Source organism: Harpia harpyja, chromosome 6 (assembly GCF_026419915.1).
Source record: "Harpia harpyja isolate bHarHar1 chromosome 6, bHarHar1 primary haplotype, whole genome shotgun sequence".
In the NCBI taxonomy this organism is placed as follows: Eukaryota; Metazoa; Chordata; class Aves; order Accipitriformes; family Accipitridae; genus Harpia; species Harpia harpyja.
The window spans coordinates 20444583-20692887 of record NC_068945.1 but is presented as its reverse complement, the minus strand read 5'-3'; the positions used below and the strand labels follow the sequence as shown (position 1 = coordinate 20692887).

The window sequence follows — 248305 nt, the reverse complement described above, 5'->3', positions numbered from 1 at the left end:
ATGCCACTTGAGTGCAACTAGGCGATACAGCCACATTAATATTAAATTCTCTCTCTATAAAAGTGGGATCGAGGAAGGCTGATGCTGAAGGGGGCACTAGCTTCAGACTAGCGATACCAGTCTGCTAGAGCATGCTGGAGCTTGATTCGTGTGGGCTAAATAGCCCTCTGGAAGGTAAGGCCTTTCCCCGCACAGACTGTACACTGGGCAACTAATTGCTTAAACTAAACTCTTAAAAGACCTCTTTCTGCTGGCCTCAGCTCCTTCTCTTACCCTGACTCGCCCCTGAGATAGCTCAGGGCTTCTCCAGCAATTCAGAAGCTGCTGTTTTGCCTGTGTGAACAGTCGAGGTTATGCCCTGCAGCCCAGAAGCAGCATCCAGCCAGGGGACAGAGTTGACCTTTGCTACTTTGAGTAGACACAGAAAAGAAAATACCTCATTTCTTCCAGTTTGGGGACTCCGTGGCTCTGCTGGCCATCCAGGGAACTTGGTGATGGATGGCCTAGTGCAGATGTGAAAATTACCCAGTGCGGAGCTGGCTGCACAAATAGTATAGTCGTTCGTATTATAGAATCATAGAATCATTTTGATTGGAAAAGACCTCCAAGATCATAGAGTCCAACCATTAACCATGCCCCCTAAACCATGCCCTGGAGTACCCTGTCCACTCGCTTTTTGAATATCTCCAGGGATGATGACTCAACCACTTCCCTGGGCAGCCCATTCCAATGTTTGACAACCCTCTCAGTAAAAAAATTTTTCCTAATATCTAACCTAAATCTCCCTTGCCTCAACTTGAGGCCATTTCCTCTTGTCCTATCTCCAGCCACCTGACAGAAAAGACCAACACCCACCTCACTACAACCCCCTTTCAGGTAGTTGTAGAGAGCGATCAGGTCTCCCCTCAGCCTCCTCTTTTCTAGACTGAACAGCCCCAGCTCCCTCAGCCGCTCCTCATAAGACTTGTGCTCCAGGCCCCTCACCAACTTGGTTGCTCTCCTCTGGACATGCTCCAGCAGCTCAATGTCTTTCCTGCAGTGAGGGGCCCAAAACTGAACACAGGACTTGAGGTGCGGCCTCACCAGTGCCAAGTACAGGGGAACAACCACCTCCCTGTTCCTGCTGGCCACACTGTTCCTGATACAGGCCAGGATGCGATTGGCCTTCTTGGCCACCTGGGCACACTGCTGGCTCATATCCAGCCGGCTGTCAACCAGCACCCCCAGGTCTTTCTCTGCTGGGCAGCTTTCCAGCCACTCTTCCCCAAGCCTGTAGCGCTGCATGGGGTTGCCGTGACCGAAGTGTAGGACCCGGCACTTGGCCTTGTTGAACTTCATACAATTGGCCTCAGCCCATCGATCCAGCCTGTCCAGATCTCTTTGTAGAGCCTCCCTACCCTCAAGCAGATTATGCCAGTTTTCGGCTTGGAAGGGGACCTCGTATATGAGTACCATGCATCCATACAGTAGCAACCAAGAGCTTATCCTCCGCAGGAAATGCTAGCGATGGAAGTAATAGTTCTAGGTTTACTGAACTGAAAATGGGAGCATGACAGATGGCTTTGGTGCCTCCTTTTCAAGGCCTCTTAAAGAAGGCTGCTTTAGAGGTTGGGCAAGGCAGCGTACCATGAAAATCAGAACACCCTGTCCTGCACTGAATTTGTGGCTGATGCGGATTTTCAGAAATGCCTTGGGTTTGGGCTAAAGAGGTTAAAGTAGCAAAAGAAATAGGTAGTGAAGGGAAAAAAAAACCCAACCTCTCCTAAGCACTACCCTGGTCCTTTTAACCCAAGGATTGTCTTTGCTGCCCACCACCATTCAGTATCAAGAAAAGGAAAATGGAATGAGAGGTTTATTTTTCACCTATCCTGTCTTTTTGGTCTATCTCATCGCACACGCAGCATCCATGCAGTGCTGTAGTGGAACAGCTCTCCCAGACGGAGCCCGGTTCCAGCACCAGAACATACTATCTAACCCTGCCTCGGTCACAGCAGATGATGAAGCAGCTCTTTCTCACAGAATTTGGTTTCTGTACCTGAATGAAGAAGGTCTGTGGTGCTTTCCCTTGGAAGGTGAGGGGAGAAGGGCTTTACTTTGTCCTTGAAGTTCTGCACCCCACTCCTTTGCTCTCATCATTTCAGAGGTTATTGCAGCCACCGCCTTTCTCCTGCTGCTGCTGGGTGCCCCTTTCTGAACAGGCAATTTCACTTGCCAGAACTATTGATCCAGGGCACTTGTTAGCAGCATCAAGCCATACATAACATTTTTAGAGGAAAATCATTAGACTGTGACTGATTGGGGAAGTTACCTTCGGCTTAGTTCTAGCTGAGCTCAGTTCCTCCGAGCATACAAAACACCAACTGGTGATTAACGATTGGTTAAGAATCTCCTTTGGTCTCAGTGTTACCCTTAAAGCATCACACAGCAGGTGATGCTGCAGGGAGTCTGTGATTAAAAAAGAAACCCACATACAGTGGAGAAATGCTGGGTGATGAGCTGTCAGCCTCACTACCTCTCACCCTCCTTTTAAAAGCATGTTACTGTTTGAGTTCAAGGCTAAATTTTGATACTTGTTTCTTAGGCTAATTCCTAGTGCAGGGCAGAAGGAAGGGTGTCCAAATGCAACTTGCAATGCCTCTCGTGGCTTGGTGTGGGTACTAAGTCTTCACCCTTTACTGTTAGCTATTGCTTGTACCTATTTTACCAACAGCACAGACTTCACCACCCCTGCAGGTATCTCATGGTAGATTCATTACTAGTGCTCCCGTTCCTGGTTCGTTTGGAGTTTAGAAGCAGTGAGCAAAAGCTTGCACCTTTGCCATAAATAAAACAATTCTGTAGGAGTCATGTCCTGTAGAGAGAGAGCACTGGATAGGGACTGAGGAAATGAGCTGCTGGGTCTAGTCCTGCTCATGGCATGCTGGTGAATTTGGCTGACCCTTCTCCATGCTTCAGATTCCTGGTCTGCAAAATGGGGCCAGTGGTGGCTTCCTCCTCTCTGTAAAGCACGCTCAGATTAACCAAAGCAAGGGGATCCAGAGGAGGCAGTAATAAGAAAGAAAAAGGTGTTTTGCTTCGTATTGAATGACTAATGCTTGTGTGTCTTGTCTCCCTCCAGTTTGTGCTTCAAAAAGTTGAAATGATTGATTTGATTTCTCATTTTCTTGGTGCTGTCTCTTGTGGGCTTCAAACAGTCCACACAGAAGCCAGGAATGACTTGTTTAACTTTTTATTACTGAATTAATCTTAAGCTGTATTCATATGAGTTCTATACATTGCTATAAAATTACTTTTTTGTGTATCTCCAGTAAGGAGGAAATTACAAGTTCTGGCCCTTATCTTTGCTGTAATACAGCTGAGGAAAGATAACCACTGTAGAGTTAAGTCCATTTCTATTGGGTTGTCTCACTTCCACTGTCTAAAGAAATGCTTAGGTTCTGGTTAGCCCTGTTTTTTAAATCTGTTTGGTAAAAACCTGGGTTTGATCCATGGTATTTGTGAAGGGGCAGCACCCAGGCACTTCCAAGCCAGGATCAGGCCCTTGTCACCTCACTGAACACCGTGGTAACAGGAATCAGAGCATATTTTTAGCTATGGCAGTCTTCGTGCAGAAAGGGCAGCAGTGCTGCAAAATAGCTGAAAAATGGTAAAAAAGATAGAATGTAGCAGAAAGCAGTAACTCACCAGAGAGCTAATCAGAGCAAGGCTGGCAGAGCTGCAGGGAGTAGCGGCTCTGCCCAACAGGATGATCTGCTGACGTGAGGGTGGTCATAGAGTCATAGAATGGTTTGGGTTGGAAGGGATGTTAAAGATCATCTAGTTCCAACCTCTGCCATAGGCAGGGACACCTTCCACTAGACCAGGTTGCTCAAAGCCCCATCCAACCTGGCCTTGAACACTTCCAGGGATGGGGCATCCACAACTTCTCTGGGCAACCTGTTCCAGTCCCTCACCACCCTCACAGTGAAGAACTTCTTCCTTACATCTAACCTAAATCTACCCTCTTTCAGTTTAAAGCCATTACCCCTTGTCCCATCGCTACAAGCCCTTGTAAAAAGTCCCTCTCCAGCTTTCTTGTAGGTCCCCTTCAGGTAGTGGAAGGCTGCCATAAGGTCTCCCTGGAGCCTTTTCTTCTCCAGGCTGAACAACCCCAACTCTCTCAGCTTGTCTTTACAGGAGAGGTGCTCCAGCCCTCTGATAATTTTTGTGGCCCTCCTCTGGACTCGCTCGAACAGGTCCATGTCCTTCTTATGTTGGGGGCCGCAGAGCTGAACGCAGTACTGCAGGTGGGGTCTCACGAGAGGGGAGCAGAGGGGGAGAATCACCTCCCTCGACCTCCTGGTCACACTTCTCTTGATGCAGCCCAGGATACGGTTGGCTTTCTGGGCTGCAAGTGCACATTGCCGGGTCATGTTGAGTTTCTCATCAACCACCACCCCCAAGTCTTTCTCCTCAGGGCTGCTCTCAATCCACTCATTGCCCAGCCTGTATTTGTGCTTGGAATTGCCCCAACCCACATGCAGGACCTTGCACTTGGCTCTGTTGAACTTTGAGATTCGCACGAGCCCACCTCTCAAGCCTGTCAAGGTCCCTCTGGATGGCATCCCTTCCCTTCACCGTGTCAACCGCACCACACAGCTTGGTGTCATTGGCAAACTCGCTGAGGGTGCACTCAATCCCACTGTCCATGTCACTGACAAAGATGTCAAACAGCGCCGGTCCCAATATTGACCTCTGAGGAATGCCACTCATCACTGCTCTCCACTTGGACATCGAGCTGTTGACCGCAACTCTTTCAGTGTGACCATCCGGCCAATTCCTTATCCACTGAGTGGTCCATCTGTCAAATCCATGTCCCTCCAATTTAGAGAAAAGGATGTCGTGTGGGACAGTGTCAAATGCTTTGCACAAGTCCAGGTCGCTCGATGTTAAGCCTCAGCATCCATGAGTTACCCGATGGATAAGCGGTGCTCTACTTGCACTTCAAATGCTGTCCAAAAGTGAATGTTTTTGTGGGCATATGTATCAGCATTGGATCTGGGAAGGGAAGCTGGCTGCTTGTTCAGTCATGTTTAAAAAAAAAAAAAACCAACAAAACTTGAAGGGATGCAAATACATACATACACACGTATATGTGTATAAATATATGTGGTTTTGTATGTTTTCCTGGAGGGTGAATGTTGAGGGTTACCCTGAGGATGAATTGTGTATGACCTTAAGGAATATGGAGCATTTAAACTAGACTGACTTCTCACTGGCTAGCCTGGCACACTGAACAAGTAAGGTTGCCTCACCCCTTTCTTCCCCACTCCCCTTTTTCATATAGCCACCTCTTTTCCATTAGGAATAGGATTTTCAGTCCCTCCCACTCTGAATAAAACTTACTGCAGTGCACACAGCCTGTGCACACTGGAGTGTTCAGAATGGGATTTAACAGGCATGTGAGTAATGGAATAAACCTCCTTCCCTTGGCTTTACTCCAAAAGGCTGAATTCCCTCCTTTCTCTGCATTTCCTCTTTCATTCCCACCATCCACCCTGCTATTCACAGCATGCACTATGGTGAGAATTTTCCACCCAGGAAAAAGAGCTTCCCACCTGCTGAAGTTTGTTAGCTCTCCCGGATGAGCAGGGGAGTCACTGCAGAGTGATGTGAGGTGCTCCTCTTAACCCAACAACCCAACCCTTGGCCGAGTTGCCAGCTTGAGAAATGAGATCCCGGCCATGGGAATTCAGGCTTTTGCCAGCTGATGATCCCAGATACTGGCAAAACCTGCTAAAAATCTATTTTTGTACTCATCTGTTCCCTCCTGATCCAGCAGTATGTCTGCAGCCATCTCTTGGAGCAAACGTGATGCTCTGATGAAGTTTCTGCTGTTGCTGCCTTTCTCAAACCACAGCAATTGACAGCTATGCCGCAGGTGTAATTGTGTAAGCAGGGCTTTCCTTCACCAGCCTCAGATTCTCTCATAATTGCTCATGTTCAGAAAAAGGCATAGGAAGTCAATTTAGCACTTCATGTTGCAAATGAGTCATGCAAATTGCAGCAGTCAGAGGGAAAACAGGTAATCCCGGAGCACAGTATAAATGTGGTCATGTGGGCAAAATGGTTATTGACAAGCAGGGGCTACAATAGGGTTTGTGCTGGAGGAGGAGGACGTGGCTGAGCGGTGTGGATGTTCGCTGGCACGGGGGGGTTAGGAAATTCTGATTTGTTGTTAGGCTTTGCTCCAGATGCTCTGGGGGAGGTGGAGCTATTAGCTGGGGCACAGGCCGCAGAGCTGTTCTCATAGGGACCAAAGGCGAAAAGAATAAAGCTGTGAGATGATGCATGCTGTTCTGCTCTCCAAATGCAAAATTAATTTGCCATTAAAGTATTTTTCGCACACGCCATTGGCATCTTCTCATAGCAACAGACCATACGGTTTTTACCAATGACAAAAGCTTGAAGACACCACTGATGAGAGAGGGGCTTATGGCACTGCTCCTCGTCCTTGAAGCTGGCTGTTGGACTAGGTCTGAACTGGTCTTTGGCAGTTCCACCTCAAAATGGTTTAGTTTCTTTCTGAAAAAAAAAAAAAAAAAAGTTGTCACATGCTCTTAAATTGGATGCTTTCACTAGCAACGTTGGTGGCTAATTTCTCTGGAAGTTCAGCTGGAGACTTTCAAAGTGAGGTCCCAGCTCTCCATGGAAAGGGCATTGATGGATTCAGTAGAGCTCCATGCTGGTTTGCAGATCTCTCTGCATGCAGCTCAGAGCAGGATCCAGCCCTTCTTTTAACGGTTCTGCATAAGAGCTTTAGTTTTGCTTCTAATAAGCCATGTATTACGTTGCTTAATTATGCCTTCTTCTATGTGCTTCGTTAGGAACTAGAAGTACTCTGAGGTTTGGGGGAGAAAATTTATATACATATTGGGGGAAGCATATGTGTGTGTAGATAATATACACATCATTTATGCATAGGGCTAGAATATAATTTTTAAAGTTGGCTAAACTTTTGCATGCTTGAACTGCAGTAAAAAAGATCCACTTTTCATCACCCTTCTCTGCTGCCAGCAAGGGACAGGAAAAGGTTAACTGGCTGGCTTGCAGAGCCTGTCATTGCCAAAGTCGAGGTGAAAGATGTATGTGCTAAGTTTGGAGGGGCTGGATCCTTAAATAGGGGCAAGAATCCAGTGCAGAGCACCTGTTGAGTGCCATAGGTCTGACTGATACCCAAGATTTTGCAACATTTGCACCCTGGTGCATATGGGGAGCAGGGAACTGCCGTTACCTGTTTGACCTTCCATCATGCCGCTGGCTGTGCTGTGGCACAAGGACCACAAAGAAGGGGCAAGGCCACTCGGGGAAGTCACCTGTGGAGAAGGGGTGGTTCTGGAATCTGTTCCTGTGGGGTTTGCCCTCTTGGTGGAGTGTCATTGTTAGTGTTTCTCCTCTTTTTTTTCTTCTCTTTCCATTTTGGATTGCACTGCCTTGCAGAAGTTTTTGGATGCAGAGAACAAAGCACTGGCTGAGCATAATTCCTGCTGTAATTTCTGCATAGCCCCAGACCTTGACCTCTTCCGTACTCTTTAATCGTATTGTCGCTGTCAGCTCATGTGCATTTAAGCACATTTAAGCGCATCAGCCCCACGCTGATGCCTCCCTGGAAAGTTTTCCTTCGTCTCCCCCAGTGAACAAAAGGGAGAGGCGGGGCGCGGTGTGTGTGGGGGACAAGGCGGGAAGACGATTTATTTTACGGTGATGTTCGCATCAAAAGGTATCTCTTCAGAGCGGGGTGCTTTGATTCTGAGCGTACTAAATTGAGGTTGCCTGGGGAAAAAAAAAAAACCAAAACCACGCAGACGCCACTAATGGGTAAACCAGCGTGGGGCTGTCAGACGACCGGGGGCATCGCGGGGTGCTTCGGGGTGCTTGAGCTCGCTCGAGCTCGCTCTCGAAGGTATTTTTACCGTGACGCTATAGGAGGGAGCCGGGAGCAGTCGAGGCCAGAACCGGACCCGCCAGCCCCGGCTCCCCGCGTCCCGACGGTCCCCCTGACGCGTGGGCGGGGGCGTGGCGCGGCAGGGCGTGGCGGCGGCGGCGGAGGGGTGGGGGGGCGTGGCGGCGGGTGCGGCTCGGCGATTGGCGGGCCGGCGGAGGGGCGTGTCGGGGGGGCCGGGCGTGGGCGGCCGGGAGTTTCCCACAATGCCCCGCTGCAGTGCGGCCGCCGATGGATGCTGCGCGGCCGCGCTGCCATTTGCAGCCGCCGCGGCTCCGCCGGCAGCGGCCCCCCGGTCACCGCCGCCGCCCCCCAGCGCCTGCAGCCGCCGGCCGGCCCCCGCCTGCCCCCCCCCCCCCCTCCTCCTCCTCCTCCTCCTCCTCCTCCTCCTCCTCCTCCTCCTCCTCCTCGTCGGTTCCACTGCCCCGCCGCAATGAACCCCCCCGCCGCAGCCGGCGGGGAGGAGACGGGGGCGGCGGGTGGCGGCGGCTGCCGGGGGGCCGAGGGCGGTGGGGAGGCGGCGGGTGCCGCCGGGGTCCCGGAGGAGCCGGGGCTGTCGGCGGCAGACGAGTCCCTGGAGGAGAAGCTGCGGAGCCTCACCTTCAGGAAGCAGGTGTCCTACAGGTGGGTGCCGGGCGGGCGGGGTAGACTCCGGCCGCCCTCGGTGTCCCTCCCGGGGGCATCTCCCGGGCACGGGGTGCCCGCGGGTGGGGAGGCGGCAGGCGGGGTCCGGCGGCGGTGCGGCCGGGCAGCGGCGTGAGGGCAGCACCCTGGAGCCTGAGGGGGCTCTTTCTTTATCCCAAAGCCTAACTGACATCCCCCCTCCCCAGATCGGCGTTCCGTTAAGCCAGCGGGCTGCTCCCAGCCCCGCCGCTGCCGTCGGGTTTGCGGTGCTCCTCCGGCGCGGCCGCGCCAGGGGAGATGGGGAGGGAGACAGTGTACGGGGGTGAACTTCAGAGTTACTCGGAGAGAGTCAGGAATTTGCCCGGCTGCCAGGGGAATAGGTCTGTCCTTACGCTTTGCCCTTTTCAATAAAATCACGGCCGCCCGTGTGCCCGGCGCCTCCAAAAGCTCGCTAAAGGGATCGGAAAAACGCTTCTGGTGGCATCGCTGCTCCCGAGCGGGGTTTCTCCGTGGGAAGTCTCACGGAGCGCGGCTCTCCCCTCTCTGCCCGCTCCCCACCCGTGCCGGCAGACGTTGCGTAAGCCCCAGCGGTTGAAAAGATCGGTGGGCTGCTCTGCCCGACACCCCCACGCGTGGTCGCGGGGCGAGGGCAGGGAGCGGGGTGCCGCATGACATGCTGTAACCAAAGCAGGGTGTTACTTTCACAGCCAGGGTCTTGGATTTTTATGGCTGTGCTTTTATCCCGTGCCTCTGATGTCAAATAAAGGGGTTTCTTCCTTCTGCATAAATACACCTGTACGAAGGGGCTGTTGGTGGGGTTTGTCTGCTTTTCTGTTACCACCCAGGATCTGTTAATGGGCAGCAGCTGCTGAAAGTGATTGCTGTCTGAGAAGCTTCATGCCAAAAAGTTCTCGAGTCTTACCTAATTCTGGCTGCTTTCTGGCTGCAAAGCCCCAGCAGAGGCAGCACACCATCAGTAACGAGTATTTTAGCGTGCTTAGGGATGAGCCCTCTTAACTGGGAGGACAGAAAATACAGAGCTGCTACTTATTTTGTCTCTGCAAGGGAAGAGTGCCTCTGGGTCTAGGTAAGTTAGCTGAAGAATCTCCCCTAATGTGGATATGCTTCTTTCTTATGTGCTGTCAATTTACATCTGAGATAGCTTAGTAATGGTTTGAGTCTCTGCATGTGGTAGGGCTTAAATATGATGTAATTAAACACTCTTCATAGCTGAAGTTTTATATAATAGTTCATGTATGCAGAGAGACTTCCCTGTTAGGGCTGATGGTCTCACTGGTGAGTGTGAAGTTTGGGATGATTCATACTAGACTCAGTAAGGTGAGTGATGTGAAAAGGAAAACTTACTGGACACCTAAAGAGCATTACATCAGTCATTTCTCGGTATTTTTGCATCTCTACCCTGACAGTTTTCCTAGCGCATGCCGTTTAGGGGCAAGTTGTCTACTGCAGGTAAAGGCAGATTCTGTAGGTGGGCTGTTGATGTAGTTGCTAATGAGACAGGTTTGCTAATGTGTCTGCTCTTGGTACAGAAGGCATGGTGTTTGCAATAAATCTTGGAGGTGCTCTATTCAGATTCTAAATTTTCTTTTTTATTTCATTAAATTTGGCATCTACCCCTCCCTTTTTTTGGGGGGGGGGGGATATTAAAATCTGTTTATAATGTCCTGTTATTTAGATTATCTAGAAGTGTGTTAAAGATATGGGTATTCTTGAAGTTTTCTGCATGGTCGATATTTGTAAGGGTTTTGTAATAAACACTCGTAGGAGGAAATGCAGGGTTTGGTTTTTTTTTCCTCTTCTTTCTCCTGCCTCTCCTCTCCTCCATCTAGGCAAGTGTAGAACAAGTCCTGAAGCTTCAGATATAAAAGCCTTTTCCTAAGCATCTCTTGATGCATATTACTCATTCTACTTGACTTAGGATATGTGTGAGGAAGTGCATTTTCTCTGCATCCTTGGATTTCCACACCTTTTCTTCTTTTGGAGCTGGTTTCCTACAAATAATGTGCACTCTTTCATTTATCCACAATGAGAATAATCTGAGTAGGTAGAAGAGTAGAAAACTTCCACAAAAGACCTCCACTGAGCTCTCCACACCCTGCACTCCCAGACTCCTTAAATTGCTACCATTTCTCTCAGTAAATTATGGTGCTGAAACACATTTGTAAATGTAAATGACTATATTATGTACAGGAAAATCTATTTATGTTGGCACTTGGACTCCCTTATCCACTGGTACAATAGAAATTATTCAAGGCTTCATAGAGACTTTCAAACAGCTCATTTAGGATTCTCTATGCAGGGGCATTACACTGACATACACCCATATATCTGTATTTATACATGCAGAAAAAACCAACAGTTGGAACTTGCTTAAAATAATAAAGATTCATGAAAATGCACGTTAAAAAAATCTGTTGGTGGCAATTGAAGGAATGAAATGGGTGGCTGGAAGAGGTCAAGGTATTGTCACAAGGGAAAAAAGGAAGAAGAAAAATATTTCCTGTACCAATTTTATGTTAATCATTCCCTATTATGAAACTATATTTACCTGAGCCTGGCTTAAAGTCCTATCTTTTTCCCCCCCTTTTTTTTTGTTGCTAAACAGCAACTGCTTTCATTGTAACGCAGATCTATTTAGCTAATGCCATAGTTGTTGCATACAAATAACTTGTTAGTTTCTCTAGAATTGTACCAAAACCATGAGTAACATAGTTCAGAAAACAAGCCAGTGGCTTACAATGCAGAAACTGCTCTATTACATACATAATGATTTTGTGTAGTAAATACCAGTGTAGGCATGTTTGTCCCCCATATTGAACCATCAGGAGGAAAAACTGGCTTTAAATAACACAGGTGTGCCTCATAGGGAGCTCAAACTCCCTTGACCTTGCCGTGTTCCCTGCCATACCCACCTTGCACCTGACATTCATCAAGCTCATTGTCTGTACCAAAAGCTCATCATTCTGTTAAGAGTAGATGTTTGCTTGCTGGTTTTTTCCTAGGGATATGCTGTAATTATGTATATATACACAGTGGGGATATGCCACTTATCTGTGCTTGTGCGTGAGCTAATGGGTTTAAAGTGTGCCTGTTTCTGTGTGTGTGTGCTGCCAACACACATCCCTTAAGTGGATCTTAATTTGCAGACAGGGTGCCTGATGTGATAGGGGTGCTGCTGCCGGAGCTCAGCCGGGGGGTACAGGCCTGGTGAGGGAAGGAAGGAGGGGTGGTCTGCAATCAGATTTGTCGATCCCTTGATGAGGGGTATGTTGCACAGCTGGTCCCTGTGCAGAGTGAATGAAAGCTCGGAGAAATGGTCTCCCTTTTCAGCCTCATGCACTTAAATGAAGCCAACTGACTTAATAGTTGGATGCTAACATCAGAATGCCAACAGCTAAGCAGTAATTTTTAGGGCTAATTTTTTACCCTACAAATATGGAATTAAGTATCTTAAAAGTGTTTTGGCTTTTCTGCTTAAAACCTGAACTATGGGCTCACAAAATGAAATTTTTTTTTTTTCATAAACTGATAGAACCAGAAGGTCAGTTTCCCACCCCACTGTGAAGAAATTGGCAAATGAAAAAAGTGAATTAAATATGTACCCCTGTCAGAGACAAATGCTCTTTACAGATTGGTTCTTGGAGTAGTATTTACCCCTACATTTCTAGACCCGGCAGAATATTTACAAGACATTGTGACACAAAGCTAGTGGGTAAACTTTTCTTTCCTTTTAATTTTTATTATTTTGTCACTGCAAACTTCTGTGAGGAATCTCATGGTCTCTTTTAGCTAAAATAGAAATTAAAGTAGTTTTCCCAAAGTAATGCTTGAAGTGAGGAGAAATTCAGATTATACCAAAGAGATGCTCAATAAGAATATTTCCACAATAAAAAGCTACAGCTAGAGAAAACCTTGGAAATGAAGCTCTATCTGGCAGGTTTCCTGCAGGTGTTTGCAGCTCTAAAAACTTAGCTGAAATGCAGTTTTGTCATTTAATTGTTTAAGCTTAGAGAAATAATAAAAAGTAAAAAAAAAAAAAAACAAACCCCAACAAAACCCACCCCCCCACCCCCTCCCCCAAAACCCAAAACAACCAACACAAGCCAAAAAGCAAACCAACCAAAACCACCTATAATGGAAATGGGGTTTAATTTCTTCTTATTATTTAGAAATCCAGAGAACCTTGATTAGTGGCATTGTAAGTTTTAAGTTGTAAGTATTAAGGGCCCTTTTGTGAGAGCTCAGGTGGCGTTTGGCAAACACTTGTCACCAGGGAATAGTTTATCTAGAGAAATGTCATTTCATTTTGACCAAGTGGAGAGATCCTGCCCGACGCAGCGGGCGGCAGGCTTTGGGATTCTTCCTTGTACATGGCTTGGGGATTTCCAGAAGTGGGGCTGTAACGAATTGTCTCGGAGTCCTGTGCCGCTAATAGGCAGTGGGTTGGCAGCTTGGTTATCATGCTTTGCCTTTGGCTAAGGCGGCTTGCCTGAGCAGGAAATCACACGTTTCACTTTTAGTAATGAAAGTGGCTGGAGGTGCTGGTTTTCTTAACTCACCATGTCTGTTGGCTGTCCAGTTCCACCCAGAAATGTTGCTGTCTGAAATAGGTGGTTTGAGTTTCCTTGGCTGATGTTTCTCCCCGACTTGCCAAATGAATCTGTTTGGGATGTGCCTTGTGTGCTTTCCCAACCCTTCCTCTGCAAGCAGAAGCCAAGAATCGAGCTGGCGTCTCCTTCCGCACCATCAGCAATAACTGCTTGTCTGTTGTGGCAAAAAGTAGCTGGAGTTATAATTAGAGTGGTTTTGTTACTGCATTTGAAGGGGAAAAAGTTACAGCGGAGAAATCCTGGGAAATCCCTGATTACACAAGCCTCATCACTGTTGATGAGCATATAAGTACCTGGGATTACAGATGGGGCCTTAGACCAAAATAGAAATTTAAGGATAGGAAACATCGTCATTTTTTGCTTCATTTATTTACAGACATGATAATGATCATAAAACACACATCACTTCTCAGTAAATATTAAATAGAGACAGGATGGTAGAGGTGTCTCCTATTACTAAGACTTCATTATTTTATGAAACATGACAGCATTTACTAGTGTACTGTGAAGCATTATAAATAAAGCTGAATGACATTTGTAAAAATGAAAACACCCAACACAGGCCTTTGATCTTTTGATTGTGTTGATGTCTTTTACTTGAGTTTCCTTGAATCTTAATACATCCTATTTCTATAAACGAGTGAGGTTCTTCTGCATGAAAACGATGGATGAATTTTTTATCTTCTACCAAATGTCAAGAAAATAATTCTCACTCTCTGGCCTAATCCCATAAGACCTGCTTACAACTGTCTTTAAGAGTTTCAGGTATGTACTGTACAGAGTTGTTACCACCCACTCGCATAACAGTGACTCAATTTACTTTGTCACCCAAAACATCCATCACCATTTTATCACTTTCTCCCAAAGCATATCGCTGGACGTTTTTGGCACATGAAAGGGCCTTCATGAAGCTCTTTCATTTATAAAGCTTTGAGGTGGAAGTTCTGTGTCGGAGCAAAATGCAGGAAAAGGTTAGGATGGTTCAGAAACAAGAATAATACTATGGGAAAACCAGGCTGACATTTGAAGTTCCCTCCAGACTTCAAGATGCAGCTGCAAGTCTGGCTATCAATGTCTCCAGGTCACGCAAAGTAAAAGGACTGACTTTGAATTTAGAGCATGTCTTGTGTTGTCCCTTCTGTACCTGAGGTTAGCAGCACTTTACAAAAGACATGTTGTGAATGATAACTCTGGGTAAAGCTACATGTGAGCGGCAGCGGAATTATGTACATACTTGGAAAGAGATAAATGCATCAGTGGTTTGAAAGGGGGAGCCTCTAAGAGTGCATAATAAAGCTGTTGTGTAGCACAGGCATGGACCTGTAGACTCAGATTGCCCTGGGACTGTTGCAGGTGGAAAATTTCATTGCGTAAAAAATGCTGAATCAGATGCCACATAACTTTTGATGGGGTGGAAAAATGCTTTTGTTCTGACTAGTCCTTTGGAATAAATGAGCAGGTAGTCAGTTCTTCTTGCCTGGGTCAGTCATGGGGCTGATGGAATGATTTGCTTGAAGCCCCACCAGGCTTTTGACAGTTTTTTCTGTTGTTTGTTTGTTTGGTTTTTTTTTTGCCAACTTGGCCAAGATGTTGCGAAGGTGATGCGTATGTGCAGCAGTCTTCTGTGGTCTTCCTGCTTCTTTATCAGTAAATCCAGCACAGCCTGGGCATGAAATACCAACTATTAGCCAAAGGATTTCCCAGATATTAAGGAAAAGAGGGAAGGGGAAAGAAGAAGAAATTAATCAGGCAAGGGAGGCTCACAGCTTTGTGGCAACCTCTTCTAGTTACAGAACCGATGACGAGGAACTTTGCCTTGGAATAAAACGGATGTGGAAAGTTGGAGCTCCTTTTTGTGTCTCAGTCTCTACAAAGTTGTTTTGTTTCTTAAAAATATTTGTACGTGGGAGTGATGCATTAACTCAATTATACTGTTCACCTGCATGCCTCTGATGTTTGAGCTCCCCCCACTCCTCCTTGTGGTTTTTGAAATATTTGACCATTTGTCGCTTTTAACAGAGAAAAGCTGTATGGGTCTGGGCATATATGAAAAAAAACATTTAAGAGTACATTAGAAGAAGACCATGTATGTGTACAGAGTCTATAGGAGCCCCCACGTGGGTTAGTGCTGGGTATTTGATGGCTGTGTATGGGTAAGGTGACATCATGGTGAGTAACTTCAGGGTGAAGGACATGGGGATGGAGGACTCTGCTGTGTGTTTTGCAGGTTACAGCTATGTGGGAAAACCATCTGTACACTCTACTAAATAATTGCTGGACCTTGTGTGGGCTGAGGAAAGTGTACCAGGGTGAGCTGTGTGTTTGGGAGCCTTGGTGCATGCTCTGTATAAATGCCTAGGAATGTAAGAGGAAGGGATGACATTATGTTGCTAATTCCAGCCTATGGTGTGCAGTTTTCCTCCCTTTATTTAACTGTCCTTTCTTTGGAGGTAATACATATTTATGCATATAAAATATTAATGTGTTTGCTCATTGTTGAAGGCCTTAGGTCTGATGGAGGGTGCTGTGCCGAGAGCTGAGTCCAAGGTTTGCAGGTCCAGCTAAAGCCACCAGGTCTCTCTGGTTTCACTTCCCATTTTTATCTTTACTGCACTTTTTATTTCTCTTTTTCTGCTTCTCTTGGTGTGGACGTGCTGGCCTGTGGGCATAACTGCTTCCCTGGTGCCTGTGTTGTGCCAGCCCCTGAATTCTCCTGTAACCCCCTCTCTCAGGGTGCTGAGCTTCTGGTAAGGCCGTTGCTGATGCACGTGCAACCCACTTAATGCTGCCAACAGGGAAGTCGATAGCATCTCAGCCAACTCATAAAGGCTTTTTTGTCGCCTGTCTGGAAACTTGTCTTTTGCATTTTGCCTATAAATGAATTCAGGGAGGATTTTGTTGGTGAAGATTAAGATGCATGTGGCCATCACACCAGCACCACCTTGTCTATCTGTGATCCTGCACAGCCTTCCCTATCTAGACTGTGCCTGAATCCTTCTCTGAAGGTAACACTGGACTTGGGGTGACTGTGGTTAGGAAGGAAGGTGGTTTTTTTCACCTTAAATCCCACTACACTTGTTTCTGTTACAAAAGACCTCAGCCCCCTATCTTGATCTGCAGAAGAGACCCACAAATGGAGTAGGAGACAGTGTAGTGTCAAAGAAGTGGCTGTTTGGTTTTTTTTAACACCAAAAAATCTGGTGTGCTGGTCAGAGCCTTACCTCAAACAAAAAAAGTCTAATACTTGTCCATTATACTTTCTCAGCTTTTTCCACCTGTGAGGGTGTAACCTGTACGTGATAATACTTACTTAACAAAGGCAGTGTAGGACTGATTCTTTGTAAATCCACTTTGAGAAAAAAAGGAAGATAAAGTGACTTATTTAAGATGGCAGATGGAGTCTGTGTGACCCAGTGGGAACAGATCCTCAACCCTAGTTCTAACAGCAAGGCCTCTCATCCAGGTTAAAAGGAGAGGGGAACAGAAGAGAATTGGAACTGCAACTTTCAGAGAAAACCTGGAAGTTAGGGGAGAGGCAGAGGACAGCTGTACATGAATATTATAATCTGATCTTGTTTAGAGTACAATACACCCAAGTTTAACTTCTGAATTATTTGTGCATTCAGCAAATGGCAGGGTTCATTTTTAAAGAGCTATGGTAGCCTGAGGCTGCAACAGGGCACTAAGTGGTTCTTCTGAATGTCTCAGCACCTCCAACTAACTTACTGAAATGGCTCAGCATGAAGGTAGGTAAAGGGGTAGGTAAATGGGGGGAGGAAGGGAAAGATTTATTAGCTGGTTCTGAGGAACTAATGGTCACTAACTACTGCACTCTTGGCCAAGTAAGCTGGTGCAGGGCTGAGTCTGTCTGTACTCTGGGACTGAGCCTGGTATTTCCCTGATGCTTTCTGTACTGCATTTTTGAGGAAGCTTGGTGGTTTGAAACACTTAAGCTAGAAAAAGACTTGGTAGTGAGGTCCTGAACCTTTCACTCCTGGATTTCCCTTCAAATGCAGCTCTGAATGGCACTGTCAGAATGCCCTTCCATTTAACCGTTGTTTGAAAGCTTATCTAACTTCAAAATTTACAGTTCATAATGGGAAACTGCTCTTTTATCATCTGGGGCATCCACCCTTTTTTGAGGGGTTATGGCTTCAAATTCCACCTAGAAAGTTTTCCAGCTCACTGGCCCTACATACAACCTAAGACTAGCCCTCATTGTTGCAGACAAATGGCCACGTAGTCAGAGAGAACTGAGGTGTCTAATTGTACTTAGGTTTGAGGCATACTAACTTAACACATCGTTGCTCCTGCTGTGCACCTTTGTGGATAAACAAGAGATAGGAGAAGGTGTAGGATGCTGCTCTCAGCAGGCTGCCGATAAAGTACATGCTATCAGCAGTGAGTGTACTCATTAGCATTGGGGAATGGTACCAGTGGCTGCCCTATAGCCTCAGCTGGGCTATAGATGCATTGCAGAGATAAATAATACTGATGGCTTTGGCTGTTTGACTGTATGTAAGAGCCCTTGGTGGAAAGATGTGGGCTTTTTTTGAATGTCCAGGGACCTGGAGGAAGGTGTTTAGTGGTGAGAGATGTAGGTGTGGATAGTGGAAATGTGGTGAGTGAATGCCTTGTCTTGCTTTTTGTTATCTTCAGGTGAATAAAAAATTCTCCACTTCTCCCTCACCATTACTAAGGAATGTGTGTTTAATATGTAGGCCTAAAGTATGTCTTATTAGGGCTATATGATACATGAGCATTTGGGGGTATGATCTGACGCTTTTTACAGGAGGAGAAAAAGAAATTCTCATATTATAGACTTAAGAAGCACTATGCTTATGTAGTACTCACTTCAAAATTTGTAATTTCACCGACTTCAAAATTTTTCACAATTGTAAGATTTGCTTCAATATTTCTAATTTTTCAAATGTTTCTGAATTTGGCTTTTCATAAAAACAAACAGCAAAGCCCCTAATAGCCAGATTATCTGCCTTGTAAATTGTATGACTCATCAGGAAGTCTGACCCACTGGGGAGCATTTTCCAAGTGGGGCAGGGATTAAGCTTCAATTGCACAGATTCATCAAAGATGATGAGTTGAACATCTTAGAATCCCTCTGTGCTCTGAAACTGCTCCCTGATGCTGTGTAATATGCAGGAGAGGGGACTGCCTGTGATGCTCTGAGAGCTGCCATGGGGTTTCTGGGCACCATAGGAGAGGGTGAGGAAGCAAAATGGCTTTGAAGCCTGTTAGCATTAAAAGATGATGAGAAAATACCTTCCTGTCATCACTTTATTTCATTAGGTTGCTAATGAGTTTCCTCTAGGGATGGTAATGGGGTAGTTCTTATGCTTTTATCCAATTAGTGAGTGATCTCAGGAGTATATCCTTTTGTTGTGAAAACACATTGAGTTTCATTCCACCTCAAGCACTGCATCCTGTAGATTCTCTGAAGGCGATGAAGTGCCATGTGTAGGTGCATGCTAGGCCAGGTCCTTGGTTATTAATTTGCTGATGTTAGCCTGATTTATGGTTTTGAGATGATGCCCTAGAGGACAATGGACTCTGCTGTGAAAGTAAGTGAAATGCCAAAGATGTGAATAAACTTTCATTATGAGTTTTGAGGTTGCTTGTAAGTTGAGGCACTGAAAGAATTCACATGTTAAAAACCCATGTAGGTAGGAAACAAAAGAAAAGTGCCTTTGATGCTATTGCCTTAAGGGATATCCAGTACCAGTGTCTTGCCAGCTGCTTGTGCTCATAGGATCCTTTGCTGCTGGCACTGTAGTCACCTCCAGGTTTTAGCCTGATTTCAAATGACATTAAAGAAGGAATTAGCAACAGTACTGATGCAGCTGGCATGTTTGGTTGTGGGTGGCCTTCCATTAGTGAGAAGAACTTAAGCTATTCTTTATTTTTCATTCTTGTCTCTGCAGGTAGCCACAGTTGGAACTGTCACTTCTCTTGCAGGGCGATATATTTGGCTTTGGAACAGGTAGCTTTTGTTTTGTCCCTGGCCAGTTTGTACTGTGATAGAGTTTCTGGATTTATTTATTGTTGAGTTGTTCTCTCTCCCTTTTCATTCTGTAATGTGCCTGTGTTGCCCTACTTTCCTGCCAAGACACCGGTGCTCTGTGTGGGTTTACGTACCTGGGGCTGTGCGGTGCACGGTGCAATGAATGTAGAACACAAGTACATAAACACTGGGCTTCACATTCTACAAGGTTAGATTTAAGTTATTGGGCTTGCTCCAGCAGTTTTTTCCTTCTTCCAAGGCTAGTGTGAGCTTTATAGTCCAGTGCTGCATCTCTGATTCTTTACTATCAAGATGCTCATGATAAGCTGCTTCCTTTCCCCTTTAGATTTGCACTGCTGAAAGTTTTCAAGCCCTATGGTGGTAGACTATGTTGCAGAGGCTGCAGAGTGGTTATGTACATGTTTTATGTGCAATTGGACATAAAGATAAAGGCTGTTTTTTGGACTTATGTCAATGTAATGCAAACCTATGGCAAAAAGGAGGAGGCACCAGTTGCCTTCTCCAGCTTTTCAGCTTTTCTTTTTTTTTTTTTCCACCTTTTTCAGGTGTCGAAGAAATGCTGAAAGGTTCTCAACAAGCCCTGCTGATGCATAACAAACCGTGCTGGAGTAGACTCACAGTGGCTTGGATACAGGGTAGTGTTGCGATGCTTGTGGGGACTCTCTTTTGGCCTTGATTCAGCCTGGACAGAAAACAACAAAACAATGTTTTTCATTTCCTTGAGTCTGATGTAGGCCATATCACCATTTGATAAATGTGCTATGATTCAGAGTGAACAGAAAAATTACTGAGTGCTGGGTTATTTGGTCTCTGTCTTGTCAGCTCTTTGTTTCTCTTCTTTCAGCAGATAGTGGGAGGGATGACTAATATTGGCTGTGATGCTGGGGCAGTTCTGAGCTGGATGGACCAATACAGCAGTTAAAATGCCCCCTTACAAAGTTTATATGTTGTGTTTAGAAACTGTTAACCTGATGGCCCTCAGACAAGTGACCTAGGGGTGGCAGTTCTTTCCCAAAACATCTCCTTACCTATCAAACATTAATCCATTTGAGAGGGAGAAAACGCATAACCTTTAGCAGGGATGGCTGTTGACAGTCTGGCCTGGAAGACTTTGGTGCCCTCCAAAGGGAGGGCTGGCTGGAGCACAGCTTTTCTGCTTTCCAGAGAGGATACTGCACGTCTTTCCCTTTTGGAATAGCGTGGGGTCTCCCAGCCCAACAGCAACCTTCTGTCCAGACCCCTCTTGGGAATGTGATAGCCATCAACAACATAAGCCAAGCATTATGTATGTTCATTCAAGCCTGTGGGCAGGCTCAAGCCAGAAGCACTTGGAGAAATACTCTCCAGGGCTGGATGGACCCAGAGAGCTTCTGTGTGAGCTCTCCCCTTAATGAATGTGTTTCAGAAAAAAAACATATATGTTGATCTCTTTTTCTTTTTCTTTTTTTTTTTTAATGGAGTAAATTCTGCTCTTTTTTTTTTTTTTGAAAGACACAAAGCTAAGCGATCTCTGTTGGCTGTAACTGGAAGAGATCTTTAGTATGACACACAAATATTTTTATTACCTCATATGTAGTCACCTAGAGTTGCCTATTCAAGATCAAGTAATGCATTCTTCCCAATTTTCACCTTATGTCTGGTGGAAATGTGAGAGATCAGATAACAGGGAATTTAAAAGAAAAGCCTCCTCTAATCCCTTGGTTGGGCAATATGGTTTTTTCTCCTTAATCCCTGGATTGCGCAATACACTCTTCCCTCCTGATCCCCACCTCCCTAGTGCCGAAAGGAAAGCAACCAAATGTAATTCTGCCATCAGCTCTGATGGGACTGTGAAAATAGCCTCAACCTGTTCATACAATAGCTGCTTACATTTCCAATTCCCCTTTTTCGAAGAAAGACTTTGAGTTTCATGTTTATATTAGTACCTGGTCTTGTACCAAATTCAAGTAAAACAAGCGTACACAGTGAATACAGAAGAAGGGTAAACCACAGCTGCTGAACCCTGGTGTGGGGGCTCCTCTCTTTTCACAGCTCCTGCTGTCTCTCTGCAGGAACAGAAGATATGATGACTAATTTTGGGAGGGAGATGGAAGGAAGAGGGGAGCTGACCTGTGGTTGTGAAAATGCTGGGTTCATTCCTCCTCGCTTCCTAATTGCTAAGGGCCATTGTTTGTTCAGGGAGAGTTGCAGCGCAGGCAGCGGCAGGGAAAGCTTTCATCACACACTGATTATGCCTCTCCTGACTTAACAGAAAAAGAAGGTAATTCACTTTCTTTTGAGTCTTTGGCCTTTATCCTGAGATTACTCATGTCTCTTGCTTCCTGAAAATCGGAGATGATCATCTTTAACATGTGAAGTGCCAAGATACCAGATGGCCTTGCCTTTCTGCCACCAATGACCTTATTTTACTATCCTTTGCAGCTGTGCATCTTACTAAATGAAAGCTGCAACTGGCTGTCTCCTGGAGGATGTGGATGTGGGCCCACAGCTGGGTCTGGGAGCTCTGGCGTGTGCCTGCTTCTCCCATCTGCTTGTGTTTGGAGCTGTAGGTCATACAAAGAAGTTTTGATCACTTCAGCCCCAGTGAGGCTTTTAGACCCTTTAGCTGACCAAAGACAGGCATTTCCAGTGGGTCACAAGCAATTATGAGATGAGATGGGGACAAGGAGGGAGGGTGGGAAGTCATGCTTAGGGTGTCCTAGGTAATGCTTTATAACAGCGATTTTTCCAACCTTGAAAGAGGCCATTAGCGATGTGAAACAGAGAAAAAGAAAAGGAGGAGGAAATAACCTAGGATGGAAAAATCGTAGCCCAACTTCCCCTGATTCGATCCAAAGGCTGAAAACCAGAAAGATGCGAGTTCCCCTCCTGTAGGAGGAGCAGCCTGCTGTCTCAAAAGGCTGTTCCCTGGCACATCAGCTCTCCCGTCCACTCCTGCTGGCAATGGGGGGGTCATGGCCAGAAAACACAAGGCTCTCCCGGGTCTTGCTGAGGCCAAGCCCTGCCTGGGCAGTGGCCCCTGCTTTCTGCGTGGTAGCCCCTTCCCCAGCCGCCCCTGCCCAAACCTCCAGCAGGAGCTTTTTATTTCTGATTCAGTCACTCTGCAAAAGGTGTCACAATTTGTCAGGTGCTGAGAGATACTTGCTTGATGGAAATGTTGGCCCTATTGTGAATCAATCCTAACAGCTTCTCACAGCAAGGTTGTAAGACAATGAGGTGAATTTACTATGCAGGCAGACAAAGCGGCTTCTATTGTGTGTGAAAACACAAATAATAGGAGGATAAATGCAAACCAGTGAGAATGTCTTAGCGTTAGGCGGTCGCAGGCACAACAGTGCGCGTCAGCATCTGACTCGAATGACGGAGGTGTACAAACAAGGCGGTGGTGGGAATGAGCAGGTATGCCTGACGAGGCTGAGCTGTAGGTACATGCAAAAACACGGGGAAGACTTCAAAGACGTTTTGCGAAGGGTCTGCTCAAATAAAGCAGCAATGGGAAAACATGTGATTGTTCCTTAAGATAGTGACCTCTCATTCTAAATTAAGAGAAAACTGGGCATGAGGTAATGCTTGTGAAGGCACCGCTACATACACATTTGCTAGTAATTCCAGTCTTCTGTAATGGTGAAGTGTGGCTGAAAAATTTCCAGTGGAACGTTTTTGGGGTTTTTTTTTTGTTGTTTTTTGGGGTTTTTTTAGAATTTTGACATAATATTTTCCAACTGAAATCTTCTGGGGAAGGTGCTGATTTTGTTTTCAAAAAAATAGATGAGCAGCACATTAATGTATTCAACTTAACTGAAATATAGAATAGTTGCTATTATAATTCCTTGGAATTTCTTCATGCTGAGTAATTGTTTTTGCTCTGATTTAGAAGAGAAAAGTTATTTTGTTTTTATTTGGAACGTGAGAATTTCCCAAAGAATGGAAATGCTGAGTTCTGGCAAGCCAAAGTTGTTATTTGGTAGAATCCATGAAAGTATCTTGGTCATGATTAATTTTCTATGATAGAAATGTGTTGTAATAACCATGTTTAGTGTTAATCAGCCTTGTGATACTTAGCCTCTCCTAAAGGACCAGAGACTGAATGAACAAGGAAGATGAATTGTCCTCTGACTGCTAGCAGGAGCCTCTTGATGTCATGATTAAAGTATATTATCGGAGTAATATTGGGTAGTGGATGGCCATCCACATTTTTATAGCTAAACAGAGGGGTCATTCTCCAGGGATGTCTGAAAGCTGAATGTACATCAGGTGTATGGTTAATGGTGGTGGTGGTGTTTTTTCCTTTCCTCCTCTTTCTGAGACTATTCTGTGCCCGGGAGTATGCCCCTGCAGCTACTGGCAGAATGCACCTGGTTAGTAAAAACCCAAGTAGTCACTTATTGGACACTAACTCTTGTCTTACACAGCGAATGAAAGCGATCTCTGATGTTAGGGCTGAAAAGGCTTCTGTGCTCAGGAAGTGTTGACCTGCTCTTTAGCCCTTTCTGCTGCTCCTTTTTGACCACGGAGCAGTCAAATCAGCATTTACCCTCTCTCAGGGAGGGGTACCAAGGTGGTGGATCTTGGCTGGATGGTGGTCTCTCCCACCGTGCTCTGGTCACTGGGTTTGCACCACGGTGTGCTCGGGTCAGCAGGGCGAGAGTTTTGTAGAAGTCAAATTTCTGTGAGATTTGGCTCTCAGGATTGAGGAGCTCCTATCCAACTAATCTGGGCACTGGAGAAAGAGAGTGCCAGCTTATTTTAATGGCTCCATGTGGATGGTTGATGACCATCTTCTGTTCCAGGCTGAATGGTGTTGGTAACTACAACTCAAAAAGGAATATAAATGACAGGCAAAATAGCAAGACAGTGTTTGTTACAATAAATTATGTCTTGGCAATGGATTGCTGACTTGTTGGTCAAAGAACAGTGTCTGCTTGTACTGGTTTTGCTGTTCCCGACATCTGACTCCCCCAGGATTTAACAACTTTCTTGGGAAGAGACAATGTGAGTGCACAGTTCTTGCCATTAAGACTAATGCATTTCCTTCTAATGATTCTGCTGTGATGAATCAGTCTCTGTGTGCACGCCTTGATGGTGGGTGTCACTTCTTACTTGCTTTGGAAGAATTGTGAGTACTGATATGTGTGAAAAAGTCAATAAGAGGGGAGGAATTATTCTTGAAGGATAATTTTGGGCTGGGGAGGCTACCTTCCCTTGATGTCCTCAACAGCCATTAGCAAGTGAAAGAGTCTTCTCCAGAGGATCATTTTGCCAGCCTAATTCAGGCTCTGGCTCCAAATTGTCCTCTGGAAGAGCCCATCTCTATTGACTGCAGACACTCTGTGGAGAGCAGTCTTACAAATCTAAAATTAATTTTCATGTGGACCCTTCCTACAAATAGGATGAATAGATGTATGTGCTTGTTAGTGTTTTACAAATGTTTCCAAATTTAAAAAAAAAAAAAAAAAGGCAAAACATGGGAACTTCTTCTGTAAAAAGCATGTTTCTTTTTTCAGGGGGAGGCTTTTGGGGAATTTTTTTTTTTTTTTTTTTGGCAAGAGATAAATCTAGTTTGAAGTGGAGGTGGTGACTTCTTTTAGTGGATACTGGCAAGTATGTCAGTTTTAAAAAGTGCTGCAGTAGCTCTACAGCCAAATAGAGATGTTGTCGTTTTGCTTGCTGTGAATGGTTGAACGGTATCTTTAAAAGGAACTCCTTTGCCAGCTGCAAGGGCAGCTGGGAGGCAGTCATCTTGTGATTCAGTCCCAAAGCAGGACATGAAAGTAAATCTCTTGCCCTTTTTCTATGGAATCTGGACACATTTGCCATGTTTTCCATGAACTACAAAAAATTACCTGGAAAATAAAATGCATGGATTACCCATGACTACGCTGGTCTCTGAGGATTGCTCCTTAATGGTTCATAGGCAGACCTGGCTGTTGAAAGGAACATGTATTGCGGGGGGGGGCTGGTGCCTCTGTGCAGGTCCTGGTCTTATTCCATGGGCAAGCCCCCTTCTTTGATGAGCTTTGCTCTCAGCTTAACTCTTGCTGCTACCCTAACTCATTCACCTTGCCATAATGGCATAACCCAAACCTGCAGGGGGAGGAATGGGGACAAATCATCTTTATCTTTAATATGCAACGCCTCCAATTGTTGATGATGTGCTGAATGGTACCTGGGTGGCTGATATTTGACCTCTTTGTTCTTTTTCCTTTTTTTCCTCCTTTGATTTGTTGGAAGCTTGAAAAAGTACAGATGAAATGAAAAAAGACTAGGGAAGGGTAATGTAAATCACTTCAGGCATTCAAGTGTATTTGTGATTATTCTGCAGCAAGACAGATGATAGACTGTGGCAATTTAGTTTATGAGTAGAAGAAAATATGATGAAATAAGTGAGCTCAGGGGCTTTTCTGTTACTTGCCATACATGATTGTTTTGTATGTATTTAACAGGGACTTCACTGCTGCAGTAAATAATTGAAGAGAAATGTTTAGTAGGATCCAAAGAAGGATTAGGCTTTTATAGGAAAATGAATCACATTTGTAGCAAGTCTGACTACTAAGTACCCACAATGTCACCAGAGTTGCCAATGCTTTCTTGCTTCAGGGGGTGACAGGAGGACCTGCAGGGGCTGGGAGAGGATTCTCTCCATGCAGTACAACTTCCCATCTTTCACTGTACACATGCCTCTGCTTGTGTTTCTGGCTGCCTTCCTTTAAAATACCAGGTATTTGTGGGATATTGAAAAGAGTTCTTGAACTCACAGGCCAGTGATTTGATCAGGCATGACAGCCACTAGGGACCTAAAAAAATAACGAAGCAGCTAATTCTGTTCCCCTGTCTAAAATTCTAATCTTGTTTGTGATGTCATAATTGATTGCCATAGGGACAATTATGGTGTCATAAAAAGAGGATTAATGATGAGTTTAAGTGAGGAATAAGCAGCTGGAACAGAAGAACTTTTTAATAACTCCTGCCTCCTCTGAAAGCTACCGTTTTGTGCATAAAAATATAGCTCCAAATAAAGACTGATGGGCTAGAAGAAATCCAGTAAATATGCACTGAAGGAACAGTTGTGCATCAAAAAGGATATTGCTCTAAGCTTCTGGGGTCTATCAGGATGCTGTGGTGTAAAGGAAATCTCATTTATATAGAGAGATGCCAGAATGAGCAACAGTTCTCCTGTCTCATGTGGACTTTTCCAGGTGTGAAGCCACAATTTTTCCTTCCATGAATCTTTTTGTTGTGTTTTTTTAAGCATGGAAAACTATGTGCAAATAGAGTTAACATTCCCTGTAGCTGGTTTAGAAAATAAATATGGGAAACATGATGGTAGTGATATGTAAAAGGTAAATGAATTTTGGAAGAACTTAACTGCTTCCTTTTTGAGGGCACTTCAAATCTTAGTGGCTTGCCTGTTTGGAATTGGTTGTATTGGGAAAATCAGGATTCCTGGAGCTAAAATATTTCAGGATATGTCATCTGATGCTTACCTTTTGCCTGTGCTATAAGGGCTAGGAGGGCTATTTAGCAGGGAGCAAACTAAATTAGGCTAACAGGGTTCTTGTGCCCAAGCTGATGGGATCTGAACTACTGTATTAAATGGTCAGTTCATACAATTTTTTCATGCTGCTGACTGTATGCAGTTTGTAAAGCAAAATTTTGAAAAATGCTGAATTACTTCTGCAGCATTAATATCTGTGCTGGCTGCTTTGCGCTCTCAGGCATTCTTGCTCCCTCCGAGCCAGGCAGGCTCTGCTCGGCTTGACTGTTCTTGCTGCTGTTTACTGCTCTGACCTGAACGACTCTGGCAGTAATGTATTAGCAGAAGGGCCATCGACAAGAATTATTAATACATAACAGGGGACAAAGTAGTGTGAATAGCTGCCGGTAGTGCTGGGGATGGACTCGCTGGCAAGAAACTGCCTGAGGGCTTGTGTGTGGGTGTCAGTGCTTTTGTTTTGTGTCTTGCTTTTGTGACATTTGCTTAACTCGTTTTGTCTCCCTCCTCCCTCTTCTTGGTGCTTCTTTTATGAGCTGGAGAGGAACATGTGTTTCTGCCCACAGGGGAGCCGAAACACAGGGCTCCTGATATTTTGGGGGGATCCAGCTGTCTTGCTCATTGCCATGATGGTGCTTGCTGTGACTTTCGAAGAGGCGTGAGAACAGTACCGTCTGGTTATTGCTGATGAGCATTCGAGCACAGCTACTCTTGCACCCACTGTCACGGCACGTGGGAATCCTTACCATAGTGCACGGGCTTGCAGACAGTGACCTGTATGCCAGGTATCCTGGTGATGCTGTGCTGGGGTCACCCTCTGCTTTGGGGTGCTGGTGGCAGCTGAGGTTGGGTCTCTGTGGCCCCATCCCTGCTCTTGGCTCCCGTGTGCTGAGGACAAACCTCTCTCTGAAGTGTTTTCTGGGAAGAATGACAAATTCTGGGGACTTCTAAAGTGGTTTTCAAAACTCTGTACAGAAATAAATTAATCCCTGCAGCACCGCTGGGATGGCAGAGGGCAAGCTGTTCTCCTCTTACTGCAGGAGATGAAATTCAGGAATAAAGGCTAAATTATTAATTTTCCAAAAGTTTTCTGGAGATGTAAATAGCTCTTTTGGGTACCTGTTAGGGGACACAGATGAGCTTGGGGCATCTAAGAGATTTTCTTTGTTGCTTTTTGGCCAGGCTGAGGATCTTTCCAGTGTTATCAAGTATTTCAGTGGGTGTAGAGCAGGTAGGTTTGAATGTTCTTTCACTGACCGCTGCCTTCCTAGTACAGTTTTTCAGCTGTCGTCTTTTTTTTTTTCTCCCAAAGCCCTTGACCTTCATTCCTCCCAGTTGAAGCAGCCCGGTCTACAGCGTTTTGCCTCAATCTGCCCTTGTACCTCCAGGCAAAGGATCTGCTTGCCAGGGATCCTACCCTGCTGTTGTGCAGTGCTTTGGGAAGAGCAGCTTAGAGTGCCATGAGCAGTGCTCCAGCTAGTCCTGCCCTCTAAGGTAGGTATTTTACAAAGTAGGAACACTGCTCTGAGCTGTGCAGGCAGGTTGGGGAGCTCTGTGCTCCCAAGTCCCAGAGCAGTAAGTGGAGGGCAGGGTGGCATGCCAAGCCCAGAGCAAGGCGGATGGCTGGTGCCAGCACAGACTGCTACAACCTGGGCTTCGGCAGGGAGCTAAAACCCTCTGCTGCTTAGGCCTGCATGGTTCTCTTCAGAAAGAGATGATCTATTTGAGTCTCTCACCAGGTCATGATAGTAATTCCTTGGGGAATAGCTATGAGGGCACTCGTATTGTTATCGGCTCCTCCAGATTGAGGAGGTGTGCCCACCATTGGGCGTGCAACTTTGGTTAACTTGAGATTGTGATGCCCAAGGAACTACTTCATTATTTTTTCAATCTATGCTTATCCAGTGGTCTGCAAGCTCTTCCCTACCCATATGGAGGTGTGGGGCTGTGGCTGCCCTGGGAGCACCTCAGCTCAGTGCCAGGCTTCCCTGAGGTTTGTGCCAGGAACCTGGTGCTGCCTGTGCAGCAGTGTCTGCTCGTGGGGACCTGCTGGGAGCTCAGGGGGTGTATCTGGGAGCAAGCTCTGCCCCAGCTTCTTCTCAGATGCAGTTTTTCCCCTTAAATCCGATGTGGTTTAGAGACCTTGCCCTTGTGAAATCAGAAGGATTTTGTTTGCTTTCAACAGGCTGCATCACATTCCTCCCTTCTTGGTTACAGCAAAGGCAAGGTGTACAGCTGGAAGGAAAAGTGTCCTGGCAAGAGCAGGAGGGGATGGATGGTGTGTTGTCCTGGTGGCATGATTCAACTGGGTTTGCTCCTTTGTCACCTGGCAGATGTATTAGGCAGACTCTTGCTAATGTTGTGGCTTAAGGAGGCAGCGTGTTAGTATTCCTGAGGTAAAGAGAGTCGACTGGTCTGATACGTATCACTTTCTACACCTTAAGTGTAACTCCTGTGTGTGTAAATCACTGGATAAGCTTATCTCAGTTGCGGCTTGGAGACATGTGCCTGTCTGTGTGTGACACGCGGTCAGTGAGAGGGCATGGGTATGTGCCTCTGAGCTGGGCAGGAGAACATTATTCATGAGTGATCACACGCAGCTGACAAACTGTGGAGGCATATGATACATTGGACCTTTTGGCTACCTCATACTGGAGAAAAACTGAGCCTGGCTCTCCACCAAGCGCTTGCTGTGCTGCTGGGGCTGGTGATAGAGGTGTCCCTTGTGACAGGAGAGCTTACGATGTGCCTCCTCTGTGGGTGAGGAACAGGATAAGGCCATTGCTCCTTTCAAACGGGGCGTGAAACACGTTTGTAGGCTAGCACAACTTTTCTCAAAGTCACCTTGCCCATGCAGAGCTCAGATGCTGCAGGGATGGGCACCGGCAGTGCTTTCTGCCTCCAGGCAGAGGATTTTTTAGACACAGGTCCTGCCTGCTTGGCCTGCAAATGTGTCTGCTGGAAGTGCGGGTCTTTGTGGTCTCACAAGAAATTAAACACAGACTGAACTCAAAAACATGTGGGTGCAGTGGGTCTGGGTGCGAACATCTGCCAGAACACAGAGGAAGTGCATGAAGCAAGGGGAATTTTTCTGTCTGTTGATATCTAGGTAAGAATCGTGAGCAAGAATGCTTCATTATATGTGTTTATATGGGTGTCTCGAGGTCCCCGCACCCTGCTTTCCGAAACATGGCCATAAGCTAAGCCTGTTTCGCCTTCTGTTGCTTAAAATCAATTTCTAGTCCCTATGTCAAAATCTCTCCCCTCTTCTCCCCCAGTCTCCTATCTCCACTTCATCCTATTTAATCAGAAGATGATTTAAAAAATCCACCCAAACCTAATGAACAATGTCTTAAAGTCTAGATTGTGAGTTTATATTTGTTTCACTTTAGTTGGGACTGATGTCTATTGCCACTTGTAAGTTACCCAGAAGCCTGTGTGTAGGAGATACTAGTTTGCTCCCAAGCGGGTGTTTTGGGTTTGTGTGGTGGAGTTTTGGTAGCAGGGGAGGGGCTGCAGGGGTGTCTCCTGTGAGAAGCTGCTAGAAGCTTCCCTGGCTCCAAGCTGGACCTGCCGCTGGCCCAGGCCGAGCCCATCAGTGATGGTGGTAACACCTGTGGGAGAACAGATTTAAGAGGGGAACCTGCAGTGAGCAGGGGGACTGGAATGGGAGAGGAACCCCTCTGCAGATCCCGAGGTCAGTGAAGAAGGAGGGGAGGAGGTGTGCCGGAGGAGGGGATGCCCCCGCAGCCCGTGGTGAGGCGGCAGGCTGTCCCCCCCCAGCCCAGGGAGGGGAGCGGGGGAGCAGATGCCCACTTGCAGCCCGGGGAGAGAGGAGCCCATGACGGAGCAGGGGATGGATGCCCCCCAAGATGGCCGCCACTCCATGGGGAAGCCCGCACTGGAGTAGTCTGTGACTGAAGGACTGTGGCCTGCGGAAAGGACCCACGCTGGAGCAGTTCATGGAGAGCTGTCTCCTGTGGGAGGGACCCCACGGTGGAGCAGGGGACGAGTGAGGAGTCCTCCCCCTGAGGAGGAAGGAGTGGCAGAGACAAGGTGTGGGGAGCTGACCCCAACCCCCTGCACCACTGGCGGGGAGGTAGAGAAAATCAGGAGTAAAGTTAAGCCCAGGAAGAAGGGAGGGGTGGGGGGAAGGTGTTTTAAGATTTGGTTTTACTTCTCATTATCCTTGTTTTGATTTGATTGCTAGTAAATTAAATTGATTTTGTTTTTTCCCCCCCAAGTTGCATCTGGTTTTGCCCATGACCATAATTGGTGAGTGATCCCTCCTTGTCCTTGTCTCAACCCACAAGCATTTCTTTATATTTTCTCCTCCCCGCCCCACTGGGGGAGTGGAGTGAGCAAGTGGCCTCATGGTGCTTTGTTGCCAGCTGGGCTTAAACTGCTGACAGTGGGCAAAGACCTTGTTTTGGTTTTATTAGTGATCTCCACAGCAAGGTGAAGGCCAGGCTCTGAGGCTAACCTGGAGATCTTTCAAAGAAAGCTAAAGGCAAGCAATGTCCCAGATCCCGTTAATGTCAATAAGATCTGCTCCCCAGCTTCTTGGATTCCTCTGGAAAATTGCTGCAGATGACTTAACTGGATCCACCTGACAGGAGTCTTCCCTGGGTCAGGGTTGTGTGGCTCTAACAGGGATCTTGATGCTGCCCTTGCTGTTTGAACTGGGGACTTCCCATGGGTGAAGCGGTAGCAGTTTATATCTGACCTAAATTTGGGCCTCCCTTTTTAGGGCTCCCCTTTTTAGATACTTTAGCAGTATTAAGTAATAAATTCCACCGCAAGTTATGTGTATATGGGAAGTTATTTCTGGATTGTTATTTCATTTCTGAAGTGGTGCCGTTCAGTTTTATCATGAGGATTTTGATGAAGCTAAATGAGAAAAAGAAACCCCTCTAGCAAAATGTCTCTTGTATGGAGCCCCCTTTTCATCTGAATCTGGGAACATGAAAGCGCAAATCTATCTCTTGCTGAAAAATTTCATTTCTGTTCTAATTTGTAATAGGTCTCTGGGTGCTGAAACAATTTTCCTTTGTCTGCAGATTTATCCTGAGCATTTCTCAATGGTCTGGAACTGAGTGGATGTTTAAAGCACTTTTTGCTTTCTCCTTTCTTTCCCCTTACATGTAGTACAAGGATATGGTTAAGCCAGTTGCTGACCAAAATGAGCTGTGGAGATCAAAGTGTTAAATGTGAGTCAGACTATCTTGCATTAGAGGGTGAGTCAGCTTTGGTTTTAAAAAAAGACATTTTAAAGAAGCTGTTTGGAAAAAATGCTGAATGGAAATATTTCAGAAGAGTCTCTCAATCTCCGAGAGAAGATGGGGATTTATTTATCTCCATGCAGAAATAATAGCAAGTGTTAAAAGTAGTAGTAATGATGAGATCACTCTAAATTGAAGGTGCTTCTTTGGGAGTATCATGCCCAATGTCCTAGGCTGATCACTTATAGCAGAGGCAGCAGTTATTCAAGGTGAAGTTACTCAAGGTGAAGGTCAGTGATGCAAGTCCAGGTTAGTGAGTCCCTTGATTTACTAGGCACAGGTGCCAGAAAAATGTGGGTGATGGGATGTCCCAGGAAGGAGAAAGACCAAACTGCTACCTGACTGAGCTGGTTTAGTGGTCTTTGGAGCTGGGCTCGAGAGTTGAGACTGTGGAGGCTTGCTATTGCCCCTTGGGCAGCGAAGCCTGGGCGAGCTGCAGAAGGTGGGATGCTGTGACCACCTCATGGGGAGGAGACTTCTTTTTGTGTGCACTGAAGCTCAGCCATTTTGGTAGGTTAGTAGGTGTTAAGGGGAAGTGTGTGTTTAGGGAGTGGAAAGATTAAAGGGTTGGCAGACTTCCATGAAAGGCTTTTCCTCTCCAGATTTGTTATACCTGCTTCCCGTATTTCACAGGATTACCTTTTTGGAAAAAGGATGATCAGCCCAAAGGGATAATCCTCAGCTGTAAAGCTGGAAAACACTGGCAGAGAAGAGCTCATGATGTGTCACACAAAATAGCAAATGAAACAGCTAAACAGCCATCCAAATTCCCGATAGAAAGAACATACTGACAAAGAGCAGAAGAGTTGCTATTAGCATGGGATGGACTATTGCTATGCACTGTAAATTAAGTAAATTTATTCCTGAATCCACTCTGACTTTGTGTGGCTGTAAGCAAAGCTCCTAATGTTTCTCAGATGAGTATAGTAGCTTCTTCCTACTCATGTAAAGATGTACCAGCGAACTGTGGTAGTGTATTATTATTATACTTTATTACAAAGTTAAGTGTTATGTGCTTTGCCTGACATTGTTACTCATTATGAAAGGCTACAACACTTAGACCTTTTAGCAATGCCACAGTGGTTGTTACCTGTTTGAGGGAAAGGCAAGGGATTCTTTATTTCCTACTCTAACTCTTGATGTTCATGGTCCCTGGATTTAAAGTAAGATTTCAGGAAGATCTGGAAATTGTATGGGTTTTGCTTGCTCTGTTTTTACTTCCTGTCCTGATGTTCAAACATTGTCAGGTCCTCCATGGAAAAAATAAGCCAAGGAGGTTGTGGGGGGTTTTTTTGGTGTTTGTTTTTTTTTTTTTCCTCCTTTTATAAGTCACTACTCATGTTTTGGCCTAAATATAATAAATGGGAGGTGAAGCCTACTGATATGACAGCAGTTCCAGTGACATCTCGGGAACCACCTCTTTCCCCCCTCCTCCACCTTTTTCCCACTGGAGTACCCTGGGGCAGTCACAGGCCACTCAAGCCTCCCTGGGTCTACTGCTTCCCTGCCGTTGTGCCGGGCAGCTCCTGCAGTTGGCAAGAAAGACGGGCACCGCTTGCTGTGGGCAGGAGCTGGCAGAACTTCTCAAGGATGTGGGACCGGTGGAAAGACAAGCACCCTTGGAATACACGGAGGTTGGAAACTTTTATATACGCTTGTGTGTATATATCGATGTGGTCCAAGTTGTCATGTATATATATCTATGGACCATCTACATGGTCCAAATTGTCGTAATGTGTGTGTCAGCGTGTCCGTATGTGTACAATAACAGAGCTTATGTAGTAGAGAAACAAAGATGCTGTTTAAGGTTAAAGCGTTCACCCTGTTGGTTTCTGTCGTGGTGATTTGAGTGAGGCGCTGAAGAGGAATTTTCTCTTTAAATGTCACCAAGGACTAAGTGGCTTTAGATGTATGGTGTGGAACACTAGAAGTGCTGGGGTGTGACGGAGGACTTTTCAGACTCTGAATAATGTTACGCTTTTAATAACCTCTTGTGAATTTATGCCTTGAAGTGCAAAAATTTTAGAGGGGTTTTGTCAAGGGTGAGAAGACTCAAATTTGATCTGCCCTGAGAATGAAGTTTGCTTAATGCTTCTGATCTCTGCAGTTCTCATTCCCCCTGAGTCAGGGTGTGATGTTCTGAACGTGGCAGGCGCTCTCTGCTGCCAAGCCCCTGGCAGCAGGCACAGAAAGCTGGGCTACCTTCAGACTGCCAGTGCACTGAAGCAACCTTTCCTCTATGTTTGCACCTTTGGTTACCTGAGTGGATAGATCGAACACTCAGGTATGATGGTTATTCCCCACTTGGTTTCCACCAGTGGGTGGAATTCTTATGGATTCCCTAGAGCTGGCTTTCCTGTTATCTTCCTCCTTTTGTTGAAATGAACCTCGTTTTGAGAGCCCCCAAATGGGTAGTTGCAGAACCCCTCGATTTTATTTGTAACTCCTCATGGTCAAGATGTTTTTTCACTGTGAATGCAGACAAATCACAGTGATTTGGAAGACAGGGTGATGAGTTTGCAACAGCCACTGCACAGAGGGTATTAAATACAGAATAATCTGGGACAAGGGAACCTCAATTTTTAGTTCCTAACTTTCACTAATATTCATTATATTGAGTCATAATATTGGGTGTAGCTCTTCATAAATGTTATTTAGTTGATAACTTGATGGTCTTTCACCTGCTCACGTGGAAGATGCAGCCCTGCAGGTTTGACCTGCTCTTTCGTTGCCTGAGGGCCGACTCGCAGGCACGCAGTGAACATCACAAGCCCCCTTCTGCCCTGTTTTCTCAGCTATTAAGCCCTCACGCTGTGCAGTGGTTTTTTAACCCATCAGCTCACTAGTTCCCACTTCTCTTATTCTACCTCTTAAATTTCTTTTGAACAAGTCTTTATCCAAGTCTTTTCCTGTCTGTCTCAGCAGCATCCCCCACTGAAAACAAAGATTGACTCAGTATTAAAGCCTATAGGACTAATTTATTCAGTTTTGTGCTCATATAATGTCTGATTTGGTATCCATTAGAACAGACAGACTGACTCCCAGTGATTCCTGCTGTCACTGCACTGAGGTCTACTGCCCAACTGTGATTTTGAAGCATATTTCTTTGATTTTTTTTTGAATAGGTTTGGGTGACTGTACGAGCAGCTGTAGCTGTGGTCCAAGACTCTGCACCTTACTCATGTCTCTCTTATATCATGATTTAAACCCAGCCAGCAACTAGGCACCATGCAGCCGCCTGCTCACTCCCCACTCACCCACCCAGTGGGATAGGGAGGAGAATCGGGGCGGGGGGAAGTAAAACTCGTGGATTGAGGTAAGAATGATTTAATAATTAAAGTAAAATGAAATGTAATATTAACAACAATAATGATAAAATATAATAATATTAATTGTAATGAAAAGGAATATAATAAAATTTTTAAAAGGGAAAAAAAAAACCCCTAACCCAAGACAAGTGATGCACAATGCAATTGCTCACCACCTGCTGACCGATGCCTGAGCAGCGATCCACCCCTCCTGGCCAACTCCCCCCAGTTTATATACTAAGCATGACATTCTATGGTATGGAATATCCCTTTGGCTAGCTTGGGTCAGCTGTCCTGGCCATGCTTCCTCCCAGCTTCTTGTACACCTGCTTGTTGGCAGAGCATGGGAAACAGAAAAGTCCTTAACTTAGGATAAGCGCCACTTAGCAACAAGTAAAACATCAGTGTGTTATCAACACTATTCTCATACTAAATCCAAAACACACTGCACCAGCTACTGAAAAGAAAACTAACTCTATCCCTGCTGAGACCAAGACAACTTATTTTTCAAATTTTTTTTTTTTGCTTTTTTTTGGACACTTATGACAAGAGATGGCAGTGTAGAACCCAAAGTGATATTATGTTTTATTTTAATTTCACCGGATGTAGCATTTCTCTAAGTTGAAGTGATTTGCCTAGCTAAGTATATAAGCATTCAGTGTTTGTTGGATTTTTAAAGTTGGGGAAGATCTAATACCATCTAGCAGGAAATCAAATTTTATATAACTGAATATAATACAGAAAAAGTTGGTTTGGGTCTTTCTCAGAGTATTAAAAAAAAAAAAAGCCCATTTCATGGTTATGACCTAGGAGCCATAAAATTTAGCCTTCTATGGCATTAGCTGTGAATTTTATTTTCAAAATTTAATAGCTAGCTAGCAGTGAAGTTTTTGCTAGATCCTCTATGTGTACGGCCGCCTTTCCCCCAGTTGTTGGTAGTGATAGAAAATAAGTGCATGTAGTGTTCAGATTTCTTGTTATGGTGCAAGATGAGGAAAATTTTGTTGGCTAGGTCTATATGCTTTTCTTCAAGTGTGCCTGGGACAGAAAACCTGTTTCCTTCATCCCAGAAAGCATGTATATTGGAAATACTTATTTGTCCTCTTCCTGTGAGTTATGTTATGGCAGGGCTGCTGCTGGAAGTACTGGATGTTTCAGATGCAATGTGGTCCAGAGCAAGACCAGCAAGGTGCGTTGCTGGTTTTGTTTTCTCCTTTGGCATCTGCTTGTGCTCCCCTCGGCTCTATGAGGAGCTGCAGTAGGTGGGGACTGACGGAGTAACAGAGCACCCTAGAAAGTGAAAATTGATGCATTTGTGTTTGGGGGGGGGGGGGGGGGGGGGAAGAGAGGAAAGGTGTGTTGTATAGCACACTGTATTGATTGCTCTGGGAGGTGATTGTGTGTTTTGGCTGTCTGTGTCTCTGATCCGGCTCTATAGCTGAACCTGAAGACAGGACTGAGGCGAGGGAATGGATGTGTCACCTATTCTGACTTTAAATAGTGATGACGATGATAGTAGCTTTCTTGGAAATAATGCATATGGGGATGGGAGGTTGAAATGCTGCTAGAAACATCAACTAGCTGATTTTGAAGCTGTTGTGTACTTAACCCTCCTGCCCCCAAACATACAACTCCTCCCTCCTCTCTGAATCCCAGATCTCCAGCTCTATTTCAGGACTTGATTGATCACAAACTTCCTGAAATAAGGGAGAAGGCTCAAGGAGGATGTTAAATCTGGATATTCAAAGATGTTAATTGCAATAGAACCAATTTCCTGATGAGAGCTCTTCTCCACAGAGAAGTCATCTCATCATTGTAGAAACACCACCATAATTAACAGGAGCTGAAGCACTTATTGGCAGCTCATCACAGAGGCCTAGGTTAGTATGTGTCCGGATGTTGGTATCTCCTTCTCTCGCAAGAATGATATCTTCAGGCTTAAAGATGAGGTGTCGTGGATTCGCTGCTGCCTCTCTGTTACTGCTGATGTCTTAACTGTTCTCTGAATAGTGAATGTGTGGTTCTTCTGTCCAGTTATCAGGACTTGTAATTGTAGAGATTAAGCATCTCTTTGAGCAAAGTAATCCAGCAATTTTCCAGAGTGTGAAATATGCAACCCAATAAAAAAACCTGAAGAAGTGAAGAGGGCAACCTTTCTCCTATGTCTCTTCTCCCTAGCTGTTTCCCTCTGGTGTTTTATGGGCAAGTCTTATGCTGCACATTTGGACACGGAGAAGATAAATGCTGCATGCCTGCCTCTGAGGAACAAAATGAATCTAACTCCTGTTATCCAGAAAGCAGACTAGTGCAGGGCAAATCAGAAACCCGTTCAACTGGAGAAGGTGGTTGGAAGGGTTGCAGTGCAATTAATGAAGGATCTTTCATCTGAGATGGGTCACAGTTCAAATTCTCTCCTAGGTCTCCAGCAGGGTCACTTGCTTATGCACATCGCAAATTGGTTAGACCTGGAAGTCTTTGCTCAAGAAAGAGCTTAATGTTGGAGTAGAAGTGGTGCACATCAAATACAGCTGTACAGATCAGGGAAACAGCAAAAAAACTGTTTGCACAGAAAGTGAAGCCATTTGCCTCACTCCAGGTGTTTCCAGCATTTTGCCAGTGGTTATGGAATGAAGATGTACAAAAGTATGCTTCAGAAGTGAACACGGTCTCTTAATCAGTACAAAAGTGTGACAGAAGATGATTTTAAGAGTGACTACATTTGGTACAAAGGATGCAGATTCCCTCTTTAAATCTGATCTGTGTGCTCTTCCTGCTTCAACCTTCTCCTCAGCCATTTTCCCTAGTCCCACCTGATGCTGTCAGAATTAGAAGTCTGTCCCTGTTCCTACCTAAGCGACCCACAGCTCAGCAGGCCCTTTGCCTCTTCTGTCCCTTTCTGATCCAGGCAGAGAACTCTCCCTACACGTATCCCTGAATGTCAGGAACGTGTTTTCTCCTCCTGCATGCACATCGCACTCCTCCTGACCTGTCGCTGGTCATAGAAAAGCAGGAACAAAAGCAAGCATGAGTGTGTGTGCAGAGCCCTGTACAGCAGCAGAGAAGTTAGTCTGAGCAAATCCCCAGCTTCGGCAAAAGTCCATTTTCCCCTTCAGTGCCAGTGTTTCTTTGCAGCTCATGGTCCTTCTACTGCCAGTTCAGGCAATGGGACCCAGGGGCTGGAAGGACTTTTTTCTTGTCTTACCTCAGCCTCCTGTTATGCCTACAGTGACCATCCAAGCACCACCGCCTACAGAGCATCCACAGTCTGGTGGGAAATTAGGGTACCTGCTGGTCCTAAAACCTGATGGGAAGCTTTTGTTGCCTGAAACCTCTTAAAGCAGGGCTAAATAGTGATACACAAATCCCTCTTCTTGCATGGGACAAAGCTTTGCCCTGCTAAGGAGCCTGTAGGTTCCAAAACCAGTCCATTGCACACCATGACTGTGGTCTGCACACAGCCTATGGGTCAGACCCAGACCTCCTATGTAGCACGTACACTTAGCTGCAGCACAGCGCTGTGGCCTCTCCCCACCATGTGCCTGGGCATGGCTGGTCTTCCGTATGTGACAAGCCTCAACTTTGCTGAAAGCTGTGCTGCGGGAAGAAAAGATCTATACTCCTACCCCTGACCTGTTTGTCCTGGTGTCTACAAGCACCAGCTCACAAGGAGCTGCCTGAGAGAACCTGGGAGCGTAAGTAAAGGTTGAGCTCATTTGGGTGGGTGTTGACCGGCTCTGTCATCCCAGGATGGGGGAGTGCAAGAACTGTAGGAGGAAAGTTGGATGAGAGAGGGTGGTTGGGGAAGGATTTTACATATGTGCAGGAGTATGTGGCTTAATCCATTGAGTGTGTTGGAGGTGAGGAACTAGAAAAAGAGAAGTTATCTTAATAAGTCTGAGTCACTGAGGGAGTGGGGGTGGTGGCAGAGAAGTCTTAGCGCAGCAGGGATTCATAAACTGAGGAGGACCCTGTGAAAATTTTGCATGGGCTGAGCTGTGGAGGGGAAAGCAATGAAAACCACTGTGCCAAGCTCTCACGAAGAAGCTCTCAAGCTCTTTGCGATGCCCACCTATTTCATTACAGTGCTTATCTCGTGAAGTTTATGAAAATAGAGCTTGCAAACCTTCTGAGTGACTGGAAGTCTAATTTCAAATAAACAGCAAATGATTAATGCCTACTGAATAAATCTTGCACAATTTTCCCCTCGGCCCCTGGTTACCTCTTTCTAGTTCAGGTACAAACTCAGAGGAAGCTCGATTGTTTTAACTGAGTTTCTTTTTAAGGTTGTTCAGCTATGAATCTCTGAGCAAAACTGGAGGTGGGAGGCTCATGGGGATTGAAGCACAAGAGATAACCCCCACAATGTTTTACTGCTGATTTGTGCACTCTGTCAGCCTGGAATATACATTATAAAAAAGTGGCTAGCAAAGCCACTTGGGATTCCTCTGTGCACCTCTTCAAAAAAGCAGCCCTCGTGGAGAAATGGAAAAAGCAAAGTAGAGGGGGGAGAGGAAACTTAGGTTGAATTTAAAAATTGCTTCCCTGAAGAACAAGGACCATGTTTATCAAAGAAAAGAGAGTTCTGACAGAGGACAGGTTCATTTAAAGTAGGAATTTGCAGCATCTTCATCCAGAATATGAATGAACCTTAGCTGAACTTTACTTAATGTTATTTTATTCACTTGTCTCTTCTTTCTATTTGTGAGCCTGACCACACATGCATAAATATTCCCAGAGAGGACTGCTTGAGTGCTGTTTCCAACCCTCCTGGGAGTGAGAAGTAGCAGGAATGTCAAGAGGGTCCAGGTCCTAAGAGATTATAGTTTGGCAGAGTATGGATGAATGTGGGTAAAGTTTGCATTACTAGAGTTGGATATTTGAGTCTTCACCTGAATTATGCCTGAATTCTGAACTTAAAGGGCTGCTAATTTAAGAAGGTATGTTTCTAAAACAGTGGGGGGAAACCTGGCTGCAGTCCTGCTAAATAGAGATGTAAGAGCATCCATGCGTGCTGGACAAGCAGGGGGACCTATGTGCAAAGTGCAGCAATAGGGCAACTAATTGTAAAACATGCTGTAACAGCAGCTGCTTCTCTGGTGCTGACTTGCTGGAGATGCTGGATCTTTCAGCTAAAGACAGGCCAGCCCAAGTCTTGGATTAACTAGAAATCAGGAGTCCAGTTGCTTTCAGAGTTGTGGCCAAGTCCTTTGGAGGCAGGATGAGCACTGCAAAGTCTTCCATGAGGACCATGATTCATATGCTTGTGAACAGCTGCTGAAGATCCCTGGGTATGCCCAAATGATTCTGAAACTGATGCCTCTGCTATGGTGTGAGGTGTTTTTGTTGTAGTGTGAATGAAGGATTAGGTAGTTATTTCAGTTTCAGGTAAATAGGGTCCTGGTTTGCTCTCCTGCTTCAGTGTTGCAGGCAGTGAGAATTCAGCCTCTCGAGATTCCTCTTCTGCCTGTTCTCTCCCATCTTGACACTATTAATTTCCTAGGTCTTTTCTTCCATGCAAATGAACGAGATAGGATCACTCTTTCTCTGGATGATATTTGTTGCACTAGAAAGTGTTAGGAGGGGAAGAACAGCTTCAGAATCTCTGCATTTAGCATATGTATATGCCTGCTGAGATGGAAAGCATGGTTAAACTGTTGCATGTGCACACAAAGCCAGACAACTTTATTCTTTCACCCAGCATCTCTTGCCACTTCAGTTCTTTGTTTCTCTTTCAAGCAAATACATGGGGGGGGGGGGGGGGGGAAAGGTGTCTCTGAGTGGGAGTTATCACCTTCTAAGGATTGGCTTAAGACCAGCTGAAACAAGGTTTGCTTGCGACCTACATAATTCTGGCCTAGATCTCTGGTCCATAGAAGGAAAAAAACCTGCTTCATGTTAAAAAGCTCTAGGCCATTGCAGACATCTTGTCTTTTTGGTGTTTCTTATATGTTTAGCTTTCTTTGCTTTCCATTTTCAGCTTTCAGCTCTGAAACAACTTTTCAGGGCTGTCCCCCCACTAATGGCATTAAAATTACACTGCTTAAGTGTAGTGAGGTAGGGCAAGGCTGATGTTGGGGACTGCAGGAGGTGGGAGGTGTCATGGGAAGTGACGGAAAGCTTTCATCTAAAATAATTGGGATTAGGTGTCTCTGTCACTGTAGCGTTTGGCTCTCAAGCTGTGTTATCCTACCTGTTGCTCTCTGTCTTAGCTCTGCTTCCTCTCCTGTCTGCTGAATCCAGAGAACACAGAGGCCTAATGCACCCCTCTGCATCATGGTGGCTGCTTCTGCCAAATTCTGGATTTTTGTACTTGAAAAGTTCATAGGAACTGTAGAGAAGGGGAGAGAGGAGGAAAGGAGGGTTGTCAAACATATTCTCCTCTTTTTGATGTCTTTTTCAGGGAGGGAGGGTTAAAGGGAGGAGAGGGACTGAGCAGCCCATAAAAGAGAGTACTGATGCCAGTTTATTTAACAAGCAAAACAGATAAAGATTAGGGTTCCTATGGCAACTGGCTACCAGCAGAAGCACCTCAAGGATTTGGGGAGGGGGGTATGTATGTGATGAAATGGCTTAGCACAAGGCTCCAACATTTCAGATTAAAAAGACCTTTTCCCAGCTGCATCATCAACTCATTTGCTGAAGAACAACATTTCTGTGTAACCAGCACCAAAGGCAGAGGACAAATTCTCCATGTTAGTTTAGTTAGGCCTTAAAGTCATGAGGCAGAGTATTTTACAGGCGGTCCTGGGTTATGTTCCCTCTCTGTGTGGTTTGAAGGAGAGGAGTGGGAGATGGCAGATGATGAGGGGGAGACGGAGGGACCCTAGAAGCTGTGCAGAAGGGGCATTAGTTAAGGCTTGTGGATATGATGTCTAGTTGTCACCCCTACTCTGAATGGTCCTAGGAGCCACACTTCTCCCAGGTCTGAGGAAGCCTGGGGAGCAGCTTTCTTCTCTGGCCTTCAGACCATCCCGTCACAAAGTCAGAGGGGATAAGTGTGTGTACAAGCTTGCTCTTTCAGCAGAAAACTTAACATTTTAAGTTTTGGTTGGTTGGGGTTTTTTTTGGTGTGTGGGGTTTTTTGGGGGGGGTTGTTGTTTTTTTTTTTTTTTTTTTTTTTTTTTCCCCTCTCTCTTTCTCCTACAATGCTGTAGTAGCTCCAAGAGCCTGGGTGCTTGGTGCTTGTGTATGTTCTCTGCTCAATGCCAGGCCTCCTGCTGAGAACAACATCTCTCACCAGGTATTGTGGTTTTTCCATTTGGAGTTAAAATGCCAAAGCATGTAGTCATTTGATTCTAGGAGTGAGAGGAGGCTGAAGGAGGTTAAGTACAGCTTTTGTTTAGATCAGCACAGCATGGAAAATAACCATCTTTGTACAGCCTCAAGGCTCTGTATTGGAGGTCCTACTGAATGGCTCCCTGATCAACCCCAGCCCTGGGAGGTTGATTGAGTGATTTCCTTAATTGGATTTTGTTTGTTGATCTCACTTTCTTGATTTTTTTTTTTTAATAACTCATTGTAATCATGCCCTTCTGTCTACTGGAAAAAAACACACCTCATGCTGAGAAGGAATTGTGCTTGTCCTTTGGCATCTGGTGGTTGGCATAGCTTCCATCAGCTCACGGTACTGCTGAGCAGTGGACACAGGGCAGTGTTCCCTGCTCATCCTGGGGTATGCGCACACAGGCATGCACCAGATCATTCTGGCAAGGGTGTGAGAGAGAGTCTGTCAGTCAATCTGCTAGTGAAATCTGAAATTGGGCTGACTTTGGTATTCATGGAGTGAATAGCAAGTTGTGAGCTTGTCGCACCAGAAAGAGCTGTTGTTTGAGTTGCATGATATAATGTGTGCCTGGTTTCATGAGCATTGGCTCTTCAGGGTTACGCTATATAGCTCATCCCAGGTTAGGAAAACACATGGAGGATGAATGATGGGAGAAGACTGTATGTAGCTGGACTGAGGCATACGTGGAACTTACAGACATGTAAATAGCACAGGGGGATGCAGGGGCTTTATTCCTGATCAGAAAAATTTATGTCAAATTTTGACAGGTCATAGCTGTTAATAAGAGGACCTATCCTACTATAGTTTAAAGTGGAGAGGGTGGATGGGGAATGAATGGGGAAGGGGAAAGAGTGGGAGATGGGAAACATTCAGTAACACGATGAAGGGAGCATTTGAGCCTAGAGAAGGCTGATATAAGAACCTGAATAGAATTCAGGAAAATGAAATATAATGAGGAGCTTTGAAACTGGGGCGGGGGGAGAAAGGCACAATGTATGCTGTGTGGGTAGGAATGAAATGGGGGAGTAGGAACTGAACAGGATAAAAGAGGAAGGGAAGAATGGTTAGTGGAGAAAATGAACTGGGTAAGAAAGGGAGAGATTTGTAAGGCAATGGGAGGGAGGAGGTTTAATGGAGAAGGTGGAAGAAGGAAGGTAGGCAAAGAAAATAAGTGTAATGAGAATACTGAATTAGAGAGGTGTGGGAGGAGGATACTGAAAGGTGGGAGCAGGGAAAGGAGGAGAAAATGTCCTATTACCTAGGGATAGCAAAGGATTTTAGAGACATAGCATTCATTTTAAAGTTGGGGGGGGAGCCAAGGTTAATTGAAGACAGCTGTGGACATCAAAAACCTGAGAAAAAAGAATAGAGCTGTAAAAGAAAAAAAAAATGTGGGAAAACAAAAGGAGAAAGGAAAAAAAGAAACAAAAGCCAAGGGTGACAGTGTGTTACTTTGCAGACAGTGTGCCATCAGGAGCTCCTCAGATAGACGTGTTCCTGTGAGCTCCCATACAAGCTTATCTTTACGTTCCCCCTCAACCTGTAAAAATTGCCATCTCCACGGAAGTAGGCAGCCAGGGCACAAATGCCTTTCCCAAAGGAAATGAAATCTCCACAGCTACAGGGTATGCCTGTCTTGACAAGCTAAGAAAAATGCCCTCCACGCTGCCTCTGCCTGTACATTTGCTACATGAATTTGGCATCAGGGCACACTTTACTTCCATTTTCTAATGCCTTCCTGCTGTTCAGAGAATACCCTTAGTGTACGTAGGACTGGGTAGCATACATGGTTTTGAGTAATTTGTACAAAGGCCTGACTTTAAAGACTTGAATTTGGTGGTAGGAGCTAATGTAGTCCTCAAGAAGCAGATGTGATCTGCGTATCTTGAGTGGCTGACAGACTGAACCATACAGTACATGACCCTATAATGCTCAAAATTTGTCCTGTGGCAATGCCCAAACTATCATGGGAGGGAGCCTGTTGTCATTTTCTTTTGCTTTTCTTGGCTGCCTGGGGTAGCCATGACAAGTTGTGGCAGGCAGAGCTGAAGGGAGATGCCATTACCTCGAGCTGCCCCACCAGTAATGGCAAAAACCAGGAGGGTGTATGGGATCTTCCTGCAAATCCATAAGATTTGTTCTTGCAGCAACAGTGATGTGCCTAGAAATGCCACCACTTCTACGTCAGAACTCAATGTATCTTGCGCTCTGAATGAATTAATGAGTATAGCCTGCAGCATATTATTTCTCCCTTGTTCTGGTCTGCCTGCAAAACAGCATATTAAGGAAAGCTATGATAGCTACCCTAGGCACTCACTTGTGGCTAAGCTCTGTCAGAGAGCGGGAAGTGCCAAATACATGCTCTGGTTTGTAAGAACTGTGAAGGAATTCTTCTAGAGGGGGTTGCAGCCATTCAACCCCTCTGCCTACCAGACCTATTATGAATTTCCTATTTATAGTCAAAGATTGAGTCAACAGTGTAAATGGTGGATGGGGTGAGGCCTTGGGGTCTTCAGCCAGACAGAGACTCTGGCAGACTGAGCTTTTTTTGTAGAGCTTAATACTGGCATGACTATGTTTCTAAGCAAGGCTTCCCTTTCCCAGGCTTAGTTTCAGCCTACCTGATCTCCTACCTTGCCCCTTCTGATCTCCAGTCAGAAGATTTCCTTCTGCAGTTGTCACTGTCAGGAGCAGGTTTTAGTGCATCACTCCTGTGACTTACCCTTTCATTGGGAAATTACTTTTTCCCTTCATCTGGAAAGCTTCCACTCCTGTTTCCTCTGCACTGGGATTCTGCGTTATTAGTAACTTCTGGGTGCTCAGCCCTGTTTGAAGTAAAATAAGGTGTTATATTAGAGCTGCATCTAAAATGCAGAATTTCAGTGGTGGGCTGAACATGAGTGGAAATCAATCACAACTTTGGCTAATCTACAGGAAAAATGCTTTTCTGCTTGTGCGAGGTGTGCAGGCTTGTGTGCCTGTCAAACAACTCTTTTAAATTTTTGAAGGGATGGTGGGAAAAACAATAGAGATTTTGAAACAAAAAAAGTGGGGGGGAATAAAGGCTTGGATGGGACTGTGCTGGCCATTGGGTCCTGTCCCTGTGAATGCACATAACCATATAACAATTGCACAGTCTGGATTTATAAAGAAAAAAAATTCTAAATTTTCTTGTGTCACAAATTGTAAGGAACTCTTACATTCTTGTAGCAAAATTAAGCCCTTTAGCACAACGTTTGAAAAACTCTTCTGTGCCACAAGGAGCCATCAAGAGAGATGTCAGACATTGCCAGCCTCCTGGGTCGCTGCAGGAGTGGGAATCTGCAGGTGAAAATATCCAGATGATCTTGGGGAAATGCTCAATGCCATCTGCTATAAGGAAAAGTGGGCGCTTCTGCTGGTCTGAGCTTGTGGGAAAGGCATTCCTGAACTTGGAGTGGTGATTGCTTCAGTCATGGGTGTATAAGCAAGACACCAGTCAAGGAGCTAAGCTTTGACTGTGTGGTTAACAGCACCAGTGCTCCCCACACAAGGTCTCAAAGAGTAGATTTTCACTGTAAGGAGGACAATCAGTACAGAAATTAAAGGAATGTAAGACAGTTTTTTCCAGTCTATAACATCCATTAAATCTATTAAAGTAAGCCAGGAGTTATGAAGAAGGTTAATTTGTTCTCTTACAGAATCTCAAAATAATAGTATAATCTATTGAGACTCCTAGCACTGATCCCTGCTAAACTGCCTCCCACTATTTTGGTGGCATTAACCACTTTGTGCAAGCATAACAAAGACAGGGAAGGTCAGTCTTTCTCTGCCTGATCCTTGGCTCTCTGCTACTGTAAAGTGAACCTGTATCTTTTCATCTCTAAAAGGTTTTACCTGTCCCCAACTGGTATTAGTGCAGCCGCGTGTAAAACCTCTATTGTCTTAATTGTGAGTGCTGCTGGTTTGTGTTGAACCAGCAGTCTTGTTTTGGGAAATTCTCTTGTTTGTTTTGGACATTAAATATTTAAAGCTTCCATTTTGGTGTGTGTTTTTTGGCTGGTAAGAGGAAAAACTGTTTGTATGCTTTTCTTTGTTTCCCCGTAGTGTGCTTGCCCTCCAGCACTGGCTAGGTAAGCAATTTTATAAAAAGGAGGTTTTTTCTTTTGCTCCTGACACAGCTTTTCTTGGTAGCTTTAAGCTACGAGTTTCTCAAGATGAAACCTCCACCTTATGCAGATATCTCAAGCTTTTTTAAGAAAAAGTCCTCCTCCCACTCCTCAAACTTGCATGTACCACCATTCCTGCTGTGCACCTGCTGCCTGTCACAGAGCTGCATGGAGGCTTGGCTTAGGTTCTCTTCTATTTCCCCTTCCCTGTGGTCTGAGAGAATGCTCTTGTGTCATGACTGGGCACTGTCTGTGTATGATGACATCTCTACTGTGGTAAATTGTGACACACAAATGGTTTCCTGTATTAGAAGTGCCAGATTATCTCCATCTTGATATTTGATTGAGAATTAGGACAAATGGTTGTTTATTTTCACACAGCTGTACTCCTGTAGTATAAAATGGCTTTTAGCCTGAGATTACCACCAAGGAAAAAATATGAGAAAGACCTGAGTGCATGTGTATGTGCATGAGTGAGTTCATCAGCTCTGAAAACAGAGATAGCTACTGTGAAGACAAAACCAGTGCTGATACCTCAGTGTGTGCCGGGGCAAATACTTCGCTGCAGCTGCTTTCCTTAGGCAGTATGAATTTTAAATTGCTGCTTGCCTTATTTGTACGGATGAAGCTTAGTTGGCTGTTGGTGAGTGAGACCTGGCAAATAGAAACAGCCTGTATTAGTGTTTGTAGAGGGAAGACACTAACAAATTCCAGAAATAAGCATTTTACATTAGTGGGGGGAAAAAATGATCTGCAAAGTGCAACTGGACACAATGACTAAGACAAAAAGAGATAAACAGTTGCCCCAATCCAGGAGCAAGTAATTTTGGAGCCTACGCTATGTCGAGGTAGCTTTTTATAAAAGGAAAAAAGAAATGTGCTGAGAGCAGCGTGTGCTTGTGCTCGACTTCCACAGCTAGAGGTAGAAACGCTCCAGGGAGCCTTTCTAACAGCACTGTTCCCCAGATCAAAGGCAGAAAATACCACCTGGCTCCTGAGAGGCAGGTTGCTCTGAAAGACAGGTTGTTCTTTGTATGCTCTGCAGGCTGAGTCGGGAGGTGTGGCGAGCGTGCTGGAAAGTCTGGGTGAATCATGCAAAGGTAATTTCTATACTGCAGGACTGGAAGGGGCAGTGGGGAGGGTCATCAGCAAGAAGGTGTAGGCAAAAGGCAACGGCATGGTGGAGTAGCATACCTCCCCCAGTCTTTGGTGATGGGCCAAGCAAGACTAAGGCTTTTCCAGCTGGAAGCCTACCTCTGGCATATCTGATCAAGGACAGGTCAGGAGGTTACCCCAGAAGTGTCCAGAACCAACCGGTGATGAGGCTGGAGGTTTTGCTGCTGAGTCAGTGCCCGAGGCAGCCTGTGCCTCCTGCCAGCCATGCAGAGGCAGCTGTGATTCCCCTGCACTCACTGACTGACAGCCTTCGCCCTCTGAGCTCCCGAGCATGAGCATTTATGCTTTGCAGAGATACCTTGGGGCTTAGTACAATTGTGAGTTTTGCTTTATTCTCTGTCTAGCTCCCACACGCTGTGCTCAGCAAAGAGATCTTCTCTTGACCCTTTTCAGCCCTGTTGGCAAAGACCCCAGCACCAGCTAAATATTTTGAGCTTCATGGTTGCTGCTAAAAAAAAGTAAAAGCTTTTAAATTGTGCTTTGCAAACTATGCTGAAGGTTTCATAAAGTGGGTATTTTTAGCATGTCATAAAAATAAGAGTGGGGCTTTATATTTTTATCCCTTCAATCTGCAAAATTAATTGAAAGCATTTTACCTTGCTCTCCTTTGCTTCCCTGACTTTCAGAAACTAGCTAACTCTAGGACCCAGGAGGGAAGGCGTCATCAGATGTTGGCAAATGCTGGCCATGTTGTGTGTCTATTTATAGTAGACATGTGTCTAACCACCTTGTCGTTCTTTTCCTAGCATCAGCTGGACGAGCTCAGCTATCAATTATCCATGAAGCTAATCATAATACAAGGAAAGCTATGTAAAGCAGGTGCTCAGAGGAGAGAGAAAAAGGGGAGGTAGGTGACAGGACAGGGGGAGATGAGGTTTTAGGAACTGAAAAAGATCCTTTTGCTCAGCCTGAAAACCCTTATTATCTGTAATAATTATTAATAACAGGGGTGCCTGCACAAAGTCATTGTGACTGCTTTCAGCTGGTACATCCCTCCCAAATGTTATTTCCCTCATTTATTTTCATTGTGTTGGCAATCAAAGGCAGTGGGGTTTTCCCCCCCCCCCCCCCCTTTGCTTTTAAGAGACCTTAAGCTGGGTGTTTTCCTCCCCCCTCTCTGTTCTGGGTTCTGATACCTGGGTTGGTAATAGCAGGTTCTAGTTTCCCTGTGAAAAACTGAGCCTCTGGTATTTCTCGCGCTTGGAGATTGCAGGTCTATGTCTGTTTCCTCTTTTGTCTCCATTTCAGAGAGGATTTTGCCAGTAAGGACTCTGGCGGGAGAAGGGAGCAAGCAAAGGGGTGTCGTTCCACATTGCCAATGACAAAGCTGATTGTCAGCTATTTATCAGCCTTTTTTCTTTCTTTTTTTTTTTTTTTTTTGATGGCTTGTCTCTGCTGCTTGCCTCTCTAAGTGCAGGGGAGCAGGACAGTGTGAACTCTGCTCTTGACAGCAGCTCAGGTTCTGACACCATCTGCCACCTAATCCCCTTCCAAGGAAGGGTCTGACGTCTGTGTGTATGTGTGTGCACATATACTCTCCCCACGTAGCCATACATCATTTCAGCAGACTCACACTGACCAGCTTGCAAGCACCATTTCTTTTACAAGAATTAGCTTTTGATACTACTTCTTTTCTTCCTCCTGCTTTAGATTTCCCTGATTGTTTGACATACTGTGGTGGGAGGCAGGGGAAGGGGCTTATGAGTTGAAACTGGAGAAGATTTCCTTAAAAATTGAACACCTCTCTGTTTTCCTGCCTAGCCTGGCTCTCTGAGGTGCTGGACTTTCAGATTTTTTTTTTACTTTTCCTGGAAGTTATGAGTGTGGGATGCATGGATTTCTTTTGCAAAAGCAGCAGGAAACAGAACAGGTGTAAATTGTCCGTGCCAGGCTCCTTGGATAGCTGGTAAGTGGGCTCTTGCAGGAACTGTTGAATTTTAAGCTTTTCAGTGACATAATGACCAGTCTTGTTTGACTGCCGTCTGCAAGCACTAAATGTGTTTCGAGCTTTCTAGATCTCCCTCCTCTAATAGTACATGAAGAATGACAGTTGTCATCACACTGTATCTGCTGATGTTTTTAGATGCACTGTATTCAACACGTTTCTCCGATTGTACTGGATCGTGTTTGCTCATGGCATTCAGTAATGTGCACACTCAGTGCTGTGGAAAATGGCGTGAGAATTGAGATGGGATGAGAAGAGGGGCTTTGGGAAGGATGGGAGGGATGGAACAGTATGCATTCAGAAATGCCAGTTGTTTTGCTCGTAGTCATCAGTTTATGCCATTTTTTTCTGGGCTATGGTAATGAATGTTTGAATTAGCTTCTGGAAAACAGTAGCTCGCTCTACTGCTGGGTGGCTCTCACACCTGAGCGTTGTGGTTTCTTCCTCCTGGGTGCCCATGTGTAACCCCTTCCTTGCCCTTTGAAAGGGTCACCATTGCAAAAATTGGGGCTTTTTCCTGGCTGAGGAGGAAGGAATAGTACTCCTTTCAAAAGTTAACACAGTCTTTGGAAAGGCATCCCTACCTCTGCCAAGCAAGGGACCAGGAATTCAACTTCCCTGCAAAGCTGAGCAGAGTTCTGCCATGTAATGCAGAGGGTTTGACGCAGGGCTTCCTGACCGACCTGGAAAGACTGCCATTGTCTGCAGGGGGCTTTAGATCAGGCTCAGTTAAAGCTCTCCTTGGTTCCTGTGAAGTTCTGCTTTGCTTTGTGGTTGGACTCTTTTCCCCCCGCTCCATCTGCCTTTGTAGACCTTCTCCCTCATTTTCCAGGCACACACTGATGGCAGGAAGTTATCTGCCCGTGTGACCTTCATAACAATTTCTGCATCGCACCAACCATGGACCAGAGGAATCCTGCTGTTCAGTTGCACTTCATTTCATCAATCACACTTAAAACAAAATAAAAAAAAATTTTCATACTGAATAATGCTTATTAAATAGGAAAGCAAAGGAACTTCATCATGTTAATTGGAGATGGATTTCTATGCAAAAAAACTAGTTAATCAGCAATCTTTGCTAAGTGCTTTTTATTCTTCTTATAACAGAAAAATGACTTTTTGACTCTCTGAAGTTACTTGTGGAGGTATTCAGAGAGAGGTTTGTATTAATACCATATTGACATGTATTGATGAAACATGAAAACTTCTCTCCCTTTCCCACTGCAGAAAATTGCTTTCATTTGTCACTTCTAAAGGAGGCAGGGGAATAATTCTCCACCCTCAGCTAGCAATTTAAGATTGATCTGATGAAGACAGAATATTTCAGACAATCAATTAAGGAACTTATCTTCTAACCCTAGTTTCAGCTCTCGTGTAGGATCACATCCTGTTCACAGCAAGACACTTACAAGCTTCAGGTTGTTTTTGAAAACAGGTTCTTCAGAACAAAAGAATAGTTGAACTGGCAGAACTGTGTGATGCTGTGGTTTTTAGAGGATGTGGTCCTTCACATTTTGCACTGGTCCGTGTAGGAATAATAGCAGTGTGTACACAGAGGAACTGGACTTCTGAAGTTACATTTTTTTGTTTGAACATTCAGTCATTTTTCAGTGAAATATGTATCTACAAGGCGATAGAAAAAATGGTAATCAGTGTTATGTGTGTGAGAATTGTGCCTCATTTTGAATTCGTAGTATTTAGAAAGGCCTCCCTTCCTAGTATGTTTGTTTTCAAGTAGAAAATATCTTCTAATGACTACTAATTAATACTGATATATTGGTCATCTAAGATAAAAACAAAACTCCCTTCACTGCCAAAACTTCTCTAGGGAATTAGAAAGCACTCCCTTCAGTACTAGAAAGTTTAGTGTGGTGTTGTTTTCCAGTTTTATCTCGCTGCTTCTGTGTCTCTACCCTTCTGTCTCAGCATGGGGACTGTGTCTCATAAGTGTAGACCTTTTCAAACTTTCCCTTGAGGTTTTAACAGACTACACAGGGAGGGGTGAGGAATTCCGCTGGGCATAGGTATTCCCTTTGTGCCTCTAGCCAAGCAGCAAGGAGCCCAGGAGGAAAGCTGGTCCTTATGGGAGGTGCAGACCGATCTTGCAGTCGAAAGCTTGGAAAATTCCAAATAAACTCCTGGAAAAGCCTGAATGTTTGAACAAAATCCAGACATTTTGGAGTTCAATTTCCAGAAAGATTTCATGCATGTAAGCAGAGCAATGTTGTCTGAATGCATGCTTTCAGAAGGCTCTTTAGTCAGCTTATTGTAGTCAGGCTTATCCAGCACTATTGATAAGCTGAAACCCTCAGAAAAAACAGAAGCCCAAACAAACAAACAGAGAGCTGAGACTCCCTCTCCCCTTGCAACATTGGGAGTAACTGTTGGAGAAAAGGGGCAACAGGGGATGCTGAACGTGCTCCTGGGTCTGGCAGTTTGGAATAATTCTGGCTGTGTTACCTGTATCACGTGTTTGGATGACTACAGCTTGGTGTGCTATTCTCTGTGGACATAAATGCTTCAGTGCTGCTATTGACTTTATGCACATTCAGAAATTACATTATTTTCACTAATAAAGTTTAAAATTGAGCATATTGCTTTTTTAAAAAAAAAAAAAAAAAAACAAAAAAAGGCAATAATGTTGGATACCCATGAGACCAATAAGCTAATTTGCTGAGCCTGGGTACATACATTTTTAAAATAGTGTCTCTTTCAAGTCTATTTATTTGCTGAACTTTTTACTTCAAATTAACTCTGAAAATGTAAATAATAGGAAGTGACATTTTCATTCCCCTTATTTTGGAAATGGCGGATATAGTGTATGTTTGCTTGTTTCCTGATCTGTAAAATGCATATATATGTTAATTATGGTCAACTTTTCGTAAATTGTTTTTAGGCTGAATATTTTTAACAAGCTTAGTCTCCTCTGAACAAAGGTAATATCACAGGTCAAATTATTAACTGCAACTGTACAGGCAATTGGAAGGTGTCTTTTTCCACTTGGTCTGTAACTGAAAGTCTAATTTGCCATAGCTCCTTAAAGGTGATGGTAGTAATTGCTCTACACTGGAAACTTTTGTGTCAGTCCTTGGTTGCCCAAAACCTATATTCGTGCTACTGTGTGGGGGTTTTTGTTTTGGTTTTTGTTTGTTTTGTCTTGTTTTTCTAAATGAAGGGAAGAAGCGATCAGAAATACCAGTGAGGAAGCTGGAAGTCTGATGGGAATCTTTAATCTACGAGAAGTATAGCTTAATTCTATTTTCATATTTCAAAATTTTTGGACAGCAGCAATTTGCAGTCAGGTTCAGGATGGCAAGCTCTGATTTGTGTGCATTTGTGGTGATCTCAAGGCAAATTTCAGTTTTCCAGTATGATTAAATTTAAAATTAAGTTGTTAACCTCATATGGAAATATTTGTTGCAAGCAAACTTGAGATTTTTACATCAGGAACCAAACATCTGTATTACTCTTAATACTCTGGGTTTTGGTCTGCACGTGCCTGGTTTATATAAAGCAACCTGAGAACCTGAGGGGTGGCAGATCACCTAGACCGGATGATACTTGTCTCGGGTTACTGCAGGGAATAAAGTGTGAAATAGCAGAGGCACTGATGAGGACATGTGATATATCCTGAAAAATCAGCAGCTGTTCGTGACAATTGACAAAGCACCAGTGTGGGATCTACCACCAAAATGGAGCAGCAAGGACCCGGAAATCAGGAGACGGACAAGCTGCCTTTTTGCTGCAGGGGGACTGAATGAGAATCTTGGGATAGCGTAGTGCAGTGTCTGGCTGGGCGTAAGTCTAGGGTCAAATTACCATTTCATTTGAAAGGAGGAATCTTACACCTGTTAGACTTTGTAAGAATGAAGTTGCACAGATGTGTGATCACACATGAACGCAGAATAAGGACTGTGTAGTGTAGTAGACTTAAGTTACTAAGTTCTTCAGAAGACTTTTTGTTTGAGTAAGTTACCTATCAGGGCTTGGAATATGTATCATGAAATGCTGACAATAACAATTAGAAAGTGAGTATAATTTCTGCCAGCTGTCATTTCTGTCCTGCCAATGAAATGTTCATTTTAGATAGTAGGTTCTTAAATTCCCCTTTGTTTTGGTCTGAAGCAGTACATATGATTTTATCTCGCCCTGGAGATGAATGAACATGGTTCATCAGGGTAGTGCTTATTCTCTGATTTCTGGGAGATCTGTGTGCAGTGGGCTGCTTCATCAAATGTTTCTAACACTTGAATAGTCTCAAAAACCCCCAATGCAACCAAATCCTCAAAGATGAGCACAGTCAGGACATGTTCTCTTAAAACTCCACAAGTATTTGTGCCCATGCAGAATGCTGCAAGCACACAAAAGCATGCGTATGCAGAGTGCTGTGGCTTTGTTTAAAGGAGTCTGGGAGCAGCTGCATAGTTTGCAACTCTTGGATGCCACTGCAGCCCCCTGCTTTCAACACTGATGTTCAATGGCAATCCAGCTGAACAAGGGAGATGGAGAACTCCATGGGCTTTAGACCATGAGCACCCCTTTCCTTTAGGGAGTTGATTCCTTTGCATGATGGTATCAATATACAGAGATAAAGCTGATTGTAGAGATTTCCGTTTTCCAGTCTGCATGTTCTTTGGTGAAGCAGAGCATTTCATAGGTCTGTCAGCAGGGCAGTTTTCATTTGCAGTAAATTCATATTTGAAAAAAGGGAGAGGAGAAAGTATTTCGTAGAAACTGTAAAGGACGACAAAAATTTCCAAGTAGATTTCAGAGCACCAGGGACTATGTATCATGGTGACGTTCTCTAAATGTCAAGTAATGCGTGCTGGCAAAAATGGTCTAAATTCGCATACAGTGATGTGCTCTGAAGCTGTGGAGTTCTCCAAGGAATAAAAGTCACTGTGGATATTTCAGTGAGGATATCTAAACAGAGTGTTACTGCAGTTGAAAAAAAAAAAAAAAAAAAAAAAAAGGGGCGGGGGAGGGAGGGGGGAGAAGAGGAGGGGATTTCTGAGGAACACAGTGGAGATATCCACTTAAACACAAATTTCTAGTTTATCTGCATTCATCCATGTCTTCTGTCATTTCTCAGGGATCAGTCTCTCCTGTAATAATCTTATTCTACTTTAAAATAGTCGATGAAAGAGTGTACTTCCACTGTAATTAATCAAAAGCAGCACCAAGGTAGGAAACCTTTGCCTAACTCCTACTCTTGCCTCCCCTGCACAAATCTTGAATGAAATTCACCAGGTGTTTCCATATTTACTGAAATTCCCTTAACTCAAGGTTTTGCCTCAGCTTCAGGGTAGAAAATGTTGGTCTAATCATTCTGAATTGTGAATGAATCACTGGAGTCCTTTGGCTGGAGAGGAGCTCCTACGAGGAGCACAGTGTTCTGCTGCCAAAGGTCTTTATTTGTTATCTTGATTTAAAGAAAGCATCTGAAATGCTTTATTTTGTCACTTCTCTGCTTTCTTTTCTCGTGAATATGTATGCAATTGTGAGGAACTGAGAGCAGCTCATGCGGCCCTGTGTTTGAGTGGGAAACTGCTATTTAAAATCATGTTTGAAAAGATTATTTTAAAACTGAAAATTGTGCCCTTAGCAAAAGCATTGGAGGTGTGGGGGTATGGAGAAAGTATAGGGATTGGTATATTTAACCCTTTACTGAGTTCTAGGTTGGGATATATGCCCCTTCATGGGAGAGAAATAGCCAGGCATCTGGATATTTTGGAAAGACTGTGATACAGGGGCAGAGCAGACGATGCACGACTCAGTTTCTCCCTGTGAGTGTAAGGTCTGAGATTTTGCTTACAACAGGAATGTGTCTTGCATTGCTGTATTCAGCAGGTGGACACAAAGTGAGTGTGGCTAATACAAATTAGTACTAAAAGCACTCAGCAGTTCCTCATGGCAAAAATCTCTGCCCAAAGGGAAAACCATTAAGTAGGTGCAGCATCCCCCCCACCTCCCTGGAGGTCAGCCTGGGAACTAACTCCCATGGGCTGGCTGAGCTGGGGTGAGTTAAGGCAGGAGGCGAGCAATGTGAGAAGCTGTGGAAGCTCTTGTTATTCAAATGGATGGCTTTGATGTCCCACTAGCAATATTGGCAATTCACTGGGTTTGTCTCAGGAAGGTTGTTGGGCCTAGGCATGTAAGTGCAGCCCCTGGGGTTTCTCTTCTCTTGACAGGCAAGCAGGTCATATCAGTGCAGTATTTATGTGCTGCCTGACATATTTCAGTTCACTTTCCTATACACTCCTGTGTACATTTCCAGGTGGAGCTCATCTGCTTCAAAACAAAGTAGACAGATGACCTTTCTGCATAGCTGCTTTACCTAATATGAACTACACTCTCTGCATGATGTTTTAGGTGAGAAAATTAGCATATAAAATTGTTAGCATAGTGGTGTTATTTAAAAGTTTGGTTTTTTTCTCTCCTTGGGTCTTCATATAAATCACCCTGTGCCAGCAGACCTTGCGTCAGGATGTGACTTCCATGAAAGATGTGCCTAAAATTAGTTAGAGAACAAAATTGATTCTTTGCCTTTTACTGCTTAGAAGTTTATCAACGTTAGGGGTCAGTTCATGTTTTGGTGAACTTGTAAATACGTGGTTATTTCCTGTATAATGCAGAAAGGGTATTATCTGAAAAAAGTGGAACCTTGAGCAGTTTAGGATTACATTCTATGGGAAAACACAAAACTGCTTTCATTATACAGTCAATAAACCCTTGAATTGATCTATACTGACATTTTTCTGAGTTGCATCCTCTTCTGCCATTCCCTATGTGGGAAGGAAATGGTTTTCTGAAAACGTTTCTGCTCATATCAATGTCAGTGTTCCTAAACACAAAACAAATCCAAATGTTCTGGGCTTCAGTTATAGCCCAGCACTTCTTGGTCCTGGTCAATACGAGGCTCAGTTCTCTTATAAATTATTTGGTATGCATTTGGACCTCTCTGTTTTACCTCAGCCCTGCAAAGGGGTAGCATTCAAACATGGTTAACCATGGTACTTTCTGTTCCACGAGGTGTACACACGTTATAGCTGTTTCATTTAGCACAGTGGTCTTTTTTGTTGCAGTCGTGTCCTATTTACAATTTCCAGGAAAAGTCTCATGTCTGTGCTGCTTGCACTAGAAAAACTGTGCTAGCAACAATTTTTGCCTTTCATCCATAGCAGAGGGACCTCATTCCTTGTTTTATAACGATTTTGCATTGCTGTTTAAATATATTTCTATGGAAAACAAATTTCAGTCTGTATTGTCCTTTCTATGATCAAAATCATTGACACAGAAGAACTGTAGTTGTACTCTTCCTCTCAGATCAGGGATGCTGATGCTTTTGAGAGAAGGTAAGAAAGGCTTCAGAAGTGCACTTTAATTTAGAGATGCATGTGAATTTAAATAGATTTACAATGCTTCTCTTAAAACAATGCAGAACTGAAGTCTACAGGGCTTGAAATTGGAAGAAGTCTGAGACAACAAATGGAGCTATTGGGCTGTATAGAAAATGATTGTCTGCACAGCCCAGTGAACTGAGGGGAATTGCAGGAATAAAAAAATATATGCAGCTGAGTTCCCAGACTTTTTTCTTCATTGTGAGTGCTTCTCAAGAAGCACTTACTAGTAGGCTAAAATAATTTAAGTCTCTTTGGTGGATCTTCCTTAGCAACTCAGTTTCATGCTGTAGAGGCTGTGAGCACCTTTACTTCTTTTCTCATTTGTGCAGCTGTTCCCAGTTTCCTGCAGGCACCTGGGACATGCTGGCCTTGCTAGTGAAGTGGTGCAGGGCATTTACTGTGTCAGAGTTAACTGGCAGCTGAAAGGCAGCATAAGTGTCTGAGCAGTCTGGTGGAAGCAGTTATTGAGGCACACTTTGATTGCATTTAATTGAAAAATATTTAAATCTATTTAAGCTAAATATACCCAGAGAAAACTTTGAGCAATGCCTGCTACCTCGGTGTTTTATACAGGCATGTCATTCCCTCACACCTCAACCTCTAGAAAAGCTCCAGGAATTATCAAAACTACTGCCCTTTTACAGCTACCTTCTTTGGACCACCAATAACTAACCCGTGAGCAAGAGTTGTGGTATGTTACAGCTTTAGGGGTGAGTGGCTAGTGCTTTATTTTCTATACATGTGAGCTTTGAGATAACTGTGAATCCTCTAGGGATTTGGATTTACTATTGATATGCAGACAAATCCCTAAGCCTGACTGTAAAACTGCTCAAGGCTGGAGATGGGCTGAAGTGGCAGTATTTAGTCACACTACTTCTGGTTCCTCTGCCAAAGCTGTTTGTTTATTTTATGATCTGATTGACATAATGTATCTGCATTTGTGTTGTTTTTTTTTCTGAACAGCATTCTTCTTAGTCTAGAAGAAACTAAATTGCATTGGTCTTTGGGTGAAGATTCTTGGTCTAATAACTGATTAAAGAGTAAGACCAGAGGCAAGTGATCAGTTTTTGGTCTAGAGGGATGTTATCAGGGATTCACAGGGAGCTAGAATAGTTGTTGCTAAATGTGCTGTTGGAAATTGTTTGGAAATAGGAAATAAACTATGAGGTGCTGAAACTTGTCTTTAGGCTATTTAAAATAAGAATTAATTGCAGAGTTGCAAAAGGATCACTTGTAGTGAATGAATGGACTCTAAAATGGGGGTTGCAATTCTGTGTTGATAGGGCTGCTTTTCTCCATCTGCATTACTTTGCAGTTAACTCAGGCAAGGATGGACTGTGCATTAGTTATTACCCATTTGGAGAGAGATTTAGTAGTCACTGTAGATAATTCTATGAATATTTCTGCTTACTGCTCAGAGAAGCAAATAGAGCAATAATAATTTGATCAGTGAAACTGAACAGTTTATGGATAAGAAAAGACTCGACAGAAGAAGTTTTACCAGCTTGAATGGCATGAGGAGCAAGCAGAAGGCAGGTAGGGAATGCTAATTTAATCTTTCTGATGATATAAGAGCCAGAGAGTATCAAATAAGCTTGTCAAACGGGTTTAAAAGAATGGGAATTATTTTTGCTCACAATTCAATATTATGTGGTGGATCTTATTGCCACACAATGTCATAGAGACAAACATACCTGTTTTAAAAGACCTAATAAATGAACACTGTAAAAATCCATTGGTGAGCATGAAGTAGGAAGATTTGATGCAGCCCATCTCAAGGAGACCGAAGCTTTGCTTTGCTAAAGGCAAGATGGAGATGTGGAAGGCAATATACCTTTGTGCTTGCCATGTTCTTGTGCTCTCTCTATAAGCATCCATTGCCAATTGGCTGTGGGCAAAAGCTGCTGGCTTAGGTAAACATTTGGTCAGTCTCAGTAACATTGTTCTTTTAGTCTTAGGGTCTGTCTACAGTAGACAGAGGTGAGATTATTGTACCCTTTGCCCTTGAGCTAGTACAGACTGTGAGCTTGAGCCTGAAAACCAGCTCACTGTGTTTACATGATACTGAGACTGATCCGAAAAACCCTGCTAGCAGGATTGCTGGATCCTGCTGGCTCAGCGTGCTGAGTGGGCTGACATCTATCCACACGAGGTGGTACAGGCACAGAGGTGCTTGCTGTCGCAGAGGCATCAGGACTGTGTGTGACTTTTGAGCCGAGATGGAGACCACCCTTGCCACGCTCTCCTAGCATTTCCCTACTAGCCAACTTAGTTGATGTGTTATTTGGAAAAACCTAATTCCTTTCCTCTCCATAAAATATTATGTAGGGAGCCCATATTTCTTCATGTGGGGCCAGTTATCTAAAAAGGTATATGCGCTACAAAACTCTGCATCAAAAGACGTGAATCTGCTTCTGCCTCAAGCTTTTGTTCTGGAGCCTATTTTTTTATGGATCGTTCCTGCTACGTTTCAGTGTACCAATTTGTGCTGAAAGCTGAAATTTTAGCTGTGCTTGTGTGTGGTTTAATGGTCTAAAACCAATTAGGAACTGCAGAGAAAGTTCACTAAGCTTGAAATAATCCATATTACCCACATGCTTCTAGTTTTGCTGTTGAAAGCATGTAGCCCATGCTCAGAAAATCCCTCAAACTTAGAATCATAGAATCATTTAGGTTGGAAAAGACCTTCAAGATCATCAAGTCCAACCACAAACCATGCCCACTAAACCATGTCCTGAAATCCTGACAGGCTAACTAAGCTGTGGTCTACAGCCATAGGCTTCATCTCTGTAATAGGATGAACTAATTGCATTAATAGTATGAGCCACCACAATGCCATAAAATGTTTTGTTAATACAATAGGTGCTGACTTATGTAGTCACATGTCAGCACAGGGATAGTAATTACATTATCAAAACCCCATTCTTTAAGGGAGGTCTATAATAGCTGTTCTACTATTCACAATACCCAGTGCACATGACAAAAGATAGAAAAATCACGTTAGGAACTTTCACATGGGAAAAATCACAACTAACTGTCAAGTAACTAAACTACCTACCTCTGAGGTAGTGATGTATGTATGTAGACTCTCTTTACAATGAATGAAGCCTGGCTCATCTCATCCTAAACTAGACACATAAACAGGTCAGAGGTCTACAAAGGGAGCCATGGAAGTATTCCAGGTGAAAGTATTTGCTACACAGGCATCTGAGGGCACATTACAGCAATACCAGTGTCTGTGTGTCTCTGTTTTCTGTGACAAACATGAAAGCTAAGCACAATACAGTTACTAACACCACCATAACACAGATGAGAAATGAAAGATTCAGATTTGTATTGGAAATTTATCTAAAGGATGCTGCTGCCTACATAATGGGAGGGAATGTTGTGCCTTTATCCAAACCTGCTTCTGAGGAGGGCAGGTTCTCAGCTGTTCTAAGCTCAGATAGTACCATTTGATTTCAATGGAGCAAGAATACATCACTTAGGGGTCTGGATTACCATTTGGTTTGCTAAGGTCTCAGAGCTACCATTTCTGAGGTTTCTTCCTCTCTTCCCTACTTCTTCTGTCCTATGTTTTTCATTATTCAAATCATTGCTTTAAAAAGCAAATAACAGTATTGCCTGAAAATCTACTAAATATCTGCTCCTATGCCAAAAATTATTTCTAGAGTGACTGCCTTTTTCAGAAGCTGCTTCTTGCGGCTTCTTCTATTGGATATTTAAAATTATATGCACTGGGATATGAGCAATAAATGACTTTCCATAACAGCAACTTCTCATCAGGAGATGATAATTCTATTACCCCTTATCTTTTCTCTTGACATGCAGTTGCTTTCCCAACCTACAAACTTCATAAAGATCAGTCTTGAAAGAAGGAATTTTGCTGATGTGCCAGGCAGAGAAATGGTTGCATCTGTCAGATATCTGTTGTGCTTGCAAAGAAAGAGAACCAGGAATGGAAGCTGTTTTTTTCCCCCCACTTTGCTGATGCTCTAGACTTCATTGCAGAGCTGTACAGAATGATGCAGGCCACTGCACACTTATGTTGCTCTGTTGTGCCGTTGAAGTTTATACCAGCTCAAAACCTGATTTGTGAGGAGTTCAGCAGTTGCTTTTTGGTCAAAATTGTAGTGAAGGGTTTTTGCATGGCAGTATCATTGACTTCAGTGAGCTCAATTTATATCCACTTGCCCTTCAGCATGTGGCATCCTAGAGATCCATGCCAAAAAGAGATTCTCTACAGAAGCTGGCACATAGTTTCCAGGAAAAACAATACAAAGTACTTTCCAGTTCCTGTATGTGTGTATACAGTGCCCTCCACCAGTCCTCTGAGGTTTGGCTGTTACATTAAGGAAGGGTAATGCGGTTTAAAAAAAGAAAACATTGGCTTGTGAACCTCATCTCTTTGCTACAGTTTCCAGTTCAGAAGTATTTTTGTGTTTTTCCTTCCTTTTAAAAAAATTTTTTTTTGAGCCTCTTTACTGTCTGGTTGTAGCTGGGGTTGAAGGAGAAGTCAAGGTGGTCCCCTCAGTCCTATGACAAGATGTATACAGCTCCCATAAGGAAAACAAGTTTTGAGAGGGTCAAGGGATTTTTCAGGTACCTTAGTCTGTCTACCTCTGATCTCTCTCAAGGATCTCATTGTCTTGCAAACTAGAAAGAAAAAAATGTTTTGCTTTGCCCATGCAAAGCAATTTGTGGGGAGGGGAAAAACCTAAACACCCTCTCCCCCAGCCTATTCCAAAACTAAAAAATAAAACAAAACACCACCAAAAAAGCCCCAAATGTAGGGAAAACAGACCTTACAAGAAGAAATGTGGGAGAGAGAAGAAAACAAGATATCTGAAGAACAGAATGCATTCTTAGCTGCGTATAAAGTACGGTAACTAAGGTGCATGGGATCAGATTATGTTGTCTCCGATTCATTGTTCATTTCAAGGAGGTCTTCTGCACCCTTGTGCTGGTCTCTTGAGGGTTATCGTTGGCCATGGAAAACAACATTTCCTGGCACTGGTATGTTGGGGGAAGACTGCTGTCCCCACTCCCTGTGGGGTCCAGGGCTGATCTTTCTCACTTGAAACAAGTGGTTTCTCACCCTCTGTGCAGACCAGGATTGTTGGGCTTGGAATGTCCCCCTCTTAGCTTGGTGACTCCTGCTCAATACAGGCCTTTAAAGCTGTAAGTAACGTGTGGTATGGAAATAGGAACATTGGGTCTGTGGAGGCTGGTGCTACATGAGCTGTCTCTGTCCTGTTCTGAGAGCAGCTGAGGAATGGTGTGGGTGGCACCTGCTTAGTATAACAGGTCTTGACACGTTTGTGGATGCAACTACCAGCCAAAGGAGCATCCAGTGTCCTTTGCCTGCTCTTGTGTATCTCATACATCTGCTTGGCACCTCTCGCCTCTCTGCCGTAACAGCAAGGGCTTGGAGAATGAGTGGCTTGTTGCTTTAGCTGGCTGGAGAGATGTTTTCCTCCCAGCTATCTCAGCCTGGAAAAAGAAAAGCTGTAGGTCTTGTTAAATCTCACTTTCATCTGAGATATAGGAAAATAAAGTTTTAGGGGAGTTTAGTTCTTTTCTTCACAATGGGGGTGCCAGTTGGGTGGGATTTGTTAGTCATTAGTGTAATACAAGTAATAAAGATATTCTGATTTGCCTGAAATGAACAACCTGGAAAAATCACATGAAAGATTGATTACATGGGGTTCCCTCTTTTCTGTTTAAAGTCTGTAAGTTCACACAAGGACCTGCCCTTCTAGCTACTCATTTTCAGAACCCTTCTGAGGTGTTCCCAGTGCATAAAGCAGCCTCCCAGCACATTATGTATCAGAAGGTAATGCATCAAATTGAGAGAAAATAGATACTTTCTTTCAAAGTTATGCACTTAAAAAAAGAAACATACCTCCTTGCTTCAAATCTTTTTGATTAGGTATTTAAAAAAAAAAAAAAAATTCCCAGAAAAGCAATTTATTACTAACTCTGTACCAGCTAAAGTAGAAAATGTAATCATTGTTTTGAATTTGAAAGGTCAGGAAGGGATGAAAGGTGGTACAAGCGGTGTGGTTTGTTAGTGATGGCTACAAGTGATAGGCATGTAGTTCAGTAGCCATTCTTTGTTTGATTTATTTTTGTTAAAGTGCTCAGTTCCCCTTTTTCCAGCACTGTACTTCAGCTCCCCATTTCCCCTGCTTTGACTCTTGTCCCACATGATAATTAGGTAAAGAGAACAAAAGCTATGCTTACCTACTTTTCTATAAGTAATGCAGGAGAAGTAGGCCTTCAGAGGGGATTTAAAAGGGAAGAAGATAATAATTTAAAGTGGTGCAGGAAGTAAACTGAGAGGATACAGAGTCTAATCTCTGTGGTGGATAACAAGGAGAGTAAAGTAATGAAAATAAGGGGAATATTTAAGTTGCTCATGTTTTTGGAGGGAGCACTGGTAAAGAGGCCTATAAGGAAACTAAATCATTCTTTATAAAGCACTTTTCATATGGAAGAACACATCACATACAAGAAAGACTCTATTGTCAATAATGCATTTAATTTCAATTTAAATCAACTTCACAGGCCAGATATTCCATATGTGTCTCTATTAAAGATGAGAAACCATTCTTGGGGGGGGGGGGGGAGGCATTTCATACCAGTTACGTGATATCTGTATTTGGTACTCTTTTGTGTGTGAAAAATTCATTAGAGCTCCAAGTGCCTAAGTGGAAAATCAAGAATTTCTTTCTATCCCAGGTCTCTTCAGTGAGCATATTCTCTCTCTTCTCCTACCGAACCTGTATGGAATTAACTTTGTTTGTCTGAAACAGCCCAAGGGGACCAGCTGGGACTCCAACAGATCTTACATGTCAAAGTAGCTCTTATATTTTCTCTCTCATTCACATTACCATTGCAAATACTCGTGTTCTTTGCTCTTCTTCTTTTCTAAATGCAGTAGGAGATGCTTTATATTAGAGAGGTTTTGAGTTTTTTTATTTTTTTTCTGGAAGCTCCAAAGAAAAGAGGAAGTAGAGATGATTAAGGAGACAAACTGTTTGGCAAAGTAAGGTCATGCTGAGAGGGGAGGTTGTAGCACTGAATTCTGAGACAAATTTAAACTCACAATATTAATCCGGACACTAATATTTCTCCTGACATTACTTTTGTTAGTGTAGCTTTAGCTTATCAGGGTCAGGCTTAAACGAAACACTTTAAATCCAGTTCCAGGGCTTCACACAGGAGGTACGTTCTCCTGTGACTTTTAGACGAATGGAGCTTTTTGGGGTGTTCACAGGTAACAGCTTAACCTGTTGCCGAAATCCGGAATAAAACTCCTTAACAGCAATGAGAAGTTAAGAAGCAGGCACTCCTTTATTGCAGCGCTGGGCACACGGGGGATCGCTCCACCTATCGTGTGCACCTGTCTTGTCTAATGATACAGTTAAATACACACCTGTTATACATATTCATTAAGTTTCTGGGAAATGTTATACATAATCATCAACTTTCCAGTAAATCATTAGCATATGTATATGTCTCTTCACGCAGGCGCAGCAAAGGTCTCTGGTGGTCTTCAGAAGCCCTCTGGTGGTCTTTCATAGTCTTCCTCACTTGTCCGCTTCTTGACCTCCTTTAGCTGATTCTGCGCAGTATGATTCTCATCACTATGTATATTAGTTTGCATAAAAATGTATACTATGTTCTCTTTTGAAATCCAACCTTTTCAATGATTGGTCTTTCAGTTTGTTATCAAAATGGGAAAGGTAGGGAGTTTTCAAGAAGCAAATCTTCTTGGCTTCTTAAAAGAAAATATAAGCCAACGATAATCAGCTAAAAGTACAGTACTACACATACTTTAAGTTTTTTTATCTACTATGGTTACACCCCACAACTCTATATTCCTAATATTTCAGTTGTAATCAGATTTGATTTCTTTTAAAATGTAACAACCCCCCCCCCAAAAAACCCTAGGTGACTTAAGAGGTCTCACTTTCTTTGTTAAAATCTGGTCTCCCCATGCACTGTCTTGGCATGGGTGAGGAGCTGGCATCTCCCTAGCATACTCTGCAGCAGGTTGTGGAGGTGCTGGGAGGTGTTAGGAGCTGTCCTGACTTGTCCCCAGAGTGGGATCTTCAGGACATAGTCATATAGTGGCTGTGAGGTCAGACTGCTGTCTGGTCACTGTCAGGCTCGAGCCCATGGTACAGCCTGTCCTTGTCTCCCACCCTCCCTGTCCCTGTTGACTCCCTTTGTGTTGACCTGTGCAGTCTTTGACTCTTGCCTCTGCCCTCAATCTGAAGGTCTAACTCTAGGCTTGACTGCCAAAATGTGGTGATTCCACTAAATTCCTAAGGCTATATTTGGTTTTTCAAGTCATCAGGCATTTTTTAAAAACTGTACTGTACACCTCTTTCAAAAATAGTGCCTTTTATTTTAAAAGAAACCAAATTGTTCACCAGCACTCTACTCTAGTAGAACCACATTTTCCGCACTGAAACCAATGGGTAGTAGATTTAGTATTGCTGGAAAGTATTTTGTAACATTGACTGCCAGATTCACTTGTATATTGAGTTCAACTGTTAGCATGAATTGCTACTGGTAGGCAGCGGTTGTATAAATAAATGTAACTGAGGGCACTAGCCCAAAAGCGGTTAACTGCAGCAGGTTGAATTAATGCCGAAGGAAAGGAAATCTCAGCAATGACGACATACATTGACTAGCAGATGGAACTGGGATGGGAATTTTCTAGTTGTGCTGGGATTTTTCTACCTGTAACAGAGCTGTCCCAAAGAATTGGATCCATTGTTGTTGCTGTTTTGTGTTTCCTCTGAAGCAGTCTACGTGGACCAGCAATGGAGGCACATTTCTGGGGAGACCCAGCCAAACTGCTGCATCAGAATTGATGCCCCAGTGTGAATTGAGCAAAGGAAAAAATACATTTTTGTTAAGATAATCTCAGACAAAATTGACTTGCAGCACAGAGACACTCTTATTCTTGCTGAACATATTTTGTCATTCCTTAGTCTGTTGCTCATTGTATTTCTTATTATACTATGGAAGGTTGATTAGCTTTGGCAACAAGGCTGCAAACTCTTAGTTTCATACTGCGTACTATGAGATATGGAAAAACTAGTCGGGAATGTTCTGAGCAAAATATGTGTAATTAATTGATTTAGAACAGACTGTGATCTATTAAAATGGACTCTTGGCTGAGCTGTTGCACATATTGCTCTGTGTACGCATTAAGGTAATAAAAATATTGTCATAAAGCACGTGTTGAAAGGAGGCAATGGATCCATGGTACCCCTAAAGCCCTAGAGGTGCATCTATTTTGGTGATCTGGTTTGACCTGCTGAATTTTGCAGGGTGGTTTTGGCAGCATTATGGGTGGATAGAAGACAGGCTTTAAAGCACAGGGAGGAGGGAGAACAGACAGACACCCATATTATCTAGATAATAGAACACATCCACCTACGACAATGTAAAGAGATTGTGCTAGCAAGACATTTTGTGTTGTGTGTCATTTTCCTTCCCATCTCCCAGTACTTTTTGCTCTGCTCTGCTTTGTTCCTAGGACTGATCTTAACTGATGCTCTGTTTTGATGTGGTCCACAGCTCAGTTTCCCCAGAAGAGGGACTGCTCGCTAATCCCAGTTGAATTGGCAAGATAGGGGTGGTTGAGTGATGTGCTGTACCCCAAGACTTGGTTTGAGGATCGGGTGTTATTGAGAGAGATGGGGATGAGATGCTACCTGAGGAAGGCTGGTCAGGGAGATGAGACGCCGGGAGTGGGAGGAGAAATTCAGCTGTTCCTAGGATGTGCTGGTGTTCCATTTCTTGATATCTGTTTTCTGTTCCCCCTGCTCCTCCACATGCATTCAGTGCACAGGCAGAGGAGGTAAAAATTACAAAACTTGCTATGCAATAAATTCATTGTTCACTTGTTATTAAATAACACTTAATGTCAAATGACTGGAAGAATTGCAAGCTTTTCTATAGGTAATCCAAATGTAAAATGTGACCTTCCTCCTTTCTTGCTTCTGGAAGTGAATACAGTACAGTCAGCCCCTGGAGTCCTTGAGTCACTGTGTTGGCTTTGAGGTGGAATAATTTAAACCAAAAGCATATCTCTGCAAGAGGAGGAAAAAACACATATCAACAGCCTCTGAACTGCTCACATAGTGCTTCAAGTGGCAAAACCCAGACTATCAGAATCCAGTTATTCATTATCACATGTTTTGTTGGCAGGCAGGAGTTATGGGAGGAAGGTGGAGAACTTGCCTGAACTGGAGTGTGGTCTGTGAGCTGGATTAGGTGACTGCAGCCAATTTAAGTCCCTTAAAAGGAGACACTGTTGAGATTTTTCTTTTTTTCTTCCTCCACCCCCTCACTGATGCAGCAACAACCATTTGACAGCTTGATATTGGAACCTATTCCGTTAGTGACTGACTTCTCTGGGTTCCCTTCTTCTGAATTACTGCAAGTGGCCTGTGAGTGCTAGTCTTTGTACACTAGCTACAATCTTCTTTTTAAGACTATTTTTGCTATACCTACTGTTGGCACTGTATTTTTTTACCTTTCTAGTCAATCCTTCACTTGTAGAAATGGACCTGTTCTTATAAATCTGTTTCAGGGCGTTTCTATAGAATGAGGATAAAACTGCTTTGGGTTTGGGCACTCTCCCCAGTAGCAGTACTCCAGGTGACCACTGGCCTTGCTGTGATGCAAGTGCACTAGCTGATGGCTGCACCTGCAAGGAAGTGGTTCAGCAGGTTGCAACTGTTTGATTTGGGGAGCACAATGCTGAATTACAGCCTCGAGGGTTTGTTTACATACTGGACACACATTCACACCCTATGAGAAAAGAGTGCTATCAGGACTGCAAAATTAAAACATGCAAAAGTTAGGAAATGCCAGGACGTTAATTTTCCCACCCGCTTGCGTATATGCATTGTGATTCAGTCTTTAATTACACAGTTGCACACTGTTTTTCCACAGAATTCCTGCTTCCCTCTGTGCACAGGACATCAACTGGTGTTTGAATGAGAAGCTATTCAATATTTTGTTGTCTGCTTATTGTTGCTTATGACATTATTCAGGCCACGCAGTGAGGGTGGAATTACTGATGGCCTTACTGTTTTGTTTTGTTTTCTTGCTCATCTTCACCACAGCACAAGTGGCCAGTGTTTCATGAACACTCTTTGCAGTGGCCCTGTCAGATCCCGGATGCTGTGCTGGCCCCATTCATGAACTGGGAATACAGGAACATTGAGTGTCAGCCTTGGACAAGCAGCCTTACCAAGTGTTTCTGATTTCCTTATCTCCATTAGCTATAATCCTCATTCCCAGTGTTCCACTTTAAATCCCAGTCCTAGGTTTTTCCTCCTTTCCTGCCTGGCTTTAGTTCTTGGTATGCCCAAGCTGATTCTCCCATGTGAGCTGGTATCTTATCACGTCTTCATAAAAGGTCTTTGTCTTTCATGCTGTTTGGATGTGGCCATGATTATGGGCAGCAGAGCAGAGACAGGCTACTTAATTTCATTTCATCTGGACCTGGATTTAACAGCCCAGACTGGCAACTGTAGGGAAAGGCCTGTTCAACCTCAGTGTAGGTCTTTGGGTGGTACAGCTCTTTAATTCAGAGCAAACTCTAGAAGGCATGAGATGTATGAAATTTCAAAGGCTTACCCCTTGGGCAAGTTCAAGTGGATTTTCATAAGGACAACAAAAGGTGCTTGTCTGTCACAGAGTCCCCTGTCCTCTGCCAAATTTAAGTTACTGCTGAAAAAAATAGATCAAAGAAAAGGTTCCTGAATGTTTTAAACACTGAATAAACAATATGTTTTCTTCTGGTTTTGTTTTGGGTTACAGCTGAAGTATTTTTGGTAAAATTGAAAAAACCTCATTATCCCGAGGCAGCAACCTGTCACAGGAAAATTCAGCCTCTGTGTTTAAAGGACAGTGCAGCCTATATGCAACTGAAAACAGGGCCTTAGACTGGCAAGTTTTGTCTGGCCTATGAACAGTTGAGTTTGATGTAGTAAATGCTGTAGTTTTTCTCAATATGGCTGTTTGATGGGTCCTGATTTGATCTTATCTTTTTTACATTACAGTAGTGTCACTGAAGTTAAACATTTTGAAATTATTTTTTTTTCAGCCATTTTATAACAGTGGCACAGATAGCAGCAACCAGAAGAGGTCACTTTTGGATCTGCCCAATGCTTTAGCATCCTATTTCTGTTCCTGATTACTACCCCTGTTCTCCCACGAGATGCCCTTGAGTGAGCTTGGGCAGGGAGGGAGGTGCTTTCTGCACCCTTTCAAGAGAGCTGCCTTCAGAGCAAAGATTTGTCTCTTTGGGGAATAGGGCAGTAAATGGAGTACCCATTTCTGCTGGCCTTGCTGAGATTACTCAGTGCTAGGTGGAACATGGGTGGTGGGTGTATGCCACGTGGCACGGTGCGATGCAGAGGCATTAGCAGCTGGTACAGGGTGCAGGACACCTGTGTTACCACAGAGCAACTCTGGGCTTCTTGGCAGGGTGGGTTGTGCCAGCCAGAGCGTCATGCTGACACGTCTGTATGTCCTCTAGTGCTCTAGTGCAAGCTCTGGCATCTCGATAGGGAACAGCATGCTGCAGTGTAGGCTTAAACTGAATTCTTGAGAGGTGTTCATCCAGTGGCTTTCAAAAACTGTTAGCTAAACTAAGTATGGATGCAAAGAAGAGTAACTTACTTTGAAAAATGTATTTACTGCTTTGCTATTCGGACTCGTGCTCTGGTAGCTCAAATCCTGTCTTCCAAACACAATTGACAAGAATATCATTAGCAGCTTGGTCTTTATTGCTTTACCCCTCAAAGTTCATAATTGTGCTATCTGATTACCATAATAGACTGTGTGTTTCTAATTTTTACCCTAAAGAGTGTACACTATTATAGACTAATGCTTATTTCGCTTTTGCTTTTTTTTTTAAAGTAAATTGATATGGTAGTTTTTTTGTTTCGTTACCTATATGTGGTTTTAAAATCCTCTCTGGAGATATCCTATACCGGAATAGAGCCCCAAGCCTCTACTAAAATTAATGCTTAGAGAACCACAGGGGAGAGAAAAATTAAAGAACAGGAAAGGGAAAGTTTTTTTTTACACCCACTCTCCATCTCTTTTCACATTATGCTTGGTCTTGCCTGCTTCAGTGAAATTTCTCCATTTGTTCCCTTTAAGTAGTGCTTTGAGAAGATGCAAACACCATCCATCAGCTTTCTTTAAGTCGGTAGGTTAGCACAGTGCTCTGTTAAAAATAAGCACTAATAGATGTGGAAAAGAACATGTGGGTCTTCTGGCTTCAGGTGATGGCCTGAGAATCTAGCTTTTATTTCCTTCAGTGCTCTTGAGTTTTTGTAGGGAGTTGAACAAGCCACCAATGTAATCTTGTTTCCATTTTAATTTCTAAAAGTCAAAATATTATTCTTTCTCTATCATGGTAGCACTTTTAGAAAAATCAATAAATGCTGGAGGATGCTGAAATACTAAATGCGGCAAAAGCCCAATAAGTTGGTGGTTGTTATACTCAGCTGGCTACATTTTAATTGATTTACAGGTATATTAGCTTCAAAGGCAATCCCAGTACAAAATATATTGACATGTAGATATAGCACCATGATTCATCCATTTACCGTAATCAATATCACAGATTGTGTTTAGTGTTTACATTTTGTATCTTCACTGAGTTTACCAAAACATGAAGATATTTCTAATCCTGGTCTTTATGTAAAGCTGAGTTTTGGAGTCCAAGCTGGCAAATCAATGCTGCTTTTTATTACTATGGTCTAAACCAAAACAAATCAACTGCTCTTTCCTCTGCGTTAAGTACTCCATTTCATCAGTGTCTTGAGAGTCTTATTTCAATGTCATATAGTTAGTTTACTGTCATTGTGACTAGGCTTTAAGCTGATCACTTATATGATGGTCGATCCAGAATTGGATTGGTGGTTGGACCTCTGTGGAGGTTTTTGACTTGACCATATTTCAAAAAAAAAAAAAAAGGAAAACACCACAACCGTAAAACGAGTCACTCAAATTTTACTTTTTCACTAGGACATATTTGTTGCAGGTAGTACGGTGTGTACGTATAATGCATATTACTCTGAAAATTATTCTAGTTCTCTGAATTTCAGCTTTTTATACAACATGCTGTAAATACATATATTCTGAAAAATGATAATTGTTTCCAGATTAATGTGTAGAATCACTGCAACATTTGGGAAATTCTGTATATAAGATACTACTTTTGCATATATTTTTTCTGTTTCTGGTTTACAGAGAAGTCTACTGAGAGTTTCATGTTCAAACAGACCTAAAAACTCTTAAATGTTTGCTAGTCTTTTATTCAAAAGTCTATTTATGCAAAAAATCACCTTTGGCATTCCTTCTACCCTGTGGTGCCCTGAGCTCATCTGAGGTGGGACCCATGCTTTTGTACAGAATTGTTAAAAGAATTCCAAGACTTCTAGATCTACTGCCCCAGACCTTCAGTGTTTGAATTCATGGGTGTCATGGTGGGAAGGACCCCAGGCTAGTCTGCTTTGTAGACTAACTTGGAGCCACTCTCTTTTAACGATCTAAATTTGGGAAGAGAAAGGGAACATTTTTTTTTTTTTCATCATACAGTGTCTCTGTGGCTTTGCATGCCTAGAAGAGCATACTAATAAATTAGGTCTGATTTTTCATTTCCACAATGTGACTTAGGTTTGGCAAGCCTGCTTACAGATCCAATCTTAATTCACTTTACTGGTGTTAATTCTGTGTTAAAAATCACAAAGCTTAGCAGCAGTTCCCAAGAGGCTGGTCCCAGTGACACCTCAGGAGATCCATGTTCTGAGCAGCATTGAACAGGAGGACCCAAAGTAGAAATACCTACATAGGAATAATCAGAAAATACTGAGTTTAGTATCCTTTTTTGATGTCCTGAAAAACAGAAATTTGGCAGATATTTTCTCTGCCAAGTGTACACCTGTGTCTGATACGTAGGTTTTATTTGTCCTGTGTAGTGCTTTTTTCCTCTCTTGGATCTCACAGCACACTGAAGGATTTCTCTGGTTGAAGTATGGGGAATTGTTTCCTTGACACTTTAGCACCTGTGTGGTGGGTGATGTTTCTTTGCCCAGGTCCTCTCCTTTGGGGGGGCACTGGGCAAACTGATCTTGCACATTCTTCATCTGAATCCTTTGAAAACCTCTAGCTCTGCCCAGTGAAAATTGATGATGTTGCAGTTAGGACAAATGGAGAGTCAGGACAATTTGACACACATGAATGAAGAAAGGGATGTTACTTAGGTCATCTGCAGTTCAGAACTGCAAGGTTGAAAGTCTTCTCAGCGCAGCACAGAGGCAGTGCTATCCAGTGGCTGAGGGATGCGATGAGGGTCTCGGGGAAACCTGGCTTCTCTTGTCTTGACTATGGCAAAGATTGAACCTGGTCAAGTCATTTCACACCTCTGCTTCCTTTCCACTCTCCATTAGACCAATAGCTCTTAACAGCAGGGTCTTTCATTTACAGTATACTTTCCTAGCTCAGCAAAGCCTTGATTTTTGGTTTCAACTCATGCTGTAATGGTGATAATCTCAAACACAGCAATGTAGAGTGATCCTTTCCAGTCCCTGGCATTTAGCTATGGGTGGCAGGGCTAGATAAAACCGAGATATAGACACATTGCGAGGGGGCTGGAGCACGGCAACACATTTATAGTGTTGCTTTTATTAAAGCTGCCCTTTCTTTCTCCTCCTCCTCCTCTTCCTCCCTCAGATGATGATGACATTGTTTTATTTGTTTTACTTCTATAGTTAGCAAACTTAGTTAGCAAGCCAGATTAAAAATAAAGCAGCAACCCTCCTCTGTTCTAACACTGTGAGAGCTGTTTCTGCTGAAGCTTTGCAATTGCAAAAGGGGTATCAAGCCCTACCCCTAACTGGGGAGGCTGTGCTCCACACTGACACACTGTTGAGTAACCAGTAATTTCTGTCCTCTTTCTCTCTTTTGTGTGACTCCAGGCACCTGATCATTAATGTCATCTTGGTTAAGGAGTGAGGCCCCCATTTCCATGGAAACATGGGAAATGGCTTTGGAATGTAAAAGGTCCTTTATTTATTGGGTAGCATTTTCTCTCCTGTTTAAGCATTTAAAACAAGGAAACCTACAGTGCCGAAATCTTTTAAGAGACGGTGTTAAATGAGGTGGACAGTTATAAAAATGATGTTTAACTTTGCTCTGCTCTGTAATCCTGTAACAATATATCAGCTGGTTAAAAATCAGCCTAGTTACCCTGAAGCTGATGGAACTAGACCAGTTTACAACAGCCAGGAATTCGTCCCAGAGGTCTGGTAGTCTGTTGGTTAGATTTCCAATGGAAGCGATGGGACTCTCCTCAGTTGAAAATCATAGCTAGAAAAGATATATCCCTGAACAGATATTGGAAGTATTAGTTCTACTTCAGCTGCTAGATGAACAAGGTCATCTAAAACATTTTTCTAATTCATTATTATGCTCATGGATTTCCTGATGCAAGATTTATTTATGTCTAAATGACTTTTTTTTTTTGCATTGTTTAGTGTCAAAGGAAGCCAGTAACTGTGCAGATGTTTTGGGTTTATTTTCTGTAGGTCAATATTGGTAGCCATTTAGTATGAGACACATGATATTATAAATGAATATTTAAATATAATTCTAATACTGTGAATGCTCAGGCTTGATATATATTTTGTATTTTAAGTGTTTACAGTATATTTACTGCAAAAGACTAATAAAATACTTTATAATGTACTTGGTGCCATGAACAGTGCATGGAAAGATGTACTGCACGAATTGCAAAGCAAAGAATATGGTTAAAAAGGCTTAACTAGTGGCACAGGAAACTACAGTTTTTAACACAGTTACTGAAGTTGAAGGATAAAATACTGATCCAGTCAATGTCGATGGTAATGTTCCTATTGTCTTAGGTGAAACCTGGTTCAACCAAAGATATTTAACATTATACATCTCCTTGCTTCCCCTTACAAATCACCAAATTGTTTCCACATCCAAGTCAATTCCCTGTTCTGATTTAAAAAAAACTCCTTATTTTCTCTCTCTACTTGAATAGAAGCTGTTCCTGTTTATTCTGCATCTGAACTTTGTTCATTTCTGTTACAACCTTCAGAAAAGTCTCCAATTGCAAACACTAAAACCTGTTTGGAATAATGAGAACTACATATGTAAATGTCCCTTGCCAGAGTGTCAAAGGAGCAGTGCAGATAATTAAACCAAAAATGTGACAAGATACCTGCACGATGTATCACCCACCTATAAATAGTAAAATGAGAACACAGAAGTGGCTTTGGATTTGGCAATGGCTTTAATTTTGTTTCCATCTGATTCCTCCTTTTATACTGTAACCTTGACAAAGTCATGTTTTGCCTCTCTGAACCTTGCTGGTGGAGGGAGTTAACATAATTTCACTTTGAGCTCCTTGAATGTAGGACATCACATATGGAGCTGAACCAAAGATGGCAAGCGTGTTTGCATTTATCTTAAAAATTATGAGAAGATAGGGTTGTGTAGGTGTCTGGGGGGAGATATTCCATCTGGGGGGACTAGCACCAGACTTGCCACTTGGTCTTCAGTGCAACAGAGGAAATTCCTAAATGTGGGGATTGCAGGGAGAGGCTCAGGGCACCTGTGACAGACCTCTTACTTCTGGGCAACCTACTTTTTCTGCAAGTTTCTACTTGGTCTGGTTCCTTCTATATAGACTCTGGCCTCATTTTCTTGAGAATGTCTCCCTGACTGATGAAATTATGGGGAGAGATGAGGTTGGTGAACTGTACAATTAGGGGTGATTAGCTCAATAGGATGTCCATTTTCAGGTGGCTTTTGGAAGATGGTAATGTTAGTGAGACAGATTATGCATATGAGTGTTGAATAAAAATTTCCTCCCTTCTCCCCATAGATATTCCCTAGAAGTATTTATCAGAAAGCAATTGTTAGAGCTTTCCCTTCTCATTTGAATTTCAAGCCGGTGAAGATGGACACACTATAGTGAACATGATCCCAGAACAAGGTCTTGTACAGATTAGAAGGTTAAGATACTGCTCTAAATTTAGGATGCAGTCATTTGGATGAGATATGATGGCAAATTCCTTTTATTTGTTTTAAAAGAAAAAAATCCTAATCCTCAGCATCTGTTGAAAATATTAGCTGCTCTGACCAAAGCTGATTGAGATCCAGAGCTCTGTGGGAACAAATTATGGCTAAGGAAAATATCTCTTTTGGTTCATATATACATAATGCTGGGTTACTCCCCGCCTTATAAAACATTTTAATATCTACAATATGAACAACTCTGTAGAAATGAAATTTCACAATTTATAGTACTGTAAAGGTGTTTTTTGTTACTGATGAGCTTAAAATGAAGTTACAAATAAACTGTTACTTTAGTTAATGGTGTATTTTGGCATTATAAATTAACTCATAAAGTAGAAGAAATAGTTTCTCTCAAGTTTCAATTGCTCTTTGTTTTTCTGCTGCTGCTTCTGGAAAAGCTTCTGAAACATTTTGTTGATGAAGTAGTGCACTCTCATCTGCATGTAGTACTTCTGTAACTCCAGCAAAGGTTTCTGGTGACATGCTAGACTGCAAGAACAAAGCTTTTGAGCTTTATCGTGTTCCCCCAGATGGAATTACAGTCTTCATCAGTTAATGCAGCATTTCTCAACTTTGGAAAGTTGAATCCTGACTTGTCAAGAAAATGAAGCTTACGGTATTGCTGCTACCAGCAATGTTGTTTTAAAAGTCTACCCAAAATGAGCAGTCACTCAAATAGGCTGTGTAGGTATTCATTCTTATCTCTCTTGTATGCTTTGATTAGCAGTGCATTGTCAACAGTGTGGAAGTAATGTCATTGGTATTTGAATCATGACCCTTTTATAACCAAAATTACTGCATCAGTTTCTCTGCAAATTCAGGCAGGCGTTGCTGCATTATGGATGGGCTGTGGTTTCAGTATTGCTCTTTGCAACCAGATGCCTTAAAAACCAAAGCAATCAGAATAACAAAATAGGTGGAAGTTCTGGAGGACCTGTAAGAATCTGAATTAGTGTTCATTGCATGGTAGGTTGTGAAATTTTTATTATTGTACACAATTTACTGTTAGTCTTTCTTAGAGCTTTACTAAGCAGGAAGTTTACACTTGATTTACATACCAGTGTGAACTGAATGGCTTCAGAGCACCTACAACTTATTCTGTAGGCACTTCCTTAGCAGTTTTTTAGATTACCTTAAGTCCGAGTGGCACAGATTTGACCTCAGTTATAATAAGGTGTTATTAAGAGGAAGTAATTTCCACATTCTGATTTACACTAGTAAAACTAAAGTAGTTTAAAAATTAATTTAAGTTGAAGTACTGCAATTTTCTCAGGTAAATAGAGTGTTTGTGTTCTGTGCTTTTTGGTGTGGGTTATAATGTTTTATTAGCTCCCACTGTATATAGAAGTTATCTGTTTCTGTGCTTCCCAACAGCAATGGGAATTGGAGAGTTCTTGTTCTTTTTAATTTCACTGAAAGTGCTTAAATTTTTTTTACTCAGTCCTTGCTTGGTATTACTTTTAAATAATTGATTTAGTATGTTACCATTAGTCAGTTAAGAACAACTAATTTGTGGATAATGCCTCAAGTGATACAAAGTGGTATTGCTTCACTGAAGTCCAGAGTTACACCATATTTGCCAGTTGATGATCTGGTCTCTTGTTCCCAGCAAGGCTGCTGCTGATCTCCATGTGTTACGGAGGACTGGGCATCCCAATATGTTTCAGGGTACAGAGAAGGTACTGAAAAAAATCTGGGGTGAAAGGATGGCAAGACTATTTCACTTTATTTTTTTATTTCTGTCTGTTTTGCTTTTCCACATGAGAGGTTTTTTTTGTTTTTCTCTTTTGCTGCCCAGCACTTTACCTGTGCAAGTGCTTTAGTGTGTGGTATTTGCTTTACAGAAGTTACCGACCTGTAACTGCAAGGATCCTTCTGGGTAGTTGCAATTGCCTCCCCGGTGGATTTTTCTCTGTAGGAACTTTTCTTAACCTTTCAGTATCACTTCACGGTTCGAAAGCCTGCACGCAACTGTTGGGAAGCAGCATCGCCTATGGAGTTGTCATGACAACCTGCTGTGAGGGCAGCTGGCAAGGTTGGGTCTTGTGGTCGTATTAACTTTGCCAGTTAGGTACTTTTTGCAAAATTTGGAAGCAGTGGATTACCCCTCTCTCCCTGTTGCTGATGTAGATGTGTCAGTACATGAACTCTTTGCCGGCTATGTGCACAGCGCCGCACTTCTGCTGGGAATGGCTCTGGTCTGCAGTTCACCAGTCCGTACTAGCAGCCCAGTTCCTCTGTGGGTACCTCCCCTACCACCAGCAGTGACTGATTATCTTCACCTTAAGAGCAGCAAAAATCAATGCTGAAAAGTACATTTTAATCCTAGCTAGAGCAGAAATTGGGCATGCTCCCCTTAAAATGTCATGATTTCTCTCTTTTGCTAGGTGGCATTTGTTCATGTTCTCTCCTCTTCTTCACTGTGTTCACTCTGTCCTTCTGCTCTGGTAAAGGCAGCTAGGAGGACGAAGCTGGAACTGTTCGATGCAGTAGTGTGCTGGGGGTGTGTGCGTGTAGTCTCCTTCACATCCTCCTCCTCCGTGACTCATACGCTGTGGGTCAGGTCCCCAGGCATGCAGGTTGGTTTGGTCGAGCTGTGCTGTTACCTGTGCTGAGGAATATCACTAGAAGGAGGGCAACGATACTATTTCAGTAGCACCCTTTTCAAAATATTTCTTCTCTCACCTCTCTTCACTGTCCGTTAGTATTTTGTGAAGGCTTTATTTACTCAAAGGATATACAAGATGGAATTTGGGGGAAGAATTTCTTTCTCTTTTTAAAGTAGATCTAATACCAAAATCAGCATAACACCTAGAGATTCAGTGCATTTTTGAGTGCTGGGAAAGTGGCATAAGAAGTAACCATAAGTAACCTAGTCATCCTGTGCTTGGATGTTTTTCACATACATATTATAATCTCATCAGATCAGATATTCTAAAGTAGTTTGGATTTCCATGATAAAAGGTCAGGTTTATCCCTCCTGAGTTATACACGTGCAATGAGCTCTCAGAGGGTAGCCTGGCCTGGCATCTTCTGGAACTGTCAGCAGCAAAAAGCACTTGGGATATTTTTGCTCCTGTTTGTTATAGTAATGGTCATTTTGTTGTCAAGATGTGATTTCATCCATCAGATGGTTACTATCTAAAGAAATGGTTTCTCTGTGTATGTGTCTCGAATAGGTGATGCAACATTAAAATAAGTGGAGAGAAAAATACAGTAAGTTTATTTCTGTACCTTACTGTGGTTTTGGCGTGGCTGATGAAATACATTTTCAAGAAAAGTGCTACTTAGTTTTAATTCAGAGGATTTGGATTTTTTTTCTTTTAATAACGCTGTATCTGGAGAGAGTGACAGTTCAAGGCGTGATGAGCAGTCCACTTTCTCTCACTGATTTTAATCCAGCAAGAGTTAGTTCTAGCTGAAAACACCATGATTTACTGACTATTTAGTCGTGTGTCACTGTAAAATGAGGAAGCATTCCTACACAGGTCAAATCTTAGGGGACGTGTATTTTTATTGTGTGCAGGAGGAAGAAGACACTTGGCTCCCCTGTTGAAAGCCCCAAGAAAAGATGAGGTAAAAGTTGGATTGAATTTGGTGATTGACCTACCTTCTCACTGCTACAAGCGTTACTTCTGGGTAGAGGGTGAGGCGCTCCAGGGTAAAAGTGGGCAGGATGTTTGTACCGTTGATAACTTTTGCTCTGCTAATTTTGTGGTAAAGGATTTTAATCTCCTGTGCTGTCAGTTATCTTCACATCTTAATGCTCACTGATAGAAAGAAGCCTTCGAAGCTGGTCTTATTCTTTCATAATAAAACCAGTGCATAAAGAGATAATATTTTCCTTTGATCCCATGGTGGTCTTGTTCAGTGACTTCATTTGAAATTAGTATTTCTGTCCAAATCACTCCAGCAAATAAATAATACACCAATAATATAAAATGTATGTATAAATGTATAATATGTGTAAATAATACACCAAGAGCTAAGAGTGTGGCATTACAAGTCCCTTTTGTACTCTCAAAATCTCTTTCAGATTAAAATAATGTCCAAGTAGCGTGACATGTCCTGACATGAGGTTAATGTGCAGATCTCTTCCAGCTCTAGGTGGGCTGAAATGGGAAGGCTGCTGTCAGGTCATGGTGTCTGAGGATTTTTCTGACCCTGAAGGAGCACCAGCAACTTACTGTGGCTTTTGCTGAAGCTGTGTAGGCACTACAGAAGCAGCACCCAGTGTTACTGTAGCCAAAACGAAATCAGAGGAAAAATAAAGCTGCTTCCTCCCTGCTGTTTGCTTGTTATGTGCATTTGACAGTGCTTTGTATTGTGTGTTTTTTTGGTTTGGTTTTTTTTTTTTTTTAGCCTGCTTCTATACAACTGGTGAGTCAACAGGGAGGAAGAAAAACCCCATATGTATATTTTAACAGAATTTAGATGAAAAAAAGAGAAACTGTTTAAAGGGCAGATCATGAGAAAAATGAGCATTTTTGAAATTAGTTCCAAAAGAAAAAAAAAAACTAGACTCCAGTTACAGCACCTCTTTAATTAGATCCAGCAAACCTGCTAATGAGTGCTGAAGATCTTCACTTTCTTCTCAGCCACGAAGATCACTGGTCTAGCTGATGTACCACCTGCACTTCTCTGCCTCGGTGTCCACCTGAAAGCTTTCCTATTCCAAGACTCAGACCTAGGCATGACCCTGTGATAGCTGTCCCTTGGGGTCAGGAGGGAGTGCAATCATCTCCCTCCTGACTGAGAGTGCCTTGGACCCCCCCTACAGCACCGTTTTAGTGGCTGCTGCGTGCTGAAGGCAGCAGGCCCTCAATGTGATTCCAGTGCGATTTGTAACATCGCATGACACAGGCGATGTTGTCTTCTTAATCTGATGTGAAACACTCCTCCAGGCAGAAATGTTAAGGTTTGGTACAGAGAGACTGATTTTTTTGAATGGTTATGCGTAACTCCAAAGTCGATTTATCAAGAATAAGCTTCGAACATAAGTATTTTTGGTAGACAACTCATGTTTTATTCAGGGCTAAATGAGTCTGAATTCATGTTTTATAAACACACTGGGTATTCCAAGGTTAATGCCTCTGACTCAAGCCCTGCTCTGTTTCTCCTCCAGTTCTGGAAGTTTATTTTAAGCTGTTTCTTAAGTTTTCTGCTTTCTGTGCATTGAAGGAAGAGGGAATATTGTCACATCAGGTGTACTGTTTTTTTCCCTTGGTTCTGAATTGGCAGACAGTTGGTGGCGGGGATAGGGGAAGGTGGTTATTTATTATGGTTTATATTTTCTATGCAGATCCCTTATTCTTTGTTTAGTTTTTTGGCATGTGTAAAGATCTGAAAATTTATCCCTAAGCCTCCAGTCTTTGATGCTAAAACTTGTTAAAAGTAATCAAAACCTTTGGATTGAATTTGAGCTTTGGATGGTTGGATGGGCTCCTGCAGAACAGGTTGCTACACAGACTTGCAGGGAATTGTCACTTGCCTTCCATTTTCTTCATCTGCTGTTGACTTACTGCAGTATATTCTCTTTCTCCACACTCTTCTGAACTCTTTCAGTTTGTTGCAAACAGAGGAATTGGAAGCAGTGCACATGTGTCTGCTCCCTTGGGACTTAGTCTGGTGCATACAAACCAAGCCAGAGGAAATGGAAGAAAATCAGCGATGGTATGGAGGGGACAAAGGTGCAGGTGGTTGGAGCACGGTAGTGCTTGTCCAGCCTAGCAGCTGCCAGCCCTGCTAGGAATTGGAAGCCTGTTGTCCTGGGTGCTCAAACCAAGATTTTTCTAAGCACAGCAGTATACGTTGTTAAACTGTATAGTCTCTGTGGTGACGAATGAGAAGAAAAAGGCGCTTGCTGATTTTTTTTGTCTGTTTTTGTATCTCATACAGTCCTGGGGAGGGAAGGTAAGGGACAAAAGCTTTGTCTTATCTCAGTTGCTGGGCTTCCCTCCTTAGAGAGAAAATAGAATTTATTTGGTGAGTGAATGGTAGTTTTAATTTTTATTTGCCTTTCTCAAGTGTCACTCTAATGAAAAGTAAATGTAGGCTGTTTTTGTTTTTTTTTTTTTTGGCCCAAGAGCTATGCAGGCAAAGCCTGAACTCCCTTCCCTGTTCTGTTATCTAGACCCTCTTCTTTCTGTAAAAATTGTATTTGGAATTCAAAAGCCTAACTTGCTTTTCAGAAGAGAGTATTTTTCTGTCCTGTGTGCTTTTGAAATTTTAGAAAAAATTGTTATTTTGGATTATTTTAAAGCTTGCTGTTGTTCTGGGTCATTCCTTGAGTCCTAGGTATTTGTGCATCTGGGAGGAAGAGAATTTGATTCTTGTATCAGTACTTAGTAACAAAATTATTCTGGTATCAAATACAATATTCCTTTTTTTCTTTAATCCACAGTCTAAAAACTCAAAGTATTTTTCACTTGACTAGTGAGTATGGATCTTCATTACCTTTTCAATTTTTGTTTGCACACTCAGAAATGGAAGACTTTTATTTTTAACCCCTGTGAGACCCTTGTTTGCTACATGGAAGCATGTAATGGGGAAAAAATTTGGAAATGGAGAGTGAGAATTTCTGATTTGTTTCCATTTTCAAGGGAGAGAGACTATACAAACAAAGAAAAGGACACTTAACAATTCAGGGGCATGGAGATAGGTTCCAAAAAATCCGCATTTGAAACAACTCTTTGAAGCTTACAGTGCAAAACTGCAAGGCACACATTTGATTTGTAGAAAGGAAGAAAATCAGAATACTTCATTATATAGTTTGTGTGAGGCCATATAGTTCTTGAGTCATAATGACATTTCAGCTTGTGTAAATAGCTTATGCCAATGGAGGATCCTGCTCTGATAGAGAAATTACCTTAAATTAGGTTATTTTTGAAAGTAATGTGCTAGCATCTGAGAGGCAAGAAAACATTTCCAAGACTAATGTTAAAAAATAGAAATAACTCTTTTCTTTGCTGCTCTAAACTGCTAAGGAGTTAGTCCTCTCTCCCTGTCTTGTCGTCTTTTGTTTTCCCTTTCTTTATCTTCCAGATCAAATGAAGATTATTTGATGCTACCGAGAAGTACCCTGAAAAAAACCCCTTAATCTTCTTATTTTCCTCTGGTTGGCAGAGTGACAACATAGAATATCTGCACCCCTTTTGAAAATCAGTATATATTATTTTAGCATATGATAAAAAAAAAAGCGTGATCATATCGTAGTCATGTCCATCGAATTTGCTGTCATCATTCTTTGTCTACACTTGAACTACAGAACACGGGTTCTACACATCCTATGATTTTGTCTGGATCAAATGTATTGTCATGAAAATATTTCCCATTCAGACTTCCTTTGCTTTCTGAAATAGTAAAAACATATCAATTTTCTGTAATGCTGATGTCCAGTCTGTGATGCAGCTGGAAATCATTTATGCTCAGAGTTCCCTAGAGCATTTATCATTGTTTACTTGGAAAGACAATGATTAAATTTTATCATCCCAGTTACTCGATTGATTCCAGAATCTTTGAAATGTGAGCTTCCAACTCCCTATGCACATCTCTGTCCTACATAACCTCACTCAAAGCATTTTGACCCAAGGGTTTAAAGATTTCTAGATCAAGGCTTTCAGGTGCCTTCCATTCTGTAGAAGGATCATATAAAAATCATTGGGTTTCGGTTCAACATTAAGTCTTTGGATGGAATGTGAAAATCCTGATAATAGGAATTTAAGGAAGATTGTGCAGCGGGATGCATATTGGATGGAAATTACAAAAAAAGGATTTTAATGATGAGAAGAGTGGAGATCTGGCATAGCTTCTCAGTAGGAATGAGAGGGAACAACTGGACTAGATTTGAGATGGGTCTTTAACTTTATGAATTCACACATATAAGTTTGCCTGAAACAGACAAGACTAGATTTCATGACCTAGAAGGTCTTTTCCAGACCTGGCATTCATAGCTTCAAAAGCTAAAGGCTAAAAAAATTAAAACCCCTCTCTTAAAATGAATTGGTTTTGACTGCAGCAAAAAAAAAGCTAAATAATACAGTTCAGGAAAGCATTTGTATTTTTTTCCCCTGCTTTTCTAGGCTCCTTTTTTTGTCTCTTTCTTGGTGAATTACAGGGATAAAGAATACTCTTCATCTTTATTGCATCACCAATTGTATCACTTTTTTCCTTTCCTCCTCACACAAATTAATGCTGACATTTCTCTTACTGCAAGGAGTCCTCCAAGTTCTGTCACTTTTTTGTGGTAAGAGCAATCACCACATTTGTATGTACCTCTTCAGAAATAGCATATTTAAACAAAAGATTGGGAGGGACCCTGTTGGTCCTAAAGTTTAGTTGCCTTCTACTGTAAGTACCCTTGATGTTTTATCCTATTTGGAAAGAAATCTAGAGAATAAATTAAGAGTAAAGGCAAAAAACCCCTTAAGTGAGCAGAAGGAAGACCAAGAAATGGGTGATACCCAGTGATATGTATAAATCTGAGCTCTGATAGGAGCTCAGAGAGAACTCCACATGACTTTGACTTTTTCTTATAATTATCTGATTAATTATCCAACTCTTGGATCTCAGGCATTTTCAGTTTCCATGTTGCAGCTGAGGATTGTTACAGTTTCCAGGGGAATTTGCTGGACCCAGGGCCCAGCCAATGAAGGCATGCCAGAATAAAGTCACACTGATTTTGCTGCAATATAGACTCCAAAGTGATTCGTAGATCTGGCCACGATATTGGTCCCCTTGATAGGAATTGACACAAAGGTATATGCTTTCTCTGACTTCTGAGAAGATGAACTCTTGATGTAAGATAAGATTTAAGGGATTGAGTAATTTAGCACAGCTCTGAATCTAATTGAATCCATAATTTACTTTCCAGAAGGTAAAATCTGGTCCTTAATATATGCCTACTGGTGAAGCTAAGTAGAGAATAGAAAAATTGATATACTAGAGATCTTTGACTGGCATTTGGACTACTCTGACTTGTGCTGTTTTGACACTAACCCGAGCTCCAAGTATAACTGCAGGGCAGTGATGATTTTCATGTCTGCATTTAAGAAACTGCAAGCAGATATTCATGACACAACTTGCGAATGCCTCTTTTAACACACAACCTGTTTCATTAATCTATTTTGTCCTTTTGGGATAGGAAAAGTAACCTGCCACTCTTGTACCTAGAGTTTGTGGGGCAAGAATACCAAAGGACTTCCTTTTAAAGAATATCTCTTCATGTGCAGAACACGGAAATGGCTGTGAACTGCAGTGTTGACTCAGAAAAGACAACATCACGTGGTAGAGGCTCTTACGCTGTTATCCTGATCAAACTTTCTGCAGGTCTTATGCCCCGTTTGCTTTGCTTCTTATTTCCTTTCATAGGATTCCTGCGTATTACTTGTGCCTACGGGATTTGTTACTTTACTCAAGGAGATGGTCACAGAAAGGCTAGGTGGTCTATTTGGTCTTGCACCTGATCAATACAAGCTGAATATGGTATTTGATGTGATAGATCCAAATGCTTCTACCAGAACTTACGCAGGGAGTTGATGTACTGTAGTTACCTTTCAGCTCTGGGGTTGCTGTTTGAAGTGCTTGGTAAGATTGTTAGTGGGAATTTGTTTCATTGTCTTCAGGTGGGTCTCTAGTGGACATGGGCTTGAGGCTGAAAGCAAAGCTGGTCAGAGCTGTGCAGAGCTGCAGTGTTTCATGGAGATGTACCAGCTCCCATGCAGCTTTTATCAGACTGGTCTGTGTGGTGAGGGGTTGAGAGAGAGGGAGGAAAGATCTGTTGGGGTCTTGGAGATGTTGTTGTTGGGTGGCTGGGAAGCTACCCAAATCTTTGCTTTTCCATACCCTGGCTCCCTGGGCAGCAGACAATGACAGATGCATAAGCAAGTATTTCACGAGGAGTTTTGAAAGGTCTATTTCTTTTAGTGCTAATTGAATTTCTTGCATCAGCATTCACTGCTGAGGGTTCCTGAGAATGTCCTAGGCTGAGCTGCTGTTTGTGTGGATGAACCTGAGGAAAACGGGAAGGTTAATGTAAGAGGCTAAAGACTGCATTGACAAAAGGCCAATAACTAATCACTAGGATTTGATTTTGCTAAGTATTCTGATGGAATTCAAATAAGGGCTTTATAATAGCTCCCTCAAACCAGCTCCAGTCCTAAAGAAGTGCAGTGGTCACATAGAGGCTTACAGAGTGCTGATGGGGTAACCCAGCAAGTTTTAATGAGAGAAACTGGTGGAGCTGCTGATAAGATGCAGTATTAGTAAAGGCACAGCTGAACATGATGTGCTGTAGGAGAGCCAGCACAGCTTTTCCTAAGGAAGCCAGGACTTGTGAGACTTGCAGAAATTGCTGACAGAGGCCAGGAGGCCCATGAGCTGGGCTGGGCTGGCCGAGGTGAGTGCACGTGGGCTTCCAGAAAGCTTCCAATGAGGTAGGAAAAAAGCTTTTGGTACAGAAGCTAGGGCTGAAAGGGATGGTGTCCACATGGTTAAACAACAGTTAAAATGTAGCAAGCAATGGGCTGGTTAGCAATAGGTGGATGGTTTTCAGAGTTTACCTAGGAGTTTACTGATGGGGACCACCAGGGATCTGTGATGGGAGCAGTGCTGATCACAGGGAGCAAAGTGTGAGGGGTAAAGCTTGCTGCTGCTCTGCACAATTAGTCGGGGTGGGCACAGGCTGATTGCGGAAAATTTGCAGAAGGATCTTGTGATGCTGAATGACTCTGCAGCAAATTGGAGTTGAAATGTGAGATTGATGAAGGCAAAATAATGCACGTAGGGGAAAAAAAGCTTAGAAGTTTGGACTTTATATTACCATTCAGCACTCAGGAAAAGCATCTTTGGATAATTACAAGTACTCCTATGAAATGATTAATTCAGTGCTCACAGTGAGAAAAAGGCAAGTGAAGGGCTTAGAATGAGGGAGGGGAAAAAGAGAACAATTCAGAAAGTATGGTGACACCACTGATAAACCTCTGGTGCTGCCAGATCTTGAACATTTGTTCTACTTCTGGCAATCCTACCTGAAAAAAAGATATAATTGAGCTAGAAAACATTGACAAAGTTAGAACAGCTTCAGTATCAGCAAAGTCCTAAGCAATCTAGGGTGCTTCCACTGGGGTGGGAGGATGAATGAAGGGGTATGTGAATAGATTCATAAAATCACAGAAGGTGTAGAGACGGAAGTGATTGCTTGCTGTTCCTCACAATATGATACAGCAATTGAATTGTCAGGCAGAATTTTTAAAACAGACAGAAGGAAGTGCTTTACACTGCCCATAATTAAATTGTGGAGCTCATTACATAGGCTGCTGTGGAGACCAAGAATATAAATGGGTTCAGGGAAGGACCAACACATTCCTAGAGTAAAAAGCCATTACAGGCTATTAAGCACAAAAGTCTGGAAGCAGCCTCCAGCTCAGGAAGTCCTTAAACTACTGATTACTGGAAGCTGGGACTGGAGTATGTCAGAGGAAGGATCACCCAATTTGTGCCAGTGCTTCTCTAAACACCTGCTACTGGCTGTCGTCAGAAATGGGATACTGGACCAGACAGATTATTTGATTTGAGTGAAGTTGGCTCCTTTGATACTGCAGGCAAAAAATTTGGGAATCTTGATGTTGCAGGGAAATAATCATTGCCCCATGGTCAGCTTGAAAGAAGAACATTATGTGCCCAGAAGGCAAGCTGGGAACAGCAGGTTGTAGTGCAGTAAGTAGGGATGCATGGGGAAAACTTAAACAATGCCAGAGTTCAGCCAGTACATTTTGTTCATGACTTTGATAAGCACCAAATTGCAGGCGTGAAAACCACCTCCAGACAAACTCAGGCACATGTAAATTGTTCATACAGCATGCAGGTACTGTCTGGCCTTGTACAGGGATTTTCAAGTTGTGGTTGGCAAAGCTGAGAGCTGGCAGGTGTAGGGTTTATCTACATTGAATATTCAAAGAAAAGTAGAGTTATTGTGACTTAAACATTGTTATACAAATGACTGTCCTTTTCTCAGTAAATATCTAGATTAACTTTGAGGTAAGACTCCCCAAAATCTCTCTCCTGGCAGATATCCTAGCCACAGGATCTGTGGAAGCCAGTCTCTGCATTTTTATGATCTCTCAACCTTGCAGCTGAGAGACTGCCCCAGTGGTAGCTTGTGCCCCTATGAAAAGGAGGGTAATAACCCCACCCTGGAAAGGCAGCAACTCCAACACTAGTGTCAAATAAAATGACACTCAAATCTGTTAACCATGTGCAGCACTAACTTACTCTTTCTTTTCTAGATAGATTTTTCTAACACTTAAATGAGCTGCATACTATTGACTAATTGTCTTTTGTGGTCTTTGAGGATTCAGCATAACTATTCAGTCTAAACAACTCATTGGAGGATTTTTATATGCCTTAGGTGGAGGAAAAGTCTCAGTAAAGCCAAAGCCTGGGATATAAACTCAAATCCCTCCTAATCAAATATGTATCCTTTGATCTAATAAGTAGGTTGAGTCTCGCCTGACTTTTCAGCAAAATGAAAATGTAATGCTTTTTTAAAAAAATTAGTTATTATACTTGAATAGCTTGAATGTATGATTGCTTTTGGTTTCCAAGGCAGTCAACTGCTCTGTTAAAGAATTTCCATAATGGTATCAACTATGGAATTAGTATCAGATATTTTTGTTTGTTGTATATTTAATGACATACACATGTATGTGTACCCATGCTTGTTCACAATGGTGGTGTGTTAGCTAAGTTGATAATAACATCTGCTACAAATTACTGATTACTGGACATGGAAAAAGTAATTATCAAAATACAGCTCATTACTTATGATGCAACATTTCCTTGTTGTTGGTTGCTACATCAGCAGCTGGCTGGTGTGCCCATTTTAACAAAGTTGTGGACTTCATAGTCTGAAGACTGGAATATGTTATGAAAGCACAGATTCACTCTGTCTGTCTCTTATCAGGGGAACAGTGATTGCTTTTGCTTCTATGGGAAAAGGCTGCCTGTCCAGCCTGTGCTTTCATTCACGTGCTCAGCACAGTGGAGATGAAATTGCTGGGAAAGATAACTAAAAGCCACTCCTGTTACCTTGCTATTGGAAAAGTGCCAAGTGGTGTAATCTGCTAGTTAAAGTAATATGAGATATGATCACCTGGATACTCAGCATCTGTTCTGTTATCAGATTTGTGCCACCTTCCCTTTCCGCCCATTTTTCCCTCTCTCGTCTGCCTTACACTTATTAGAAGGCCATGTGTTTGCTCTTTAGCCTGACCTCCTTTTTTTTTAATGGGAATGGCTTCTCCAGAGCATGCAGTGTGTTTTGACACTGTCTGTCTCTGTTCCGAGACAAAATTCTGATAAGAATCTGTGTAAAAGTAGGCCTTTTTAGCTTGCCCCTGGGCCTAAGGGTCACTTCTGGCTGGTTCATGCAAATTTGCGTGAGATCATTTTAAGGCTTTTATGTTAAAACAAACCTGAAAAAGAGGCATTATTGTCATGCCTGTGTTTTGTGTGCTTTCCAGATAAAGCCATAAATCCAGCTTGGCAGGCAGAGGAAGGGCAGGCTGTTGGCACAAAACTGTGCCAAGTCTCCCCCAAAAGGCTCATCAGCCTCGGCTCGCTTTTGAAGGAATGTGGGCCAAATCTCAGGTTCAGCTGCAGGAGGCTTGCACATCTCTAATTCTGGCTTGAAAAAGCATCCAAGGCTTGATGCTGAGATGTCTGTAGCCATTCATTAGGCATTTACCTTTTAAGTCTCTGCTGAATTTGCCTTCCAGCTGGAAGTCTTGTCCTCAGACTGGTCAGATAAATTTGTTCCTAGGAATATTCATCGCAGACTTTGCTTTAGTAAATTTGCTTAGTGGATGCAACTTTACAGGCTGTATTGCTTGACAAGTAATAGGCTGTAAGCCTTGTTGGCTGAAAATGTTGGCATTTTTCATCAAATAATAATTAATTGCTAACACTTTATTATTCAGCCACCTTCGCTTAAGCACTACTTCGCACAAAGTGGATGCTACCTTCCTCTTATGAGGGCAGGACTAAGTAGGTTTGCTTTATCACTGTCAGTGATGCAGGGTGGAAAATGTGATACTGCTGCCCCATTTGCACCAAAACAGATTAACATGTTATAAACCATGAATAGACACAAGAATGTACTCTTGTGTTTAGGAAGCACTAATAACTAAATTGATACCTAATACAGCATGGAAGGAGACTGTCAACTATTGGACACTTTTCTGGAAAAACATATTAAAAAAAAAAATTGTAGTTTCTTGTGGTTTATTTCTTTAAGGCCTTAATCTGGTCATTAAGAGGACATAGAGTTTATGTTGTACTGACATATATGGCATAAAATCTTTCTTACTAAATTGTTCTTTCCTGATACTTTGCCACATAGCGCAAGTCTTTTCCTTGGGCTCCTTCCTTCTAATGGGTTTTTGTCAAATGCAAAATATTTTGGAAAAACCCCTTAATGTCTTACCCACATTTTTAAGTGGAAAGGGGGCATTGGATGACCAGAGGCTGATGTTAATGTTCTGAGTTGTTAACACTATCCACAGAAAAGGGAATTTAGGAGATTCTGATTTAGCCCTGTTGATTTTTCCAGATGTGCACTGTAAGCAGTGAGGCTTCCAAGCTCCTTTACTGTGGATATATATTGCACTGTATATTTTCAGGACAATGAAAAGATTTATTTAGCGTATGGCTGACCTGGATTGTCATCGCTGGCTCAGTTGACCTTTATTGCCTTGGGACAGTGGTAAGATTAGGAGATGCTATAAATAGCTGTTGCACTGTGGGAGTGGTATCACAAAAACGCACTTTACACAAACAGACTGTCATTTCACTTTGTGAAGGATGAGAGTATTTTGCTTACAAAAGGAGATCTCCCCTCGAGATGTTTTTGTCCTCTTCCAAACCACTGCAGCTGAAGCTGTGAGGTTGTTTTGGTCACTGCCATCAGGTGCTAAAATACACAATGCAATAATGTTATGAAACTTTATGAAACCTACTGTCCAAGTGCAGCTGAGCTTTGTATCAGCAGTGTACTGTGCTTCCATCTGATGGCTCACTATTGGAGGCTGATCTGGCAGGGCTGGGTGCCTCTAGGGAAACAGGCAGTGGATACAACCTCAGCGCTTTTGGAGCTCCGGGAGGGTTTTTGGTCACCATCTGTGACTTTTGAAGGAGGCCATATCTATGCCTCAAGAGTTGTAAGAATGACTTTGGAGCAAAAAGATGGAATTGAAATAGAAGTGGAAAGAAGCTGTAATACTTTAAGGGATGCTGATATGATCAAAAAAGGTTGTAGTGTACAACTCTGCTTCCTGACTAAGTGGTGTCCCCATGTCTTGTTTTACGTAGTTGGATGCTGAATGGATGGCTTTTCCCAGTCTATAAACTAAGTAAAAGCAACAGATGTTGCGCTCTTTGTGTAAACTCATACTTAATTCCTCCAAAAAAGGCTATTTGGAACTATGCATAAATTGATTCGGCAGGTTCAGCTGGTATGTGAGGAATAGATGTAATGAATGAGGACTCCACTGAAACTGGGAAACAGAACCATATGTAGTCCACTGGATTTCATATTTCAGCTTAGTGCCAGATGAGTAACTGATCTTCATTAAACAGTAATTTTCAGTGATCAGATTACCTTATTCTTTTCCTAAACTGCTTTAGCAGGAGATGGCATTCAAGCACCATTTCACCCAAGCTGAAATTAGATGCTGTACTGCCTCTTCCGATTTCTGGAGAAGGGTGGGGTGGACAATTATATTGAGTAATTATATTGGATATACACTCCATTTATTTGTTTTTTTCTTTTCAATTTGCAGGAAAGCAATCTCCAGGTCAGGCCTCCAGCACTTGGCTCCTGTGCATTCCCTCAACATTGCAGTCTCCAATGGACCTGTGAAGGAACCAAGGGCGGCCTTAGAGTGGACTGTAGGTGTTTGGTTTTTTGGCAGTTAATTTGAGCAGTATCTCTGGCTAGTGCTGTCTCCATCCTTAAATCAACATAAGACATTGCATTGCTATCAGCATTACTACTGGTCATCAGGAACGTGCTTCTATTATGAAATGAAGCACAAGGCAGAGATGTGAAAACTTGCAGAGACTTGAGCAGCACAGGAGAGAACTATGCAGATTTCCCAGCTTGGGAACTGGCTAGCTACATTTGCTCACTGCCTTCTTGACAAAGTCTGCCATCCAAAGGTAATCTGATTTTAGCACAGCAAGGGTTTTATACCTCTGCTTGATGAGCTAAAATTTAAGGCTGAAGATGCGTGTTGAGTTGGCTGGGTCTGTAGTGTAGGTAGTAATCTTTGGTCGTGATGCTTTGTAGGCATGGCTATATTTCTTCTGGGCCCAAGCTGGCTTGTAGACACAGAGAGCATATATTTCCATCCCTCCCATCTTGTTTCTCTTATGTTTCTGGACTAGTTCAGAAGGGTCAGTTTAGGGCTGTCTAGAATATAATAGAATATTTCAGTTGGAAAGGACCCACAATGATCATCTAGTCCAACTGCCTGACCACTTCAGGGCTGACCAAAAGTTAAAGCATGTTAAAGGCATTGTCCAAATGCCTCTTAAACACTGACAGGCTTGGGGCATCGACCACCTCTCTAGGAAACCTGTTCCAGTGATTGACTGCATAAAAATGTTTCCTAAGGTCAAGTCTGAACCTCCCCTGACACAGCTTTGAAACATTCCCATGCACCTTTCATGTGGTTATGCACTGGTACATGCTAAGAATGCAAGCCTTAAGCCAGCAAGTCACACACGTCCCATTTAAAGCAAAGCATACAGTAGATCTTACACTTGGCTATTGGTAAAGAATTCAGTACATTGTGGTATCAAGGCACCAGCCACCCAAGTGGCTTTTAGGTGAAGATAACTTATGTTTTAATGAATATGGCTTATGTTTATCTCTGTTCTCTATACCAAGACTGAATGGCTTTCTAGATGGTGTGCTCTGCTTCAACCCCAGCTGCTGCACTTAACATTTAAGAGGATGAAATTCTACCCGCTGTGCTGCAGGAAGCTGGACTAGGTTCACTATGATGTTCTACAGTACTTTAACACAGAGTGTTAAAATGAGTTTGAAAGCTTACATAGAATCCTCTTGGAAGAGCTTTGGAGAATACCTTGATCTTTTGCTCCAGGAAACTTGGGTCCCGATTCAGCAAGGTATTAAAACACGTGCCTGCTTTGAGTCATCAATGCTGCTTAGTAGAAATCTGAGGGATCAGTCACGTATGTGAAGGGTTAGGTACAGGCTAAATTAAACACCTTTCAAAATTGTACTTGGAAAACAACAGCAGCAACAAAGCCCCCAAACAAAAAACCTAAACCCCAAGCCCAACAACTACAACTTACCATTCTCCGAAGTTGATTGTCTGCTACTCATTTTACCAGGTGGTTCCTCATGTGATCCCAATACATAAATACTGCAGGACTTGATGTAAGTTGGTGAATATTGATTAAATATTGTGAGTTTTAATAGTATGTGTGTGTGTGTGTGGAGTGGTTTTTTGTGCTTTACTTCCTGGCTTATGGTTTGGATTTTTTGATCAGTTCAATTTCTTAGCTGTTCTAGCCTCTCAGATTGGTATTGCTGCTTTACTTCACACTTTGATTGGAGAAGGGAGGTAATGCTGTGGCATGTGGGGAAAGGGGCAGGATAGTGAGCGGAAGACATCTGAGGCTGGGAGGAGCCTGAACTGACCAGCTGTAGTAACTGGTTAATGTGGGAGAGAAAGGCATTTCTCAGATCTGAGGCACAGTGAAATAGATAACAGGGAGGTGGTTTGGATGTGTGAAGAAGCTGAAATAGACCAAAGTTTATAATGAGTAGTGAATGTCAGTAAAGAAAAAAGTAAAGTTTTAAATACTGATATTTAAGTCCAGAGGTGTATTTTGTAGAGTGAAAAGATATTTGGATTAAGATGTGTTGGAGCCAGACAGGAAATCTTTGTATTTAATTGCTGGAAGGCGGCATTAATCAGTGCGTGTTGCATCCCCATCTATATCACCCTGCTCTTCAGTATTTCTGTGGATGATTCTCCATGGACCCGTGATGGGAGATCTTTTCAAGGTCTAAGAGACACGAACATAAGTTGTCACTTTGCAGTAGAAAATGTTTCCTCCCTGTTGTCTTCACAATAATAACTGGAAAGAATTCCCTGGCTGTAGTCTCTGGTTTTGATAACTCCTTGCAGGTGATTTGCCATTATCAGATGGTCTTGTGAACAGGACACTGATTCAGAGAGTGGGATTTCCATTCCCTGCTCTGCCACTTACCTCATGAGTGAGTTCAGATGAGTTGTTTTGCCTCTTGGTACATCAGCCTCTCTAGCTGTAAAATGGAGGTGATGATTCTGATGTCTCTTAAGACCTTTTATGTAAGAAACAGTATTGCTTTATTATTGTTGTTGCTGCTACCTATCATCCCCAAGGTTTCTTTTCTCTAACATACTTACAAATGCCCAGTTTCATCACATTTGCTACATGTAATTCAAGTTAACTTGGAGCTGCTTTACTGTCTAATTTAACACTATCTTTTCACAGCAGGGCCATACAGAATATATTCTCTGGAATAGGTGATGTTATAGCCACAGGGGAATGCAGAATATGCCTTACCAAAAAGGAACCATCTTAAATGCCTGTCCCTGTGATATGTTTATGCATAGCCCCTTCTCCCACCCTCCCCCATTTTAGGCATCGCTCCCAAGTGTTAAATGATTAAGTAATTTTAGCCCAGATTCTCAAGTAAGTACAAACTGAGCCACCTCATACAGTGCCTGTGTACCGTTGGGGATCTAGGTGTTTGTATATTTTCATACTGCCATTTGCTCCCAAGGAAAATAATCATAAGCTTTTGTGCATCACAGTCATCCTGTAATTTCCTTTTAAGTACTGCCTTCTAGCTCTTGCTTTCTTTGGTGCCTACAAAAATCTTGACAGCCACTAGGATATTAGTGTGTTGAGCTTCCCACTGGCCAAAAATGTCTCATTTTGTTTGTCCATAATGCATTTGTCTGTTGATGTCCATTTCTTGCCTTCTCCTGAGCAGGCATTTATGGCCCATGACCACAAGACTTAGAACCCTAGTTATGTCCCATAAGAGGCATTTGAAGACAGGCAGCTTCCATCCTTGGAGTTCAGTGAAAAAACTTGACTGATCCATGCTTTGTGTTCTGTGAATGCATGGAGTTCTCTGGGTGCAAGTTGAATGTTCTTTGGAGGAGAAATATTATGACCTTATACCATAAATTGTATGTATTAAAGACAAAAAAAATTTCTTATAGATCTTAACAAGAATAGAAAACTATGCATTTGAGTAGAAGTTGAAAACTGGTGTTTGGCAATATGTGGAGACAGGGTCAGGCCAGCCAGGAGGATTGTAGAAAGCACTACCCAATTTCACATGGATGGGGTAAGGAAAGCTAGACCTCATCTGGAGTTGAATGTAACAGGAATATGAAGAGCAACAAGAATGGTTTCTGTAGGCATATCAGCAGCAGTAGGAACACTAGGAAAAATGTTGGGTCACTGTTGAATGGGGCAGGGGGACGTGGTGACAAAGGACATTGAAAAACCAACATGCTCAATGCTGTTTTAAAAAACCTCCATTTTTACTGGTAAGACCTGCCTTCAGGAATCCCAGGCTACTGATACCAGTGGCTGAAGCAAGGAAGACCTACCTTTGTAGGGGGTGATCAGGTTAAGGAACGTTTAGACTGAACTTACAGAAGTCCATGGGTCCTGTTGAGATGCACGAAAAAGTGCTGAGGGAGCTGGCTGATATCATTGCAAGAACAGTCTGTTGTCTTTGAAAGGTCATGATGATCACAGGAGGTTCCCGAGGGCTGCAACAAAGCAAATGTCGATCTTGTCTTCAAGAAAGGCAAGGAGGAGAATCCAGGGAACTACAGACTGATCAGCCTCACCTTGATTCCTGGGAAAGTGATGGAGCAAATTCTTCTGGAAGCCATTTCCAAAAATATTAAGGATGAAGTGATTGAGAGTAGTCAGCATGGATTTATGGAGAGGAGATCATGCCTGACCAACCTGACAGCCTTCTATAATTAAATGACTGGCTTGGTAGATGAGGGGAGAGTAATGGCTGTTATGTTGCCTTCTGCAAGGCTTTTGACACCATATCTCGTAACATCCTCCTAGGCAAACTGATGGAGTATGGGCTAGATAAACAGACAGTGAGGTGGCCTATACCAGTGAGGTATTTATAATCAGTGAATGTGACTTTGCAATGAGTCTGTTGCATTATATTCTGTGACTTTTTGGCATTAGTCAGTAGTGCCGTCCACTTTCACGGACGAGTAAGTGTTTGTAAGTGCCTAGTGATATACTACACTGTAGATAATTAACATACGTGTTAATACACTAATACGTGTTCTACATATGATGAAATATTTTCCTCATTAATCTAGATAAATGTATTTATTTTCTATGTGAATGGTTTGGCTTCTGTATTATCAGTTCCTAAAAGCTATACTAATTTTTACAGTGAAGGCTATTTCCTTTCCATTAGACTGTCTGCAAGACTAAGTTTTGTAATTGGGAACTGAGTATTCAATTGAAAAGAGATGTACGTTATCAGATGCTCATATGAGAAAGGAGAACCCTGGGGTATGCATATCCCATTAGTCACATAAAAACATGTAGTGGCTCTGGGAGCTTTAGTTCCACTTAAATAAGTAGTGATGAGTGCAAGCTCCATGCATACTTAAAAATTGCTGAAATTTTGTGTGCAGATGACACTTGAAGGAATGTGTTCAGGAACAGTGGTCCTACTTTGCTGTTTCTTTTTCATCAACATTTGAGAACTAATGTTCTTTCCAGAGAGCTCTGAAGAGGAAAAGAAAGATCTGTCATATTTCAAAATGGTGGCCATATCTATTTTTTTTTTCCAGCAGTAGAGAGGATGCAGTGATATTACAGAAGGTGTCCTTCTTGAAAATAGGTATTTTTTTCCCATTGCTGCCAAAAGGACTGAAGTTAAGCTGTTGTCAGCCAAAATAATGGTTCATGAGAACATAGGGCATCATCATCTCAGTTGACAGCATCTGGACATTGCTCCTTCATGAAGACAAATGTTGTTATTCTGCTTCTGCATACAGATGATCTTTCAGATGATGGTAACAAGAATCTCAAAGGATTCTTCTCAGGAGGGAATACAGGAGTGGGCAACTGATGCAGGGATGTTGGAAAGCGTGGTGGGGGAAAGGAGAATGGCAGAAAAAGCTAGAGAATGTGGTGAACCTAGACCTAAATGTTGAACACCCAAAAATAGTTCTGGAAGTTGGAGCCTACATATCTTCAAGTTTTTTTGAAGTAATGATGTAGTACCATATCTCTGTGATGTTTTGTTTTGTGTCCACGTATTACATTGTAGTAATTAAAGAAAAGGTGACTTCTACATGAAGAATATTCCCAAATTAAAATGTGCTAAGGTGGAGTTAAAATTGAGAATATATATCAACAGAAAAGCATTTGGGACATTGCTATTGTTTGCAACATGAGCGTTACAAACCCTGGAATTTGTTAAGGGTAAAACACAAGCCAAACATGAGAGAAAGACATTTGGGAAAAAGACATCCAAACAAACTTGTTTCTTCTTGATGGTGACCTTTTAAAGAAAAGAGCTAAAGCTAATAATTTTTGTTTACAAACAGGTTTAATTAAATTTAGATTGAGCACTAATTTTACACTAATCATAAGTTTATTAATCATAAGTTTATCACCCAAATGTATATCTGTAAGAAGATTCATCTCTCTCACTGGAGTGTTAACGAAGGGTAAAACTTCTTAATGGCTTATTTTAGATATCTGTCTTACATAATTTTTTTGCAGAACGCCAGTCATGGCAGGAGTGGAGGAGAGCTCCATTCCTTCTGTTACAATTGGAGTTACAACTCCTTTGAAATAGAAAGTTGGGCTGACTGGTGTATTTGTTTGGCTGAATATCTATAGCTGCTTGACATGGCAAATTAAATTACTCAAGTTTATCTGCATTGCTTTTGAAACCATGCTGACTGCAGAACAGTGAAGTACGGAGATACTTAAGGGCTTTAAAAAAATGGTAACACTTGCTCTGTCATTTAACCACACTGGGGCACTTAAGAGAAGAAACCTAGCTGAATTAGTGAAATGTGCACAGCGAGTTATGATCACGCACACGTAATTACGTTGTTCCCAAACTCCTAGTCCTTGAATTCCTATTTCTCTTTCACTTCAGGGGGGATTGTATGTGGTTTTTGTTTCATATGCAAGGAATGTTTGTTATACTGAAATTATTTTTGTTTGCTATTAAGGTGGTAATGGATCAGGAGCAATCAAATGGGAGGTCTCCATCTGGGAGAGCATATTGAGTTCATGTCTCCCCTGTGAGGCAGGCTGCATCTGCCAGAAAAGCACTGCTGCCTCCACTTCAGTGAGCAGGGGCTCTTTCTCTTCACAGGACACCGAGTTCACACACTTCCAAGGGCTGGGAAGCCAGGCGAGGAAACAGAGTTCCCAGTTCTCTTTTTAACTACAGAATATTAGGCTGCAGTCATTGCTGTTTTATCCACGATGACGGGCAGTATCCCTTTTCTACATAGCAAGTCAAAGAAAAGCATGTCAGCCTAAAAGTATGATTTGACAGATCAGGTAAGCTGCCCTAACGCTGAGTTGGTACCAAAAGCATCGGTCCCACTGAACCCACCTTTAACCCACCACTTCTTGTGTCAGATCCAGCAGTTATGTGGCCATAGGGTGAGTCAATTTGTCTAGCTGATTTGGTAGATAAACGTTATGTATGTTTTTTCCATCAGTTGAAATGATTCATGTGTAGCTTCACAGCTACTAGATCCGGCATGAGGAAAATGGCAAGAGCGTGAGACTGGGGTCTAAGGGGTCAGGGACAGAAAGAGGACGACTGCCTCTTTAGTGGCCGTTTACTCCTAAAGCCAACATAAAGACATCAAGTGTCAAAGAAACCAAACGGCAAATTATTTATGAAAAGGTTGCTGAAGTCAAAACTCTTGTGGAAAAATATCTGTGTCAAAATAAACAAGTGATGATGTACCCTTTACTGTGTTTTAGTTTTGTGTTAAACAGGAGCTCATACTAGCTGTAGTCCCAGTGACCTCTGTCAGTTTATGTGTTGGTAGATGGAGTACCCTCTTTGTCCAGCACATGGTGGAATACTGCCTTGTAAATTTTGGAGTAGAAACTACTGATTTGCTGAAGTCAAAATTCTTCATAGAAATGTATTGATTTTTGTCAAAATTTCCTGTTAGAATTGAATGAAAAATTGGGCTTGGAAAAGGTCAAAGCATTTTCCTTTGACTATATCATCTTGATTTTCATAAGCGGCAACAGAATGTCTCATCATATAAATGACAGTGCCCTGTAAAACTTAAAACAGTGAAGTCAAAATAATTCCCTTTGATCTTACTGACACAAAGTAATCGACAGGCAAAGCTTTCTGAGGGAGGGCATTTCATCTTGGGAAGTCTCAGCCTTTTGCTCTGATTCAGGATGAAAGAAGATTTTTCAAATGTCAGTTTGCTGGAATTGAAATTGTGAGTTTTCACACAGTGCTGCAAAATTTTTTGTGGCAGAAGGTATCTGGATGTGTGCCACTTATACCAGATCAGGTTATTTACATTTTTATTATCTAGTCTTGTCAGAACTCTGTCATAGCATGAGCTACAAAGGTCATCCTTGTAGACTACTGACTGATTTTTATTTACACAGTGATGTAAAGTCAGACATGTGAATCTATGATACAGTCTGGAACAAGAGAGACCAAACTCAGTCTAAACTAGGTTTTGGAAATAGGCCACTTTATCTTTAGAAATCTGGATGGCAATTTATGTGGACATGGTCTGAAGGAAGGGGTGTTTAATCTATTTTTTTAATGTAATTTTGGTTCCTTATTAAAAATTATGTCCCAGGAGCTGTGTGCTTTCTTACTTAGCTTTCATAGTTGATCCTTCCTAAACACCTTGTATAATCTATAAAATTTAGCTCTGGGTTATAATGTTGAGTTTGCACTGTTTTGTCAGCAGAGAATGTGCTCAGGTCAAACACTCTTTGATGAGCTCATATCCTCCTGCTTCGGTCCTCTTGTCTAGCTCCTCATAAACTAGACAGGAAGTTAGTATGTTGGGCAATACCGTGGGCATAGTAATTTTATTAGTATGGTGTGACTAGGCTTCCATGAAGTGCTGTAAAACTGATATAGTTCTTGCCAGAGAAAATTGCTTTAATATAAGGATAAACTTGAAGGGAAAGAATTTACAATCCGAATAATTTACCGTCTGAGTGAGGCTTGAAGAATTTCTTAAGCTAATTCAAGTCCTTAAAAACTATTTTGCATTATAAAAGTGCTGAAAAGCCTCACCTAAGCTATCCTGCACTGAATTGTACAATTTGGGAAAATCTCTGCACCCAGGGAACATACAGTTCAGGTGGAGAGGCAGACAAAAGAATGAGAAGAAATGGAGGTATTGAACAGTGTGCCACTAAATGAAGTTTAATCAGGGTGCAATGGTAGTAGACTGGAATCCAAGTCTCACTTTCATCCAGCCCCTTGTGCTGGATGAGTCTGATAATACTGAGTCTGATGCAATGGGAACACTTCTGATGAAGTTAGAAGACCTGTGGACAGGTAGACCTCTCACCAGAAAAAAAACCCCACCCAACAATGTTGTTCTTGTCCTCTTGGTTTATTTGAAGTGAGCATCATAGTTGTGGTAGGCACCACATGCAGACTTGCATAGGTCTTGGCTGTTGTGGATGCACTTGTGCTGCAGAAGGCAAAGGATTTTGCCACTTCTGCTTCTGTACATTACCCAAGAAGTCTGCATGGCAAGAGAAGTTTTCTCATTTCACCACTCTGAAACTGTCAGTGGTATTTTAAATAAATTATTTTAACCAGTATGGCTATTTCAGAGCATCCTGCTGTCGGACGCCATCTGTTTGGTAAGCGTCATCATTTGTGACTTCTGCAGTGTGGGAACCAAATGTCAGAGACTGTCAAAGCGTTTTCCATCATGCTCTAATTCTGGCTGAACAGAAATCCTGTTTATTCACTTTGCTCAAGTAGTGTACACTAAACTACTTAGGCTTTTTAGTCGAGTCAGGATAACAGTCAAGTGAAACCTGTAATCTACAACCAGATTTCCTCAGAACAAGAATTTTTATAGAACTAAGGTACAGATTTGGTCAAATGAGGCTGTCAAAGAAAAATCACATGTTACCCTGTTAATCACCACTTATTGTGCTAAGTGGATTTTTTTTTTTGAGAGTGTTCTCAATTGAATGCATCACTTTTTCACGTATAAGATTAAAGTCTGGTCTCTCCTGACCACTTAATGTTTTGTTGATGGTTTCATAAACATACAGTGTTGATCCAGCCATTTTAAAGAAAGCATTTTTCCTCATCTAAACTATCCCGTCATCCTAAAGCTATAGTCAGTATGTTATTTTGCACTTCTGGGCCTGGCTCTCAAATTTTTGGATGTCTCCAATTGAAAGTTCAGTAGTCGTGTTTTTGTTTCATCTCTCTTGATTTTTCTGGTTTTTTAGAATTCCGTGTACATCTCATGCTTATGAAATCTAGAGTCCCAGTTAAACTGTTCAGCATGTGGGAAGAACATGGACAAAGTTTCACTGAACTGTACACAAAAATACTATGGTTCTGATTGGTGACACATCATTCATTGTATCATCAGCATCCTTTAAGCCAGGGTGGTTATTCAGGGTAATACTGTTACAGCTTTGAGTTGTAGAAAAAACAAAACAACATGTGATTGTGTGGTAGTGGTTTTGGGTTGGGGGGTGTGTGGGGTGTGTGGTTTTTTTGTTTTGTTTTGTTTTCTTCTAAATCTCTGGTGAAAATAATTTTTTTTTTTTCTCTATGCTCACGTGGCTGAATTTCACAAACCAGATTAACAATCATCTTTTCTTAGGAAAATGCTGTGAACGGAGAGCATCTGTGGCTGGAGACAAATGTTTCTGGGGATCTCTGCTACCTGGGGGAGGAAAGCTGCCAAGTCAAATTCTCAGTGAGTTATTTTCAGATTTCCTTCTCTCTTTCTGAGGTAACAAGCCTGACTTCAGACTGATACAGTGCTCAGATGCTTGGGAGCTTGAATTGTTTGCTGATGTTGTTGATGCTTGTGTTGCAGAAGGAATGCAAAAGGGGCAAAGGGCTGCTGGCTAAACACCTTATTCTTTGGGGAAAAAAGCCCCAAACAATTTTGAGTGATGCAGATTATTTACACCGTGAGAATGGATGTAAGGAGTAGCTTTATAAACATGGTAAGGGAAAAAAGGTTAGAATATTGAGATATTTCAGAAATGTTCAAAGGAAGTAGCCTATTTTATTTATGTACACAAATATATCACTTCCTGGCATCTCTGAGAGTAGGGTCTGATCAAGTTTTTGTGATTTTAATCACTGCAAGGATTTGAACTGTGTTTTCTGAACTGTTGAATGCACTCACCAGCAATGAATGCACTCATATTCGAGTGTTTGCCTTCTATTTGAGAATATTCGAGGTTTGCTTTCTCCTATTGAAGGTTTTCTGCTGTGTATGGAAATGTTTCATTGGATTGTTCTCTAACCCGTGTGTGTCTCTTCTTTGACTGGGGAGTCGCTGTTATACTACCAGTCTGCTTCACCAACTCTTCACCAAATATTTCAGTTAAACTGCTTCAGCAGAAGAGAAGAAAAAAATCCCTCCTATTATCTTGGTATTTAGGGAACCTGGTGAGAGGGTGGGGATCCTGTGTTCAAGTCCTTGCTTTGAATCAATGCTCAAGGGAGCATCCTGGCCTTTGGACTGCAAAGTGTAAGGGGAGTCCCTCCTCTCTGGGGTGTTTGTGGGTACTGCCTGTGACACTTCACAATACCATCTTTCTGATTTTATTAAAAAACAAGCCCTCAGATCATTGGATCCAAATCAAACCATTTTGATTCACTAATCACCCCCAGTTTTTGTGGCACTTTGATCCAAAATACTAGTGCTTTCCGTAGCTCAAATTTAATATCCATCGCCATAATGTGTCAAGCAAATTGGTTACTTTATGGCATATAACGTTAAGGCCAGTGTATGCCTGCTTACAAAGAGAACTGAAGCAAAGTCCCAACAGTAACAGACTGCAGATTGTGTGGTAATATTCAAGGGAAGTGTCATTGTGTGTTTGCCCTGCACTTTTATCAGTCCTGAGGCACTGGGTTTTGGCAAAAGCTGGAGACAGGATTTGTTTGTCTGAGCAAACCTTTGGTCTGACCCAGTATGACTGTTTTTATGTTCTTAATAGAAGTTTGCCTTTCTAAAACTGAGTAAATGCTTCCGCATGATTTGGCTCATTAAAAGTAGCAGGGAAATTTAGTAATATGTTGTATACAGTTTGCAAGGCTGTGTCTTAGCTTTAGAGGTGTATCTCTCTCTAGGAGTTGGAAGGACTGTTTGCAGTAGCTGCTGAATTAGACCCACTGACTCATACTTTTTTCTGGGAAGGTTGGGAGACAACTTACATGGTGACAAGCTTTTCCAGCTAATAGGCCTGGAAATGTAGAGTCATATTTAGGAAGCAACAGAGTTTAAAGTTGTTTGATTCTTGGCCTTTGCTTGACCTGACCGAGATTCTTCTCACTTTTAGGTACCAGCATATTGGTTCCATTTGGGGAAGGTGGTTATCTGTGTTTATAACATGTTACAGTGTATGGGGCTTTCATTAGCTTAAGAATTAGAGATGGAAATGAAAATCCAGTTAACTTTAGCTGTGGTTAGTTTAACTTTATCTGTCAAAAGGCTATTGCTTTTCCAGTTTTAATCTTTTGAAGACACTGCATCTTTCTATGCCTGTCCTGGTCTTCCTTTGACTTAGCTCTTTTACATGTATACTATTTAAGATCAAATGTTTTCAGTGGAGAAGTGGTGAGAAATAATTAAGCTGTAGCTGCACAGGCTTTGCATAAAACTTTAGTCTATACAGAACATTTAATCATTATCTCTGGAATATGGAGTTGACATTTCAAGATAAATCAAAGAAGTTAGAAGTAATGGAAAAGACAGCCTGAATTTTTACTAGCCTCTCACTATAAATGGTTGTAACTACTTGCAATGTCACCAGCATTCAAAAATCATAAGAACAACTTAAAAAGCAAGATATTAAAAAAAATAGCTGCTTGTAAGGCATTACCTTTTTTTGCTTTTAGCAGTTTTTCATCTTGGGGACCGATTCCGTTATGTCGTCTCACTCTTCTTGGTAAACACAGAGACTAAAAACATACTTGAAGTTAACAAGTCACAAAATGCATGAAGGCTTAGTCTGTTACACAATGTCATGATTCTTCAGGTGAAACATTAGAACAACACTCCACATACATGTGAACATATACAGTTAGGGTGTATCTAGATAATTATGAGACTCAGTAAAATTATGATAATTATTCTATAATGTGAGCCAGAGCTGTGTTCCCTATTTCTTTGTGAGTTTATTTACAATACATTGAGAATTTTAAAGAAATAATTTGTTAGAGATTTAAATGAACATGAATAAATTGAATGTAAAAATCTGCAGCAAATCAGTCTCAACTTACCGTGTGTTTATAAATTTTCTGTCCCTCAAGCATAAGTCTATAAGTTAAAGTTCTATGAAAATTAATTCCTTTTGGTTTATTAAATTGAGTATATGCAAGAAAAAAAAGTAAATATATTCTCTCTCTCCTGGATGCATTCTCTTGCCTTTGATATGCTTTGGCCCAGGGGACTCAATGGAAATTATTTTAAAAACCCTACTGAAATTAATAAAACTAACCAGCATAATTAGGTTGAGAATTTTGTCCCTGCTGTAACATTTCGTAGGCATTTAACAACCTTCTGCGAGAAGGTTATCATTCTCTGCTAAATGACCCAAGTACCCAAGTATTTTTCTGCAAGGCAATGGTCAGGCCCATCAAATTAAATATTATATGAAAAGCATGAAATGAGATACTCTTCAGAACTGGTCTGAGTTCTCTGATTTGCATGTATGATTTTTCTCCTCTCTTCACTGGCTCTGCTCATCATCTTTGTAGGCTACTCCCTTGTAGGGTGGTGATCTGCACTGTTAATGGCCGCATCTGCTACCTAAAAGGAGCCTTCTAGTTCACAAGCTGGAGTACTGTGGCTCTGTCTTTTTCACAAAGTCCAATTCTTAACTGGAAGAGCTTCAGACCGTTTTTTTTTTCAATATACAGAACAGTTGAGAGCACCAAGAGAGGAAAAAATATGTCACATAAGGAGCGAAACATCTCCTGTTTCACAGCTAACTTTTTTCCTCCTGGGTATAGTGCACCTCCGTGCACACACGTCTCCCTTTCCTCTTGCAGAAATCTGCTCTGCGGAGGAAGTGTGCTGCCTGCAAGATTGTGGTCCACAATGCGTGCATGGAGCAGTTGGAGAAGGTAAGACATTGCCATCTTCTGGAGCCTGGCGTGGACAACACTCATTTAATTCTTTTACTGAGGTTTCAGTCTGGAAAACACCATATGCCAAATTAGGTTTTCGTAGCTGGTTTAACAATATATTTGTTAAAAAATTTGACTTAAAATTCCAATTTATTTTTTAAAATAGATTTCTTCAAACCCTGTGAACCATAAAAAAAAGCAACCCACCCACCTCCAAAACACAGAATGATTTCACATTTTTTATGTTTATAAAAATAATTTCCCTCTACTTCTAGACTGAAAATTGAAGCTAGAAAATGCAGCATCCTGTCATGTACAAAATTCCTCGAAATTCCTCAACTAAACCCAGCATAATTCATCTTATGACAGCTATATTTATTACAAGCAATGCAGCATAAGATGCTACATTGAACATCTTTCACTGTATTTACTAGACTATACTGTTTTCTCCTCAAAACTTCAGAAATTAAGTTCTTGGTTTTAAAAAGGAAAACATCAAACCTTTCCTTTATAGTACCATTATTTCTGTGAGCATCTGTCCTGCTTCTCAGTTCCTTCAAGGAGCCCTCGTCACTGCCAAGCGCCTATAGAATATCTATCACTGACTTCAGTCTTCCCACCAGTGATTTGTCTTCATTATGCCTAACTGGTCATGTGTTAAAGAAATCTCCCCCCCTGCCTTTTCTTTCTTGGTGGGGTATGTGTAAAGAAATATGAGTGGGAATTTCCCCATCTATTTCATTAGAGCTTCATTTTCACTCCTATATGTTTTGCAATGTTGTTCTTCATAAAAGAAGTTGATGCATAACAGATTTATAGCAGCAACCCTTGGAAAGAGTTTTTTCCTTACCAAGTATTTGGACCTATGTTGACAAGTGTCACAGTGATTGCCATAATACCAAGTTGGAGAGCTACCATTTCTATCCCAATGCTTTTACCCACAGTGAAATTAGCGTTAGCACACACTTTCAGCACAAAATGTTGCCAATGAATTTTTCATGACTTCCTTCATCAGCAGCAGTGCTGACTCTCCATAGCCCAGAGAGCTGGTGGCATTGCCAGCCGGAGCAAATGAGCACTTAGATAAAACTCATTCTGTTGAGCTTGTTTATGTCATTCTGGAGACCATGAAATTCACCTCTTGGCAGAGGGTTGTTATAAAGTCTGCATCCCTCTTAAACCCTGTGGAGTTTAAAACTGGCACACAAGTCTTCTATTTGGCCCTCTCTGGCAAGGTGTAAGTTGTAAGTAAAACAACTATAAGCTGGGGGTCTTTTCAGCCTGCCACAACTCAGCAGTGAAACAAAAAATTGCAATTCCAGGTGAAGAGCAATAGAGGAAGACTGATATTGCTATGTCTTTCATTTCTTCTTAAGTAATAAGTATTTTGTTTACATATTTTTTTTTCCATCCCTTGAGCTATTATTTAGATGACCATTATTAAATGAGGGAAGAACTTATTTTTATGAGAAGGGGAAGGGTTGTATTTGAATTTGGGGAAACTATCCTTCTACCTTCATAACAAAAGCATAGCTGTGCAGTATCCTTAAGTGTTTTATTCTTTGAAGGGTAGTCAACTTAAGCTTGAATCTATTTCATTTAGTACACCCTTACCTCACATATCCTTTGGCCTTTTCCCATGCCTCCCTTCAGTATATTTTTTTCTCTCTACATCCCTCCTGCTCTTATTTCTATTGATTTTCTTTTCTCAAAAGATTTGTTTTTTTTTTTCTCATAGGACTCCCTTGTTGTTTGTTAAATGCTTTTTCTCTTCACCTTCCCCAAAATGTTTTCCATTCATGGAAGCTCCTGTTGTCCTCTTTCTGCCTTTCCCGTCCCATCTGAAGGAGGCAACACCACTGCATGAGGCAGTACAATGCTCCCCAAATGGTTTGTGGTTGGGGAGGTGGATAAAAGCAGCCTGATCTAAGCAAAAGGTAGAAATTTAGGGTAATTTGCACTGGTCTTCACATGAATGAAGATTTCTCCACAGATTTTTGTTTATGAAGACATAAAGCGGGGATGTGCAAAAAGGTCTTACAGAGTTAGATTTCCAGCTTCTCTTAACTTTTGAGACCTCAGCTTAAGTCCACTTTGGTTGCAAATTATCTTCTGCAGAAAAAAAAAAAAACAGATGAAGCAGTTTTCTTCTAGGCAAGGGGGAGACAGTTTAAATAGTTGAACTGAGCAGGCAGCAATAGCTGTAGAGAAGACAAAGGCTCTGTAGGGGTCTAGCAAGGAGAATTATTATGGCATATGAAAAAAGATTTTCTGGCATCCAGGTAAGTTACTTTGTTCAGCTAGTGAAGCTTATATTTTGATAGATAAAAAATATTTTGGAAGTCTGGCCTAGATCAACATATTGGAATAAATTTTCTCTCAGCTCGCTTTCAGTTCTAACAGCTTTATTTTAATGCCAGATTAATTTTCGCTGCAAACCAACTTTCCGAGAAGGAGGCTCCAGATCTCCAAGAGAAGTAAGTAATGGACAAATGACGACTGCTTTTCTTTTGGTTTGTGTGCTGATCCACCTGGTGTGGAGCTGCAGCAGTGCTTTTAGGTTCAGAGAAGTCTTAGAATATTGGTTCCCAGTGGGACATGTTCTCCTCCCCAGAATAAATGTAAAATGAATTTTAGCTGAAGCACTCCATTACTTACACTGACAGAAACCACTTCATCTTTCTGTTGTTTCTTTTCCCATTCATTCAGCTGGTCTGTCTTTTTTTTTTTTTTTTTTTTTGGTAACATTTCTCTTTTTTCTTCCTGACCTTGGAACTATTTTTTTATTCCTGACCTTGGAACTATTTTTTTAAATTTTTTCTCTGTTTCCCTCTCCTTCCACTTGCCTCTCCATTTTTTTTTCTAGAAGTATCTCTAATGTCCTAAGATTATTTCTTTTTTAGTAAAAAAATCCAACATTCAAAAACCTTATGATTTGCCTCTAGCTACTGTATGAATTCAGCTCCTTTGAAGGTGCTGAGTATTTATTGTTATTATTGACATATATCTGTCTTACATAGTTAGAAGCCAGCGTTTCAAAAACCACCCCTTAACTTTTATAGCTGATTTGGTGGCCAGCTTGCTCTTAGCAGAGGTAGCTCAATTTCCTGCCACATCCGTGTTCAGTGTTGGCTGGCATAACAGCATGGCAGAGGCAGACCTCTTCTAGCCCCCCTGCCTGCACAGAAGCAGGGGCAGCAGTCCTGCTCACCCTCCTGTCTCTTGCTCAGCTCTTGCTGCCATCCAGGATGTAAGTAGTCCAAACAGTGAGAAAAGACTGCTTCAATGACTGCTCCTTCCTCCCATCCTTCCCTTCTCCTGCATTGACTTGTGATTTCCTTTTTTTTTTTTTTTTTAATTATTATTATAAGGCTATGTTTCCAAGCAGAATAGAATGGGGCCCTGCACTGTGGCTGAACACAGCACAGCAGTGTTTGGGCACTTCTCTGCTCTGTATTTAGGTGATGATTATCTCCACATCATGTAATGAACTTTCTTCTTTTTGTAGAAGAGTACCAAGAGAGTAGTTCTGGCTGCAATTTCAACATGGATAAAGAACACCATTTCATCCTCATTCCTTCTCCCGTTTTGGTTATGTCTGGGGTTTCCCACTGGGACTACAGCATTTTGCTCCAGAAATGACTGTATTGGCTGAAGGGGCCTTTCATTTGGTGTCTGTAAACCAATTTCACACAGGTGTTACCATTGAGTGCAAGCAGCCATTGCTTCCTATAACATATCTTTTTGTCCTTCCTTTGCAGAACTTTGTCCGACATCACTGGGTGCACAGGCGGAGGCAGGAGGGGAAATGTAAGCAGTGTGGAAAGGTAAGATCTCCAGTGCAGCACAAGCACAACACTGGGCACTTATGAATTCAGAGTAGCTAGTAGGTCCTTCTAGTCTCTGAAATTTTTCTATCCTAAACACTTGGCCTCTCTTAAGGGCTGATGACAACCCTGATATGTTGAGTAGTAGCAGCCCCGATTCCCATGTGGGAAGAGAAAAGGCAGCTACATCTGGAGGAATGAGCACATCATGTGTCCTGGAGCATTGCGCTGCACTGGCTGCTGAAAATGAGGAGGAAGGCTGTGGCTCCTTGAGCTTCTTTCTTCGTTAAGCTAACCCTGTGGCAATATGGCGTTCTTGTAGTGCTGTCCTCTTTGCCAAAATTGTGATGGCCTATTTTTTCAGGCTTCTGGAAAAAGAAAGGCTGTTGCTTTCTTTCTGCCCTGGCAGACTCTAAGATTTGTGAGACTGTTTCACATTTCCTCTGCTGCATAGATTGTAAAAGTTTATTTCTAAAAAGCTATAAAAAGGGGTACGAATTACCTTAGCTACTGAAGACCTTTCTTCTGAAATATTATGAGCCCCTGAAATCTGTTGAGAGATATTTAAAAATTAAATTAACTCAGGGGTTTATTTTCCTTTCTCTAGCACTATATTATGCTTTCTGACTCCCTCTTAACGTCATCTAGTAAGAAAGACTGTGTCTTGTCTCCATGGCACAGCACTTAAGTCAGAGGAAAATCAGATTTGTTTCTGGATACTGATGTAGATCACCAGCTGCAACAGAGCATGCAATAAAAATGTGATGCCCTTTTATAGCAAGTAACATGGGAACAGTGCAGCAAGGCACTTTGCATACAGCATTCTTGTGGTATGACTTTGCAGTGATATTGCCTGCCTTCTCTGCCATTTTGGTCTGTAGCTCCCCTAGAGGCGTTAGGAGTTGATTTTGCAATGGGAGTACTTACTGCCTATCATATCAAACCCTGTGCTGGGTATGTTCATGTGGGCAACATCACCAGTCCATCCTAAAATTCCTATCAGCCCTGGTGGATATGGAGAAGTTTAGAAAAAAAAATCACAGTTTTCCCCTTAAATGAGAAATACTCAGTTAAAACTAACATGGGTGTATTGTAGTAGAGTTTCTTTGTAGTTTCTTTGTCAAGAAAAGAAAGGATTAGGGAAAATGACAAGAAAAAAAACTCCATTATATTTATTAGCCAAGCAGTCTCCTATTACAGCAAAATACTTGTCTGCCTTGTGCTCTGCTGTTACATTTCTTATACCTCTGAGTGAGAACCATCTTTTATGTTCTCTGTCATGCAAGAAAAAGGGAACTATCATTGAAATGGAATGGCAGTAAATTTAAAGCATTAAAAGAAAGTATTATTCATGGAATATCTAATGATTCTGGTAGATGTCATTGTTGTGTAATGTTAGTCCTATCCCATGGCTGGAACTGGATGGTTAAGTATTTTAATGATCTTTAGTAACAGTTCCAGTATAGAAAGTATTTAGGATATACCATCTCATGCTTCAAATTATAAGCCAGTAGAAAAGAATTAATGTTCCCCAACATCCTTAGCATGGCTTTGTGGCTTTTACATTTTGTGTGCTTTCTGTGCCGTGGCTGACACTTCCTGAGAGCTGGGGAACAGAGGCGTCTATGTCAGCGTTCTACCTTAGATCTGAAGTGCAGTTTGGAATGCATTTTCCTGATTGTCATAACTTACCATGGTTCACACATGGGACAGTCTTGCAGCAAATGAACTGAATTCTGTTTAGATTAAACTTAACTGAAAGTTAACTTTGCAGTTACTAATGGGCATTCAGTCCACAGGACCACACTACAGCTAGTCTAAAGTAAAATTCTCTGAAAACCCTTGTGTATAGTGTCCTCAGTACCAACAGAGCCTGTGCTACCACTGTTACACGTTACTTGCTAGCTCAGATACAGCTTATACACTCTCATCTAAGCTTCAGTTTTCTTCTCTTCCTCCCAGGGGTGATTTCATTGATGAACTGCAAAAATAGTATATGCAGAAATCGGTCGTAGGGAAGGGAGCCTGGAAAGCCTTGTTCAAAATCTTACTGAGTGCAGTGGAATGAAACAATCTATTTCTGTCTACTAGCTGTGATGATTCCCCCTTTTTTGGAACTGGAGACTGTAACAGAAGGATGGCCATATCTCTCAAGACAAAGTACCAGTGTTCAATAGTGGCTTATTTGGAAAAGTATAAGATGGGGCAGATGTTTAGTGATGCATCCCCAAAACAGTCTCCTGGCCTCTAAGAATGTGTCTCATGAATTTCCAGGAATGGTGCCTTTATATTTAACAGCCTATGATAACTTTCTCTCCTGTGGTCTTGACTAGTTGATCCTTAGTTCCTGTAAAGTTGTAGCTTTTACAACATTCTTTAGCAAGGAATTCCCAAACTTAACTACATGCTATGAGAAGAACTACATTTTGGTTGTTTCAAACCTGTCACTTATTAGTTTTTTCTAATGCTCCATAGCTTTTGTGTTGGAAGAGATGGTAAATAAATGCTCCCGAACCACATCCTCTACACCATTCATGATGTTTAAGAACTCATTTCTTTCTCTTGCAGTGGAAAAAAAGATAGTTTTATAGCTTTTAGCTGTTATTAGCTGTTTGTTACCTGGGATCATCAGAGAAATCAGATTTTTTTTTTTTTTCTTTCTTAATACAAAGTAAGAATGTTCAGACCATGTGACCTGGCAAGCAGTTCATGACTGTCTGCAGTAATAGAAGCTTAAGGATGAATGCAAAGTGATCCTTTCTTCATATACTTCCAGTTACCAGTGGCTTAGGGATTTTCTGAGACTGAGAATGCATCTTAGACCATCATGCTAAGCAGACACTTTATTTCTTTTTACTTTCTGTGGTGTCCAAAGCAGTGTGTCCACTAGACACATGCAGTGTGCAGCTACAGTGTCTATCTCTTTCTGTTACTGGTCCCTTTACGGGCCTGTGGGTTGATGTAGAGCTGTATGTTTTCCCTGCACATAATGGTAGGATTGAAATTCCCAGTACTTGAAAGGCAATTTTAGTTCTTTGTTATTTTAGCAGAGATTACCATCCAAGTGCTTCTGTTGCTGTCTGTATTTGAGTTGTAATAATACCTGGCTCTCCTACAGTAATGTTGCATTGGAATAGCTCTGAGAACATTAAAAAGGGAATAAATATCATAGGAAAATACATGCAAAAAATTATTAGTAGCTCTAACACTGATGTGAAAATACTCTTTAATGATAAATCCATGTGAGAATATAACCAAAACGTATTGGAGCTAGTAATCCCGATGTGCTCTGTTTGTGTGCGTGGGTGTCTATATTAACATGGACTTTCATCCATATTATTTAGACGGATTGTAATCACCAACACAAGCTCGGAATTCAGGTGCTCTTTTCCTCCAAATATATTTCCCCTGGAATGCGCAGCTGCTTATTTCCAGAGGAGCAGCTTGCAGCGTGGGATTTCATGTGTTGTACAGGAATTGGGTGCCAGTGAATCAGGGCTAATCAGGTACTGTTAGGCTGATATTCTCACAAAGGTGAAATTAATTTTCTATCCCAAAATTTCTAAATTTGTGCAGAAGACCTCCTTGCATGACCCAGGAACAAGATAACTGAATTTTAGTTTTCCTTCTCACTGAGACAAGGCAGAAGAGGTGATTTCTGGTAGAATATGGGATACTCCAGTGTTTCAAACCAATAGAGTCATAGAACGGTTTGGGTTGGAAGGGACCTTAAAGATCATCTAGTTCCAACCCCCCTGCAATGGGCAGGGACACCTTCCACTAGACCAGGTTGCTCAAAGCCTCATCTAACCTGGCTTTGAACACTTCCAGGGAGGGAGCATCCACAACTTCTGTTCCAGTGTCTCACCACCCTCACAGTGAAGAACTTCTTCCTTATATCTAATCTAAATCTACCTTCTTTCAGTTTAAAACTGTTACCCCTCATCCTATCGCTACACTCCCTGTTAAAGAGTCCCTCCCCATCTTTCCTGTAGGCCCCCTTTAAGTACTGGAAGGGTGCTATAAGGTCTCCCTGGACACTTATCTCCTCCAGGCTAAAAAACCTCAACTCTCTCAGCCTATCCTCCTCTCAGCCTATCAGCCCCCTGATCATCTTTGCGGCCCTCCTCTGGACCTGCTTGAGCAAGTCCATGTCCTCCTTATGTTGGTGGCCCCAGAGCTGAATGCAGTACTGCAGGTGGGGTCTCATGAGAGGGGAGCAGAGGGGGAGAATCACCTCCCTCAACCTGCTAAGCCACGCTTCTTTTGATGCAGCCCAGGATACGGTTGGCTTTCTGGGCTGCAAACGCACATTGCTGGCTCATATTCAGTTTTTCATCCACTAATACCCCCAAGTCCTCCTCCACAGGGCTGCTCTCAATCCACTCATTGCCCAGCCTGTATTTGTGCTTGGGATTGCCCCAACCCATGTGCAGGACCTTGCACTTGGCCTTGTTGAACTTCATGAGGTTCGCACGAGCCCACCTCTCAAGCCTGTCAAGGTCCCTCTGGATGGCATCCCTTCCCTCCAGCGTGTTGACCACACCACACAGCTTGGTGTCGTTGGCAAACTTGCTGAGGGTGCACTCAATCCCACTGTCCGTGTCACTGACAAAGATGTCAAACAGCGCCGGTCCCAATATTGACCCCTGAGGAAAGCCACTCATCTCTGCTTTCCACTTGGTCATCGAGCCATTGATCACAACTCTTTGAGTGCGACCACCCAGCAAATTCCTTATCCACTGAGTGGTCCCTCCATCAAACCCATGTCCCTCCAATTTAGAGAAATGGATGTCGTGTGGGACAGTGTCAGATGCTTTGCACAAGTCCAGGTAGATGATGTCTGTTGCTCTTCTCTTATCCACCAACACTGTAACCCCGTCATAGGAGGCCACCAAATTTGTCAGGCACGATTTGCCCTTACTGAAGCCATGTTGGCTGTCACCAATCACCTCCTTATTTTCCATGTGCCTTAGCACAGTTTCCAGGAGGATCCGCTCCATTATCTTGCCAGGCACAAAGGTGAGACAGACTGCCCTGTAGCTCCCCGGGTTTTCCTTTTTACCCTTCTTAAAAATGGGGGTTATGTTTCCCCTTTCCCAGTCAGTGGGAACTTCCCCGGACTGCCACGACTTCTCAAATACGATGGACAGTGCCTTAGCCACTTCATCTGCCAGTTCCCTCAGGACCCACGGATACATCTCATCAGGTCCCATGGACTTGTGCACCTTCAGGTTCCTTAGATGGTTTCGAACCCGATCTTCTACGGTGGGCAGTTCTTCATTCTCCCAGTCCCCGCCTTTGTCTTCTGTGACTTGGGCCGTGTGGCTACAGCACTTGCTGGTGAAGTCTGAGGCAAAAAAGTTGTTGAGTACCTCAGCCTTCTCCATGTCCTGGGTAATCAGGTCTCCCGTTTCCTTCTGGAGAGGGCCCACATTTTGCCTCTACTTTTGATAGTACCCATCAAATCTCTCTGTGACCTGCAGTGCATTGCTTTATTTTATCAGTTCCTTTATTTGTAAAGCTAGCTTTCAAATAATTGCTATCTTACCTCAAACATGTATCCTTAGGAAAAATTAGCTCACATTTGTAAAGCAATTTGAGGAAGAAAAGTGGTGTTTTATTGCTACTTATCATTAGTATGTTTTTATTGCTGTATCATTTTCTCTAATGACTCCCTAAAAGCCAAATGGCTTACTGAATAAATGAAAAACGGTCCATCCAGAACCAGGCAAGCTGCTCAGTCCATATGTTTAAAATATACCACTGATGGGCTGTGGAATTAATGTACTGAATTTTAGGGTTTATTAGTGGAGGTTTTGGGAGAGAAGAATTTCTCCCCTGGTTGTTCCAAAGCAGAACAAACCAAAACATTTCATGCCCCTGAGGGGCTGAAATAATTTTTTTTTTTTTTTTTTTAAATACACGTTGGGACAAGAAAGAGTGAGACTTGTGAGAAACATTAGGAAGCACTGGTATAAGTGAATGAGAATAGAGCATTTTGTCCAGTGTCAGACCTCTGTTCCAGCATTTATATCATACGTACTGTCACTCTGTTCTTGTGTCCACACTGAATGGCAGACTAGATGTGCCCAGCCAGAAGCAGCTGGCTGGCCTCTCTTTGTGAAGCCATTTGACCACACTCCCTTACTAAACCTGAATATGCCAAATCACCATCATTGTGAAGAATTTACTCTTTGAATTTCTCTGAATGTAAAACCTGAGGCATTAGGGGGAAGGATTAAAAAAATAATAAAACAAAAAATCTAGGCAGAGGTGACATAAGCCTCTTTAGGAGCAGGCCTTAGTTGGTGGTGTGGTCCATCTGGCAAGTTGGTTTGAATACATGCTGGGGGACACCTTAAGAAGCTGCAACGTGCACTTCTGCATGGTGGGCAGACAGGTAGAGCCTCTTCCTCTTCAGCGTATTGATAGGGTTGTCCTCAACTACCATGTGTGGACAGATTGTAGCTCAATCCCTCGCTTAACAAGGCCAGTGCATCTCTGGATGGGTCTTTTGTTGTTCATTTAATTCTCCTTCTTGGTGTGCTTGTCATTGCACTGAGCACTAATAGGCTCATTTTTCCTGCAGGTGTCCATCTTCCTGTTCTTTTCCACAGCAGCTAAGAAAAGAACCTTAATTATAGAAGTGAGGCAATGTCCTGTTAGATGTTACTAAATCCAATTATAACTCTTTGCACTGGGTCTTGGGCATTGCCCAGCATGTAGGAGATTTAGGTGAAACTCAGCCTGGTGAAAAGAAAACTGGCTCACAAATTTGTGACTTGGTAGAGAGACTGAATTCGAAAATTCTGGATTGTAATGGGCTACTTACTGTAGTAGAGAGAGGCTTGACAGAAGCCAATGAATGAAGGACCCAGATGACTGCAAATCTGAAATCTAAGCAGTGAAGGTGACTATGACAAGCTGTTCGATGAACTTCTGGACTTTCCATTTCTGCAGCTGTCAGCCCACATCCATTCTTTCTCTTGCTAAAATAAACTTTAACTGAACACCAATTTTTAGGCTATAACTTACTATTTGTTGCCTGTGTTATATGCAGGAAGGGTGTATATGACCCAATGGTCTTTTCCAGCCTTAGAATTTAGAGAAAAGTAATATGTCTGCTGAAATTGCATTCTACAAAGTGAAACTCTTCTGTGGGAGAATAAAATCTCATATTTCTTGGTCATGGTGGGCTTTTTCTCTTTAAAACTATAAAGAAATATTTTTGTTTTATCTGTTTGATGTGAATCAGACCATCTTGGTTTTTTGGAACTTACTAAAAAGATTTTGATCTGAGTCAGCTCATTAAAACAATAAACCTAATTTCCCAATCAGAACATTTCCACACAGACATTGCAGTTGATTCCACTCTGTATTAAAAAAAAAAAAAAAAAAAGGAAAACTCAAATTCTTGTTTATATTTAGAGCAAACAACTGCAATGAGAGAATGTTCAACACAAAATCTGAATCTGTCAGGTCTGTAGAAATCCATTAAAATAGGCATTCCTTCTCTATTTCTTCTGTTGTTTTAAACTACAAAATCTAAGAAAAAGCATAAAACTTTGCAGAAGTATTTTTAAAAGTGTGTGTGAAATGCCCCAGTTGAAGAAACTTCTCTGTGAATCCTGTCATTGTTTTATCCCCCCAAAATCTGTTTAGTGTCTAAGAGCTTTGAGGCTGAACCAATGTATCTGACTTCAATGAACTGATTTAGCCTAGCACAGTCACCTGGCAAGAGTTAAAGGTGTAAATTTTCTTGTAGTCAGGAGGAGTTTAATTCTTTTTTCCTGCGTATTCTAGGGCTTTCAGCAGAAATTCTCCTTCCACAGTAAAGAGATTGTGGCCATCAGTTGTTCCTGGTGCAAGCTGGCGGTAAGTGAACAATACTCAGGGAGACTGGTAGCAGTTTCACTGAGTGGCCACGCTGCGAGCAATTTCATGTTTCCTGGCTCTCAGGGTTCCCTCTCTGTGAATCACTCCCAGTTTTGCTATTTCTGTTCCTTTTGCTCAAAGACACCATAACTTTATCTGGCTGACACGAGTCCTCTAGGAGAAGAGTCTTGCTGCACGATGTAGTCACTGGCTGCCTCCCATCACTGCCCTGCTGTGGCTAGCTCAGACAGCCAAAGGGCTCTTAATACATACAGCTGCATCAAACTAGGTTGTGGTTTTCAATATGTGATCTGTGTTTAAGTAGGAGTGGCTGGGTGTGGTGGTTTTTTGTTTTGTTTTTTTGTTTTGTTTGGGGTTTTTTTGTAAGAAGGCTTGGCTAGGGAAGATGACCTTTAGTTATATGTTCCTAAAACTCCATGGTTTGAAGAACTTGAAGATGGTGGAGTTGGGACCTTTGCTCCAGTTTTTGTACCATCACTCTCTTCTTCCTCTCCACGCTTCCCCTTTGTCTTTCTTAGCCTCCTTATTGACTCTACTCTTTTCCTCTCTTCCAGTTTCATAACAAAGTCACTTGTTTCATGCTACATCACATTGAGGAGCCATGTTCCCTGGGGGCTCACGCTGCAGTCATTGTGCCTCCCACCTGGATCATTAAGGTGAAGAAACCTCAGGTAACTGCATGCTGATGTCTGTTTCTGAAGCTGTATGGCTGTGCAGGGCCAACCTGGCTTCGCCGCTCGGTACTCCTTCACTAAGGCATGCTTGTTCAACCCTGTCTCCCTGAAACCCAGCATACATCCATGGTGATTATGAACCTGTATCCTCCTGCCCCTCCATCCAGCCCTTCAGTAGATTTCCCTGTTTGGGACGATTAGCAACAAACATGACTTCTGTTCTGAGCAAATCCAGCTCAGATTTGTTCCTGTAACTGTGAGTTCAGCAAGCATACTGCAAGAAATCCCCTGTGTTGTAGGCAGTCAAGCATGTTTCATTAAATAGAGCTGAGCAAATACAGGGAAAAACTGTTCACAAACATTGACTTGAACTGCAGTAAGAATCAGCTGTGGCTGGACTGGCATCCCTCTGAATTTGCTATCAATGGACGTTTAAACAATCATGTCTTTCTTACATCAGTGCTTGCTGAATGTCAGCAGTAAGCCCACGTGCTCATTTAGTTGCAGGTAACAAGCATTAGACTTCAAAGCTTTTGTAATGGATGTGATATGTCTTGGAGAGGATAATTCACTGGTGAACACAATAGGGAGAAAAGGTATCCAAAAGAGAGCTGGCCAAAAATTAAAAGGGGATTCACATCATGCAAGAAGTATTTTTTCTTTGAAAGTCTGTTTTCATTCCAAGTTGAACTGAAGGAAACAGACAAACACTGAACATATTAGGGAGGCAGAAATGCTGGTAAACATTTCATTTCAGAAGCACTGGAACAAGTTTTTGTTCTGAAATGAATAGTGTCTGGGATATTGAAACTTCCCACTCACATTTTCTTGTAATTTTTCTCCATTGACAGGAATGCTGGTTTTATAGAGTAGTGACATGTGGCTCTTAACATCAGTGTGTCTATACTTGGGAAGTGACCCCCAGCTTTCTGGCTCTGTGTCCTGGTTGTCAACAAGAAGCTGAAAAGTTCAGCCTGTAGGCAAGGCACTAAGACAAAATTAGTCCCATAAAACTGGAAAAAGGTCTAAGTTGTGACACTGCTCGGTTTTTAGTTCCAGTCTAGGGATATGACTGTTGGATTTGTGCATGAGTGGTGTTTCTAACAAGCTGGATATTAAAGACAAGGGGAGGAGGGAGGAAGGGGAAATATAGAGTAATCAAAAAGTTGACCAAAGAGACTGCTGTTTCTCCTTTAGGTCCATAGAGAGTAGGCAAGATTCCTAGCCACTTCCTCTCTGAGAAACAAAGTTTCTTTTGCATTTGCATTTTTTCCCCACACTTTTCTTGCTCTGTTAGTTTTATTCCAGTGTCCTCCAGAGAAATCTTTTTTCTTCTCCTGTTGAAGAATCTGTTTGAGTCCTCAGCAGGGACTTAACCTTGGCTAATTTTCAGCACCTGTGTGGTATTTGATAGGTGTATCCATGTCTGACCTTACTAAAAGAAGTCCTTCTTAGTTCTTTTTAATTTTTATTTTATTTAATTTTTAGTGAAAAAAGAATAAAAATCAACACTTGTAATTTTCTTTTGATTTGGCATTTGGCCAAAGCAGGGTGCCTTCCTTATAATATTTTTAGAGAATTTTTTTTCTTGTCCATTTTTTTTCAGAGAAGTTCAAATAAAAAAATAAATCTGATATAGTTAATAATAATTAATGGGAAAAATCTTTTAAATAAAGTTTTAGAATGTCACACTAAAAGAAAATAGCTGTTAGCTTTGTGTGCCTGAGTGATGAGTGGAGAGGAAGTACTTCAATCCAATACTCCATCACATCTTCAGTCCTTGAAATTCATGGTCAGTAGCATGCAAAAACCTTATCTTGAGTAACTGAAGCACTAGATAGATCAAAATGATATTTAGCATAGATAATGGGCATATTTCCATGAAACTTCTTAACAGCATGCATTGCAGTGTTAGTTCTGGGGAATGCATCCTTATTGCTATAGAAAATACTGAAACATCTTTCAGATATGTTTTCAGATTTTTGGCAGAATTCTTGTTTCCTTATTTATTGTTTTTTAAGAAATATTTTCTCCTCTTCTGCTGTTTCTGGCCAGCTCTACTTCTGTGTATTATGACCCTCTTCACCCTATATGAACATTTGGTAAACATTATGAAATATTCACTGCATTCAATCCACAGAACACAAACACAATATTCACAAATTTTTGTAAATTCAGATAGTAAATAAATATGTAGCCAGCAATCTGTTTTTCACATATTCCACAGTCAGAATAAATTTGGCTAGAAGCCTTTTCGTTATAAAATATTTCCTCAGCTCTAATTAACTACTTACCTCGGTCACAGGCAACTCCTGAACTGAAATCCCTACTCATATGAAATTGATTTTAGTGGTGCCTTCATCCTGTTTGTTGACTGTTTCTTTTAAGCAAATAAGATGGCTTTTTGTAGCAAAACCTTGCCCTGAATTTTAATTTTTATTGCTACAAAAATGGTTTTCCATGCTTATTTTGTACAACATGGGTCACCACCTTTCAAACATTGGGCTTGAATAAAGAGCATACTCCCCCTCTGATTACCAGCAATGTTGTGGTAGTGAAGCATCATGGTGTAATTGGTTAAGGCCAATTATCTGCTGACAACCTACATTCTAAATGGGGAGCATTTGCTTCTTGCAAGCAATTGATTGCAAGATGAATAATATTCAGAATGGTTCAAATAGCTTTAGGATCGGTGGTAGCCCTGTATGTAATGACCCATTTACATGAATGGAAAACTCCCAATACCTATTCCATGTTATTCATAATGTGAGCCACTTCTGTAACTTATTTATTGATTTCCAGTGTTTCTGTACTGTGTTAGCAGCACTTTGATACCAGCTCTGACTTCCTGGGGTTCAAATCAATTCCATCTCCTACTTTGTGAAAGCAGGTCACCCCTGTTGACTGGTGGTATTTTGTTATAGGTGAGGTTTGGTAGCCCATGTGGTGTTAGCTCTAGGAATGGACTTGCTATATGCTTACGTTGTGGGAGAAAAGTAGATAATAAGGAGGATCTGGCTGATGTACTTACTGATTCAGTCTGTCTTCTGTTTGGGAAGGCAAAGGCAGTAACTAAAATTCCAAGTTTTTTCTGTTCAAGGTGAGTAAACGTGGTGTTTTCTTCTCCTCCTCCTTTGAAGACCTTGAAAAAGTGCTAGTGAATGTTTGTATTTCTGGGTTTATTTCTTTATTTCCTCAATCGCTGAGTGCAGCTGGCTTGCCTGATGTTGGTTTGTGAACAACCAGAAGACAGTCAAGATTGAAGCCAGGTTGGATGGGGCCTTGAGCAACCTGGTCTAGTGGAAGGTGTCCCTGCCCATGGCAGGGGGGTTGGAACTGAATGATCTTTAAGGTCCCTTCCAACCCAAACCATTCTATGATTCTATGACCTTCCCAGAGGCTGTTCGTTATTTAAGTTATTTGAAGCCCAGCATGCTAAAAGCGTTTGAAAATGAAGGTTGAAATGTAAAGGAAAAGGTTGAAAGGGTCCATTGGATTTGCTTGAGATAGGCTGTGGCCCTCAGACCGCCCAACACCATACAAGAAGGACTCCAGTTCTTCTATTTATCTAGCTAAGCGTGCTGAGAGCTATACTGACCATTCAATAATATGAAAAATCTCTTTTGAAGATTGCCAAACTGACATCCACAAAGGAGAGGTTTCCTCTCTAGAGGCAATTTAGGATTTGCATATGGTGCCCATTTAAAGGTATGCTTCGCTATCAGGTACTTTGCTGAATAACATTATACATTTATAAAATACTCATCACCTTGTTATGTGGACAAGGTAGTATGCATCCATTTCTTCACTTCAATGTGCAAAGACTGATTACTCTTGGCTGTTATTCTTCTGCATGTTTGCAAAGAGAACCTGCATATGTTTAAGCAGCTTTTTTGCCTTTCATCTGCTATGGACATGCAGTTGCAATTGTTGTAGCAAAGTTTTAGGTTCTCTTAACACTATAGGCATAGGCATGTTTTAAAAAAAAAAAAGTGAAATAACATAGCTGTGATGTAGCATATTTTAGTGCCTTTTTGAGTGTGGAAATGAAAATTGTTATAATCGTAAATGGAGCCTTAGACTAAAACTGTTTCTCTAATACAGCTGTGTGCCTCTTCCCACCCTACCCATAGGCAAGAAAAGAGATATAATGGGATTTAATGACAACTACATTTAAACATTCTTTAGATTATTCTTTTAAAATTAGTCAGGATTTTACTGAACTGTTCTTGCCCTTCCCAGAAGAACTTCACTGGGCTTAGGTCCATCCATTGTGGAGGTAGAATAACAAGTACAGTCCTTCTTCCAGAGCTACAGTGAAGTACTTGCCTAGTATAATACCTAACTTGAGTTACAGACTAGTATTTTCCAGCAGAATTCACTGCACTTTACCAACAGGATAAGTATTTTGAATTTTACACCTGGAGAGACTGAAGCACAGGGAAAAGGCTTGATATGCCCGTGACCTTTCAGCAGACCATTGGCAAAACTGTGGATAGACTAGATCTCTCTCTCTTTTGTTTTGCCCCACTCCAGGGAGAATTCTTTGTCACAGAATGGCTGAGGAACTAGACTAAGACCCCCACGGGAGGCAGCTTTGAGAGTAATGCCCTGTACCTTTCTCTTGACATAAAGGCTTTTGCCTACAGGCAATCTGATTACTGAGGTAGGGCAATGAAAGACCATGCAGATGATATTGCCAATGCACTTCTGTAGTCAGTGCAGTCTTTGTGGCTTATTATGCTTTCAAGATCACTTTGTATCAGAGTAGGGAAGAGTAAGAACACTTCTTTAGGTGGTTTCTCAAAATACGGTCTAATAGGGCAAATGTCCTGTAATTGCTCTGCAGAGCTGTCTTGTGTTCAGTATTTTCAGTAAGCAACAAGGCATGGCTATATCCTGGTCTACAAGGAATGTTGAGAGGTGACAAAAAGCTTGGGACCTTGTGCTCTACAGCAGGCTTTTCTTGGTCTGGGTGAAAAAGGACAGTGCCCTTAGGTATGTGAGTGAGTTAGCTGTTAGTTTTTCTTAACTTCTCAGAGATGTGGAAACAATAAATTCCGTACCTGGTGTGTCGTACTGAAGTCTTGAAATTCTAGAAGTGGTTGTTAGGTATTAAACAGAATCTAGTAGCTATTCTTGTTAACATTGGATAGAAAGCAGGATTAAGGACAGACGTCACTGTTTACAGATTTGATGATCTCTGGTCATTGGCTTTTTTCATTAGTGGTACACTTTTGAATAAGGTCAGGACAGGAATGAACTTTTGGATGAGCTGAGTGGATCTTGCTTCCCCTCTTGAAGCCAGAAAAACCCAATACACTTCCTTCTAGTTCCCTGTGTTACTTTATTTCCTGGTGATGGCTGAACTAGAAGTTGAAATACTGTGAACCTATTTACAGTATTTCTTATAATACAAAATTTCAATCATATGGAAAGGGTTGGGGTTTCCTGCAGGTACGACTTCAGTTACTGAATTAAAATAATTAAAAAATAAAATAAAATTGCCCTTTTTGGACTGTTCTTATCACACCAGAACACCTTTTGGCTCAATATTGCTGAGCAGGCTATTGCCAGCCTGGAGAATAGCTTTGATGCAAGTTCTATTTTATTAGGTTCTGCAAAAATAAAAGCAGGTTTATGGTTGGTTTTTTGTGTGTAGTTAAGTGATATTGTTATTTAAAAACACAGCAAACAAAAACCCCACAAACACCCCCTCACCCAAATCCTTAAATGTTAACAATTCAGTTTGTTCCTTAGCAGATGATTACACAAGTTTCTTGATACGCTGGAACTGACTCCACAGTGCCAGCATCATACGCCATGGTGGCCTACGTTATGTTGAGTCATAATGGTTGCCAGAGCTAAAACTTGTTGTTTTCTTTCCTAAAAAAAACATGAAAAATATCTCATTTATCATGTTTTTTATTACATCTTTATGCAGGTGGTCTCCATACCAGGAGACGAGCCTGATTGGGCAGGAGACTGGAGCCCCGAAGGGGAAACGGGCGTCTCCTACCCCTATTGGGAGGGTTGGCAGGTACAACATGTGGTGTTATGTGAGTCTATGGGAGCATCTGATCTTTTTCCCCCTCACAGCGTGGGAAAGTTTCCAGTTCCAAAGCACCAGTCTGGTCTCCGTGTGTGGCTTTCTCCATAAACGGTGGTGTGGAAGTGTAAAGCATGCAGCGCATGTAATTTAAATCTTGAGCATGTGCCAGATACTCTTATCATTCTCCAAGTGGACATGCATGGAAGAGCTTCGTAAAGGGGCTCTGTCTGGTCCTGTCTTCTAAATTTTGTTTTGCTTTTCATGTATTCTTTTTTCTTTTGATGTAGAACTCATTAAAGACTTCAACACGGCGAAAGAAGAGAACATCTTTTAAAAGAAAAACCAGCAAAAGAGGCAATGAAGTAGGTATTCGAGTGCTTTGGAAATCAGCATCCTTTTGTTTAAATGTCTAAACACAGACTTTAAACTTTAAATTTTTTTTCTGGAGTCTTCAATGTACTTTTTCTACTGGAAAATTCTACGCTATTGAATTTGTTGTGAGATCAGTTTTGATAAAACTCGTATGAGACATTTTATTTGCTAAGTTGATTTTTTTCAAGAAACAACCTACCAGACTCCAGAAGGACCAGCAGCCTAATGAAACAGCATTCCCTTGGGATGTAGGAGACTCAGCTCAGACCCTTGGTTTCCACTGGGCAGAGCCAGGGGTGTGAAACTGGGGTTGTGAAATCCATAGTGAATGCACTGATGCAAGGGTCTGGTCCAGTTTGAGAGTGTCTCCCTTAGGAGATATCATACTGGAAATACTTTGTTTGTGTGAAAATTGGCACTGGGCCACAGAGGGAGAAAACAGATGAGTGATCTGATGGTTTGGTTTACCACATAGCTTATAGAAGACATTGTTTCCAGACCCTGCCTAGTGGATTAGTTATATAAATGAACAACAGCTTCATGGGAGAGGTGGAGGGAGACTCACCTCTACATAGCCATGGCTCTCTGGTTAAGATCCTCGCTTGGGTAGGGGGAGAACTGCTGATGAGAAACTTGAATCTGTCTGCCACAGCCCAGGAGAGTGCCCTGACTACTGGGCTCTCTGGTGTTCTGCAAGGGTAGGGAGTAGGGAGGCAAATGGTTTTCTCGTTGACGTATCATGTTTGACGTGTGGTATTTGTTCAAAGGTGGGAGGGCGGCAAGGCCAAGAATTCAAGAGCAGATCATCTGCAAATAAGTACTGGTTCAACTTGTCTGTTAGATGGAATTAATGAAATAAGTAGCTTATCTCATTCTATTTTCCATTGGAAAATTGTTCATGTTAGAAATAGCGCTTTATCTGACACATTATTAGTGCTGGATGAATAATTGGGTTTTTTGGGAAATAACATTGAGTAAAATTTTAAAATAGTTTTGTGCTGGCCTGAAGTGATCCCCCCCCCCTTATTTTCTTTCTTAATGGTCTCAGCTGGATAAATTAGTCCCAGCTGAGTGCCACATTAACATGGCTGTACTATTTCCAGTACCTGAGGTAGTCTTGTCAGAGATAGGTTGGGTCTCCTGCACATGTTATGCCAGGGAAACATACATAGCTTGTACTAAAGCTGTTTTCTGCTTCTGTTTCTCAGGATAACAAAGGTCGGCCATTTGTAATAAAGCCTATCTCCTCTCCACTCATGAAGCCACTGCTGGTTTTTGTCAATCCAAAAAGTGGAGGGAATCAGGTAAGAACATCATCTGGATCCAAGTCACAAAGTTTAACAGCAGTGTTTCTGCAAATGAGACTAGCTGTTGGTCAGTCAGATAGGAAGAACTCTATGCCTGAACTGCAGTCCTCGGAAGAGGTCCTTGCTGTTGAATGCCCTTTCCACTTCAGTGGAATTGGATGTATGGAATGGATACTTGAGTATTTGAGCAGTTGTATTCCTATCTTCAGATTCTTGAAAGGAATCTAAAATTATAGTTTGGAGGTTTTCAGAAGACTTCATTTTTCTACAGAAAATTTAGATTTCCAATGAAGTCTTAGACTTTTCTTTTATCCAAAATGTGGTTTAATTTTACTAGAAAAGCCTAGTGAAATTAGTGAATGTGAAATGACACATTCCTGTGGCATTTAAAAAATCATTACTACTCTTGTACTCTACCATAGAGAACCAAGTTTCAGTGACTAACATGCAGCAGACTTCTTTCTTAGGGTTCTTGGAATTAAAACTTATCCAAGTGAATGTTTTCCAGGTTAGTTCTGCCACTTTTTGAATTTCAAACAATCTGAGTGCCTTCTGATAAACAGGGCCTTCTAGTTGAAAAGAAAAGAGTGATCTAAGATACAAGAGGCCTATAGAGCATAAAGAATAGCATAGCTGCTGCTTACTTCTCCTCTCTCAGAATAATTAGGGAGGATATCAAATGAAACTGCTAAGACTAAACAAAGAAAAAAATCAGTCCTTCTCACAGTGTGTAGTTCAGCTGCAAAACATCTTGCTGTAGGATGTTGTGGATGCTAAAAGTTTACGTGGGCTGAAGGAGAGATTTGGAAGATGAAACCCTGAAGGTTACTAAAGTCCTGTACCCTGCTCTGGCTTAAGAGTTCTATGAACTGCAAATAGCTGAGGCTGGGAGAATACCTACAGCAAACATCACATTTATTTTCTCTGTTCTACTTTTTCCTAGGCATTTTGACTGCTATCCTTGGTACTCCGCTTAGGGGAAGGTGTCAGACAGAAAAGCCATCCCTCAGAAGGGGGACCTATTGAAAATTCCTGACTTGCACCCCCAGGCCACATCTGAAAGGCATTCTTGAATTATTTTGGAGTACAAGCTTGCCCCATAGGGTCCTTGGCCCTCTTCTGCTAGTATGAGATCCTGCCACTTTGTGTCTGGGCGGAACATGAAGGAAGGAAATTGAGTGTCTGGAATATGAACCCAAGAGTTTGAGAAAGCAGAAGTTATATCTTTAGGTGATGGGCTAGCCACACTGTGCTGAGTGAGGGAGCATTGGGGCAGCTGTAGCCCATAGAGTCCTTGACTCCTGCTTCATTAGATGATAGAGGGCTACAGTTACGAGTGTCCACAGTGGTGGTGGTGGAGATCAAAGCAATGTCATTGCTTGTACATTGGGCAGGACACTGTTCAATGTGATGGAGACTTTGCCCACAAGCTTGTTTGACTTCTTGCTGTCATGGATGGCTGAGGGTGGTGTGGGATAACAGAGATTTCTTTTTGCAGGTGGTGAGAGGCAGGAGAAAAGGTTGCTGTGGGAGCTGAACCTTTGGTCTGACCCCAAACACCTGTTCTTATGAACCATTAGTGATATGTGTTGTTAAATTTAGTCTATACGTATGCATGTGCACCCTGTCCAGATTGGTGGGTTGCTATTCTATAGAGCTGTCGTCTGTTATGCCACTTTCTGGTTTGTCTCTTTCTTGGTTTAAGTTTGCTTTATAAAGCACAGAAGAAAGAAAAGCAGTCCAAATATAGTGATAATGAACACTATTATTTCTAATAATCAAACTATTCATAATTTCCCTTCCTTTGATTTTTCTTTCTTCCCAGGGCACCAAGGTTCTCCAAATGTTTATGTGGTATTTGAATCCACGCCAGGTCTTTGATCTCTCTCAGGACGGGCCAAGAGATGCGTAAGTTCTTGAGCCTTCAGCACTGTGGACCATAATTCTTTTCTGATCAGGAAAGCAGATGAAGGTCTAGCTTGGATAGATTAGTAGTCTGTGTATGAGGTTCATGTATCCAGGTTTTGGTAGTGGGGGGGTGGGGTGCTGTACTGCAGGGGTGGCTTCTGTGAGAAGAGATCAGGAGCTGCCCCCGTGCCAGACAGAGCCAGTTCCAAATGGCTCCAAGACACACTCGCTGCTCATCCCAGTGCCTGACCATTCCCTACTGGCTGAGCATTACAATGGGGTGAGGCTGCCTCCAGACTTCCATATGTGACAGCAGCGTCCAACTATCTCTGCTTGCTGAGTAACTAACTCAGTTTATCTGGCAATAGTTGAAGTGTGAGCCACTTCCAAGGGAGGGAGGACCTGTCTTTAAAGGGCTGATTCTCACTGCTAAGGGTTAAGAGACCATCCTTCTATTGTGTTTAAGATAGGGATACTTGCTTTACTTAACCATCTGTTCAGCGCTACTTTCACAAGTTAGGCAGCACAAAAAGGTAATAAAAATGTAAAATCAAATATTTACCTGTATAAGAATGGTCCAAGTATTTGCTGTTGAAGGCATCTAAGCTTTTTTCCTGCAGAAACACCTCCACTGCTGATCCTCTCATGATGTATAGAAGCTTTAAGGTAGACATACAGTTTTCAGAGCTGTGTAATGGAGTTAAAGGAGGATTAGGTCCTCTGGTCACCTAGCTCTCTACATGTGAATGCACCCCCTCCATTTGGAGATATTTCATTATGCCTCTCTTTCATGCAACTGAAGGAGCAGGTCTTCAACATGTGCTTTTTTGGCTCTCCTGCTGGTATCTTAGGTCAGATATCCAGAGAAAGAACTCTATTAGATGTTCTTGCCTTCTGTGTTGTTAAAAAAAAGTAGTGACCAATTGAAGCTGTCATGTTCTACATGCCTCGGAAATGGTGGCTCAGCAAATCCTCATGAGGAACACTAAATTTTGTTTAAAGACCTCAAAGTTTATATTTGTTTTCTTAGGATAAGAGAAAAAGGAAAGATTTTGTCATCTCTAGAGGGAACATGAGAATCTGTCCTTTCAGATTTAGCATGGGAGCATGCTAAACTGATCAAATACTTCTCGGGACGTGCTGCCTAACCATGGAGGAAGGCCCCATTTCACATCCTAGTGGTTTTGTGCACGTGTGAAGATGTGAAATGAACCACAGGGCTCAGGTCGGGTTGGGGCCAATGCCGCCTGCAGCTGCCAGGGCTGGTGCCTCCTGACTGCTGAGGCTTTTGGTAACACTGAGATTTTTTTTTTTTTTTTCCCTGCCTCCACCCACATCCTTAGTAATGAATATTCAAAAATGCAGTAAGCGGCTGTTAAATTGTCACTCAGCAAAATGCATAAAAAGTGCCTGCATTGTTGTTCTGACTTTTTTCCCTTTCCCTCCCCTGGCCAGGCTGGAGCTGTACAGAAAAGTGCCAAACCTGCGGATCCTGGCCTGCGGCGGGGACGGGACGGTAGGTGGCTGGTGCCTGGCAGCCCCGTGGTCATTGGACAAGTGATTAAAATCCTCGCACCTCACAATGCCTGCAGAGCCAGATAACATAGCTTACGCTTGTGAAATCTATTACTTTTTTTATTTTCTGTGTGGCCTGGCTTGCGTAGTGATGGTGCCAGATCCTGATGTCCAAGGTCCTATCTGCTTTATGCATAAAGATTTGGTACAGCTTAAAAAAAAAAAAAAGACTAACTTTGCTGACCTCCTCTCACTATTTACACAGCTCTGAGGGTCTAGCAGGTTAAGTCAGTGTCTGGGAGCTACTAAATCTTAATTTCTGCTCCTTCCTGCTATTGTCTCCATGATGTCTGAGTACAGTCATATAGGGTCTCCTCTGTGCCTAAAGAAAGTGGGTTTTCCCACTTTCTTTACAAAATGTCTGTGAGGAAGGATATCATGTTGGTCACACTACTAGCCTGGGATCTGGCAGATCCAGGTTCAGTATCTTGCTTTGCTGCTGAATTTCTGTGTGTTCTTGGATAAGCGAATAAGGTAAGATCTTTAAAGGATTTAGGCACCCTTAGCTGGAGACAGGGTCTGCAGTTCAGGTTCTGCAGGCCATGAGGTAATGGAGGTACTACAACCCCATTATTCTTTCCAGTACTTAGGAACATTGTAAATCTCAGTCTGTGCCACTGAGTAGTTAAATGCAGTTGAAAAACTGACCTTTAATCTCTCTGAAGCTCAGTTCCCCAAACGTGCACTTGATAATAGTTATAACAGTAAGTATGGTAAGGAAAATACATTACTATTTTTAACGTGCAATGGCTGACCATGATAGATATATGTAGATGTTTAGGGTATGAGGAGAATTTTTTTTTTTTTTTTTTTTTAGTGAGCTGAACACCCACCCTTAATCCATCTCTGCTTGAATTTCTGGGGGAACTTCCTGTTCAGTTTCTGTGGGTTCTTTTAGTATTTAATTTTATATTTAATATATATAATAGTTCTATTACAAACCCCAGATGTAGGGATTATTAATACCAGTGCTTCCCCTGCCAGAGTGAAGAAGAAACCCCATGATTAGACTACTCAATTGCTGGTACCTGGGAAAATAAGATATTACTGTTACTGAATTGTGAACTTTCCTTGAGAAACATGCAAGGCATTCCTTTAGCAGAAGGCATAAGATGCAAAAAGCGTTTCAATCTGTTTCTGAAAGACTTTTTCTTCCACCTGAGGAAGCCCATATTTTAATAGGGAAAAAACAATTCATCCCGAAAATATTAAAATAGAAATGAATGCAACTACATTGAGTCTGACCATCCTTTGTTTTCTCTTTGCTGAGCAGTGCAAGCGACAGGTGGCAGCATCTTCTCATCAGTACGAGCAGCGTTCTACTATCACATTTGCTGCTGCTCAGTTTGAAGCAAATTAATATCTAGTTATTCCCAAAGCCATTACATCTAGAAATGAAAAATCTGGCTCAAACGGACTTAGTGAATATTCAATGAGACCAGATGTTACCTTGCATTATTGAGGTGAATCAGAACTTATTGTAACTTTTCCATCATCGTTGTTGCTGCTGTTCCTTTCCAGGGTATAAGTGGACAGCTTTGCTTACAAAGCAGTCAGGAGCTTTCTGTTTATAGGGAAATGACAGTCTATGTCATCCTTGATTGTAAAACTAATGTACAAGGTTTAGAAATGACCTCAAGTTAAATAACACTGTTGTACTTATAAACAGAAACTTCAGATTACTAATTGATCAGTTAAAAGCATTTACAAAAGTGGTAGGTATTGTAATGTTACCTGTACCAGTGGGAGGCTGAGGCACAGATGTACGGATTAAGTCAGTGGCAATGACAAAGGACTCTTTAAGAAGTCCTGACCCCAGTGAAGTTATCAGGAGCCTTTATTCTGTCTCCTGTTGTAAATACTGAAGGATAGATATTTTGAAAGGTAGAAGATTACTTACCTCTAAAAGTCCCTTAAGGGCTCTACTTAGTCCTACGATGCTGCCTATGATAGACCTAAGTACCTTTGGTGATATCCAAGTTCATGAGAGTTGCGATTCAGATGACTGTTGTCAGACAAAGAGCTCTAATGCGGGATCACATCCCAGATGAATGCTTTAATAATTGGACAACTGGTTATGATAAATAACTGATAAATGCTATTTATACAAAATTAAATTTATCTGTCAAGAGACTTGGAGAAAGACATACCCCAGAATACTGAATAGGGTGGTGGTTGCTGTATTTACCAGGCCACCCCCTCTGCAGTCCTTCAAATTCCAACTGTTGTTCCCAATGCCCATGTTATGCTGGGTGCCTTTTGTGAAGCTCCCATGTCATCCCAATTTGGGTTAAAAACCTATTTGAAATCATAGTAATATTAGTTGGGGGAGGAAAAATCCTGTCCAGCTGCAGTCAGGATTTCAGTTTTCTGTCTTACTTAAAAGTTCACATTTCCAGTAGAGACTGCACCTTTGAACACTGGCATCAGGAAAAAAAAAACCCAGCAAATTTTATCATCTTATATTTATTTTTTCGTAATTCTTTATTTAAAAATGCAGCACAGATTCTTTCACAGATTGTAATTTTTTCTTTTTAAAGGTGAGAAATAGTTAAAGAAAAAGTCCCATTTTCTTGTAGCCAGAATTTCAGTCATAAAAAGTTTGATAACGTCTTCAGCAACAATTCTTTCCCCCCTTGGGAATTACCATTTAATAAAACCAAAATATTTTACAGTAATTTGTTCCTTCTGGCTAGATTTCTATCTGAAAGTTTTATGTAGTCCAGAATAGAGACAGGAGAGAGAAATAGCTCTCTAAAATAACTAATAGCTTACGATACAAAAAAGCCAGATTCATCGTTCCAAGCCAACCCCTTCAACTCTGAGCATTGGTTTGTCTTTTTTTCTAGTCTTTTAGTCTTTTCTTATATATATATATATGTGTGTGTGTGTATACAAATGACTAGAATATATTTATTATGCTTTGCACTGAGTGAAATAATTCAGCACTAAGGTCTCTTGTCTGCGGAATGGGAGACCTGTGGGCACGTCCATGCTTGACTTCACTTGGACTCTGTTACAGGACATGCTCTGAGATACCATGCTGCCTTAATGTGTGTCTTGCATCATCTTTCATAACGGTTGTCAAAGGTTATTTTCCTTTAGCATAATGGCAATTTAAAAAAATTATCTTGAATTGTCCATATTATTTTTCACTCATTTTTACATACAGTATTTTTCAGAGCAATATTTAGGTAGCCTTATAATACCAGGTGTAATTCTATGTGTTTTCATACCCTGCTTAAAGAACAGCAACTTATGTGCTCCCTTTCCTCAGTATCTCTGTGTGCTGTTAAAGATAGCCAGTGTTTACATTCCATTGCTTCTGCTTGCACAGGAGCTTCATGAAAACTGCAGTAACTGTTCTCCGAAAGGTGAAACCTCAGGTGGGGCAGTTGTAGAATTAAATTTCAGATATCCTAATTTTCCCTTCTCCCTTTTGTTTTGCTTTATCTGCTCTGCAAAGGGGATACCATAAAAATATGTCTTTTTCCTTTTTCCCATCCCTTTTAATCTTGCTGAATAACAGTTCTTTGCATTTCCCATTTTATAGGTGGGCTGGATCCTCTCCATCCTTGATGAGCTGCAACTCAGCCCCCCGCCACCTGTGGCTGTCCTTCCGCTGGGCACCGGGAATGACCTTGCCCGCACCCTCAACTGGGGTGGGGTAAGCACTGACTGGGGTACCCGCATATGTGGGCTCTCAACTTGCTGCTCTGATTTAGTTGTGTAGGATGGAACTTCATTTTGGCTAAAATAGCAGGCAGACCTGTGTCCAAGGTCTGCTTCAGTTAGGCCCAATGGTTTGCTTCAATTTCCAGTCTGGGATCTTGGATTACTAATGATGTAGCTGTTGTAATAAAAGTGTACATAGATGTATCTGTCTGGTATTTCAGGCCAAGTAATGAGGAGGATATGCAGGCTTCTAATTTAAGCATAGTTTAAACTTTATTGCTCTGTGTTTATCCTTGACTACACGACTGGAGTTATTCCCGGCAAGGCAAATACTCTTTGAGTTCGTCTCCAATATTCTTAGGAACATTTGATCTGGCATTTTAGGCCTGTCTGAAAGGAGGGAGGTCTGCCAGGTAATTGGTGATTGACTTGCTTTGCTTTCACTATCCATGGCTGATACTCTGGTGAAACTCTGCTGTCAGGGTTACACCGATGAGCCAGTGTCCAAGATCCTGTGCCATGTAGAAGATGGGACCATTGTCCAGCTGGACCGCTGGAATCTCCAGGTTGAGCGCAACCCTGATTTGCCACAGGATGAGCTGGAGGATGGGGCACGTAAGGTTAGAGTCTTCTTTTTCCCAGGGAGACTATAGGACGCTTAGAGCATCTGTGGGTTATACCATAAGCTCCATGGGTGGGGAAGCTCTAAAACCTTTTAATTCTCTAGTTGCATCTCTTCCTTTTGCTCTCTTCTTGTGTCAGTACTTCCAGAGGTGTGTGAAATGTAATGCATACCAGCCATTTATTTGTTGTTTGTAACTCCCAGGCATTGAGCATTTATCTCAAGAACTAAACCCTGGAAAAAATCCCTAGCATTTTATCTGAAAGGTCATTGTTGTTTTTCTCTAGTTAACCTGGGGTGGCAGGAGGAGCAACCTTGTGACTACCATCCATTCCTAAATTAGACAAAACTAAAAACAGCATGTAGAATTTTATTCCATAGGATTTTGCTAATGGATACCGTTTCCTACTTTACAGCAAGGCATAGTGTATTTCTGTATTTAACTTCTTCATGTGTGGGTCTCCATATAATCTCCATTAGTGTATCTTGATAGTTGAAGAATGGGAAAATTTTTATGTGAGGGGATCACATTTATAGTAATACATCATTTGGACTGGAGGTGTTGAAAATGTTACAATCATAAAAAAAAGATTCTGTGAACCATTTTCCTGTTCTCAGTTACAATTTCTAGCTTACCTATTGGATGCTACTGTTCTCTCTCCACAGCCCTGCTGGGCACGTGTAATGATGAAGAGGCCAGATGTGTGCTTCCCTGCCTCATGCATCCTCAATAGAATTAGGGCTTCTTGTCTGGGACTTGCATCGCTCCTGGTTATATATGAAGCAGGAAGAACAAAGCTTGAGTTTTGTTCGCCATGCTGAGCTTGAAGTGCCAGCAATTAGGAAAACCTTTGTATTGACATGTTAAGTGGAGCAGCATTATGGGAAACCTCAATGACAACATAAGGAACCCTTTGATGGGTTTACAAAGATACATGTATGGTCATAAAGCACTGTAGATGTGTTTGTGTTCTTCGGGGTTTTGTATCCGATCATCTTCTACAAGCCATTACTAATCTTCAGAGCAACCTTCCGCATACGTTTCCCTGATACATTCCACTTTCTTCTTCATAAGTTTTCATGACATGCCAGGTTTAAAGTATTTAATTCCTGGTGTGTCATGGAATGTTTCATTTGTGTTATTTTAACATGTCTTTTTATTATCCAATTACAGCTTCCTCTCAGTGTCTTCAATAATTACTTCAGCCTTGGATTTGATGCACATGTTACACTGGAGTTCCATGAATCTAGAGGTAATAGGAACTTTTTATTTCCTTAGCCTTGGGAATGGGCAGTTATTTTATGAATTGCAACTGGAGTTGGATTTAACATCTTATAATTCTTATAATTCAGAAGGAAAGCTGGACCATAAAAACCCAAGATATATACATGTAGGAAAGAATTGATTGTATCATGAGTTTCCAAGGGACTTCATGATTTAAATATGAAAAAAGTACAAGGAAAAATGGCATTTACTGGAGGAAAAGGGCTAAAAGGGGAGCTTTTCAAAGTTTTTGATCTTCTAAAGGAGATACCAAGTACAGATATAAAGAAAGTTTATGCTGATGCAGAAGTGTCAAAATAAGAGCAGAACGAAAAACAAATGTAAGTCAGGTGCAACTGTAGAGGTGGAGGGAGGAGAAAAGCTGCAAGACTGTGGAAGTAGCAGCATAGCAGGAGGATAACTGTGTTCTTAAACTGAACAGCTGTTTCCTATGGATTGGTATAACATAATATCATTGGACTTGGTTGTCGTGGTTTAACCCCAGCCAGCAACTAAACACCACGCAGCCGCTCACTCACTCCCCCCCCCCCCCCAGTGGGATGGGGGAGAAAATCAGGAAAAGAAGCAAAACCCGTGGGTTGAGATAAGAACGGTTTAATAGAACAGAAAAAGAAGAAACTAATAATGATAATGATAACACTAATAAAATGACAACAGAAATAATGAAAGGATTGGAATGTACAAATGATGCGCAGTGCAATTGCTCACCACCCGCCGACCGACACCCCGCCAGTCCCCGAGCGGCGAATCCCTGCCCCCACTTCCCCGTTCCTATACTAGATGGGACGTCACATGGTATGGAATACCCCGTTGGCCAGTTTGGGTCAGGTGCCCTGGCTGTGTCCTGTGCCAACTTCTTGTGCCCCTCCAGCTTTCTCACTGGCTGGGCATGAGAAGCTGAAAAATCCTTGACATTAGTCTAAACACTACTGAGCAACAACTGAAAACATCAGTGTTATCAACATTCTTCACATACTGAACTCAAAACACAGCACTGTACCAGCTACTAGGAAGACAGTTAACTCTATCCCAGCTGAAACCAGGACATTGGTACAGACCCAGAGTGTGTCTATGCAAGTAAAATGTTTTAGTGTCCACAAAACTGTCAGGAATTTGAGCTGCTGTGGCATCCTGTTTGTCCCCTTGCCGATGGCAATTATATCACCCCATACAGATCCAAATATAGCTAAACAGGTGGGCTTTGGACTGATGTGAATTGCTCTATTTATATGGTTTAGGCAAGCATGCGTGTATAAACAAACCTTGTTCAATTGTCTGTGTTCAGCTTTTGGTCATTTCAGCTTCATATGCAGGTATTTTTTCTGAATCACAGCCTCCCTTATCTTCACTTTCATACTATCAGAGTGTCATTTCAAGATTAAAAGATAGCACTCTAATGCCATGCTAAATAAAGAGCAGGATACATGATGGAATGAGCTAATGCATATTTTATAATGTTTAAGACTGCTTCAAGCTTTAGGAATAATAATGAGGGGCCACAAGAGGGCACAGGAATGAAATGATGACAGCTGTATGCATTTTTTTATGAATGCATATCACTATGCATTGCTAATGTGACTGTGAATATACTGTATAGATGAAATGCATGGCTACTTTCTCACTTAATGGAGGCATTACTTAATAATGAAGTTATGGAGCCCTATAAAGAATGGATGTTATTCCAGAGATGCCAGTGTTTTAAAAATTTACATGGATGAAAAAATACTTGGCAGAGCAAGATGTGTGTCTGTGAGTGGGTATGTGTGGCCAGGACAGCTTTCCACAGCACAAGGGCCTGCTCTTACAAGTCATTAGTGTTGGTGTCTTCCTTACCCTCTCAAATGCTAAAATATACAGAGTCCTATGTATTTTAGGAGAGAAAAGCTTATAGCCTTGGAGGTGTTGCTGGTGTGTGGGTTTTATTGTTTTTCATGTGGAATTGGGGTTGTTCAGTCTAGAGAAGAGAAGACTCGAGAGAGACATTATTGTGGCCTTTTAATACTTAAAGGGGGCTTATAAAAAAGATAGGGACAGAGATTTTAGTAGGGCCTGTTGCGATAGGAGAAGGAGTAATCATTTTAAACTAAAAGAAGGTAGGTTTAGGTTAGATATAAGGAAGAATTTTTTACAATGAGGGTGGTGAAACACTGGAACAGGTTGCCCAGAGAGGTGGTAGATACCCCATCGCTGGAAACATTCAAGGTCAGGTTGGACGGGACTCTGAGCAACCTGATCTAGTTGAAGATGTCCCTACTTACTGCAGGGGCTTGGACCAGGTGACCTTTAAAGGTTCCTTCCAACCCAAACTATTATATAATTCTATGAATTAAGCAGTGCAAAACAGATTCTGATCTTATTTACAATGGATGACAATCCAGAGAAACTCTTAGCAGAACTTTAGCAAAACTTAAAGCACTTTCATGGCTGTAACACTTGGTCCATTAAGATAAGTGGTTGTATGCAGTTGCTAATGTGGAGCTATTATAATCACACATAGTATTAAAATAAGCAAACACCAATCGCCCCCTCCCCCCCCCCCCCCCCGCCCCAAACCAAAATAAATTAAATCGATTTGAACTCTTATCCTATCAGGGCACTTTATGCAATAGAGATTGGTCAATTGTTATATTTAGAATAAGCAGTAATTGCAGTGTCTCAGAGAAACCTGCACATGAATGTGGCCTTTTCCATGGCAACCTCTACACTTTTCTCATGACTAATCAGATTGAGCCTTGAGGGTTGGCTCCAAGCCTAATGTGTTTAGCTCTGCTTCTTCAGGAAGTGTTCTGGGTAGCGACTCTTTCCAGTTTCTTCCCTTGTTATCCTTATGCTTTGGTGGAGCAGAGGAGATGTGATTTACTTTATCCCTGTTGACGTGCTGTTTGATCCCTCAGCTCTACAGGACTGTTCATTTGCAGGACACCCTCCTACCACACACACACAGAGTCTAACATGTTCCATTTCCTACTCCCTTGATGGCTTGTGAATGGTGAGGATGGAGTGAACCTTGGATATGCAGATTTACTTCTACAATCAAAGTTGCACTCTGATCAACTTTAGGCTCTATTCTACATTGCAGAAAGAGTCAGTCCTTCCTCCCTACCCATGCTCATCTGCTATGTCAGAAGTAGGAGCAGTTCAGTATGTTGAAAGACTGCTGAATCCCTGACCTCAGAAAGGCTCCTGTTCTGTTCTAAACTGGGTCTTTGGTTCTGGTCAGTATTTGTTATAAGATCCATGTAAGAGCCAGTGCTCTGGTGGCTGCTGCCTGGAGCCGTCGGGGATAGCCACATCAGAGAACACGCAGCACAGGCACCGAGCCTTCAGGAGCCTCCCGTTTCTTAGCATAGGGTGTTGAACTTTCTACAAAGAGCTGTCAGCTCAGTAAGTGAAATAAGATTTATTTATGCAGTTAAATTAATCGTTTGAAGATGTGGCCCTGACTGCATTCCAGGCTCACATGTGACACAACCCATGGATGATACAGTAGCTGGGCAAACAATCAAACAAGAAATGTGAAGTAGCTCGTTCTTACAAAATGGAGCCTTGTACTGTGAGATGTAGTGACTTCAAAGAGAACCAAAAGGATTGTTTCAAGTGGTCATTTGGGAAGAAGTAATTTGGAAGTGTTCACACCAGTGTGATGCTTTAGCTAGAAGGACTATCTTGATAGTTGAATGTTTTCACTAGAGAATCAGTGAACCAGGTAGGTGATCGGTACTACCACTGGATACAGTGTCAGAAGGGCTGCTTCTGAAATCTCTGGATGCCACAGACTAGGAAAGCAGTTCCCAAGGAGGCACAAGAATGACCTGTATTCTGGGAAACATGCCTTATACTGGGAGATTAAAGGAGCTCCGTTTAGCTTATCGGAAAGAAGGTTAAGAGGCGATTTAATCACTGCCTATAAGTATTTACTCAAGGAGAAGATATCTGATAGTTGAGGGCTCTTTAATCTGACAGAGAAGTATAATAAGATTTTGCAGTTGGCAGTTGAAGTCTGAAAAGTTCAAGGTAGGAAAAAACTCCCACATTTATTTTAACAGTGAGAATAATTAACCATTAGATGTGCATTACTACTGGACTATTAAAATTCTCCATCACTTGGAGTCTAATCAAAATGAAACAGCTCTCTAAATAGGTTTTAGAGTAACCCCTTATTTTTTTCCTGCAGGAATATTTGGGTAGAGATGCCTATTCCTCAGTACCTCTTTGTAACACATGAGAATGTAGGTGTCTGTTTCATCTTGTGATTTACTAATGCTTTACTTCTGCTTCAAAGCAGGGGTTAGCGTTTCATGGATTTCTAATAATTCTTAGAGGTCTGTTCTGCGTTGGTAGTAACAGAAGTCTCACAAATGGTACTGAGAGATCATAAGTTGAATAGTCTGAGAGGTGCTAAATTAACTGCTTGTATTTGTGTTAACTCTTTGCTCATGTTTCCATCTATTTTCACTGTATAGGAAAGGGAAAGAATTCAATATCAGTGTTTGAAATCTGATAGCAATAATGGCATGGGTGGGAGACTCTCACACAGGAAATGTATGTTAATATTTTCAACGAGTGATGTATGCTAAAAGCACTACAGTGCTAGCAGGGAATGTGAAGGTACAATGGAGTCTACTTGTTTTATTAGGGTGTTCATATTTTTCTTTTTTATCCTTTCACAGAAGCAAATCCAGAGAAATTCAACAGCCGATTTAGGAATAAAATGTTTTATGCAGGGGTGAGTTGTGATTCATCTTACAGAATGATGTTAACTTAGTTGTTTGAGTGTTTTCTTAAGTACCTTCCCCCTCACTTTCTCACATCAGGAGCTCATGCCAGTTCATTTTGCCTGTTGCAATTTAAAGTGCACATGTACTGTTTCTGGCAATGCCACACACGTGTGTCTGTTGGAAAGTGCCTGAAGCACTATTGTTTTACAGAGTTTAGCAGGTGAGAGAAGTGCTACTCCTTTGGACATAGTACTGGTCGTGTCTTGGCTCCCCAGCTTCTGGCTCATAAGCTTCTCAACAAACTGCTCTGCTTCTTTCAGGGTTTGGGAAGCACATTGATATTGACTTTCCTAGAGAAATTCCCCAAGTGTTGGCCTGTATCTTTGTAGGTTTGAGGAGTAGTCTTGGATGTAGGGTCATGGGGAGTGGAGGGCAGACATCAGCTATTTGGGGTGATTAATTTTGAAGTGTGAATACGCAAATAAAATTACCCACTTCTGCATTCAGGAGGTGCATGGACAACACTTCATTCTAAAATGCAGCTATTAAGAGAGGAACACTAATTTAATAATGCATGACATGTAATGTCTTTCTGGATGATGACTTCCACCATACCCATGTGCCTTAAACATAGAAACAAATATGTGAGCAAGAATTTGCATTTAAATCCTTGGGTGCCCAAGGACCTTCTTTGGTTAACCTCTCAAAAGGAGAAGTATCATAATTTAAAAAAAAAATAAAAATCATACCTCCTGAGAACAAGAAAGAATAGGTTTGACAAAAGGATGGCATTTTGGTAATTAGCTTTGTGGTGGGATAAGAAATGAGGAAAGAGAAGAGAGGAAGCACTGATGACAATTCCTGCACTTATTTCTGTTGCAGGCAGCCTTTACAGACTTTCTGCAAAGAAGCTCAAGAGATTTATCCAAGCATGTTAAAGTTGTGGTAAGTATAAGAAATTGTATCATAGTATTGTGGGAAGAGGGGGGAATGGAGAAAAAGCGAGGTGAGAGTTTAATGGCTCTGTTACTTTTCAGTTTTGAGCATGACATTTGCAACACATTCCAAGGAAAGTCTTGGGAAAGTTGTTACAAAGCAGCAACACTTCTCTTGTCTGTGGCTCCATTCAGCAATTTCTCTGTGCTCTGTCACTTTGGCTTTGTAGTGTGATGGTACAGACCTGACTCCAAAGATCCAGGAGCTGAAGTTCCAGTGTATAGTGTTTTTAAACATACCCAGGTAAGCTCAAGATAGATGCTTGGAGTTATTAATAAATAAATAACGATACCTACAAGTTGTCCTAGACTGGGTGGGTGTGAAGGGCAAGTATTGCCTTCTTGAGAGCTAGGTGCTTATAATACCATTCATTAGCAATATGGAATGGGATCTGAGTTCAGGGTGCAGCTAAGCCATCCTTTAAAAAGTTGAATATCCTGATACAGGGATAGTAGAAATGATTAACAAACATGCTTTCAAAAGTTGTGCACCTAACCTGCAAACAAGGTAGTAAAGACACAGATGCCTGGTCTTTCACTTAATTAGAAGCAGTGTGTGAAAAAAGGGTGCGGGGTGAGGGGGAAGCAGAGGGGGCTTAAAAAAGGATCAATATTTTTCTGGTAAAGGAACATCAAATTGTTGAAAGAAGTGCTGGTTTTTAACATGTAAGAAGGTGTCCCGAATAGAAATGTAGCTGTATTCTTAAAAGTTGTCTATCTCCTGCTCTCCAGAGCAGTAATCTCCAAACTTTTTTATTGTGCACCTCTTATCAGTAAAAAAAATTTTTGAGCACCATCCCAATATATGTATATTTATTTATAAATTATATACATGTACTACTGTACTAATATATACATTATAAAACATACACAGAAATAGAAATTAAGAAAGGATGTGATAAAGATGAAACACAATATTTGAATTTTTTCTCTTATTTATTAAAAGTACAAACAATATTTTCTTCACACACCTTAATTTTCTTGTCGGTTGTGGGTTTTTCTTGCACACTGCCTGTGGTGCATGCACCCCACTTTGGATACTGGTACTTCAGACAGCCTACCACTTTGCTCCACATGCAGTCCCAAGCACTTGATCTTTTGAATTCTGCACTGCCCTCACTGCAAGCTTCTGCTTGGTGTCACCTCTCCAAAGTTCCCCCTTCTATCACTCAGATCACTTTTAAATCCATTCTTTAATGATAGGAGTAACAGATGCCACAGCTGCATCTGTTCCTGCTTCTTATTTCTCCCTGCCTCCTCAAACTCTGAAATGTTTTGCATTCCTTATCCTGTTAGAGCTTCTGAGCCAGCAGGGAGAGAGGAAATGGAGCTCCAAGGCTGGGAGTTGGTGCTGCAGCCCCATGCCCGTGTAGCAGAGGGGCTGAGCAGCTTTCTGGTCATCTGCAGAAAGCAAAGCAAGTGGAGAGAACAAAGTGCTGCTGCTCTGTTATCTATTCCTGGTGTTTCCCCATTTTCCTTTCATGAAGGAACCTGCTAAAGATTATGATGGATACATTTATGGATGGTGTACTAGCCTGGAAACAAGAGACAGATTGTCCTTTTTGTCCAGTCCTTGCCAGCATAACTTTTAATTGTCCCTGAACTGAATCCTGGAATGGATATCTGAATACTTCTGGAGGACAGCAGAACAGGCCAACAGGCTACTAATCAGGACCCATCAGGGCAAACTGCCTTCTCAAAGCTTGCTTTCCAAACCTCTTTCTGTAGGTATTGTGCTGGCACAATGCCCTGGGGAAACCCTGGAGATCACAGAGACTTTGAGCCTCAGCGTCATGATGATGGCTACATTGAAGTCATTGGGTTCACCATGGCCTCACTGGTAAGTATACTGCAGGTGCTACCAGACTTGCTGAATTCTCTGGGTGGTGTTAGAGAGTGCAAAGTTGCCCTCATTATTGAGGAACCACCATGATTCCACATATTCAATCAGCTAAGGCCAAAACATGCTCTTCTATTAGGTTTTCAATGAGGGGGACAAATTGTAGTTTTCTAATAAAAGAAGTGTTAGTTAATAATAAAAATGTGCTCTTTGCAAAATATGGCTAATTTGCACATGCAGTGCTCCCAAGCGTCAAGATTATTGCAGTAAAACCAGCATGCATGCACGTTTTTACTGTGGGAATGTTCTATAGTCAAATAATTACTCCTGTTTCTTTTTAGCTGTGTATATTTCAATCTATGGCATAAAAGTTCAATTTTTTTTTTTTGTAAAACAGGCTACTGGAAACAAATATGAAATATTATATAAAATGATATGCCCATACAGTTTCTATACGCCCACCAAAAATGTTGTGAAAATTTAGTAAAAGCTGTGGAAAATTTAGTAATATTTCTGGCACAAATGTTATCTCTCTTTTTGTTCTGCTAGGGAAAGAAAATTCAACCAACAATTTTAATTTGGCAGTGCACTTTCTGTCAATAATGTCCTTAAAGTGAACTAAAGCTGAGTTACTATAAAGCAATCTCACTGTGAATTACACTAGTGACCTACTGTCACAGTGGTTAAACGCAGTTGACAGTCTCTTCAGAGGATGATTAAATGCAGTCAGACTTGGTAGTTATCCCTGTGCTAGCAGTAATCTACCTAAGGCACTTCAACTTGAACTTAGGGTGACCAACAGAAGTCACTTATCAGGGCTTCCTGGAAGGTTTGTTTAGGTCCTGCTTAAGTCCATACTCTTAGGCCTTTGTTGCTGCTATGTCTTGTGTGGACTATGTTAAAGCTAACATGGATAAGCCTGTTTTCACTAAACTCACACATTTATTTGTTATGTGACCTGCCCTCGGTGCATATTGTATTCAGTGAATATCCATGATAATGGTGTTTGCTTCCTCAAAGAGAAATTCAGACAAATCTAATCTTCAAAGTAAGCAGGAGTAAAAGGTTGCCTTGATCAGCAATCATTTCTTTAGAAGTCTCAGTTAAAGATTCTTTTTTGGTCTCTCTTTTGTTTTGATGGATTTAGTGGACTAGGGAAATAACCTACAAGCAAGCAGAATTCTGTTAGCCTAGTAGATCATGTGGAATTGAACATTTGTTACTTCACCCCTGAAGGTTTTAGGCTACGTTTCTGAAAATGCTGTCAAAAGTTTATTTAGCATGTACCAACTGGCAATTTTCAGCTGGAATATTTTTTGGGTTTGCCATTGTGTCTCTAGCCGCTCGCAGTAGCTAAAGTGATCTCAAAGCTACCAACAATTTCAGTTGGAATTGAATTTAAATAGTAGGGCCCTTTTATAGGAAGCCTAGTTCAGAACTGAGGGTCTACAAGCCTACATCAGCTGTGATGCTGATGAACCATTGTAACCCCAGACTGTGTTGATATAATCCTAACTTGCTCTATATGTCTCCCAGATGTGCTTGGTCATACCCAAGGAGGTCTGTGAGACCAAGGAAGAGAAGTGCTTTATAAGAAGTTGATCCGTAATGCTAAGTGCACAGAGCAGGATTAAGGGTCTTGACTTGTGTTTAGGCTGCTTTCTGTTAGTAATGCATTAATATAGGATTTTTTCCTGCATCTGGTAGATGAGAGTTAATAGTCACACTACAGATTAAAAAAATACATTTCTGCCCAAACTTGTCTGCTTAGAACTTGAAGGATCTGCTCATTGCCCTTCTTGTTTAATTTCTTTGAAATGAATTCTTGAACATGATATTTAATTGTTTTTAACAAGGTCCTTCTGCTTGCTCTTTTCAGCCTGTCTAGTCTCAAGGTTGAGTTGCTGTGTAAACTTCCTTAATAAGGATTTTAGATTAATCTAATTCACATTAAGGACTGTATTCTGTTCAAGAAGGGGAAATAATTTTTATGTCTGGCAGATGTACCCAGTTAGGTGGTTGTTTTAAAGAGCAAATAATTAGTAGCATTACTGTTAGTGTAAAAACAAACCAATCAAAACAAATTGAAAACTTTAAGAATAAACACAGGTATTCATTTGTGCATGCACATGTGTGTATACATATTTGTATGTGTGTGTAACATGCTTGACATATACCAACGTGATGAGACGTGCAATGCATATGGTTAGACATCTGCTTGTTGCCCACCACTTTTCCTTGTGAAATTTTAAGTCCTACTTTGCAATTTTGGAGTGAAAATACATTCATTGTGACTCTTAGAATGTCTTACACATGGAACACTGTGTAATGGATGCTGTCAGCGAAACTGCAAAACTGCATTTCAAATTTAACTGCCTCAACTGTCTGTTCTGAGGTGTCTTTTCTTTGTCTTTCCTGTTTGTTTTTGTTTTTTCCTGTGGTTTCCCTGCCCCACCCCAGGCTGCTCTCCAGGTGGGTGGTCATGGAGAGAGGTTGCATCAGTGCCGTGAGGTGACACTTTTGACATACAAGTCTATTCCAATGCAAGTGGATGGCGAACCATGTCGATTAGCTCCCTCACTCATTCGAATCTCCTTAAGGAACCAAGCCAACATGGTGCAGAAGAGCAAGAGGAGAACATCCATGCCTTTGCTGAATGAGTGAGTTGGTTACGTGCATGTCCTAATGGCAGGAGGCCCGTTTGGGGCAGCGTATTTAGTCATGGATTTTGCATGTACTGGACTTGCAGCTCGTTTACAAAAAAAACTAAAATAAAAAAAAAATGCACACCTCCTGAACTCCCTTTCCACTGTATTGCAAATACCTGATTTTCTTTTATTCTTTTATCTTCTGGGTTACCCTCTGTCTTGCTTTTAGGAAGGTGTTGTGTCTTTCAGCTATTTAGAGAGGTTTGCACAGGATCAGCAGAGTGCCTCTTGGCTTCTGACAGTTCTGCATAGGTATACCTTTTGCCCTTGAAGTTCTTTTGATTCATTTTCTCAACTTTATTGATCTACTTTTTAAGCTCCATTGGAGATCCTATAACAAATTGGCATAATCAAGAATTACTCGGGACATCTTGTAGTCTCTGCTGTGGGAGCATGCTGCCTGGGACTGTTTGTGTGGAAGGACCTGGAGGCCCAGAAAGGGCTGTTTGCACTTTGTAGGGAATCCTGCTCCAGTATAAAGACCCAAATGAGAAAACAGTAGTCTAAGGATGGATAGAGAAAAGCTAAGATAACTGGAAGCCAGGAACATGCAAAGAAGAAAAGACAGAACTAATACTCCTTTTCATAATTAAACCTTATTTGTAAGCACTGCAGAGATGTTTTAACACCAAAAAAAAAAAAAATTCAAATTTTGACCTGTGAAAATGCCCATCCAATAAAATAATTTAGATTATTTTGTAGAGCTGATTATTGTACTTCTCATATAGAAGGCCTTCATATCTGCTAAAATGAGTGACATAGTAAGTGCTTTTGCGGTTTTTCATCAAGTATTCTTAAAGTGAAGCAAACCAGTCTATCCCTTATACAAAGATACTGAGCTAAAGGTCTAAAGTTATCAAAGATCCACATTTCATTCAAACAACCATGCACTGAGGTTTTAATTTTTTGGAGGGGGTGGATTTTGCTGTTGCAGCTGTAATGGTGAGGCAAGGTTTATGAAGAGATGTAGTATCTTTCATTAGAGTAATTCATATAACTGGAAAAAACAGATGAGGTCTCAGGCACACCTTTTCTCTTCAGGTATCTTAAAGGTTGTCTGTGTCTTTCAACTGTATCATCTAGTGGAAGATATTGCTCCACTTCAAACTTAAAACTCCAACCCTTTAGAGTTTCTTGTCATCTGCTGGTTATCAATCTGTTCACGTAATCAAAGCCTCCCTGGTTACTTTCAACATCTTCCTGTTCAATTTAGCACTCTGTGTTCTCTTACTGAGACTAATGCTTTAAGTTTCAGTAGAAGCCTGTATCTGTAATGTGCAATTCCTATTTGCCTGGAAAATACATAAGGTATAGTCATCTCTCATGAGCAGTGGAGAACAGCAGACTCTTGCCTGTGGGCAGTGATGCCCGATTTCATCCAACCACAACAACTCAATCGTTTGTGAAAGCTAGAATTGAACAGAGAGGAATCCTAGGGCATCTTTTTCTACACTGAGGGAGGCTAATGCAAATGTAAAAAGAAAATGCCTGGTATTTCAATCTGATAATTAGCACGGTTAGGTTTGGATTTTGAGATCTGAATTTAAACTGTGGTAGGGAAATACAGATTCATAGTATATGCCAGTTGTCAAGAGGATATTCTTTGTAGTTTAGCTTGATTTAAATATACTATGGTAGACTATGTTGCTGTCGGAGTCCTTTGATTTGGCTAAGGTATTTGTCTGCAGACCAGTGTTTTGGAAAATACAAATGATCTGTCAGGAACTCTAGTCTCAGCTTCACGTATTGGAAATGGTGTGTCTATATACTTATATCAACATCTATATCTATATATCTGTGTGTGTATGTACTTTGCTCTCAAGTGTTGAAGGGGAATGAGAGAGGAGTTGAATCTCCTGGTATGATAAAAAGTAAATGGCATGTTAAAGGTTAAACTCTAGGAAGCATTTTAGTATTGTAAGAATTTCATTCAGTATGATGCTGATTTGCAGTATTTCACAAGAGAGAAAATTTTCAATTAAATAGGTTTATCTACATTTCTTAACTTGATATCTGGAATATATCTCCCTATTCCTTTGAAATCTCCCAGAAAGCCTTATATTTGATCGAACACGATAGATTGTTCTCCTATGACTGTCATCTAAATGTTAGATGTGTGAGATAAGTGGGTCTGGAGCTATCCCTAATTGTTAGACATCTGTTCTTGAGCTCCTTGCCAGGAAAGTGATTAAAAAATTATCTCGTGTCACAGTAACGCAGAGTTGCTATTCTTGTCGGCTTTGATATTATTGTTAGATAAGGAGAGCAGTAGGAATGCTTTTTAGAGTTTTAGCTAGTGCAGTGTTGAAAGTAGAAAAAGACTTAATTTGAAGAAGTCTTGCACTGTTTTTGTTTTCTTACCCTGTTCTCCTTTGTTCTGGAGGTTTTAAGGAGAGGGGGTTTAGAAAGGATAGTGAGTTTGTTGTTCGCCTTGTGGTTGTACTTGAGTTTCCAGGGAATAATAGTATTTTAAAATTGAAAAGCCCATACATAACATAGCTGAGTGAGAATAACAGAGCTTTCATGCTTCTCTCACTTGGGAGCAGGAGGGCTTTAGAAACATCATTCTCCCCTGACTGCAAGAGTTGTCCATCTTTCTGTTGCAACTGTTCTACTTCAAAACCTGTAGATGCCCTGAGAGGACACTTGTATATGAGAAAAAGGGATCTGACCTTTTTTGACCTGTTTTTTCCCCTCCATTTTTCCACTATTTTGCTTCCAGCACCTTCTAATTGCACATAAACTGCCTCATGTGGTTCTACACAGACCTTCAAGGTAGAAACTCCTGTATGTTGAGCGTCCTTGTTTTATCTGTTACTGAATAATTTGCCTTTTTCAAAGCGTGGGGGGAAATTCAGCAGCACTTTTGACAGTGTAAAAGATCCTAGTCTTTTCTATTATTATTATTATTTATTAAAAGTTGGCCATGGATCAAATTAAGGAACAAAAATCTAGTGTTTCTGTGGGGCTACTTGAACTGAAGGAGAGTCCCTTACCTGTTGACAACAGCAACAGCATGAAAAGCTTCGTCCAAGCTATTAGGGAAAAAGTAAATATAATGTGCTGCATTTTGTCATAGCTGGGTGAATTACTGGCGATTAATATTTTATTCAGTTATTTAATCTTTTACTGCTGAATTGCCGACAAACAAATTTCTCAGTATATTAATTGTCCCGAATTATTCATGCACTAGTTGCTGCAACTAGTGATCTCTTCTTACTGTTCATCAAGCATTCATTTTTTATTTTTTTTTAATATGTCCTTTTGGAAAGTTAAGCTGTTTTGATGTGACATACAGATTATATGCATACTCTTGAGTAGGTGAAGGTGACCTGTTTGTGGTTTGTACTCTTCTGATAACTTTTAAAATTTTGAATTGAAGCATAGTGGAGGAAAGTTGTTATTTGATGAATACAGTTACAGTGCTTCTAACTTGTCTCTAATAGAGGCTGTCCAGACATAAAAGGCAGGCATAATTTCTTCCTCATCCTACAATGCATTGCTCTACAATGGAGACAAGTAACAATCCGATAAAGTGTTTCAAGCCAGAAGCAACGTTTTAGGTTCAAGGAATATACAGGATAAGGTGATGCTGTTCACATTTGGTTATGGATTGAAACAAGGCAGATAGTGGGGCTGTGGTGGGAAAAAAGGTGGGTTTCTTTTCTTCTCATATGTCTTTTCTGTTTGTACCAGCAAAAGCAAATTTTTGCTACAGCCAGATCAGCAGACAGTTTTTCTGCAAAAGTGAGTTATGTTCTCATTTTCCTTCCCTTAAAAGACTTGCTGGCTAAGTTCTCATTCCTATTCTCCACTATCGATCATGGTAACATGTGAAAGAGACAACATATAGCTTGGTTTTCTGTGATCAAGCCAAGAATGTGATTCTTGTGAGCTATAAGCAGTGGAATAAGAGGAGGAGCTGTGGTTCAGTTTTTCCAGGAGTCATTTTCTGATTAGAAACTACAGTTTAGTATGCTGCTCTGTAAGTTTCAGTTAATGATCACTTTCTGAACCTCAAAAGATGATATTTTGCTTTCAATGGCTTTTAGTTTGGGTTGAGGAAGAATCCTGCATAATGGAAGAGAAAGAAGAGGGAAGAGCTTATAGATAAAATGTATTCCATACACTTGAGAGAAACAAAGGGACCATTTGAGCATAAACACTAAAAGAGAGTCAGTCTTCAGAGTCACTATATATAAAATGCATATTTCCCTAAGGTACATGAAAGAAGAATGGAGACAGCATTTTGTCATTGTGGATACAAAATCTCCAGTAAGGGTATTTTTTTTTTTCTTAAACGTTAACTAAGGTTGACCAACCTTTGGAGACAATTCCATCCATTCAGATCTTGGCTTTGATGTTTGTTTGCATTTCTGGACCTGCTTCCAAAGTCTGTTGCCTTGAAATTTTTCAGTGCCTGTGGAACAAATCCTGGGGCTCCTAGTCTTCCTTGACTAGCCATGTGCCTAGCTTGTCATTGGTCCTCCTCACTCGTGTCTTTAGAAAGCTCCTGTGTGCCATGTAGCAGTGATTTTCTCCATTTGCATGTCTTCTGTTGCTCTTGGCTTCCTAGTGTGAACTTGGAGCTCTGCATGTCTCTTCATTCAACTTTTATGTGACACATTCCTTTTATTTCTGTTTAAACGTTGTATGTCTGTCTTTCTTCTCTTCCACTCTTTCTCTCTCTCTCCCCCCCTGCCTTTTTCCTTGTCTGTCCACACTGTACTGCCTTTCTCCTGGCCACTCATTTCCTGCTGCCTATAGCATCCATAAAGTGCAGTCTGCTGACCTGCGGAGAGTCTCAGCTCCCCCTGATTCCTTCACTGTGTGAGTATCTGGCTTTTTTCTACTTTCAAAGTTCCATAGTTCTTTCGGTGTTACCCTGTGTGTCATTCAACCAGGAGATGGGGCAATAAAATCTAGTGACAAATGGGAAGTGGGAGCTCAGGTGACAGCATGGCAGGCACAGGGCAGTGGCTTCACCAGCAAAGGCACAGTTCCACAGTGCCCAAGTAAGGTGAGCAGGGCATGTCTGGTATTGGTGACCAGGTTCAGCCAAAAGTCCAGCTCGCCAGACAAATCCATAGCAACAGATGGTTCTGGAGGCAAGCGTCAGGCACTGTCCCTGGAAACAGTTGAGATGAGAGCTTTCTGTCCTTTGGTTTTAATCAAAAGTGTATTGTGAACAAACTCAGCCATAAGCCATATCTCCTGATGGAGCTGATCTCTCAGCCATATTTCCAGATAGAGCTGATCAAAACAGGAAACTAGTCCCCCAGAGGAGTGGTGTGACATTGGCTGCAGCTGCATTGAAGATGGAGACCACCCCCCCAACCCCCCCACCTTGGCAATATCTTGATTGTCAGCCACTCCACTGTACTAACTTGCTAGATAGTAGCTAAATTATTCAAGAGCCTAATATCTTTTTTAAAATGTGGTGAATTGGCACTTGAAAACACTTGTACTGTTGTACCATTGTACGTTGGTATCTTCTAATTTATCCCATTTATGGAAACATGTCATATTATGAAAACCTCTGTGTCCACAATTAAAAAAAAACAAAACCAAAAGCAAACAAAAAAACCCAAGCAAAGGAAACCACCCCCAAAAGCATCCCAACCAACCTCCCTCCCCAACCCAAACAAACATAAAACCTCAAGCTTAATATAATATGTCAACTCAGGCAGTGTAGTTTCTCTTCAGAAATGCTTTTTTACTATTCAGTCAAGACAGACATGTTTTGCTTTGTGTTGGCATCCCTTTTGTCTTCTTGCTTTGCCACTCTTATGATGGACACCTTTTGAAAGAGATTAGGACTATCAAAGAAATGAATTTGAAATACATGTTGGAAAATAACAAATTTCAGAGCTATAAATCCAGGTATTCAGAGCAGAAACTTGATTCCAAGAATGATTCTTATTCTATCACAGAAGAAAGTGAATGGTTTGTGCTAAAAGAAAACCCACCAACACTTCTCTGTTCTAAAGACTGAACACAATCAATAGATGGTGCATAAATGTTCAACAAACCAAGAGTTATTTGGGAAAACTGATTGAATAATTTTAAGAGCAAATTTCAGCTTTGCAGAAAAGAACCTGGAGGTCCTGGTGGACACCCAGCTGACCATGAGCCAGCAACATGCACTTGTGGCAAGGAAGGCTAATAGTATCCTGGGCTGCATTAGGAGTGTTGTCAGCAGATCAAGGGAGGTGATCCTTACCCTGTACTAAGCGCTGGTGAGGCTACAGCTGGAGTACTGGGTCCAGTTCTGGGGTCCCCAGTGCGAGAGAGACATGGAGCTACTGGAGAGAGTCCAGTGAAGGGCGATGAAGATGACTAAGATACATCCCTCCTACAAGGAAAAGCTGAGAGAGCTGGGACTGTTTAGCCTGGAGAAGAGAAAGCTCAGGTGGGATTTCATCAATGTCTATAGGTATCTCAAGAGAAGACAGAGCCAGGCTCTTTTCAGCAGTCCCCAGTAACAGGACCAGAGGCAATGGGCACAATCTCAAACACAGGAGGTTCTTTCTGCACATCAGGAAAAAGGTTTTACTGTAAGGGTCACTGAGCACTGGCACAGGTTGCCCAGAAAGGCTGTGGAATCTCCATCCTTAGAGATACTCAAAAGCCATCTGAACATGGTCCTGGGCAACTGGCTCTAGGTGGCCCTGCTTGAGCAGGGGGTTGCACCAGGCGACCTCCAGAGTTCTCTTCCAACCTCTACTGTTCTGTGATTCTGTGAAATTTCAGAAAGCTGCAAGTTCCTCGTTATTTCACAAACAAAGATAGATTTCCAACTCAGTGTGCCTTATCCCTGGATCGTATTTGCTGTACTCTGTTGAGGAGCAGAAAGTAATAAAAACAACTTGTCTCACTGATTCAGTATCTAAGCAAGCCTCTAGACAAAAGTTGAGATAAGCCTTAATGCTTACACAGAACATTAAGCCATGCATCTGGGAGAATGGATATTGTTTCCAAGTTGAGGGATATCCCTTGGAAAATGACCTCCAAGTTTCGATACAGTTCATTTGAATGTCCCATTTGATATCAGCTGTCAGGATAAGGCAGGGAGAGAAAGACTCACGAGCCCCAAACTAATTTGTAAGTCAAAGATGTTCTGTATCTTAAAATCTGTAAAAATAGATTAAACATGCTGCTGTACTGTGACTGACAATTAATGTGTCTGGCAAATTAAAATAAGAACCCATGAGGTGTCAGGGAAATTTGATTTGGATTATGATGGCTTTGAGATTCAAATGTTCCTTTTTTTTTTTTGTTGAACAACATAGAGCTTGAACTCCAGTTAGTACTGAACAGCAGGGCAGATTCTGCTGAGACCTGGTGATGGATACAGCCTGTCTTAGATAAATTTCAGGTTTTCTGCAGCAGGATATGCATGGGAATTTGGGGCATCAAAATTATTAGGCACATACAATCTTTGTTGCAGAGACAGTAGAACTGTAGTGTGATTCATTTCAAATGTTTGTACAAGGTGCATAAGTAAATACAAGTGTTGTATTTTTAATTGAGGCTTTTTTAAAAGGAAGGTGAAGACTTGCATTTTCCAGCTGAATATTCAGAGGTGAAAAGGATGCACATCTGAGAGTGCATTTGTGTTGTGTGGTTGATGCAAAGGAGTTCTGAAAAAAAATTACCATTTGAAAAATAAAACATGATTGACTTGCATAGCTCCTACCATCCTTTTACAAGTGGAATAAGCACTGTGGATATGCTGTGATTATTTTGTTTTTATTACAAAATCTGCATAAATGAAAATACAAGTATCTTTTTATTGGTAAATAGTTAGTACTCTTTCATAGAGTTTACAGAGTAACGATTGCAGCAGACTATGCATATAAAGCCTGTGTGAATAGCAAGGGGGTAATAGGAAATAATTTTTTGCTTTTAGAGATCCAAAGCCAAACAGAGTCAGCTTTCTCAGGTTGAAAACAGGTGTTGACTATAGGAGGAGAGTCTAATAAAGAACAGTAGGAGACAAAGCATAAGGAAGAAAGTGTTTAGTGAGCTATTCTCCAAATGCATAGTTAAGGATGAAAATGCTTATATATATAATCTTCTCCCTTTTCTCCATTACATGAATTATAAGGAATTGAGTCTCATCTTTTCTTTGTCAGGTTTTCCTGTTTAGCATGTGGGGTTCTGTTTAGTGGGATCATTACTATCAGAGAATCCACCATGCTTGGGAGTGTACAGTGCGAGAGAACTATAGCTAGCATGGGGAAGGAGAAGGAAAGCGAAGACCAGGATTCTACCTGGCACTTCAGCACGTGTTTAAGGGTATGTGTGGGTCTAGCCTTTATACAGCAAAACACTCAAGCACTTGCTGAAGCAAGCGTGAGGTAAGAAAGTGCAAAAGGGCTTAGTACAGTTGGGTTAACCTGGCTTATCTGGGATAACACTTATCAAATGGAAGAAAAACATATATGGTGGAGCTTATATTTTTAGGGGTATTTTTTTAGGTAAAGAGCTTAGCAAGAGCTTAGCCTTAAAATAGCGGTGGGCTTCTGTGAAGCGCTGGAATTTGTCCATCAGAAGAGGCTGGATGATTCTGCTCTTTTGTGGCAGTTCTTATGTTTTAAGTAGATAAATGCTGTCAAAACCATACTTACTTTTAATGTATCATTTCCAAGCTCTGCCAATGCAATCTCAAAAGTAAGCTAAATTTCTTTTTCTCCTCTGGCTGCTGCTTCCCTTTTTCCAATTGTTCTAAACACTGGAACATTTAATTAATTTTGCATGTTTATTTCTTCTCTAGGAGATAGGTAATTCATTAATCTGTCACTGCAAACATGCCCCAGAGGAGTGTGATTTTTTTTTCCTAAAGTTTATTATTTTGCAAGGGAGCGGCAGTAGAAGTTTTCCTTTCCCTTTTTCTGTTTTCTGAATCATATTAAAATCTGTGTGTGTGTAGGCTGGTGTGGGCTGTATTCTGGAAGAAGATCTATCAGAAATTTGTCATTGGATTCTGTAGAGTTGTTGGACTGTTTATTATTATTATTATTTCCTTTCTCTATGCAGACACAAAGCATAAGAAATGGTTCACAGGGTTCATAAATAATTGATGTAAGAATTAGGGCATGTATAATTTAAAAGTCTATCTTCCCGGTTGAATCAAGCTGGTGGCATGACAGAAGTGTTATCAGGTTGCTGTGCAGGAGTGCCGAGCTTGGGCAGGACCCAAGCTGGCTCTGCCTGTTTTCTTTCCTGGGTAACTGGAGGCAGGAGCATGTTTCTTAGGAAAACCAGCTGTGCTCCAAGTGAGTTGGCTGGCATCCTCTTGCCTGTTGCTGGATGATTAATAGGGGTGAGAGGAGGAAGTCACAGCTTCATCAAAAGCTGACTGTGTTTTCTTGGTGAAGGGAAGTAGATCGGGTTTTGCGGGTAGTCTCAGAATAGGTACGTGTGGCTTTGGTTCTGTGGGTTTGAACCACTAGTGGTGGAATGAAAGGGATTTAAAAAAATAAGCCCTTCTTATTTTTTCCTGTCAAAGCTCTGTGTTTTTAGGTTTGGGGGTTCTTTTGGGGGCTTGGAGTGTGGGTGGTGTGTTGATGGTAACATTTTTAGAATCCCCCAAATGCTATAGTTCAGGCATAGGAGGCAAACAAATGCATACCTTTTCTTTGGTAACCAATTGCCAGCAGGGGGGTAGGTGGTGTTAAAAATGACTTCACCTTACAAACAGTTTATCTAGCATGATGTTGACTTTCTAAGACCTACTCACATAAAATAGTGGTTCTGATTCTGATATGTAACCCGGTGTACCATGGCATGGATATCTTCTCACAGAAGAGCAGACTTAAAAAACATAAAATTTAAATTAGCTATTTGTATTAATGAATGTCTACAAGTTTTAAGAATTTCCAGAATGCATGCCCTTTTCCTTACCATAGGAATTATTCAATATCTAGGTGATGTTCTATATTCTTGTGGAAAAGTCAAATGCTGTTTGTCTGATAGAAAGTAATGCAATTTCCTTGTACTGTGCCACTTTGGAGCTAAAAAAGGAAAGAAAATAATTTGCTATTACTGAAATTACATATTTTTTTGATGCGAGTAGAATAATTTTGAGAGGACCTCATAACGTCTCTGTAGAATCTTTCATAGTTTGTTCCAACTAAATAATGTGCATAGCTTTTCTACAAGGCTCATTTGGATTGTTATTTATTAATACCCTGAATGTGCATTTCTGGTCCATGCTAATACAAAGTTCATCAGATAAAATTCAATGTCGTAAACTAGCCTATCTATGCTCCTGATTTGAGAAGATTGATGTTTAGGTTTGTGTTTAAATGAAACCATTATAGCTAATCAACATGAATGAATGGAATGTTTCAGTTGACCTGAATCTGTATTTATGGTCCCATGGGGCATATGACCTTTAGGATGTAATTCTGTGGATTGGTGTGTTTGGGGAATGAGGTTCTTAATTAGATTCTTTAGGAGGTAATGGAATTCATTCACCTATAATTTAAATTACTTTTCATTGACTATGTAATACACCATTTTGAAGAATAATAAGTCTAAGAAATTTAAATATTTTAGGTTGAATTGCAGTGCAGCAATCTACCCAGATTTATTTATAAATTGTCTCCTGCTCTATCTGGAAAGTTTTTCTTCCTTTTCTTACAGTTGAGCAAGCTGTTTTATACAGTGTTTAGAAACATCCATTTCTATTAATGCTGTACTAATGTTTGCTTTCAGTGACATTCATCACCCTATTATTAGCTTTTACATGGACATGCTTATGTACTTAATCTTTGTGGTTTCTGAATATGCTGAATTTGTCTGAACAAGACAAATTTTGTGATTTGTATAATAATATGGATTATTACACAGCATCTGTGAAAACTACGGAAGTATTGATAGTGGAAGTGTTTTTCTCAGCTGCATTAAATAGAGCTCTGTATGGAGCTCATGAGTTCTGTGAGTGAATGAGTTAATTAGTTGGATGATGAGGACAATATCCCCTGGTGTGAATTGTCAGTCTGATAGCACAAGGAATGAATATTCACTTAGTGAATTTTAGAGCCAAATCTATATTGAATAGGTATAAAATTTAGTGAAACATAATGTCAGCCAACAGCTGTATTCTGACAGAGCAAAGAGTATTTGCAAATAAATCATGAACAAAACCATCGAACTTCAGTCACTGAATAAATGTTTTTTTGTGTATGTGTGTATATATGCATATACTTGTATATGTATTTGAGTTATGACTGATTTAGTCAAGTATATGAAATCTCTACCCTGTAGAAAGGACCTCTTAGCATTCAGATTTCCGATAATAGTTTATTTTCTATAGAGAGCTGCTGTTTCCAAGGCTATGTTTTTATAGCTAAGATAGCTAAACTTTTCAAATGGACAAAAGGCCAAGTTCTGTTTCTCTCCAGTTGTATGTTTTAGCACACACAGCTTGCTTATGTAGTAGTAGCACCCTGTCTTTATAAAAAGGGGGTGAACAGGAGGGAGAAACAGAACAGGAAACTCTAACCCTTGCCAGCTGATTGCTCTCCCACACTTGACCTGGAAAGGAACTATTTCACCTCCGGTAATACATTACATTTAAGATGGTGTGCTTGTTTTTTCCACAGAAGCAAATTCGGACACATATAGTGCACTGATGTACCAAAAAATTATACTTTTTACAAAAGCGTGGGAAGTATCCTCTTCGATATTTTATAGTTAAAAGGTGCTTTGGAAAGTGTGTGTGTGGCTCCTAGAGCAATAAAAATATTTGATTTGCTGTTGATTTTAGATCTCTTTCCTCCTCCAGTTCCAAGCAAATAAAAAGGGCTTGCTCACTTCTCCTGTTCAGGTGAAAGGACTGATTTGACTCAAGAAGGTGATGCTGCAGATGCAATAGATTGCTGCTGGCTACAAGTCAGGAAATAACATTTGTAAAGAGAAGGTGCATGTTTTTCTTTCTTATGGGGCATTAGGTAGTGAGTCAGCAGAGCTACAGAAGTCAGTGTTGTCTTTCTCTCCCCTTGGCATCCAAAAGCTATCCTGCCCTCACAGGGAGGTCACAGGGAGACAGATGGCAATTAACCAAGGATTGACAGATGTTGGCATGAGGCTTAACATCCTCTTCTCCCTTTTTGCAGGTCTTCTTGAGCATTGAATAGAGGGTCAACATGACCATCCCTTCACCTTGACATAAAGGCTCCAAACATACACTTGGAGAAGTTGTTCTGTTTCCCAGTCTTTCTTCCCCTTTCATGAGATATCCAGGTTATCCATTGTGATGATGTGTTTGGAATCAGGCCAGTTGCGTGGTCAGACATAAGTCTACCACTAACTCATTGATAATGGTTGCCAAGAAAGTTCACACTTGAACTAGTGCTTAGAAACTGAGAAGCAAAAAGCCCTACCATAACTGCTTTTACACAGGTTTCCTAGTATTTTTATGCCAAACGAGTTGTTGAGAGCGAAGCACTATAAAAGGAAGATAGTTCTGCTGACTTTTCTTACATTATCTTACAAGAGAACTAAAAAGTCTTGGGTCTGAATGATAATTTTAAAAAAATCTTTGTAGATAATATAGACAGTTATTAGAATTATTTGTAATAACTATTCAGACAATCATCCAAATATTTTCACTCATTCCATTTTCATCTACACGTAAAAAATCTTGGCGGGACTTGGCGGGGGGCAGGGGAATGGCATGGAAAGCAACACAAAAAAATCACTGTACTGATATGGAAAACTTAACTTTTACCCTAAAGGAGGTAGCCTTGGGGAGGAATGGGTAGATGATACTGGGAATAAGGGATTGAATTTGGGGCTGAAGAGTCCTGTTGAATTCTTGCCTCTGTCAAAGATTAGATGTGTGAACTTGGTTACATAGTTCCTTCTCTCTCTCTTTTTTTTTTTTTTTCTTTTTTCCCTTCCTCTCTTGCCTAAACCAGGAACTGTAGAAATAATTATCATTTCTGAAAATTCAAACATGATATTTATGTATAAGTACTGAACAGAAAGCTTGAAACAGCAACTTTAAAGTCACTTCTGATTCAATGATGATTGTTCTGGATCAGACAAAAAATAATTCATTAACCATTTTTTTTTTAGTGATCCCAGGCTTGCTGGCGTTCTTTCATCTCAACATCTGGAAGTGGAAACAATTGCATGACTGAGACAAGCTCACAGGGAGACATGGAAGCTGGGGAAAGGGTTACCTGCCCTGTCCCCAGTATTTTCCCACAACAGAGCATAGCTTGTCTCCAGTTGCCTGTATCAGGCACACTCTTGTCCTGCCATGCACTAAGGAATACGAGAAAGGTCAGTGTGTGGAAGGAGAGGAAGTGAAATTGTGAGTGGGAGGTATTAAAGGCCTCATAGCTGTAGTAAATTCTGCACAGACAGTGCAGAGCTACAAAAATACAGAAAAAAATTCATCTCTTGTGGTGAAGGACACCAGTAGGTTTCTGTGGGAGCCAGACTGATGGGATGCAATGGGTGGTTGAAAGACAAGTATCACTCGGATATCTGCTATGGAAGATCTAAAAGGACAAATCAAGGAGAAAAGGGAGTTGGTGTTCTTCTATTAGGAGTTAAAATCACAGTTTACCTTGGGAAGATGCAATGTTCCTGTACTAAACTGCTTTCCCTCAGTATGCAGAGCAGCATTGGGGCACCACAGCACAGGGTCCCAGAGTGGAAGGAAAGGTCTGAGCATCACACGCAGATGAGCTCTGTAGCAAGGAAGAAATGGAAAAGATCAAGTAGGGGGGAGGCTATGGTGTGGTTCTGGTTTGGAGGACAAACATGCCCTGTGCTGGGCTGAGTAATTCCTGCACAGGAGTATCAGCTTTTGGTCATGTGGTTGTTTTGAACTGGGGATTGGAAAACATACTTTTTGTAGCGTTCTGTCTTGGGTAGCTCAAAGATTTCAACACAACAGTACAGATTTGATTCTGGTTTCAGGAGAAGCAACAGTTTGAGGTTTTTGGTTGGGTTTACACTGGGCTTAATTCAGTGCATAGCAAGGATGGCTGTCTTTGTAGCATGGTTGAGTGTTACAACCGAAATAAGTAGCTGAATTCTCCTATCTCCCTATCCCTTTTCCTCCTAGCTGAGTTCAAAGAAGTAGAGGTAATTCACAAGTACTCCCTCCCCGACACCTACCAACAATCCCCAGGTTATGAACTGATCAGCTGGAAGACTGAGCTACCTTCATCATAATGTGTGGTGGCAGAACATTATGGGAAAAGCAACATAGCTTCTTCCTGTATTGTACCAGTGCATAAAAAACTTCACTTTTCAGAGCTGTCACTCATTTTCATGAACCTACTACATGCAGTGAATTATTTCTTTTCTCCCCTCAGACAAAGACTATGCAGTTAAATTCCTCTGTTTTCTGACTTAAACATTTTCTTATCTTTTCTTGGCTAAAAATCTATGATTTTCATTTTTGAAATTTGCATTTTATAGAATTTCGACGGGAACATAGCTCCTCAGACTATGTTCATTTCTCAGCCAGCGATGTGACTTTTAAACTTGTTTTAAGAAAACAAAGAAGAAACTCTCAGACTCGGTGTGATTATGTTCTTGTTCCATCTATGTACCTTTCCCCTCCATTTGCAGGCACTCATCTTCTCTGGGTTGCTGAGCCAGCTGTAGAGCCTGCAGGTGGAGAATGCTGTTCTGTAGGATGACATAATGGCACCTGAGTTAAAGGTGCCTCCTGAAGCTGTGCTGGAAGTTACCATCCCAGGTGTCTGTCATCAAACTGCAAAACCTTGTCTTACATGTGGGCAGTTTGCTGTTATCTTGGGGCACTTTGACACAATAATCCCTGTCAGCACAGGGAAAACATTGGGTAGCCTATATGTTTCTGAGTGTGTCAGTCTTGCTGCCACTGATAAGTGCTTATGATTTCTTCTAAGTTATTCTTCATGTATCTTAGGTTCGTTTTCATCACTAATATAGAAACTCCTGTTCAGAACATGAACTGCTTCAGTGCGGCTCCTTCTATCATGTTGTCTTACACTCCAGTTTTGGAGGCACCTTCAATTCATTACCCTTTATCACTTTCTAGGCAAAGAGTATTTGTGCCAGTAAAGGGTTTTTTTTTAACTGGGACTTGATTTTCAATCTTTATTTTTATTCGTCCAGGTGTGACAGAGCTGTTTATACCAACAGAGAGAAAGCATGCAATAACCTAACACTGAAATAATTGCTAATTGCAATCCCAGTGGCTCTCTCAAGAGATGGCTGCAAACCATGTGTTCTGTTAGGTCTGCAGTATTTTCTAGGCAAAAAGAAAATTGCTCACTTCTTTAAAAAGAAAAAAAAAAATTACATTTGAGAGATGTGGCATGTCCTGCACTAGTGGTGCAAATGCTGTAGGTCAAATATTTTAAAAAGTGAGACCAAGAAAGAAGCAAACCTGTATATTTATGACAGTGTGCAGTATTTTGACTTTTAAAAGGCAGTGTGTGTGTGTTAGACAATAATACACTGGCAGAGTTCTGTTACTAACTAGGTTAAAACAGAGAAAATAGATGGTCTTTTGGTGGAAGCACAGAATGAAGAACCTACTTTTAACTGACACAGGGGCCAGTTCCTATACGACAGACATTTGCTATATGCCTTATAATACACAGGTTATCTATCTTTCTTTATAATTGGAAAATGCAAATGTGGTCAAGTTAATTTACATCGCTTTCAGCTAAACTTACAAAATCAAATAATAGGTTAAGGTAAGGTGGAAGCCAGCATGAAATCAAAACAAAGCTTTTCAGGAAAACTTTCTATCAATATATGGACACTTAAATTTATAGACAGGGACCCACTGAGTGTTTCAAAGTTATATAGACAGTTGAGGTATCTAAATCTGTCTGAAATCTGTAGAAATGAGGTTCCTGTACTGCTACTTGTTTTTGAAAGCCTTCCTGGGTTCTGTGTGTTGGACTCACTACTTTGGAAATCCAGTTCTTAGCCACATTTCTGTTGCCTGTTTCCCAGAACAGAGATGTTGAATGAAGATCCTTCAGGAATGAGGGTGGATGCTCTCATGAGCAGAGAAATGGTTGTCCTGAGAGAATTCCCAAGAAAGCATGTGTCTTGAACCACAGCTTGGCAGATCTACTGGCTGTGGTAGGGCCATAGGGATGTACAAAAAAGCAACCTGCAGAGCGGAGGGGTAGCTATATAGATTAGGCAACTCAGAAAAACTTTTGCAATTCCAACCCCACAGCCAGCAGATGGGATTCTTGATCTTGCTTATCATTTAAGGTGTAATGTCTATGTTGTTGTTCAGTGGCTAAGCATAATTTTAAATGCAGTGATGGGCCTGTGAGAAGTTGGCCCAGTTTTGAAGAGGCTTGCTCTTTTTCTTCTTTCAGAGAAGATTAAAATCACTTCGTATCCTGTTTTCAGTTTGCTCTTCCAAGGAACACTTCATCTAAGAAGCTTTCTTCTTTTCTTGCAGTCCTCATTCCATCCCAGATCGCCTGCGGATCAGAGTGAACAGGATTAATTTACAAGAATATGAGGGGCTACATTACGACAAGGAAAAACTCCGGGAAGCCTGTAAGTTGGAAGAAGCCAGATTGTAGCTGCTTTTGGTAGAACATTCTGTATAAATCTTACATTAACAGCCCCCCCCCCCTCCGCCAAACCAACAACAAAAAAAGTCCAGTCACAGGGTCAAGCATACATTTTGGGTGAGTCATGTGGAATGGATGTTCATCTATCTGTGCGTATACACATACATATCCTCTCTCCATATATACTCTCTCTATAAAGAGCATATATAGGTAATTCACCTGTTTTCTTACTTAACTATGCCTTCTGCAAGTTGATTTTATTTACTGTAAAGTAAGTGTTTTTCACACCTGTTGTTTTTTTATTCATGTCTTTCTGTTGGTTCTGCTGGGTTTCTACTAGTGTATGAAACTATTCCAGATTTTATGATTAGCATCAAATTTGAAACTGAATGGGGGACCATGATAAATTTGATATTGAGAATGTGCTCTGACCTTGAGTGTGGTTCAAATAAGTCCCTTCTTCTTTAACAGCCTTCAGTTTTCCACATAAGAGAATAATCACTGTTTTGTTTCCTCATGTAATAGTTTAATTGCCATGTTTGGGGGTAAGTCAAAAGCAGACAGCAGTTCCTTTGGCAACATTGATGATGACAATTCACACTTAAAAATGGAGTTCCTTTCCTTGGTGACATATGGAGTCATTAATCAATGAGGGACATGGCTGCTTGTGATAACAATTTAATAGTCTTGTTCATGCATCTGGCTCATTATTCATATTAAATTACAAGCATGACTGTTTGTTGTGCAACAAAGCTTCAGCTCCCTCTGTAATATAGAGCGCTCTGGTAATTACAGGATGACAATCCTTTTAATTGGTTTGCTTATCTTACTGTTGGAAGATAGTTAAACTGTTTCACTTTCACTCCTCTAGTCCCACCCCTCCTTATTCTCCCAGTTCACCAGCTTTCCTTCCAACAAAAGAACTGAAATGGCTTAAATTTTAATATAGGTCCTGACAGCCTTTTCTGAAGTTTCTGCTAGTGGATTTTGGTCATAGTTAAGGCAATCAAAGCCTTCATCACTGGACTGAGAAAAAATTTAACAGGATGAGGATTATGGCTCACTGGAGAAGAATTTGCTTCAAGTTTAAATTGAGAGTTTGACCTTCAGTAGACTTCAGGCCACATTGAACCCACATCTATCCGAACCTGTCAGAAACAATCTGTTTCATTTGATGGTTCTTCCTATGGTTTCCCATCTGAGGAGAACTATCCTCATCCAACATCACTATGGACGTACATTTTGTGTGTGTGTGTTTAGTATATGTTATGTAGTCCTTAAGAGCCATTTACATGCTCTGACACAAAATATACAACTTTTTACGTTATTGTAACTGCAGTTGTAAATGCATATTTATATTATTTGTCACCTGCAAACCCCCATAATAATAACAATATAAAAAATGCCAGAGAATTATCTAGCATCTCTGAGATTTGGTTTTAGATTTCACACGCATTTGATCACTTGCTGGATGTGTGCTTAAGAGCTTTTCATTCAAAAAGTAGATGTTTGTCCATCAAGAGATAAAATGATTGCTTTTGGACATTGGCAGGTCATTTGCAGTAAGACCCTTTTGTCTCTCTTTCAAGTTACTGCATGGCCAGCTTGATAATATAACATAGCTGGACTGGAGTATTCTTCCCAGACATTTTTCATGAAGTTGTTTTTCCTATCTGTCCTCCTTTAGCTGTCTCAGTAATGCTTGTGCGTGACTTTTTTTATATTAAAATATGAGAAAGCAAATAATAACCCCATCAACCTAAAACAAATCAGGAAAGATACCTCACCGTAACATTTCCAGATATTAGGAATGTCCTGTGTAAAGACATATAACTTACAGCATACACTGGTCATCAACCTACTTCTATAGGCATATAACTGAAGTGTCTCATATAAAAATTGTCCAGCCTTTAGTTTTCAGGAGGCTGATCTTGATTTGAGGATTTCTGGGTGATGCTAATTATGACTGAAGAAAATTATGTATGGGAAGAGAAGTGCTCCCAAAACAGTCAGAAACCAAACTGTTTCAAATCTTCTAGCCAGCTCCTTGAATTTCATGAAGTAAAAAATGGAAAATCTCTGTGGTTCACTGAGCATAGACCTAACGTCCAAGTTTTCCTGTGACTTACTGCAAGACGCTTGCAGCTTTTATGAGGCATAGCCAGTCATCAAGCTGCATGGTTACACTAGAAGACTACATAACTTAAGTTTTTATGAGGAAAGAAGCTGGAAAATAATGTAAATCTTCCTTTTAAGAAAAGTAGATACCCATTTTAATTGCATTTCTGACAAAGCTAATGGGATAAATTTTAAATGGTTTTCTGGTGGCAGATCTATGGATTGGTGCCTGCCTGGCTCTCTCATATGCTGAATACTTATATGAAATAAGCGTGCTGTCTACGTCCTCATCAGCAAATCGTTTCATGGAGCATTGCCACTAAAAGTTACTTGGCGAAAGGGAGAAGAGGGAAGTGCTGAGGGGAGGAGAAGCGATTCTCATTTCTTTACCAAAGAAAGTGATGGGGGGGAAAAGGAGTGGAAATAAATAAATTTCCATGGCAGGTGAATAACTGAATTTTTGGCAGTCTGAATTAAAAAATTAAATGCAGATAATTCCTGTGCATTAGCAAAATACAAGAGCACTTGTATCGGGTCTTGTTTCTACAAGGCCTGTTACTGTAAGTGGGGTTAGCTTCTTTCAATGCGACTGTAGCTCTCAGGTGCATGGATGTCTCACTAGATGCTTGCAAGAGGCTCAATTTACATATCTGTCCAGGCTTTGGCAGAATACCTACAACTTAATTCCAAAATACTATACTTAATATCCATTCCCTACCCACAAGGATTAAAAGCATTTTTACCTCCCTAAATAATTGGGAAACCAAACCAGAATCCCACAGCAATCTGAACAGGAAAAGGAAGCCAGTTAATGAGTTATCCCTGAAGGAAAAAGAGCAAAGAATCTATTATGGGTTTTGCCTGTTACATATCTCCATAATAGAGTTTTGAAAGCTCTGACATCAGTGTAATAATCTGGATCATTTAAACTCACAGTAAATACATTTCACTCCCCTTGTTCACTTGAAATACTGATTTGATTCTATCAACTACTTCACCTAAAATTGCACTTCCCGACATATAACAGCTCGTCATACAAACTGTTCCATGAAGATTAATCTTCACTCTGCTGAAGGTAGACACCTCATTTTGAAAGCCTCCTGAGCAATTAAAGAATGTAATTTTGTCCTCTGAAGGGCATGACTGTTCTTAGCCCATTCTCCTTCTGTTGCTATCTACTTTTGTCACTGCAACTGACATTTAACCAAGATGCTGTTTCTGAATTGTCCCTTTTTTCCCCTCCCTGTGCTCCTTCTGTTCTCCTTTGTTCTTTCTTCTGTCAACGTCTCAGTATTGTCTGTGGGATGATTGATGATGGTAAAGGATGCTTATTGATCCTTCAGTGAGGAGGGGTGAATGCTTCCATGTACCCTTTTAAGAAAGGGATATATGTTGGCATTTTAGTTAAGTTGTAATGTTCTTCGCTGTAAATGTAGTTGTCGTCTTTAACATCTCCCTATACGTGCCCCAAGCACTTGTCACCCTAATCACCAGTTTCACCACCTTCTGCCCGATGTGATAATTGTACCCTGACCATAACCAAGACTATCATACTCAAAAAGTGAGTTGGATTGATGTTTCTATATGGACAGAACTTAGTTCTGTCTCTCTTGCCTGCATATCTTCTGTGCACTCTCTCTGATTTCCTGTTATTGCAGGAAAGTGTGATCCAAAGCAGCATTGTGGGGGAACAATTGAGTTATTTTCAAAATAGCAAAATCTTTGTTTATGACACCCTATTTTCTCCTTTCCAATGTTACTAAGAAATTCCTGACAATGGGGGTATATGCAGAAAGCAATTGTATTTAAAAAAAAAAAAAAACAACAACAAACCAACCAACCATAAACTTGTTAGTGACCAAGTGGTCTTCAACCCTTCTTAGTCCTTCCTGCCAACACCATTGTAGATTTGCACCATGAAGATGGAGCGGTGAAATGGCTCACCATCAGCAGCAACTGCACAGTTGTGGGGGTTTTTTTTAATAGAATATGCCAGTTCTTACTGCCCTTAACTTGTTTTTTTTTATATGCCCTAGCCATGGAGAACAATCTTAGTTTGCTCAATACCACTAAGATTAAGGAGGAATCATAGGAGACTGCAGTGGTGGCAGTATCAGAAATAACTCTCAGCTCTGTAACAGCTCTGGGTCTCCCACACTGTCTTTTACACAGAGGCAGCTGTGCCTTATCTCCTCTTGAATAAAATGACACACTAAATTAAAAAGCAGTCTTTGAAGAAAACTTAGTTCCATGTGTATAACAACTGAAATATCTGTAATCTAACAATCCTTTTCTTTGCAGCTTCCTTGCTTTGAGGGGGCTGAGGGGGAGTGGGGAGTGGTGTAACATGATGTGATGTTAACCTCAAATTCCTGTCTGTCTCTGATTATATCTAGGCAGATGTCTATAATGCATGTGTCCCTACCTTTAATTTCTGGTGTCATCCTAGCAGTTCTTATCAGGTACATGCAATGACAAGCTTGTGAGCCATACGTGTACATATCCTGAATGATGATATTGTAGCTTCCTCATACAGCAATGCACTTAGCACAGTTTGAGAATCCTTGATTTATTAAATGTATTCTGACTCTTTAAAGCTCAGTGATATGGTAGGTGAAGTTAATTTGGAGATTATTCCATGTGGTTTTGAGCAACTAGCTAAATAAGAAAAGGTCAACACTGAGGACTTGATATTTGCATCCTGAATATTCATAATGTAAAGGGCAGAGTGGAACACAGGATCTCCTGCTAGATGGTATGATGAGGGAAACCTGAATTAGCAGATGGAGTCAGTACTGGGGAGATTAGTCACTGAAGGAAATGTGCTCATGTTGGGAAGCAACTTTGATCTGGATGGATTTAGGTGAGATGGGTTGTATAGCTACAAACCTCTTCTATCCTGTAAAGCTGGCCATTTATTTGTCAGGAGGTCTCTTAGGGGACATGGTAGCTTATCTGTAGAAGCTCTGTAAAAGGCAGCATTACCTACAGACTGTCTACTAAATTTCACTCTGCTTAAAAATCACTGCCTTGCTCTAACAGCTTTGTTTTCTCACTATGTGTTGTGTAGATATTAGCTAATTCATGCATTTCTCTGTCACAGTGATTTAATAAGATCTGAAACTGAGAGGGTTGGATGGGTTGATTAAAGTCACCCAGCAAGATGAAACCTAGAGGGTTAGAAGTCAGTAGTGAGTTAAATATTGGAAACTCTGCTGCCACTGTGCTCCCGGATTCTCATGCTGGTGTATACAGATGCAGACCACTGGAAAATGTTTGTAACTGAAACAGAAATGACAAAAACAAAGAGGAAGTTGCCAAAGGCATTGCTTGTGTCAAAGGAAATATCTCTTTTTGCCTTTTGATACATGAAACCTTGTGGGTTTTGTCCAGACAGCTCAGTGAATTACATGTCTCACTTTGACACCCACATAGACACACACACACACTTTGGAAGATTAGAAAGACACAGGAGTCCAACAGAAGAAAAAACAGGATGTGGTCAGATAATTAAAGGTAGTAGCACAATGAATATACATACAGGTGCTGAAATAGGCAACTTAAATCTTGGCTTTTTCTAACTTCAAGCTCTTGATTTTGTAGTCATAGTAACATTTATTTAACAGGGTATGTCATTGCCTAGGTTTGGTGGAAGGAGTAAATCCAAACCATTGATATCTCATCTCATTTCATTGAATTACAGAATCATAGAATGGTTTGGGTTGGAAGGGCTTTTAAAGATCATCTAGTTCCAACCCCCTGCCATGGGCAGGGACACCTTCCACTAGACCAGGTTGCTCAAAGCCCCATCCAACCTGGCCTTGAACACTTCCAGTCATGGGACATCCACAGCTTCTCTGGGCAACCTGATCCACTGCCTCAGCACTCTCATTGTAAAGAATTTCTTCCTTATATCTAATCTAAATCTACCCTCTCTTGACACCACATGGGGCATATCTACATTCAACATAGTCCTCTGCCTTTTGAGCTAGTGGGGAAACTGTCACCTGTAAATTTGCCATTTCCTTTAAACTAGAAGAGAAGGACAGTATTCCAAATAGATATAAATATGTATTTACCCTAGACGAATGAGGAGACACAAGAATATTAAGTTCCATTTCAGACTTTTCAGGAAATCAAGTGATAGTTTGTCTTTCTGGTATAGACTTTTCTGTGAGAATTTTCTGTGCATATTCTACTTCTCCCATTTCCTTTTCTTATCACTTTTCTGATTTCCTTTTACCTTTTCAGTCCTGGTTGTCCCCTTTGGCTATCTCATCCCACAGTCATCCTTCCTGCCTGTCTTAGTCTGTTTCTGCAGATCTCACAGCTCAAGTTCCTGTTCTTTTTCTTAATCCTAAATCATTATTCATTTTTCAGCCAGACCTCTTCTTTCGGCTCTTAGTCCCAATATCCATTCCCTGCAAGTTTCAATTCCCAGCTCTTCATAGATTTCTTTCTATAACCTGTTCCCTTTTGTGTGGTGTTTGGGACAAGTTCTGTCTTCATTTGACTTGGACGGCTTCTTCCTCTTTGTGGCAAGGTATTGGAGAAGTCACTGAGAGCCTAGAGGGGATGACCACCTTCTCAAACGTGGTCTGGTTTAGTCTGATAACCTCCACTGTGTTTTGCGTCCTGATGTGAGGATTTTAAAAGTGGATCACTAGTGCTAAGAAAACTAGCAACCAACAAACCTAAGGAGGCTTAGTTTTTGTCAGTGTAATAAACAAAGGGATCTGAAGAGATACACGGCTTAGATTTGTGTGGTAAGAAAATCCTTTTCCACAAACTCAGTTGTATTAAAACCATACTAGGAAAGCCAAACCTCCTAATATAAACGTCTGAATATTTTAGAATTCCCTCCCAAGAATTTACTTGGTCCTTCATGTTCCTAATATCAGCGGAAACCTCTCAGGAAAATGACATTCTTATAACATCTTCAGTAGTGAAGATCCCTTATTTGCTACATGAAACATTTACAGACTAATGTCTAATCTCCCCAGTCCCCTGAGGTATGTCAGACTCAGAATGAGTTTTCCTGGCATTCACATCTACCTTAATGATCTGTCTTGAGGCTGTTTTGTTTGGGATTTGAGTGCGTTAATCATGGCGTTTAGATCACAGATTGAATCCTTTCATAACAATAAATGGGGAAGTTAATTGAATTTTATTTTTTCTTCATGGTGCCATATGCAGTATAGTCAGGCTTCTTCCATTTGTATCCTCAATACTGTTAAAGAGTTCACTAGCTTTAGGTATTCAGCATAACAGGCAGTTAATAGGTGGAAGAGTTATTTGCTGTTTATAAATTCTGTAGCTAATTTCATGAGGACTTAAGAAATCATGACTAATCTTGCAGTTAATTAGAGCATCATGCTAGCCATACTGCTGCATCTACCCAACCCTCCTTCTGCCGATACTCTATTTTGGTTAGAGTTGCTAGGAACAAAAAGCTTTCTGCAGTACTTGTTCAGAATGAGAAGCAACTGTCTGCCTGTCTCATCTCCTAGGGTTCTTGCACTGCTGCTCGTTACTGCAGCATTAAAGTCTGTATCCACAGCTCCCTGGACAAAGTCTTTTTCATCTTTCAGGGAACACAAAGAAACGGAGCTGGATGCAAGTGGCCAGAAGAGCATTTTTTTGGGGAGAAAAAATGTCTGGCACTTCAGTGCTGTGGCTTGGCTCATGATCTGAGACTATCCCTTATTTTTGGCATATTCCCATGTGTGGATATATCCATGTATTCACAGGAGAGGACAGTATGCGGGTATATGGGAAAGTTGCTCTGCAGTGCCTGTGCTCTTAATATAAGACTTTGTCATCCCATCTCTCACCTGGCATATCTAGTAACCACTGTGTCCCACAGCACCATTCTGTGCTGTCCACATCCTCATCCACACAGGGCCATTCAGAAAAAATAGAAGCTCCTTTACTCTTGGATGAAAGTGTCCACAATGATTGAATGCCATGCGTGTTAACTTCAGGCCTTTAACTGCTTTATCATAACTTAATTTATTTTGCTCCTATTGCACAGCATTGCCCTGTATTTAGAATAAGAAACAATCCCATAGTTTCAATCCCATTACCAGTCATTAAAGATTTGCTTTTGTTTTCAAACAGCAGCTATTGTGAAGCACTTAGAAAATCTTGGCTGCATTGTGCATACTTACTGTGGTTTATGATAAAAATGAGAGCTGGGAACATTTTCCTTGCTGAAAGCTACATGGATCTTGCAAAAAACCAACCAACCAAAAAAAACCCAAACCAAAAAACCCACAAAAAATTCTAAACAAAAAAACCTTTGGCAAGCAACATTTTAGCATATACTGTAGTGTTATCCAGTAATGACTTAAAAGACTTTTCAAATGAGCATGAACCATATGGAATGGAAAAACTTGAGACCCATCTCACGCACCTTATCCCTTTAGCTAGCCATTGACCCAAAAAGCCATAAATAATGATAATTCAGATTTTCCAGGCAGCAAAAGCTGCACATTTCTTTTTAAGGACAAAGTTACCCAGCCCAGAATTCCAAAGTCATTCTATGACCACTAAGAATAGATGGGACATAATTTAATTAAATCTGTGAATCATGACTTTCTTCTTCACTCGTTAGATAAGGCCCATAAATGTCACCACTAAGCTATCTATTGCATATTAGTGTTTTCTTTTCAGACATTTCGGTGGATTTCTTTAGAACTCCAAATGTTCGTAAGGTCCTTCTCCTTTGGGTTGTCAGGAATGGTGATAGTTAAGGATTTAGTTTCTGTGTTAGCTGCATTGTTTCAGCAGGTCAAAACTCACATCCCCATTAAGTGCACATACTCCTCCATGAAGGAAGGAATTCAACAGAAGAGAGACAAAATCTGTGGTGACAGTTTATGAGCTAGTGGTGTAGCTCCCTAGTGCTCTGTAGCTATTGGAGGTGTAGTCGTGTCTGCTGCAATCCGCTTTTCAGTGCTATAAATGAATTTAAAAAACGCTTCTTTCAGTAAGGGCTGCAGAGGGATCTGCTGAATTGAAACTAGATAGTCATTAAGTACTCTCTACAAAGAGCTTAAGGGTCTCCTGTCAGAGCAGGTTAAGCAATAATAAACACTAAGCAAAGAGAATCAGTCTGTAACCCAGAGCATCGGAGCGCGTAAAGCAAACCTCGTGATTGACCCTCCTTCCACTCACTTGTCTCTCAGTCTCTGTTCTTTAATGAAAAAATCTGGGAGGTCGCAATGAGCACGGTTCCCTTCTGGCCTTTCTGAAATGTGCGGGTGAATTGGCATCACGGTTGGATGTCGGTGTTGCTTCAGGAGAAGTGCGAGCTCTTCCCTTCTTCCCTAGCCTTCCTGCCTATCCCTTCTTTATGTTCTTGTTTCTCCCTCCAGCTTTTTTGACCCTGCTTCTGGTTTTCCCAGGTCGCTAGCTGTTCTGCTGTCCCAATTGCTTTCCAAACACGATGCTGGCAGTATTGATGTGTCCCAAGAGCCCTGCGCTGGCTTCTGAGGGCCGTAGTGACCTTGACTGCCGTAGGTGCTCCCCTACTCTCCTCCCTGAAACCTCTGAGCTTCTCTTTCTGCTTCTAGCCTTGGTGGGCCACAAAAATATGAGCCATGTCCCCCATTATCTTTTAGTGCTGTCTTGTTCTCTTATCAGAATGAAGAGCTTCTTGGTAGATAAATATCTCCCCTTTTTAATCAACTTCTTTTGAATAAAGGAGGGGCTGCAGCACAGTTGTTTTTTCTGTTTATCTCAGAACTGTCAGTGACTTTATGTTGTTTCTTGTTATCCAGTTACCAAAATTGTTTATGAATTGATATTCTCCTCTCCTTCTGGAATACTTCATATGAGGATTTAAATCTCTTTCCTGCTGCTCCCCTACTTTTTGGGGCCATTGTTTGATTAAAGACCCTCCAGGGAGAAAAAAAGAACTTAATTCAGTGATTCAGTTTTAGAAAACCAGGTACTCAAGAGTTTTCACGTGTTTTCTTTTTATTTAATGAGGTCTTACTAGGTAGCTCTCTTGGTACCTTCCTTGTGGACTCGCATATACTTTTTTCTCTTTTGTTCTTTTTGTGGGTTTGTTTTGGGGTTTTTTTAGCTGCAAGAACAGAATGGCTGTGGAAACCTAAATCCCCTGTTATTGAAAATGCTGCCCTCAGCTGAGGGGAATTACTTGCTGTATTTTCACAAGTTCTTTTTTTCTCTGTGAGAAAATATGGAGATGTTATGTCAGTTTTGTGTGTAGATGGAATAATGTCTGGTTTGATTTGAAAGCAGCCTTACATCAAAATAACATGGTGCTGGACAGTTTTCTCTGAAATCAGGCTGTGACTTTCACTACTTTAAATAATTTTTGTAGACTTTTTAGAGTTCTGAAAATGAAATATCACTCTCTTATTTCAATGTATAAGAGCACCCCCCTAAACTCTTGTTCTGGGGTATGTTCCTTTCTTTGCAGCTAATAATTGATGTTGACATCAGACAATGAAGTCCACAGTTTAACTGAATCTGTTCTAGCTTCTTTGGTATGAAAGATGGTTGAAAACTGAAATTTTCGATAATTATAAGTGGGTGAAACTAACCATGAATAATATCTTCCTGCTTTTAAATTACTGTTAAGATTTAGATAGTAGCAAGCTTTTGCGAGGACATTAAAAAAACACAAAAACTGAAGCATATTGCAAATCTTTTAGAGTTCAAGAGACTTCAGTTAATGAGGTTTTTCTTTGGTTTTGATTTTCCAGCCATTCCCCTAGGAATTATAGTTGTACGAGGAGATTGTGACTTGGAGACCTGTCGTATGTACATTGACCGTCTACAAGAGGTCAGTTTTTTGTGAATTCGGGTATCATTTATTAATCTATATTATGCTTCTTTTGGTTCTGAGTGCAGAGGTCTAACAGATGCAACAGCTATATGTTAGGAGTATTGCAATTTGCCTACCACTGAAAACAAAACTTTAGAGTTGTGATATGACAATAAAAGCAGGAGTAGCACTGAAAAATATTTTCTAAAGAGGAAATGAAAAGTTATACTGGTTCCTTTTAAACGATAACAGAATTGACGTAGATGGCTGTGTTTACTTCTCCTTGAATTGGAATGGAATACCAGGACTCTCCACATACCTTGCTGAAATTACATAAGTTATTGATTAGAAATTGTGTTATGTAAGGATAAACATCATGGTATTTGAGTGGGTGTAATTATGCAAATGTTATTCTCTAATAGTGTCATGGAGTAATCTGAGATACCAATAAACACTACAAATATCAACTAGATATTTCCAAATACAGAGAAGTGTATGCTCATGCGCTAATAATAATGTTGCTATTATAGTCTTGAACACCTTGCCTCAGGAGAGTTCATTCTACAATACAGTCTGGAAAATGGAGACTCTAAATGCCTCATAATCTGAATAATTTTAAGTGTGTATGCCTTTAGTGATAAAACTAATGGATTTTCATTAACATATGGTCTCTGACTGTTTTTAATCTTTCACTGATCTCTTTCAACAACATTTCCAAGTGTGAGGACATTATGAAGGTTTCTAAATAGGTGGTCCAATTTACGTAGGAGCTATGAACCTTCATTTCTGAACATTCAGACCTGAGGTGTGGCTAGTATTATCAGACATAAACCCATATTTTAAGGTCATGCATATTTGAAGTATCCGGTGATGGAAAATTCCATTGAAATAATTGTGACGATGTTCTCAGCGGATTAAAAATGTGATCTCATACTGAGCTCAGGCAACTTAATGGCCAGTATTGGGTGGCAAGTAGTTGTACAGCCCTGGAGGAAGCACACCCAGAAGGTCTGGTTGAACTACCCAGAGTGGTTGTGGAGGAACTGTGTTTCTCTGACCTTTTGCAGGGTTTGTACTACTTTTTTTGTGTGTGCTTGATTTGGCTCAGACCCATTGGCTGGGAGTGAAGGTGCCAAGGTTTTCTGCACTCTGCCAACTCGCATGCCAACTGGGGAGCTGTGGTCTGTAGGCCAGGCTTTTTGGTAGGCTATGTCATGAGCTAAATCTATATGACAAAATCTCTGTTAAAATAAATCAGATTCCTGAACCCTACTAAATATCAGGGTCATTCTGATATGACTCCCCTGACATGAGGTTATCTTAAAAAAGGAAGAACTGCCAGTGGTTTTCTTTAGTGCATTAATTACTCAGAAATATTTGCAAAACACATTTATAGATTTTAGCATCTTTTCTTTCATTTTTTTGCTGATACTCTAAAGTTAGATAGTTTTCATGGAACAAATAGGTCTGTGATATGGTAAAGATCCATTAACGTAATTTCTATATTTTTAAAACCATTTTTTGACCAAATGCATGCAAATCTAAACTTTAAGTGAGCTTTCCATAACTATTCTGTAGTGTTTGTTTCATATGCTTAAAACCAGTGAGAAATCCTTGCAAAATTATCTGTTTGCCAAACCACTTCAGATAGTAGAACTGCAAACCACTCTTGTTGCTTTAATTTTTTTTCATCATGTCTGTGTCTTTCATCCTCCTGCTAGGACCTACAGTCGGTAACTTCTACTACACAGAGAGTTCATTACCAGGTAAGACAAGCTTTCCTTTTAGTATCAGAACAAAAAGAGGCTTAACAACATGGACTGCACTCTTTGCATTTGAACCCAGGTTTTCTTTTTTGTTGGGTACCCGTATGTTAGATGAATTTCTGTTTATAGTTTACCCTCAAATGTTGGAGGTTCGTTCTGCTTTCCCTCAGACAATCCTTTTCCTTGCAAACCTTATGGAATCATCTTTAAAATTAGCACAGCATGATGATGCGAGTGGTATTGCAATAGCAGTGCCTTGCATATTGAAGTGAATGAGAGAATGTGCCCTGTAGGACAAATGGCAAAAGTAAAATTGTTTCTCTGTCTAACTGAAAAATAACATATTATATTGCATATTGCTTTATTTATTGCATGTTGCATTTATTGCTGTAGTGATAAAGTCTATCACTGAGAAAAAAGATATGCTAGCAGGTCTAACCTTTTAATAGTTCTGTGCACCACAGTCATCTATCTACCTTTAGTTTAACATAATCTTCAGAGTAGTTTTTTAATCCATCCTGGGCACAAATGTGTCTTTTGCAGGTTCTAGTTTTAAGTGGCTAGTTTTTAAAATTGGTCTCTCTGTGCATTTTACAACTTTATTCTACAATTAATGCAATATCGAACTTGCCTCTACAGTTGGAAGTATTATTCAAGAATGCATATTTCTCTCAGTAAAACATTGCCCTGCACAGTGCTTAAATTGTGAGTAAACTAACTCAGACTAACTCTGACTCCTGAGCTGATCTGACATTAGCGCAGAGACTTGACACAAACCATGGTCAGTTGACACAGCACCTAGGATCAAAAGACAAGTTTGCACAGTGTTGATAGCCTTTTCCTAGATTTAACAACGCAATTCTTGTTGGGATCAGCAGGAACAAGTTCACTGAGAAAGCGTACAGAGGTCCAGCTGACTGGAACCCATTGTGGTGAAATTGCAGATAATTCTTGGGGCATAATGATTACCTGGGTGATACAGAATTCCAGTTTGGCAAAAATGCCTGTAAATGTGTTGAATGCAGAAAGACACTATGAGAAAATGCAATTTGGCATGTTTTCCTGGAATTGCCATCTTCATACCAGTTCATGGTTTGTTTCTGCATTTCCCTGTCCAATTTTAACCTCGTATTTTTGACATTTGTATCATTCATTGCCCCGGAACTGAGTTTTACAGCAGTGTTATAGTGTCTAGTGAATTGGCTAATAAAACAGCATGTATTATTCTGTTCCACTCATTATAAATTAACCTGGAGCTGACTGCTCCATGCATAGGAAACTGCCTGAGGTAAAATGAAGAACTAAATCTGCGTGTATGGGGAGGGCCAAAACAGAGTATGAAATGCCAGAAATCAGTCCATCCTTGGCTTTAACCTCTGCAGTTATAGCAGTATATAAATTAATTGCCTAGCCATCTTCTCTAGTGTATGTCGGTGTGAAATCCCTAACATACTATCGATTTTTTATGATGCTCCATTTTGAATGTACCCCCCTCTGTGTTTGTCTTCAGTACTTGTTTATCCTGGAGTCTTCAAACAGCGGTTTATTCTCAGTGGGTCATTTCTACAAACTGTCTTGTTAGGTTAATTTGAGGTTTGTTCCATGTTTGTTGGTATCCCTCTACATATTACAGAAAGGAGAAGCAGCAGGGTATAAAGGGCATGAATAAGGCACTTGAGTTGATGGAACTGTCTTCCTACCTCACTAATAAGGTGTCATGGGTACTTTTAGGTCTCATAAATGCAGTTCTCTTGCTTGATTCCTCTGCAGCTCAAAACATGGGGAGTCAGCAGAAACATCAGCAAGCCCAGGTGCAAATGAGAAAAATGATGCTGGAGTTGTTTTTCATTCTGTTTTGTTTCTCTAATAAGTTTAATGCTCATAAAATATCATTCTCATGGGCCTGAGACTTCCCAAGCTAGTTCTGCAGTTGAACTGTAATGAAGTCTTGGAAGGATCATATCACAATATGCAATTTGTGACTTGAATTTACATTTACCATCATTATCCCTATCTTCATTTACCCAGCATTATGTACTCTGCTAGGTCTGAGAAGTTTTACTCATTTCTCTTTGTATCATCTACCTTTTTAGTATGCACTGTTATCTTTGGATGTTTTCTTCCTTTTGTTCTTTGTATCCCAGTCCTCAATTTTCCACAAATAGTGGAGTAAATATTAAGATACATAAAGCTTTGTGCATGCAGATACATAGACATTAGCAAACCCAGTGGATTTCAGAAAACCCTTGACTGTCCCACATACACCTCAGTTGTGATACAAGAAAACCTAAATATCCCACAACTCCATAAGCCCATATTAGAGAAAGGCATAAGCATATCTTAAACCTGATGCTTAAACCACTGGGATATGTCATTTTGTCCCCATGTGCAGAAATAGTTCACTTTATGGAAAGTTACGCTGTCATTGTTTTCCTCTCTCCTGTAATGCACAGAGGTTGGAGACAAAAACCTGTACAGGAGAGCAAGGTTTATGGGATCAAGTAAGATCTTTCAGTCTATATATGGGAGAGAATTGAGGCTGTTGTATTTTTGTCAGGATGGCTATAGATGCAGGTATCATGCATCAGAAGATGTATATGTATATATATATTTTTGTAGTCAAGCAAAGTTTGTATGTTGCTGCAGTAACATTTCAGACAAGATCTGTTGTCAGGACTGTAGCCAAACTCCAGGGCACTGAGGAGACAACAGACGAGTTGTCTGGAGCTGTCTTTGCTTTTCTGTCCTGGATAACCAGTAAGAAAATGCAATCAGCTAATAAGATGAATCTTACAAACACTGTTATGATACCAAATGAAATTAATAACATTTTGTAGCAGCATCATGCCAGCCACTGATATGCATTCACCTGGCTGAGAAGTGAAGGTCCATCAAAATGCAAAATGCTAATCATTATCAGAGCTGCTTGAAAACAATACATAGTGCACGCAGGTACCCTGCCGACGAGGAAGCTGGGGAAGCTAAGAACTTGTGTGTATCTGTACAACATCAGCATGACCTCATTTTTTCTCAGGTGGCTGAAAAAGTGTCAGATATCTTTATGTAAATCGAAGAGCAATGACTGACTCTTAACATATGAGAACATTGTTTGCTCTGTAACAAATTTGGAAATTGTTTTACCCAGTCAGACTGAAATGACAACTTCCTTCAGCATTCTTTGAGGTTTTCCCAAGGTTGAAGAAAGCAAGCTGCTTCTTCCCCATGGTCTTACTGACACATGTCTGGACAGTCTGGGGAATTGAACTGATGAAACTCTCATTTTTCAGTTGATATATTCTTTATTTTTTCTTAACTTTTTCTCACACATGGCTACTGAGATAAATATTTTAGAAATAAGTCAGATTTGCAAAACGGTAAGGTAAATTGCTGAGAAATATCTATTACTTCTAGGTTTTCTTAATGATATAACCACTAGGCAGCAAAAGCAGAGGAAAATATATAGGAAACTGCAAACCTTTGAGAATCTGTATGAATGTTGCAGATGTGTTGGGCATGTTTGATACACCATAAACTTCCATTTTAACTCTGTGTTGGTGTTTCTGCACTTTCCCTCTTCTTGTATATAAAGCAGCCTTGCTTTCCTCCTTCAAACCATTCACGTGGTGCCACCTGCCTGAGGGAATGGTGGGGTTTGTGTCACTTGGAGTGTCTCAGGCTGGGTGCTTTTCTAAAAGGCCTGCTGTAGCTCAGGCTGGAGTGGTAGATTCCTGTGTTACGCTAGGGATTAAGTGTTCATAGCCCTGTTGTCCCTTCTGGCTGAAAACCCATGATTATTTGGAATCTCTTTTTGGAACTCGCTCTTTCAGCCAGCCTTTACTTTCTGGTGTTGGACCTTCAAACAACTACTGACCTGATATAACTGTACAATTCCCAATATGAAAATCGTTGGTCCTGCATCCTGCTGTCAGGAAAGGTGCTGGGCTTCTGTGTGATATTCTGAGAAGTCCCAATGAGATATCATTATATCCTGGTCTGTTTTTACCAATCTATGTCCATGTTATGAATATATGTACATATACATTACTCACATTCTGTTTTCTATGCAGAGTAATACTTTTCTCAGAGGTACCTTTCCACCCCATTGCTTCTACTTTTTCTTTTCTTGCCTTGTGCTTTTGGTATACCACTCTGTAGTCTGTTGTCTGAAGGAGGAGTAAAGTTTAATCTTGAGCTAGTATGTGCCTGAATTTACATCATTTGCAGATGTGCTGATTTTACTGCTTAAGATGTAAATGAGGATAGAATCTGGCTCTATACAAATTTTGGGTGGGTGCCCGAGATCCATGCTGTTGTGTTTTGTCCTGTGCAAATCTATTTATGTTTAAACGTTGTGTCCCAGTGACTAGGAAGTTGGCTGGCCATCTGCTGGCAGCATGAAGTAGAGCCATGACCACCCTCTGCTTTCTGAGATCCCTTTTGCCTCTCCAGCTCAGTGAGAGCTGAAAAATCAAGGGGACAGCCTGTTTGACTCCTTGGTGCGTACAGGTCGGGAAGAAGGCCTGTTCCTGAAATAACATCCATCAGTTCCCAAGGAGCCTGTCTTTTTAGCCAGAACAGGAGGATGTTGATGTAGGATGTCTGTTTGCTTGGCCGATGGTGGTCCCCAGGTCTGTGCTCTCTGTACTCTGGGTGTAGCAAAAACCATTTTTCACCCTGATGTGCATTTGGGTCACGCCAGGGACAGGCAAAGTGGGCAATTGCTTTGAGTGGCAGATCAGTACAGGTGGGAAAGAGTGTAAAAATACTGAGCTAGAATAAAGCAAGGTGACAGGCACACAAGAAACAAAAATAGTAATTAGAGTTCATGGCTGTTGTCCAATATTGATGCGTATCTTTTTGACCTCTTTCACGTGTCTCTATTCCTGTGTCCCCACAAATAAGGGGGTCTGTAGACAGCTGAGAAAGCTGGTTTTGATGCAGAGCTTTTTGATACTGCTGGGCTGAAGAGAAGGAGACAGCCAAGGATGTGGCTGAAGGTAACCATGTCAGTTTACTCTCTTCTATATTACAGTCAAGCTCTGACGTCAGTGAGGAGCAAATCCAGTGGGTTTGGGCTATGTAGGTTTTGCACATTGTGCAAAGTCAGTAGAGCAAAATGAAAAAAGCAGACACTAGAAAATAGTTATTTTAAGAGAAAAAAATCTGTTACTTTTTTATGTCGTTTCCTTGCCCTATCCAGGACCAGGAAAGCTCTTTCCCCAGAGTACTTTCTGTTCAGAGGCTATCTCCTAGATGGTGCTTCCTAGATGGTAAGTGCATCTCCCTTCTCTTGTGTCTAGCACGCAGCTTGCTTCTGGTGCGCATGTAAAGGATAGTGCATCTGAGAGTATTACCATGGAGGGGTAACTGTTCCTTCTTGTTATACTGAGCAGGCAAAAAAGGAGCTGCATGCTCCCCTTCCCTTCTGAAAACTGAAACAAACCCTTCACCTAGCAATCAAAACATCTGTTGTAGCATTGTCACCCCAAGGAGGCATGTTCTTCTAAGGGTGCTTAGAGGTTTGGTTTACTAGTGTCTCTGCTGTGATGAGCAGCACTTACTGCATGGCAGTGCCTGGACTCAGAGTGCAGCTGGTTGTGGCAACACGCTGCTGCTGGAAAGGCTGCGTTCTTCACTCTGGTATCTCTAAGTGCTATAGTGTTTAGGTACTATAGTGTTTAGGTGATGGAAATGTACCTTCCTTTCCCTGTAAGAGTTCACTTCATGTAACTCCCTGGAGACCTGCACTTGTATTTGACCCAGACTTTGTCAAAGCAGACGGCTTATCTGGGCTTTACATCAGGCTCCAGAGCACTGGAATTAGCAGCTAAAATGGATGGCATCTGCTTTTGCAAAAGCTTCAGCATGGGGAGACTGAAATTTTTATTGTTCTAAACAAAACCAATTTCTCCTTGGCAATTTCTAATCACTCTTCCTTGTCTCTCATGAGGGAAATTGATAAAAAACATATTGAGAATCTGTTTGGGTTTGGGGGAAAGCTGGGTGGGTAGATGCATTCAGTTTTTATCTTTAGGGATTTGATATTCCCTTGCAGTGCCAAAACCTACAATGCTTACATCACTCCATTCTTGTGTCCAAACTCCAGAATGAACGAATCTGATTTCACTGGCCAAACTAAATGCAAAGCAGAAACAAAAAAATCGCATGTGATGAAGTATGTTGTAGGTGATAAAATACTTCTGGGTTTTGTAATATAAATTATTTGGCAGTGACGAGATTCCATGTTAGGTGCTTTATTAGTTAATCTCCCCTATTTTCATGTGTTTTTCACGAGTAGCATAAATTTTCCTTGAGTGTATTAGTAATTCAGGGTGAATATCTGTGGCCATGCATTTGATTTACAAAGAGCTTCCAAGCATGTTATTGTTCTTTAGATTCAGAATTTGAATTAATCCTATTAGACCCATCAATTTTATTATATGCTTGCTATACACTCATCGGAACAATGCAGCTTTTTCTGTCACATATTTTAATGTAATCAATTCTTCTTATAAGCATGAAATCCATTTTATATGTTTTTAAAAATATTTATTTCAAGTTAATAATTTCAGTGAATATTGTTTTGTTAAGCCTCACCTTTAAATTCACCATTTAATGGGATAGGAATATGGACATAATGAATGAATCAGATTATGTTCTTGTGAAACCACTGTGACTTCACTGACACAGAGGTTGTCTTACGTGGTGGTGATGTTAGCTCAGCCCATCTTGTCCATGCAGTTCTGCTCAGACCATTTTCTTCACTGCAGCTCTGTTGTTTCTCTGTCTTGCAGCAACTTCTGCTGATCGTTTTTACCGCATTGACAGATCTCAGGTAAATCTTTATTTGGTTACTGTTTCTATAGGTTTTTTTTTTTTATTTTCAAATCTATGTCAAATGCAGTTTAAAATGAATTATCTGCTGTTCCTCCTGTAAAATGCTACTGATGTCTCATGAAAAGTAGAGAAAAAATTCTGGGCCATTTTTTTAGTTGATGTAATTCTCATAATTTCACTGAACTTTTTTATCTGCTGACCATCTGCCCTTCTGTTTACTACCAATCTGATGTACAGATCAGAATTTTCTACATTTGTCATCCTTATCAAGTCTTACTAAGGGCATCTGTGTGGCAGCAGAGTATTTGAGTTTATACCTTTACTGGTGCTTTTAGTCTCCAGAAGTCTTGATCCCGTGTGTGTGACATGGAATAGCTATGGAAATTAAGGTGATGTTACAAGTTGAGAATTATGAACAGGGCTGTATCAAATATTCCCAAGGAACCCCAAAACAGCGTGTAGCTCCATTGGATTCAAACCTGTGGTATAGATTTGACAATCTGAATATATTTTCTAAAAGACACTTTGAAAATTTTACAGAGCTTTTGGTGTTTCTGATTTGTAGGCAAAACAGGCCAATAAGTGGCTCAGCATTAAGTGCAAACTGTTGATTTCACACAGTGGTCATTTGTATCTAGTCCTCCTGAGAACTGTGTAAGCTGTTTCTGGATCACATGAACACATGACTGTTTCCTAGCAAAAGCAGCTGGTGGTTTAGTTCAAGCAGAAGGAGCTGTGGCTTTACTTCAGAGGTCCCAGGTTCAGGGTCTGCGTGTAGCCACCATGGGAATTCTTTGCACACAGTCATATAAATGCTTTGATCAAGTCATACTTTAACATTTGGAAAGCAAGGGTGAAGAAGATGCTGCTACAGGTTAAACTGGGCAATGTGACTCTGTTTGGCTTATTCTGCATTTCTTTAATGCTTGACTCTGTACAAGTGGTCATCTTTCCCTCCTACTCCTTTTCCCTGTGTTTCTGTGGGAAAAGATCAATACTGTGTGATGGTCCCAGTGCACAAACGGTGGGAAGTTTCCTGCCCATTTGCCTGTGTAGACAGGCCTGCTCACACTCGGTGGTTTTTGAAGGACAATGAGCCTTCAGTGACAATAACAAAAAAGAGGGACTGAGAAAGAGAGCTTTGGTAACAGAGATGTGAAACCAGAATGTAAAAGCAATAGATGTCTGGGACAGTATCCCCAAACAATGAAAATTTCTGTCAGCCATTATCAGAGGGCAAGACCTTAAGTGTTGGTCCTCATTTCGAAAGGCAAACCTCAGCTTTTGGGTAGACCTCCATTTTTCAGCTGAATGACATAGAGTCATTCAGTAGCAGCCTTTTAAGTGTTGCTGTGAGTGTGAACCTTGCTGGTTGGGAATCTTGTTTTGCTTGAAATTGATGAAGTATTTATTGGTGACTTCAGCAGCATTGGGTTTAGTGTGTGTGTATCTGTATGCGCTTAAATAAATACACAGTCGCATGAATGCTCTTCAGAGACCCTGACGTGCACCCAGCTTTCCTATAGCCAGCTGGGTGCTCTGAGAGACCAGCGATGCTGCAGGTTCATTATTTGTTCCTTGTATCACTTCACCAGGAACATTTGCACTTTGTGACGGAAATTTCGCAGGACGAGATTTTTATTTTGGACCCAGAGCTGGTAATGTCACAGCAGGTGGGGACGCCACCAGGAATGCCTGATCTGGTAGTGGAGCAGGCCTCTGGGTGAGTGGAGCTGGCATCTGGCTTTCAGCAGCTGTATTAGAGTTGGGCATCTCTTTTCTGGTCCCCTTTTCTGAAGGATTGGGAGATGTGGGAGGGCAGATCTTAAGTGGGGAGCTGGGGACAGGATCAGATGCAGCCACGGTAGTGACAGAAGGACAGTGGAATAATATCTACTGCGTTAGGCATCCTGGAGCATGCAGCAGGACTAATGTACTTCGGCACTTTTCAACCTCCTCGCACCCCCGACTGTATCTGCCCCGCCATAAATCTGTATCAATCGAGTTAAACCCCTTCTCTGCACGGTGAGGGCTCTGATACCACTGTATAAGGGCCTGAAGCCCTTTGTGCTTAAGAACTATGGTGAAACATCTTTGTTTCTTCTCGTCCTCTGGGCAGACCAGAAATGCTCCTATTCATCTTTAGGAACAGTCTCGTACTCATAGTGAATTAAGCTATTTTAGCTTGCTGTGGGCTGAAAAATGCTGGGTACCAGTAAGCATTAGACAGCTTCAAAGTGGAGTATGTGAGGTAATTTCTGAGGGTTTGAATGCCTTTCCCTTCCTTCTTCCCTCCCTAGAATATCAGATCGGTGGAACCCTGCAGTTCGAAAGAGGATGCTGAGCGACAGCGGCCTTGGCAAGATTTCCCCACACTACGAGGTACCTGACAAACAAAAGGACGCCAGCCAGACACATATGCTGCAGTAAGAACCCTCTGCATTTCTCTGCTTGATGATGCACTGTCACCATCACCACAGACAAGTCCTAGTGGCTCCTTTAAGCTTAATGAATTGTGCTGACATGCTGAAATTACAGACGTCCTTTTGCTTCTTCTCTTTTGCTCATTCCTTCTGTTTCTTCCTCCTTTTCCATTATTATATGTTCTTGCCTTTTTTTTTTCTTCTCTGTGGCACCCTGCACTCTTAATAAACCTAGATCCAAGTTTCCAAAAGTAAATACATTATTTTGGATGCCTGAAGTTCCAGCTAAGGGAACATGCATGACAACTGGTTATGAGAAAGACCGAAGTGCTCACCCTTAAGGTAGCTCTGATGCAATGTGACAAAGCAGAAATCTCTACAATTGCTGCTTACTTTCAAAGATGTAGGCAATAGTTTTCATTTAATCTTGAACCAGAGAGACCATTGTCAGTGTAGGATGACTAAGGAGTGGTTTCGTTGCTGATAATTCCCCCATGTAGGAGATTTCCACCACCACAATCCTGTTTGCCATGTTCAGATTTGTCTAAGACCATCTCTTATTCTACTTGCCTGTTTTAGAATTGGTTCTCAGCTTTTTAGTCCTATCGCTTTAGATTTTCAAAACCAACAGTAGATCCATAATCGCCACCAAAGTTTAGATGGGAAGCACCTGTCTGAACTCTGTTGCTGGCTTTGAAAAATTCTAGGGTTTTGGGGTTGTTTTTTCCCCCAAGTACATAATGTATAATTGTGTACATCACTTCTGCTTTATGTTTCTAGTTCTACTGTATCTGGATCCCTATGGATGAGTTTTAAAAATTAGTATAGAAAAATTAGTAGTGACCATGTGGTCCTTGTTTCAGTTTGCCTTTCTGTCTTGGATGTGTGTGGAAGAGGGCTGCAAGGTGCCTGCCGAGTACAGCTCCAGGGCAGATGCAGTGTGGATGAGAGGCTGCGTAGCTGTGTGGCTACAAACTGGGAACTTTCCAGTAAAGTGGAAACTGCTGGCAGGAGGAGGAGATGGCATGGTAAGAAAGGGTGATCTGGGTAGCACTGCCAGGAGACACTCGCCTGGTTTTCTCCCGTTACTCTGAGGGATTCTGGATCAGTTCTTGTTTTTATTCTCTTTGCAACGTGAAGGATGGTGAATTCAGGTTCAGTTTTCCACAGACTGGAGTGGCAGGGCCTGAAAACTGGAGCTGGCAAAACTGGGAGAAAAATAATGCTTAGACACCTTTAGGCAGAGTGGAAAGATGGTAACAACATGCGGACTAACTTCTAATTGATAAAAGGAGTGACTTTTTTACATCAGAGTGTTTGCTTAGCTGGAAAAATTATGTTTGGTAGATTTTATTAATTACAAGCGAAGTCTGTAGTACTGCCCAGAGTAAAGTGTACCTGTCGCTGCCTGCTGCAAGGAATTGTTTTCTTTATAGCTTCTCTAAACTTTGTTTTGGCTGAAATTTTTCATGGTAAGACTCAGGTTTTGACTGATAATTTTTCTTTTAGTTAAAACTTTAACAAAAAGTCAGTTGTTTCTGAGGACAAGATTTGTGGGAAGTGTGCTGCTTTAAATTACATTCTTTAAAATAAATAAATCTAACAGACATTTTAGTGCTAGCAGTGGAATGAACTTCATTGGAATAAAGTTTTGGATGCTTGACATTTAATAATGTGTCACCATAACACCAGGGAGATGCCTTTTACTGTCTTGAGAAAAGTACGCCTGAGTTTGCCCTGCTGCTGAGTTTGTTCATGCACTTTGGAGACACCTCAGATTCAAGAGTTTTGCTTTCAAAAGTTTCTCTCTGCACATGCTCGCAGAGGAGTTATGCCCCTCTCTGCTCAATCCTGGTTGCAAGCCTACCCACCGGGCTGAGGGAAGGGGGGCTGCACTGCTCACCAGCTGATCTCCAGTAGCAAGGAGAACAGGGAAGCGGCAGTCATGGTCAAATGGAGATGGGTCAGGAAAAGGTGTAAGAAAGGACAGGGAAAAGAGGCTGCAAAAGCCAAAGCAAAAAGGGAGTGTGTGCAGGAACTTGGGGAGCAGGGTTAGGGGATGGGAGCTGGCAGTTAAGAGCACAGGGGACATACAGATGTCTAGGAAATCAGAATGGGAATAATGAAAAGGAGGAGGACATGGGGTGCATAGAATCATAGAATCATTTAGGTTGGAAAAGACCTTCAAGATCATCGAGTCCAGCCATCAACCATGCCCACTAAACCATGTCCTGAAGTGCCTTGTCTACGCGCTTTTTGAATACCTCCCGGGATGGTGACTCAACCGCTTCCCTGGGCAGTCTGTTCCAATGCCTGACAACCCTCTCAGTAAAAAAATTTTTCCTAATATCTAACCTAAACCTCCCCTGGGGCAACTTGAGGCCATTTCCTCTTGTCCTATCTCCAGCCACCTGACAGAAGAGACCAACACCCACCTCGCTACAACCTCCTTTCAGGTAGTTGTAGGGAGCGATAAGGTCTCCCCTCAGCCTCCTTTTCTCCAGACTAAACAACCCCAGTTCCCTCAGCCGCTCCTCATAAGACTTGAGCTCCAGGCCCCTCACCAACTTGGTTGCCCTTCTCTGGACACGCTCCAGCACCTCAAGGTCTGCAGATAGGTAAGAGGTGAGTGAGACAGGTTAAGGGTGTGGGGGAAAGGGTCTGCCTCTGTTTCTCTCCGGAGTCTGGAGTTCTGGGCTAATGCAGATTATTTGTTATACCAGTGGGCAAGCTCTGAAGTGTGTTTAGACACTGCCTTGTTTGCTGCCAAGCTGGAAGGTGTGTAGTAAATGAGGCAGGGGATTGCAGCAGAGAAAGCAGGTATTATTACAGTTAAGGCAGCTGAATGCTGCTCTGGAGGACTGCCTTCTGCATTCCATTTCCCTCACAGAATTTCTGAATGATGCAGATCTACAACAAACTTTTCACGAATGGCCAGTAACAACAGGCTTCTCATTCTGTGCATGTCTACTGTGAAGTAGGTTGGGTTTCTGAGAGGCCGTTACAAGACTTTGAAAGAGAATGAAGGGCTGGAAACTGAGAAATAAGCTTTCTGTGTGCCTCAGGTTGTACTACTAAAACTAATGGAAAATTTGTGCTTGCCTTCCTTCTGACTCTCATTTTCCCAGCTGCAGAATACAGATAATATTGCAACCTCACCTTAGAGGAGCACAATGAGGGTGAATTTCATGGTCATAAGAAACTTGGATACTATGGGGATATTCTGCCAAAGATACTTAGGAGAAAATGAATAATTTTACATTTTGTGCACAGTGTTGGTAGTGTGGAATAAATAAATCTTGAGGCTGTGCACTGCATGTGCAAAATACAAAAGGAAATCAAGCAATAAAACTTGTGGAAAGAATTTTAGCAAAATTCCCCAAAAGGAATCTGGCAAAGCACAGAGGGGACAATTCCTCCTGTACATGGAGTTCTCGTGGATCCTTTAAGAGTCATCAGTTTCCAGTGTTTTACATCTAGTCTGAAATACGGTACAGCACTTCCAGCTCAAAGTGCAATACCCTATAGCCTGTCATTAGGGCAAGTGAGAGGGCACTTGCTGTGAGAGAAAGTGTCATCAGTTGACCCACTGGGGCTGTTTTCTCAGTGGCCATTTTTCTCCCAAACAGGGGTTGGGAGTGACCCTCCTCCGATGTTAGGAGCTGATTAGACCACAGCTGGTCATAGCGTGGCTGCAGGTTGCTTAGAGTGTCTCTGGCATCGCTCTGCATATATGTGTGTGTGTGTGTATATATATATATATGTATATAAAACCTCTTTAAGATGAAGTCATTATTTCCGGCAAGTGAGGAGTGTAGCTAAAAAGACAAAGTATGCAAATCGAAGGATCCCTTAAATTACTTCAATCGATGAAAGTAGAGAAGAGAACATGTGATCTAAAAATAATTATGATGTTTGGTGTTGCTTTTGATCACAAGCTGTTGGGGTAAAGAGTAATTTGAATGTAATGGTTTTGAGGCAGGGGTCTTTCTGAGAGAAAATTTATGCTTTTGTTTTTAATTAAGCGAGCTTCATGTTAGTTAATTTTCGGGTGGCTTTTGATTAATGGTATTTCATGGTTTGCTCCCTTTCTGATGGCTCTTTGATGTGTGACTGATGTGTGGAGTGGGCAGGACATGAAACAGCGTCTTGATGCAGTAACCAGGAGATGGGGCAGATCATAGCTTAATAGGAACATCAAATTGGTGTGAATGGTGCATATAAAAAAAACAAGAGGAAGACAATTACATGGACTATTGGTGCTTGGTCTTGAAAAAAGCTAAGTATTCTGGGCTGACTCCACTGAAACATGTAATTGGACTCTTCCTTTGAACATGAGTGGGTTCGTCATTCTGATTTATCCTGTGATCAAATAGTGCAGTGAGATGGGGATAACCATTCCCTCATAGCCTGCTGTAAGCATTCATTGTTGGCCATGTATTTCTCTTCCTAGTTATGTGTTTGTCACCCTGTTATGTGATGAGAGCTGGAAAATTAAATAAAATAAAACCCACAACAACATACAAAAATGAAAAGGTGACTATATCTTGGTAGAGGTTTAATCTACATCTTTTAATTGAAGTCATTAATTTTCCCATTGTTTGGGGCAGTAACAACCATTCTTCTAGCATCTGTCCAGCTGTGATGGTAGTGTGTTTCCAAAGCTGCTAGCTGCATTGTCTGAACTGAGTGCATGGCTCGTGAAGGGTGGGCAAAGGTTGGCCAGAATGCCATCTGGTCCTGTCAGGGAGAGGAAATAAAAATGCCTGTAGGGGCTGGAAGGTGGCTGCAGCCCTCTACACTAAATAGACATTAATTAGCTAGTATTACCACCCAGGCACTGCTTTATGAGGCAAAAATAACCTAGTTCCTGAGAGGGAAGAAGAAAAAGGCTAAATGCCAAGTGTTTTAACTCAACCACAAGAATCAGATCATTGCCCAGGAAATCAGTGTGACAGTACAGATGTTACAAGGTAGTTTAGGTTTTGTTTTTTTTAAGAGAAATCTTTGCGTGGTACAAGGTGAGAAGAGCATCGGGGTGCCAGTTTGCATGTAGAAAGGTGAAGGAATGCTCATCTAGTGAAAGTTAAGAAAATATAAAGAGATCATTCTTAGGATTTGCACATGATAGGCAGGAGCTGCCTAGTGATAGTGAACCTTTAAAATTTCAAAGGTTGGTGAAGACTTGAAAAATTCAAGTGTTTCCCCAAAACTCTTGCACTGGAAAACTCAGCATCACTTCTTAAATAGAGGGAGTAGTCTGCCCTGGTGTGGTTTTGTTGTGGTTTAACCCCAGCCGGCAACTAAGCCCCACACAACCGCTTGCTCACTCCCCCCTGGTGGGATGGGGGAGAGAATCAGAAGGGTAGAAGTGAGAAAACTCATGGGCTGAGATAAAAACAGTTTAACAGGCAAAGCAAAACCAGGAATCCATTCCCCACTTCCCATGGGCAGGCAGGTGTTCAGCCATCTCCAGGGAAGCAGGGCTCCATCATGCCTAATGGTGACTTGGGAAGACAAATGCCATCGCTCTGAATGTCCCTCTCTTCCTTCTTCTTCCCCCAGCTTTATATGCTGAGCATGATGTCCTATGGTCTGGGATATCCCTTGGGTCAGTTGGGGTCAGCTGTCCCGGCTGTGTCCCCTCCCAACTCCTTGTGCCCCCCCAGCCTGCTCGCTGGTGGGGTGGGGTGAGGAGCAGAAAAGGCCTTGGCTCTGTGTGAGCACTGCTCAGCAGTTATGAAAACATCCCTGAATGACCAACACTGTTTTCAGCACAAATCCGAATCATAGCCCCATACTAGCTACTATGAAGGAAATTAACTTTACCCCAGCCAAAACCAGCACAGTTTTGATAGCAAAATCTGAATTAGTTTTCTGATTCAGATTTAGTACAAGCTGCATCTATAAGATTAAGCCCCAAGAGTGAAGTGCATATGTTTTAACCAGCTATTTGTACACCCGGACAAATTACTTTCCATTATTTAAAATCCCAGATGAGTACTGATTGCTTTCAAACAAATCTTATTTGAGTGAAGGCATAAATCACCATCTCATCTTCACTGTACAGTCCTGTGTAGTCCTTGTAATAGAATAAGAGCACAACAAAATGCAGTGTCTGTTTATGCTTGAGTCTCTCTTTCCTTTCTCTTTTGTTATCTTAGATACTTTTACAAATAGCTTGTAAGGCACCACTCTCACTATCTTGAAGTGGAGCATGAGAAAGTTTTGCCTAAAGCAGCTCTCCACCTCTCGCTAGGAAAGTGATATTAAAAAGGAGGCGGCATTAGTGAAAGGAAAGATGAGGGCTCAAAGAGGAGGAAAAGCAATGTAAAGAGAACTAAGAATGGTTCAGGGAAAGATAAACATAGGCTAAACAGGGAAAGTACTTTTAAGAAAGAAAGAAAAAAACAATATAGCAAATGGATAAGAAATTGTTTTGAGGGAAAGCAAGTTCCCTGAGTGACATCGAGTGGGAATAAGTGATGCATCTCAGTGTAGGGTCTGGTCCTGTATTTTGAAAGCTCTCACTATTGTCAGTGTGATGCAGTCACAATACTTAAAATCTTGCGCAAGTTCCAGATGAAAGGTACAGTTTTTTCACTATTAGGAAATCTTTTCTTTAGTTGCTGCTCTAAATCTTCCCCTACTCCCATTTCTGGAGACTTTCTTGACAAAAGAGGGCACCTGTTAATTTTTTTTTTTTTTTTTTTTACACTCTAGTGCCCAGGCATGGTAAATAATGAATTTTATGTACTTTATGCTCCTGTTGTGAATATTAATTCTCTCCATCTACTTCAAGACTTTAGCTGCCTTCATTGCTTTTTGAGATTTTCAGTGGGGAAAAAAGGAATAATTATTGGTTTCCTTTGGAATTCTACCTTAAAGATATGTGCCTGTAGTTCTGAAAAGATATATTTCTGCCTTTTCTCATTCCTTTAAATACTTACAACGTAACAATGAAAATCGAGCAGAATTTTGGCATTGCTTGAATAATTTGCCTTGAACTTCATTTCTTGCCACCCAGAAAAAAATTCAGCTTGACAAACAATAGGAAGGCTCTTAAAAAGTGGAATTTAGCTGCCAAAAAGGAGTGTGTTTTTTCTGTGAGATCCCTATGTTTTTAAAAACAAGCTCTTCCGGAAATAGTTTGAATCTCTTATATTCTCTGTATAATTAGTTCAGTACAGAGATACTCATAAACAGGATGGGGTTTTTTATTTTGCAGTACAATCATTGAATACAAGAACAATCTGGAGACTGTAGCACTGCAGACAGAAATACTTCCCAGTGAAATTCATACTCTTTCCAGATTGACAGCAAAGAAAAATCTTGCTTAGTGCCTTGTGTTGCTTTGCAGCCTGTGGGATTTCAAAAATTTCTTTAAGGACAGCTACTGCTGCTGGTATCTGTTACTATTTGGAAGCTAATTTGAGTGTCCAGCTTTTACAATTTTTCTAGAAGTTTTCTTTTTCCTTCTGGAGCTGCTTATACAGCAACCTTAAGTACAACTGTAGATACAGAATATATATGAATTTGTCAAATGATTTGTCATGAAACTGGAAATGAGACTTTTACCTGGACAAACATTAATTCACAAGTTACTTTTGAGCCTCTCCCACATTGTCACTTAATCTATGTCCTCTTTTCCCAATCAATGTTTCTAGTTCTAGTGATGTTCATCCCTGTCATAGCCAGGAAGAGGGACTCCTGGATGTGTCTTAGTAGATTATGGATGGATTAGTAGACACACCTTGACTCAACTGCAGAAAAAAGGAACACAGTTTAGAGAGGAAAACAATGCTAAAAGCACAGGGGATGGAGAGGAATGTTGGCATCAAAATATCTTTTCAAAGACTGGCCTGCATGAGGTATGTTTTTGGTATATCCTGAGTATATGATGTACAGACTGTATGTGAGGTAAACATGAGAACAGATGTTCTCAACTCAGGATTCAAGAGGCTTTGTGTTACTTCAGCCATGTTGCAACCATCTCAGGGTTGGTTTTGGGCATGGGAAGACCCTGGCATTTTGCTCTCATGTCTGAAGATGGGGAAGCAGGACTAGGGAAAGTGTTACCACAAACAGTCCCTGCTATGTCAGGGGGTGAGCCATGGCTCTACGGTGATTGCACCCGCCAGACCTGAGGGACCTTTGCAAACAGCAAGAATCAGATGGTTCTGGAAACTGTTTAACACGAACTTTCAGCAACTTCTGGTGTCACCTTTAAGTGACTGAATACATGGAAAATCTTATTTAATCACCTCTTCCCCTGTTAATTAGTAGAAAATGTATGTCATTACTGCCAAAGTCTGGCCTTATCTACAGAGAACTGGGGTGTAGAAAAATCACGCTTTTTACTTATTAAAATTTCTGTGACAGTCACTAGTATTTGGTACTTACATATCATCCCGGGAACCCCCTCTCCCAGTAATACTGAGCTTTAAGACACTGTCTTTTGCTTCTGCTCTTGTTAACCATAATTGGAAAAGGAAGAAATCAGAATTTGTTTTAGATTTGCATGTGTATGGCCTTATTTGTGTATGTGAGTGCAATGTAAATAGTGTTTGTTTTCTTCCAGTATTAAGTCTCCAGCCTTTGCTGTTGAGGTGCTGCATTGCTAAGGGGTTTTAACAACAGTAGGCACATCTGATGAGGTGGGTTTGTGTTGCTGCCCCTTCCATATGCGGCGGAAATAGAGTACATCCTGCAGTGCATCCTGTAGGATGTTTTTTTTCTCATCAGTACTTATTACCAAATAATTTTATTATTCAGAATGTAGCTCCCCGGAGTGGACTGGGTGGGATTTTAGCTTCCTTTTTTCCCACCCGCCTGCCCCTGAGCCCTCAGAATGAGGGCTCTTAATGATTTTTGTAGCATCTCAACACCTGATGCACAGCTGAGGAAATTCACCCTGCTGACAAATTATTTTGGCAGACAGTGACATGCAAAACACTCCCACACACCATGAGACTACAAATTGGCTTCTTTAGAGACATCTTGCTTCTTGACTGGCATCCCGCTTTCCAAAAGGGAAATGCAAGCAGTCCAGCTCTCCTCTTCTCCTTGGGGAGATTTCAAGCAACAGGATACATATGTGCTTGACAAAGGGACCTTCCTACCTGGATGTTGAAAAAGTCAACTACCACCTAGCTTGAAAATGCTTTCTGAGTAGTTCCAGTAGATAAGGGGATGAAAAAGAATTTTCCATGTGGAATGTAAGGGTTTTTTTGTTGGAGTGTGTTTAAAGGATAAAATTGACGTTGACGAAGTACAGATAGCTGGTGCCTTGGTTTTCTTTAAGTGGTTTACCATAACAGCTATAAATCTGCTTTCCACTCTTTGGCTGATAGCCAAGGTTGAAGCAGTAGAGTTCTTTCTTTTTTCTCTTTTCTTGTTACAACTCTTTCTTTGTCCTTTTTTTTCATTTGCTTCCATCCTTGCTTGCTTACTTTAGCCCTTGGATTGAGAAGCAGAATCTGTGCTGAGAAGTAAAGAAGCTCTACAGCAAAGAAGGCAGGGAACATATCAAGACAGTCACTTCTTGTACCCTTGTTTTCCATTTGGCTGGGTAAAAGAAAATGACATTTGATAATTTGATCTTTAGGGCCTACTGCTTTCCTGCGAGCATCAGGCACATGGTAACTGCACCTGGCAAGAGGAGGAGAGAGGGGAGAGTGGAGCTGATGATGCCATTGTAGCTTTATGGAGTGGAAACAGCAGACCTATGGCCCCCAGTGACATTAAAGGCACTGGAAGGGGGGCTAGCTGGGTTTACTGGGGTGATATAGGATGATCAACAGAAAGAAAGCATGTGTTCTTCTGGGCTTGCTTTAAGCACTGTTATAAATATAAGGTGAATATCCTCCAGCACAGCAGGCTTCCAGTCCAGTAAAAGTTAGAAAAGAAGTGAACCTTGTAGTTTTAGGTAATATGTATGTCTGTATTTGTGTGTACTTGTTACTTATTTGTAAGAGTTGAAGTAAGAAAAAAAACCCAAAACATCCCAGTCCTAGTTTTCTGAGCATTGCATGAGAATAGCAAGCCTGTGTCCATGTGCTCTGTCCCTGCCATAAGGAGCTGCCATCTGCTCGGAGAGGAGACTGGTTCTTAATGTGCTCTCACTCACTACCAAGCTGTCTTATCAAAGCCAAAACTACTAAGCTTCAGGGCATGGGTATGAAACACAGTCCTGTACATATGTAATACACACATTGGAATACATAGTGTGTCCAAGCTTTCACACTAGGACATGTCATAATATGCATTCAGACTGTATTTATTGACACTCTGTTCGTATTCCTAAGTTCTAGTTTTTAACCAGCTTGCAAAGAGAATAGAAATGTGATTTGGTAAAATAATTGCTCTAGACTATCACACAGAAGTACTACTTTGCCTGAGCTGACAGTGTTAAACTCCAAAAAGTCAAACCTTTGCTAACTTTCTCTGGTTCTTCAGATATCTGCATGTTTGGTTTTCAGCTGTGGCTGGAAACTGGAAAGTGTTGAAGTACCATGCAGCAAAAAGCTAGAGACAAAGCATAGTCATGTGAAAATAGGTCATCTTTTGAGGTTTGCAATTTAGTATTTTAGACCCGCAAAGTTCAGGGTGTTTGGATGAGGCTGGGAGCAATATTTTGACATGAGCCTTCACTTGACTCATTGAACAAAAAGTGAGGTTTTTCACTAGGGCTGCTTGAAAAATATATTGGTGAGCTGTTATTCCTTGGTGGAGGTATGCATGAAAGAAGTTTATTTCTTCTGGAAAATGTTGCTTGAAACAGAAAGTACCTGTGAATGTGGGCTGGGTTTAGTATGCTTGGGTTGGGGAGAGATTCTCCGGTTAGCCTGAGAACTGCTGAGGGACAGGCAGCGTGTTCCCCAGGTTGTGCGTCTTGGCATGGCTGCTCTGCAGGGGACTGCCCTTGCTCTTCCATGTCTAGGGTGCGTGTCCCTGTCCCCCGGCTGCAGGCTTATATGTAAGGGTGTAGCAGGTACTGTCTCTTCTTAAAATGCCTGCCAAAGCATTTCTTGGGTGAGAGGAGAAACGTTGGAAAGCTTAAAAGCATTCAAATGGGGAGGGAGAAAAGTTGTCCCTGCTTGCCTGCTGCTCCTCTGTGCTGGGAAAGGAGCACTCAAACCCACAGCTTTGTCTTGGTAGCTGAGACTGAGCGAGCGTTCAGCAGTTCTGGCACAGAGGTGTGTGCAAGGGAGGGAAATACATGAGGAGCGGGGCTGTAACACAGAGTCTTGCTGAGGTTCCTGGCACTGTTGATGCCCATGGGCAAGCAGGGACAGATGGACCTGGCTAAATTATGCCAAGAGCTGAAATCAGAGAGCCAGAGGTGGCTTGGAGCCAGTGTAACCCTGACTCCTAGATTCTTGTTTCTGTGCCAGGCGTCTGAAAGTGCGGCACAAACCCATATCTGAAGCTCCCATTATAAGTTTCATTAATTCTTCATTAATTATTTTATAGCAGGGATGTAAAGAGCTCAGCAATTCTGCTCTGCCTAGGATTATAGAAGGACCTGTGTGTTATGCACATTAACTGAGGTGATTTGGGGTTTTTTTTGAAAGTTGGCAAGCAAGTGAGGATTGCTTAGTGCTTACCACTTGTTAAAATCAGGCCACTTATTTTTGAACATAATTGCAAGAATCTGTTTCTGAGGGATTTCTGTGTCTTGGCCTCTCTCCTCCCCAAACCACTAAAGGCTATTTATCAGGAGTGACTGGTTTGCTTTGTGGTAACAAACACACCACTTAGGGTAGCTTCTAGGCTGTTTAGAAACCCAAACTGGCCTAAGATTATTTGGGTGGTGTTTTGAGATACTAAGCAGCTAATGTGCTTCATCTCCATCTAGCCTGAGGGCCAAGTGGGGACGTGACTTCTGAATCAGAGTATATCTGATGTGCTTGCAGTGTGGCTGTCATGGCTTTGTGGTTACCAAAATAATTCATAAGTTAGTCATATATATAATTCATAAGGTAAAGTCATAGCAAAATGATCTCTGGGTTAATCTTTTTCTGGAAAAAATAAAAGTACACAGATCTGTTGTTGAGAAAAGGGGTCAGATGATTTGTTACCTGATTGCACCTAATATCTTTTTTTGCTTTTCGCGTAGGATGTTAAAGCAGTGTATAGGCCCAGCCCCTTTAGTTCCTGTCCCAGGTCTTTTTAATAAAGAGCAGTTTCAAACAGCATCCAGTCCCTTGACATGCAGTCTGTTGTTTTGCCAAAGTATTACATGGTGTTGTTAGATCTCACTTTATTTCTTTTAGGGTCAGAGCCACCTCAGCTACTGCCTTTCCTTTGTCTTTTGCCCCCCAAATTCATCAAGCGATTGACAGGTAGGTCAGTGAGGATTTTGAAGATTTAATTCAAATCTGGAAATTTCAAAGAAGCTTGGATCAGGCCCTCTTCAAAATGAATGTCTTGCATTCCCCTGAGATATGTTGGTGTCACGTGGTGATAAGAGAAAGAGAAGCCAAGTATTAAAAAAACAAAACAACAAACTAACAACAAACAACCCATGATCACCCTACAGTGATCCTGCTGGTTGTTTGGAAATACCTTCTTTTTCAAGGAAATTACACGCCAACTTTCTTAGGTCATGTTTTGACCTTGATTCCAAGGTAGAACTGTCTTTTTCAAGATGAACATGTTAGAACATCTCTCTCACTTCTTCTTTTTTAAATCAAGGTTAACCATGTTAAGGTTTACAGCTGATTTTGCAGTAAAATCTTTTATTCCCTTGTTAAGCAGCAATTCCCAGGCAACTCCTCTGGGTGTCAGTACAACTTCAGGTATAGCTGCATTGTGGTGTTCCAAGCCTTCATTCAAAGCATTCTACAGTGGACAGAGGAATGGTAAGAGATAAAAAGTTATACCGTAATGAGAAAAGATATGGAAAAATATAAGGGACACAGTCATGCCTGAGACACAGCAAGGAATACATCTGAGCTGCCCTTGTATTACTACAAAGCCCCAAGCTACATTCCTGTATGTTGGAGTTCTTGTGAACAGCCTGAGGCAATGGGTTTTGTGCAGGTAAAGACTGAGGCTGCAGAAGGAAGCAACAGAGATGCTAGAAAAAGTACTGATCTTTGCCTTTAGCAGAATTAGAAAAAATTAGGCTCTTCAGATTGTCATTACAGATTAACAGGACATGTCTGAATGGATTTCTGCAAAATAATAAATAACCTGAATGGAATTTTTTAGATTCAGGGAGCATTGCTAGTCAGCATTTTCCCACGTGTGAGACAGTATGGCCATTGTCTATGAGAAATACTTGAGAGGAAAGAATGACAGGAAAGCTGCAATAATAAAAGCAGAAAGCTTTGTAGAGAGACTCATAGAATTGCAGAAAAATTTAGGTTGGGAAGGACCTCTGAAGGTCATCTGATACAAACCCCTGTTCAAAATAGGTCCAGTTAGATGAAGTTGTTCATAGCCTTTCCAGATAAGTTTTGAATATCTGCAAAGCTGGAGATTTAGCAGTCTCTCTGCACAACCTGTTCCTCTGTTTGACCACCCACATGGTAAAAAAATTTTACTAATATCCAATCTGAATTTCCCATGTCTCAGTTTGTGACTGTTGCTTCTCCTCTTCTTTCTTTAAGCAGACTCTGGCTCTGTCTTCTTTATACCTTCCTTCCCATTAGGTAGTTGAAGGCAGCAATAAGATTTCCCCTGAGCCTTCTCTTCTTACTGAACGAACCCAGCTCCCTCAGCCTCTCCTCGTATGTCTCTCCTCACACGCCCTCACCGTCTCCGTGGCCCTTTGTGGAACTCGGTCCAGTTTGTCAACATCTGTCTTGTTCTCAAGTCTCACAGGTACTGAGTAGAGGGTAAAAATGACTTCCATCTATTTTATGGCTGTGGTCTTGCAAATAGAGCCCAGTATGTCATTGGCCTTTACTGTCGCAGGGAACTCTGCTAACTGATGTTCAACTTGTGCTCCGTTAACACCCTGCATCCTTTTCTGCAAAACTGTTTTCCAGGTGGTAGGCCCTCAGCCTGTCTTGTTGCATGGGTTTATTCCTCCTGAGGTGCAGGACTTTGCATTTGCCTTTGTTGAACTTGCTAGGTTGCTGCTAGCCCACTTCTTCAGCCTGTCAAAGTCACTGAATTGGGCATGTATAGGGTCAAAGTGAAAGTGTGGGGAAGCTCTTGGTAATCCTTAGGCTTTTATTTTTCATCAAGTGCCATGGCAGAAAATGGTGATGCCCTGGCTGAGCGTTATCTTTAGCTCTTATTGGGTCCCTCCAAGGATGTGCTGAGGGACCAGGAAAGCAAGCAGTTCTGCCTTTGTGCTAGTAAGATATGAGTCACTTTCTGCAGCTGGGACTGCAGGGGACTCACCAGTCCCACAGGTGTTGATGCAGATTGCTGAATGAGGGGGTTTCCTCACCTTTATTTTAAAAATACTTTATGTGCTAAAAATTTTCTTTGACTACAAACAGAGAATATATGAATAAATCCCAATAGGGATGCCACTTTCATTTCTGAAGAGATGTACAGATGAAATGAGAAAGAATGGGTTTAATCTGAAAGCTCTTTCCCTCCACTCGTCACAGGCAGCTATTGTCAGACTGAATAAGAAAGTTTGCAGAAATACATTGCTTAAGCGGGGAAAAAGGAGAATGGTCATAAAAACCAGCAGAATTGCTGCACACAGATTGTTATTTGGCCTTTAAATTGTAAATGGATGGTTTTAAATAGGCCTGGTGCAGATGGTTTCTGCTACAGGTTTATTGATTAAAATAGCTGCTTTACATCAGCTCCGGGTTTGTTTCTCCAGAGGCTTTTGTCTTCATGAATAATGTACGCGTTTGCTGAAATTTTGTTAGAATTCATCTGCTGGAGGCTGGCTGTATTTCTCTAGGTTCCTAAGCCTCAGTTGACTAGGCTTGAAACTGTGACAGTCCCTGCCCTTCCCTCCTTAGAAATGAATATTCCCTCTTCCACCCTTCCAGTGCTGAATAAATCTAGTGCTTGCACATTGGAGCGTGCACTTGGAAACAGCTGTGAGTGTTTGGCTGTTTGGGGAAGGCTTGTATGATACCAAAGGCTGTCTTGGCTATACTGGGGATTAGATTTTTGCCAGCAATTGATCCAAAGCCTGTAAGAGTGAGCGGAAAAATTCCAGTGAGCTTTGGATCAGACCATTGACTCTGAGGTACAGTGCTGGTTTAGGTGGGCATGTCTCATGCCTTCGGTATCATAAGTCTTCCCATTTGCTGGAAGCTTCTAGTGAATGCGTGACTAGGGGCTTTTTACGTTATTATTCAGGCTATTTTATGCATTTCTAAATATGTGTACCTCATTTTCTGGGAGATCCTTGTGCATTTTGTGTTAAGCAGAAAAAGTACTGCTTTGCTTGCATAGGGAGTGGTGGAAGAGGCAACGTGCAGCTTCCGCTCGCAGACTGAGGCTGGCAAGTGCTGTTATCTCTTCTGAGTAGAGCTCGCTACTCTGCCACAGGAGGAGGACACTACTGCAGGACCTATAGCAAACGGAGGGGTACAAACAACATGGAAAGCAAATGGAGGTGATAACGTACTTCCCCTCCTCCTCCCTTCTGATCCCCTTCCTGACCGTCATAGTAATATTTGTCTTCCCCTTAACTAGTCACTACAGCAATAGCTCTTTGTGAAGCATCTGTCAAACCAGGGCAGGAAAAAAGCCAGATTAATGCCTTTGGTGAAAAAGTTTGAAATTGGGCTTCCCTTTCACGCTTATGCATGGGAAAAGAGCACTGTTGGTGGAAGACCTAATTTAAGGTTGTGATTCCGGAAATGTAGCCAATCATAGACAATCTGGCCTGTCTTTACTCTCTTGGGGAGGTGGGGTGTTTGATAAGCCTTTCTTTCTACAAGTTCATTTTACACCAAGATAAAACCAGAAAAAGTAACAGTTGTTATAAAAAATAAGCGATTCCATTCTGAAATGGCCAAGAACAGGATATTGCAGTGCCTGAACCTTTTCCTGAAGGTTTTTAGGGGTTTGATTTGTTTTGTTTGGTTTAACTAAATTAAATTTTTTTTCAAGATTTTATTTGGCAAAGTGTTTTGACCCAGGTGGGACCACAGATCTTGGCAGCTTATTAGTTCTTCTTGAAGTATCTCTGACTTGTCTCTAGTCTTTTTTAAGGCATGGAGGTTGTGAGAATGATAACTTGCTTCTTTATGACAGTCAAACACACAGCTAGAATCATACTAGGAGGGCAGCTGACAGGCGCTAGATAGATGGTTACTGTGTGGATGTTAGCAGCTGAGAATCCTCCCTTCTCAGGACACTCTTCTGGTGACCAGTGCTGCCATAGTATATCCCTCACACTTCTTACAGACCTGAGAGAAAGATGTGTGACCGGAAATATGAGCATCCACTGGATTTTTTTGCTGTCAGGAGAGTCCCCTGTGGCTGTGGAGTGAGTGTATGTGGTTTAGAGCAGGTCATTAGACTTCCTTTCTTTCCTCCCTTAGAGCCTCTCATAAGCATGGGGTAGACCAGACAATGCATAAAATGCCCAACACTATTAGTGTGGACTTTTCAGCAGCCTCACTTCCTTACATTATAGTTACAAGCAGGACTCCCCTTGGTGTAGTTAGGCCAGTACTTGAACTGTTTGGAAAATCCCTCCCCCTGCTAAAATATACAGCCTGAAATTGTAGGAGAATGTTGAGAGTCCTCTCCACTCTTTGCCAAAATACTTCATGTTAGTAGTGCAACAAAGGAAGCCTAGTTTATTGTGGTTGAACCTTTGGTATCTCCAGTGGTGGAAGCTCTCACTGAGGCTTTCCTGTGGCTGAGATATTCAAAACCTCTCTTTGTGGCTTTGCAGCTATGTCAAAAAAATTTGAGCTTCTGCTATTGTGTTTCCTTGTGAAAGCAGGAATTGGCTCTCCAACCCCTCTGTTAACGATGGGTGAAATGAGCCAACAAGCTCAAACTTTATTAGGGTGAGGCAGAGAGGGGCATACGTACACATCAAGATGCTGTGATTATATAAACCTTATTTTCTCAGGATACCAGGCTACACGGTTCCATGAAGCCTTTTAAATGAAAACACTGCTAGTAGCAGCAGTAGTACCTGTCAGATTTCTTACTGTTCAACCATTTGTGTTCAAGGCATGCAACAAAGGTACATGGCAGTAGTATTTTGAAAAATACCTACTAATTTGGGGCACACTAAATATGCACAAAGACATTTTTCATCCCTCCCTTCAATGTTTTAATTGAGAAGGCAGTGGTATTGTAATAGTGTCTCTCCTGTTGTTGATGCTTTAAGGAACTAATGACATCTGTTTTACCAGGTATAAAGAGCAGCCAAATTATAGGATAATCTGTACTGTTTATTATACTGTTTCAAATAAAGATCTGAAAAGTGATGAAACTGTGCAATTAAGAAACAAAACAGAGGAATAAATTCTACTGGTGCTGTGGGATACTGCATTAGCAATGGGTGGAGAGTCAGGATACGTGAGCTAAGGAACCTGGCATGACTCCTGCATGTAAAAATATTTTCAAATACCTGAAAATTTGTACCTTTTGATATGGCCCGTTCTGCACTGTTTAACCTTGTAGGAAACACTGTGTGTTGAGTTTTGACCTTCAGAAGGCCTTCTGCTGGGGGTTGTGGAGAAAGGCGTGTAACTAACTGGTAAAAGCAGTGGGACAGAGTCCTGGCGATGCCTGCTAATCCTCTGGGTTACCCGCATTCCTACTGTATTTCCACAGACACAGCTGAAGTGCAAGGGCAGACCTGGCCTGGTTGGCAGCAGAGCAGGATACATATCTAGGATGTTCAGCAGCAATCAAAGGATTTAATGGGAGTAGAGGATTAATTAATTCTGATCCATACAGACACATTGGCTTCTTGCACAGTCAGAATCGTAATTAGGCAATCACATTTTTTCCTTTCACAGTGACCATTGCTCCAGCTGTGTTGTAACTCTTTCCTCTCTTTCTTTGCAAATCTCTCTCTTTTTTGAAACTAAAAATTTGCATACCTCGTTAGGAAAGTTTCCTTCTTTTCTTTCCATCTTTCCTGTTTGCATCTACGTATTTGCATATTTGCTTCTGATGTCCTCTAATCCCTCAACCTTTATTTTCAGACCCCTGTTATGGAATGAGATCATGACTCCTTCTGAGCTTCTTCATTTCTCTAAATCCAGGGTTTCTAGCCCTTGCTTCCATGCCCCCCTCCCCCCCCCCAACACTCATCCCCTGCCGACTCAGTTAAATATACATGTGCTCTTTTCCCCTTTGTTCCTTCTTTTCCCTTCACCCCTCTGTGGCTGCTTTTCTTATGTCAGCTTTGATCTCTTGCTGGCAACACTAACATTTTTAAATCTTTAGTAATTTGTAATTTTTATACATTGATGCAAAATTAAATATGTCTTGGAAAGGAAGCATGGGTTGCCCCATTCACTGTGGGAACAAACTCCTTGTTACCTGGGTGGGAAGGCTATATATGCAGTTGAAAATCTTTGCTGGGGAAGTGCTGAGGCAATGGTCCAATCCACTATGTGTGTCAATCTGGTCTAAATAACCAAGGCACATCCCAGATTTGGCTGTACAGTTAGCCCCAGTTTTGCTAAGCCAAGCTACGGCAGCAAAGGGAGAAATGGAGGGCCAATACTTTACACCTCTTTATGTTCCTTTGTTGTGGGTGCTGACCAAAACCATGAGGATTGGGATCCTTAGTGATGGGAGCTGTGACACAAATCCCTGGAATTCAGTGGGGCCCTTCTGTTCATCAGCAGGGGCACTGAGAGGTCCCTCATGATTTATAACCCCTCACTCTCTTGGAGTATTATCAGAGGCTTAAGCCACTGGTTAGGGTATCCTGTAACTCTTGTGTTGCTGCTGTTATGTTGCTTTTTACTGTATTTACATCTGTGCAGACTTTTTGTGTGTGTATGTGTCTGTCTAAGTTGCTTTTGTGAAGATGGCATGAAGTATTATTAATTATGACTGGTGTTTTATGCAAGCCACTACATTGACTCATGGTAAGAAAAATGGTCACCTTAATGACTGTGAGTTCCTATGAAGCTGTAATTTCCTCAACCACCCCTAGTTGTGAGGTTTTCTCCTGGCCCACACTTAATTATGGTCCCTTCAATAATCTCTAGAGGATCAGGGCTTTCTCACCAGTAATGTTAGCTATTTCCAACAGTAACAGTAGTAGATAAGTTTTTTGCCAAGTACCTATAGAAACTCTTGGCATGAGTGCTTAACAGCACAGCTGACAGCTGCCTTATGGACGTGACTCCATACAGCCACTCTGGTCTGCAGAACCTGCTGCTCAAGTAGGTCTCTGCCCTTTTCTGCTCTTTTCTTGTCAGATGCTTCCAGCCCTCTCTTCTAAGGAATAAAGAATAAAACCTTCAAATTCCTCATATCCCATTTCCCACAGTGACACTGAACCTTATTTGTGGCCTTTTCATACCAAAGATTGACTGGACTTTGTTGTTTTATTCCAGGTCACCAGTCTCTTCAGAAGATCAAGGTAAGATCTGTTTTGTAGATACTAATAGCATATTAAGAATGAGACTAAAGACTAACTAGTAAGCTGTGTTTTAACACAGTTGTGGTGGAGAAAAATTACTTTGTAAAAATGAAAATTTGATGTTGTTCACCCCTAGACATCAAGTGCTTGTTTATCTAGCTGATCAGTTGGGGCTGACAAAAGTTAAGCCTGTGTTGAGCTATTTGTAAAATGAATTTTGCTCAGCCAAATGGAGCTACTGCAAGCGTTTGCAATTTATTCACACAATTGCGTAGGGCTTCACCTATGGAAAATTATGTGTGGGCTTAAAGGATGATATATGTTTTTTGTGAAGGTGAGCTGATCTCTTATGGCTCTTATAGGACAGCACCTTCGTAGCAGAGGAGATTGTATTATACTTTAGATGCTTGAACGCACATTAGCTTGGGTTACCACTAAAGTCACTTTGGTAGCACAGTATGGAATTTAGTGCAGTTAGCAGCTTCTACATGTAAAAATCTCATGGCTTGAATAGCAAGAGTTGCAGGTTATAGTAATATGCTTGGTCTGAAGGAGACTGAAGGATCTGATCTTTCCCTATGGACTAAAGAGGGAGTTTGCAGTGACTAGCTGGTTAATAACTTGACCAACTTAGGTGGTTAGAGCTAGGTGGTATAAGTATCCCTCTAGAGTACATTAAACTATGGTTGCATTGGTACTGAAATCCAGAAGTGTACTACAAATGAGGTGGTAATTGCACTGGCAGAGTTGCACAAGGAATGCAAAAAAAAAAAAAAAAAAAAAAAGGGAGATTGTAACAGAGAGGAGAAAGTTCATCGTGTAGCTCTGAATCGTGAATATTATTTTGGACACAAAATAAATAAATATCTATTTTCTTCTGGCATTCAATCTGTATGCAGTTACACAATCAGCAAAATTTCTGGACAATACAATAAGGATTATTCAAGAAAGGTCCAGATGGGGAATAGTAAGGACTGTTGCAAATGGAGACGTAAGGAGGTCTGACCCTGGAATTGTGTCACTGAAGTATGTTCACTTGGAATGTGGAATGACTAGTTAGATATCAACCTACATTGTCCTTGGCTCCAGCCAAGATCTTTTTAGTCCAGTATAGTGGCTATCAAACATAACGTCATTAATAAATTCTCTTCCATGTCCTTCATGTGTCATTTCTTAGTAAAGAAAGTTATGAAGAAAGCCATAAAAATGGATAAACATGTCAGACCAAAGATATATCTAGCCCATCTAGTCCATTCCCAGTGTCCAATAGCAGTGGATCCCCTGACAAATAAGAGCGTGAGAATGGCAGAAGTATACAGTTTTAATTTCCTGGTGTACCCTACCAACTTCCTGTGATTTACAGCTCATTGACTTTGTGAGCCAGAGGTAGTCTTCTTGTTTTATAGTTCACCTGCTTTTTGCCACGACCACAGCTTCTTAGTATAAACTACTGGAGACTTGTGAGAAGTTGACAGTATACCTCATTTCTCCAGCCCTCAGAAGAAATTTGAAAACATTATTGCCTAATATACTGTTTCAAGACCTGGACTCAGGCTGGTTGTCGGTGCATAAGCTTATTAGTGATAGACTGCTCTTGCTTTTTCATTTCCCTTGCATTTATTCTATTGCTCCATTTTTATCTATTAATGGAGTAACAGACAGTGTAAATGTATTTCCTTGTGTATCTTTAAACTTTAGTATTTCCTGCTGTCATAATTCTTTCCTTCTTTCCACTATTTTTATACTGTCCTAGTTTCTCACAAAATCTTCCTGTTTGCCATCTACCATCTGCTGCCAGGGTCTGGCTTTTCAGGTTTGATAAACATCTCTGAATAGCCTCTTCCTTCCCTCTCTTCCCTTTCTCCCATAAGAAACCTCCTCCGAAATGCAGAGTGAAAGTCCTATGTTCCCTTGACCAATTAGTGATGCGACAGTGCTAGTTATTAGAAGTTCTGTGTTTTGTGACCGTGGATTATCTAACTAGATTTGTCATCCATGTAAATATGTAGGAGCTTCTCTCAAACACAAAAGATATTCCATGCCCCAGTGACTTTTCAGAAAGAGAGGTCCAGTGCTTGGATTTCCTCTCTCCTGCTATGCCACGTAGAGACCATGGTAAATGAGCACAGTACCAGAAGGAAAATGTGAAAAAAGTGCTGTAGCACAAGCTCTTTTGAGCCTAGGTGCTTCTCAGTCCACTTCATGCATGTATGGAAGCATCTCAAATTAGTCTTGGTTCTGAAATCTCTTATCTAAACGAAAAATAGAGAGTCCAGCTGAAAACTTATCTCTGAATGGCCTGTCTTGTGGTCTTTATGCAGACCTCTCCTGGTATATTTTTCTTGGAGTAGGTATCCAGGATTCAGTTTTGAGACTCTTATTTTCATTAACAATGAGTACTCAACTGTGTGCCCATTCAAGATGTTAAACATTCATATATAGTTTTATAAGGCAGTAATACTTTGGGGCGCACAGTGGGGTAAGATCCAACTGTAGAATAACGTATCCTCACTGGCATCACTCTACATGCCGTGTTTCAGCTGCTCTTCCCTATTATGGGGCACATTTCTAGTGCTGATTTTCTGATGATGTGATGTGTTGGCCGTTACTGAGAAAAGGCACTTTGTCTGTTGTGTTGGATCTTTTGTTTTAACTCTCCATTTGGTTCCTGATCTTCATTTTGTCTGCTTTAATCTTCAGTCCCCATTTCTCTTCTACTGCTTCTCTGTGTTTTTTTCTTTCCATCATCCTTGTCTTCCTTTTCAAATGTCTCTTTACCCTTGACCATGAGGTTGAATTCTGCATAGACTCTTGCATTGTGCTCCTCACTTTGGTTTCTGAATGTCCTGCTTCTCCAGTGTGGGCTGCCTGCTTCAAGCATTAGTTGCCAGCAGTAGCTGTAGCATCTGTAGTGTAGTAACAGAGTTGCTACCAGAATTAGCATCAAATGTGAGTGGCACTTCCATTAATCCCTGACAGGACAATGCATTATGCTGTCTTGAAGAGAGGGTGAGGATAAAGCACCATCTGTCTGGGACTGGGCATCTATTGAACAATTGTAACAGCACACAATGCTCCTTGTTGTGGACACGTGTTAAGGGCACCTTTATCAGTTACAAAACAGAGCCATTTTAATCGGCGCAGAAAGGGAAATAGTACTGCTAGAAAATCCCAAACTTCAAAAGAAAAAACCCAAACCTTTTAAAGATTTTAAAAGGTTTGTGTCTCTGTTCTTCGTGCAGGTAGTTAGGAAATACATAACTAAAGAGTGAAATCATCATCTGCTTTCCTTTTTTTTTTTTTAATAATTAAAAAAAAAAAACCAAACAGACCAGAAGCAGTGCAGACAAAACCCCTAATCCCCAAATTCACTAACTGATTGACAAAATGGAACCAACTAAGTAAATACCAAAGCATAGTAGTTTAGCCAGGGGATTAGAGTGATGACTCTGAAGAACAAAATGGAAAGGTTACCTGCTCAGCCGCGTGGGCCCTGGTGCAGTTACATGCCCTGCAGCCTTGGAGGACAATGGTCTGTCTTTGGCTGAGAGTCAACAATGGGCAAGTGGCAAGGCAGCAGAAGACCTGGTGGATGTCATGAAGGAGGGGACAAGCAGCTCCCCTCTTAGTGAATGGTACCACCTGCTCTACTTTCACTCTGTAAAAATCCCAGTCTTATGCTTAGGAGGTCTGAAGCTATTGGAAGTTATTGAAGAAACCATATCTATTGTTTCTAGATCAGATATAGTACTGTGACGGGAATGCAGACTTGCAGACTTCTAATGCATCGCCTGGCCAGTACACAGTCATTGCCTGATTATTGTTAGGTGAATGGTTGAGGTTTACCAAACCCTTCCTTCATCTAGCACCTTTCAGTATTGCACTGTACATTGTATGTATGCTAGATCATGCCTTGCCCACTCTTATTCACAGACAGCCTGCAGAAATCTGTCTACAAATTTTAACTGTGCTAATGCATTGAATAATCTTACATTTTACATTACCTTTGGTCTAGCTTCATTGGGTTATCTTTACCGTTCTTTGGTTACCCTGTGTGACCGAGTTGGCTGTTCTTCATCATCACCTGAGCAACTGAGGGAAATGCTCTTCAAAAAAAGTACAATGAGTTCCATTTCAGTGTTCTGAAAAAAAACCAGCAAACTCTTGAGTGGTGCTATTAATGGTGTGTGGATGTTGGCATGTTATTTATCTAATGGCAACTTGGAGCTGATGCAGCTCAATACTGGTTTGCCTAACTTCAAACAGAGGAACCTTGCCTTTGATGGAACTACTCAAAGTTTTGAGTGGCTATACTAATGCACCTCAAGTAGCAGTCAACCCCAGTGCTTAATCCTTATGTATCTGAGTTGCATTCTGATCTGGAGACAGGAAATTCCCAACATTTATGTCCCTGTTTTCTTGCTCTTCTTGTTTCTCTATAAAGACCTGAAACTGGGCTTTTTGTGTTGTTTGCTTCTAGCAGACATGCTTTTTTGCTGCATCAGCATAACTTCTAGCAAGTTTTGCTGTGATTAAACTCGGGGTTTGTGTTTGGGTTTTTTTTTTTTCTGCAATAGATTCCAAATTAATGAGGGAATAGAGGACAACTGAGAAATTAAGATAAGAGGCAAATATATTTAAAGGAGAAATTTTGGAGACAGTTGGTTATTACAATATCATAATATTATACAACAGATGAAGATGAGGGACAATTTTTCTGCTTGGAAAGATGAACAGCGACACTCAAAGGTCTTTCAGATTCTGGCAGATGGTGGTTCCATGATGATACCTAGAGTCATCCAGTCTGGATATCCTGCCCTTAGGAGGGATTTGTGTAAAGCCAGGAATGCATTAGGAGTGAAGTGGGTTTATAATGGTGACCTTCAAATTAGCCTCTATTAGTAGAGTTTTCCACAGAGATTGCTTGGCCTGGGTTCGAACTGGAAGCTTGGAGTGGGAGGTGTAATTCTGTCTCTAGATGTCCCTCTGGATGGAGAGAACTGCTGTATGAATTGTAAGGAAGGGAGTGAACAAGTCTGTGCCATACAGCAAAATGCTTTGCTATGCAATATCTGCTCCTGCCTTGGAGGCAGAATGTCCCGTGCATTATAGTATTTGCTCCAGTGCTGTCTGCTCCATTAAAGAGAGGAAGGTGGCTGTAGGAGCCCCAGAAAAGAGCACAAGAGCTGAGAACACTTCCTGGGACCTCCAATACATGGGATTTCCTCTTGTCTCTGGTGGCCTGTGGGAACATGGACTTCACTCTCTCAACCTCCTTTCTTCTTTCTGGAGCCACTGCCCACTAGTCTTGCTAGTCACAGTCTGCAAAGGGATGTTCTCCTCAAGAGTTTTTTTAAGCATCCTGCCATCCTGAATAAAAGGACGAGCAGGGTACTACAGATTAATCCAAACACCTCAGTGCTGGTAGAATTTAAAAAAAAAAAAAAAAAAAAAAAAAAGGCACCTCTGTTTTGTACACAGATTCCTTCAAAAGAGAGAGGGTGGATTCACACAGCTCCAGCTGAGAAGCTGTATTCTTCAGGGTGATGTTGCAGCCGTTTACCTAGCAACAAATTGAGATGTCGTGGAATGCTTTCTCTGAACAAATAAAAGACAGTACAGTGGGGGGGCTCCTGACTGCAGGTATTTATTTTGATTAATTAGCCACTTTGGGAAGAAAGCCCTCCTGGATAGTGTTTTGAAAGTATGTCTGTGGCCAGCTGAGCCAACAGTTACTTGGGGATCTGCTCTGAGTTTGTTCATTTACTTCTCAGCTCAGCAGAGGCTGGTATCGGTGCAGACCAGTGGTACCCATAGCAAGAGAAAGCATTCTGTCAAAGTACTTCTCTAAGGCTGAGGGAGGTCCTCTCTGCCCACAACCTTTAAAAGGTGCCTACATGCCAGCTCTCATCATACCTAAGCAGGCTGAGGGGTCAGTAGGCAGCTGGGAGGGAGAGGTCTGGCAGATGTGGGCATCTGAATGAGTAATAGGAAAACTGGGAAATGTTTCTTTCCAGATGGCCACTGCCATTATTCTTTTCCCCTCAGGAGGAAGCAGGAGTAAGGAATGTGTTGTCTGAATCAGGGCACCTATTTTCAAGTAGAAGCCCTGGGTAACCTTGCAACCTATTTCACTCCTTTTTTTTTTGCCGCTGGTGGAGGCTACTCATGGTCAGATAAGAGTGGCAACTTGTTAAAGTAAAACAAGAAAACAATTCGCTCCACCCACCAAAGACTCTGGCCAGAAAACAAATGCTTGAACTGACTTTCAGATTCTTTACAGGGCTACTGTGAAGCCCTAGCTTGTTGAGGAAGAGTTGCTTAGATATTACCAGGCAGAGGCACTGCAGCCAGCCTTGCAGTGGCAAAAACCTGATAGTAATGGCCCACCAAGTCAGGGAAGGAGGAGGAACAGTGTGGCCCACAATGTTCCTTTTTTTGCTATCCTTTTTATTTTTAAATAAAAAATAAGCTATTGCTTAATGATTTTGCCTAGAAGTCTCTTCCTGCCAAAGTAATGCCACTCTGTTGATAAAGTGGCTGCATTACTCAGCCAAAGTCTTCCCTGCCTTGTGTTCTTGCTTGATCAGAGACGTTTTCCTCCACCACATCGCTCCTGAAAATGACGTTAATTGTTCCTGTCTTGGCTTAAAATAAAAATGGTGGTAGGGAAAAGGAAAGGAAAAAAGTGATGATGTCTGCCAGATGGTACTTAGTTTATCTGCAACTGTTCTTTGGGTTTTTGGACCATTTACAAAGGAAGTCCTTTTTCTTTATGGTCATCCCTTCCTTTTGTAAATCTGTGTTAAACGGTTTTGCAGGAAAAGTTCGGCATTAGGGTCTGAATACTTCCACTCCTAACTATCAACTTCACTCTCAGCTCAGCACCAGTGCCACATAAACAATTCAGGGTGGACTCTAATTGGCATCAAAGTACCTTTAAACTACTCTGACAGTGCAAATGGGGCCTTAAAGGCAGCTTGAGTGTAATTTACATCTGCTTGAAAGCCTCTTTATCCTTCTAGAGTTGTATGAAGGGACTTCTGTGTAAGTGAGAATTTAGCCTTTCTTTCCCTCCAGCAAGCCTGTGTAGTTATTTTATTTTTTTTTTTCCCCCTCTCTAAACAGTGGTTTGGTGCTGTCTGATGTTTGAATCTAAAATCCTTAAAAGGAAAAAGTTTGTAACGCGTATTTATAACCACCTGAGTAATAGATGATTTTTTGCATGTTAACATTTTTGTCTTGTTCCCAAGTTAGGCAAACAGATGCAGTTAAAACTGTGTCAGTTCTCTCCTTTGAACCTGCACAGGATGTGGTGCTTTTGTAACTAAAGCACAACCCACAAATGCTTAGAAGGGTTTTCTACCTCTTCGCGCAATCCTAGAAATAGACGTTATTGAGGTATGACTTATTCAGAGGGCCAGCGTGCTTCAAAAGTGTCTCTCAAACCGCAGGAGAATGTGTGCTTATGCACACGTTTTCCTGTACAGATGGATTAGCTCGAGATGCTGTGTGAAGGCCTTCATAATATTCCCCTTGCTGAATAGTCATCAGACATTTGTGTCTGGCTGCTGTTCAGCTGATGTGCTTTTAAGCTTTTGGTTGCAGCAGGTTGCCGCACTGTCGGTTTTCTTGGTCTCTTGGGATCATTTTGAGCTCTCAAGCTCTTTATTTGGTTGTCTTTCATGGAAGCAGTGCCTCACAGCACTGCTGTCGTGAGCTACCTAGACTCCTGCCATTGCTCTCAGATTCCCTAAGAAGCCTAAGCCCTTCCCAAAGCTGAAATCCTGTGGGGAAATCTTGTTTACCACCTGTTTCTTTAGGGCAGTGGGTAGTGGCAGCAAACAGATAGTTTGGAACAATTTTAAAAATCAGTGAGTCTTTGCTTTAGCCAGCACGAGAGATACCATGTTCTAGGCAGGAAGCCTCTAAACTGCGTGTATTTGTGCTGTCATATTTCCATCATGGTTCTCATGCAGTCTTTAGGCTGAGGCAGAACTCTTCTAGCAAGTCCAGGAACCTTTCCCCATTCCCCTTTCCCATGCCAGGCAGCTGCTTCAGATGTAGACTGCCAGCATCATCTTTCTCATGGCTGATGTTAGATTAGAAAGAGATGTTGCTGACGTGGAAGGCTAGACTTTCTAAAATGGCTAGTGAGAGACTTTTTTTCTTTTTAAGCTATAATTGCATTTATAAGTTGATGTCTCTTCAGGCTAACAGGCAATCAAGTTCCCCATCAAAATGCCCCTTGTTTAGTTATAATGTGTCCTCTTTCTTGAGCATTGAAATGTGAGACTGATTCTCCTGGTCTGTTAGCCGTCTTTTTGCTGAAGCTGTTCCATTTTGATTGCTCAGCACCAAAGTTTAAAAATTGTGCAAAAATATTCTTCTGTTTGGTGCAAGAATTTTTTTTTTATTTTACTGTATGTCAGCTTTAGTTCAATGTGGAGGTAAAAATCAGAATAAGAAGAAAGTAAGATGGATGTTAACACCTGACTTGGATATACCCCAGAGTCTTGCCATCAAACAGCATTACTAAGCTTTATGATCAGGCAGATTCCCCATCAGTACACCAGCTGTATTTACAGGGTATTCTCATGAAAACGGACATTTTTTTTTCCTGTGCACAGCTGTAAGGAAAAATTCAGTCCTGATGGTTTTGATAGGACCAAATCTTTGTGTCCTTATCTTGGCGTAAGTTGTGCGCTGTTATAATAACAGGCTCCAAAGGGGTGAGTGTTCCTTACGGGAGCTTGGTGCAGCTTTTTGGCCCAACCAGTTAGCCTATATTCAGGGACCTTTGCCCCACTCTGTCAGGGGGAAAATTTGGTTGTAAGAGTCAGACAGCTGTTTGATGTTTGTCCTTTTCAGTGATAGTTTTCTTTTTTCTTTTCTTTGACATCTGTTTGTCCTTTTTCAGTGAACACAGAAGCAGTGATTTTCTTGTGAGAAGTTCAAGCAAGTGTGCACAGTAGATGTTTCGCTTTTGCTGCTTTTATTTTTGCTCGCCTTTTGCCTCTCTTATACTCACACAAAGATTTAACCATTTATTTCTGGAGTTTTTGCCAGCATCTGGGAGACCCCTCGACCCCTCAACCCACAAGGCTTAACTTTTGTTTACTTTTTTTCATGGTCTTCTTTAGTTGCTTCCAGTACTTGCAGGTGCATAAAATACATGAAGAAACATTTAATTGCTCCTTCCACTCAGCTTAGCTTCAAAGAGAAATGTTTAAGCATCATTAGCTTTGGTGACACTTGAGATTGTCTGTAGATCAAAGACCTGTGAGCTCACAGTTATTCCAACAAAGCATTATTAATTTTGTAATTTAATTTCTCAGTTATGTGGACAGTTTGGCATACATATTTTAAAGGTGGGGTTTTTTTTCTGTAACTGTAAAAGCAGATTAAATATTGGGAAGAGGTGAAGGGTTTGTAAAAGCTCAAATGCAGAGATTTGCAACCTTTCTTCACCATGGATGCCTAAAACTTTTCTATGGGACTGGCAGACCCTTCAGAAATGTCAAGTGTATGTGCGGCTCTATATCTTAGATGCTTGTTTTTCATAGTTGTCTTGGAAGGGAAGGAGTCCACAAACCAATTCCCTGGGGTGTCCTTCACCCCTTTCATCTGCAGGCCAAGGTTGAAGATCATGGCTAGAGTAGAAAAAAGTCAGTTCTGTACATTTCTGGGTAAGTTATGTTACTATCAGTTTTTCATATTAGATTTGATCTTTACTGGATTGTACAAAGCTATTACAAGCAAATTGTTGTTTACAGAGAAAAGAATGTATTTCTGAATGATAATCTATAGGGACTTCACACTCACTTGAGAGCATAGCTTTTTGAGTGATTGAAATAGAAGTTATTATTGATTTCTATAAAACTAGTGGGAAATTAAGAATGAGGGCTTGTTTTCTTATCATTTCTGTAATGCTGATCTTTAACAGCTCAGAAGACTCCAGCTGCGTAAAAGCACTCTTCTAGTCAGGGTCAGCTTTTAACTTCTCAATGTGTAAAGCAGTAATTACTTTAAATTTCTGACTATTAATTTCACAAAGTCTACAACAGCAATAAAGAGCTGGAAATGTTCTGGAAGCTAATGACAGGCCAAGTTAAGTTTAATAACTCTCAAGAAATTTGATGATGTCACCTTCTGCTGCAGTTTCTTCTTCATTATCAGCTCAGCAAGGTTTGAACGAGGCAGTATTTCATGAGGTGTTCCTTAATCATTCCCCTGAGCAAATCTAGCAGGAGATGGTGGTGGACACTGAGGCTCAAATTCTGGGGACCCCACACCAAAGCTCTAACGTCTAATATTTTTCATTAGCTGCCTCTAACCAGTAAGAAACATCCAGCACTGAAATGCGGATGGCATATCAATTCCAAGTGCTGAATCAGTGTGTTAGGAAGGGCTGGACAGTTGCAGGCACTGCCTGATAAATCAGGTTTTTACAAGGTCCTGATCACTTCAAATCATCAGCTGTCCTATTGTGTCTTTTGAAAGAGCTAAAGATTTTATGAGCCCTAATTCTGCTGGTGTTACAGTAGTTGAATTCTGCCATAATTTCCCATGTGCTTAATTTCCACGGTCATACACTGATCAGATGCATTGTTAGCCTGGTATTTTTTAACCCATGGTAAGATGTATTATCGCAAATAATACTTTGCTCTCACACTGCATTTCATTCATAGATCTCAGACTGGCTGCATTTTAGTCATCGATGTGACAACTCCTTTTTGTGCTACTTATACTTTAAAACATAGTTTTAAATAATTCTGCTCCCTCGAGTGACAGTTCTTAGACCCTCGCTAAAGAATTGCCTGGCGATGGTGAAAGCTTCAAAATAGCCATACGTTTTTATCAGCATTCGCTGTGGCTTAGTTTGTATAGCAGTAGTGGAAAACCTGGAAGATATTTATTGTTCATTAATAACTTTTACTCATGTAAAAAGACACATTATTCCTGTACCACTGACAGTGGCAGACTGCAGAACTGTACTGTTCTTTGAGATCCTTTCGAGTGAAAGCCAACTCCTCTCACTGACTCACTAATGATTATTTAACTAACTTATTAAATATCTTCCATGTCAACCTACTTTAAACAAAGAACCTTGTGATCCTGAGATGTCACCTACAAGGGTTTATAAGATTTTTTTTCTCCATGTTCTTTCTGAAAGTGTTTTAGCAGCAAAATTCTGCCATGATAGTAGCCTGGTGCTGAGCCCTGCTTATGTCCTTGGTGTTAAGCTGATCAGCAGCTTTGGGATCAATAAGGAATTTTCCTGCAGGGCAGATGGGAAGGAGTACTTGCTGGTTGAGGTTTTCCTTACTTGTGATGCTTCTGAGAATTTTCATTGCTTCTGAAGTGAGCGAGATGGTGGCTATGACTTCTGCACCTCTCCTGCTGTTTTCTTTTGATGTGTTGCCGTCATAGGTCTGTCTTTGTTAGCCCTTATATTTATGAGGTGTTCTGATGCTGCACCTGTATGTTATACAAAGAGCTCCCAAAATTTCTAAGACCATGAGCATTGCCTGGTCCCAGGACTATCATACCTTGGAAACCTTTAAAAGGAGGCCCCCCCATTTTGTCCTTGTTTGGTGGTCCTTCTCACAGGGATCAGACATGTCTCCTGGCATCATGCCATTCTGAAGGATCCCCTCTCTTATTTTGGCTCTTAATTTAGATACTGCAAGTTGGAGGTTATTTTCCCTAGAACTTCTGTAGTCCGTGGAGGGAGATGTGCAACAGGAACTATTGCAGGGAAGCCAGGTTGCTTTCTATGGAGGGTTATTTTCTCTTCTGACCATCCAGGCACCCCTGTGAGGTCTCCTAGGCATCTTCAGCCTCTGAAGTCACTGGGTACAAATACCTCATTCCTTTGTTTTCTGTTTCCCAGCATTTAATGACTGATTTTGCAGCGCTGTTTTAATGCTGCTGACTTCACATGCAGAACCAGAGAGCGACTGTGATTTAGTAGGTTAATTTTATGGCTGGGAAACAAAAATGTTTATTATAACTCAGTGACATCAACATATATTTTTAGAATATGAAATAAAACCAGCTGTTTCCAGTAGAAACAGTGGACACTAACATAGAAATAACATGAGTGATGCATACCACAGGAAAGGTATTGTTTTTGGCATGTGTGGATGTACTAGTAGGTGTTTTTCCTGTGTCTTAAGCTGCACTAGCTTGTGGCATTACCAGAATTCAGTTAGCAGCCTTTTTAACATGGCTTTTTTTTCTGTTAGTGCATTATCCACTTGTAGCTGTTCAATATTTAATTTATAAGTCAAGCATATGGGGGGGGGTTGTTGTTTGTTTGGGGGTGGGGTTTTTATTGGGTTTTTTTTGTTTGTTTGCTTGTTGGGTTTTTTTAAATGAGGTTTCTTTTGCAAGTTGGCCCACAGGGGTGGTTAGAACCTCATCTCAAAATTCACCCAGTGGAAGCTAAAAGTTGCTAGTCTCTAGCAGCTGTTACATACATAGTCTGCATTTCTGGCTGTCCATATCCTAGCAGGTAATTGTTTCTGTCAACATCCATCACCCTGGGCAGTGATTGACACATTTGCTAGCAGTTTCACCAGAGAGGTCAGGGATGGAGCAGGGATGGAGCAGGGGCTGTCTGCAGGGCTGTGCTGGTAGAGAGGGTTGAGCTTCGCTGAGAAGGCAGCCTGGGGAGTCTACCAGCGCGGCAGACTGAGTGCTTCCTCATTATATGGACAGAGCACTTCAGTCTCCAGTCTTGTCAAGCTGTCACCTTTCATCAGCCATAAATCTGCTTGCTAAATAAATGAAAAAGGTAATAAAACATTTTTACTAGTCATGACAAAAGCTTGTCTTAGGAGAAGTTGAGAAAATAATGACCTGATTTAAATATTTATTAAATCAAGTAATTTTTGAGGCATCTTTAAGACCTGAAGGTATTTTATGATATGATAAAACAGTTGCATAATTCATGTTATATATTGCACCAGCCGTGCAGCGTTGCTCAGAAGAAATAAAACCATTCTCACTTTAATGTTTTTAATTTTAAGCTAGCCTGGCATTGCATGTTAACAGCATTTTTGTCCAATTTCTCAGTCTGCTCTCTCTTGTCAATGCCATCTGCTTGCTTGTTTTACCACCTCTTTAACCACCAGGTGATTTTTGCCATCTTCACCCTCCTCCTCAATATGCCCAGCAGGCCCATTTGGGTTTATGGGGTTAGTGTGCTAAGCAATATTCATGTGTTTATGTAAATGTGTTCCCTATTCTAAAGAACCTTTCTCCACTTCTAGTTCAATAGCTTCTAAGTCTTCCAGCATCCTGGCTTTACAGCACTGAATTATTTTACTGTAGTCTAATCTGCTTGTTATGCCAGCTGGTTTTGTTGATCTGTAATGTATTCATCTATGCAATAGGTTCTACTCTAGCTAAGCACTTAATTTTAAGTGTGCAGGTAGACTTGGTGAAAAGAATGTGATTAGCTCAAAGCTAAGCACCTGCCTAAATGCTTTGCTGGATTGGAGGCTTAGGAAAGAGAGGAAAAGATTGGTCTAATTATGTTGAATGTGTTTTAGAGCTGCTTTATCCTAATAGCCTTATCACCAAACCAACTTCTGGTTACGGATACTCAACGTAGAAGATTTCTGACAGCTTGCCAGGCTTTTCTTTTCACTTCATAGTTTTCTAGATCTCTCCCCTGTCTTTTCTGAACTATAATCTTAAGCATGGTTTGCATAAGAAAATGTATCTCTGCCTCTTAGGAAGTAACTTCAGGGAGGCCATGTCTTAAAATACTGGATGTAGAAGGCAATGAAAAGCTAGTGTCACCAGTTCATTTGATTTTTGTGTGTGTGAGGAGAGCAAAACATTTATACAAGTCCAGACTGCAGTAGCCCACAGAATAAATGTGGCAGTGAGACCAGATCAGAAAAAAAGGAGGAAAAAGATAAAATGAATGACACAAGGGCTAAATGCTGCTCTGCTATTAATTTGGGCTGAGCCAGTGTTAGAACTATTGGGAAAAAAACAGTGGGACATAAACCACTGAAAATTAAATCTGAAGAAAAGACGTACGTGTATTTTTCCAGTTCTAGCTCTTACCTGCTAATGTTTGTCTTTTTGCATTCCTCAAATCCTTGTGCCCTCGCTCCCACAGATGCCAGGTGGATTTGCAGGACTTAGTTTAACTCACAGTCACTGTAAAACTGCCCTAAATCCAGTGTTACAAGAATTGCTGCTACTGCTTTCCCAAGTCAGAACTTTGCTGGGCTGAGTTTTTGCTTTTCCCACTGCTGCATGGCCAGGGCATGAGGCATTGCTGAGACCAGAAAGCCAAGCACAACCCCAGGTGTTTTCAAAGAAAGGGACGTTTGTCAAGTTGTCTTTGCACACCCTTCCTCTTCTGCAGTGTTGGGCTTGGATGTGTCATCATTTCTGAAGCCATAACAAGTTCCTCATGGCATTCACACTGTGTAGTTTCCTGTGTGTTATTTTTCAGAGGCAGGGCTATACTATGGTTTTCTTCTCCCCTTGTTCCTCCCTATGTGAGCTTTTGGCATCCTTATCAAGGATGGCACTTGAGCAAATGCTTAACTTGATTGCGCTGCCTAGACTTGAAGATAGAAATGGGCTTAGGCACTCTTGAAGAAGTATGAACTGAGGCAGATGTTTAATGCTTTTTCTAAGATGCAAACCAAGTAAGTGCTTTCCCAGAAAGATTATTCATAATTGTTTTTTACTATATATATCATGATAGGGAGAGGGAGGAAAAAAGGAGGAAATAGCTGCATAGCAGTAGATTTGTAACAACTTCTCATGTTTGTGGTTACTTGCCACCATGGTGTTTTGAGCTGAATGCAGCCTATACGTAGGGCAATACAGAGTCCCAGGCTTCTGTCTGCCGCCACCTTTTTAACGGGAACGGGGCAGACAGTAGTGGGTAGTGAGCAGCTCCTGGCTCTGTGTACAGCTCTGCCCTGCCTTGCTGTAAGGCTTTGTTCACTTCGCCTCTCTTTGTCTCTCTTTCCTTCTGTGTCTGTTTAAACTACAAAGGCTAAAAAGGGGGCAACTGGCTCCTGCTCTGGGTTTGACCCTGCCTGCCAAACCTGGAGGACTTGCTGCCCACTGGCATGTAAAAATGTTTTTCTAATACAAATAATTATTAAGAAATTTCTATTTTGCCACCTAGTCATCTGCAGCTTGAGACTCTCAATGCATCTGAGACTGACTGACCACTCCACTGTCAGTATGAATAAAGTCTGAGAGGTCTGAGGATGCTTTCAGGTTCTCTGTGTTTGACATTGACATCTCAGTGACAGCCCAGGTGCCAGAGACTTAGGCCCACCCTGTGGACACTGTTGAAAGGTCCCTGAAGTGTCCCAAGGCAAAAATTCAGACAGAAGCATGCAGTTCCAGGGCAGCATCGGAAACGCTGGCTCGATGTCCCTACAGCTTTCGTGCAACGTGGGCGGTCTTCCATGTACCTGACAGTGCAGGATTCGCATTGGTTTTGATAGTATATGAGAATGCAAGTGGGTTGAGGCATTGGTCTTAACTTGCACATACTGTGAGCTATGTTCTCAGCTGTGAAGCTACATGCATAATGCTTTCTGCCTAACAGTTTTCTGTTTGTCTTTTGCAGCACTTTTACAGGCAGTCATAGCTGGTGATCTGCTGAAGGTAAGTACAGAGCACTGAGTGTCCACTTTTTCATGGCTTTCTGCAAGTCTGATATACTGTAAATTTTATCACACCTCTGCTCAAAACATAAACAGACTGCTGTAGGGACTGCTGGCAAGTGCCATTTTACAGCCTTTCCAGGAAACCCTGAATATTAGGGGAACACATCAGCCAGGTGAGATGTGAAATCCGAGTGAATAGGATCTGGTGTTAGACAGCACCTTTCAGCCCAGGATTCATACCGCACTGCACAGAGCAGTGTCAGTTACTAACAGGGAAATTACTATACTGGCAAATGCAACACTGAACAGCAGGGTAGTTCTGACACAGCCTTACACAGTAAAGGATATTTTACGGCAGTGAGGTTGGGGGCCGAGCCCCTGGAGTTGCTAGAGTCTTCTTAACTTCTACCTAAGCAATCATCAGACCAGGTAGAACAAACCTCAGCTTGTTGTTTTATCATCTGATGGATGTCTCAAAACATGCAGTGTCTTGGGTATTTTTAGTTACTGGGAGGAAAAGGCACCCACGAACAAACGTTTTGTGCCCAAAGTCTGAAGCTCCACATCTAACAGTTATTCAGGCTGCATTTTTCAGTAGCCAAATCAGGATTTGAAAACATGCCCTCGAATTTGGATGAGGAGTGTGATTAATGATTGCAATTTTATCTGTGAGAAGCCAGCTTGGAGCCATTTGTAAAAATGACAGTACTGTTAGGCCACTCTCTGCCTGCAGGTGCCCCTTCTATACCTCCACCCCTGCACTTGTGGCTGCAGCATCTAGGGAGCAGTCCTTCAACCAGCAGTCATAAAAACTATTGTCCCTTTTCTGCTTCTAGAAAACTTTTTGCCTGTGTTTGCTTTGACAGGGAAACTTCTTGTCCTTCTTTGGATGTGTTGCATCATAAATGATGCCCCACTGTCACAATCCTTTCCCTCTTTTCTGCAGTGATCTGCACTGCAACCCCCCCCCCCCCCCCCAGTTTGCAGCATTTCTGAGACCTGGCCAGTTGCTGTTTCTTGCCCATTCTTACCCCACGTAGTGCTTCCCCGTCCACCAGCCCCGGGTAGGGGACAGAGAGTGAGAAGGGAGATCTGGGGCAGCTCAACCCCACCTCCCTGCCGATTTTTGAGTTGGAGTTTTCTGGTTTACTCAGAAAATGCTTGTCTCCTGTGCTGAGAAGAAATTGGAATTTTCAGTAGAGAAGCCAGAATTTTCTGTCAAATACATATATTTTAAAACATCCCAACTGCTTCACTAGAAGTGGTTTGCAAGCATTGTTAGCAAGCAATAATTCATAGCCAGTAGAGTAGCAATGCCTCATTGTTTAGGAAATACAAACTGCTCTTCTTAACCCATATAATTGTCAATACTTCTAGTTTCAGATATTTTTTTCATTGGGGCCTAAAAGCTGGCTTTAAAGTAATATTTTATTTCATTTTATTCAATTTTTGTACTGATCTCCTATGAAAATTAGTAAATAATTTGCCTGCATATTTGTTTTTGTGCTCCTCCCATCTTATCCTTCTCTGTGTTTTGGTGTTTTTTTTTTTCCAGTTCATAGAATGCTGTAAAAAAGGAGCCAATTTGTTAATCCAAGGACCTGATCACTGCTCCTTGTTACACCATGCTGCCAAGACTGGGCATGGCGAGATTGTGAAATACATCCTAGAGCATGGTGAGTCACAGTGGGCAAAGCCACAAAGAGCTGTACTTCAGCCAAGCGCCAGTCAGGTAAAACCACACCGTGCGGCTGGAAGTGCCCTCGCTCATCTGTGGTCACCCTCAGCAAAACGTCCACCTGCAGCATGTGTGAGCAGGAGACTAGGAATGTGGGAGCAAGGACAGTGATGGCTCCAGATAAAGGGAAATTGTAGAAACAAAAATAAAGATGGCCGTTGAGGAGTGTGGGTGTTTTCACAATTGCATCAGTTGGGGGGCTGTGAAGAAGCAGTGCGGTATTCTAGTTAGAACCTATGGCATAGGAATCCTTTGAGCTAATTTGTTTTTCAATTAGAGCATATGTTGTAGAAAGCGTCTAATCTCCATTAAAACATTTACAGGGATGGATAGCCTATCCAACCATTGGTATTATTTCAGTATTTAATAACACACTGGTTAGGAATCTGTGCATTTATTTCCAGATTGGATTTGCCTAGCTTCCCTTCCAACCTTCCAATATTATGTCTCTGTTAGATTCAAGACCACACGATAACAAAAATTTATGATCTCCATTTTATATTTACATTTATAGGTTGGGATCATGCCTTTTTCCTTTTTTTTTCTTTCAACTCTTTTTATCTTTTTCAGTAACAGAATTGAAGGCATGCTTACACAGGCTATGCAGTAATTTGTGTGTGTACATATTTTTGAGGCAGTCACATTTAGGAGTTTCTGCCTGTTGAACTACCATAATCTTGTTCACTGGTTGCTGGAGAGTGGTACAGTAATATTGTCACTGCTCTGCACGCAGAGCTAAAGTCCCAGTGATCAGCCTTCTGCACTGTAGGAAATGTTTTCTAGTGCTTTAAACATTCCTGTAACTCTTCTCTGATCCCTCTTCAAAATATCAATGGCTATTTTGACTTCTGGATGTCAAAATCAGCTATATTATTTCAGCAGCAGTGTTAGCACTAAACACAGAGACTGCCTCTGGCAATTGGAATAAATGTTAGCTAATGCTCAAAAATTACTGCAGGGAGAAGAAAAAAGCACAACTCAGGAAAGCAGCAAGAATCCATCTGTTAACATTTGTGTTAAGTGGGGTGGGATTTAGCTCGAGCTTGACTCCTAAGTTTAGTTGTTTACATGTAGGTGTCAGGTAATCTATGGGTCCAAGTTCCTGTACTGTCAACAGAGATCTATGACTCAGTTCATTTGTTCAGGTATGGCAGAGGCATTGGAGGAGACCTGTCCTCTTCCAGTGCCAGATGGAAGTGAGGAGAGCATCTTTGATAGCAGCAGACTTCTAGGATGACTAGATCAAGGGCAACCCTAGTCAAGGTAGTCATTGGAGCCCAGCAAGTGATTTAGCTGACAGTTACCTGTGCACTTCATTTATTTAGCTAACCATAGCTATCTAATGTAATTTGCCCTTGGATATCCAGGACATCTGCATGGGTATACAAGATAACATACAAGGCCTGTAGGAGACCCATGCTGGACTGGCACCTGAAGCCCAAGCAAGCAACCCTGTCATTCCAAATGCATCCCAAGGCTTGTTCTGTAGGCATATCGAATGGCACAAAATATCTGTGTGTGGGCAGCTGAACTGTGCCCTAAATATCTGACTGAGGGGGGCTGAATTGCTCTTTTACTCTTTTATGTATAAATACCTACATACAGGTAGCTAAGTGCAATTGGCCTTATATCCAAATATTGGCTAGTTTTCTCACCAGTTTAACAAGCCTTACCAGTGCTAACTCTACCTCCTATTTAACTTCTCTGGATTATCTCATTAGTCACAGTGCATGTATGTGCCTCTGAGTTCTGTAGGCAGACATAATTTCACTTAATTTCATACTGCCTCTGGTCTCTTCTCACACTGCATGTGACCTGTGCCAATTCACTGTCATGGCTGCATCTCCAGGATTTTTCTTAGAGACATATACCTTAACTTAGTCATAGTCTGACCCAGTTACCATTCCTTTGGTGAAGATTTAAAATGAGATCATTTAAGCTGGTAAGGATGTGAGCAGGGAATCCATGGGAATTTTTGAAGTGAATAGAGAAATGTGAGGGATTACGGACTGTTAGACAAAGACAAACCAGAAGGTTGAGCAAATGTCAGCTCAGTTCCTCTCTCCCCCCTTTATCCCCAAGGATGGCAGGAAGCTTTTGCAGCTTTCCAGACATACGTCCTCTGGGCTTCTCCAAACGCATTGTTCATTTAACATTCTCCGGGGATCAGAGACTGCATAGGACAATGCTCTAATAGAGGCCTCCTCTCTTCTCCCACCAAGCAATTAATGAAACTCATTTCTACCCTGGGCACTTCTCAGTCACAAACGAGCTCTCTTGCTGAATCATCATCATCATCATAATGTCCTTGTTTTTCTGTTGCGTTCTCTGGCATCTGGCATCTTCTCAACATTAATTACTGTATAAGACCCGATCCAATGCTACTAATATCTGAGGCTTTCCCTGTATCTAGCTTCTCATCTCTGCTAATATCAACCCTTGATAAAAATGAGTCTTACTCCTGTTCTGGCAATTACCTCTGCCCAGCCACACTTCCTCTGTAGTTTGTCTGCTTCCCATACATGGCTGGAGATAGTTATATTAATTGAGGAGTTCCACTGTAAAATACCCTCCAGCACACAGCAGAGAAAACCTATTATTAATCACACAGGGAAGATCTTCTGAGTATCTTTAAAAAACAACAACAGCAACAACAAAACAAGACAAGACAAAAACCACCGTACCAGGAATATTAACTGCCTGGTTTGAAAACAGTGGGGTGAATCAAATGTGGTACAGGAGTGGGGCCCATAGCACTGGGATTATGAAGGAGGGAAAATGGTGTAGTGATGCTGAGGCTGTCCTTTGTGGAGATGGCTTTATGCTTCTGCAAACATGCAGGGTACATTAATAGACGAGGTTATTCTGTGATCTTGATCAGAATGATTTCAGATGTTAAGGGGAGGAAAATAGCCCTTCTCAAATTAGAAAAAATAGAGGTGAGTCACACGAGGAAACTGCTGTGTACTATTGCCAGATACTTAGCAGTGGACTAACACAAGCCTGGAACAGCAGCTGAAGCACCAATGTAGTAGGTGTCAGGACAACAGCTGCTTACTGCTGCATGAACAGTTGTGTCGGCTGCTGTTCCTGCAAAACAGTTTATCTCTATCCCCTGTGCCGGAAGGGCAGATGCACAGACCTGTCTGTTGTTCAAGACTGCCTTCCTAAATCAGGGGTCTTTTGCTTGTAGTAGGAGGGTCACCTTTTAAGATCTGTCTGTAGCTGGGCTAAGAAATACATAGCTAGAAACTGAGGGCCAAACTCAGCAGGTATCAGAACCACATCTGTTTATTGCTGCAGTCAGCAACTGTCTCACACCCTAATGCATACGCATTAGAGAAGAGTTAACTGTTTACTTGCTTAACACAAACAGAATTAAGGAAGGCTTAAGGAGGTCTGTTAGAAAAAGGACCTCCTAAATCATTATCTGTATTTGGAATCAAACTTGGCTTGGAGTCTTTATCTGGCAGTTGTGAACTATTTATAATTTATAAACATTATACAAGACATTCTGTTTGCCTTCTCCTTGTCTTCTCCTCTTCCCTAGAGGCTCAAAAGACAAGCAAGAAGTCTGTAATTCATCTAGGGTATTTTAATTTCAAACAGAAGAGAGGAAAAATGTTTACAGTTGCCTTAGGAGTTTGTGGTGGGAACTTCTGATGGAACGGTCAGTCAGTAGAGCATCCCATCCTGAACATTTCTGTGACCTCAAACCTCAATGTCCTTGCTTCATTAGATAGCATCCTCTGGTAAGAAAGATGATGCTTTCATTACTCTTAGCGCTGCAAATTCAGCAGTGAAGAGCCATTGGTGAGTTTGGATTTGCATCCTGACCAGATTCAGTAGTTCCAAAGAAGGCTTTTGGAAAGCCGTGACAGAGATGTATGTCAGGGACAAAGTTTGAGTCGTCACCAGAAAGCAACACTGAGGGAGAGTGAGTTTACCTGACATTTGCTGGCATGTCTAGATTTGCAGACTGTTTTAAGGTAGTGGACATTTGTGAGGGGCCTAGGCAGAAACAGCTTAGGTTTCCTAGAAGGCACAAGGTATAAAATAGTCTATTTTAATTTGCAAGTTTACCAAATTTTAGATCAACGTGACTGAGAGACTGTCACAATGGAAGGCATGCTCCCATAACCCGATTACAGTGGAAATTCTGAGCTAAAAGATGCTAACAGTAAAAACCAGACACTGTTAATCTTCACATCAGGTAAAAATGAGGAGTGAGGACTTGGGGAAAGGCTTGAAATAGTTCTGACTTTGCAGATTACTATTATTGTAAAAATACTCCCTCTTTGAAGGTAAGGGACCAAATCCAGTTTTGTCCCCCAGATAACAACCTCAATCAAGTTATTAAACAAAGAAGGTTTTGGCAGATAAACACCCAGAAATGCTGATAATGTCCGACATTACTGCTTAAAGTAAATACCCTTCTTCCCCAGTTGTACAAAGGACTGACAGGATAGGGGACTGGCAGGGGTTAATAGCTGTGGGTCTCCTGGAGGTAGCTGTAACCACATCCATTGGAGAGGGCAGGGTGTGCTGTGGGCCGGAGGCCTTTTGGACTGCATGGTGCTGTATATTTTGGAAATGCCTCTGAAATATGGTCATTTAGTGTCTCTTTTATGTTGTAGTGAGCTCAGCTAAAGGGCAGCTGCTTTTGAGCGTCTCCTTCCCTTCCCTCCTCCCATCCCCAGCTCAGGCTGCTTTGCCTCCTGAGAAACTGGAGAGGGGCTTTGGTGGAGTGAAAGGGGGCAGAAGGAGAGAAGGAAAAAAGTTAATAATTCTACACAGACAGTCTATCGGAGATGTTAAGGAAAGAGAGTGGTCTCAGCTGGGCTTCCCCTCAGTGCGTCATGCTTTTCAGCTCCTTTCATGCGAACTTCTCCCCCCACCCCCATGTCCTCGTCCCCCCCCCCCCCCCCCCTCCCCGTCCCCATCCTGCCATTCTTTAGCCCCCAAGTCGCTAGCTCTCTTTCTCTCTCTCTTTTTTTTTTTCCCCTCCCTCCACTCTCCACACATTTCTATCTTTTGTTTTTATTTCCTCCCCTGCTGTTTTCCTTGATAGAAATCTCACTCATGCATTTCCCTTCCGGATTTCTATCGGGTTATTTTGTCCTCTCTCTCTCTGTGCCTTGGTCCCCTTTTCTTTCTCTGCCTCTTGTCCCGGAGTAAAACAGTCGCCTCCCCGCTGGGTCAGGATGACAGTGCCGTTAGCTTTCCCAGTGCCAGCCCTTCCCACATCTGTGCAGCTTTTGTCCCGGGGCAGAGGGGGATTTGGAATGGTCGGTTGGCAGCGCCAGGGAGACTGATGTAAAAATGAGGTCCAAAAAAGAGGGGAAAGGGAATTAAGGGGAGGGCGTGAGATGGTTTAAGAGAAGCACAAGGGAAAATAAAATAAAGAAGTAAAGGGCACAGCTCAGGCTGTGTGTGACTTGGGACATTTCAGCTTCAGAGATAGGCCAGAAAGAATGAAGCCAATGAATCCTGGTACAATGTTGTGCTGCTAATCGATTAACCCCAATATCTGGCCGGTATGTATGACTGGGGTGGAGTTGGGGCACTCCCATGAAATACTTTATTTGGGACAGTATCCAGGAGAGCACCCTTTGCACACAGGTGGGAGGTACCTGGCACCTCCTCAGGTCTGTACTCGCAGGCTGCCCGCTCATCGTCATCTCCTCTCTCCTAGCCTTGCTGTTTCTTCCTGCTCGACACCAGTTTTCCTTCACCCTTGGCTTCCTATCTCTCCAGACCCACCCTGACCCAGCTTCTCCTCCCTCTCATTCTCTCTCATATTCTTCTAACTTCTTTCCATCCTTCCTCCTAATGTTTTAATGGGTTTTTCTGCTTATCAGGGCAAGTACCTCCATGCCCAATGCAGCCAGCCCAGTCACCCTGTTCCACCTTTGCATCGCAACCTTCCTTGTCCCATCCATGAACAGAAATAGTAGTTTACTTGGCAGTATCTTTTCTAACACACTGCAGGCCATTCCTGGTTACCTGTCACTGGGATGCTGTATTGCAGCAAGCCATGGGGAATTGCCTTTATTTTTGAGAGGACATGATTTTCTCCTGGAATGTGTAAAGGAGTATTTTTCTTCATCTGTGGGGTTTTTTTTCTTTTTAGTTTCTCAGGCCTTATCTTTCTTTCCTCTCAACAAGGGGCCCTTCTTAGCCCCCTGTATCCTTCTTCATGCTTACGGGAGCTCAGGGGTCGTGGGTGATTCTTCTTTTTGATAGGGAGGAGCTAACACATAACTGCCGAGTGCAGAGATGAGGATGTGTGGTGGTAGAGTCAGGGTGCTGTGCATTAAAAATTGACAGCGGCTAATGAGTTTGGAGAACTGCCCTGATAGGTATGTAATGCCCTGTGCACTGGGGACTAAGCATGCTACTTTTCTGAGCACCCCTTTCTCCTGATGACAGAAGATGAAGTGAAGGAGCTACCTGCAGCTCCAGCAGCCGAGGCAGCTAGCTGCCCCTGATGAGACTGCATCTGTATGTTGTTAAGGCAGTGAGGGAGAGACAGGCTGCTCTGATCCATTTTGACACACACTCAGAGTGAAAAGAGTGTAGAGAGGTTGTGTGTAGGCCTTTGTAAGCAAGTAGTGTGAAATTCCTCAGTTTCAGGTGAGATTTGCTGTAAGCTCTTGAGGACTCTTGAATTTCAAAGTCAAAGTGTGCTGAAGAGAAATATTCATGCACAGGAAGGAAAATTCCTGTAAAGTTTCACTGTTCCCCTTGCTAACTGCCCCATACCATCTGGCACTATGCTCCAGAGCAGTGGAGAGAAGAATAATAAGACAGACTGCAAAGGGAAAAGTTTTTGTCATTTCAAATGCTACCCAGACCCTAGTCTTTCCATATCGCTGTAATTCAGTGATGGAATTTGCTGCTATAAATATCTGCCTGCGGTGAATATCAAGGACAAAAGAACATTACCATAAATGCATTATTTTGTCCCACTTAACAAAAATCTTTTCTGTTTTTCTTAATCTTACTTTCCTGATCATTGCTAACCAGTAGAGTACAGGATTTGCATATCAATATAAAGACCGCTGGGAATATTCCACCCTGATCTACATTCTGTATAACGCTATTAAATGGAGTAGCACAGGGATGTCATTCAGGACAGAATTTGGCTAATTTCAACTTCCTAATGACATTTTCCCTCTGGTACTAACAATAGATTTTAACTTGCAATATATCAGGGTTTCCAGTATATCAGCATTTTCAATGCACTGTACTTATGTGAACCACTTAATTGAGCAAGGTGAAGAGTGAGAAAATAAACTCCATGAATATTCATTCCCAGTATAATTTAGAGGCTGCTACTCCCTGGTGCTGACACTCCAGCAGTGACTGTGCATTCAGAATTTTGCTAGTGCAAGGGCTCGCACAAGCAAATACTACCTTGAAGTTTGGCATATTTGTGCAAATTGAGCTTTCAGTTGGCTGCTTTTACGTATTTGCACTGGGAATCTTCTCCTGGTAGTCGTACTCTTCTAGTCGTGCAGACAAATGCTATATGACATACCTGACTGTCTTTTGCAGGTCCATCTGAATTACTGGACATGACAGACAGTGAAACGTAAGTACAACCTACCCTGCCCTTCACATTATGTGCATTAGCCTAGCAGACTTATCTTGTTTTGCGGAGAAGAAGTGCAAACTTTCAAATAAAAAAGCTTGTAAAATGGCACAGCTCTTCAAAAACAAACAAGCAAACAAAAGTCCCCCTAAACCCAAACAACCACCACCTTGTATGTGGCTTTCTGGCCTAAAACAAATGTTTCTTGACTTCCATAAAGGACTTCCCCTCTACTGCTTCCCATACTTCTTTAATCTTTCTAGAGGAATACAAGTCCTGCATTGTGGTTTGATGTTTCTGGCATCCAGTTACCGAGGGACCAACCTGAAGACTAAATTCCAGAAGTCAGGAAATTACTTTTCTTGGTCTACACCTTTTCTTCAGTCCCTTCTTGATTCATCCAGGGTGCTCTGCCTTAGCTGTCCCACGTGGCCACAACCTGTGGAGTTGAAGGTTTCTCTCAAGTACTTAGAACCTCAATCACCTCTATTATTATTAAAAAAAAAGCCTTTACTTTCCAGTTCCCAGCTGCTCTACGTCTTGTATAATCAAGGTGTCACAAAGAGTATGTAAGGGTAGCACGAATAATCCTGGGAAGTATATGGAATATATGGGAAGCAAAAGTTGCCTTTCTCATAGGGGTTAAACCTACCATTCCTCATCCCACAGTGCCCTCCTCTGCTAACAGAGAATGCCAGAAAGGTTCTGCACGAGGTGCATGTGTGCAGTCCAGGGGTGATGGGGTCTGGATGGACTGCCTGTTTCTCTTCATCCAGTACCATAGCACAGCCACTGAAATAAAGTGCAAGTGAACATGGCTATGAGGGCTTCCCTTTACAAAGGTCCCTCTACCGCTAACTCTTGAAAAGGGAAGGTTCAAGCCGTAACTGGCAGCATGAATTTGTCTTTTGATCTTCAGGGGGAAATCGGATAGTATCCCATTCTGAATCTAGTTCTCATGCAGCAGAGGCAGATTCATTACAAGGTTGCCTAGCAATATTTCAACTTGCCCTGTCGTGGACTGAGGCTGAAATTCCTTTAGGCACTCTGACTTTCTGGGTAGGTAGGTGCAAAATTTGTCCTACTACATGTATTTCTTGTCATTTGTTATTTTGGAGGTTATGTAATGGCCCTACTTGTTGGATACTAGTATTGAGGACACTTTTTCAACCCACTCAAAGCATACTTTCCTCCTCTTCCTAGGCAAATCTAGATAGATTTCTTTAACCTCGATACTACAGTCAGTCTCAGAATCCTGTTACACGTAGCCCTAGTCTGAGTGAGCAGCATTGCAATAAATCTGCTCCCACTACACAGCCTTCTCCTTTGAAAAGCATGTGTTCAAGCTTCCCCAGTAGCTCACCAGTCCAGCGGTGGAAAACAAAAACACAGCTCTTGCTCTCGTACGTCCAAGAGAGCAGGGTATCAGAACCAGGGCAGCAAGTGCACCAGTCATGTCTTTGATGGGCAGGATTTTTCTAGGATGCATCCAAGAATGAGGTTGAGGAACGGAATTGCAGGAAGAAACAAATGTTGTTGCTGCTTTCCCTGCTGTGAAATAATAAGGTGGCTAGTTTGCCTTTGCAGCAGTTAGCAGAACTGGTGGTTGGATGGGAACGTGACATTCAGTCCTTTGAATACATAAACCTGTGCATGTTTCTTTCCCACCCCTCAGAAGTTCTCCGTCTGCTATTTGTGCGTTGCAGGCTTTCCTACTGAGTCAAAGGATGTAGATGCTAAGGGAGAGAGTGCACAAGTCTGCCTCTGCCAGCAAGAGGGAACCTCGCAGAAATGCAGCATCCTTCTCTGTCTGTCCTCTGCACCTCATACTTCGTAAATGTACATTGGTGTGATATGTCTTACTGCTGGTTTCTGTACTTTGGTCTAGGGGTGAGACAGCATTACATAAGGCAGCCTGCCAGCGCCACCGTGCCATCTGCCAGCTCCTGGTGGATGCGGGAGCCTCTCTGAGAAAGACGGACTGCAAGGTAACCCAGCCCCGGCAACCAGTTATAAAATACTGCAGCCAAGCGAGACCGATCAGCATCCGTCCCTACTGTTTGCGTGATTGAAGCTTCCTTGTGTGTGCCAAGAGCAGCTCTTTTTAAACAAGCTATTTTTATTTAGAAAACTGTATTGATTTAAACAAGTACAAGAGACTTCAGTTCAGTCCCCAACGTGGGTCATCTTCACCATAGTGAGAGCCTGGCCTCAAACTATTCGGTGCGTTGGGTGCGAATGAGGCATCTCCATGGCACAGCATCCTCCTCTTGTGTGGTCAAAAGAGAGGCCTGTGGGCAAGGACCACCTGGGGGAGCCTTGGTTTGTGATTGCATAGCATCTGTGAGGCTTGATTATTGTGGCTGCCTTGCTTTGTGAGCATGGCTAACCATTTTCTTTTGCTCTTGCTTGCCCCTGCACTCACTCATGTGACACTAACCACAACCCTCTCTCGGTGTACGCTTGGCTGAGAAAGAAGTCTGGGCAAAATTAAACCCTAGGAATATTCTGTCAATACAACAATCTGATCACTTAGGAACATGGTCCAGACGCTGCCCTTCTGGCATTTCTGAACATAAGCATCCTGTGGTCAGCAGCTGAGAGGTGGCTGGATCTCTAGGTTGCAGAGTCAGAAGCACCTTTGCTGCAGCAAGACAATTAAAAACAATTCCTACCATGTTATGCTGTATGGGGTAGCCTATAAGGGGGAGAGAGATCATCTCTTTTTCAGATGAGAGTACTGTACATTGCAAAAAATAATTTCCACAACAGCTGAAATCCAGACAAGTGGCTTCTGACTTGTTAATCTTCATCTGCCCAGAAATCCAAGGAGCAGGATTGTTTTTGTGGAGATACTTTAACATGTTTCCAATATTTTTTCATAGGCTTGTGGTCCAATTTAACAGTACTCATAAGGAGCTCAGATAATGGAGTAGCAAGTTGATGCACTGAAAAACAATTTGTACTTGCGATAGAATGAGACACGTTAAACTCATCTCAGGTGTTGGGCATCTCTCTCTGCACATCCTTAGCAAAGTTTGTAGTCTGTGAAGTGCACTGCACTTTTCAAGTGTTAGCTATAGTACTGCATGTCATATTCATTCACATAGGGATTGTAGCCCTAGAATGAAAAATCAGTTCCTTCCAGCATGGGAGTCCTTCTGTGTGTTGTATCAAATAGCATGTTCTTGCAGAACTGCATGATTTGTCCTAAACCACACAAGGACTTTGAAAATCTTCAGAATCTCATGACTGATAGAAAAACTTAACACCAACTTGTACAACAAATAAGTAAATTCTCCAAATTTGCTTCTGTCTTTCCTGTAGTAATTTCTCCAGGTCATGCTTTCATCTGTTCTTCTAAATATGTTAGCACAAGACTTTCTCTTCATGTTTCTTTATTATAGGGTAAGACCCCTCGTGACAGGGCTCAGCAAGCTGGTGACCCAGATCTGGCCTCCTACCTGGAGAGTCGACAAAACTACCAAATGGTTTCACATGAGGATCTGGAGACAGCAGTCTGATTTCTGAAAACATCAAAGAAGATGATCCTTGGAAATCGCAAGGCTGCACCTGAAGCACTCAGGCATCGTATGAGGAAGAAGCTGATGGAATCAACGTGTCTCTGACTCTCATGGAAAATACCTGAGGACATGCCACCAGTTTCTAAGGGCTACTGAGTCTTGCCACGGAACAGTTAGGTTCCATAAGTTAGCCCACGATGGATGAGGCGGGGCACTCAAAGGTCTGTGGAATCCATGGGCCACAGAAATTTACCTTTATTGCTTCCAGCAAGTAGCATGAACTTCTCCCATGTTCATCTGTACAATTTATTTAAAAAAAAAAAAAAAAAAAAGGAAAGAGAAAAGAGGGTGTGGGGGAACCAAACTAACTGGGACATTAAAATACCCAACCAGGCCCTCCTCCATACCTACAGTTCCCTGCATTCCTTTTATTCTCCCATTCCCCTCACTTCTCATCAGTTCAATAGTACCTGTTATCTCTGCGTTAAGTCTTCACAAATGGTCAGGCAGTAGCAAAAAATTTGAGGAGCTCTGGATGCCCTTAGGAAAAATCCAATGTTTTCACTGGCTGCATTCCTTCCCTCGCTGTCCTCTCAGAAGCTGCATCCTCAGTGCTCAATCACCGGGGAGTTTTCTCACTTTTGGAGAGGACTCTGCCTATTGCCTTGTTTCCCAGGGTGTGGGGCACAGTTAGATTTACAGCACTAACAAAACCTAACCTCCTCATTGTTGCTGGGTATACGGTTACGGTATCCTCATGAGACAGTCATTTGTACGGAAAGGAGTTATATGGGATACACCACGTTGTATAGCAGAGCAGAAAGGTACCAGCAAGGTTTCTCACGCCACCATTGCGTGTGTAATTACCGACCTGATTCTGCTCAGGTTTCAGGCCTGCCTAAAAGTTGATAGCTATTTTTTACTTTTGAAAAGATGGGTTTTACACTGGGGAGGGATCTGTGCAAGACAGAGGGGGTTCTGATGGACTGACTTATGGACCAGTCCCCCTTTGTGTTACGGCCAGAGGTAGGAAGGAGACCTAGAACATCAGCAGTCAGCCTAGGCTTGCTGGCGTCAACAAACGAATGAGCACCGCCCTGGTTGCACTGGGAATAATAGGAAATCCTTCTTCGGCTGAACCTGTAAACTACCCAATTCCCCAAGGGAATAAAGTTTCAGAAAGGCTATCCCACTGGAGAAGGACACACGGCAACTCTTTCCCTTGTTACCCACTATAGGCTTGGAAACGTAAGGTTGCTTAGCAGCTGTAAAGGCCAGCCGTGTCTTCTGTACTCATCTGTTCTCTGTCTTACCTCAAAGATTATAACCACAAAAGAAAAGAAAGCAAACACACATACACACAGGCATACACAAAATGTTCACCTTCAGGTTTTGGATTGCTACAGACAACTCAGCTGCCAGAAATAGCAGAGCTTCCACTTCCACTTTGTCTGACCAGTTCCTGTGAAGATGCTCATGGCCCACTTTTGGCATAATTCTTGCAATAGATTTTTTTAATTTTGCTTTGTTGGGTTTTTTTGAAAGATCTACCGGTGTTTGTTTTCACACGCCTTGCTGGGTGTAGGTCTCTGGTAGATGGTGATCATCGGGATTACATGCAGTTTGGAAACCATGAAAATAACTCAGGTCATTATTCAGATAAGTTGTTCTTCCTTGGTAGAAGTTGTGGAAATGAAATGAATGTGATTCTTTTCTTTCTCTTTTTTCTTTTTTTTTTTTTTTTAAAGAAGAGTGTTGTAGCAGAGAGGGAGGAGCTGAAAAATATATTTTTTATTTTTTTTCTGTTTTCAAAAGTTCATTTGATATGAGCAAAATATTTCTTTAGTATTTCTTCCTCTGGAAGGAAACTATATATATTTGTAATCTATAGATCAATGGCGACATGAAATGTATTTTGTCTTATTTTCTGTCTTTACCTTTCTTGTTTAAAAAATAAAATATGAAAGCCAAATTCCTTCCCTTGATAATCATCCAGGGCCTTGTGGCGAAGGTCAATATGTGTATAAATTAGAACAGAATTTGGCAACTGTTAAAATAAAAAATCAGAGTATAATTCTGATGTATGTGAAAATTCCACAAGGAAGATCCTCACGCTGTGGAGTCATGGTAGGCCTTGCATCATTTCCCAGCTGTGAGGAAAGACATTACTGTAATATTTCTATATATTTGACAATAATAAGAATAATATTAGTATCAGTTTTATCTTTTTGCTTTGTTTTACTGATGTGAGAAACGGAGGAAGCTTCAATGACACCAGGGGCTTGGTTGTGTCCTGTGCTGAGGCCAGACCGGTGCCTGAGCGGAGGATGGCCAGCGAGCCTGTTGCTGCTCCCTGGTCCTTTAGTCCCATGAAGCAGGTGGAGCAGTAAAGGCTCGCTCTAATCACAGGTAGCTTCCAGAGGCCACACGTTAATTATGACAAGGGAGTTGGGTCTGGTCCCTCTCTGTCCCCAGTGGTCCTCGCCTCGGTGAGACATCCCTCATGCCTGGAGGGTGGCTGAAGCAAGGGCTGGCTCTGGAGCAGCTTGGCAGGACGGGCAGATTTCCTGAGCTCCTTTGTGCCATTCGGACTGCTCAAAGGAGCTTAGAGCACGTGAGAGAGTCTGGCTTGCCTTTTTCCCCAGCAGCTGGAGTACGATGCTATGATCAGAGTGAGCCTGTTGTGCCTCTGGAAAGCTGCCCGCGCTGTGTGCTCCGTAGGAGGCGGTTACTGTATCATGAAAATAAACCCCAGCACTGGAGATAGGACAGGAGCTGGCTGTATGTAGTGCCTTTAATATTCAAGGTGTCCCAAAGGACTGCACGCATAATGCATTAGATACTGGCGATGCATTGTATTTGTAGATAATAGAGCATGTATATTGTTTTCTGCAATGGCTCATGCAGGGCCAGGGATATCAGAAGTTGGTTCATTGAGGGAAGTAGTTTGGGGCCAGGATGCTGCAGGATTACTCCTCACCACTTTTCAAGTGTGATGGGATTCTCGGTTTTGGACAGCCACCAGAAGCAGGCAGACTCTGCAGCAGTTAAAGGTGACACGTACGTATTGAATCTCTTGAGCACTTGGGGTCTAGCTTAGTACAGTGTCGTGCCTGCATTGTGCAGGGCCCAAATTTCAGTGTGCAGCTGGGAACCCACTTAAATTACATGTAAAACATTTTGATTTACTAAAAGTTTCTGTTCAATGTCTGTGTCTATGTGTGTTTATTACTATATATATGTATATTCATAAATATCAGTATGCATATATATAGATGCACACACACATATGCGCACACATTTAGAATTGTGCCATTTGAATGACAAAGTACCTAGGGATGCTCAGCTAATGTGGTTGTGGACTGACAAAATGTCATTTTCCATTTTAATTTGTTATTAAATGGGACCCTTTTCAGTAGGACTGAGGAGCTCCTGAATTGTTCCATTGTACTGGTTTTACTATCTCATTTTGGAGTTAAATGAAGGGAAAGAAAATATTTATAATGTTGATAAAATAAAATTACTTTTGTTATTTAATAGCATCAGTTATTCTTATTTCACGTTTCACTGTTAGAGGTATCTTTATGTGGTATCCAAGACACGACAATGTCATACATTTCTCACTAATTATAGCATCCCTGAATATCGTGAGGTGTGAGGCTGAGTGACTCATGTAAGACAGGAGTTCAAGGAAAATTTTGCCCGTTATGAAACAGGCCTCAGACTCCAGTGGTTCTTTCACCATTTCATGTGATGGCTTGTCTGTGTTTTAGCACTTTAAGATGTCTGTAGATGTTTTTACTGGCACCTGTCATCCTTGATTTTCCCCAGCAGCAGTAGAATTGCTCAGTCTCAACTCATGGTGCTGTAGCCTGGATTCGGACTACATGAGATGTCCCCTGCTACGTGAGGACTGTCATATAGAAGCACCATAGACATAAAGAAAATAGAACAAAATTGATGTTTTGTTGCCATTGATCTTCCCAGCTGTATTTGCAGAGCTGGTGCTGTTGCAGATGAATAGATGGGGCACATGGTTTTTCTAGTGGTGTGGCCATGGGAGGTTGGTTTGAGTAGTATGTAATGGCCTCTTTTGCTCATTTTTGTCTTTGTCTTTGCTATGACAGCGACACGCGCAGTAGTGAAAGTCACTAACACACAACCTCACCTAGAAGGTGGCTATTTTCCTTTCAGCCACCCCAGATGCCTCCTGTGGGGTATGCTTATGTGTTGAGCCTTCCAGTATATCAAAAGCAGGTTGAGATGATCTGACTCTGGGCAAAAGCTGTGAAACGGGCAAGGTACGTTGGTAGCCTTAAGCTTGCTGGGAGTTTAATGGTACTCAGGAAATGTATGGACATGCTGGGAGTTTGGATGCCTTGAAAACACTCCAAGGACAATTCTGTCCTTGCACTCCATGTACTCCAAGAAGGAAGCAGTTCCTCGTGCTGATCCATTTGAGGTCTGTCATTTTCTTTCCCACACTTTTTGCTTCTTTTGCACCAGACTAACATCCATGGAGAAGTATTTTATAAGAATGGTGTTTAAGCTTGTTGAAAGTAATGTTTCCATCTCCGTTATTCTTTTCCATTCATCAGATGTTATTTCCTCTATTTTCCTCACTGAATCTGAGCCAAAGCACCATTGGGTTATTAGCTTCTTAATTAATCTAAAGCATCAAATATTAGTATCTTCAGTCATTTCAGAAGTCCTGGAAACAGTTTATCACATACCTGTGCCTTTCTGGATACCTGTGAAGGTATAGGACACAGTATTACAGGGTTCACTGTGGTACTCATTTTGCTTTCTTAATAGCAGTGTACGCAACTATTTTTCTTAGTAATGGATAACTACCACTTTAAAATCCTGTGAGGTGCCTGCCAAAATCTGTTGATTGCAATGGCAAGTCAGTAATGTGCTAAAAGTGACTTGCTAGCATATTGATGAAGACCAGAATTTTATGTGGAGGATGTGTCTTGGGCTTCAGTGCTTTAACTCCCTTTGGAAGGGCAGGATGCAGCTCATGGCTGCACTGTGGAAATGCCTCAAGAGGAGCTATAATCCAGCCCTGCACCCAGATCTTGGGGCAAACAGAATATACAGAAGAGTCAGGATGTCTCAGCCTTTGCTGAGGAGTTACCAGTACAGACAGACTGCAGCAGCTTGACACTTGGCTTGGACTGCCCAGGAGTGGGCCAAGTACTTGGGCAGTTTCTCACTTCTAATTCTATGTAAAAGCTGGCTTGGGAGGGATGGACTACCCAGCAGTCAAAGCAGTGACCATGGCTACGCGTACTCCAAGTTGTGCCGTGGCACCATGCTTCTCTGGACTGCCTACCTGAGATCCTCTGCAGGTACCAGAGCTCAGGGTTCTCCCTTTCCCTCCCCAGCATGTTTCCATCACTGCTGCCCGTGGTGGTGCCCGGGGAGAGTGGCATTCTCTTGTCCTCTGTACATGTGCACTGCAGCAACACCCCCCACCTTGGCCAAGGGATTTCCTGGCCCACGTATGGTGCTGATCCTGCAAAAGGGGAAAATTCCCTCCCGCAGGCCTTGATCACACCAGTAAATTCATTACATCTGACTTCAGTGATTAGGCAGGCTTAGAGCTGAATAACCTTACTGTATTCAGCCATCAGAGTGCATCTTGTCTCCTGCCTTATTTATAAGGTGCCACATTCCAGTCTCAGCTGCAGTTTCTTGTTTCTCAGACTGCTTTTTAAAAAAAAAAAAAAAAAAAAGACAATCTATCCTATGCAGTACACATGTATGTAGTTACCCAGAGAGTGGGGAAGACAGGCAGCTCGTTTTAAAAACCCCTTATTCTGATGTAGCATGTGATAACTTCTAAAGTCTAAGCAGGGGCATGCCTTGCAACAAAAGCATTTGTTTCAACATAAACACATCTGTAATTCAGGAAATAATTTGAAGCTTAGCCCTTTGAAAACAGTCAGCTTATGCTCTTGGATCCCCTACATGGAAGAGATTTTGGGAATCTAAGGCAGCAGTGATTCTCAACAGACACATACAAGAAGGTGAATACCCGAGAAAGCGAAAGACTTACTTTCTTCAGAAATTTGCTTCTATTACGTTGCCCTCGGCCACTAGAAACAGAACCCTGATTTGGGAATGCTATTTCAGAGTTCACCAATATGTTAACAGCTCCAGCATTCATATACAAAGTACGTAGAAGCTGTAGCATTTTGACATGCAAGAAATAAGCACTACTTCTTTTAGCAATAGAGTACTACATATGTAATTGCTTCATCTAGAGCCAGCCTCCTTTTGCTGGCAAAGTGTAACACCTGGCTCTTCAATTAGTCCCTGTCTAGGAGGCTGCTTGATGTGTAACCTATCACTCAGCGCAGTGTGCGGCGTGGCAATCCAGTGCTCCGTTATGACAAGTGCTGCAGCAATTATCTAACTACTAATGCCTGAACCACAGCAGCAATTCATTTCTTAGTGTTACACTTTATTTTAATGAGAAAAATGGCCTTCTGGTTCCAACTGCCTTATTGACCTTCAATTATCACTTTTTCCTCAGCCTATGGCCAAGCAGAGGGAGAAGGCAGTCCCTGTTCCTACACGCATTCAGGAATCCAGATCCTGTCTAGGAACTGTAGGAACCAGTTAGGTTTGTAGGTATGGAGAAGAAGCTCAAGAAGCTCTTGAGCCTGATGCAGCAGAGATGAGTGATTTCTACTTGGCTAATTAGGCTCTAATAGCTAGGCCCACTTTTCTAGGGCTTTTTTTCCTGTACAACATTCACACAAAAAATGAAAGAAAGCAAAATTAGAAAAGCAAAGCTAAGCTGGCCCCTGGGAATGAGGACCCTACAGAATGGTTTCCATAAGCATTGCTATTTTCTGGGTAGGGAGTTGCAATGCTAGCTATTGAATATCACTGTAATGAGTAATTTTGTACCATAATTAGATGTATCTACTTTTAATAAAGTGAAATGTATGCATTTCTTCTGCATGCTCACTGTTCCCAATATTTGTCATCCAACTGCAGGGGGTATCCCATTCCTGCCCCTGCAGGGATCACTGCACAGGCTGGTGGGGCACACCCTACTATTTGCAAATTATGAGGCTTTAGGAAGTGAGACATGAGCCCTAAGTTGTGCAATGACACCTCTCCCTACTGCTTAGCCATACTGGAGGTTTTCCTTCTAAATGAATGGAAACAATGCCACATCAAAAGAAATGATCGCTATAGGCCACAAAGTGAATAGTTGGCTTTCCTTTCCCGTGCCCCGCTTCAGCCCTTTTCCCAGGACCAGTTATTTTTTTCTTGATCAGAATGGGAAAACTGCTGTTGATGTGCCTGTTTTAATAGGAGGTGGGTGCAGTTGCGAGTTGTTTTCTCCTGTGGTCTTGCCACTATTGTAACAGCGTCCTTATCTTCATGGCATGTGGGAGCAGTATATTCATGTCAAAGCTAAGAAAAAAATGAGCTTGCTGGCAGCTAATGGCAGGAAGGAAATGGAACATAATTTTATTTAAATTTGATTTTAAATAATCTTCAATGCTCTTTGCTTTTCCTTACTTTTTTTTGCCCTGTCCTTTTCAGACCTTTCTTACTGAAGTCTTTATTCTTTGATCATCTCTTCTTTCCTTAGCTCATGCTACCTTCGTTTTTGACTGGAAAGGTCAAAATTCTGCTCATTGTCCTTGCCTCTGGGACACTTCTGGTTGTCCAGTCACAGATGGTTGGATCTCCTCTGACCATGCCCAGACACGGATAGGGAATGTTGAAATTCTGCTGTATTAGGAATGAGTTGGGTGTGCAGCACTAAAGGCACCTCTGAGGACAGTTGTAATGTCTTGGGATTAAGCAGATGGGCAGCATGATGGACTTGGGTATTTGACACCTGAGGGGTTGATTTCAATCTTTTCAGACTTAGTTTTAATAACAGTAGGAAAAAAAAATGTGGGGGGGTCTACTCTCATGTTCCTTCCCTTTGTGATTTTCCTGTTAAATAATCTTTGTCTGGGCAAATGTGATTGTGTTGCTCCGTGACATGTTTGCGAGAAGTGGCAACTGTTTCCAACTGGTGAGTGAGTGTGCTGGTCTCTCGTGTGAAATGGCTGGCCCTGCTACTGTACGGTTTTCCACTCAGCATGTATCTCAGAAAAACCACAGGGAGATGGCAGAGGCTTATCAGGTTTTTTGTTCCTTTTACATGTTACTGCAGAGTGATTCTCCTCCATCTGCCTCCTTTGATCACGCAACAGCTTTGGGAGAAAAGAAAATAAGTGGCTGAGCCTTCAAAGCACTAAGCTCTCGGGAGCTTTGTCTCTAGCTTACTGCTGCACCTCACAGATCTGGGGAGAGGGAAAGGGAGGGATGCCTTATGTGCAGAAAGATCCATCTATCACCTTACCGGCAAAAATAACAACTCTTTGGAGGCTACCTATTCCAGACACCCCACCATGTGCCAGGTGGAGTGTAAAATACATATGGACATCAGTAAGCCTGTAGGAGCTGCCTTCCTTTCTTAAGGGCTCTTCCAAGCTCTTTTTGTTTCTTTTCCCGGTGCCGGGGGCAGGCCCAGGATGGGGATTCCTGCCTGTTTCCTCTCAGACCAGCCAGAGTGGGATTGCCCTTTGTAATGGGTGCTATTTAGCTGCCCTCACACCATGGGTTGCATATGCTCCATGTCTTGTAACTCTACTGGAAAATGAAATAATCAAGGGTTAAAAATCCCTTTCCAAATGGACTTGGGAGGTGCTAGCCTTGGCCACTGGCCCGTCAGGGTGCAGTGCATTGGGGAGTGGAACAGGGAATATGACTGCCAGCATTTCTTTGTAGAAACCTCCACAAGGTGAAACGTGCTTTCACAGTGGGAAATGAAGGTTATTTTACTTCTGCCCGTATTATTTTGTGCTGTAAACCCTGTGCCAGTCATTTTGGATGCAGCCGGCTTTTTGGAAGCAGGAGGCTTTTGAAAGATTTTGGAAAGTCTAGCCAATGATGCAGCTGAGGACTCGTGTTCTGCGTCTCCCACACAAACCTTCTGGCAGTCCATGGAGGTTTCAGTGTCCCCTCTGAGTCAGCGAGCAGAACATTTTGCTACAAACTACAGGCCTGCCTTTGTGCCACTGTTATTGCTCCTTTTCTTCTGCACAGCTTTTAGAACAGCTATGGCTTTGCAGCCTTGCACAGGGAAAAACCAGGATGTGTTGTGGGGAAACATGATTCTCCTATGGATACTCATCAAGCTGCAAGTGTGTGCTAATGAAAATGCAATGTACGTAAGGACTGAACCTGGTTTATGAGACTGTCACTGCTAGCTCGGTGGGGATTTATTCTGAGCAAGAACTGACCTGTTGTTTTATTGCAAGACGTAAAGGTTATGCAAAAAATGATCACTGTTTAATAATACGCTTCTGTTTTATGAGAGTTTACAAGTCTAACTGTGTGTCACATGGTTGTGTCACAGAATACGGAAAGCACTTGCTGTGTGTTGTAATTCATCAGCATGTCTCTCTGGAAGTACTGTGGTCAAAAGGATAGAACAGAAGGTAGCAAATCAAGGGGTTGAGGTTTTAATTCTGCCACTGTCATTGAGTCAGTTTGGGTAAGTCTTTTAACCTTCCTGTGCCTCAGTTTCCTTATCTGCAAAATGGGGATAATATCACCTCCCCATACACACACAGGTAAGGTGCTTTGTGTTCCGAGGCCAAAAACTGCTGTATATTAACTATTTATGAGTTTTTTGTCATGCCTTGCAATGTTGCTCCCATATAGTATCCTGCTTCTTTTGGAACCATTTTTTGAAGGACAGTGGGAGTAGCCCTGTCCCATGCTTTTTAGTTTAGCTGGCTTAAACTGAGATAGTAAAGAGTGCTGGAGGATGACAAGTTTCTAATGAGCTAGTTTGCACTTCTCATGCTTGATTTCCATGTTTGAGCTATCTTTTATTAAAAATTTTAACTCAGGTGATATTTCCAGTCAATGAAAGCATTCAGGTGGTTGCCCTCCCTCCAGAGAACAATATTTTGCTGAATTTTAGAGCAGTTGTATTCCATCATATTCAGTTCATTGAGCACAGAGTGTTTCATTTGGGAGAGCCCATCTCAGAAATACCTCTTTCTGTCACCTCTATCCTATCATTGAGGTATCACGGTATCTTCTCCAACAGCCCAGAAATCACCACTTGAGTTTGTTGATACAAAAGGTTTCTGGGGAACGAAGCCAAACATCTGAGGGAGCAGACCCTCTGGCCTTCACACTAGCATCTCTGGCCGCTTGGCAAATGAGAGATGAAAATTGATAAAGAAAGAGGACAACAGTTAGCGAAGAGTTAGGGAACCGGAGGTGTCTCCTGCAAAAAGGAACAAGGCTAAGAAGGAGTCGTGGTCATGTCAGATGGTGATGAACAGGCTCATGATGGAAAGTCTGAGTTTCCATTGGGCTATATAGTGGATATTCACCTGCTGCTTCCGGGAGATGGTGGAGGAAGGATAAAGGACAGATCCTGATCTCCTCTGCACTGAATTCACTTCAGGTGAACCAAGATGTGACAGAGGTCAGAATCTGGACCACTTCACAGTGTGTTTAGTCCCCTGAACAGAGCAGTAAAGCCAAATAACAAATGCGCATATTCAGCCACCATTTCATGGGCATCCAGAGTTCCAGTATTTGTACATATCCTATTATCTGAACCCACATCTGTTCCAGGAGTTGTAATAACATCACAAAGGGCTCTTTTATGCTGCCTGACCCCATGCATAATGCCCCGGAGCTGTGCATCATGAGGCTGCCAGCTGGCAAAAGGAATCCGAGGCAAGCAGCAGCACCCATGAAATGAAGCTACGTGTTCAACAGAGAATCAGGGTCCAGGTAATCAGCAGTGATGGGGGATACGGGAAGGGGGAGGGTTTTTTTGTAACAAAGTGAGAAAGTATTTTCTTCCCTGATTTTCTTGCATTTCCTATTTATACGAAGTATCTTGATCACTGTGTTGCTAAACAAGGAGATTTTAAACTGGGGGAAGGAAGAAACCTGTATACAGTGAAAGAGCTGGTTACCGTTCCTTTCAGACACTTTTTCTGTATTGTGACTTGTGTGGAAATGTACAGAATAAAAGTGAAGAAGCGCATGCCTTGGCTGGGCTGAGTTTCCTTGTGTTATTTGCCAGTGGAGCTGGGTTGCTGCTTCTGGCAGAGCGAAAAGACTGGTGTGACTCAAAAGTTGTGAAGAGTTAGGGGGATGCAAGGGTCAAAATTCTGCTTGTGCGTGTGTGTGGCAGTGCAGGGCAGGGATGGGAGTGGAGTGTTAAGCCTCTGGATAAGCCAACTTCAAGCTCATGGTAATGAAAAAAGTTAATGATACCCTTACTATTTCCAGGGAAATCTTCTCAGTCCCTTAGTAAGCTCAGATTGTCAGCACAGCATTCAGGGTGTGCAGGAGAGATCCAGCAGAGATTAGCAGGACTATAGGTCATCTCGGGGTCTTAGCTATGCATCTCAGGAGCATTTCTCCAGCACGCTCTCTGATTCACCCACAATTATCTTAGGTTCTCAGTTTAGCACTGGTTTAGACTAACCCATGAGCATATAATGGCCCTGTTTGTTTCTGCCCAGCTGTGTGTGATTGAAGAAATTTCTGTCATGGCCATTGCTTGCTTTCTTGCCTTCAGCAGCTGCCCTCCGTGCCCCACTAAGGAGCTTCTGCGCCATTTCCGACACCAAGTTTTCATGGCCTCTCTCCCGCGCAAGTTGGTATTTCGTAACAGTTGCCTTGCCTCTGCTCTCCCATCCTGAAATCATATTTCTGAATCATTTTGTGATGTTTCCTTTGCCCTGTCTCCCTGGGACAGCGCCTGCCACAAAACCACCTCCCTCGCACATGGTTCTGGCTCCCCCCTCCGCTCCAAGCCCTTTGATGCTCACCGCTGCTGCCAGCAGCCAGCTGTGTGCTTGTCTCTTTTAAAGGATATCTTAAGCCCCCTTTTCCTGCTGTCTCATTCAGCCTAAGCATATTATTATTATTAATAATAGCGCTAAAAAGACTTAACTGTTCTGCCTGTGCAGGACTGGCTGGAGCTGGGTGAGGATGTAACCTAGTCATAAGTTACACTGGGCCTTTCTGCACAGCGAGAAAGCACTACCAAGCACAGCTTTGACGCTCATAAGCACTGTGGTACAAAGCACTAACTCCTCTGGTGTCCCTTGCAGTAACAAGCTGCACCAAATGGCTGCCAGCTGCTCTCTGGGAATGTCTGTGGAGAAGAGATGCTTTTTGATGTGCTCAGAGCTGCCCTCACAGCAACATCTGGAGGCGCTCCACCACCTGCAGGCAGAGCTGCTCGGTGGTGAGTTTAAAAAAAAATGAGAGTACAGCTTTGCATCCTACCAGTTTTGCACCCCAAATTCTTGAATGTGTGTGGCCTTGCACGTGTATGTAGTTCTGAAGAGAGTCCAACTGTTGCTTTGCTCATCCGTTGTAACTTGCCCTTGTTCCTCAGCATTTCAGCTATGTTAGCTGCTTCAGGGCTGATTTCTAGCCAACTTACCCTACAAAAATCTTTTATAAAGCTGGTGAAATTCATATATGTATATACATCGACTTATATAAATATCTTTCTCATAGGATAACACACTTTCTTAAGTGAGGAGTTCCCTCTCTCATGCAACCTTTCTTTACATATGAAATGTAGTAACTTTTAACTGTTTCTTTAAAAAGCGAAGTCTTTCATAGTAGAAATGTAACTACAATGAAAAAAAATCCATTCTCAGGAGGAAAAAAAAGAATCCTGACAGGAATAATTTGCTTTGAAAAAAAAATCCCAAACCCCTGCAGTTTCACTGCAGCCAAGTGACTTCAGTATTTCCCTGCAGTTAAAATGTGGTTCTCTCTCACAAGGGATCTTTTAAACTAGGCAGTGATGCTTGTAAGAGATGTTGCCAAGGTTGTTAATTTTAAAAATAGGTAAATATTGGAAGCAGTCCCATTATTTCGAGGTGTTGGGTCTCATATTTTCACGTTCAAGGGTTGATATTGATACATGAGTATTGTATTTGCAGCCATATTAGTTCACAGTAGGCGTACCACAGGACAAGGACACCTTCAGAGCTGCTCCCTCTCTTCTGCTGCCCCATCTGGCCATAATCTTAAGTGGCACTAGGGATGTGTGAGTGTGTGTGTCTCTGTGTGTGTTTGTCAGAAACTGTTTTGATGTGAACGTGGAGTTGAAGTATGAGTGTGTCAACTGCATGGATCCTGCTGCTCTCATTCAGTAAGGCAAGCAATCCCGCACGTAGGAAGGCGAGCTGTGAATCCCAAGACCCAGAAAAATAAAGATTTTGTGTCCCATGGATATGAAAAGGGAGCTACCTGCTGGGAGTTAAACTCAGATGGACAATCTGTAGCATGAGAGGAAGCCAGGTGAAGCACTGCCTGGTTAATACCTGTAATCAATTTGCTGTCTAATCAGGGAGCCAACAAAAATCAGCAGCACTGACTGTCAGAAGAACTTTTGACTCCAGTCTCTTTTGTTCTACATTTGCCACCAAAGCACCTAATGGCTTGCCAAGAACTGCGCTGCACAGGGTAATTCACTCTCATTCGAGAGGTTTTGGCTTTTGGATGCAGCATGATGCAGAATTTAGAGGAAAGCAGGAGGCTTCTCACCAAAGGGTGGGTGTAGGTCAGCTCAGCTGGATGTTCTGTTATGCTGGACAAAAGGTGGAGGGCACATAGTAGTTGGAGGAGGTTTTGTTGTGGTTTGGTTGGTTTCTTTAAGGGTGATAGGAGAATGAAGAATAGATTTAAAAATGAAATAGTAAGATTAAAAAGGTAGCTCTGAATGGTATTTTAGATCCTGAAGCCCCATCCAGCCTGAACCACCATGAATCAAACAATGCTGTTATGCGATTCAGACTAGTGTTTGGTGTCTAGAATTTGGGAGTTTTGCTGCTGACATAATTAGCCAGCAGGCTGAGGATTGTGTTTGCTAGAAATAGGGTGTGATTACCTGCCTGCTTCTGTTAATGCATGCATGTATCACATAAATTTCTTTGTTGACAGAACTGATGATATTCTAACAAGCTCTGGTCTTTCTCACTCCATTTATGAATATATATTTAGCTCCAAGAGTATCTGCTTTTTGCTAATGGGTCTCACTAGTATCCCCAAAGTAGGTAATATTGGGATGCAAGGCTCCATATAAATATAAGGGGTCATTATTCTGGCTGTTTGCTCTTTTTCCTTGTTTCTCCCTTCTGCCTTTTACCAAATGTATGATAGAAGGGCAGATATAATCAGTTGAGTCCAGCTGAATGAGATGATTGCATAATAAGGGGTCACTGGATAACAGTTTCTCAGTGCAACACAGCTATTAAAAGTTCTCCATAGTCTTTCCAGTCACTTAAGGTTTTCCATTTTAGTTTTCAGTTATGTGCCACCTAATGTTGCAGTGAGGGCCTGAAATTTGGTATATATTCACAGGCGTGACCAGAATTAATGTTATGGTAAAACAGTGGCCAGCTTGTAGTTTGAAGTTTCCCCTAATACAAAACCATGTGAGTATTACATCTATAGCTGCATGAGTGCATGACTCCACAAGTCACCCTGAGATTCTTACACTGGATTTCCAGTCAAGCTGAATTGTACTTGTGGTGCCCATCTCTAAAAAGTGACCAGATCCTGGGAGACCTAATTCAGTACTGCAGTGCTCTGCAGATCATTTGGGACTTTTTTTCTCCCTTTAATAATGAAGGAGGTTGGATCTGTAGCCAGAAGTTAAGCACCTGTGTGCATATGTGGGGGAAAGAGAATAAGGCCTAATTAGGATTACAAGGCACTGTTTGATTTAGAATATTAATACTCTCCAACCTTCTCCTGTTTAAGATTTTTTTTTTTTTTTAATTTCTGTAATTTTCTGTATTCTGATTTTGAAAAGCCAGCAATACAGTATCTGAGTATCTGGATTATCCTTTTTTTTTTTTTTATTAGCAAACACTGATATTAATCTTTGCAGAATATAGACTCACAGATCCTTCTAAATTACAGCCTTTTGCAGTGTCTCAACTCATCCAAAAAAAAAAAAGACATCTGTAATAATTACTATATGTATGTGTAAGGTGAAGGGTCTAGAGCATAAGTCTTATGAGGAGCGGCTGAGGGAACTGAGGTTGTTTAGCCTGGAGGAAAGGAGGCTGAGGGGAGACCTTATCGCTCCCTACAACTACCTGAAAGGAGGTTGGAGCGAGGTGGGTGTCAGTCTCTTCTCCCAAGTAAAAAGTGATAGGACAAGAGGAAGCGGCCTCAAGTTGTGCCAGGGGAGGTCTAGATTGGATATTAGGAAAAATTTTTTCACTGAAGGGGTTGTCAAACACTGGAACAGGCTGCCCGGCAAAGTGGTTGAATCACCATCCTTGGAGGTATTTAGAAGACGTGTAGACGTGGCGCTTACAAACATAGTTTAGTGTTGGACTTGGCAGTGTTTAGGTTTATGGTTGGACTCAATAATCTTAAAGGTCTTTTGCAACCTAAATGATTCTATGAGTCTATGAAGGCCTTGGATCCGAGGACTTGGGAATGGCAAATAATTCAGAAACATCATTGCAATTAGCCAAAGGTAGTTGTTCTGCTTTAGATTCTTTCTTGCTACCTGTGTCTTGGCGAGATGAAGCTTTTTGATCTCAGAAATGAACTTTCTCCTTCCAGACTGTGATGCTTAGTTGTAATTGTCTCAGAACTGCACTTTTGTCTTACCCAGACATATTGAACCTCCCTGTGGCTACTTCACTTCTTTCCTAACCAATACGAGAGGTTTTTTTGCAGCTCTTTGCTATGTATCCTCACTGGATCGCAGAAACAACGCAAGCAAAAAAAGCAGGTGACTACAGGCTTCCTTTGGACACACAGCAAGAGATGTTTTTTCTACTTATGTGGAAAGAAAGCTCACTTAGCTTCTGCAGCCACAGCAATTAGTCAACACTTGATGGATTGTTTCACGGGGAGGGGAAATGGATGCTACAAATTCAGTATATTCTCTGGTGGCTGTTTGCTCACAGGCAATGCATGCAACATCCTCTTCTGCTAAACACAGCAGAGCTCCTTAATTGCAGGCGGTAAGATTTTTGCTCAAGGCTTCTGGGTCTGCCACCACTGGGAGACTTGCTCAAAGCCTTTCCAAGTCAGACAATCTCTAGTTAGTCTACCTGCAATTATCTGGGGAGGGAAGGAAGGGACTAGCTCTCACTGAGCGACTGACTACCTTCACAAATTGTCTTTGCTGTTCCAAGACATCTCACATCAGAAATTGGCTTAACTGCACCTCCTGTTTAATGTGAGAGATGGGTTACGGCTCACCAACTGTACACAGATCTATGAGCCTGCTGAACCCAAGGTGGATGTGGGAGTCACCAGGAGTAACCTTCCACAAGAAGGCTTTAGGAACTATAGAAAGCTGTCTGGATCCCAAAGCTGCAGTTTGTCAATGTGCAGACATTCATGACAAACCTATCTGCTTATTAAAACACACACAGAATTTCTATAGCTGTGAAATATAAACATAGGCTAATTTAGGTTGGTGGGGACATCTGGCCCAGCCCCACACACTAACCAGGGTCAACTTTGAAGTTAGGTCAGGGTGCTCAGGGTCAGATTCTTGTGTTTAAGACCATTATTTAGGTCTTATCAAGGCCTTCCTTGGGTTTATATAAAAACAGAAAACAAGAAAAAAGTGCTTTCTCTAAGAAACTGGGAGCATGAATAGACAAATGGACTGTTATTGCCGCCACTTTGGTAATGAGGCAACACGAAATGTGTGTGACTTGCAGAATCAGGGACTGAACACCCCATAGCCAGCTAAAGAGAGGTTTATTTCACTTACTTAAAGGCACCCAGGAAATAACTGCTAGAAAAAAGAACAGACCTGCAAGTCCCCTGGCTCCCACTACGTTAACTTCACATCTGGCAAATTTTATTGCACTGTGTCTCCTATTGAATTTTCTAGTTGCTGCAGCCTCTCTTGTGCTGAGGGTTGTTTCATGAACTTATGCACTATGCTTTGAGTTGTTGGGTTTTTTTGTCCCCGAAGCTAAAAGTTGCATCCCTATTGTGCAGAAAATAGGAAACAGATTTGTACTCAAATGTGTTGGGCCTTTAAATGGAAACTGAGAGGAGAAGGAGGGGACAGCCTGCAGCACTGCCACGTTCTTTCCATTGATACACATTGACACCAGGCAAAAGTCTGATTCTGAGCCCCTAAAACAATAGATATGGAAATGTTTTCTCTTTTGTTTTGTTTTTCTTCTGTCCTTTTTAAAGTGAGCATAGTGTTGAAAAGCACTATAGAGCCTGGTCTAGGGCTCGTGTCCT

The 248305-nt window shown here is 41.8% G+C and overlaps 1 protein-coding gene across 9 annotated transcripts; it reads left to right on the top strand.

Annotated features, from left to right (window-relative positions):
* The first annotated feature begins 8367 nt into the window (after positions 1–8367).
* DGKI (diacylglycerol kinase iota) lies at positions 8368–234507 on the top strand. 9 transcript variants are annotated; one of them, XM_052788831.1, is made up of 34 exons: positions 8370–8605; positions 91314–91422; positions 101463–101558; positions 104876–104950; positions 107374–107430; positions 108715–108780; positions 116587–116658; positions 117234–117335; positions 123693–123767; positions 124986–125081; positions 126910–126992; positions 128448–128508; positions 132121–132234; positions 132725–132862; positions 134039–134117; positions 138820–138875; positions 139750–139812; positions 140033–140106; positions 141591–141702; positions 144163–144362; positions 149178–149240; positions 160867–160967; positions 171841–171920; positions 173624–173668; positions 178869–178938; positions 180463–180503; positions 182101–182228; positions 182806–182931; positions 202416–202441; positions 218070–218107; positions 219665–219785; positions 227408–227444; positions 229333–229432; positions 230852–234507. In XM_052788831.1, the coding sequence occupies exons 1-34, from the start codon at positions 8415–8417 to the stop codon at positions 230966–230968; spliced, it is 3012 nt and encodes a 1003-aa protein (XP_052644791.1). In that variant the 5' UTR covers positions 8370–8414; the 3' UTR covers positions 230969–234507. The 9 variants fall into 9 exon arrangements, with proteins under 9 accessions (XP_052644796.1, XP_052644795.1, XP_052644791.1 ...); XM_052788829.1 differs by having other exon boundaries at positions 8371–8605; positions 117234–117350; XM_052788833.1 differs by lacking the exon at positions 8370–8605 and adding an exon at positions 49119–49873 and having other exon boundaries at positions 117234–117350.
* Positions 234508–248305: the final 13798 nt, after the last annotated feature.

Coding starts and splice junctions, on each gene's coding strand:
- DGKI (XM_052788829.1), top strand. CDS start 8,415: ATGAACCCCCCCGCCGCAGCCGGCGGGGAGGAGACGGGGGCGGCGGGT. Junction 182,229..182,805: donor GTAGTGGAGCAGGCCTCTGG/GTGAGTGGAGCT, acceptor TTCCCTCCCTAG/AATATCAGATCGGTGGAACC. Junction 219,786..227,407: donor GAAATACATCCTAGAGCATG/GTGAGTCACAGT, acceptor TGTCTTTTGCAG/GTCCATCTGAATTACTGGAC.